Raw genomic sequence first — 257,045 nt, 5'->3', positions numbered from 1 at the left:
AAGAGGAAGGGGGTGTTAAGCCACCATCTAGCCCTAAGGGCCAAGTTTCCTTGTTAGCGTAAATCAGGAGCCTCCTTTCAATTCAGTGGAGATAGAAATTAAGCCGTGATTGGAACGGACTGTGTATTTTCCCAGTGCCAACAGCTCAAAGAGGAACTGGGTCACACTAAATAGCAAGCATAGAGGGAAACAAGAGGCTCAAGGGGAACCTTGTCACTGTACTTCACCTTTTTCCTCTTGCTACATGAATCACAGCCCCTGAATTCTTCAGCTCAAGCCCTGTTTAGCTCCTTTAGCTCCTTACACCTCTTTACCATCCTGTTTTTTCCTTTGGCCAGATCTCTCACCACACTTAATTGACCTGATTTCACTGATTTCTGTGAAGATTGGCCAAGCCTCCCAAGCTGGAGAAGAAGGTCACCGTGCATTACCTACACCAGGGCTGCAGAGGGACCTTGCCTGGACTCGTGTAAGTAAGGAGCCTTTCTGCTGCATTTCCACCTCTGTTTCACCAGGCTGTGACTGGCTTCCGTAGGAGGAACGCCTGGGAAGTGGTGTGAGGAAAAGGAGGGTCTGGTGACTCAACATCTGTGCAAACCGTGCATATGTTGGTTCAGATAAATTTAACCCAGGACTTACCCTGTTTTAAAGGCTTCAGAAAGAAAACAAACCCAGCAGATTGTAACTCCCCAATGAGGGGGTTGTTGCCAAATGGATGCTGCGCATCAGGCGCTTACAAGAAACAAATGTATTCGGAGGGACAAATAATCCTTCTGTTAAAAATTACTGCAAACAAAACTGGAAATGTTGCCATCACTGTAGAAATTTGAACTGTGACAGAGTGGAATTTCCATCCCTCAAAAAACTACATTTTGGCCCAAAGTGGAAAGCTGAAAGCTTTCTGTTTAAAAAAAGTAAATAAAAAATTAACAGAAGCCATAGGATCTAGCCTTGAAACCTGCTTTCTTTTTAGGTCAGGCTAAAATTTGGCTTGGAATTGTGTTTATTGAGCTAAATGAACCAGTCCAGAAAAACAAGAAAGTATCTTCATGGTTGTGGATAGTTTTATTCATCTCAGTGGACGTACTGGACTGTTTCAAGCTACCCATCAGATTAAATACATAATCAGTTCGGAGCCAAAATACATCCAACGTCTGTGAGAAAAAACTCAGTCCCGTGGCAGTGCAACTGAAGAAGCACGTTGTACCAGTTTCCCTTTTGAAATACAGACAGCGATTGCAATTTGTGGAAACAGACCCCTCCCATGCTGAATCACAGAGATGATTGGAAATGAACAACAGAATTCAGGTAGTGGTATTTGCTGTAAAACAAAGGACTCTGACTTCACCCTAGTGTTCCCATTTTTTACAGTAACACTATTCCCTAGAGTACAGTTGCAAGTGGTTTCCTTAGCATAGTGTGAATGACCCAGTCAGAACGGGTTTTTTTCCCCGGTTCCCCCTGAGTGACCCATGTGCAGAAGGAGGAAAATAATGTGTTTCACATGGGAAGATTTCCAGTATCTTCCTGAACTTGTCAGACATTCCTCATCTGCTTTCCAACTCTGCAATATGTTTACTGCAAGCTGGTAATGGCAATGGTTAGACTGGAAAGGGATGGCTAAGCAGACCAGCAGATACACAGAGCTAAGTTGCCATTCCTGGTCCACCTACTCAACAGTGCCTTCACTGCTGAATGTAAACTCCCCTGGCAATATGAAGCTAGCAAGACCCTAGTCTAGAATGCAGCTCTGGCATTTAACGCTGTTGCCAAAAGCCTTGTGATGTGGATCAGGTTGATAGCTGGTGGGAAGGAGCTGTCCTCTCTTCATAACCGCTGCACAAAGCCTGGTGACCTCTCTGAAGGGTTGTGAGACATCATCTCCTATGGCATTTTTAGAATCCAGTCGTTGTTACCTGCTGACAGGAGCACCAAGCTCCTTTTCATTATTGAACAAAGTAGTGAGATACTCAGATGCGCGTGGGAGAGTAAGGAATGTGTGCTTAGCTGTAGGATGGCACTCATCAAATTGTGACCGTCACAGAATTGTTCCAATTTCACCATTATTATAGATACAGTTAATACATTAAAGCCAAAGGAGGCAGATACATGCTTTGGGTTTTATCTTCTGCACAAGCCTCTAATCTTTCCTCAGGAAATTACCGTGTAGTTTATCTGCACCTCGGTGTTAATATTTAAAACCTCAAGACCAACCAAAAGGAACTGGCCATTCACTGTTTTTCTTTCTGATAAACGTAGTTGTTGCTACTTCATTAACTAGTGAGCATCCTGGCAGATTACTGCAGGGAGAGTTACAACCGCTGAAGGAAAATGTCATTGCTCTCCGTACCTGATAGATTTTGGTTAGCAGAGATTCAAAAGCAGCAATAACAGACCCTTAATAAGATATGCTTGGCAAGAGGATACAGAATAACTATTAAGCTGGTTTACATCTGTTTCCTTTTTCATTCATTTTGCCGTATCTAATTGCATACTTAACATTAATCTGCTATCACAGTCACTCAGATTGTTTCTGGCTTTAGCCTCCACATCACTGCCACTGCATTTCATTACTGTTACACCAGTAAATAGTGTCTTTTTGCCTATATACCCACACTCCTGCAGTCGTGGTCAGCAGCACATCTCTTTTAAAACCCCTGCCAGACAAAGGTATGAAGAACAACTAGGCTGTATTGCCACAGAGTTCTTATGTATAGAATCTGGTTAATTATATTTATAAAATAGTATGAGATTTTGGAACAGTGGAGGCAAATCTGTGGAAAGCTTTATTCACTTCTGAAAGAAACTATCTGCTGTCTTTTGAGTAAGCACATTTCCTCTAAAGTCCCTCATCCATAACAGCGGATGTTGCACAGCAGGTTCAGAAAAAAAAGAGGAAAATAGTTATTTTTTCATAGGATGATAATTATTTTTTTTCTTTTCCTGGCAATATGAGTCAAGAAGAAGGTACATGTCTCTCCTCTTTAGAGAATAATGAGTTTGCTTCTGCCAGTCATTTTTCACTGTTGGAATGTCGTGGGCTGACTTGTGGGGTCTGGGTTGGGTGGGGTTGGCATTTCGCCATGCAGCATTGCACTTGGTGCCCACCATGGCCAGCGCAAGACCCTCTCAGTCGTTCTGGCTGGCCAGCAGCTGTACCACTGGGAGAAGAAGAGGTCTGAAAATAAGATTATTAAACACTTCCTAAAAAGGCAGGGCTGACCTGAGCCTGGCCTGTCCTCAGCACTGTATTTGTTTGCAACTCTGCAGGTGCCGAGTGTGTTGAGCGGATAAATGCAACCCGATAAGGACAACCGCGATGTTCTGCCTGTTGGTAGGAATCATCAGTTGCAAAGAAATGGGGTAAAGAGCCAAGAGCATGAGCAGCAGTTGGCTGGAAAGGTACAAGGGTTAGAGTGGACTGCAGGCTCTGGGAGAGCCAGCAGTGTTGATAAAAGAAAAACAGAAGAAAAAAAAGCAATCATCACAAACATCAGACTGAGACAGATCAGTGAAAGTACAGCCTATAAGCTGTGAGCTCATCCCACTATTCTACTCAGGATGAGTAAGGCCACTGCTGGGGTACCATATCCAGCCTGTGGCTACACATTTGAGGACAGTTGTGGGTCAGTTTGCGAGAGAGAAAGAACAGGAGTGACTCAGAAACCCCGTGACTCAGCTACCCAGAAAAGTTGAAGGAACCTCATTAATCTGAAGAAATGACTGAATGGAGGTAATGATAAATATGCTGATAGCTGCTGTGAAAGGGAAAAGAGATCATCCTTAATGTCACTTGTAGGAAAGGTAATGTTTGGCTTAAATTGTAGAAACATAAAGGCTTGGAAATGAAGAAAAAAAAATGCCAGCAGGAAGCATGGAGACACAATGGAATAGGTCGCCTAAGGCTGCCTCACTAGAAGTGTTCAAGAATAGATTAAAACATGTTTGGTATGGCATGGGTTTGTCTCCAAGCAGGACTGGGGGAGAGACTTCTTAAAAGGTCACTTAGTTCTGTTTTTTATGTGTCTGTGGTTGGATGTAATTGCATTGCTTTTTTTAGTCATTAGGGACAAAATCTAGAAGACTTTTTCTAGGAAACTTCCTCTAGACTTCCAACATCAGGGTTTGATGCTTCAGAAACCACAATGACTAAATAGGAAATGTGTGGGAATTCAGTTTGCCAGCCAAATGACTCTCAGACAGCGCAGGGCACGCTCTCAGCTCAGTACCCCCTTTTCCTCTTCTCACAGAATTTCTCTTCAAGCTAAAAGCTACACTCTATGGGTTTAAATGTGTCTTTCCTACTGCTTTCTATCACTCTCCTCACTGCAAGGATCATCTCTGCTCATCTGTTTCTACCCTAAACAGTTGCTTCTTCCATGGCCAACCCATTCTGCGTGCAGAGCATACTTGGGTTGTTCACAGCAGTTTTGGTAGCTTCACCTCTCCCTGCCAGATTCATTTTGCCAGGGTATCTGTTCACTCCAAGTTTGCCCTGTTTGCTGCCAAAACATCAGGCAAGATGAGTATTGCAAAAACAAAGAGTGGGGTTGGGGCAGACAGCAGTTCTTGATGTCTTGCTGCTGTGGCCATAAGGGACATAAAGTGTCACCAGCATACAGTGGCAAGTATGGTAAGCCTGGCAGCACCTCCAGTGAAGAGGGAATGCATTTCACAGTTGAGTTTCCTACTTCCTTACACACTGATAAAAAGCCCAAGAGGTTTTAGCCAGGCTTTCTAAGGAGAACAGAGGAGATAACAGCTGAAAGAGACGGAAGGGAGGAGTAGGTAATGCTTGCCAGTTGGGCTAGCTGGTTTCCAGCCTCAAATGCGTGTTCCAGGTGAAAACATGTGACCTGCTTTTCAGACTGCTGTGAGTCCAGAGATGGCCTCAGTCTAATGGCAATTTTTGTCTTGTATAATTTGAGAAAACCAAGTTTGATTGATGTTGAGTAGAAAAATATTGATACCCCTCCCATAAGAAATAAAAACACCTTTGGCCCTTCCGTGCTCATATTTCTTAAAAATGAAACTCAAGCTGATTATAATAGGTTTATTCCAGCTGAAGAATATGGTTCAGAGTTTGGATGTGAAGACTGTTTTCATCCGACAGGCAGATGGAAGGGTACACATGCCTCAATAAAGCACCACTGACTTCTGACAGACAGTGTGCCTAAGCCTAAATGTACTTTTCTCTTTTAATTACATGACCAGTACTCATGAATGGGAGCCTGAGCTTTATCTCCACTGACCTTGAAAATCCCCTGGAGGTTTATGATGAAATGAAACGTATGTTTTCTGGTGACTTCTGGACAACGAGGAAACGCAAAATACACTTGTTCTAATTTTGATTTTTTCTTTTTTTTTACAGGAAACAATGTGACACACCATCAGAGCTGCCGCTTTAGCACAGGAAAATTTAGCTCTCCGTGTAGTTCCTGTGTGTGACATACACGGGATGTGGTGGTTGTAGGCAGATACATCAGCATTTCATACGTGACAGCCTTTCCCCTGAATGTCTGCGTGAGTGACAACCACATGCACAGTGGTTCTGCTTCTTGCCAGGTCATGTTAATAGATGAAATATTGTAATGACTGAAATGTATGTCTACACCTCAGTCACATTAATGACTCTGTAGTAGTGTAGACACACATAAACTAGCTTTTAATTGATAGCTTGATTATTGGTCTAACCACAGTGACACAGAGCTCTAGCTCTGTCCCGATTTTGTTGAGTGGCAATGCCTCAGTGCTTACTCCAGTTCCAGACCTGAAAGGAACCTACATGCAGAGGTCCTAAAGAGTCTTTGCAGTGCACTTTTTCCACCTGTGCTGAACGCATAGGTGGAGTGGAGGGTCAATCAGCTGTTCTCTGAAGGTCACTGCTGCCACCAGGAACCCAGCTGGAAGCTGGATTTATCAGCAGAATAAAAATTCTCACCAAGGGATAGGATGGAAAATGGTGGACAAGGACATGAATGCAGCATGCTCAGAAGGAACTAATTTGCCTTTCACCCGAAGTGTTAGGTCACTGCAAGGTAGACAAAGTGTTTTTGATGTGGTTTTCTACAATTAGTATTCTATTTTTTCCCCCTATGGGTTTTGCATTGTTTTTCTCTTTTTCTCTCTCAAACACTCTCTTCACATCCTCACCATTTTTTTCACACTTCTTTTCCCTAAGGCTTTCACTATGCTTCATCCCAGTTCTTCCCAACATAGCCATGCAGATTTACAACCCCTTTCATTTCCCATGACACTCCTTACATTCACAGGGCAAAAAAATCAGCCTTTTCTTGCCAGCTTACGCAGCCATCCTCCCCACCACTCCTGAATGACTCTAGACTGCCATTCCCTTGAGAACTAAACTAGACTGGGATTTATTAAACCTTAGCCCCCTGTTTGAATGATATATGGCCTCAGGCAGTGGGCACTAAGGTGAACGCACACTGCTTCTTTGTAAAGGCACAGCAAACCCTGCTACAGAGTGCAGTGCCCCAGGCATTCCTAAACTATCTTGTCCTGTGTCAGCAAGATGCCTTAAGAACTCTCTATAGTGCTCTCACTGCTCGCTCGCCCTCAGCTCCCACCCCGTGCATTTCAATACAGTAAGGAAAGGATTTCATCCTTAATTGAAATTCCTTTCATCAGCCCAGATACAGCCTGAACAAAGCTACTGACATGAAAAAGCAGTCGAGAACACATCTTTAAAATGTCAATTTGCCAGTGACAGGCATAAAATGCAGTCGCTGCAAATCAAGACTACACCCTCATTGCATATCACATAGCTCCTTCTTCCCCCACCACATCCCTCCCATAGGTTTTGATGTTTGTACATCTTTGTTTTCTTTTCCACATTCTTCTCATACTGTATTCACAGCAAATCTGAGGATGGCTTGGTCTTGATTAAATTCCTGCAAACCTTAGAGAAAGCTCTTTTAAATGCTGAATACTGTCATTTATCTTAGACTCATACTTCTGAAGAAATCGACTATTCAAGATCTGGGTTTTCTCTATTATTTTTCCTTTTGTTTTAATTCAATCTGGTAAATTAATTGATGCACTCTTCACTCTTGTCCATATAGACCTGTAAGCTTAATGTTACATGGGTTTACGTGGCAGGAAATTGCTGCTGTCTTGCCCAGAAAGAGGAATAAGAAATGAAAGTTCTTTCCACTGGCACAATGTGGGGAAGGATACACCCAGCAGAAAAAACAAAAGTATGGGCCATCTACTGAAGGCTATATTTGGTTTTCCTACCCTGGGGTGACTAATTTAGGTGTTACATCTTAAAGTCTTGACTATGCAAAAACCAGGGTCTGGCACCCTGGCAGCTTGTATGGTCAGAAACCTTGACCACACTCCTGAGCTCCAAGGCCATGCTAAGCACAGGACCAGCCTAAGGACCATCTGTAAAGGGGGCTACTGTGCCAGACTGCTGGGGTGGGTGAAAAGCCATGGCCCCAGTGCCTGCCTTGTTCATGGCAGCATCTTGGAATAGAACACAGTGAGCAGCTGCCAGCGGGGAGGCTGCTCTCTGTGGGGTGGAGGACCTGTCATGTCCCAGGAGGAGCAGTTCCTGCCCTGACTCTCCCTTCCTCCTGGCAGCAGAAGGAGCATCAAGGCCAGCCCTCAGGGGCTCCATGTCTGCCTCTCCTTCCTTGCTTTGTCCCTTCCCTCTATTCTCCACTTGCTCTGCAGCAGTGGTTTAGCATTAGCCTGGCACTGGTTTGCTGGGGGCAGCAAAGTAAATTTTATATACCTGAGAAACCTGGAACTGGCTCTATGTTTATAAAGACCTGCTTATTTTGTAAAAAATTAGTTACTGACACCATTTCATTACTCCTTATTAGTGCTTACAGCTTTAGCTGTCAAACTCAGAAGAAACAGGTCAAAGGCTAAAACCTAATTATACAACTAAAGATAAGCAAATGAAAGAATACAGGGAAGCAATGAGACATTCCTGGTCAAAGGGCATAATGAAGGTAGCAGTTTCAAACCCTGATCCCTCACCAGCACTGCGGGTTCTTTCTTGAGGCGTCTCGAATACATCCCCATCACATGAACCCCTTTTTTTATTAACTCTGCTGGCTAATGCCGTGCCTCTGGTGCATCCCATAGAGCATTCTTGACTTTATTGACAAGGTTTTCACTGTGTGTCCTCACACAACCCTTCTCACTAGCACAAAAGCGATAAACATCCCCTCTAAGCTCCTGATGCCACCATCTGTTGCCCATTCATTGTCTGTTTGAAACACCACTTTCCACTGGATGTGCTTCTCCTGTGTTCGGGGGGGTCCTCTTCCATCCCCAGAGCAAATTAATTTTTCTCTTTTTGAACCCTTCCTTCAATCACACTTCTGCCCAGAAAGTCCAAAGAGCATGTCAGTGACTTGGCTTATGAGAACACAGACAAGCACACTGATATTTCCTCTGCACCTCAGTTTGGCAGACTCCAGTGCGATCTCGTGCCTTTTGCTTTAACTGGGGGTGACACAGCCCTTCAGCATGTAACTTCTAAGGGCAGCAAGGAATAATACTTGCACTCTTCATGCACTGTTTTTCCAGGACATAAGCAAAACTGCATTGAGGAACTTCCTGGTCTGAGCCTGGCCTCTGTAACCGGTTGCGCAGGCAGAGGATGGTCGCGCGTGTGCAGGTATTCGACGCGGTCTGTTTACCCAGCTGCAAGCAGAGCAGGAAGCCAAGCATGATTCATGTTTGAGACACGTAACCTTCACAGTGCTGCTGCCAGGTGTCGTCTTCGGCTTCGCTCTCCCCGTCTTCTCGCCGTTTTCCTTTGTCTATCTAGTGTTCAGGAAAAGGAAGTGGAGTACAAGGTGCTCTGCCCTTGTAACAGGCACGGTGAGACTACAGGACATGATGGAAATAATCAAGACATAACCAACCACCCTGTAGTTTGTTTGTTCTATTTATCTTTTTGGTAGGTATTTGAAGATTTTCCCTGCTCACTCAAGGCATCTGTCTGGGTCCATCAACATTTAATGAAAGTACAAGTCACACTGATGTGTATTCTCCCATGGGATACTTCCTAACTCTTAGTGGGCTTGAAAATGTGTTTATTATTACATGCTTGCATGTTCTACCCTTGTAGGCCATATATTAACATTCAGTGAAAAAGGAGGGCACTTCACTGAGTCTTAGTGTCACATTAGCTACAAGGCACAGCAGTAGGGACATCTTTATTTACAGATCATTAAAAGGATGAGTTCTGCGGTAACAGAAGTAGAAGAAATACTTGTTTTTCTTGAGCATTTTCACAGTATTTGGTCAAGTGAAAACTATGCAGATGCCTGCTGGCTGCAAAATGAAAAGGATAAAAAAGAGCAAAGGGAAGTATGGGGCTGAGGGAGAAGAAAGATAAGACAAGAGGGACTGCTGGACCGAAGCAGAAGTACCAAGGGAAACTCGCAGAGGAGAGATCCAAAACTGCCATTCAAGTAGCAATTTTAGATGTTAAGCGTGAGAAATATTGTCAGGCTTTCTGTCCATTGTCTTTCTGTGCCCACCACAGCTGAGTACCTGGACACAATGGTGTCTGAAGAGCTGCACGTCCTAGAAGCATCCTCATTCCAGGGAAAGGGTCAAATCTTTCGTGAAAGAGTTGGCTGAAGGAAAGCACAAGCAAGGTATGAGGAACCAAATCCATCTGTAGTGGTGGAAGTGGCCAGCAAAGGTGTTTGGTAGGCTCCTGTACCTAGGCCACCTCTGAGACTTGTCTAAAATGTTAGGAGAACAAACAAAGCTCTGGGCAGTGCAGGGACAGGGTGCATGTGAGAGGCATGAAGCTGTCTGTGCCTAACTTTCCACAGCCACCCCTTCAGCCCAGCAAGCTGCCACACAACCCCCAGGACTACCAGGCATCCTGGAAGGTTAAAGATGCAGCTGCCACTGAAGCAACACACAAATGGATGGATAAAGATTCTCTAAATTTTCACTCTCCTAAACACTTGTGCATTGCATGTCTCTTTGGACAACTTGGGATACAGGATACACACTAAATGAATGCTAAATTAAAGTCCTGATTGTGTTACTTTTTTGAGCTCCAGACTAAAGGATGCTGTGTTTACAGCTTGTCCTGATGGCAGTGGTATTCAGGAACTCCTTTTTCTTACTTCCCCAGCCTTCTCACCCAGCATGATTTCCATTTCAGTTTCTCCCTCTTGTTCCCTTCTCCATTTAGTCCTGCAAGACTTTGGCAAATGTTATCTTTCCTGAGCAGGCACCCACTGTGCAGGAACTCTGCTATTGTACGAGAGATAGACCGAGATTAATGTAAACTACAGAGAGCATGTGATGAGAACAACGAAGCAACTCTAATAACTACAGAGGTTTGCACAGCCCAGTTCACTCGAGGCACAAATTTCATGACTCTTCCCTTTGGAGTCAAAGAGGACACTTTAATCTCACTACTATAAACATGACCTAAGGAAGGACCAGGGTGGAGCATGGGAAATACTGTCCTTTTAATTGTCTATTCTTTGGAGTAGCAATCTAATGATATAACAGCCTTTGCTGTCTGGCTCCAGGCGAGCTGTATGGCCTTTGAGTAGGCTCTGAGAAATGGCACTTTGAGTTGGTGCTCTGTGCCCAAATTCCAGCTCTTATCTCAGTTTCGGTGTGTGTGCACTGGGAGGGACGCATAGCGGCAGCACTAGACAGGCTTTTCTTGCATCTCATCAGCCAAATCACTTCTCAGGGTATATCCAGGATTTTCTCAGGGTTGTATCAGTCTTCCTGCAGAATATCAACAGTGCCTCTTGTAACAGCAGAGGTAGAGCTTGTCATCCCCAAGGGATTTCACTAAGTTCCTCATTTATCTATTCCCTATTTTCTTAATCCAGATTTTTGTATCACATTCAATGGAGCAGGTGTCCCCTTCATCATTTCATCAGACATCCAAACGGCCCATTGGCTGTCTCTGCCACCTGAAGGCACCCAGCATCAGTAGATGGATGTGCTTTATCACCCTGCCCCATCTCCGGGCCCTGCCGTCCTCCCAGCAGGACATGACTGGGACACGTGTAATAAATGGGGTATTCTCTGTCCTTGGAGGAAACAGTCCATCTATGCCAGAAGCCATGCTTTCAAGCTGGTTAGAGATACACAACCATCATTATCTCCCTTAACAATCAGCACAGGCACAATTATTGCTGGCTGAATTTAGGATTTCTAAAATTCCCATTGTTAGAAAAACTAAACGAAAGATTGATGTGGATGGGGCTGGTCCTACTTCTGCCATTCCAAAGACAAAGGAAGATCACGCATGACTGACTCTTTTGTATACAGGTTTTGAACTAACTTTCTCAGAGCCAGCAAATGTCTGCAGTGAAAGAAAAGTTCGTCTCAGGCTTGTCACTAATGTAATGGCCTGAGGTTGATGTTCCTCTTGGGGTTTTGAAACTCTGTTTCTCCTAGGTTGCAAGTCAGGTAATGGACACATGTTAACAGACCAGCAGGAAGGGGTGGATGCACATGGCATACCTGGAGTCAGGACACTGCTCAGCTATACATGACTTACAGCAGAAGTACAGCTGCATGGGTAGAATTATCCAGGTATTTTCACTTGGGCTGTTCATAGCTACTGTTACATTACAGGCTTGTTCCAGCACTGGTTACATAAAGGGCACTGGTTTCCCAGCACCGGTTAATTTCAGGGCATAGCTGCAACAGTGTGTTGTGTTACACATGGTATGTCCTGCCACTGCCCACAACCTTGTGTTTTGTGCGCTCTGGAGTGGCAGATGTCCTGGACACGCAATGCCACCACCAGCAAGCGATTCCTGGGTTCGGCCATTTGCCCCAAATGACTTGTTGTTGGTTTTTTTCAATGAATTGTTTGGGATATGGGATGTCAGCCTGATTTTCTAAGGAAATAAGCCTTCTGCGATCGCGTGGCGTCTTCAAGTTCTCAATGGGATCTCCTGAAACTGCTGGCTGACCTCAGCCAAAGCTAACAGAGACAGGGAGGTCTCCATAAGGGAATTCCAGGCCTGGGACGCGGAGCACGCCTGATGCCAGGAGAGCGGGACTCTGGCCCGTCGCAGCTCTCCAGGAGGGAGGCTGAAGGGCATCGGGCACCCCTCACGCCGGCCGCCCGGGGCGCAGCCTGCCAGACCGGCGTGAGCGGGACTGCCGGCCCTGACCGCCGCGCTGAAGGCGGCCTTTCCTCAGGGTGACCTGGGCTGGAGGGGGAAGGCGCGGGAGCAGCGCCAGAGGATGCCGAAGGCCGCGGGAGGTCGGAGGGGCCGCCCTGAGGAGGGCAAAGCACTCTGGCGCCGAACGCCGAGAGGCTCCACTGGTCCTGCCGTGCCCCCTTCAAGGCGGCGCGGCTCGACCCCCCCCCAACCGCCCCCCAGCCGCTGCCCCCGGCCCCGCCGCGCATGCGCCGGAGGTGGGCGGAGGGGAGGGGGCGCGAGCGCTCCCACTGCACGTGACGGGGGGGGGCTCTCTTAAAGGGCCAGGCGGCGCCCGCTCCCCCCGCGGGCGTTGGCGTCCCGGCTCGGCGTACGGGCCACCGCTCCGCCCCTCCCCGCGCACCTGCTCGGTGCCCCGGCGCCGGGCCTAGGGGGCAGCCGTGAGCTGCGGCGGGCGGCGCCGTGGGCAGTGCCGGGTACCCGCCTCGTCCCCGCCGGCACCTGCGGCGGGCGGCCCCGCTCCGCGCCCGTAACCCGGAAGCGGTGCGGCCGCGAGGAGGGGAGAGCGCCGGGACATGGCCGCTGCCTGCTCCTGCCTGCGCGCCGCAGCCGGCGTGGCCCTGCCCGCGGCGACGCGTGGTTGAGCCCCGACCTCGCCTTCTCCTTCCCCGACGGACCTTCCTGCTCTCTCCCTCCTCGGCCTCCTCTTCCTCCCGCCGCCGCTTGGACGCCGCCTGGGCCGGGGGCGGTAGCGCTGAGGGAGGCCCCTTGCCGCCTTGCGGGGGCCGCGGGGCTGGGCGTCCCTGGGGGCTGGGGCCGGTAGCGGGGTGGAGCCGGGCAGGCGCCGGGGGCCGCGCGCGGTGCGGTGCGGTGCGGGGGAAGGGCCGTTGCTGCTCTGGCTGAATGCTCTGCCGGGGGCCGGCTCCGGCGCGGGGGGCCTCTGCCTGTAGCGCTGGCGTTGCCGCGCCGGGCCGTGGGGGCTGGGGATTCGCTGTATAAGCGTGCCCATGTACGTGAGGCTCGCTGCCTGCCGGGGCATCTAGGGTGCTGGTTTGGAGGGTGGCGTTTGCTGTAGCGGTAGCTGTGGGGGGTTAAGGGCTGTTTGTGCTTTGCTTGTGTTTTGTGGGGTTGTTTTGGTGGCTTTTTGGTTTTTTTTTTTAGTCTCTCTATAAGCGCCTCTTCAGTCTTTGGAGAGCTGCACTCGTTTTGCTGAACGGTGGTTCCCCCAAGGCGGTAGCTGTGTTTTGGGAGGGCAGCGGGGAGCCGTGCAGGAAGGTGTGCAGGCCGTGTTGGAGGAGAGCTCTGGGTCGGTTCAGTTCGACTTCTTTCCAGTATAGGTTAGTTTTTCTCCGGTGTCTCTGATGCCAGAACAAGGCCCCAGAATGAACGGTTTCTCTCTGGGCGAGCTCTGCTGGCTGTTCTGCTGCCCACCTTGCCCCAGCCGCATCGCTGCCAAGCTGGCCTTCCTGCCCCCAGAGCCCACCTATACTGTGCTGCAGCCCGAGCAGCAGCAGCAGGAGGCTGGGGCGGCAGCCGGGGCAGGGACCCCGACGGGATCGGGCACCTGCAGCCTGCACTTGAGCGAGCGGGCGGACTGGCAGTATTCGCAGCGGGAACTGGATGCTGTGGAAGTGTTCTTCTCCCGCACGGCTCGAGATAACAGGTTGGGCTGCATGTTCGTACGTTGTGCCCCCACTGGCCGGTACACGCTGCTCTTCTCACATGGCAATGCTGTGGACCTGGGCCAGATGTGCAGCTTCTATATTGGCCTTGGCTCCCGCATCAACTGCAACGTCTTCTCTTATGACTACTCTGGCTACGGGGTGAGCACCGGCAAGCCCTCTGAGAAAAACCTGTACGCAGACATTGATGCAGCCTGGCAGGCCCTCAGGACAAGGTAAATGGATACTGGGGACAAGGTATTTCTGTATCTCTGTTTAATCCTAATAAATCCAGTGTCCACACAATTAACCTGCCGAGAGGTGGAGGGGGAAGGGTTTGTAGATGGTTTGAGTTATTTTGATGACCTTACCAGGTGTTCCATCAACAACTGCCTTGAAATCTGGTGGATGGCTTCATCTGTTAAAAGAACCTGTGAGCCTTCATCCTTGGGATCCTTCTAGATTCAGGGTTTCAGACAGCTGCATTATACATCAGCTGTTACTTCACCATTGAAAAGCTCCATCTTGAGCAGGAGACATTGGAGTTGTTGCAGTTTGAGCCTGCAGGGTGCAAACCCCCTTTTGTTCAAGACTTGCCCATTGTTACCTGCACTTAATGGCAACCCTGGTGAGCTATTTGCCTGAATTTGGCAGTAGCCCAGGCTGGTGTTTACCCAGAAAGTGCTGGTGTTCTGTGACACATCTGGGGTTCCACACAAGCTCGTGCAACGTAGATGACTTTCTCTTTTGGTAACCAAACAGCCGTTCTCAAACTGGGTAAGGTAGTGGGGCAGAAAGAAAAAGTGTTGACAGGTGGAAGTAGAGCTGGGGATTCTGCCAGAAGGAGATGCCAAAGTAGGTGGCATCCAAAGAGATGGAGCAATAATGAGAAGACTCTGGCAAGGCAGCATGGCCAGTAGGAACAGGGAACCCTTGGCTTCCAGGAAATGCTGAGCAGAGGTGCTGCCTCTGGCTCCTTGCTAAAACAGCTTGCCATACCTGGGCTTCTGTTGCTGCTTCTGTCCACAGAAACAATGACCATGAGAAACATATCCCCAATGGGGGACCTTCAGAAAGCTTTGTTTGGTGCAGTGTGGCAAGAGAAAAGGACGAGGAACGTTTTCTGTCCTTGCTCTGTGGGTGTGTAGATGAACTTGGCTTATGTGAAATGAGTATTTAATGTCTTAGGGATACGTGCCAGCTTCAAAAATAGTGACAGGAGTTGTTGCTAATTTAGATAATTGGCTTTTCAAGGATCTGTGGATTGGTCAGTTGTGGAGTCCAAACGGCTTTTGACATTGGTCTGCCCAAGTCAGGTTAAGAGCATGGGGGAGAAAGGTGTAGGGGGACATTACCCTTTTGTAGCATGTGCTCTGCCTGGTTGATGAGTAAACCAGATCCTGGGTTCATTTTTCCAGACCTCAAATATATTTTAAAAAAAGTTGTTTGAGTGTAAATCATATGGTTTTGTGTAAAGGGAGTAGTTTTTATATGCTATATGTGGATTAAATTATTAAATGCCACTGTTAAGCATACAAATTATGGAAATAAGGTTTAAGGGAAGAAAAGTGTTGTGTCAAAGCCAAGCCTAGCTAATGTTTGTCCTTCAGTGGCTGTGTTTTTTTTCCTCTGTTTCACTTGATGTTTAATTGATGATACTTTTTCATTAAAGCCTTCTAGAACTCTGAAAAAGTGCTTTCACATCTTCTGGAAGTGCCCCTGTTTGATGGGCACTTTACTACCTGGATCCAGAAGCTAGGTGTTCTTCCACGTCAGTCTCATGAGAAGCCTGACTGGAAGTGATGCGGGCACGTGCCCAGCTTCCACTGAGAGCATTGCATCCCTTCTGTTAAAGTCATGCTGGAGGAAGTTTATAGCTTTACACTGGAATCCTTCCTGTAGTTCATCCAAGATCTAGGTTCCTTTTTGCTCCTTAAATTGAGGGGTTGAAATTGTAAACATGGCGAAGTTGCGAGGTGGCAAAGTCCCACGTTGTAATGCTACAGAGTACTGTTACAGTAGCTGTGTTGTCATTGGTTAGACTTTTTTGGAGCCAAAGGAAAGACTGCAGTGTTTTAGATGCCCAGTAAAGAAATCAGTTATTGCAAAATAAAAGATTAAAAATAGTTAATTGATTCTATTAACTGGTAGCTGTCCTCATAACAGGTGTGAGCCGAAACAATAGTCTTCCTGCTGAGCTGTTCCCTAAGCAGTAGTGTGATATGAACTTTGAGACTGAGCATTTTTTACCTTTTTATTAAGTCCAAGTTGCAATTAGGCAAAATATTCTACTGTAAAAACGTACGTCTGCTTCTTGAGGTAAAATATCCTGTTATACTGTCTCCACTGGTAGCTTCCAAGAATTCGTGTATGCTTTCATTCTTAATGCAAATTCCTAATGCTTGGCCTGTAGTCATATGGTAGTAAACTGTTATGCAAAGTTAAGACTTTAAATAGGTGAGGTTGACTATGCCATCAAAACCATTCAGTCATCTGTGCTAAATTCTGTGGGAAGCTGTTGCTCTTCCAAATCCGGATGTTCCACCTGGCAGAACAAAGGAATCATTTAAATGTTGGAAGTATGGGATTCCTCTTTCTTATTGTTCCTGGGAAGTCCCTCTGATAGTTACTGTGATAAATTAGTATTTGCTGTTTTGAAAGCTGCCTTGAGTAAGGGGCGGAGGGGGGGGGAAGGGTATGGTATGCTTGGACACAACAGATTGCTGCCAAATTTTAGAAATGGTGGTGGGGTTGCTGCGGTTACAGATGTGGCTGCAAATTTTGACAGATTTTTTACAAGGTGATGAAATAAGGTTCTTGGTATCACCTACACATTTAGGTACATAACAAATGGTTATAAAACTATTTTGTGAACCGTAGATGAAAAATAAAATCATCAAGGTTTTCTGTTTGATTTTGGTTATCAGCCTGTCTTTGGAGAATTGGTGTCAACTATTCTCTAGTCTTCTGCTCTTTGTGGAGAGTAACTTATTTTTCTTCATTCTAATTAAATGAACGTCTTTCCTCATGAAGAAAGTGTACTCTTAAGTGGTAACTTTACTAATTATTAAGTTTGAATACAGTCTTTCAGCACCAGTAAAGATGTTGACATATAATTATATTCCCTTGAAATGAGTTTTTATGGATATTCCTTCAGGGGTCTGAACTGTAACATTGGTCGCTCTAGTGATCAGTAATTAATTTGGGCTTTTATATGTATTTACTTGATATTCTTAGTAAGAATCTTCTGTTCCATTGCTCCAGATGATATTTCTTGTGAGTGCTTTATTTTAAGCAGGTTGATCTGGCTTTGTTCTTTTTGTCCCCAAACCAGAACCAGATTGAAGAGAAGATCTCTCAGACTCTTGTCGTCTTTCATGGTCTGTGTGGTTTTAAGTCGGTGTTTTTATTGAGATGTGATTAACTCTTATCCCAGTATCTGATTGAGTCAGTACAACATCTGCACAGAATGACTTGTTGTCGTCCTCCTCCCCCCCTTTCCTCAATTCCACGTGGGAAGGCTGAACTTTCTAACGCTTTTACATTAAGACAATGTACAGTACTTAAAAACAGGATACGTGCTTAGGGTTTGGGTACAGCTCTTAAGCACAAAACCATGACTGCTTTTTTGATTGTGTGCTATTTATATTAAAATAAGTTTCTGTGTTCTCTAAAAATGTGGAGAAGATTTGTGAAGCAATTTTAAATCCCAGTCAAGTGAACAAAGGCACTGCTTCCCCATCCTCTTCTTCTGTAGTAGAGTATCAGAGGAGAACCTATTGGTTGATATTTTGGGTATAGAGGTGTAGCAAATGTGCTTAATAAATGGCATAGGAAAGTTGTTCGTGTTGTGCTTAATGAAACATAGCTCGGTGTTTATTCATAGTGCACAATATAAGCTAGAATCTCCTATTTATCTCTTTATCAGGCTTTCTATTGAAGCTTGATAAATCATAGATCTTATTGCACATGTTTTGAGAATGAGGGATTTAAATATTACATCTGAGTTTCTCTTTAAGTCTGTAGGAGAGCACTGGTTCACTTCAATGTTTCATAAAGCTTCTTTGTTGATCTGGCACAATGAAAAGAATTGGAAGGTGGGATGGTATAGTAAAGTGTGAGGGTTTTCGGTCAATGGCCAGGGGATAGTTTAAAATGTTTAGTTTTTTAAGCTTTTTATTCCTGAAATCTAAGCTTTAACAACACCCCAAACCTTTTATTTTATAGAAACTTTATTACTTGTGGTGCTGATTATCAGTCTGTTCTCATTGCTGTTTCCTTTGCAGAAGTTGGTGGAACAGTGTTGTGGTTTTCATTTGGGTAAAATTAGGGAACAGCGCTAATTGGATTAGACTAGAGTGATAACTAATCTTCTGAGGTCGTGTCAGTTTAGTTCGACTCCATCCTGATTTGCTGAAGTAGTTCCAGCTCCCTAGGTGAATAATAGCTTTGGGGTCTTTTCATCTTGGTTTATCAAAATAGTTTATTTTCTCTGGAACGGAATCTTCTTTCGCTGGCACGGTCTAACCCGAGTCCTTCCAACTGAACACTTAGAGGCCTTAATGAAAAGTTACCAACTCAGTTCCTGACACAGCCAAAGGCAGGGCTTGGCACAGTCACTATAAATAGTCCTGCAGTAATAGGGTTCCTCTTCTTCCTGCTGCGTCACCTGGAAGACTCTTCTGCCATTGACTTTGTTAGGCTGTTGCCCACTTCCAGATTTTGTAATAATATCAATACACTGTTGAACTTACTCTACCTGCTGTGGTTAGTACTTCAATAAAAAAAACTGTATAGAGCATTGCTTAGAAGTAAAAGGATACAGAATAGCCTCTTGTGTGCAGTGAGCAGTGTAGTTTGGACGGTGAATGTCCCAGGGACACATACCAACGACTGTTTACAACAGGTGCTCTGATGTTTAAAGTTATTCAGAATGTTTGCTGAGCTTTGGTGTTGTGTTACATAGTTTAGTCACTGAAGTAAAAGTAGTTTTGTTAAATATTTCCCCATTTCTATCAGGACTGCAAGATAAAAGCTTGTTTTTTGAAAACAAAACAAAAACTCCAAACCAAAAAAGAGCATATTTTTTCACTGTTAAGAATCTTTTGCAACTGGTGCTATTTGGGAAGGAAAATGAGCTGCCAAAGAGCATTTGGCTAACAATACTTGTTGTCCTGGGTGTAGATAGTCCTGAAATGCAGGTGCCTGAACTGGACATGTTGGTTTACCCTGCTGTACCAGGTTGTAGGACCTGGTTCTCAACATCATCAGAGCCTCGAACACAAAAGGCTTCTAGAGGACTGTGCTGTTAAATCCTGCACGCTGAAGTAACTACAGGTTTCTGCCTGCTTTTAGTGCTGTTAAATTGCATGAAGTTTACAAGAAAAGGTGAGCTTTTTGCCTTTCTCTCTCTGGCTGGAGAAGTGCATTACCTTTTGAGACCCAGCTGACGGTTTTCACTAGGTGGCTCTGACCTGTGCCTGTTGTTGGTAGCACTTAGATTTGTTCCATCTGTTCTTAACAGATGAGTATGAGCTAGAGTGTGTAAACTGTGGTGGTTTTGCTCTGAAGTCAGGGGTCAGTCTTCAGTCTATTGCAACCTCAAAACCAAAAAATCCCTCCAAAACTCAACCTTTATCCTTTGTTACTCTGCTATTTTGGGGTGTTTGTAAGTGCTGGGCTAAGATGTTCACAAGTAATTAGCTAGCATAATAAGTAAAAAGAGAAAAAAAAAAAAAAACATCCAATTATAAATTCTGTCCAGGCCTGTGGGTACCTGTGGGTATAGGTGGAGAACACTTCAAGCTATACAAGTGGGTTATCTGCCAGCAACTGGTTTTGTGAGGAAAACTGGCACTTGAGCAAATGGATATTTATATTCCCATGTTGAATCAAGGAAACAGGTTCTTTTCAGCTTTCTGGGTGGTTTTTTTGATCCTGAGATGCTTCCTCCCATGGAGATAGACTAGTACAAAGGCAGTGTCTAACTTCTGTAGCACGTGTCTGAATTTCATATTCAGGGCAATGTCATTATAGTAACTTTTAAAGCCTGCCCTGAAAACACTTCTAAGCAAAATACCAAGAAATTACTCTGAATTGCATTCTCTGTTGGCTTTCAAGACAGCAAGCAGTCCCAAAGTTATGTAGCACTAATGAATTAAATGAACAAATAACAACCTTTTTTCATAAAGCTGGTAATAAATTTAATGAATAACCAATGTTCACTTTTGCTGTTTTCTCCCCAGTATGAATCAATTACAAGGCTGTATTGGAGGCAGTTGAAGTAAATCATAAAATAAGCTGTGAATATTACAGAATCATAGGGGTTGGGAGGAACCTCCAGAGGTCATTGAGTCCAACCCCCCTGCCAAAGCAGGTTCCCTAGGACATGTTGCACATGTGTTGTACCTAACCCACTTGTGTGCATACAGCCTTGCTTTTGCCAGTGAGCCCCTAGAAGGGCAGGAATCTCTCCCTGCTGATGTGGGGATAGTTTCAGTTGCCACTCCACTTCAGAGTTGAAGGCACTTGTGTTTTCTTGAATACAGGAAAGGTGCATCTTAACAAATTTTGATTACTGGTAGCTCTTAAGTGTATCTTAATGCTAGTTCCAATAGATATGGATTGGAAATAGAAATAATGAAGCATTTTTTTTGTCTAGCTCTAAAAACTTGGGTTTGTATGGCTCAAAATGCAGTAGGTAGACGAAGCTCGTGTATCTGAGTCGGTGGATAGTGGGTAGTTGAGATCGCTGGAGACTGGAACTTGTGAGTCGAGTTAGCAGAGTCTGTGACCCATTCGCTACCGTTTCATCTTGAGTGTCCTCTCCAGTTTTTAGAGGAATGACTTAGGCTGAGCATGCAAGACCAGTGTGATGACAGCTGATGAGGAAGCTGAATTTCAGTCCTGCTCTCATTCTGAGTGTTTTGTTGGGAAAGGCTTTTTAAAGTGTTAGGTTTTGTGAGCAGGGGAAGTGTGTAAACCCAGGCAGCTCCTTATGAACCCGGAAGAATAAAGGTGTTTTTAATAGAAGGCCAAGAATGCCAAATGGGGTGAATAATGTCTGAGGAACATCTTTGTGTTCTTTAGTCCGAAAGTTAATCTGAGAAAAATGGGTTATTGTGGCATGCTTGCTTGTGAAGCTGTGTGCTACCTGTAAAGCAAAGGTGAGAATGTAGGCCAGTTGTATAACAACAGTGTTATGCTGGCATTATCTGTAGCCATGTCTTTATTCCTTTTTCTTAAACCCTGTGTTACCTTTACAGAACAAAGGGTCTCCTATTGGCGTCAAACATTGTAATTGGATTTAGTGACCACGAGACAAAATAACACAAAGACACAAAATTGTGCTGAAGGGTAGGATCAGGCTCAGTGCTCCTGGTGAGCACATGCACATCTTTGGGAAAATCCCTATTGTCACAAAATACAACTGTAACATCTCAGCTTTCAAAAAGGGGAATTCCATGTGGGTTCACAAATGAAGAATGATGTTGATGTGGTAGCTGAGGTTTTAAGTTAGTAACCTTGCCTCAGAGTCCAGAGGGAAACATTTAAATTAGAGATAATCTCAAATTATTGCCTGTTTTTCTTGTATTGCAAACCTGTTAGAAAATCATTGTGTATGCTTTTCCTGACAGTGATATTATTTATTGGTAAAGTATCTTGAAATTCTATCTAGGTACACATTATGAGATGAAAATGCTTTGGTTTTTTATCTGTTAATTTGAAGTTAATTTTTGTTTTGGACATCCTTTTAGGAAGATCTGTGTTACTGTGCCTGATTAAAAAGTCCGGCTTATATATAGAAATGTTACTTTAAGAACTTTGGTGAGCCTTGTTTATCAGCCAAGGCACGCTGCTGAAACAAGCTGCATACATCAGTGTCTGGCAAATAACCCTTCTCAAGGCATGCAGTGTCAGCTAGTAGCTCAGAGACTTTTTTTTTTTTACAGGATGCTGCCAAATTTCTGAAGATCCCAGTGTGTTAGACCAGTTAAATTTAACTTTGTGACATGGCATGGCCACTTTTTTCTGTGTGCAGCAAATGAACAGCTATGGAGTAACAGATAATGAGACCCAACAAGTCTGAGAGGACAGACCAGCATGTTTCTCTGGGAAAGCACACTCTAAATAGTATGGCTTGAAATGTTTCTCTTTTAATAAGGTTGTTCAGAAAGGGTTTGCTCAGATTCCAGATCTTTCTGGACATTACTTCTCTCTGCTGAGTTCTAGTTAGGTTTGCTTTGGATGCTGTCATAGAACTTTAAAGTGTTCAATGCAAAACCAGCTATGGTGGGGTTTTTTTTTCAGTGTACTGATTAACTATGATAATGTTCGGATTATTTTATCATTATTCCATGAGTCTTAATGGCTGTTTATAGAAATTGAGCAAGATACTTTGTCTTAACTATTGCACTGTACAGTAAATTGCAAGCCTTAATAGTATGTAAAATAAGAGAAGCCAACCCTAATAGAGGGTAGACTTCTGTTGTGTGTTGCAGCCAAAGTGGTGTGTGGACCCACCTAGGCTTTAAGGAAATATTGAGTAATGAACTTGCTGCCTTAAGCATTGGACTGGTGGCTTTGTACAGTTCTTAATCTTTGTCCCATCCCTGTGTAGTCTTCCCCAACAGCTGATGAGTTTAAGTAGGTTGTTGACTGTGTGTCAGCCTGGGAAAAGAGGCCATGGAGATGGTCTTGGTTTGGAACCATGCTATCTGGGGCAGATTTACAGAAGTCCTCTTCCGTGTGCTGTTTGCTCTTTATAGCTTTGTTTCTCACAGAAGTGTGTGTTACTTTGTGCTTTTTTTTAATTGCTATTGAGGTAGCTAAATTGATACAATGTTTATTTTAGAGGTGTTCCCTGGACAATTCTTGCCTTCAGGCAGCTGGTCAGGAGCCAGTCAGTCTCCTCCTTGCCGGTGACTGGAATGTACCTCAACTTGCATATTAGGTCGTGTTACATACTGTCTTAATGATATATTTTTGTTGTTCCCTACTGTAAAAAACCTCATCTGTTTGTCCAGTATAGCATGATTTTCAATGTGTGTTAACAATGCTACAGAAAAAGTTAGTGTGATACAGTCTGGTGTGAGCATTTTATCAAGTTCAGCTGACTGTAGAAGCACCAGTTGTTGAAAGAGGTGGGGTAGTGCTTCAGCTACAATTTTGCTATTTTTATGCATACTAGTTTATGAACATGTAACCTTTGCCTCCAGACTGGTTAATAATTACAGTGTGACTTAGCATACATTACAGGCATCTGCTTCTGATGCAAGAAGCACCCTTTCACTAGTCAGTACAGTAGTTTAAGATACCAAGTGGTGTTTTATCATCAAGCCTTACCAGTATACCTATAAGGTTTTGACTTCTGCAGAATCTCTGCCAGCGTCCAAACTTCTATTTCTCTGCTACAGAAACCCTCTGGCCTCTCCCATGAGCTCTTGTTAATTATTCATGTAATGTGATGTTCACTTCTAAAGCCTCCTGTGTATAAAGCCAGTTCTTTATCCCTTTCTTGAAATTTGTACTAAGAATCAAGCTGATAATACAGAAACTACTATCTGTGAAGGAATACAGGCACAAATGTAGTTGTCTTTTAAAAGAGAAATCATTGCAATTTGTATTTGATTTAACAAAGATGACAGAATATTGAATATGACTCGGATCTGAATTCTTAATGTAAAAGATAAGATTGTCATAAATACTCAGTGTTCGCCCAGTTTTGTAGAGGATGAGTGGGATTTAACATCTCCTTGGTTTATTGAGCTCTTTTCTATCCTTTAGTATTCTGCTGAGGCCAAGCTGGTGCCAAATATACCACCATTGCAAACTGGATGCCCTTCTGTCAAAGCTCATCTCAGTTCTGTGGACCATTTTGCATAGAGCATTGAACAGACACTATTGATATAAATAAGACCTGGCACCTTCCAATTATTTCAGGAAATCACCTTTTCCATCCAGAAATCTGTTCTAATAATGTTTGTAATGAGGAACACTGAACCTAAGGATCTTGGGTGTTTTCTGAGCTGGGTGTAGTTCTAAGCTTGTTGCATTGCAGCAGCAGGAGAAACTGAACCAAAAATTACTAGTCTCTTTTGTTGGACATTCACAGCCATTTCCTATTATTTTTTATTATGAAGTGAGAGTTAATTTGGAATAAAGGAAGCAATGTTAGCTTAAACTTAGTTAATTTTATTACTGGGATTTTGAGGGGGAGAGGAGGGATTTGATTTAGCAAACACAGCTTGTCATTTGAGACTTTGGTTTTCTTCCACTATTCCCAGTGCTTCTGGGCAATAATCTAGAGCTAGGTTCTTTACTGTTCTTCAGCACAGAACTCATCAGACTTACTCTTTAAATACTTTTTCCTAAATTTCCATTAAATATTTCTATTTTGCCTCTGTCTTGGAAGCTTTGTTGTACTAGGAGAAAGGGAAACGCTATTCACTTGTAAAATGTGACCATGTGGAGAGCTGAATATGAAAAACGTGTGTTGGGTGAGAACTCAGCAGTAGCTTGCAGCTAAAGGTGCATGTGTCATGAAGTGGTGAACTGCAGGAAAACCTGGGTAGCCAAAATACTACTATCCAGACTGGCATTTGGCCATAATTGTCGACATTAATACACCTATTTTATCCAGGCACTGCACTGTTATCTGCTATTTCGAAAATAGAAACCCCAGCAGCACAAGACTTCTTTATGCTGTGCTGGTTTACTGGTAGGCAGTTAAGTGCCGGTGTGGCACGTACTGGAATCACTAATGGTTTTTTCCTGTATAACCAGTTGTTCTCTGGTGATACTGCAGTCAAGCAAGGAACCTGCTTGTTTGCCAAGGACGGCATCACACATAGAGGCAAATAGGATGCTGAGTAACATCAGGAAGCTGCTTCTCTTTTCCCTCTTATTTTTGCTTTCTTAATTTCCTAAGATGCATCTGCAGCTCAGTTTCTACCTTTAGCATCAGCTGAAATAATGCACTTAAGTGATTGCATTAACAGTTGTCCTTGATCCACTGGTAGGTACTTTTGCTGCTTGTGGAGTAGCTAATAGTCAATTCATAAGCATCCTTTTTTAGAGAGGAAAAAAAACTGACTAGCGAGACATTTTTCACCATAAAGGCTCCAGAAGCCTTTGGCCCTGTTAGCTGGGTATGTTGGCAGAAAATAAAGTGTGCAAGCATGCAGTTTGACCATCATTAATATGTCTTGATTTGCACAGTCTGGGCAAACAATGTGTTTTACCACATAAAAGCTCAGACCACTCCAAATAAGATAGCTAGGTAAGCTGAACAAGTACATATGACCTGGTTTCAGGAGTGAATTTTCTGATGTGAGTTCAGGAAAATTGTGAGAAAGTTCTTTTCTAAATGCACAGAAGGTACTATTCTTGTGTCTTTGATTAACATTTGCAACTTTCAAATAAATAAAATTTACAGGTACTTAATGGTTTTGCATATAATTAAATGCAAACATTTGCTTCTGTAATAAATTACTTTTTTTGTACTATGATATCATGTTCCTGAAGAGCATAAGGCAGGTTTCATGAGCGCTTCAACTGGACAGATGGAACAAATTCAACAAATTTCATTGTTCAGAGTTCTAAGTAGTATTTACCAGGAGGAGGGATTTAGTCCTTAGGTTTGTGATGATAAAGGCTTTGGCTAGGAAATGTGATTTTTAAGCTCTGAACCAGTTATCTGTGGTCTGCTGCTTTAGAACATCTGGTGCTGTTAATCCTGATGATTGCTATGTATTTTTTTAATCATCTTAGCTTTATATTGACTGTTACTAAGGCCTGAACATTCAATGTGTGAACAGTTCATTAAAGAAACATGCGAGAGGAAAACAAAGTGTGAAACAGTGCAGGCTTAAATATCAGCTCGATAATGTACAGATCCTGTGCAGCATCACATCTTTTAATCCTGGTAGAGTCAAGTCTGCCCATCTTTGAGTGACAGGAATGGAAGAACTTGAGGACACCTAGGAAGAGAGGAGGTGATGAGTCTGATTTTAAAAGTGCCGATATAAAAATGGCAGAGAGAAAAAACCGAACACTGACATTTTCTTGCTTCAGAAAGATGCTAGAAAATCTTTTCTAGTAATAGATTGCTTTCATGAAATGACTGTCATCTTCCATTTGGCAGTTAGCACTCTTGGTATTTGTTAGAATATTTAATGAATCTAGCTGAAAATGGATAATTGAGAGAAGACAGGAGAGACTCATCAAGAGGGTAGTGCTCCTCTGCGAGGCTGTGAGTTTGCCACTTCTGTGAAAGCAGATGCTTAAGTGCATACAGATTCACACTGTAATAAAGCTCCGTGTTTGGAGCAATTACAAAATCAGTATGTGCTTTCTCCACTTATCTGGGGGTGAGGGGAAAATAGAGGTTACAGTGTCACTTACCCAAGTAGGATTTATTTCTATTTATGATTCATAAGACATGTCTATGCATAGGAAGTGCTGATTGGTTTGGGTTTTAAATATAAAGAAAATACTGCCTCTCTTCCTTAAATCTGTGGAAATAGTTAGAGTAACTCAGAAACATGAAATATTTCCAGAGAATTAGAGGACTATCCAAGCAGGATGTGTGGTCTCCTGGATAACAAAGTTCATGACACTTCCTCTCTGCTTCTGCATGGAGCCCTTCAGTGCTTAAGAGATATTGTATATCTTTTTGAGAGAAGCCCCATCTTATTAAATAACTTTTTTTTTTCTCTTCTACAGTGCTTCAGCATATTAATGTAAGTATATAAGGGAAAGAAATCCTACTGCCAGCTGAGTCATCTTCATATAATGCTGTCTGATAAAATATTCATATACTGGGGACAGATGCATTCATCTGCAGTCAGTTCTTTTAAGAATATTAGGCCAGTTCACTGGTACTGATCACTTTTCTGTGAGGACCATCTCTCCTATTATTCTTGTTCTCCATCATGCCTTTGTGCTCTCACACCCCCTCTGTCAGAGGCTCTCAAATCACAGCCAGAGCTATGCTGATGCCTCTGGATGAGAAGAAATTATGTATCCAGTGTGTCTGCTTGCATATTGCGTGGCCTTACACATTCCAGCTCCCATATAATCCTCTCGGACTCTGGCTGGTGGGAAGGATTGCATCCAGATTTCCAGGGATCTTTGAAGAATAGTGTGACAGTGTCTTTCATTTTGTCTGCTGTAATAGGATTTTGGATCCAAGCACCTGCAGTTTGTTGAGACTGTTCAGCTTTTTCTTTGTTCTCCTACATTAGCATTGTGGGGATAATACCTGGATTTCTTTTATCACCCTGTTTTCTGGATATGGTTATGAATGTCTGTAAGTGACATATGAAAAATGCTGTATCGATGCCACATTTTGCATTGAATGGTTTGCAAGCTCTAGCAAAGAACTGCAACAAACCCGGTCATTTAGTGCTGTTAATCTTTGCAAATGAGAGGCTCTTTGTAAAGCCTGGAGATGAAATAGCTTTAACTTAGAGATTGAAGCCTAAATAAAATGGCAACTAATAGGTGAAAGAGAACGCAAAAGGAAGGCAAGAAAGGAAAAAACAAAACCCCATCAACACTAGCCAACCAAAAAACCACAGACCAAGTTAAGTAGTTTCCTTTTAATTCAGGGGTGGGACTAGTTATTGGAGTACTTCCATGTCTGAGCTATGTAGGTATCAGTCTCTGAGCAGTTTGCCTTGAATTTGTTTTCATCTAGCTTTCCTGATGTTAGTCTCTAAAGGATTAATTCAAGCTCAGTAAAGAATTTAATTCTTCTAGAGCATCTAGGCAAGTGCCTTCAGCAGAATTTAGGTGTACTTTTGCTTTAAGATCCTTGGATTGAGAGTACCCTTTTTGGTAAGCCACAGTGTATATGGCTAGTCCTCTGCACAAGCCTTCAAGTGTGAAATTGCAGGTGAGCTTGGCAGTTTGGGGTTACTCTTGTTTCCTTATATGCTTATACAGCCATAAATGTATTTTTAGAAACTACTGCATGCTATGTTTAAAGAAAATAAAACTGGTGCTGCCTCTTTATCTTGACTGTTCTGGTTTGCGCACTTTGGGAATTACTCTCTGCTTTCTGAGCAGCTGAGCTGTACCTGCCAAAGGCTTCAACCTTTGGAGATGGGTGGAGCAGGCAGCAGGTCTGGTCAAAAGGCACTGTGCTCCTTGGGTAAGGAATCCCAACTCATGAGTCAGAGGCTTCGGTCCTGTGTAGGTGCAGCTCATGGCAATTAGTGCTGTGGCAGGACAGCCGTTAACTGTCTCATGGTGCTGTAGTTATGTAGAGGTAAGGGAAATACATCAGAAAGCTAATTTGATGTGAAGAGGAATTGAGATAAGGACGGTGCTCAAGATTAAAATCTCAGAGGTGCTCCAATACAAAGATGGAAGTACTCAAAGAATAATACAGTGGTCCTGAACAGAAGTTCTTCAAGAACTGTTGGAGAGCAGCAAGGTTGCTTCCTCCAGGCTTGTAAACCCTCCATCTCCCAGCGCCGAGCCAGGGATGGTGAGGAAGGCTAGGTGATGGGCTTGGGAGGTAAGCCAGAATGTACTGGCTCACCCTGAGCTCTCAGTTTTGGGAAGAAGGCAAAGCTTTCCAGCTTGGGAGTAACTGGGATCTTAGAAACAGCTATGAAAGCACAAAATGTGTGGGAATGCATAACCAGTGTTAATATTTGCACTGAGTTGGTTTTTTTTTAACACTTCCTAGGGAATCAGAGGAGACTTTTTTCCCCAAGCACCGTCTCTGTGTTAGTTGACACATACTTGTTCTATCTGAAGTATTTATATAAAAGATCCTGTGTTTAGCTACATGGATATCCTCATATCTTTCTTGTTGTTCTTAACAGCCTCTAGGGGAGTACAATTTTAGGGAGTAGCTTATTTCTTTCAGCTTTTGAGTATAGGATATCCAAAGTGAAAGTGCAGGCTCTTTGTAACAGTAAAGGGGTTGTCAAAATTTTAATGTCATGTTGTGAGGAGTATGCTTATCTGTCTTAGCTTTGCTGTATTGTAAAACGTAGAGTACGATGTGTACAGCTGAAATATAAACACCATGGAAGGATAGAGATGAGATAGAAGCTGGGGGTGAAGATAATGGATTCCTCACTCTTAACAGTTACTATAGAGTGAGCTTCTCTGTGAAAGTAACAGAATTTTCTCTGCTGTCTTAGTTTATTTAAACGTACCTCTGAGACTGGCTATATAGATTTTGTACACTGGTTACAGTAAAGAGTATATAATAGAATGTAGCTGACTGAGTTTTTGTGAATTATTGATGCTGTGGTCAATAAAGACAGTTCTTAGTGGCCAGTAAAGGTTTCCTGCCTTTGATAAATACAGCTTAAGACTTCTATATTCTATGTTTATTTGCTACAGAGCATCTTAATTAAATGCAAAATATTTTGTTAAAGTTAACTCCAGTACTCTGTTGTTAAGATAACTGGAGTTAGAGATGCATTTTGGTATGCCATTTACCTGTTGTGTCTTGGGACTAAGTGGTGTAAGTCAAGATTGCACTAAGAAAGCACTTTGGGAGAAGTGAGAAACTGAAGAGTAGAGAGCACGTGCGCCTTCAAAACCTTGGGATGCAGGGCTGGCTTCAGCATTCTAGCTGATTGCTGAGGTTGCTGAAGCAAAGACAGTTAGGGAGTAGTGGGGATTACCTTTTAGTATACCTGTGTGTTTATTTCCACTGTTACTGCCTTCTTGTTTCCTTCTACAGTGGGCTTGGATTGCATTTGCTCCTATGATTAGAGAGATGAAAATAACCCCCCAGCATTTAAGGGGCTTTATTTAGGACTTCTAGGGAAGGTGCTGCCTTCTCATTGCATGAATGCACGCTAAGCATTGAAATGTTATTCACCTTTTGCCATCAAGTAGGGGAATGAGAAAGGTGGGGGCTCACATGGGAGTCCCAGTTACCTCATTTCTTGGTGGTGTTGGGTGTCCTACACAAATCTCTCTTCGCTGGTCAGTGGCCTTCTTGCTACCTTTCACTTGATGTGAAAGAATTAATGATTGTAGGGGTAAAATTACTCTGTTTGGGCATGCCCAAACTTCCTGCTTAAACTTCAACACAAGGCTAATGAAAACTCTCATTCCCTGCTATCTAAGGGGAAAATAAAACTGAACCCATGGACCTTCAGTCATGCAGAAGCAACTGTTCTGAATCTGTTTGCTGTTCATATGTACAAATGTTAGTTCATGTGGTAGGCAAATGAGCAACCTAACGTAAGCCAAACACCAAAATTTTATATTCTGGGTTATTGTGGTGGTGAAATGTTGTGCTGTAAATACAGGTGAGTTCTCAGTGCAAGAGAACAAAGGAGGTTTTATACTTTGTAGCTCATATAAAAAAAAATTATGTGCAAGCACAGATTGCCAGTTTTCTGCCCCTTCTGGTTTTTGTATCATAATGCTTTGCTACTGTTCAGCTAGCTTGGGAGAGACTTCTTCCAGAATACAAATTCACAGAAGTCTTCTATCCCTGGCTAATGATGCATGCTATCATTTTTTTTTATACTCTTATGGTTCTCTTTATTTCTGAAAAATGCTTGAAAAATTACAATGGATAGATACAGTCTGATTGCAGTTGTCAAAGGATGTCTGCTGTGAGATCGTTAACTGCAAAAGGTTTTGAGGATAAAGCCTGTTTTGTAGAGGATGGAGGACAGACTGCAGGCTGGACCAGCTACCTGCCGGCTGGCTTATCTGTGCCACAGCCAGGCTGGCGGTGAGGTGGGGGTGAGTTGGCTTGAAAATGCCTGGTACAGGCCGAGCATGTGGGAGTGCTGCTGTGGGGCAGCATGGCATCCTCTGACAAAATGGGTCTTGAAGGGGGAGAGGGAACTCCCTTGTAACGATGAAGCTGGGGGAAGAAAGGAAGGGAATGGATTTGCTGTTCAGGAGGGCTTGGTTTTGCTCAGAGCCCTGAGTGGTTTTACTTTAAGGAAGATGCTTCCCGCTTTGAGACATGACATCTTCAGGAGTCTGTTTTAAGGCAGATGAACACAAGGTAATTTAAAGTTGTATTTGAAAAACAAGCAATTTTTTTAGTGGGGCTAGTAATTTTTTAAAATATATCCAAAAAGACACCCAACCTCCACCTCAAAGCCACTCTGTATATTAGTATAATTCAGGTAAAGTATAATTACATTACAGTTTGTACTGGCTAATACCATAAAATAACCTTCCTTTACCTACCCTGGTGGTTCAGAGCAGGCTTGAAGTGGCTTCGCTGCTGAGCAGTGTCATGGCTGCTTGAGCTCACCAGTGATATTTAATATCCTTGTTAAGACTGGGTTGAACTTTGAGCACAGTTCTCAAGATTTGATAACAGATCGCTGATTATCACAAGACAGTAATCAAGAAGCAGTTGTAGTGATTCATGCTTCAGTATAATTAAGTTACTGCAGTGCAAATGATCACCCTGTGAAGTGCCTGGAAGTTGCTTCCACTTGATGCATTTATTTCTATGAAAACAAGACCTGGTACATCACTGTATTAGCACTGCAGTCACATAGTCCAGCAAGCCTGTGGTATTGTGATATTTTCAATAATGAACTTCCAAAATAACCTTTAAGAGAGCATTTTCAGGAGTCAAAAGGTTTGTTCTGTAACTCTGGTATTAGTCTATACTGATTGGCACTGGGTTTTCTCCCAAACATAACCAAATGACTGTCTGCTGTGGCAGCAGAATAATAGCAATATAAAACTCTGGCAGATTCCTTGACTAAATTTCTCTGGCAGCCATTGAAATTATTTTGAGTGTGAACACATTTGTGGCATTACTTGTCTGCTCCTGTGACAGTGTGCTGGGATATATGCCAAAAAAAATTGTCTTTTTCTTTAGCTTCATAATCCAAAGTCCTGTGCAAACCAGACTTGGCTCTTACTACAGTTAAAATGTGAAGTCAAAGAGCCTGCCTTACCTGAACCTGGGTCCTGTGGTACTGGTAGATTTGGGCAGGAAGGAGGTAGAGCAGGGAGAAGACACCGTATAATTTAAAGACTCAGTGTCAGTATCTATTGTGCTTGGTTAAACAGTGAAGAATTATAGACCTGTTTGGAAAGTGAAGTGAGAAACTGGCACAGGGACTCTCATTGTGTGCCAGGGTTTCCTGTGAATCTTGAAATAATTCTGATTTTTCCTCATTTGACAGTTGGTGTTATGGTTATCACTAAAAATCTTTAATCTAATGCCTTGCTCTCAATTTAGTGTTGGTGTTTAGGCTGAAAGTCTACTGTGATTTCTGTGGCATTTTAGCTGATGTGCTGGAGTGGTACTTGCTGAAGCACGATCTAAAACGCGGTGTTTTGTTCTCATACTGCAAATTATTTGCTGTAATCCAAACATAAAGGTCCTGCAACATAAATTCCTGTTCATGCAATCTGCACGTGGGGTTTTTAATTTGATTGGGGATTTTTGTTTGTCCTTTCTACCCACAAAATTAGCTCTTTAGATTTGTACCAGATTAAATAACCACTTATTTCTGAAAATGTAGGTGCATGTCCTCTGGAAGAGTATAACAGAGAGTATAATGGAAAAACCTGTCTGTGTTTCTTAGCAAACAATCTAAGTTTCTCTGAACTACAAAGTATAGAGATAATGCATCTTGAAAAGATAACAAATAGTAAGTTGTGGCAAATGGGTTTGTGTAAGCAGGAAGAAACAGGCTTGAAGAGCAGCCTATGAGCACATGCATGTTCTAGTAAAAAATAGTCTGGAAGTTGCTATTTCCTCCACATGTGGCATGATTTCTGTTCCAGATGTATGCTGGGTTTTCTTTGTGTCTTGAAAACGAATTATTTCATGGTGATGTTTCCCTTGGGAGAGGGGTGCACAGTTTCAATTCTGTCCTCTTGCAAGAGTGCACGAGCTAGTTGTTTTTCCTGGCTGTTTCTCTTTATCTGCTGTGTTGTAAGGAAGAATGTTACAAAGCACTAAATTAAAGAGTTACTTTAATTTAGGAGTCGTTAAAGAGTAGGTCTTGACAGCATTATGAAATAAGGTTTGTATAGTCAAAACACTCTGCCTAGATAGCTACTGTGGCTATTTTTGAAAACTGATTTGTTGCTCTATGCTGTCCAGTTTAGGTAAGGCATATTGGGGCATAAAACTTCCAAAACTGAAAATATAAGGTGTAATTAACTTCACCAATTCGGTAAGCCTGAAAAAAGACCTGGCCTCATTAATGAAATTGTATTTAAGACCTTTGAGGATTGGCACAGATGCTGTAACATTGGCTGTGTGACATGTCTGGAGCCCTGCAGCAGCGTTCCACTCAGGCTTCAACTGAGAAAGTAGAGGGTAAAAATAGTACAGTAAACTTTCCATCTCTATCACTCAGAGCTGAAGCCTGGGTGGAGGGGAGGGAGTCGGTACTTCTGCTCATAATTAAAGATGTTTTATAATAATACATAGTTTGTACATAGTGCTGTCAGCCAGAAAGCTTTAAGTACTTCAGAGGCAGTTGATACCATCATCTGTGTTATGTGAGAAAACTGCTGAGGGCCACGGCCCCAGCCACAACTACCCAGCCAAGCCAACTGAAGTAACCAGGTCCCATCCTCCTTCGCTGTACTCGCTGTCAGAGATACTCCCGCTCTCCTCCATCCCACTGAGCTGCTGGTGTGCCTGAGGTCTTGTTACTCTGTGCAGGAGGAAGTAGGGATGTGGGTACATAACAGCCAACTTCTGTGTACATAGTTCATGTTAGCATGAGGAGACCAGACTCGCTGGTAAGCCTAGTTTGTTTAAAGTGAGGGAGTAACACAGAAGGAAAAAAACCAGCTCAACAAACTGTTAGTGTTAACTGTGGAGTGTGCTGGTGCCTTAGTGAGCCCTGTGGGTAGCTGTATGCTTTTGAAGATAGCTGGGTTTTTTCTGCACACGTAAGAAATGTAATCCAGATAATCTCCTCGTGCGTTATCAAGAGTAGACATGGGCGGAGAACTTTGCCACCTGGTAAGTGTTTGTTGGTAGGGGAAGTAGAGATGCTGACGTCATTTTAAATGGCTGTAGCTTTGCACTTCTCAGTAATTGACTTCCCTTAGGGGAAGAAGCACGTCTGCCTCTTTTTCCTTCATTTCCCACCTCCCTTGTCAAACAGCGTTTGCCCATGTAGCTGTTTGTATTGCTTCTTCCTTCGTGCTCGTTTTGAATTCTCCGGTGGGCTCGGTAGGAGCAGCACAGGAGCATGCCCATAAATTTAACTCGGGTCTCCCGCGCTGTTGGATGGAGCTCTGTTTCCACAGAGACCAAAGCTCGTGTGTTTTGTAAAGATATTTTTAGGAGCTGCTGTTTAGCTGGTGGAAGGACTTTCTTCCTTAGTAGGAGAGCCGACTGTAGCAGGATTCCTCTTTTCTCAGAGGCTTTTGCCTTTTTATATCGCATTCTCTCCTTTTTCCTATGACACTTAGTTTCCCTTTCATTTGCCACCTTCTTACCCATGTCTGCTCTTCCTCTCCCGACGTTTCACTTTCGGTGTCGCTGTTCCTGTTGCACAAGAATCTAATACCACAGGGAGTAAGGAAGGGGCCCAGTCTTGGCTTAAATCATGCTGTACTTTAAAGATGGAAATCCCCAGGTCCTTTTGTACCTCAGCTGAGCAGTGCTTGCTGGGTCACTAGCTGTGTAGTGTTCATGAAGTTTCAGAGTATCATGGAGCCGAGCTCTGCCCTTCAGCTCAGAGAACCTCATCTCTTGTCAGTTATTCATGGACCTTGCTTATGAGTTATCATCTGTCCTTTGGACTTGCAATAAATAAATTTTACATGTAGCTGTTTCTGCTGATGTTTGCAGTGAGCGTGGTGTCTTGCCTTCTGATTAATGGTCTAATGGTGAAGGCTTAAAAAGATAACTGTTATGGTAACTCTTCTGTCTTGGAAAGTCCATGAAGAAAAGGCTTTGCCCCAAGATCCTGTTAACATGCATAACCGAGTCAGCTAGGCTGTATTTACTGTGTGCTGGACTATTTCTAACAGTAAGGGATAAAACTGTCCCCTAAAAGGGCTTCACAACATCTCTTTAAAAACATCAGGCCATGGCTGTGGTGACAGACCACCAACGAGAGCTGCTGCTTGGTTACCAAGAGGATAAAATTTTACTCTAGGGAGATATTTTTATACAGTTGCTTATTCATATTACAGTGGATGCCAAAAGCACCCTTATGCTCAGCAGTATAGAAATACCAAGAAAATTCCAGTTTCACTGAGGCTGCTTCTAGTCTAGTTTTACTTCATCATAAAACCATGCAATCTTGACAGCCTGTAGTTGGACAATTAATACTAAATTATTCTTCCATTGTAATTTTCTCTTTTGCAAAAGTACTCTCCGGGCTTGTCGTGTACCTCACTATCAGCTTGGCAAGGAAGTTGAAACCTTCTAAGTGTACTTTGGGTGTAGCCTAAACTGTAGGTTTTGATTTTTCATTGTAACAGCAGTGCAGCAGGATTGTAGATGGTGTAGACTGGCAAAAAGACATGTTCTGCACAAATAACTTTCTATTAGAAATGTGTTCTTTTCTGCACTTGGGTTTTTTTTTCTGTTCTAGGGAACCTGCCTTGGCAGGGGGGTTGGACTCAATCTCTTGAGGTCCCTTCCAACCCCTACAATTCTGTGATTCTTGATGCAGCTTGCAATAGGAAGCAGTTATACAGGGAAATCTTGTGGGTATATAGTTTATAATTAACTGACAGCTTTGATTTGCAGCTTTCCTAACAAGTTGTTGTAACCCAGTACTTTTGTACTCTACAGTTCTTCCTAGCCACTGTCACCTCCTCTTGTGCCCCTTACCAAATTCCTTTGTATTTTGTGTGCTTTAGGTAAAAATTCAGTTAGTATCATCCTCAACTTTTTTCAGCTGTGAAACAGCAGACAAGCTAGGCCAGCTCTGTAGACTGGGAGCCATCCAAGACTCTACAAAACCTGATTTTTATAGAATTGCATTATCATTATAGTTAGAAAATAAACCTGACCATGTTTAAACTGGAAAAGGAAAAAGGAACAATATAAACTGATCAGAAATGGAAATAATGAACAGTTATCCTCCCAAATTCTTCCCTTCTTTGGTGTCTTTAGCTACACCAATGAGACAGTTTGTTCCAGCTGCATGGAAAGAAAGGTGGGCAGAGGAGTAACTGTCTTGTTTAATGGTGAAAGGGTTGTTAGTCTCCAGAATGCTTAATTTAAATTCCTGAGAGTGACCTGAGAGTTTAACTTACGATTTGCCATGCTTTGGAGTGAAAGATACGAGGTCCTTCATGAAGATGGTGAAGATTACCACAGTGGCACTCTTCCTTTGAGGATAGCTCTCTTCAGCCTGTGTCATATTTTGGTTATTTGCTTTACTGGACTGTTCTGAAGTTTAGACTTTGTAAATTCATGTCTCCTAGGAATAGATTGTAAAGAACTAAGATGGGTAGGAGGGCTGCTTTGGCTTTCACCCTCCTTCTCCTTCTGTTTATCTGGTTTAGTTTTTGCCTTTGTGATGCAAAATGTGTTGTGTCTTTGCAGCTGGTTTTGTTTTTTAAAGGGATGTTTCTTTTCTCTACAGGTATGGTGTTAGTCCTGAGAACATTATTCTGTATGGCCAGAGTATTGGTACTGTCCCTACAGTAGACCTGGCATCTCGGTACGAGTGTGCAGCAGTAATCCTTCATTCTCCCTTGATGTCTGGATTACGGGTAGCTTTTCCTGACACAAGGAAAACCTATTGCTTCGATGCTTTCCCAAGGTACGTATAAACATTGTTCTGTACTCAACATGCACTCTGGGTGTTTAAAAGGGATGAGTTGTGTAAATTTCCAGGGAACTTTATTGAAGATGTATGCACGACTTCTAAATGCAAGCAGAGATTTGCCATGTAAGAAACAGGCTGATGTCAGTCTCAAACTGCCATGATAGTCTGCTCAATGAAGGGAAAAGTCTTAGCATTTATAACTCATTTGGGTTTTTTTCCTCCTGGTTTTATGTGTTATGGGATGCTAGTATCAGAACTCTTATGCTATCGAGTTTGGAGCAGTAGTTTAACAACTGATAATTAACTAGTAAGTCCTTCAGGCTAGTGATCAACAAATTAGTAACTCTACACTCTTAACATCTCAATCAGCTTTGATTTGGAAGGCAGTGTGATACAGAGAAATGGATGTGGTGTTTAAGCTGATTGTGACAATACTGCTATAGTTTTACCAGATCAGAGAAAAAGGTCTAAATAATTGCTGGTTTTAAAGGCAGAAAACAAGAGCAGGCTAGAAGTAGTGTGTTAGATTGGTGTGGTTCGATTTTCAGTTTTGGCTCTGCATAATCTTGAAGGAATGCATTTAGTTTTTGTGAAGAACCAAAAGTGTCTTTGGTTCTTGAAAGTAAAAGCACTTTTGCATCTTTCGAATGCTGTGCACATAAAATTGGTGAAGATACTGAGAGTTGTATTTGTTCCTCTCTAATGGAGATCATGTAAGGTCCTACTGTCTCTGTCCAAACTAAAGTAATTTACTGACCTCCTTTTGAAAGATTCTGAGCTTGTTTTAAGAAGCTGTGGAATATTTTATGCACAGAAAGCTACATACAGCTGGTTTAAAGATAAAACAGTTGACTTTATAGCCTAGTGTTGCTTTTGTAAAGCAATTGCAAAAGACTAAATTAGAGTATCCAAATATTTGGGAATAGCAGATGTTCAAGGAATCTTTTAAAACTTATCTTTTGACCCAGTTTAAATTACAGGAGAATGAGAGGGAAAGCCAGTCTCTTTACAGCAATGTATATAGACCTTGGTGGGGTGGGTGTGTGGGGGCAGGCACAGATGAAAAGCTAAGTGGTTGTGGAAGGGAGAAGACAAAGCAGAGACTCACTGAAGTTTTGTGCATACTTGGCTGTGCTTCAGGAGGTCATGTTTGCAGTAAGTGTAGTAGGGGGTATTCATAGCATTTGTTATGTTTGTTTTATTTTGGTTACAACAGATTAGAAGATGGGGGAGGCTGTAGAAATCTGTATGCCAAACCAGCCAGAAATAATAGTGGCCAAGTGACCAAGTAGCAGTAGCTCTCACAGGCTCTATGTGCAGTCCCCATGTTGAGGATTCTTTCCAATAAGTTACTGATAAAGTAATTAAATTGTTAAAGGTGCAATCAGAATTTGAGACACATGTACTGTGACTCATTCCTCATCTTCAAACCTTAACTCCAGTATTTACAAATGCCTCTGCTGGAGGGGGAAAAAAACCCAAAGCATTAAAAATAGCTCTTGATTACAAAAGTAACAGCGATTAGCTGCTATCAGCTGAATAAAATCACAGTTTAAAAGAGGGGGCGGGGGGGGTAACAGTGACATTAGATGCACTGTAGCACTCAAATATTTGGTTCTTGCCCTGCTGAGCTGTTCATTGCTGTCAGTCTGACTTCATTTGTACTGTAAGCAGTGAAAATAAACAGCAGTGTGCTTCTATGAATGTGTGCAGCTCAACTGTCTGCCTTCACGGCGGGACACAAATAGTTCTGTGTGCACCTACAGCGAGTCGCTGTTACGTGCGTGTTGTGTTGGGGCTCTGCGAGAACTCGCTCTCTCCATTTTTCTAGCTGCAGAGTGGTATGGCTAAGAATACTAACTAAATGTAATGTGCAGCTTAAATACTGCCTTATGAGCCGCTGAGTTGGCAATGGGATGCTTTCCAGTTTTCTGCCAAATACAAATATTACCCAGCTTAATGGCCTGTGAATGTGCATGGAAAAAAATGGTTTCGTTGTCCGACTGCTGAAATGAATGGGGGTTCCTGCAGTGAGAGCTTGACTCGAGCCACTGAAATGTATATATAAACATCTCTGTAGCTGACATGTCTGCCACATCGTGGAACTCAGGGACAAGACCCTTCGTGGCTTAATGTGCTATATAAACAGTAGTATTTAATTATAAAGTATTTACACTTGGCCATGATATTAATTTTGGTGTGAAAATTGTGGAGAAAAAAACCTCTGCATTATTCTGATGTCTTGTTTATGTTCCTGAGATATTTTTCTGTATTCACCATAGTTGCACAGAACTCAAGTTCCAGGCAGGAAAAGTGAAATAGGCTGCATTTTAATTTTAAGTAACACTTTTCCTCTTTAAATGACATGAAGCCTTTTTCTCTTTTTTTTGAGAAGTATTGAGGCAGAGACAGAAATGTGTTTATACTCAGCTGTTTACTGGAATACCAATGGTGGTTTTCTAGAATGCTAAATGCTGAGAATTATATGCGTGAGGTTTCATGCTTCAGTCTACATCTTAATTTTTAATTAACTTTGTATTTTCATAAAGCTTATTTCAACCTGTTTTAATTCGGTGTATGCTGGCACCAGTATTTTATAATAATTTTAAACAGTCTTGATCACTTTTGTAAAATCACTAGTCTTACTAAAATTGCTCACTTGCCTGTTCTTCAGGAGCAGGAAAATCCAAACACTATTTCTTTACGCTACCTCTAATAGGCTTGTCCTTCTGTCAAATCTAATATTGCTGATATTAATTCTTCTGCCCACTTCATCCCATAATCTGCATAATGTCCTGAGCCAGTTCCTCCATTTGTTGGTGTAAGTGGAGCTGGTGAGAACCTGGGAGTCTGTTGCCTCTCTGTGCCTGTGCTCTCCTTTGGAATTACTGCTGGCTGCCAGTGAGCAGCAGTGGTCTGGCAGCAAAAGGTGATGCCTACATGAAGGCAGTCGGAGAAAGCAGCTGTTTGCCACTCTGAAGTACATGTGCTACCTGTATGCTTTGAATTGGAGTTTTTCTGGCTGGAACTCGTAGGTGCCAAGGTGGCTTTTGTCGCTCTTCCCTTTCCTCTGAACCCATTTTCCTGTGGGAAGTAGCCAGTAGCTGTATCAGTCTGCTAAATGTAGTAGGAATAAAAGAGGAAAAAAGCAATACTACTTGAAGGCCACTTTGCAGAAGCAGGTAGTTGTGTGACATCAAATCCTGTGTTTCTTCTGGTTTGCAGTTAAGTATCCATGTGACTGCAGCGTAGTTAATTAGTTCCTAATCTGTTAAATTGGCAGGTGAGAATGTGTAATGTGAGGAAAGTGAGTAATGAATGGCAGCATGTCCCATGGAACCTTTTGTGCCTCAGTGGATTTTGTGATATACTCATTAATGTTTGAGGGGGGTCATGCTAAACATTAGCTTGTGAGCTGCCCGTTTGAGCTACTTGTTATGAGAACTGGTGGGGTGGTGGTGATGGCAGGGTAGCCCCCAAATTACATGTGTGTTTTGGGAGTGAGCCTTGTTCCCTGTCTCTTGGGCACAATTCCCACTCCTTACAGCCATGTAAAACCACACAGGGGTAACCGGATCGCGTGTCGACACCTTAAGCTTGCTTTCTTTAATGGTGCAAAAGTTAAAGCCCCAGCCTGAGCTATGTTATCTTTCTCTTCCATCCCCCAGCATTGACAAGATATCTAAAGTAACCTCCCCTGTGTTGGTGATCCATGGTACCGAAGATGAGGTAATCGATTTCTCCCACGGCCTGGCCATGTACGAGCGATGTCCACGAGCAGTAGAGCCCCTCTGGGTGGAAGGGGCTGGGCATAATGACATAGAGCTTTATGCACAGTACTTGGAGAGACTAAAACAGTTCATATCTCATGAACTTCCCAACTCCTGAAGAAGCCTACCTGATTTTACCTCAGTTACTGTGAACGGAAGAAATTACCTGGTTTTGCACATGCTTTAACTGGATAGCTGTAATAGCTTTATACTATGAAGAAATACCCTGTCTTTAGGGTGTTCTAATCAAACATCTGATGAAATTTGTCTTTTATATCTGGAAATTATTCTACTAATGCACACAAATATGGTCAACTACTGTAATTCCAACAATTTTTAGCTTCGTTGCCCTGAAGGAAGTGGGAATACTAGCTGCTTATGGGGACACTTTTTACCTAGTGCTGTATTAATCGAAGATCAGTTTTTCTCTGTCTCACTTCAGATCATTTATAATTGTGTCCTACAAAGACTTCTTTTCCCCGGTGTTCTCGGTGTGGAGAACACAACTGTTATGAGCTACAGCTTGTTCTGAACAATCGGTCCTGGGTTCAATCTAAGGGAGTACCTTCTCTGTAAAGTTTCTAGCTGTGGTATTGTAACTGGCAAGTTATTGTGATGAAGTTCCCCCTCCTCCCTTCTAGTGTTCTTTTGTTAACTTACTGATCTTCCCGAGTAAATTATTTAAATATACTTTTTTCCTGAAAATAAACAAACTACTATATGGGGCTAAACTCTGTAACAACCTCTCCATTACCTGTATAAACATAACTGGAATATTCTTAAAGGAACTAGGGACAAAATTGCTTTTGTTTAAAAATAAATGTGTAAATTTACTACTAGAAAACTCATTTTAATATTCAGATGGTCTGAATAATAGCCATAACAGATATTTCCTTCTGTAAAGCATTCCTGTAGACTTTTTAAAAGTACTGTACATATTTGAATTTACATTGTGCATAGATTCTTAATTGGTAGTTTTAATTTAAGTCTAGTTACAATAAACTGCAAAATTCTGGTTTGTATATGATTGAATACATTTTGTTAAAATATGTTTTTATCCCTATATTATTTTGCTATTAAAGTTTTATAAAGTTTCCAGGACAAAAAAAATTTACACATTTATGTTTTGATGAATTTATGTAACTAAATTTTCATTGAGCTGATCTTTTTAGTTTAGAAGTAATTTGATTCTTTGACACTGGAATCGCACAGATTATGCATCAGAAATGCAAGACACTTAAAAATTGTTACACTACTAGCATAGGTCTAATTTTTCCAAATTTAAAGGCCTTAAATGTACTGTAAGCCTCAGATTGTTGTATAAATTGATCGCGATTGATTGCAGTTTGTGTCCTGTTGCTGGAATGCAACACAGTGATTGTAATGGAATAAAGGATGCATGGATTAGAGCTTGCTGAATTTTTGAATCTTATTTGGTCCATAATTTTTATCCACAAGGGAAGTGTGAAGTACAGATTACTTGATAGAGTAACTTGAATTTCCTTATTTTATTCCTTCCTTTCGAGGAAACCTCTCCTAAAGTAAAAAGCCACATTTCCATGGAGCTTGGTACGTAAATCAAAGGTAACAGATTGCTGCTAAGTGGTGTTCAGCTGGTTTCAAGTAATGAAAAATTATGATTCATTGCCTAGAAGAAATGTTTGAACATAGCTGTCATGAGTTCTGCTAACAGGCCTGCAGTTAATTTTCAGCACTGCACGTGTCTGTTGGCCCCTATTACTGTAAAAGGGGAAAAGCTGGTATTTTCCCTTGCAGTGGGGGGAAATGAGGACACCCATCCTGCTCTGTGGCGTCTGGGACTTTAGAGTCTGGATGTGTGTTGTCTGGGCCTGAGCAGCAGAGCTCCCGGCTCCTCTCTTGGTGACCCTTGCAGCCAAAGTTGGCAGGTTTTGCCTAGTTGTCACCTCAAGTTTGCAGCTGCTTCCCTCCTGTGTTTTAAATAAATAATCCAATACATGTCTCATTGTATTTTGCACCTTCTTAAATCTGCAGTGGATTTTCTTCCATATCTCTGTGTGTGGTTCCTGAGACTCTAGCCCTGTGGAAACAAAGCTGATGGCTGTGGTACAGGTATTCAAGATCACATCTGAAAGCATAAGCCTGTCCGTGTGGTGACTTGGAGTTTTTCCTTCATTAGGCAATGTTTTTTCTGCTACCCACACTGAACTTGGTGTTGCTCTGGAAACTTCAGCCTACACTGTTTCTCCTTGTGACCCCCTTTGTAGCTACCCTTCAACAAACTTGCTGGTACTTGAAACCTTTTCCCTACAAAATGGGGTGTGTGGGGGGGGTTAAATTGAATTTTTTAGAAAAATATTTAAGTCCTGTCATTTTGTTATTTGTCTTTGCATTTGCTTTGCTTTTTGTCGGTATTCCTCTGATTGAAAACCCCACATCTGAATTCAACATGGTCCTGTACGTCCCACTGTCTCTGTGCATGCAGCCCGAGGTCCCGATATTCTATTCTGCCTGGTGACAAATTTCTTCTACTGACAAGACCATGGATTTTTAGTTCCCTATTTGCTTAAAGAAAAAGGTTAGAACAGAATTTTTAAATGATGTGAAAGGGGATGATGTGACATTATAAGAGAAACTTGGGCTAAGGCTAGAAAAATAGTCCATTCCAGCAAACTGCTGACGTTCTCTCATCTCAGTGCATAATGTGGGCCTTTACAAGAACTTGTTGTGCATATTTTAGAGCTACGAAGGTGTCACTGTAAAAATGGCTGGCTGTGCCTGGATAAATTATGCAACGGGTCTTCCAAGGGTGTAAATGATCACTAGCATCCTTTCTTCTTTTCTTGATGTGGTTGTTCTCTCCCTTTCTCCTGTGTGACTTACTGTCTTTGTTCATGCAGTACAGCCATATGTGAAGTGCAGCTGTTTTTCAGGAAGGTAAGATGTGGCCCATCTGTGTTGCTGTCAGTGGTTGCCTAATGTTTGGTTTCTGAAGAAGCCAGAGGAAAATACTTGTTACAACTTTAAAGACAGCATTTTCCAAGGAGTTTGATAGGTGTTCTTTTTAAATTTATGCAACCGTGTTCTAATTTAACTTGTATTCACGTGGAGACCTGTTACCCCGTGTTACCTCTGCTGTTTTTCTTCCTTGTTTTTCCATGGCATTCCTGGAACTCATAGCAGGTGCACCGGGCACTGGCCCTTCAGCTTTTTAAATGCCCAAGCCTATATTTATAGTTAGCATTGTACACATCTATTGTAAGCTCTGCATTGTACTGTTTTTTCTAAATGGTGCTAAATATTTGGTGTAGCTAACCAATACACTCTCTTCCTCCAGTCATTCGTTCAGCAGTAAACTTTGTGCTCATTTGGGAAATGTTTTCTTCCTTGGGTCTGTTCTCATGAATGTAAATTAATGATCTCATTTAAGTCCATTTCGCTTATTTCTCTCTACTTTTCTTTGTGTAATTCACCAGCCAGTTTAGCTCTGAAATTCCTTGTGTTGCAAATGCAGTTGTTCTATACTTCCAGCACTGGTTAAGGGTTGGGTGGCACTTGATGGCACGTACTCTGCTATTGGCAAAGATGTCAAGCTTAAGAAACTACCTGCTTAGTATTTATTGCTTTCAAAGTCCAGCGGTAATTCTTGGATTGGAACAGGATGAATTTCAAAGTGGGAGCTTGTATTTCAACTCTGGTCTCATAACTTTATTACAGCAGTAGGAAGGACAAGCAGGTCCTTGTGACAGGAGAGCGAGCGCTGCTCCTTGGGCAGTTTGTCTCTTGCAACCTCTGGTTTTGCAGCTGGGTTCCTGCCATAACCAAGCTAATCTTGCAGAAAGTGTTCGAGCAATACGCCTGCTGCCTTAGAAGAAAAAAAACCAACCCAAACTTCACGACACCCCTGTCTTACAATACACTGTGTTAATTGTAAATTGCTTTGTGGTTCCTGTAACCACGTTCTGGTTTTCCTTACGCTGGGGTAGGCTGTGAGCAGCGGGTACCAGCGGCTGTGGGCTGCGCCCTCCCTGTGCTTGTAGCCTTACCTGGAGCTGCCCAGCACGGGGGGCTGCTCTGCTCGCCTTTCTCTACGTGGGACGTGGCTGAAGTTTGTCCTGTCGGCGGAGACCAGACCGTCTCTGCTCCGCCTGTGCCACGGCAGCTCCCGACAGAACCGGCCCTTGTGTCCAGGTCGGGGGAAGATCCCTCCCGCCGCAGCCCGGGCAGCGTCCCAGCGCCCTGGGCCCCGCGCCGAGGGGGAGCCGGGCCCGCAGCGGGGCTGCCGGGCCGGCAGCCGGGGGAGCGCCGCCAGCGATGCCGCTCCGCAGGGCGCAGCCAGGTAAGGGCCCCTCGCCGCGGGCGGGGAGAGCCGGGGCGGCGGTGGGTGGCTCCGCGGGGGCCCAGCCTCTGTGTCTGTCTTGCAGGTTTCCCTCCCGAGCGGGGCCGGTCGCGGGACGCCCCCGGACCCCCAAGGAGCGCTGCCCGCCGGCGCCCCGCCGCCGCCCGGCTGCTGCCGCCGCTGCTCCCGCTGCTGCTCTTGGTGGGCGCCCGGCCCGGGGCGCGGGCGACGAGCGCCGACAGTCAGCAGCGACACGGTGACCCGCGAGCGCCCGGCGGTGGGGTGGGCAGCGCTGGCGCGGAAGAGGGGAGGGGAAGGCAAGGCGGTGCCGGGCCGAGCCCGTCTCGGCAGCCCCGGCCGCCGGCATCGATAGCGCAGCCTGGGCTGACCCGCTCGGGCCAGGTTGGGGGCTCGGGCTGTAGCTGTCCCGGGAGAGGAGGAGGAGGAGTGTGGCTGCTAGGGCCAGCCCCCACGGGTGTCCGGAGGGAAAACAGAAGGGAAACACGCCTCTGGCTTCCAGTTTGAGTTCAACACGGCAGCCGGCACGATCTGTGGCTTTGGAGGTTACTGTGTGCCACGGTCCTTAATTTATGCCCTCCCTTGGTTCCTCAGCCCTCCTTTGGTGTCAGGCCTGCCTTTGAAGGCAGGACATTGATCCAAAGTTTTGTTTATTCTAAATAACGTTTTACGCAGCGGTTTACTCTAGAAAGCTTGCAGACCTACTTAAAGATTTAACACTGCTTACGTTTCAAGTCGCTCCGCTGCAGCGGTGCCATTAGGTGCACTTAGGGATGCTTTGGGTCTGCCCCAAAGCCCTTTCCCTTCAGCTCAGACCGGCGCCAGTCAGATGGCAGTGGTGTGTGTTGTCCTCCTCTGCACCGACCATCTGCCCCCCCAGCACATCTGTGCAGGGGCAGGGCACAATATGGACCCCGTATTACTGGGGTCCTGGAGCTGGGTCCTTCTTCCTCTCTCCTTGCTCCTCCTGGGGATCTTGCCCGAGTGGCTCCCTGTCAGCCCATCAGTAAACTAGCAGAAGAGCTCATCGATCTCAGGGGTCTTATGAATAGGGTTCTTGCAAAGGCTATTGATTGCTCTGAATGAAAGACGCAGTAAAGATGCAAAATGCTGCTTTCATTATGACATATTCCCGAGTTATCTGCTTTCGTCTAGCCCTAGCAGTCGTATTTTGCAGTTTCAAAGTAATGCAGGGACGTATTTCAATGATGTATTGCAGCCATAAATGCACGTTTGGATATGTAAAATTCCAACATAATGGTCAAATACTTAACTAATGCAATTACAATATGCAAGCAATTCACTGGACTGTTAAGGCACGGCTGCTTGAAGCTGGCAACCTTAAAATCAAATTAACACCCCCTCCCCAGCCCCAAACCCTGAAGCTTCATAAGCATGCTGGACTGGGATCCACCTCTAGGAGATAGAAGAATGTTCTTCAAAACCTTGTTCCCTCCTAAGAAACAAAGGGGAGGGCTGCAGGCACATTCCAGGGCTCCCAGGACATGACCTCCAGCCTTTAGCCATATGCTGCCATGTTAAAACATCAACTATTTCAAACACTTTGGGCAAGATGCTATTAAGGGCTCCTTGGCCCTTTTAATTATTAGAGCTTTCTCAGGTGTTTGCAGCCCTACTTATTACAAAGTCCCAACCTGTTTATGTTGCATTTAATTGTTTTATTGATCAGTTCTCAGGGTGTAAATGGATCCTCCAGGCTCAGCCTGGGTGAAGGAGAGCTGGGTAGGTGCACTGCCTCAGAAGCAATTTTCAGATCCGGAGTCCAGAGTCTTCCTTCTTGATCGCAGGATGAAGCGACTGTGGCCTTTGATCAGTAGTCTGAGACTGGAGAAACCACCTAGAAAACCAAACTTAACCTTTCATTTAAATCCAACCTATTACAGGGGCTGGGCCGGACCCTGGGGCTGGACAGACCCAAAACACAAACCGCCCAGTGGACATGAAAAGCTTCCTTTCCTAGTCATGTATAAAAGAAGACTTTTAGTGAAGTTTCCTTTCTTAGTCAGGTATAAAAAAAAAAAGACTTTTAGTACTTTAATAGGATCTTTTCTTAATTTTTTTTCCTAGAAAATGTGGTATTATTTTTTGTGATAAGTGGTTTTATTTAGGAATCTGTCCTCTGGCACACAGTTTTCCTGAGCACTACAGAAAACATTAGTTTAAATTAAAAATTCCAAATAATGATGGTTACTTTGCAGGACCTAAACCCCCTGTCTATTGCAATTCTCTTGATTTTGGTGTCTCGAAGCATTCTGTAAGTTTGTCAAAGTACTGTAGTGATCTACAGTGTATTCCAGGGCTGCCTCAGAACATTGATAAATGTAGGTATATACATCTTAAAGAAACAAACCCACTGGGATTCTTCATTTCACTGTTTCTGCTTAAGTTTTATTGTATTTGCAATTATTTCAGAACATAGCCTGAATCCCAACAGTTCCTTGGGGGATATGGATTATGGAGGACTGTTGCACAGTAAGAAAACCCTTCCTGGGACCATGGGCTTTTACAAACCCTCTGGCCTGCTCAGGAGCAGCTCTGCCCTGAGTCACCAGGGAAGGAGAAGTTTGCTAAGTCAGAACCTGGGCCAGAAGCCAGAAGAAAAGCAGTTGTCCTGTGACATGCTCCTTAAACTTTCCAGATATATTTTAAAGGATGCCTTTGGACCTAGCTCAGCCTGGAATCTCTTTCGATTTTATAACTGTGATCGAGAAGTCAACCAGCCAAAAATTCATATCAGTCCTCTCAAGGTGGCCCAGCAGAAGGTGAAGCCGTTTTTGCTACACAGGGTGCTCCAGCTCCTCAGGAATATGGGGACGTTGTCTGAAGCTCAGCAATCCAAGGCCTTCTCTCTGCTCAAGAAGCAAATGCTTAAACCTAGGAGAACACCATTAAAGCCCCACGTGGAACAAAGTGGTAGGTATATAAGGAGGAGATGCGGTTTTGGTATCTCAAATGCTTAGTACTGGCTGAGTGGAGTTGTGGGGCCAGGCTCCGTGCAACCTGGGTGAGGGGTGCTGGCGGGGTGTGGATATCACTGGGTGCAATCTGGTACATGGTGGCCCAGTGTAATACCTGGGTTATCGCTTGGCGTTTGGGCTAAGGCCAGCCCTAAATAGGAGGCCTGTGGTGAGGTGGGTAGGATGCAGTCACTGTCTGCAGAAGGTGATGGCTGGTACAGCGTGCAGAGGGCTGTTGCCACAGGTGGGCTGTTATAAGGAGTCAGTCTGTGGGAGTTCATACAGGCACTAAAAGCCGCGTCGCGGTAACGCGGTGCCCAGCTCGGTGGGGCTGCCAGGCCCACGGTGGCGCCTGGGTACAGCTCTAACGCGAGCATCAGTGGTGTGTGCCCACCGCTCCCCAGACCCTCGGCCGTGCCAGCACCTCCAGCTCCTACCAGAAGCTGGTGTGCTCCCCTCCCCTGCCCCGAGCTGGGGAAATACAGCTCTGCCTTGCTGGCAACGTGAAACGAGTTTGAAACCCGGGGAATCACAGGATCCGCGCCTGGGAAGCGGGGCAGGAGTAATAATAATTTTTATTTTTAAAACTCCGGTTAATTACTGTAATGTAGGAGCCCATGGCCCACGCTCCCTGCTTCCAGGGTGCGCGGGCTGGTTTGCCCAGGAGGGGCCGGGCAGCGGCTGTGCAAGGGCGACGCCGCCCGGCCGCCCGCGGCGCCGCAGGCACCGGGATCGGGCAGGCACCGGGGCAGGGGCAGGCAGCGGAGCCAGGACAGGCACGGGCACCGGGACAGGCAGGGGCAGGCACCGAAACGGGGACCAAGACCGGGGCAGGCACCGGGACAGACACGGAGCCGGGGACTGGGGCAGGCAACGTGCCGGGGCGCTCCCCGCCGGTCGCTGCCCGCTGCCCCCCTGCGGGATGCGGCGGATCGGTGCCCACAGGGGTGTGTGTGTGCGGGGGCGGACACAGAGGTTGCGGACGGCCTGGCCTGAGCTGGCCCCGGCCGTGCTGCGGGCATCTCGGGTCCCGCGCAGCCGGATTATCCGGTGAAGCCTCCAGTTCCCCGCTTCGCGGGGATGGGGTGTTGCTCAGGGGATGCTGACTCGGCTTCTCCTTCCTGTCTCTAAGCAGTCAGGAGGAAACAGGATACCGCCCGGCGGGAGGGTGCCCGGGAACCCTCCTGTCCTCTGCGTTCCTGTGCGAATGTGTGTGTCTAGGGAGAGGCATTTGTGCTCTGGGAGACAATTCCCCGCTGACTCATCTCGAGTAGCGTTGCTTTCTTAGGCTCATAGAATCCTTCTGGTTGGAAAAGACCTCGGAGGTCATAGTTTTCTACTGTTGCCTTAAAATAAAACCTCACCAGTCACCAATACTGTTACTGGATGTTGCGATCAGTCATTGCGATGCAGCAAGACACGAGGGGGTCGAGGTTGCCTCATACCTGGTGGCCTATGACAGAAAATGACCCGCTTTTGTTTGTTAGAAAGGTAAACTTTAGTTTATAACTAATGATAACACTCGAAGGAGGGTTTGGTTGGGGTTTTTTTTTGGCAGGAAGAGTTACACCAGCCATACGTTTGAGGCAATGAGTGTTAGTCAGGACTTCTTACCTGCAGGTGCGAGGATGTTTGGGAATGTTCTTGGTCTGAGGATGCGCCCCGTAACCAAGGGCTGCAGTGTGAGCTTCAAACCAACGCTGTCACGAAACAGAAATAACATTTGGAAGAGCAAAAGGAAAAGGGTTTGGCTCCCAAACACCAAACTAGAGATAGCATTAGGCACTTCTGTGTTTGCCTTAAAATCAGGTGGGAATCTTTAGGAAAATGGGGTGATATGTTCAGTTTCATTTACTCTGAAATTTTCCTTCTTAGACCAGAGAGAACTTAATACAAGGGGAAATGCACAAAGTTTAACACTAATGAAAGCCTTTGTTATGTTTATTTTCACTACTACTACGTCAGATTAATTATTGCTGCCTTTTATTTAGATTGTGACTCCATAAAATCTCCTGAACAGAGTAAATATTTAATTAAAAAAAGGTATGAGCTTTCTAGGACCCTGGCAGAAGGCCTCTTTTCCTCAAATCTTGCACTTCTAAAACTACTGAATTCAAAGACTTTAGTGTGTTTTAAGACAAGATATTCCTATTTGTCTTGTCTTGCCTGAAACTTCCACTGGTAGATAAATCTTTCTTGAAAATACTTGAGCCCAGCCTCATATACCTCTGATAACAGCCCTGCTTTCCCATGGCCTGCGTGCATGTATGTCATATTCAGATAAGAAGGAGGCACAACGCTGACTAATGCCGCTTTTTTGGAAGGAAAATGACAAAAGCGCTTTGAGACAGGAATAGAAGTGCCAGCACTAAATGATAGATGAACAGCCGGTAGCAAAGGTGGCAGCTCTAATGTTTCCTCGTATTTATGGAGTACTGAAACAAGGGAGCGTTATCTGGATTTGTTTCTCTGGTCTGGATGTTTATCTTCGGATTCAGTAATACTCTGGGTCCCAGGACAGGGTGTAAGTGAGCGGAAGGGTTTTGTTTAGCACAAGTGAGTGTTGCTCCCACTCCAGAGCTGCTGTCTGGAGCTGGGGTATGGCCATGGCCCTCAACCACCCCCCTGCTTCCAGTCTGTTCCCATATTTTGTCTGACAGCACTTGCGCCTTATTAACATGACTATAGGCTCTTTGTGCCCTCTGTCAGAAGAAATCCTGCACCAGAATAAATTTCAGAGGTGACAGATTGGAGCAGTTTGACCAGATGATGGCACACAAATGTCCCTGAGATCTGCAGCACCTGTGGCTTTGCACCTCTCTGGCTTTGGCCGGGGGCAGGAGCAGTGGTTGGCACTGTTGCCTGCCCACTTCTGGCTCGTCCTCTCTAGATGTCGTGCACTGGAGTGGAGAGGAGGAGGGATTGTGTGTAGACTTGAGGAGGGAGAAGGCAGTGGCCACAGTGGTTACTTGTCTGTATGTGTCTCCAGAAAGCTCAGTTATGCTGTATTTTAGAGCCTATAAAAATGTGATGTTCTGGTTCATAGAAAACAAACCGGTGTTTGATGGTCCTTCTGTAGGCAGTGCCATGCCCACTGAGACTGGAGTCCAGGCAGGAACCTGCCAAAGCAAGGAACACAGTCCCAGGCTGTGGGTGTTAAAGAATATGGATTTCTTTGAGGCTTCTGTCAGAGCACCTTCTGAGGCTTTTCCTCTCTTTCACCACAGGCTCTGGCTACAGGTTGGTTTTGTCAGGGGATGTGAAGAGGCAGACACCTCTGGGCTCACCTGCTCTTAGGGGAACTTTTGCAGTCGCTGGGTAGGATTTGCCAGGCACAGGACAGCACGGGGCAAAACATCCCCTGGAAGGTGCTGCAGGGGCCCAAGAAGGGTCAAGGAGACCAGACTGGGGTCTGGGGGTGGCATGCCTCAGCCCCCTGCCCTTCTTGGGGAGGCAGCTGGCCCCAAAGCCTCACGCTTTTCATGGAGCTTTTGAGCCCAGCTGGGTGCTCCGCGGGGCTGCACATACCCCCCGGGGACCCTCCCCGGGCTGAGACTCGCCCGGGGTCCCCTGAGCCCGATAGAGTCCGTCGGGGACCCCGCAGCCCCCAGCGGCTTGGAGTCGGGGAAGACCTTTGCGCGCTGGCAGCGGCGCTACCCCGGCCCCGAGCATCAGGGCGCCGGTCGCAGATATACGTCCAGGCTGGAGGGATCGTCCCCGGCGGGGAGGAGCCAGCAGCTCCGGGGCTGTAAACAGTGCGGGCACCGCCAGCGGTTGGGAGATGGATATAAATAGGGAGGCGGAGGGGAGGCAGCCGGAGCGGAGGAGCGGGAGCTGCCTGCGCCTGCCTGCCCCTTCCTCTGCCGCCGGGGTGCCCAGCAGCCCGGGTCGGGAGCTCCCGAGAGGCGACGTACAAAGTTTGCGGCTCGGCGCTGCCGGGGATAGGTAAGCGGTCTTTGCAGCCGAAGTTTGAAACGCGCCGGTGCTTCTCGTCGATCTGCCGCTGGGGTTTTCTCCGCGCCGGTTCCCCGTTCGTACCGCTGCCGTGGTTGTCTTGCTGTGTCCGGGGTTGTGTGGAGCCGGGGAACAGGGCTGCGAGGAGGGAGTGTTTCTGTTTGCGGTCTCGCTAGCTTAAGCGGAGGGAAAATGTACTGCAAAAGAGCATCCAATGCAAAATGTGCCTTTGCGGCGGCTCCGTGCAAAGCCGCGGCGAAGCAGCCGGCTCAGCACACGTGTTGCGGGCGGGGGTTGCCCCGCGGCTCCGCGGCACCAGGTAGCGGCTGCGGCGGCGCCCGAGACGCGCCGACCGCGGGGAGCCCCGAGGAGTCTCGGCTCCTCCCGGACTTCGCGCCGGACCCGGACCCGGTCCCGGTCCCGGTCCCGGTCCCGCCATAGGACGCGTCGGGGAGCAGCGAGCGGCGGCAGCGCATCAGGTCGGTACCGCGCCCCTTCGCGCCCTTCCGCGTCCCTCCGTGCCCCGCCGCCGCTGCCGCCGCCTCCCGTCTCTTGCAGGGTCCTGCCCGGAGGCCGACCCGCACCTCGCCCCTTGGCGACCCGGCTCCGACACCCGCCGCGCCGCCGTTGTGGGCCGGGGGGCGGCCCTACGCCTCGAGAGCTCCGCCGCTTTCCACTCCCTCGTCATCCGCGACGGAGGTAAGCGGGGCGGCCCGCTCCCTCGGGGCCGCCGGTCGCTCCCGGAGCCCGGGCACTGCGGGGAGCCGGCCCGCCTGCGCCTTCCGGCGGGTGGCACCTCCCGCTTCCCCCGAGGTACGCGGCCCTAACCCAGTTCCTCTCCGCTCGCCCTTCAGGGAGGCTGGTGTTCGCCGATCGCCCCCACGGGCCGCCCATCACCCTGCGGGCTCGCTACATCCTCATCCACGACGGCGGGGAGCTGCGCATTGGCTCGGAGCGCTGCCCCTACCGCTCGCGGGCCATCATCTCGCTGTACGGGCGAGCCGACGAAGGGGCGGCCGTGGAGGGCTTCGGGCAGAAGTTCGTGGGCGTGGGTCGCGGCGGCGTCCTGGAGCTGCACGGCCGCCGGCCCCGCTCCTGGACCCTCCTGGACAAAACCCTGCACCCTGGCGGGCTGCGCCACGGCCCCTACTCCTCCGAAAGGCAGTGGGGCAGCCGCGGGCTCAACCTCCGCATCCTGGACGCCGGCACGGCGCGGGTGCTGGCGGCGGGGCGCTTCGACACCCACCTGCATCCCGGCGAGTGCCAGCGGCTGCGCGCCTTCCTGGCCCTCCAGCACCCCGGCAGCGTGGTGGCGGCCGCCGTGGGCGACTCAGCCGCCCGCAGCCTCACGCTGGAGACGCGGCTGCTGCTGCGTGACCGCCTGGGCAGCAAGTACATCGCCCGTCTGGGCTACAGGTGAGGCAGGCGGGGAGACGGGGCGGGGAAGGGGGGGGACGGGCCCGCGGCGCCACCATGGACAGCTCCGCGCCCGGTCCGCCGCGCTGCCGCGCCCGCCCGGGGCTGGCCCCGACGGAGAGGCGCGACCGGGACCGGGGACCGGTGTGAGGGTTGGAGCGGGGGAGGCACGCTGCGCTGCGCCCTCCCCTCCTGACCAAGCTCTTCGGGGCTGGAGGGTGCGGGATGTCACTTGCTCCTTCCCGGTCTCCGTCAGGCAGCCCTGGGCGCTGGTGGGGATCCTCGGCGGGGATCAGCGTCACACGGCGGAAGATAAGCGGGAGTACCACGGGAATGGAACAACGGGCTTAGCTGTAGCCCAAAGAGATTTCCTCACCTACGACGGCACTCGTTTTACTGTTACTGCTTTCAGTGGATGGACAAAAGGTTCGGTTTTCCCTGGCAATTGCATGCCTTCTGTTGCTTTGCTCTGGCTGCTGGGAACCTGAGCAGTGCGATGATAATAGTACCGTGGTCTCTTGCTTGTGTGGGTGGGGACCACACCAATGGCAGAACTCTCACAAAGTAATGCTTTAGCTGCCTACGAAGGGATGACACTGACATATTCAATGGCTTTAGCACTACTATCACACACAGTTAGCTAGATAAAAATTAAGCTGCTATGGTCTTTGGCTAATTGCATGGTTCTGTCTTGCACAGCCATAAAAAGTAATTGATTGCTTCATTTTTCAGGGGTGCCTCGTAATGGATTTAAAGTGGAAGTGTCCAAAGGGGTAATTCTTCATTTGGTGGATGAGGTTACGAGTTGGTTACCCGGCGACAGGATTGTCGTTGCCAGTACAGATTATTCCATGCATCAAGCTGAAGAGTTTAATCTTCTTCCTTGCCCTGAATGTAAACGTAATCAAGTGAAAATCGATGGTATGAAATATTTTTACCAAGCCACTCATTTTTGTGATAACCATTAACGTTGTCTTGTCTTTTACATTCTACATCGTCTTTATAACTAGTTTTTGTCCCATAAACATATGGCCACATATGAAAGCTGAAGGCCTTAATATTATATGGGGACTTGAAAGTTTGACCGGAGTCAGCAGTCCTTCGTAGAAACCTGGGGGTCAGGTGCTGACAGCTGGGCATGTCCCCAGACTTGGCAATTGCTTCAATGAAGGGCGTGCACTTGCTTAGGACCATGCAACAATGAAGATTCTGTGCTCAGCCTGAATAAAAAGGTGTCTGGTTTTCACAGGCAGCCCACTTTATCTTCACATTGGAGAAGTCATAGATGGTGTCGATATGAGGGCAGAGGTTGGTCTTCTGACTAGAAATATACTTATTCAAGGAGAGATGGAAGAGTCCTGCTATGGACAAAATCAATGCCAATTTTTCTCCTTTGACACATTCGGAGGACATATTAAAGTGAGTCATTTTTAATGCATATGTCTGTAGATGGTTTCAGATAGTTCCTTTCGTGGTTTGTAAATAAGCAATATATCCATGAAACTACCGTTATGTCTGGAGGAAAAAGTATACTTGCCTATGAAGAAGCAAAAGGCTCACTGGCTTGTTCTGCAAAACCAGGCTGACAACATGCCTGCGCTGTTTTCTTCATCATGTATGCAAAACATTACCTTTCTCCAGGCTAGAGGGGAATTTTTAGCAGATTTTTTTAGCTCTTAGTGGTGTTGCTGTGAAGTTACACAATTTGTGAGATGTCACTGAAGAAACTGTGCTTCCTGCAGAGAAATCCTGCTCCCTTTGTGGCTCAGGGAAGTGCTGGGTCTCGCCCTGTTGTGCTTTGCCTCCTCTTGGTTGTCCCCTGTGTTCTTGGTGGAAGTGCAAAGTCTTGCAGCGGCAGGGACTTGGTGTAAAATTGCTCCTCTACCAGTTGGTGGAAACTGGGGAGCTGTGCAGGTCTGGCTTAAACTCATTCCACAGAGATGAAGTTGCCAGGAAATAGAGCCTGGTGGTACTCCTTTCTGTAGCTGGTGGGAGCACCTCGCCTATAGCTACGTCACACACGGCTGTCACTAATGCTGCATGAGGTGTTCAGCAGCTCTTACTTAGCAGCCCCGTGCCTGGAGGTGTGAAGCTGCAGGCACGCTGTGCTGCTGTGAGTCAGAGCAGGGAGCTGACAGCTCCTCCTGAGATCCAGCCCTTCTTTTCTCTGCAAACATATTGCCTAATGGGAGGGGGAATGTGTTTTACTTCATTGTGAGCGTTTATATTGTAATGCCTTACTTGGATCTACATTTGTCTCATCAGATCCTAAGGAATTTTAGCTCTGTTCACATGTCAGGAGTGGAATTGAAAAACATGGGGCAGCAAATCCTGGGCAGTTACCCTGTGCATTTTCACTTGGCTGCAGATGTGGATGAGAGAGGAGGATACAAACGCCCAACGTACCTTGATAACCTGTCTATCCACCACTGCTTCTCTAGGTGTGTTGCCATACATGGAACTCATGGCCTTCTGGTAGGAGACACATTTTATTAGTACCAACTTAATGTCTTTGCTTAGGCAGTGCTAAACAGTAAGAGCATCGTGTTTGCGATGCAAAGGGAAATCAGAATGTTGAAACAAGGCATCTTTTCCCCAAGAAATGTCCCAACTTGTCAACTTCATTTGACTGGTGTCCAGGTTAGGACCTTTGCTCTGGTAGCACAGCTCTTTGGAATGAATTTCAGGTTCTTAGTACTGTCTAATTAACATTATTAATGGTGTGAGCAGATATAGTGAAATCTTTGCCATGGATATTCTGGAGAGTTTGTGATAATCAGAGCTTGCATTGAAAGCAAAAGCAATGGACCTTTCCTGGACCTGACTGAGGCAACATACCTTTAATTTGCAAAGATAATAAAAAAAGATAGAGGTTGTTCAAGTCAGGGCAATGTGAAATATATCCGGAAATATTCACATGACAAAGGGAATGAAATATGAGAGGGACAGACCCAAATGGCTGCTTCAGTGCCAGAAAAGCCCTCAGGAACTTGGCTTTGACCTAAATACTTGCAAGGACATTGTGGAGAGGAACTTAAAAACCCCACAAAAACCCTATACATGTCCCAGCTGGAAGAGTCAGTTTCCTGCTCCAGTCCCAGCATGTCCTAATGCTGTGTGCTCTGCAGGACCCTGAACGGTATTTTGGTGTCCATGGGCATTTCCTCATTCATCCCAGGTGTGCTCAGGTAGAGACACTCCCTGAACTGTCTGTGACTTCCCATGCTTTTCCTGACAACTTTTTCTCAACCCTGGACATAAAGCTGTGTAAAACACAACCTAGGTGCACTCTGGTGGGTGCCTCTATTTCTTGTCGCACCAAACTGATGAATTCATGAAATTGCAATGCTGGTCTTGTACAATCAGGTATGCTTTCCCTATACCCTGAACTGGATTTGTATTGTCTGGATGACGGAAAATTACTGATTGCCTTCTCACATGTCTGATTTGCTCTGGCTGTAGACCCTTCTTTTGTGTACAGAGCCCTTAGATAACAGGATACTTGCCCAGTACATGTGGGTATAGTTTAACTCCCATTTCCCATTGGTATTAAAGCTCTGGAACAGAGGAACCTGCCTGGGATGAGAAATGAAGCCGTATGTTAATATTGGTCCTGAGAAGAATGGTGTATGCTCTTCCTCTTTATCAGAAATTAGGTTGTCAAGGATTTATCTGCATGCGTGGGATGTAATAGTTGTGAAATCAAGAATCCAAGTGTGAGATCCAGCCTCCCCTCCCCCCATCTGAATCTGAGGGTTTTGGGTCCATGAATCAGTGAACAGATTTTATAGCAAAGGTTAAGTGTGTGAGTCTGTGGAAGAATCATGTGGCTTTGATACAGTCATTAAGATGAAGAGTAATTAAAATGTAATCAAAAGCCTTGCTTTACAATAAATTAATAATGTGCAGCTCCAGAGAAGAGCACATATATCAGAGCAAGGCAGCTAAATGCCATAGACAGTACTCATTTTAGCATCAGCTTAGGAAACTTCAGCCCTTGAGGCAGAATAAACCAGATAGCTGCTTTTTCCCCTCCCTGCTTTGAGGGTTGAGAAGATGCCATTGTACAAGTATGTTGCCAGAGCGCTGTGGCTTGCACTTTGCAGTGTGCAGGTCCTGTGGTGCTGTCTGCAGGGCTGTTCTCCCATCTGCTGCTCCCCTGTGCCAGGCTTGCGCCGCTTTGCGAGCCGGCGGCAGCTTGTGTTCCTCACCGTGGCGGGGAAGCGGGCTGCGACACGCCTCTCGCTGCCCTGGCACACGTCAGGCCTGCACAGGCTACTGTAGTCTCTCATGTCTAGTGTTGCAGTGCATAAAGGTCACTTATATTGTGTTGCTGAACTATATATAATTCAGTGTTCAGAGGGATCATAGTCATCTGGTGCTGGACACGCCAGCGGGGCTGTAGCCTGCACTGTGGATGGTGTTTCATGCTGACACGTACAGTAATACACTGTCACCGTGCCCAGGTTGTAGTTTCTCTCTGTGATATGACAGAATTGATCAGTTGTTGGGGTTTGGATCTGATGCCTTAGGCCCTTATCTTTCAGTGCAAATGCAGGTGATCTTTAAGTTATGTCATTTCTGGTTAGGAGAGAGATTGATGTAGGTTTTCAGGGCTGCCATGAGTTTCTGGAGCTGTGATGAATCACATTCGTTAAAGCTAAAAGCCGTTTTCAGATACAAGGCTGGTTTTTAATGCAGCTGTCTGAAGGACAGGTTGGCCAAACTTCAGCTATATTCAGACAAATGAAACTCTACAATTGAAACACTGTGTAAAACACCAGGCAGTTAGCTGTTAGAGTTTCTTTCCAAAAATAGTCTTCCACAACCCTGTAAGCTCAGCTTCTGCCTATTGTTTGAAAGAGTAGAAATACCCAGACCTCCTGTTCTTAGCAGGCTGGCAGGAATGCTTGCATTTTTATCTAAATATGTTCCCTATCTATATTTCCAAGACTCAGCTGGTAGGTACACATTCAGTGTAGGTTCTCCTTTATCCTCCTTGTAGCTCGCTCAGAGCTATGGCACCTGTATGCAGTGTCTTGGAGGAGTTCCACAACTCTCAATTAGGAGCTGGTACCTGTGTTGTGCCTCATTTGTACCTTTCTCCTGGACACCTCATTAAGGCAGGAACAAGAGCAGTGAGATGACAAGTTTGAAGGGTGACTGCTGGGAAAACAAGGAAATGCAGCGGAGATATACCTATGGGGACTATACTGCTTGTGGCTCCAGATGTTATGTGTGGTTCCAGCCCATTAAGGGGAAACCACAGGATATGAATTGGAAATGGATTTAGTTCGAGTGTCCCTCTGCATACAGGAATAACCAAGTAGGTTAATATTAGTTAATCTTGTAGTCTTACATGGACATAGCTCTGACGTCAACAGGAATTTTGTATGCCTGAAGAGTGAATAAATATACTGACAGGGATCATCTGAGTGCAAAGTTAGGTTTCAGTAAGGTTTAGGAACAAATAGCTGGCATTTTAACTAGCCTGGTTTAGTATTTACATTTAAAAGAAGGATTTCTGAATTTTTCTTCATAAGACTACATCAAAGGAGGCTTGTGATAAGTCCTCTTGGTCAAATTAGGGTTTAATGCAATATCCCTGTGCATGTCAGTTAATCTTAAATAGGCTGAAACAGTAAAATACCATTTCTGCCCAGGCTGATCATCACAGGAATGACATGGCCCTGCTCCTTCTGGGAGCAGAGGAGAAAGAACAGAAACCTCGTTAATATAAATTACTTCACATGGTGCATTTTAAAGAGTTTCTTATGTTATTTGGGAACTGTTAGAGTCATGAACATTTCTGGATTAACCAGGTCAACTTGTTGGTTTATCATGTTGGATACACGTATCTTCATGCAGATCCTTGCCCCATGCACCAAACTGAGTATTCTCTCCTAGAGCTGAGGGCAGCTTTAAATGCTATATTTTGCAGTTTTCCTTTAATTATGCCTGTGATCTTCCTCAGAGTAATTTTAGTGTCAGTTTTTGCTGTGCAAGATCAGGTCACAGCTATGCCAACCCCATGTAGTTCGCATTAGCTCCAGGACCGATGCCTATAGAAGTGCTGCTTGCCCACGGTGCCAAGGGGTGGTGAAACCACTCCATGAGCGTTTTTGGCGATTTATTGATAAGCAAAGCACATTCATCACAATCAATGCCCCCTATACTTTTTTCCCAGGTAAAAGATACCATTGGCTATGACACTCTGGGGCACTGTTTCTTCCTCGAAGATGGGACAGAGCAACGCAACACCTTTTATCACAACTTGGGGCTCCTCACGAGGGCAGGAACGATCTTGCCTTCGGATCGCAGTGAGGCGATGTGCCTTGCCATCCGCAGCCACGTCTATGGCAGTTACGTTCCTGTGCCCAGCACCGACTGCATGTAAGTGCTCCAGGAGCTGTAGGCAGGTTTTGCACTTACATTATACTTCACAGCTGGGTTCCAAAGGTGCTATTTGATATTAAATGAAAAATTGTACCTTTTTCTACCACCTCTCACTTAAAAATAATTTAACTACTTGACCACATGAAGCTATCTGTTAACACCTCCATGAATCCAGAGCAAGGAATATTTGTTGCTGGTTATCACTATTGCTGTTTCCCAAGAATCATAGATACATTTGAGCAATTATTCTCATTTCTGAGAACCTTTCGACTATTTAAGTAGGGTGTTTCCTTGCAAGTAAATCGTTGTTGAAATGCTAAGGTTGATTCTATAGTTAATAGAGATTTATTTTGCATGTATTTAATGGTTCTGTGGATCCAAAGGACCGTGGATTCTTGATTATGTAGTAGTTAAGGTAGATAAGCAGAAAATTTCAACTTTTCTTTTTAGAATGGTCAAATTAATTGGTGATGAGAAGCCATTTACAGTGTTTTTACATGTGGCCTCTATTATCGCAAAAGATATTATCAAATGAAGACAACAAATTATAGTATTTTAATAGCTATTATTTGGCTTCTGTTTGTGCTAGTACTGATCTTCCCTCTGAGGCAGAAATTCATTATTTGAAAAAACATGAGAATATTATCTCCTTAATCTTCTACTTAACGAGCCATTTGCAGCTTGCAAGGAAATTTGTTTCATTTTCCACAGAGAAACTTCATAAATCCATAGAGAATCCCCTACCTCCTGCCATTGCCTTCGAACTTCCAAAAATGCACCAGAAGTTCACTTTTCAGACGTTTTCCAAAGCTGCTTAACTTTAAAAAAAAAGAAAGACATTGGGTTTCCTTAAGCTGCATTTAACAGAGCATGGATTTTGTGTTAATGGTCTCATATAATTTACAATAGGTTCAGCATGTGGCTCCATAAATGAACATGCCTGACATCACCCGATGGTTTCTTTTCCTTAAAGAATATATCATTAAAAGGTTGTGTGGAGTTTTAAAGTCAACAGGAGAGTTGTGGCTCAAGTCCAGTGCAGTGCTATGAAAATGTATCCCTTCCTGTTCGGTCACTGCTTAGGATCATTTTGATTTTGATTTTTCAGGGCTGTCAGCACATTCTGGATTGCAAATCCAAACAACAACTTAATAGAGAATGCAGCAGCTGGTGCTCAGGTAAAACCATTTAACAGCAAGAGCTATACTTTGCCTCCAGTTCCCATATATTCTACTCCTACTGATGTCATTAGCAGGATGGCAATGTATTTCTAGTTAGTCATCGTGAAGTTTGGCTATGTGTTTCTGCAACCTTTGCCTGTGTTAAGAACAAGTATTTGCCTGCAGTTCTTGCACTGATTTCTTTCTCACAACTGTGGCTGGAAATGCTGCGTGGTGTCTCATAGCAAATTTTGTTTTTTATTAGTAGCTAATAGTTAAATGCCCAATACCATGTCACCTCTGTATATGTAAATGTGTGCTCTCTCCTTGTTATTCTCTCCGATGTTTGCCCAAATCATATTTCCTTCAGCGTGCCTGTATAGAGATGACTGGGTTTCCTAATGAGCCACCTGAATTCCACCCTCAATATATGCATTTATAAACCCCATGTGTGTGCCCCAGGGCCCCACCACCCACCCCAAAGGATACGTTGGGAGGTGTAAGGGCATGGACTGGTGTGTTTTCCCTGAGACTCACACATGTTTGGCAGGCTCAGGTTAAAAGTCTGGCCAGCATAGTGGGAAACCCTTAGTCCCCAGGGCAACCTGTGTCATTAATTGCAGTGTCCCATTTCTCAGACCTCGCTTTGTCTTTTAGGATGTTGGGATATGGTACATCTTCCACCGGGTTCCAACTGGACAGTCTGAGGGGCAATATCCAGAGGGACGGGCTGAACATACTCCCTTGGGAGCATTTTACAACAACAGAGTCCACTCCAATTTCAAGGCATGTGGAGGATTTCTCTATGTTACTATAAATAAAACAATATGGCATGGGGCCGACCATGTGTGGTGCTCTAAAATCAGGTGACCATGGGTGTTTTACATTTGGACAGTGGTCTTTTAACACTATACCAAGAGAAAAACAATTTTGGGGGATGGTGCTCTTTCTAATGATCTAAAAAGATTGCTGAGCAGAATGGGGCTCCTGTTTCAGGTGCTCCATTTGGGTGCTTGTGTTAATGGGGAGGATGCCCAGGCCATACACCTACTGCTAAGTGGGATTTAAGGAATGACAGACAGGACACTGAATGCTGCTGTTGGCCACAGTGGTGCAAAAGTCATTTGTGCCAGGGCCTGCTCATCACCTTTGAAAAATGACACCAAAAGTTCAAGGGTAATTCCAAGAAAAACACTTTCCCCAAATATACTGTTTACATGAAAATGTAACCTGTAAGCTATAAAAAGCATTTTTAACTTATTTCTCAGGATTCTAGATTGGAATCAGTGCCATTCTCTGTGCCTTGTATATTTTACATCTTGGTCCATGACAGCTGCTGCTCTAGCCCAAAGTCTTTAACTTAGCCACAGCGGCTCATGTTCTCTTTTGACTGTCTGGGGACTCGTCACTCTTTATTTAAAGCTTTACTTCTTAACAACACTCTTTTTCCAGAAAGTTATCAAGTGCTTGGCACAGTCCCTTGCTGCTTTCTGCAAGGGAGAGAGAGAGTGGGAGTTCAGTGCCTTGCTCTGGGTCAGAAGACAGCCCAAGATGCTGATGCATAACACATGGCAGGGCAAGCTCTGTCCTGACTTCAGCGTGCTATATCCTGTGCTAATGTCATGCTGAGGAGTGCCAAGTGACATGGAAAGGGAAGAGAAAGCCCAGGCTGCAGCCGCTCGCTGTGCCTGCACTGGCTGCCCACATCCATTGATAAAAATCTGGGATCTCTGGTCTCTGTCTGTTAAAGTAACTGGAGTCATGTACATTTTCAGGCTGGTTTGTTTATTGGAAAAGGAGTGAAGACAACGAGAGCCAGCGCTGATGATCCCAGGGAGTATCTCACTGTTGATAATGCCAGGTAAGGGCAGGCTTCATTTCAGATATTTGTATTGCTGCTTGGCTTCTGTGTTGGATTTAGCAGATCATTAGTGCCTCATTATGGCTGGAGCATCTGAAGAAAAGCACACCAGCTATCTCTGGTGTGCAGAGATGAGTACGTCATAGCTATGCACAGAATTGTTGGGTTATTGCTGACCAAAACCCATACATGTGCACTTGGGGTTATGAGGGCTAAGCAGTAAAGCATGTGAAAGGGGAACCACATCCCATTACTCTGTTAGTGAGTTGGTAAACAACATTTCTTATCCATTGCTTAAAAGAATTTATATCTGAAAGATGGTGTAAGAGACTGCTGAGACTGGAATTAATGAAGAAAATGAAGTAGCCTCAAAGCTTTTTCTCAGCTGCTTTAAAGTCTGTGAGCTTCCTTTCACAGAGTGGAAACAGGTAAATTAAGGCCATTTTCTCACTCACTGCAGCCCAGTGTGTCTGTGTGAGGAGGCTGTGGCAGAAATCAGCCATTGCTCCTGCTTAAGCCATGGCTGTCATCCTCCTCCACCAGATCTTCTCAGTGCTCCCCTGTAGTTGAAAGGGAAGGGTGACTTTGCCTTCCTTTGTGAGACGTCCCTCCCGGGCCACCCCCTTTGACACCAAGGTAGCACGTTCCTTGGGACATCAGCTGGAAGAAGTAGGATGTGAGAACAGGCTCAGAAACAAGATTTGTTTTTCAAACACATTAACAGCCAGCGTGGCAAGAAATAGCCTGAAAATCATTGAGAAGCACCTGATTCCCAGGGCAAATCCTTTTTTCTTCTGACAGTTTCTTTTTCAGCAGACACAGAAGCATATGGAGGTCTGGTCTGTACATGCAAGGAAAGCAGCTCCAATTACTCCATTATCTTTGCTGAATGAGATTTTTGAAAGCGCCTAATTGATTTTCTAGCATCAATCCAGGGATTCTCAGTGGGCCTTGTAAGGACTATTACAAAAAGACCCAAGTGACTTGGGAGAAATGTTTTCTATGCCTCTAAATCACCCTGAATCAAATTAAGGAGTAATCATGGGCCCATTGAAGTCTAGTAAGAAATCTCCCATTGATTTCACTGGGGCTGGAATTTTACCCTTACAAATGCTTCTTGTTTTCTTGCTTTGCACCAAAGCACAGAGATGAGATCAAGTTAGTAGCCTGACTGAGGCAAGGCATATCACCTCTTTGGGTGATATTTGGAAGCCAAATGAGGTCTGCCAGGCACGACCTCCTCTGTCTGAGGTCGGTTCCTATGTCTCCTATCCCACATTAACTAGGCTCCTTGTTTCAGGTTTCACCCACATCAAGATGCTGATCCTGAAAAGCCACGGGTTCCTGCCGTGATTGATGGTCTTATTGCTTTTAAAAATAATGACCACGGGGCCTGGGCCAGGGGCGGCGACATTATTTTCCGCAACTCGGGGTATGTTACTGTAATTACCTGTTGTGTCATTCCTCTTGCTGCAGACATACACAGCTCTTTAGGCCAGATTCACTGCAGACATTCCTCCTCATTTACACCGCTGTGTTTCTTCTATCCCAGGTTTTCAGACAATGGGATCGGACTCACTCTGGCAAGGTAATTTCTTAAAATTGACCTTATTCCAGTTTCCCCCTCCCCAGTGTAAAATGTTAGAGTGGAAGCTGAGACACTCCCCTGGTAATTCCTGCAAGATGCGAGAAAACCTCATGTTTCCCTCCCAGACCACATCAAGTCTTCCCTGTGCAGGCGTTAATACAAGGGGCAATTTAGCCTTTCATTCTCTTCTCCTCAGCACGTCTGGGGAATACATCGTAATTGCTGAATATTTCCTTTTGCATGGTAGGTCCTAAACCAGTAGACTAAACATCTGGCTCTGTGTTTGGGGAGACATTTCTTCTGTTCTAGCCTAGTTCAGCAACATCACCCATAGCTCATGTGGGTAGGTTGGCTAGAATGGTCCCTTGTGGTGGCCCAGCAGGTTTCTGTTGGAGCAGGAGCAAGGTAGACACCTTTTGTCTCATCCCCTCTTGCAAATGACTTTGAAAAAATAGGCCATGTCCAAAGAAAGTGTCAAAGAGTCAGTCATGTCTGCCTCTGACCTCAGAGATGCAGCTAAAAAATGCACCAAGCAACTCAATACAGAGAAATGGTCGTTTGCACTAACTTTCTGGTCTCTAAAGAGATTTTAAAGCAAGTTGTTAAACTGGTGCATGCACTTTTTCCAAATTAAGAAAGAAATTGTACTGTGTCTGTGGTGTAATTAAAAGTGTTAATGAATCAGTTGTGCTGTGCTGCATAGTTACCTGGTGTTTCTTTGCTTGTAGTGATGGGACTTTCCCGACAGATGAAGGCTCCAGCCTGGAGGTGACACGATCCATTTTTGTTGGAGAAAGCAGCAACGTTGGCTCTCAGGGTGGCCAAAACAGCTACTGGGGAAGAGGGGCAAATGGAGAATACAGAACACTGCCCAGAAATAAGTGAGTTATTCTTCTGCCATTTCTTCTTGGCGTTAGCATCAGCTTGAAGAAAAGCCTCAGGAATGAGTGTGACTACCAAGGAGTAATTTGTACCGGGTGTTTAAATTATTGTACAGGCCAGAAATAATAAGCATCCGGATAAACTCACTCTTTAGGCCAACAGCTTGAGAGCATTCTCAAGTGCATGTGTTTGATTTAATTTTCTGCTTAATTTATTAGCCACTGGAGAATGCGTTTGAGAAGCTGAGAGATACCAAAAGGCTTTTGTGCAGTGCTTCAGTAGCACTGCGTCGAGCTGATGGTGCAGCTCCTGTACACCATGCCACCATCCCTCCTGCCAACGTAGCTGGGCAATCATGGCTGGTTTGACAAAGTAGAAACTATTTTTAATTGCTGCATCTTATTTGTCTTTCAGTAGCTGTAAGTTATTTTGATAGCAGCACAGCCTCCTCTCTAACAACAGTGCCTACCCATGTACCCCAGTGATGTGTGCTTCCCCAAACCTGAATTCTACTCTAACGTATGGTTTTGGTGATGCTTACCAATCATTAGTCCCTCTATGATGAACACAAAATCAAGGAATGTGCAGTACTCAGCAAACATGTCATGACACAGCCCTGACTATCCATGACTCAGTCGTAAGGGCCAGAGGAATGGGATCTGTGTAGGACAGCAAGAATAACTGGAGCTTTCCTCAGTTAGTATTGGTGGTATTATTTTAATTGCATTGGAAAAAAGCTCCTTTGCAATTCAAACAAGGTGTTGTCATCTGTGATACTGTTAAGCAACATGCTCTTGGGAAGGAGTATGCCAAAACACCTGATATTTTGCCACAGTGCAAAATGGGATGTGGGGATTGTACCAGAGCCAACTAGTAGGATAACAGCTCTGGAAAAGGAAGAAAAATTATATGGTCAAGAAACAATGTTTGTGTCTGGTCTTTCCAACTGGCAATGTGTTTCTGGATCTCTGGAGCCCACCAGTAAGGAAAAATGTCAAGGCTAAGGTGGACTGTGGGCCTCAGTGACCTCCTGGCTGGAGAGAACCTGTGTGCCCTTGTGATGTCTACTTTGTGGCTATCATGTCTGAACAGCTGTTTCTGCAGGCAGTAAGCATTGTGCTACCCTTCCATGCCACTACTAGCCAGCTTCATCACCATCTGTAAAGCTGATGCAGGCCACCCTTTAATCAAACACAACCAGGGCCAAGCAAAACTTGGCACCTTCTCAAAACAAACCATGGAAGAGGCAGGTCCTTACCTGTGATTCCAGCGGTGTCTCCTTCAACTCTGATGTCTTGACAACATATCCATGGACTGATGCTGCAGAAATCTCTTTTCTGTATGAAATGCTGTGGATTAGGTCCTAAGGATCTCTTGTGAAAGGACTTGTAGGGAGAGGAGAAACTGTGCTGCACACTTGGTACTTGTTTTTTTGAGAACCCATCTACTCAGAACAGGGAAGCTGATGGGAATGCTGCCACAACCTTTTGTGTCTTCCTCATGGTGATGAGCCCTTGGGTGGCTGGGAAAAGGGGTTTTGAACTGTTTTACCCCCGCTTACAAGCCTTAGACAAGCTTATGAGTAATTTTTTATTTAATATTTTTTTATTCTTGAGCCTTACATTGTAGAGTATGTTCAGCAGTTTCATCTTTCAATAACTGTGTGATGACCATCCAGATCCCAGTTTGGGGAAAGGAAAGATGGTTTAGCTACTTGTTAATACCTTTCTGTTCCTTCAGGAGACTCAAAGTTTACCCAAGCATTTAACACAGACTTTTGTTTGTTTTTAAATCTCACAGGACGTTCCCGATTCGTGGATTCCAGATTTATGATGGGCCTGTCAGGATGGCAAAATGCACTTTCAAGAAGTTCACCCCGACTGCTGACAGATACTCGAGTGCCATTGGGTTCTTCATGAAAAACTCCTGGCAGATAAGTCCCCAGAATAATGTGTCACAGATCCTGATGGAGAAAAGTGTAAGTCAGAAAAGCAGGAATGCATGCTGGTAGATGTGCAAGTTTCTGAAGTTTTTAGAAGCAGTGAAAGATCTATCCTAGGGCAGGATTTCCAGGCAGTGATGCATGTTACATTGGTGCATACAACTGACTCATTTTGCAACATTTTGTGTGTGTGTGTTTAAAATGAACATTATTTACAATCCCATAAAATGTGAAGGTGACTTATCCCAGGGCAGACATGCGTTAAAAAATCTCTGAGAGAGGAAGATTTCACCTTGTGATCAGAAAATCCAGACGTTTCTCTTAGTGCAGCGTTACCAGGTTCTATGTGCTGGGGGCCTCAGAGGTTGAGTGAAGCACAAAGGAGATGTCAGGAGGCAGTGAGCTGCAATACAGTCCTGCTACAGAAGTAAGCAAATGCAGTTGTAAGCAAAGCTGTGGCCTGGTTTCTGAGGTCAGCAGTGAAATTCCTGTCAAGCACAACTTCCCTTGAGCAGTGACAGCAGGATGGGGCTCTGTATCTCTGCCTTGACAGGAGCCGTAGGATGCTGAGCAATTCCTGTCCTTGTGCTGGATTCCTTCAGGGATCATGACCTTGCATGCTTGGCTACGGAAATGATAGATTCCACCTGACCTGCTCCCAGGGGTCATAACTTCTCCTTAGCTTTTTTCAAACAATGTCCATGCTTGTTAGGACGTCCATGAACTGTAGTAACTTTGGCTTGAGGTTTGGCTTTATCTTGAGGAAATTTCCATTGCTCTGGGATTGACCAACCTCATTCCCTCTGGCACACAGTTAGTTTGTCTGTCCCCTCTCTGATACACTTTAGACCAACAACAGGTATTTCATGAAAGGATGACGTGGACTGCACTCTCTTGACTGCTCCTCTCACAAAAAGAGTTCCTGTGCATTTCACTGAAGAGTTCTTAGTTATTTTAGATGCTTCAGGGAGCAAAGCAAAGGGGATGGTTACTTCTTGAGAAGCTGAAAATGCAGCTCCTTAGCACTGGTGCTTCAGTTGCAGCCAGTGAGCCTGTTAAATGTCCTAGCATTTTTTGTCTGAGAGGCAGTTTAGTACTGCATTGCCTTTAAGATCTGAGGTTCTCAAGGTAAAAATGGTCAGAAGCCTTACTAACTACTTCTGCAAGGCTTATTAAATAATACAATGTCACTCCATTACAAAAAACCTAGTTACATTATCCCAATAATTATTTCTTGTGTGTACATTTCCAAGATCAATTTTTAAAGTTGATATTTTGCCAACTTACAGTTTGTGTTTGTAACCACCTGCATCCCAGCACTTTTCACTTCGACTCTGTTTTATCTGGATTGAACCCAGATGTGCTAAATCCGATTTCAGATTTGAAGGACCATGTTTATTGTTTTATACCTAATTGCTATATGGGACAACATGTCTTTGACTGGTTAAGATAGAGCCTGAAGACTGTTTTAATTAATTTTCCATCTCCAGGCTTAATTTTATTAGTTTTTAAAGGGTAGCTAAGTAATAAGTCCCTAAAGGACAATAATTTTTACAGTTGTTTTTTAAGAAGAAACTAAACATCATTGAAAATTGTATAGTGGTGACAAAACTATTAGTCATGCTGAAGGAATAATTATATACTTAATCAGACTAATCAGCAGATTGGTTAGACAAAAAAAAAATAAGAAAGCCAGTCAGGTCTTGCTTAATTCCAGCATAAAAAACCATTCAAGTAGACCAGAAGACCTAAACATCGCGCTCCACAAAAAGTATTCTAGTTGTGTTTCTGCTGACAAACCTAAACCTTGCATATTAAACTATCTGTGCAGCTATCAATAGCAATGTTATTGCAAGGTTTGTTTGGTTAATTGTTTGTTTTAAAAAGGGTGCTTAAAAAAAGTTAATTTAAAGCAGTGGGAACAGTAGTTGGTCTTAACCCAACTGAGGTCATGACCGATGGTTGTGGTCTGCTGAAGATCTGGTTACTGTCAGCTACTAGGACTTGTAGGGCCCAAAGGAGATGACTCCAGCCAGCCCAGAGCCAGAACCAAACAAGACACTTGTGTGTCAGTTCTTAAGAAGACCTGACATACCTCTTTTTAGTCACACAATAGCAACCCATTCACCCCTTTTGAGAAGCAAGAGGCCATGCATGTCCTTTTGGGCTTCCGTGAACAAAGCCACCTCCAGCAGGTGCAGAAGACTCTCAAACTGTCCCAGTTCACATCCATTGTTAATAGTTCCTCCAGCTAATGCTTCTCTGCAGCCAGGAGCTTAGGGTGGATCCAAGACTGTTCTGCCTCTAGTGATGCCAGCGCTATGGCATCTCTGAAATTACTTGTGCCAAAGAAATCCCAGTGGTCTGTGACGGGTGCGGTTGTGGCTCTCAGAAGAGCTCAGAGAGGCCAGAACTGGCTCCTGGCTGCAGTCTAGTGACTCCCATGGGATTGCAGTCCTGTCTAGCTAGGAGATGGGCACTTCCCAGTGTTGCCTTTACTGTGCTTAGCCTGTGTTGTCTTTGTGCCGGGTTTCTGCGCAAAGCGGAAGTTGGCAAATAGTTTATGATAGGAAAAAGAAAAGTAGACACTGATTTAATGTGTGAGTCTGTTATCGTCTGAAAAAGAGGGCAGCAAACAAACCCCCAAACCCTAAAGAGACTCCTAACCAAAGGGAACTTGCAGAGTGAGGGCTTGCATCCCTCCAGCAGAGTAGAAGTCATACTAAGGAGGGCAGGGTCCTTGGGTGGTAAAATAGAGGTGAAAGCGTTTTCCTTAAAACAATCACGGTGATGCGGCTTGAATTTTAGAAAAAACTTGTGGGATACTCTGATGTTTTCCAGTATTTCATTGATTTTTAATATAGAAAGTGTTTTCTCCTGCAGTCTTCAGGAGTTGTCTGCAGCTGTGTTATGTGTGCTGCCTTTGGACAGGTTGAATTAGCATATTCCTAAGAGGTTATGGGCTCACATAACCATCACCTGTCAGGTCTCCCTGTCAGGCTTCAGACAAGTAATTCAAGTAGCCTTTTATACCGTATCACTCCCAGGTAGTCTGCATCTCATGAAAATTAGGTGTCAATAGTAGTGTGGCTTTGGCTCTGTGCACTCTGCTAGCTCATTCCTAGCTCCACATGGACATACCTGAGGAGCTGAGTCTTTTTTCCCTCCATGTTTGTTCACTTAGAAAAAATGATATGTTGCCATAGCCGTAACTGCAGACTTAGTGCACCACTGTGCCTCGGTGTACAGAGTGAGTGACACTGCTCATCAACACTTCATTTTGTTAAGTGGCCAACCTCTTTTCAAATGGCCAGCTTCTTTTCAATGGTCTGTTGGGACAGGACAACGGGCGATGGCCTCAAGTTGGAGCACAGGAAATTCCGCACCAACATGCAGAAGAGCTTTTTCACAGTGAGGGTGACAGAGCCCTGGGACAGGCTGCCCAGGGGGGTGTGGATTGTTCTTTTCTGGAGATGTTTAAGACCTATCTGGGCAACTACCTGTACTATCTGTCCTAGGGAACCTGCTTTGGTGGGGGGGTCAGACTCGATGATCTCTGGAGGTCCCTTGCAACCCCTACAATTCTGTGAATCTGTGTCTGATTCTCAGACTTCTTAGAAAAGAATGTTAGTGATCAGACTGGCATTAGCATCAAAACTGTCCGTTGCTGGCTGGAAACACATTAATCATATGTAAGCTGCACTGGCTGTGCCTGGGTTTGTTTTGAAGCACAGTTGACTTCTCCCCAGCGAAGTGCCTGTTCTTGTATTCAACTCCAGAAATGCATGGTCTCATAGGATTTATAATAGAGCTTTGAGGCTGCACAGTATTTATGCTTTCTTTCTTTTTAATATATCCTCTTTTACAAATTAAAATGATAAAACAAACAAACAACTTTTGGGATCCTCCTATTTTGCCAAGTAGCCCTTTGGGCAAAAATTTCCTTCAGTGCAGTAAGAAAAGGTTTTAAACATTCAAAAATACATATTAAACTTCCATGTGTCTGACCCTCTTTTAAATGAGACTGCTTCAGGTGTTTGTTTTTGAGACTCATACCTAGACAAGAAAGTGGCAGACAAATGGTTCTAGGCTCTAATTTATTTTCAAAGGAATAAAGGCTTCTGTTCTGCAAGTAGTTCTTGCTGCAGCGGTCGGCCAACGGGACTTTGACTCTAACTCAGAATCACAATGACTCTCCTATTCTAAACTCTTCTGTTTATTATTGTTAAAATAAAGCCTTTAAAGCCCTCAGTAAACTTGCAGCCTGATCCCACTGACCCTAATCCTTACTCATGTGCACAGCCCAATTAAAATCAGTTGGGCTAAATGGAACAAATGATAGTTCTTTGGGTCGGTGCGATCCAGTCGCTATTTATGCCGCCTGCTGTTATGCACATTGCTGCAGGATTCATTCAGGGTGCTTGACCTGCACTGATTATTTTCTTGATTAATTCAGAACTTAATCGTTGTGCACTGTAATAATTTTCTCTGCAGACATTAAAATGTTCCATGGCTTTTTGCTGAGCATCTGCAGTTTCCTGGGGTTGTTTTTTGCTGGATTTTGGTACCAGGACAGATTGTTTTACTTAGGTACTGAAAAATCTTGAAAGCAGAGTTGTGTATAATGAGGAATTATGCTCATTCCTGTTACTTCTCCTTCCAAAAAAAGAATTCTTTAGGGGACATACCAGCATGTGCACAAGGGCCCATTCTGAGAATGGCTGTCACTTTTGTGAGCTTCATAAAGTTTTAGGGGAACAGTTAGAGAAAAAACAGCACTCTCAGAACTGCCTGGAACAGTCACTGAAAATACATGAGAAAATTCATCAACTATCTAGTGATTTTTGTTTCCTTGGTCACAGCCATGATATTCCTCCATAAATTTAATAAACTTCCAGTACTTCCCTACCCTTTGAGTCATTCTCTTCCTCTTGCCACCGCAGAGTTCATTGCTGTGTGATTTCAAGGAATACGTGTTTGTGCGGGTGCATTTCAAAGAACTAATTTCTGTGAAGAGATCTCCTGGGATTAAGAAGCAAGGGGGAAAACCCAGTACACTCAGAAATTTTTCTAAATAGAAGAGGCAAACCAAACTCCTCCTGCAACATTAGAGCTTTCTAGTTCTAGCTGTGGAACTGCTTTGACTGTTAAAACACTGCAAACCCAAGTCCTTACGTAGGCTAATGATTAATTTTTCCTCTTATTTTCTCCTGCTAGGTTGGGCTGAAGGTGTTTTTTGGCAGACCAGGCCAGTGGTTTGGAAACAACAATAATGATGGTGACAAAATGTCTGTCTTCCATGATCTGGATGGCTCAGTGACAGGGTATCCAGACACGTTCATAGGCAGAGCAGACAACTACTTGCTGCGTCATCCCGGGTGTCTCACTGTCCCGCGCTGGAACGGCGTGATGTGTACTGGGAAATTTGCACAGGTAATGGGGGGTGGCTGCAGGTGGTGTTGCTGGGCGTGGTGGGTGGGTGAGTCTCCTCAGATACTCTGCTGAGGGGTGGTGGGGTGAAACCTACTCTTACTCCGTAAAATCCGAGGTGAATAATAAGTTAGAGATTAGAGATGTCAACACCTTGGTAAAAAGGTCTGCAAATCCCAGGTAACCTTTCAGCATGGAAAGAAAGAGAATGGCAAATGGTGGAAAAATGTGGCTTCAGTATCAGGTTGTGGTTCATTGTATGTAGCTCAAATTTCAGCAAGTGTGGATGGAGCATACTGTAAATACCTGACTCACCACCCCTCTCAGAGTCACCTGCAAGAGACTGCACATGGCTCTCCTTGCTTCTCTCTTCTAAAGGATATTAATGTGTTTACAAGACAGGTATCCAAGCCTGTTTTAAAAATTTGGTTACTCGGACATCTTGCCAGGTATCCTGTCTCCTTCTGTTGAAGAAGCCAAATATAAAGACTGTGTGTGGTGGGTGCACACAGCACTACATGGTTTGAGGTTGGAGAGTGGGTACGGGGACCCTTCACACAAGATGTGGTTTTTGGAAGGATCTCACTCCTGAGATCAGCCCTGTGCTCTCACCTAATGACTGCAACAGGGTGCACTACTGGGTATGAAAGGCAAGAATGGAACATGAAGTGATCTTAAAATAAGGTCGGAGTTTATGAGATAGGTGTTATTTATTAAGAGTTATCTGAGTGCTTTGGAGCATGCTGCAAGCTCTTGTCTCATTGGAGCCAGCAGACATTGCCCAGACATCAACATGTGTGGCACAGGATGGAACTCTGCCTGAAGTCACTGAAGACAGGGCAGCATTAAAGTGGCCTTGAGAGGATCGGGCTGCCAGGGTTCCCTTTTTAACACGCTGGTTTGTGAGCATGGGGATTAGCAGAGCCTGATTTCCTACACTTGCACCTCAGGATGGATTTCAAACCAAGACACAGATTTTCCACATTGGGAGATTTCTGAAGATGCTTTCTCTGTGGCTTCTGTGCTGTGCAGTAAGGTGTGGGTAGTCAGACACAGTACTCTGCTCTGCTTTCTCCAAGGAACTTTATGCATGAAAGTTTTAGGAATGCAATTATCTTTGAGACCTCTATGCTTACATAATATGAGCACAGTCAAATCCAGATTATGTGTGTTTCTTAAAGCTTAAAAAAACCCCCAAAACAACCAACTAATACATTTGCTTTAGTTGTGCAGCAGAGAGGCAGAGTTGCTCTGTCCAGACCCTGGACTTCTACGCTTGGCCCCTATGAAACACTCCCACTGAATCAGGGTTTTGTGCTTGGCACTTAGGGTTTGCTCTGTGTCTCTAGACAAATGATATTCTCTGCTCTGGCAATGTAACAGTTAAATTCAGAACTGTAAACAAGTAGGCATTTATATTTTTCCTTCTATTAATACCCTCCCGGTTATGGCACTCTGTGTGGTGAGGCAGTTTTTCCACCATAGAAAATTTCCTTGGCTAGGTTAAGAGAGCATAAACAGTTGCTTCTCTGGGATCTGTTACTTACTAGCATTTTTTAACTAATCAGCATCCAGCAGGATGAGTAAAGCTCATATTAAATGCTTCAATTTATGGGTTTTTGGGTCAGGAAATATGTATGTGTGCAGGATGGAAGGAATTGGTCCCGTGCAAGGGGGTTTGAGTTAATTTGGAGGGTATGTACGTTGGAGTATTTCAGCTTAACTCTGGTTCTCGGCACCTTGACAAACTGATGATTTGTTTGTGTGCTAAATCCTGAGTATCGTGTTTTAGATCAGAAGCCTGAAAGAGTGAATCCAATTATGGAGAAAGATGGTTTGCTTTGATCTTAGGCAGTCTATTACAAAATCTGTTTTTCTTTTCCTTTTCATGTAGTGCTGGTAGACAAGAACTTTTATTCTTCCCTAGTGCAAGCAGGTAAAAATGTTCCTTCAGTTCAAGGAAATAGTGACTCTTACATTACTGCTGGGCCCAAGATAGTCAACCCAGGGATGGGCTACTTGGTGTGGAAAAAGGAGATCCAAGTCCTTCAGCTAACATTGCGCGCAAACCCTTTCTGAGCAGAGTGCCAAGAGTTCAGTTAATTCCTTTCTGCTTGGTTTCTTTCATTCACTTCTCATGCTCATCTTCTCCTGGATGTAATTTACCCAGGAAAGGAAATGCCTGGGGAGAACCTATTGCTCTGGCAATGTTTCTAGCTGCACAAAATCCTGCCGACAGACTTCCCTGAGGGCATTCTTGCAACTCAGGTTGACATTCCCACCTTCCTATGGTTGTTTCATGGTCCTTCCTCCTCACTGTCTCTAAGATGCATTGTGTCACCTTCCCCACATGGAGTCCAAGACCTTCCTTCAGCAGGGACCACTAAAAAATGCCTCATGCTTTGGCTCCAACATTGTCTTTCACTTCCAAAAATGTGTTTTGGGACCAGCTTAAAGTCATGATATTTACACAAGCAAGAACTATCAGGTCTTCTCCACCACCACCACCACCCCCCACCCCCCCACCCCCCCCCCCGGTCCCTTTTGGTTCTGGAGCCTGTAGAGTTGGTGTTGTCCAAACAAGACCAACTCCTTTGCTTTTTAGTGGCAACCGAAACTCTCATGTTGTAATGTAAATAAAGCCAGGCTGTGTGGAAGGAGACCAAGCAGAGAGAGACTCACAGGAAATCTCGAGTTGGCAGCAACACATCTCCTGGCAATCTCTGAGTCACTCAGACTGTCAGCGAGGCGCTGAGGTCCTCCATGTTCTCACAACCTGACTTTCAGCTGTTGCAAGGGCCAGTAATACAAGAAAAATGTAGAGGAAAAAACGTGGTTCTGCTTGTGTAGGTGGGTGAGATTTGCAAAGGAACTGAACTGGAGACTCCGCAGCACAGCATGTAAATGAGGTTCCCAAATAATTTCTGACTTTTATATAAACTGTAAGATAAGTGCCTTGGCTCTCAATTGGCAGTTGAAGATGGGCACTTACTGCTCCCATGCAAACTTCACAGCAACTCGTCAGGAGAGGCTGTGAAACTTCTCTTTTTTTGGTATTAGTTTTTATTAAAATAAATGGGAGGTTTTGGCAGAATATGCTATTTTCTTAAGCTTAAAAAGGTGTTAAAACAGTCATAAGAGACTGCTACATTGCTAAATTAGTGTCAGTTTTGAATTACTGAAAAATTGATGCCTTGCTATTATAAAATACTTGAGGCAATGCTGCTGATTTTCCACCCTTGGTCACTACCTTACTGCAGGCTGCTGAAACACAAATTCTGCTTTTGTTAACTCTCTTCTGGCAATGAATGTTTGCAATTGCATGGATCCTGCATCTCCAAGTCATATACCTACAGCTGGTATCTGTGTATTCAGTCTCTGTGCAGCTGGTTTTTGGTGCTGATGCTTCCAAACGTGAAGCAGGCAGGAGATGCAGTATGTAGGGAGTGGTGCTTTTCCAAGCGCGGGCAAAGCCCTAGAGTCCCAGGGTATCTGCAGTGCTCAGGCTCGCCAGCACCTCACAGACTGGGAAAAAAGGAAGAGCCTGAGAGGTATTTTTCAGCTAATGATGTCTGTATTTGGACAAAGAGGTCCAATTTTGATTTCTGATGTATGCCAATGGAAAAATCAAAGTAGTTTTGCTGATGTCAGTGAAGCTGCTGTCATCTTTAAGGCCAGAATTGCTCATGGCATATGTTAAAGAAGGATTGATTTATTTTTTTTTTTTAAATTTAATTTTATATCCCAAAGAATTTTAAAGTCTTCACTTGGATACATCCTGGAGAAAAAGTTTTGCTCTGGGAAACTCACCTTCTCTGAACAGTCAAACAACCAGAAAAGGAGAAAGTGTGTTTTGAAGTTCTCGTTTTGACAGCTGACAGCACAGCAGGATGTTAAAGACACTAGGAAGGAAGCAAGCAAGTTTTTCTCAGAAACCAAGACTTGCTGTTTCTTATCTCCACACTCTCTATCCAACTGAATAGCAGATCCCCCCTGAGTTGTAAAAGAACTTATCTTCTCAGTTTCACAATCTACTTGGGAAAATTGCCATGTAAGCACAGGGAAATCTGACATATCTTTTTAGCAGCTAAAATGACAACTATGTCCATTAAACCATCCAGGCAAGTAGAAGGCTCACATTTTATAACATTTTAACTAGCTCTTCTCCTACCACGTTAAACTGTCACCGCTTCTCATATTTTAAAGTATCTTTATGACCCACTTTCTTCTCTTAAATATTTTGGTAGATCTAACAAAAAATTATGGAGGTGTTGCTAAGGAAGATGGATTTTTTTATTCTAGGAAAAAACCTCATTTCTCCTTTTCACTCTCATTCACAAGTGTTTTGACCCTCCAAATGTAAATGCAAGGAAGAAAAGTGATAAACTTTTCCAAGTTCTGTTCAAGTCAGCAAAGGTGTCACAGGTTAAAGGCTGAGGAAGAAGGAGGCTATGTTGTGACATCCCAAGAGTACTATGCAGGGATAGTGGCTGATGTTTTCCCTACCTTGGGGGCCAGTGGAGCTTAAAGGATTCCTTTTACTTCAGTCATCCCGTTAGGAATTAAAAGTAGGTTTTTGGTCGATGTGCTAGGACTGACATGAGTCAGCACCACAGAAAAGAGATCAGGGATTTTATGGACAGGGATTGGATTCGTGTCTTGTCCCTTTTTGCTTCAGATGAGGGAATGTGGGGTGCTTCTTTCTGTGCAGTTTGCTGTGTTCTAGAAGGACCAAGCCACCAGGACTGTTGTTCCAGAGCTGAGCCCAGTTGCTGCGGGAAACATCTCAGCTAGTCCCTGTTGGCTTAGTGGTGGTCCACCCTGGCAGAAGAATCTCTTCATATAGGATACAGATTCCTTGATCAGAGCATTTACTTCCTGTGACTTCCTTTAGCGATAAACATTTCACCAGATCCACAGGATATACGACCATATTTCTGTGGGACCCAAAAACGCACCCTGGATGGCTTGCAGTCCTGGAAGGCCAATGTTTGCCATTGCAGGAGACAAAGTCAGCTTACAAATATTTCTATCAATACAAAGGTGGCATTTTTCCTTCTTCTGGTAATTACTGTTTCATTCGCAAAACAACTGTCACCATTATCCTTAATGTCAGACCTGTGGTTTGGTCCTTGGGTGCTTGGGGGAAAATGTTACCAACGGATCTCCAACGTGCTTTCCTCATCATCGTGCTGAAACATGCTGCAAACCCTCCCACCGCTATCTTGAACTCATTAACACTTGTCACAGTGAGCAGCATAGGCTGTAGCACTCACTCTCTTTTTTTCTTTTCACACAAATGCCTTTAAGTATATAGGAATCGTTTGTTCTTGGCAGTCTGTAATTTAGGAACTTTAGAGGCTCATTGAATGCATTTCCTTCCTTCCTTGGTTTATCTTATCATCAGTGTATTCCATTTTGTAGCAGGTGCACAGCAGCTACCACCTTAATATTCTTTGGTTGCTGGAGACACATTAGAAGGAAATAATGTCAAAGTTTGCATTGATTGGACAGAAACTCTTGCCTCTTATCCAGAGAGACACAAGTGAGCTATTTTTCTGCAGTATGAGAGTTCATTCCAACCATTCTTTATCAGAAAATGCTGTTTTGATTGAGAACAATTAATGAATTGATGGGATTTCAGGTCCAAAGGGACTCTACTGATCACCTGCTCTGACCTCAGCATTTCCCCATCTGGGTGGGGACAAATTAGATTGAAGTGTGGTTTATTGCATTGCATGTTACTGACTTTTCAATCATGGTTTGAATGTGAAGGGAAAATAGGTTTTTCTCGTTGGTTTCATAGAGTAAAAAAGGTCTTTTATCAGAATGTAAAAATAATTTATTCTTCCTTGATCCATCAAGAATGAGCAAATGGGCTGCTGCTCAGAGATTGTTTGGGGTGCATTACTTGATCGATAGCTCCAGCCATCAAGAAAAGCTTGCGTTTAATGCAATTCTAGGATCTATTTTAATCTCCAAGGGTCTTCAGCTACTGCTTGGGATAGGCTCTCATTGTTAAATTGCAATAGTGTGAAAGGAGGAATGGACTGAATCTCCAAGAAACATTTTAGACCACTTTTGGATTAATTTTTTTTTGACATGAGACCTACATTTTTAACTTGAGTGTTCAGTATGAGCCTGCTGAATTCATAGGTGGGGTCACGAGTAGGCAGAGATGGCTTGTCTTTTGGAGGCTTTAAGGAGCTCAAACTCCACACCAGGAGCAGGTGAAGTGCAGTCTTTCTGGGCATGAAACTGGAATTAGGAGCTGAAGTGGATAGAAACCCCAACTAAAATAAGCACAGCTATAAACTGGTGTGAGAGAGTCTGCTATTGCGGAGCTTTCAGTCTGTGTAGATGAGAGGAAGGGAAGCAGATACCAGGATGTGAGTGGCCAAGGGCTCATAGCCCTGCACTAGAAGGCAGATATCCTAAAAGATGGAGTATTTCCCTCTCTGCTAGTCTTGGTTGTGCTTGTATCCTTGCTTTCAATATTAAAATCTGTGAGGAGAGTACTGCCTCTGTTTTGATCTACCTCAAAGACAGAAATTGAGTTCTAAAATAATTTTGCTGGATTTTTTCTTGTGTAGAAGCTTAGACATTTCTGAGCCCACATGGATTTTACGTTGGCTGTTTTAAGTTCTTGATGCAAAGAGTGTAAGAGAGTGATAGGTGTCCTCACCTGTCTTTGGTACATTTGAAACCCTTCAGGGAATATGACAAGGTGTCTGCTACAGCCCCGCGTGCGGAGACAGATTTGTAGCTGTGCATCCTCTCTTTGCACTGGGATTTCATAGAGGGGGAGGCAGGTGAACATTGTGTGATCAGCCTTTGAACTGATGTTTGCCACATGAATTGACCTTCATTTGAGTGACGGTGGGACAGAAGCAGCACACAACTGGAGTGTAGTTTTGTAACTGGTCTGTAGAGTTGAACTACCAGCCAAGGGCAGCTGTTGTCCCTGCACAGAAGGGCTCTCTTGTGAAGCCTGGGGAGCATGGTATTTAGTCTGTAAGGTCATAGAGTCAGGCCATTGAGTTTTAGCCTCCAAAATTTCAGCCTAGTCTCCTGCTAAGAGCGGAGATGTGGATTCCATTAGATAACTGGACCTAATCCAAAGCCTGTTGAAATAACTTGAGAGTTTTCTGTATTTTCAATGGAATAAGCCTGTTTTTAAAGTGCAGCTATTTGAATTCATAAAAGAAGGAGTTACTTTGTGATATTTCCTTAATACCCTTCTCCCTTAAGATTTTGAATAGTAAACATTTTTATGGCACTGTACAATTCACATCTCGCTTCACGGTGTCCCCACAAATGGCTGCAGATGCTATTTCTGGTTTACCTTTTTATTTGCACTGGAAATGTTTCAGTGACTTTCCAAATGTTCTGAGCTCTTCATTGGCAAAAACCATTTACAGGCAGCAATGATCAAATGCACATGTTATAGCTGCGTCTGGCTGGTTTAATGGATATGTTTGTCATTTTCCTTTCACCCTCAGCTTTATATTCAGGCCAGGCGCCCCGAGAATCTGACCTTATCCATTGCCAGAGCAGCATACCATTCCCATCCCCTGTGGCTGCAAGGCGTGAACAGAGGAGCACCATACCAGCAGTACCAGCCCGTCGTCATGCTTGAGCAGGCTTATATCATCCGGTGGGATGGCAGAGCACCCGAGGATGTTATCCTGTACCCGATCAACTTCAACAGGTACAGCCCTGTGCAGTTAGGAAATGTTCTGTTTCCAGAAGGTCTGGAGCTTTAGCAATTTCCCAGCTTATTCACAAGTGGCCTTTCAAACCTCTCAGCAATTTCTGAGCGCGCGGAAGCAAGGTGTTAATGGCTGGCCCTTACTGATGCAGAGATGCCTCAGCTTTCACTTTATTCCAGCTTTTTTGATGTGCAGAGGCGTTTCTCTTTCCAGAAAGTTTTGAAACAGAATTCAAGTGAGTCCTGGCCTGCTGTCCCTGAAATCCCTCCAGAAGTCTCTGGCTCATGTTCGTTTGTTTGTACTAGTTTGCTGCACACATAATTTTTCTCTCATATATATAAAGTGCAGAAATACATCAGAATGTGCACAGAGCTTTGCATCTCCTGTAATCCAAACAGCACCACAATCACTGTTTCTTCTTACATAAAGTTTTAAAACGTTAGGATCAGTACAGCAAAATTGAAGGCTGTGCTGAATTTATTTTCCATGCTTTCTTCTAGCATTATATAAAAGCAGGGTGCATCCATTTTCACTACTGCTTTTTTTCCTTGCTATCAGCTTTATTTTGCATGATTTTATTCATTTTTTTTTAGTACTGGTCTGTCTTTCTTTCTTCATTGAAACTACTTGAGCTTTGCTCTGGTACAGCAGTTAGGAGAGAGTCTTGCTATCAGTCAGCTTAGCAGTGACAGACGTTGCCGTGGTCTGTGCAGATAGGAGCACCAAAAAAACCCAGCCATCACCTTTGCACCTCCAATTCACGTGTCTCCTCAGTTATGGGTAAAAGTGCAACACAATAGAAGGACAGAGTTGTGGAACTGAAACCTTCCACGATTACACACAACCCAGCCACGCAGGGGCTCAGGTCTGCAGAGCAGGTTTTAGATAGTTGACATGAAAGCCATCAGAGGCATGGAGGACATGAAGCAGCATGTACTGTTGGTAAATCTGGCAGGTTCCCAAGCCCTCCAGTGTTATCCACCACGCCCCACATCCATCTGCTGCTCCTCTAGCAGGGTGGCACTGCTGTGGTTTTAGCTTAGAATAATTTTGGCAAACACTTGAACTCTATTTGGTTCCCCTGAACTTTGGAACTCAAGAAATGTTGGGAAAAACGCTGTCCTTATTTCTCATTATGAAATCCCATGGGAATGCAGCCAAGAAGGACAATATTTTCTCCTTGTACATGCTCATTATAGCAAGTGGTATACCTGCTCTTCTTAATTTAAAGATGTAGAAGCTATAGAACCACCAGTGAGTTGCTGGAAGGTCACTGTTTGGACACTCTGGTCACAAAGGAATTACTAGAACAAAATCACTGTTTTGCATATTAAAATATTTTTGTGCACTCTAAGGAATAAGAAAACCCTTTGGTCACTCACACGAACTGAGCTTAGCAGTAATTGCCTGTCTTAAAGCGATTAACTATCTCCTTACAATTGCAGAGCAAAGTCTTCTGCAGGGTAAGCAGTGGTTATTCCATCACTGTGCCAGTTCATGCTTGCCAAAGCTTTGGCCCACAGTCTTCAAGCATTAATTCAAATTTAATGGTAGCTCTGGGTCTTTGGTAAAACTCAGCTTGAAGCTTAGCTTTTGTTCAAGCAGCAGCCTAACTACATTTTAGTATTGTAAAACCACAATGTGAATGTGATTGTGGTTCTCTTTGTCTTGTGTAAAACTAGTTACTTGTACAGGGCGAAGGTTTGTGGATTTCTCTGATCCAGAAAGGGTTGGCAAGGTGCATGTTTTGAAGAACTATAAACAAGAAATATATTTTAATGATGGAAAACCACAACATTGCTTCATTTCACTTATGGCATCTTGCTAAGGGATAATTGGGGATGACATGTGTGGCTGCTCCGTGTACACTTCAAGCATGCTGGATGCAAACTAATGCGAGACTAAAGGCTGATGCAGTGGCAATAGTGGAATGTCCAGATTGTGTGCAAAAACATGGAGAAACAAGATTCTTGTGGAAGGGTAAAGGAATTGAGGTGGAAAAGCAGAGTCAGGAGATTGAAGGAAAACAAGTGCCTGCCTAAGCACTTCCATGTATGAACTGTATTAAACATTGTATTCCAACCGTTTCTGCAGTGGAAGAAATCTCAGATTGTGGAGCCCAGAGTAATCAGATTTAGAAAATCAGGGAGGACTTCAACCTGTCTCAAGTGGCTTTATGTTTTGTTTGTTCTTTTTTTAATCTGAGTAATCTGCCAAAAAATGAGTTCTTAACATAGTAACATCTGTGCAGGGTATGTGATGCAAACCAAAAATGTTTGATGAACTTTAATAGCAGTACTCTAGCATTAATAATTTCAGACATAACCTGAGTGGACAATTAAAGTATTTTTAGTCTTGTCATTGTTAAATGATGGATAGATATATCCGGGATGCTGCCTGTGCAGCTAGACAGCACTCCTGCTTCTGGCGTGATTTGCTCTACGCTGGCTCAAGGAAGGTCAGAGGGGAAATCAGGAATTTGACAGGGAGATGTGCACCAGGATTTGGATTTCTGTGGAGGTCAGGCATAGCACTGATGTTGAATACTTGCACAATTAACACTTTCCTTGCCTCTGAAGCTCTGTAGAAAGACCCAATAGCACTCATGCCAGTTCGGAGTTTATTAAAAGACTGGAACGTCCAGATTCCTGGGGTGGGCAGGAGCTGGTTGAGATGAATTCTCATGACTCAGCTGAAATTGGCAGGGCTGCTTTCTGTGAAGTATGAATCTTGTCCAGTGAGTTCAGAGGCACCACTCTGGTGGATTTACTTAGTGGAGGAGGACACAGGGTAGAGAACAGTCACCCAACAGATCTTTTTATTTCTCTGCTGGGCACCCAAAAGGTTGCTGCAGCACTTGTGTCTTCCTCACACTGATTCAAACCATGTTTAGAGTAATTTTTCTGTTTCTTCACTGTCATGAAAATTTGTAGCTAAACCAAACAACATCACTGTATCTTCCCATGCTGCCATATGTGGCAACATGGTGCCAGCAGGCTGTTTAATGCATGCCAACCTCTCTTCTAACGAGAGATGTGCTCGTTTGCATTTGTCGGGGTTGTTCTGTCACTACCTGACTGATGGGCAGATACAAAGTCGTGGTGGAGACCTGCAGGCTGTGTTTTCAGGCTGCTGGGGAACATCGCTGTCTCAGCAGAAATGCCTTTTTAAGCTGCAGATAGGGTTGTCTGTCTAATAGCTGGGCGTTTTCCATATGAGGATGAGAAGGCGGCTGGGTGTTGATGCATCTGGAAAGAGGTAATGCAGGACAAGTAACTTCTGACTGTTCTGGCAAGTGAACAGGCAGAGAGATCTCTCTCTGCAGTTTTAATGACCAGGAGTGAAATGTGGTCCAGAACCAGTCCAAATCTGCTGAGGATTGCTGTCATTGGGCATAAAGCGTGTGCAAATGGAGACTTCAGACCTTTCTCCATGGGCTTCATCTCTTTGTAGGAGTGGTTTCTGTCCCCTCAGAGCTGTTTGTATGTTTTCATGGGGTTTTTCATGGGGTTTTTCTGTGCTTCATAGAAGAATGAGGATTATCTGTAAGACTGACTTAAGGGCTTTGTTGAACCACAAAGGCCTGCAGAGAGGATCAAGCTTGTTGTTAGAGGGGAGGGAGGTTGGTAAACCAGGAGGAGAATATGGGAAACATTATTTGGTTGCAAGTAAGCATCTCCTTTCAAGTGCTGCAAAGCAGTACAAAGACTGGCACTTCATACAGTTAGCAAAGTCAGAAATTAAGTCCTTCAATTTAATGACCTAGTCTTTGTGCCTGTGCAAATTTTCTAATCGCAGAAGACGCTAAGGCGAATACTGTTATCAAAGGCACAGTGTTGTGCAGTAAATCAGCCAGGCTTCTTGGTGCTATCAGCACATCTAAAGATAAGAATTAAATCTCCTCAAAGTGCATATCTGAAGTATAGTGTAATAAGTTGTGTTGTCGAAGCAGCTTGAAAAGCAGTGGCAATTTGATTAAACGTTCCTTGTTTTTAATGAGCACAGGCAACCTTCTCTATACTTGGTCTGTTAAGGCTCAGAGGGAAGTGTTTTCCCTTATTAGGGCTCTTTGCTGTGGTTTGACAGAGAATTCAGAGACATGTGAGCAGTTAATAGTGTAAAGGGTATTTTTTGTAGGTAAATCACCACAGATCACAGACTTTTTAACGCCCCTCTCCTGAGAGATGCTGCCTCCAAGGATGGTGCAGGGCAGCCTTCCCCAGGCTCTCTTCAGTGAAGCTCTTTAGCTTCACTTGGAGGGGTACAGTGAGGCTCGTAATGCTGATGTTCTTTAGTGCCTGGTTGCAGGAGTTGGATCCTTATGAGAGCCTTTAAACAAACATAAAATTGGCATGGGAGGGCCAAATTTCTTGTCAACAGCAAGCAGAAGCACAGATGTCCACCTGTGTGCCTGGGCATGCGTTCAGCCTTTCCCTGCTGTGATGACTGTGCAGGGATGGACACAGGTGCACCACTCCACTCCTGTGTTTGCTAGGCTGCAGTCCTGCCCTGGGGCTTGTTAGCATATTCACCAGTAAAAAGTCTCGACTATCTGAAAATCTACGAGCTTGGAATGAGTTTGTGTCTAAATTCTTTGTTAAAAATAGTGGAGCCTTTGGATGCTGGGTGATAGGAAGCCTCCAGGATGCTGCAACCCATCCAAAGTTGGAGATTTCAGTGCAAACGAACTGATGTCTGCACTGAGACTCTCGGGGACTCGTTGTATTTGTACTTGTCAGGGTTGTGTAGGTAGGTGTTTTTCCTACAGCTTCTTATTCAATGCCAGTCTGATTCATACTTTCAGCTACTTGTCATTTTTGTGATTAAATTCCTTAGTGGTGATAAGTTCTGGAGGAAAACAAAGGTAATGAGACAAGGCTAGAATGTGCGTGTTGCAGACTTGCCCAGTTTATGGTGATTTCCTAAATTGTTTCTTTTTCAGATTAGTTCTAAATGAGGTTTTCCTCTTGCTTCCCAGATTGATAAATGCACAGGAAGGCAAAATTAATGTTCCAAAGTGGAACTAAGAGTTTAAGGCTGTGACTCCTTTCTTGTTCTTGTTATGTACATGAGTTCTGACCTCGATCTCCCAGGTCTGGATGTAATACAAGTAACACCATCACTATTTCCAATAATAATAAGTGCTACTTGGGTTTCATAGCATGCCCCTCCTGATAACATCTGTGATTTGGAGTTAATCATACACACAACACAGAAGTCAGCAGATATGTTTGAATTCTCTTCTGTCAGTTTTAATCCCTTAAATTACTCATGGGTCAACCCATGCAGAAAAGCCACAAGAGATTTTTCGTAAAAATTGGAAAGAAGCAAAAACATTTTCAGAGCACCAGGTTGCAGATTGCACTGATTTAATACAACATGGGTGCTGACATCACCATGTTCCAGTGACCCTAAAGCCCCATCTTCGTCTTCCTCCCTGCAGACCTTGCTGCTCTCTGTCCTCCACAGCTTGCACCAGCAGTGGCTGGGATTAGCAAGGTGACCCTGAGGAGAAACACCCTTCCCAAGCTGATCATTTTACAGCATGAATGAGAGCAATATGAACATCAGGCAGTCCCCAGATGGCTGTGGCAACCCAGGCTGCTTGTTCACTTTGAAGCCTGGAACTTGAAACCTGAAGGTTTTTCTTTGCTTTCACTCTGCTCCTGGACCATGGAGCAGAGATTGGGGCTCCTCAGGGCCACCAACCTCTCCTGACGTGATGTGCACTCAAGGCACAGCAGCAGGATCGCACAAAATAGACAATAGCCAGAGAACACATTGAAAAAAATGCAAGTTGAACCAGGATGTGATTCCTCCATGAAACGGTGTAGGGTGGGGAAAAAAGATGATAAGATGATGGACTTGATTTAAATGCAGGAAGTTCTTATTTTTGCTTGAATACAATTGTCTGTGAGCCAAATTCTGGCTGAGTCAGACCCTGGTTTCATGAGTATCAGCAGAAGTGTACCTCAGGGCAGGATGCCTTCTCTAATTTGTTGAGCCTTGCTAAAACAAAAATCATTCTTTTTGCCTAAGGAGACAAATGGGCAAAACCAAAGATTTTAATTTATATTAGAGATGGCCTATGCTTTTGAATTTTTAATGGCATTTCCTAAATGGCAACATTTAGGAAAGGCACTTAAATCCCAATACCCACAACTCTAGTTCGCTAAACACATACCTAACGTGTTAGTATCCCTGCAGCAAACAATCTTCCAGAAGAGTCCATCCTTAACAACAAGATCTTGAAAAAACATTGCTGGATGTTTGCCCGGTATCTGTGTGTGTCATCGCGGGGGGTCTGGATGTGTTTAATGGACTTGAGTTGAAGGCAGAAGATTAAAAAGAAATCTAGAAAAAGAGGAGGAGTGAGAGACAGCTGCAGGGAGCTGGTGGGAAACATGGGTTCAAGGAAAAGAGCTGGGAGAAAGTGGTGAGAATGTGTGCAGGTTCCTTGCAGCACTTTCCCTGCTCTTCTCAGCATCCGTGAGATGTGTGGGTATTCCTCACTCCATTTTCCCCACCAGTAATGCTGGCTGGAGAGGAGGTGGTTTGTCCTGAAAGCGGGTTTTGTGCCAGAGGAGATTCAGCCTGCTGCTGGGCAGGTTGTTGTGAGGCTGGGAGACATTTTTGGAGAGAAAAAACAGCTGTATCCTGAGTGAGTGCAAGCAGCCTTGACCTCTTGTCATTTGGTCTTGGGATGGCTGGAGGCTGAGTGGTAGCTTTGCTTTATTTGTCTTTTGAAGTTTAAAATTCAGCCTGTGAGAGACAAACTTAACAAAGCAGCACGTGGGGATCTTTCTGCTTAGTTCCCACATTATGAACAGGAAAGTTTCAAATTCCCAGTTTTCTCACTCCCTTTGAAAGTTCAGCTCACATAGATGTTGACCAAAATGTCAGAGGGGCTGTTTTTAAATAGGAGTAATAACAGTTGGGGGAGACTGAGTCACTGGATGAAAGTCTCTTGTTTTTGAGAGCCCAAGGAAAAAAATACGTCATTTTTACTTGTAGTCTATGGCAATCTGTCATTAGCTTACCCAGATTTTCATCAGTGAGATCAGGATTTTGGACTGTGCACTTCCATGGTCATTATCTACGTGATATAGTGATAAACGTAGTGGAGCTGTTTTCTAGAATAATATTCATCACCTTAGAGGTTCCCTTAGAGAAAATACAGCCAGGGTTGGCATCCAGCATGACCAGCAATCTCAGCACTAGCTCACACCCGTTTGCCCAGGACTGATACTCCATCCCATGTAGTCAAGGGGCACGTTCACAGTACTGAACAAGTGCTATTTGTCTTCTCCCAGGTGGTGAGAATCCCAGGCAGGCACTCTTTCTATGTTTACTCCAGCCAAATCTCATCTCCAAGTTACAGGACTCTACATCCCACCACGGGCAAAAGTCTCCCCTCCTTCTCTTGCTTGATCACATTTCTCAAAGTGGCCACACCTTGGGGACTTTGGGCTTGTTCTGAGGATTGTAAATGAGGTATGTGTGTGTATATGTGCAGATCTGTGCAGATATATATCTGCCACTAACCCAAGAACAGGAACATTTTTGCCTGCTTTTTTTACCTTTCCCTTGTCTTTTTTGTTTTGTTTTTGCTTACCCCAGGGAGTCTGCTCATTGCCAAAACATAAGAAAAGTTTTTTAACACTTTGCCTGATGTTTTTACTTCACCTGAAAGAGCCAGAACTTCAAATGCCAATATTCTGATGAAAAAAAAAAAAAAAAGTCAGACTCCTTGGGTTTGTTTCACCCAGCCATTTCCAAAAGGAAATAAACTGGCTAAACACATTCATAAAGATGACTGAAATGCACTGTGGGGACTGTGGAATGACAGTAACAGAGGGGCCAAAGTGTCAGGTTTTGTGCATGCTGGTGTCGGCAGACTCTCAAAAATTTTCCAAGTGGTGTTTGAAACTGTTAGGACCCACTAAACGCTGATATTTTTCCTAGAGCCTATTTAGCTTTTCTCCTTCAAGTGCCTTTTTGTTTTTTCCTTGGTAAATGCCCATAGGAAAGTGTTGGCCTGATGAATGAAAAATGTTCCTTACTTCTGAAATGAACTGAACTTTATCGCTAGGAATGATTGTGAACAAGGTTGCTTAGTTTTGGGGTGAAAATATCTTAAATAGCTCAAGTTAATCTCCTACACATGTTCATATGGCTTTCATTTAAACTGACAGCTAATTCCAAAGTCAGGCTTTCACCTAATAATGTTTTTATTTGTTGCTCTTGAAAAATACTCCTAAGAATGAGAGTTTAAAAAAGGAATCCAATGTATTGCTACATTGGGAAGCATTTTGTGTATCGATCAGTCTGACTTCTAGCCCTTGTGTTTTAATTTATTTTTTTCTCCTTTTTTTTTGTGCTGGTCTTTAAGCATAAGAGCATCTAAAGCTACAGGTATTCCCACAGTGTTCAGGCAGGGGTCTGAAATTACTCTGAATTCATCATTTTGCATCTACTATTAATTCAGTGGGTCTTTTTCTTGTTAGTGCTGTGTGTGTCCCTAATCCTCCCCAGGGCATTTACAGAGATCCCAGGTGACACACTGGTACCAACAGCAGCAGAACAGGGACTTATTTTTCTTATTCTCTCTGTGGATATCCACCCCAGAGTAGCAGCTGGAAAATAAGACAGAATGGAGAGGTTTAAGCAGAGGAACAAAACAGGAGCCAGAGTTTATTGACCACCCTAAAGTGAGGAGGGCTTCCTGCCCTTGAGCCCCAGCCAGGAGGTCCTTAGTGGCTGGTGCAGTGGCCAAGGAAGGCACATGCACATCTGGTTTCCTTTGCACACAAAGACCAAGACGTCCCATGCCTGATTGATGCTGTATTTCTCCTTTGGTTTTGGCCCCAGTTGGGAAACGGGCATCTCAGCCCCGTCCCCGGGCTGCTGCGAGGCAGAGTCCTCTGGACCACTCTGCAGTGGTGCTGCTGTTTCTTGCTTGGCTTTTCCTGGACATGGTGGAGCCCAGTTCAGCCACACAGATAGGTATTTGAGAGGGTTGACAGTGGATTTTGCACAAGGTGAAGAACTAAATAGGAAGCTGTTAAGATACCACCAAATTAAAGAGAAAATAACACCTTATTATTTCCTATATATACATAACGTATAACTTAGTACCTTCCCTTCTCAGGTCTCCTCTCAAGCCCTTTGTGGTGGGAATGTACTTCTTTCCACCTCTTCCCCCACAAATTCCAAAGTAGGTGCTTTTCATTTGTTCTTTTCAATCTTGATCTCATTTATTTCAGCGTTTCACTGTGGTTGTTCACATGCTCACTAGGCTCGTGCTCTCATATTCCCAAATGCCCCAGCACCTCAAGATCCCCACAGCTGTGGGGGTTTTCACACTTTTTCTATGTTTGTTCTTCCATTCTCCAATTGCATTTCTCCTTCCCCAGGGAGGTGGCAGTCAGTGTAGCACAGCACCAAAGCTGGCTCCCAGCATCTGAGGGAGATGACAAGCCCTTTTTGTGACGGCGTCTTCAGGGGATGAAATGTGCTAACACAATGCAAATCACCCTTATGAAACAGCCAAATGTCTTGAGACTCCATCCTAAAAATATTCCACAAACATGGCTCTGGTGCATTTCTTTCATTTCCTCTAGTCAGAGGCCAAATCATCTGAAAATATATCCGTTTTCTAGCTGTCCTGTGTTATGACACAGCTGGAGTTGGTTAAAATCTAGAGGGCAGTATCTGGCTTAAGCTGATGGGTCTTTGTGTGGCTTTGATTTATTATTCTAGAACAGCCTGTCCCCTCTTCCATCCTGTAGATAGTTTTGTTTTGTTTTAATGAGAAAACCAGAAAAAGACTGAAATAGCTTTGCTTTTGTGTTCTCCATCTGTAATGCAAAGTAGAGGCCTAGGCATTCAGAATTCCAGATTTCTCCAAATCAAAGCGGTTTCCCCCCATTTATTGCTCTGCAGGCAGGGATGGGTGTTGGGTTGTTTCAGGGGAGCCTTTGGAGGAACTTTGTCTTCCTGAGTGAGCCTTGTAGGATCCAGAAAGACAACTGACAAAGGTGGTATTTCTCTAAGACAAATTTATATCCTCACATTTCACGCAGGAAGCCAGGTGGTTAAAAAAATACATTTAAAGCCTGGATGGTTTTGGTACTACAAGAAGAGCTAACCACAGCACTGTTTCAGGCACCTTCATGTGGCACACCAAGCCACTTCAGAGGCTGAAGAGAGGGGAAAAAAAAGCGCTAATTATCTTGGTATTCAATTTTTCTTTTCAAGTCTAAACTTCTTTGCATCCCACAGACTGGGAGGGTGTTGGGTTTTGTGGAAAATCCTTCCCGTCAGCATCCGAAGTGCACCGTAGCTGCATCTTTTGGCTCGGAGCCGCGTACAAAGGTTTCTAGTTTATCACTAGTTTTTTCTCTGTGAGGGTGGTGATGCAAATCACAGGCTAAAGGAAAGCCACAGAGGTGAGATTTTGTAAACGTGCATGCTGGAATTCTGGTACACAAGAGTTAAAAGATGATTTAACTTCACCCTTCGTTACTCTAAACTGGTGCTGAAGAAAGAGCGAGGGAGGTTTTAATAGAAACCGTAATAATAAACTTTGCTGTAAAGTGGAGGAAGCAGGTCTCTTTAGACCGTGGCTCTGGTTCAAGTCAGAGATTACTTTCTAATTCCTGAATCTGTGCCCCCGGTGAAACGTCTGCTGGATGCCGGTTCCCTCTCCCGCAGCAGCTCCGGATGAACTAAAACAAGTGCTGGCTGCCTCAGGAGACGTGAGTGGGTATGCAACTGGCTCTACTGCAGCCTTATGGGGCAGGGAAGAGAAAATCTCTGCTTTTAAGCCATCCTGGCGCTTGACTCAAAGTCCTCTGAGGTCAGCCGGGGTCCCTGGATCAGACCTTCGTAATAAGCAGCCCTTGTTTCCAGACAAAGCAAAAAAACCCTGATTTTCTTTGGCTTTGAGGATTTGTTGTGTATTTTTTTTTAAAGGAGGAAGAGAACCTCAAAGGACATTTCTTTGTTTTCCCCTGAAGACTGTACTCTTGGCTGCAGACCATCTCTGCTGCACTCAAGCCCTTAAGTGCATTTTTTCTCTTTCTCCCGCCTCCCTTTTTTGCCAACAGAGGTGACTGGCTGCGTGTTGCCCTCTGCTATCCCAGGGAAGCCGTTTTCCAGGTCGTGGCAGATATCTACCAGCGACGGACAGGGACGGTGCACAGTGTAAGGCACTACCTTGCCGCTCCTTCCCAGGCCAGCGCTCTCAACAGGACTGGCGAGCGGCTCTTCTATTTCGACAGAGCATCGGGGTGAGCCACATTGCCTCTGAGGGTCCCTCAACCAAGGGGTAGCAAAGCCTCAGGGTCTTTCTCTTACCAGCCCCAGCACCTCCTTTGCCTTTCTCAAAGCTAAAATTGTGCCTTACATACCTTGTGTGGTCTTTTCACTGATTTAAGGTCAAAATGGATTCACAGGCTGGAGTAGCTGGGGTAGGTCTGTTTCTGTATCACTGAGCAGCAATTTGGATTGCCACTAAGAAAACTGCTGATCTTTTTTATCTGGATTTAGCTCCTTTGAGGCATTCCTGCTGCTTGGATTGCTGCACATATGGCTGTGGTGGAAATGCTTGTGAAAAGGCATTGCACCCCAAAGGACCGTGAAATGAGCAGTCCCTTGTGACTGCTACAGCTCCAACACAGAGAGAGTTTGGGAAGTTTCAACTTCTTCATATCCCCGTAGTGATTCCTAAAATCATTGCACTTTAAAGATTAGATTTTGCCCAAGAAGGAGAGCACCATAGTCCATCTCTTATTTCGAAGGCATGAAGAGTCCCAGAGATCTTGCATGATCTTTGTAGGAGTCTAGGACTCTTTTGGTTGAAAAAACATTATGAAATCATGTTTCTCAGTCAGCTAAAATAGGGAGGAAAAAAAGTGTTCTGTGGTCTAACCATGGGTCCCATGATGATATACCTGACTAAGTAGCCACCTCAGGAATCAATCCACAAGTGCCAGATTTGAAAATGAGATGGGATATATTTATTCATTCAGCCATAACACATGAGTGATCGAATCCTGGAATTCCTTCCCCGCTAACCAGGCTCCCTGCTGCTGGCCAGGTCTCTCTCATGAGAGAGTAACAATTCACTAAGTAATCCTCCTTTTCTTTTTTTTTTTTTTTCATTGGGGGAAGAAAAAAGCTACCCAAATTCTGTAAACAGGGTGTTTACTACTGACTAGTGAGGATTATGGTTACACGTGTGGGTCTGTGGGGGAAGAGCCATTAGCTGCCAGCCACTGTCTGGACCTGGTACATGCAGATTCACGGGTCTAACCTAATTCTGGCAGTATCAGCCTTTTGGTTTTCTGTCTAATTCAGCAGTAAGGGTTTTTTTTTTTTTAGACTTTCAAAGCACAGAAGTTAGGGGATTGGCTTTTTTTTCTTTTCCTGTTGTTGTTTTTTAGACTTTATTTCATAATCAGTGGGATGTTTCCCCTTCTTTTTTTAACCCCACATGCTGTATCCTTGGAGAAGAACCAAGCTTACTCATTCTTTCTTCCAGACAAATAGAAACAAATATTTAGTTTTAAAAGAAATAGAAAGAAAAATGTCTTTAAAGCTCAAGTATCTTTTTGATCCTGGAGCTGAACTGAGCTGTTTATATAACTTCCTCAGCCTGAGTTGCCGAATAGACACTATTGAAAACATACTTAGAACTGCTAGGAAAAAAAAAAATAAGAATTCCAAAGTCCAGCAGACCCGGCTGCTTTAGAGCTTTTGTCATGCATGCCTAGGGCTAAGCTCTGCCTGTGGGCCAGGACTGTGCGACACAGAGACTGGAAAGGGAGACGCTGATGTTTCCAGGCAAGCCCGTCTCCTTTTGCACAACAGCCTGGGTACCACTGCTGCTCTTCCTCTGGTGGGATGCTACCATGACTGGTGGGAGTGTGGGACTGCAAGTACTGGGCATATGGGCTGCAAGTACTGCAGGTTCTCGTCATGCCTGGATGAGAGGGCAGCTCAGCCTGCATCCTTGCAGAACCCATTTTGCAATGCCAAGACAGAGTTGGTTTCTGATGTTTGAAAAGGGAGGGATAATGCACTTTGGGAAGTGCCTCTACTCAGTTTTTCCTCTGAACACACGACAGCTCAGATCCCTCTGTTTGTTCCCATTTATAGGTACCTATTTGTTCACCTGCAAGCCCACGAAGCTCGGAAAGGACACAGTTACTGCTCTCAGCAAGGCTGTGAACGTATTAAAATCACGGCACACATGAACCCAGGGGACTCCTGGAGCTGTGACCCAAACCCCTTCCCACAGAGGCCAGCAGCTGCCCAGCACCCCATGTCCCAGCACCCAGCTGGGCCGTGCAGGGCATGTGGGGCCCCACAGGTACCTACTGCACGAAACAGCATCCGAGGTTATGCAGTGTACATACATCTGCATGAGGTCATTTGTTCTTGTGGTGTACAAGGGAGAGCCATAGGGAATTCCCACCCATGAACCTGCCCCGCTTCATGTAAGCTGTGTAGAGGGAAGGGGTTTGCTATCAAGTTTGGCAGCTTTTTTTTACTGTGCTGCAAAGATACCCTCAAAGAGATTGCCCCACTGGAAGCATGTGAATGCACAGGCTTGGCACCTTTTTCCTCTGAAAAGAAGCAAGAGGGCTTAGATTGGATTAGTTTTGAATTCCAAAGTATAACATTGCTGCTGAATTTCAAACTGGTTATTAGGAATAATTGGAGAATTATAGCCACATTCTTATCCTTTACTGTAAATTCACACCATTATAAATCCGAAAGAATTGTTTCAGGCTCATACAAATGTGCACTTGAGTTTATAGCCAGGCAAAATATATGAAATCCATATTCAACTTTTAAACTTACTTGGTGGCAGAGTGCCCATCAGAGGTCCCTGCCAACCAGCATTGCCATCATCCTTTGATAACAAATCAAAATGACTAATAACGAGCACTTACTTGTGAACCAGCATCACAGTTTTAAGTAAAGAATTGCTAAAGTTTTGCAATCATACATATGAGCATTGGTACCTGGTGACATTTTGTTGACAAGAACCTGCTAGCAAGCCAGTTTTTAAGTCTCTGCCTCTGGTTTGATTGCAGCTTGCTATCACTAGCACACCCTCAGTCAAGTACATAAGGGTCCAGATCCAGTCTCTCGGCAGGGCGGACATACAAAACCACTTGACGTCTGCGTTCATTAAGGTATGTTGTGTTTTACCCCATTTGACATGGTGATTAAACAGGGGAATCTTTATCTCCAAGGAAAGGCACTGTCAAATCTTGCTGAGCCTTGGCAGGAGGAAATGGGAAGTTCCTCTGGAAGAGGCAAGTGCATTGTTCTCCCTTAGAGTTAACTCCATTAATGTCACTGGGAGTTTGTATTCTATTCAGATGAGGATTCGAGCCCTTAGGGAGAAAAAAATAAGTGCCTTTTGTCACCTTAGAATAAGAATTAACACCACCACTCTAATCTAGAGGAAGGGAGGGGAAATAGTGCACCTGAAGTCATTGTGTACAAAGGATGTGGGGGGAAAAAACAAGTTTGTTTTTCCGATTTTCTCTGCTGGTGATGCACTGGAAGATAAAGCTAACTACATTTCCCTACTGAAGGGGTTTGGAGCTGTCAGGTTGTCCCTGCACATGCCTTCCATGTCTGACCAGAGGGTGAGGAGTGACTGAAATCATGTGTGCCCAGGCTTACGTGCCTTTGTGCTATTGAGTGATAATTAATGCTGACAAATGCCAAGCAAAGCTGGTACAGCATCCTTAAGGAGGTTTCTGACCATGTTCACTGACTGCATCATCAAAAATGTATTCAAAGCCATTAGCAAGCAGGTGTCACTGGGGCAGCAACCTGCAGTGAAGTGCAGAGACCTGCGTGTGTGCAGCACTCATGGGACTGGCCTAGTACCCTCCAAGCTGCATTGTCTTTTCTCAAGCTTTAACACCAAGTATTGTTTTTCAAAGGAAGTTTTATTTCTGACACATGTACTGAAGTAAAAGCCCAGTGGGCAAATTATAAAGATTAATGTCTAAAGGAGGATTCTTCCCCTAAATATTAAAAGTTGAGGGAAATTTGGAAATGAAGAAGTGAAGCATAGGAGCCCACTACCAAAGCACATTTTGTTCTTGCTTTGCTGAATAAAACGCAAAAGTCAGGAATATTTTAAACTTAGAACCCAAACTGCCCAGGGAGTGAGTGAAGAGGGTGTGGAGGTGCCCTGCTCCAGCTCCCCTGGGGCCAAGTGCTGGCTCCTTGGTGGGTCTGCAGCATGCGGGCAGGGGACAGACACACAGCAGGGCTCTTGCTTTTGCCAGCAGCTCACGCTGAGGTCAGTTTGCAGTAGTGGTTGCTCTCTGCTCTGTGTGCGTCCAGACTTTGACACACTCCACGGGCTAAGGAGCAAGAGACAGCCAGCACCAGGCAAAAGGTTTACTCTGCCTTTGCTCCTCCTTACTCCCCTCTGCCCACTCACTGCCCAGACATTCGTGTTTCCCTTACCCTTGGCCCCTATTGCATTCAGCATCCTCCGACATCTTGCAGTAGCCACTTTTTAACACTTGGCTCCCTCCCTCAGTCCAGCCCTGTTCCCTGGAGGCATTCATATGTCTCAGATTGATGGGATGTATCTGAGCTCCCTGGTGCCTGTGGGCTTTGGACCACTATGTGGATTACAGTGAGATGTCATATATTTTGGGATCAGCTTTCTGACAGCCTGACCTTGGCATACTGTTGCACTCCTTGGCAGAGATTGTACCCTCCCAGGCTAGACTGTACCCCAGGATGCTGGGGAGATGCGCCAGTGCCATGCACCTCAGAGAGCCTTTGCCTTTCTAAAATCAAATATTGTGGCACATCCTGAGAGGTGTAACCTGGGGAAGGAGCCCTTGCTGTAGGAAAGGAGGGGAGTGGGATCCACTTGAGCTAGAACTTCTTTAAAGCACTGTGGCAGCCATACCAAGAAGGAATATTTTGAATTTGATATTTACATTTCCAGGGAAAACAAAAGAAGTCCATGTGTCACTTCTATTCCCTCATCTGTTGTCTCAGCACCTCTCCCTTGCTCCATGGTCAAATCTGCTGTGCCAAGTGACAGTGATTTCCCCCACATGGAGATAAACTGTCTTAAGACTGAACTAAACATTTTACTCCCAGGATTCTTGGCTTCCCAAACATATCTTCCCGATACACAAAAGATGCTGATGACCTCATTTCTCATGGTTTTGTACTCCACTGATAACTGAGGGCTTTTTTTCCTCCTGCCACTGACCATCTATAAGTGATGTTACTTCATCCTTGCTAATTATACATTTAAAATTATAGGGTGTCCACCCTTGAAATTTTCCTTGCAACTCCTTTATGGAAAAGCAGGATCAGAGTCTGAAGCTCCCCAGCCTGTCTCCATAAAACCTGTCTCTGTTTTCTGTTGCAGATAAATGACACAGTTTTCCTGTTCAACAGCCGTGGGATATTCTTCGTGGTGCTAGATGCATGTACAGGAGCAGTCGTGAGTAGGAGGCACTTTGACACAGTTACTGGTGAAAAGGCTGCCAGTGCAATAACTGTTTATGTTCAAACATTTATAAAAGAGAGGTAAGCAAACTGCTGAGAGCCTGGTTCATGTAGTAGCCTATGGCTGATAGACAAAGAAAGAAAGAATGACCTACTTTCATAACCAGACCTGTGCTCTGAAGAAATCTGGCACAGATTAAATATGTACAAATCCCAAATACCACCCAGATTATAAAAGAAGCGGTGTCCCTCTCCCAGGATTGCAAAGGTCAGAGCAGATGGAGACAGGTTTTCTTTAAAACGAGCTATTTCTTCTAAATTAACAATTAATTTTCCAGCATGGAGTACCTAAGGTCCTTGCAGTAGCATTTGCAATCCTGCACACCTAACCCAGTGGCCAGCAGTTTCCTGGCAGCTGATGATTCAGTTTTCCATTTCTGAAACTGTTGGTTCCTGTTTACTCTTACTGATTGTTTTCCCCTCTTGTGACAGATGAAAATCATAGGTGTGCCAGATCTTCCATTAGGACTTTTCGTGGTGCAGCCAATGAGCAGACCTGCCTGCTTGTGGGCTCTGTTACCTTGCATGCGTCCTGGCAATGGTCTGGATCATCTCTGCTTGTGCCTGTCCCACATTCCTTGTGGTTTTGTGTGTTGCCACATAAACATGGAACAACAGAGATTTATAGATAAATTCTTGGCTGCTGGCAGAAGCAGGTCAAATAACCAGAAAACAGATTTTCTGTCCAAGGCATTTCTGAGGAGTTCATGACCAAAGATTTGAATGCTCCTGAGCGGTCACATTTATGCTTATGCACATGAATAAGTACATGCATAAAACACACATGGTGGAATGTATATCCACACAATGCCTGCGTGTTGGTTTGATGTTCTGCATGTGTAGGACGTGTATTTTGCAAGGCTAGGCATGCAGCTCAGTGCAATCAGTTGTGCAATCTGAAATTCATCTCAGGTACAGTTCACCAGGACTGAAAGTATATCTGTGAGGGCCAAAGCTGGACTGAGGCTCGACTGAAAAACAAACCAGGGTTATAGATGGTTTCAGGGCCTCAGGACTGCACAGCAACTAATTTCTTCTGTGGCTGAGTGTCATGTTCCCGTAAGGGATGCACTTGCAATCATTGGTGCTTGTTTTGATTCCGTGTGAAGCACAGGTTTAACTTAGGAACATTTAAGCAAGAGGCTTGAATTTAGGAAAGCTTACCTGTGATTGAAATCAAAAGCAACTTAAGCATGCTCTTAAAGTTAAGCAAGCTCCTAAGCCCTTTTCTGAATTGGAGCTTAAAGGTCTTGCAGATTCTTCAGGGAAGTAGTCATTTGCCATCGTGTGGCATTTACTGTCCTTCTTTTCAGATCACTTGTTCTCGTGTGCTCCAGAGACATTGCAGACGTGGCAGGGAGCTCTGAAATGTCTGTTTTTACCAGGTTAGGTTCAGCAAAGCCTATTGTCTTCCAAAAGCAAGGTAAATGTATTTATTCTACCATTTTTCTTTTGCTTAGAATTACTGGTGTGTTTCCCTACCAAAGCTGTGCACATACTTACACAGTGGTTATCAATATATTTCCTACCACAGTACGCCAGTGTAACCTACAAACATCTTTTTGCTTAGGGATGGTGAGTAGGAAAGTTATTTCAGGGTTTTGACTCTACCTCACCAGTAAGCAGCTGCATGCTGTAAGTTTTTCATCCTAAATGGAGCTTGTTTTTCTAACAACAAAAAATGAGAATAATTTTATAAAGTTTCCATCTCTAAAATTCAAGTGCTTTGCAGGAAAAACAATCATAAATGGAAGGGTTGGTAAAAAAGAAAACAGTCTGAAGTGAAATAGGAGCTATTTAATTTTTTTGAATGGAAGGAAAGTGAAATCACTAGTTTTGGAGAGCTCTGATTACACTTTTACTTTGTATTGCTACAAGTAATCCATTGGTATCATTGGTTCAGGAAATCCGTGCTGGGTTTCCTACTGAAAAACTGGGATCTACTGAGTCCAGGTTTGGGTGAATAATTTCAGTGAAAAGGAAATGAAGAAAAGAACCTGACAGTTTGATTCAGATTTCATTTGCAGAGATCTCTCAAGCAGAGGTCAGGTGGAGAATTGACCATACATCCAGCTTCTCTTTCTTCCTCAGGGGTTTGGGGATTGTTTTTCCCTACTGCTTTACTGAAATTTATATCAATTTCTGCTTCAAATTTCAAAGTTTATTGCTTGGGACATTCCAGGGTAGGACAGCATAGTCTTTACAGCAGAGACAGTTTGATTCCTGAGTAGCTGTTTTTTTCTTTTATCCTTTTAAAAGCAAAAGTTTGAGATTTTTTTGTTTGTTTTTGTCCTGAATCTTCATTGCTTCATTCTTTCATCAAAGCCCCGAATACTTTTGAAAGGAATTTTTTGAAAGGAATTTTTTTATTAAAAAGCAATCTTTTTTGTTTGTTTTATCAAACTTTGTTCCCTGAACCACCTGTGCCGCTCGCTTGGACCCAGCACTTCCAGGTCATTTTGGGAGCTGGGCTCAGCCTTCAGCCCCAGCTGCTCTCCGGGAACAAAAAGCAGTAGGAGGGGCCACCGCCGTGCTGGTTGCTTGCAGTCCCCTTGCCCTGCTACTTTGGTGGGATGCTGGTGGCTGGCAGTGGGACTAAGCTGCTGCTGGCTGTTAATATGCCACCCCTGATTTGGATTTGCTTTTCCTAAGGGCAACAAGGGTGTTCACCCACGTGTCTGCCCTGATTTCCAGGCTGGGTTATTATGTTCTGCTTCATGAGCTTTCTCCTGCTGGTTCAGGTATGCACACTATTTGGCTTCACAGCTCCAAAATGGACTGCATGCAGAACTGGTCCCTGTGGCAGGGGCTACAGTTCAGGGATCGCTGGTGTATTTCTCCCAAGTACATATTGCTTCTGCCAGGGATAATGCAAAAAAAGCTCCGATCCCCTTGACCCCAGTGGGATCAGGATTTAGGGTCTCGTTGCCTGGTTTTGCAAAACCTTACTTAAATTAGAAGTGTTTATAGGAGTAATCTTGATCCAACCAGCTGCAAATGGCCTTGGGATTCTTTGCAATGAAAAACATAATATAAACACAAGACATTATTATTAAAATGGAAGAATACATAATGCCTTTGTACTTTGTGACAGCAGAGGACCAGAGCAGAGTCAACATGGGGAATAGTTCAGGCATAACAGGAAGAAACTGATGTAAACTAATAAAAGAGGGATTCAAAGTGCCTAAACATTTTCATGTAGTCAAGTATGAAAAAGTAGCAAATAAAAAGGGCAATACAACGTTCCTGCTAACTGAGATCTGGGAACCTGTCTCAGCTTATTGATATACCTGCAGCAGAGGTTACAGCTTCAGCAAGCCTCACTCCCTCTTTCATCACCCCTTTTTCTCTCCTAAATGTTGTTATTTCAATCTGAGGAAAAAAAGGAAGGGCTAAGAAGTTTCTGTCATGTGTGGAGGAAGCCCGTGGTGTGCTGCTAACACATGAACCGACCCATCCAGAGGGTCACTCTCTTTGTGTCTGTTTTTCAGGGAGCTTTGCCATGCTTGGTTATAAAGGACAAGCCAAACCCTCCTGGATCAAAGTCCTTAATCATGCTGGTTATCAGAAAGCTGCTTCTCTACGGCATTATGTTCCCTTGAAGCTGAAAGAATATCAATGTCCAGCTAATGCTGATGAGTCACTAAAATCTGCTTTTTCTCAGAACGACTCGGAGCACATCTCTGTGGGGCCCGTGGCACCCCAGGATTAGCCATCACTGGGGCAACACCAGCCAAGAAAGCCCACCGCTGTCACCACAACCTCCTCTTGTTTCTACCAGATTGTACCAAACTGATGGTGTTCACTTGTATATTTTATGACTAATAAATAGATTCTCATTTTACCCACTGTGGCAGAGCTTTATTTTTCAAGCAACGCCTCACAGAGCAGGATAGGAGAAGTCTGTGGGCAGAACTTCCCAAGGAGAATCATTTTAAAACATCCATAACTTGGTATCAAAAGGTAAGTTTCAAAGGCAAAAGTTTCCTCTTCAGAATCATAGGGGCTGGAAATGAAATTTGGCATGGAAATGTTAGCAACATCCAGGGAAAGAGATGGAATTCTCCCTTCGCTTCTCTTTTCCCTCCATCAGTGTCTGCTTTTAAGAAACCTTCAGTGTCCATCTGCTGTGGCATCTTAGGTGAAATCAGCATCACCTGCTTGCAGTGATGGGTAAGCACGCCGTGATTTTATGAAAATACCTTCTAATCAAACCAAACATAACAAGGAGTTATGAATGTGTCTCTGTCCGTAGGCAATGACTGGTGAAATGATGTTTGTCCACCTGATGCAAACGTTTCATTAAAGACCTACAGGAATAAACCCCAGGATAAAGTATGTGCTGCACAGGGCAAAGCCTCGCGTTCCTTTCAGACAATGCTCACATTGATTTTCTGTTCCCATGCAGGGCTGAAATACTGCTGGCATTAGTGCCTAATTCTCTGTGATATTTTTTTTTGTTTATGCTGCTGCTTTTTGAAGTAGAGACAAAAATAGAGCTTTGTATAACAACCGCGAAACAACCGGTGACTTCACTGACCTCAGCTTGAGTACAAAGTTACCCTGAAATGATGAAAGACTCAGTTTGGTTTGAGTGTGACGGTACTTGGTGACAGCAGGGAAGGGGCAGGTGATTTCAGGCTGTCCATGTCCTTGTCACACAGGTAGGTGACGGCTTTGTTGCCAACGTCCCGTCGTGTCTTTGAAATTCTCAGAAATGGCCAAACAAGTTGCTAGAGGGAAAGGTTAGTGCTTTGTTGGCCAGACTTTCGCTCCCTGGTGAGTTAGTCGCTCTGGCATCCGCGCACCGGGCAGCTGATATTGTGCCTCTGAGTGAGGACTGAACTCCTCAGCTGGGACGCTGGCCTCCATAAGACACATACTGACTGGTGGCTCTTGGATGTGGGGTGAGAGGACACCTGAGGGGTTTACAGGCAAAGGAGAAAACCGTGGCTCCAGCCTCACGTCAGGTAGGAGAGGGGGGAGTCAGGTTTGGCTGGGGGAGAGGTCCTGGCTTGCTAACCATGTGAAGAAATCACTGATGCTGCTCAGTAAAGGTAAGATACAGAGTGACGCATAGGATATCGTGGGCCTGAGCTGGTTCCCACTGCCAAGCAGTGGAGGCTGATGTGCTTGGTGCCTGTGAGGAGTGGTACAAGAGCCTATGTGGCTGGGATTGACCCTCTGAGGAGGTCCCTGAAGTCCTTTTAAACTCTTATTAGTACCTATTTGTTATCATTTCTGAGGTTGTGCAGGGAAAGAAAAGTAAGATGTTTTTGGCTTATGAACGTAAGCCCTACGTTGGAATAGCTACTTACAGAGCAAGCTTTTAGCTTATTGGAGATTTATTTGATAATCTGTGACAGGTCCAGACCCTGGATCCCAATAAAACTTTGCAGAGCTCTAACCCCAGGCTGAGACTAAACAATTGGCAAAGGATGAGTCTGGTGAAGGAAGGAGAGGAATGTGCCTAAACCTCTGAAAAATCTCTATTCCTCCTCCTGCCCCAGAAGGAGAGCAAACGGCAAATGTCCTGGAGAGGAAGGCATGGAGCCGTGGCGAGCCAGATGCAAACAGTAAAGTACCACAAAAGCAAAAAGAAAAATATTTACATCCTGATACAGTTATTTGGGTAGTTTAAAACAGCAGTTTGAAAAAGATTCAGGATGCTGTGATCCTCTTCAGCCACTGCACACACTCTCCTTACCTCGGGAGGGAAAAAAGTCTTCAAACCCTCTGCAGAGGGTACAGTGCCTCCACGGACCCTTGGGACATTCAAGACCATGTTCTCAAAGCCTACTGCTGCCTTGTCATGCACCAGAAGTCTGTGTGTGTGAAGCTGCGGGGGTAAGTGTCGCGTGGGCGTTGCGCTTGTGGGAAGTTGTTGTATTCCCCCCCGTGGATTTCCAGAGGAGAATGGTCTCCACTTGCATGCTGGAGTCCACATGGACTCTGTGTGTTCACGTGGACCCGCAGTTAACCTGGGCATGGTCCATACATGTAATGCATTCAGGATATACGTTCTGCACTGGGAAGGCAGCAGCTCTGGCGCTCCCTGGAAGCGTTAGCTTGGCTGTGCACTGAGTCAGCAGGCACAGCAAAGTCAGTGCACCCTGAACTTCCAAAAATGAGGTTCACCTTCCCACGTCTTTGATGCTTTGAAAACCACATGTGGTGGGTGAGGATTTAATTCAGTGGAGTGCTGAGCACTTCGAAAGCATGTGAAGCTGGGAGTCAGTCAGCCTTGGATGGGCGGAGTGATGTGAGCAGCAAATGATTTTGTTTTAGCTGAGCCAAAACTTGATTCCTTTCCTTTTCAAGGTCTGCAAGCCTCTGGGGAAAAAAAAAGAAGGTAATTAAAAAAAAAAAAAAGGATAGCTTTAAAGTAACTCTTTTTTCCGTTTTATTTCTGTCTCAAAATAGTTTGCCAATATTACAACAAATTTGCAAACACCTTAGTTTAATTTATTCATTGTAAAAATTTCCTCTAACTCCTGCTCCTCATCCGGAATCTGTTTTGATGAACATCAGGAATCAAGGAAATTGCAGTAATGTTTATATACAGAATACATGAGCAGAACCTTCGTCCTTGTGGGGAAAGATATTTGATATATTTATAAGAAACTGAGGTTTGCTGGGAAAAAAAGTCAAGAGTGCTGCTTTTGCCTCCAGCACTGATTTCATTGAGAAGTCAAGTCCGTTCCCGAGTGTCATCCCCCTCTAGCTGCGTTAGAGAAGCTAATGGCTGAGTGGCAAGCACAAGATCAAGAGGAAGAGCAGAGGCAGCTAAGCTGCTGCCATGTGCTGGGGCTGGGAAAGCGTTTTTGTTAGTGATCCCTAGAAATGTGTTTGTTTATTTGTAAGGTGGTCTGAAGGCTGTAGCTGTTCCTGTGGGCCGGGTATGAGAAAGCTGCTGCCCCTACATAGGAAAGTCACTGTAGCAAGAGTTGGCATGTCCTCGGGTCAGAAAGGCAAATGTACTCCTCAAATCTATCTTCCTAGATGGAGCTAAAATGGGAAATTTCGCAGTTGGGGTGAGAGGGCAGTCACTGCCATGCAATGTCAGCAAGAAGGTGGCAGAGGAGCTAATTAACAGCTCCTCCCTCTCTCAGGAACTGGCTGCCACATCGATGTTGGCTTCATTGCGTTGAATGAAGAAATGCACAGCAAGGCTTCAGATCTAGCCATCCAACCACTAAAACCTCAGATAGGACAAGGGGGAATGGACTCAAGCTGCACCAGGGCAGCTTCAGATTAGACATTAGGAAAAAATTCTTCACCAAAAGGGTTATCAGGTGTTGGAACAGACTGCCCAGGGAGGGGGTTGGGTCACCAACCCTGGATATATTTCAAAGATGGGTACATGAGGTACTGAGAGATATGGTTCAGTAGAGGACAGGTATGATTGGACTCAATGATCTCAAAAGTCTTTTCCAACCTTCTGATTCTGTGATTAGCTGTGGCAGTGGGAAAGTCCAGGTTTGGCCATCCAAGGGTGCACCATGGCCCTGGCATGCTGGGATTGCCTGCTCCATGTTGCTCCCAGCATTAAAGCCACAGGGAGGGCGGGAGATCGGGATCCCCGTCTGCATGGTGCTTTCTAGTACAGCATCACTGCTGACACCTGCGGTAGCAGCCAACTGAGGACTAATGCTTTCCTGCATCTACTTTTAGCATTGTCTGCTGCTATTGTTCACTCTTTGGAAAGATTCAGCAGCTGGGAACCATTTCAGAAAGTCTGCCTTGCCAGACCCAGGGATGTGACTCCCACTTGCCATTGCCAGGCAGCTTTTAATGGCTAGATGAAAAGGCTTTTCTCACACAGGAGAGGAGTCGCGGGTGGTATTTGGGAAACGTGGGAGATGGCAGACTCGGGAGGACACTTGTATGGCCCTTATGCCCTTGAGTCCCCAAATCTGCAGGGAGATTTGTTGACACAGCTGGTTACATCAGAGCTGAACTCAGCCACGTGGAGCCCATTCAAGCGAGATGTGGTGTATGGCTCTATCCCTACGCAGCGCTCCGCACTGAGCTAACGACTTGACCGGCTGGCAGGAGATAACAGCTCCTGAGTCCTCTCCAGCAGGAGACAGTGATGAAAGGAGTGACTTACCGCCTGCTCCTCTCATATGTAGCACTAAAATCAAGCATGCCACTGTTTGTGTCTAATATTTGGGAAAGATGCTTAATTTGACAGCCTTTGAAGGAAAATTCCTGAGATTATCCTCTGAGCAGCGTTTTTCCGGCGCTGAGTTAGTCAGAGCTGAATCACAGCAGCAGCAGCAGCGGCGATCCTCCTGGCCCTCTCAGCTCCTAGCCTTTCCAACCCAAGTGCCAGTTAATACTAACATTGCAGTGAACTCAGGCTAGCCACGACCTGAATCAAATACCCTACCTCAGTCACAAAATAAGCAGGATATTCTCTGGACTGTGGCAAATCAGACACTACAAAAACACTGGAGCCTGGCACACAGTGGAAGCCTCCCAAAATGTCATGACTTTTCAGTGTCTGATTGCTTGTTTTGATCTCTGCTGATGAAGATGGATGTAATCAGGGAAACAGTCCCCTGCAAGCAACCTGGGATGCCATTTTCCACAACCTGATGGTAAGTACTGTGCAGCTCTGGGCTGTAAAGAAAGCAAAAGGCTGTGAAATGTCTTACACTGATTTCCTACCTGTTTGCTGCAGGTAACTGTCAGAAACCAGATTGTGAGCTGGACAGAGAAGAGACGCTCCTCTGAGTTTTTAATGGAGATTTCTTTGCTACCTATGAAGCAACAGGAGGGAAAAGGCATACCACCACTGTCAAAAATTCAGTCCTTATTCTGGCTTCATGCAACACTAGCACACAGCTGTGCCCACGCTGCGAGAAACCCTGTTTATCTACAATGACCAGCCTGTTGTATTTATTACCGCTCGTTTAGTTTTTCCTCTCCCGTTAAAGCAGAATCTAATGGCTGGGTTTGCAGATTAAGCTGTGTAATGATCGCTAATAAATCGTGACATTTTAATGGTGACTGCTGTACTTTGGGAGTACCTCTAAAAACATTCCTTTAGGAGAGCTCCGGCTTGTCAAACATTGATGGTTAATGCTCTTAAAATGTCAGACACGTGCAGCCTGGCTCTGGCACAAATTCCATGGTGACAGTATTGCTTTCTGATGATGTATATCATTACTAAGTGCATTCCTCTTTTCTACTGCTCTGTAACAGCATTTCAGCACCTGATAGGCTGTACTGGGCCCTGAGTCTATGCTGTTTCAGAGCTCATGGCTGTCAAATACACGGTACCAAAACAAGCAAACTCTTTCCTGCTGGAATATTTCCTAACAAATCTGGTTCTAATGCTATTTTTAATGCAATCATTGGATTACATGTGGTTTGAAAGTATTGTTGCACTTTGAGCTATATCACCTTTATGGAAAGTACAGGCATGTGTTTTGCATATATACACTGTAAAATTTGCTCCAGACGGAGCCTTGGCTTCATGTGTATCTTTTTCTCCTGGTTTTTGTTTGGTTTATATTAACAAGTGACATGAACAATAACATGGGGATTTTGCCCCAAAGATATTGAAGTATCCTGGAGGTTGTTTTGGGTTTGGTTTGGGGGTTTTTTTTATTGCTTTTTTTGCATCTAAACAAGCTGTGAGGTGCATATGTTTATCTCATTTCATTGCTGTGATGTGACATGACAACTACAAATTCATTTCTTCAATATCCCTCAGACACTGGCTTCATACCTAATGGCTCCACACGTGAATTTTAAGCAGTGCCTTATGAATGCAGGGCACTGACACTCAGGGAAGCGGGTGGCCTTGCCTCAGTGTGAATACACGTGTCGATTAATTGTCATGAGCGTGGGGCAAGGCTGCAGCATCCATCACTGGGGGGAATGGCATTAATGCTAACTTTGACTTTCATGACACTGCCTGTTTGTTTTTGCTGGGGGGGTTGGCTGCCGAAGAAATCAAACCAACTTTAGGTAGACAGGTTTCAAAAGCAGCTTTTAGCTTTGCAAGAAAATTCTGGGCTGAGGTGTTAAACAGACAGTGTTTTCTTGGGTCTGAAATCTAAGAAGCTGCGTGCTCCAGGCTCGGAGTGTGGGTCCGGTTTATCTTGGGGGTGCAGAAGACACCCATTGCTAAATATGTGTGGGTGGTACAGAGTGGGAGAAGTGCCATCGAAAGGTTACTTCATGAAACTCTTGTCACTCTGCAAATGCCTTCTCTGCTGTGTTTCATTGCTGCTTCTGCACGTGTGAATATTCAGCCCTTGAGAGTCTTGACACTGGATGTGTTTACGCCGCATTCTTCAGGTGGTTTTGGTTACATCTGGTGGTTGCTTTCTGAGTGTTTGTTTGGATTCCCAAGTGGGTTTATCCAAAACCAAACAAAGGGTGAAAAGGTGCCCTTGATTTCTTGCTCTGTTTAGGCTGGTTATGAAGCAGTGTGAAGATGTTCTCAGCTGTAGACTGAATGGGAGGGGAATTGGCTGGCATAAAGCTGGGTACAATCTTTACTGTGCAGTGAAAGATTATTGCATGAGTTGAGGAAAAAAAAAAGTGACATTTTCTTGCTATTCTTTCTTCACAGGTATCCATCCAGAGAATTAAAAATCCTGAAGAATGGCTCTACCTATCTCCAGTTATCTGGCTGAAGGCTTCATTTTTCTTCTGTTTATAATCTCTTCTGCAAGCACAGGTAAGTTGTCCTGCCCCAGGGGAAAAGGGGCATGGTTTGTAACGTGATTTTTAACTAAAGGCAGTGCTGGTTTAGACTGAGCAGCTTTTTAGTCTTGTGTGAGAAGAGTCAAGGACAGAGTGAGGAAACTCAGGAGAAAAGCAGTTTCCTGATGTACCAGTGCCACAGCTAGAGTAGCAAAGACTGAAATTCCTGAGCAGGTGAAAGTACCCTCAGGAATCCCTCAGACTTTAAACCAAACCCCAATCCAGCAAACTGCTAGAGAGAAATAACAAAGGAAACCTCAGGTCCTAACAGCAGCTGCAGGAGGTGCAGGTGGGCACTTCATTGCATTGCCCAAGCCCAGATGTGGAGAGAAAAAACTGTAGGGTCAGACATTCCTGTCCTTTGGGTTTTGTCTCTTCCAAGCAGCCCTCTTCCTAAGTGGCTAGGGACAGGGGAAAAGGGAAGCTGGAGGTACATATTCCGAATAGAACTAACTTAGGGGTGTATGTTTGTATAAAGAAAAGAGACCATATGCCTCGGCCCAAATACTGCAGCTGCATGAGCAACCTTTCACTGCTGTCCTCAGGCCCTTTTGGTCAAGAAACAAAACATTCAGTTAATTCCATGTGCTGGGTAGAAGTTGCAGCCCTATTTAAAAAATTACAACAAGAGTAATAATCCAAGCTGGCAAGGTACCTGGACCAGCTGGCAGAAGATGCTCAGCTCTCCAGTGTTCTGGTGCAGTGGACGCGGGTGCTGTGCATGGCTCCTGCGCTCTGAACTGGTTAATGAAATGGGAATTTGGGTCCTCTGTTCTGGATTGTGTTGGCTTTTTCTGATTGTCATCCCAATCATCAGCATAAATTCCTCTTGATTTCCCCTTAGGCTTCACTGTCTACTTCGTTTCTAAATAATGAATTCTGGGGACTCAAGTCATCTTTTGAGACTGCAGGAAACTCTTTAGGCCACAAGCGTAGCCAAGTAAATGGAAAAATAAACAAGCTTTTATCCTGTCCACTTAGTCCAGTTGATAATTATACCTCTACATTCGAATCAATTCCTTAGGACTTTTTTTTTAGCTTCTCATTATGAGCAAATTTTTTCTATTTTCCTTATTCCTGTGGGAATAACAGCTCTTTTTTCTTTTTTAATTTGTTGTCTGTGCATATTACAGTTATATTTGAACATCTATTTAAAATGCAAATCCCATTTCCTGCCTGAAAAATGTATCTTTTCCAACTCTTACTAATTCTATGTGTCTTCAGATAGGAACCCAGACACTCCTTCTTACTTTGCTCCATTACAGCAAATCAGTAGAAGTGCCTCTGATATTACTGATCCAGTTCTGCTTTCCAGCTGGCACAAGTGCTATCAGAATCAGGTCCTGGATGTTTATCTGTATTTGGCTTGCTACCTGGGAGATTATTAGCTCTCACTGATTTATCACTCCATGTATATGGAAAAGGTTTGCAGAGAGCCAAGGCATATGCTGCCCACATGAAATGTCCCTTGGTTACCTTGACTAGCTGGTATTTAATGAGTCTCTGGAGACACTAAAGCAGTGACTGGTCCAATTCTGTTGTTTTCTTAAGACATGAAACTGGTGGAGGTATCTGAGAGGAAACTGAATGCAGATGAACAGATTTTGTTTCTGTTGCTGTGGAATTTCAAATGTCCCTCAAATTTCACAGCGGCAGCACGCAACAGCTGACCAACACTGGGACATGTTTCCTTGCATGGATTCACATTGCATAAGTACCCATGGGGCAAAGCCCACCCAGCTTTACTAAGTGCCAGAGGCATAGCCCTGCCAAGCCAGGGTTTTTGTCCCATGTGTATTACCACTGCTTTATGGATCCTATAGTTTTCCTACAGTGCTTTTCTTTTAAAGGGTAAGAATTGGAGAGCTGGTGAGAAGCCCTCATCCTTTCTGATGGCAAAGGGGTCATTGTTCCAACTTTCACTGACCTCAGCTTCCTAGGACCAGAAAGTTTCTACCCTCAGAAAATATGCATCACACATGGGACTCTCACACTCATGGTTTCGTTGAGTGGAGTAAGATGTGAGGCTCACATATCGAGTCAGATTATTTTGAGGGAAATATTTTATCTTAAGCAAATGCTTATGACATGAGACACGGGCTTGGAATGACAGTCATTTAGACCAATACATCATGGCTGTCTGTAATCATGTCTGTGTGTGGAGACTGGTGATGTGTGAACCCAAAGAAAATGAATCCTTACTACCTCTGCCTGGAAAAGCTCACAAACCCCAAGTCTGTTGCGAGGTTCCTTTTGCTCTCTGTTACTGGGTGGACTGGAAATCCCTTGGCGCTTGGAGTTTTCATGTGAGTTGGAGCACTTTTACTTTCCATCTCCAGTGGAAACACAGTATGCAAATGTATTTTAGGATCTTTGCATTAAACAAAGCTTTCCAAACCTTCCAGGTATTTTGGGGGCATTTTTAAAGGTAGTTATTTTATCTTTCAGCAACATCGTCCCTGGGCTTGTGAAAGGCTTTGTGCCTGGATGGCATGATGGAGGTGAATGCCACAGCGAAGGGCTGGGTTACAGCCTCTTCTTGGTAGTTTTCTGGAAACTGCATCCCTCCTTTCCATCGGGTAGCAGGTTTTTCCACGCTTCCAGAAAACAGAAAGCCATACAGCTTAAGCTAGTGTGTGTTTTCTTCGGTTGTGACCCTGCTGTACTCTGCTGCACTGAGATACTGCTCTGTTCCAGGGAGTCAGCAAAAGGGATTCCAAGAATGGTACTGTAAAGGGGCCCAGATCTGGAGCTTTCTGTCTTGCACCAAACAGACTGTAACTGCCTTCACTCTCCATCTCTACCCAGCAGAAGCAGCGGTGACATGTCCCGATAAAGATCCTGAGCTAGAAACCTGGAACCCAGGTCACAATGAAGAAAACCGCATTGAAATCCGTGATGGCAGGAAGCTCCTTCTCTCTTCTTCTGCAACCGTTCACTCTATCCACATCACTGATGGAGGTAAAACGTGCTGGGAGAGCTTCCTGCTTCTTCCTGAGAACTGAGTGACTGCTGGACAAATGCAGCTTTAATGTGGGACAAGGGTGGGTGGTAGCTGAGATGCTATCAGTTCTTTAACCATTACAATCAACCTATTGGTTGTTCTTTCTGGAGAATCTACATAAGTATCTCAGTGTACTCATTAGTTCTACCTCTGTGATTTGTTTCAAAAACATTTTTTTTTACTGAATCGTTGGCCTGATAACATCATACTGCAATGGTTGTGTTCTCAGGGTCTCAGGTCAGGGCAGATTCATATGTGCCTCTTTGTCTCTAAGGACAGAGTCACAGTGTTGCTGGTAGCTGCTTGCATGAATGGCTTTCATTCATCTTAACTCTGAATTTCTGTCTTAGCTTTGAACGAGTCCTCTTCCCATGCAAGCCTTAATTGCGTTCTTGAGGGATGGGATGGAATAAAACCCATATATTGTCTTTAGGATTTGTATTGAGAGTTGTTTTGGGGAGGATGGGCAGAATTTCTCCAAAATTATGCTGAGAGCCCAGCACTGGGTTTAGCACAACGGTATCACGACTTTTGATGAGCTGCTGCATGTTAAAGCAAATGTCATACCCCTTTTCTGCTTAGGAAAACTGGTTATTAAAGACGACGTGCAGCCTATCATTTTGCGTACTCGACATATACTCATTGAAAACGATGGAGAGTTGCATATCGGCAGTGAGATGTGCCCTTACCAAAGCAATGTGGTTATCATCTTATATGGGCGGTATGTATGCGTAACGAAATACTATCTTGGAACTTTCTAGGCTCTCTCTTCCACAAAAGGGAACAAAAATGTTCTTTGAAATTACATTTTCTCACTAACTTTTCATCAGTGCTCCTTGGAACGTTCAGGAGCTCATTAAACAGCTTAAATACCCTGTGAAAAATTTATTGCTACAGCATCTCTTACAGTTTCAAGGATGTCAAACTCCTATTTAACAACCACTAGACTTTCTAAGTCCTGGTTAGGGTTCTAATGTTCTCTAGAATTCAAAAACACAATTGTGTCATACAGTCAGTGTGCTTCAGGCATCCTCTGGTCTGGACATATGAATATAACAGGTACAATCAGAGTTCCAGATTGCTGCTGGTCTTTGGTGCTTGCTAGTATTGCTTAAAATAATTTGTTTTCTGTACAATGTGAGCAGTAGCTGATTCTTACAGCAGTTGAAAAAAACGTATTACAAATCATGACACTTCTCTCCTTGGGCCACAGCAGAACAAGGGGAGAGGCTCCTTGACTGACAAACCCAAAACTTGTTCCTTTCCTCCATTTCTGTGGCAGAGCGGATGATGGCAGCCAGGTGAATCCCTACTTTGGGCAGAAGTATCTTGGAGTAAGTAAGGGTGGCACTCTTGAGATCCACGGGAAGAAAAAGCTGTCCTGGACTTTCTTGAACAAAACTCTTCATCCTGGTGGCATGGAAGAAGGTGGATATTACTTTGAAAGGAGCTGGGGCCATCGGGGTGTCATTGTCCATGTTATTGACCCGAAGACAGGGGCAGTTGTCCATTCAGATCGGTGAGTGACTTTTCAGCTGGATATGAGGATCTTTGGGAACAGGTTGGGGACAGCATCTCAGCAAGCTCAGAAGCGCTCATTTTAGTATCTTGTTCAGTTGAGTGTTATTGCATGTATGTATAATTATTTCTAGATCAGAAAAGTCTGAAACCAAAGAGTGAGTAGTAATACTAACTTGCTATTCTATCAGGTAGATTTTACTCAATTTGGCTTAACAGAACCTCCTAACACACTCTGTTGGACAAGTGTTTTTGGGATAATATCCCATTAAGTAAACAATGTGGAAGAGTTATTTCTTTGTAGCACTTGCTTTTAAGAGCAGGAAGCTGCGATGATCACTGAAGCAGATGTTTTGGGGTGTTTTTGTCATTTTAGGTTTGATACCTACAGAGCAAAAGAGGAAAGTATACGTCTTGCCCAGTACTTGGGCAGAGTCGCAAATGACATGATCCTGTCGGTTGCAGTGAACGATGAAGGATCTAGAAACTTGGACGACTCGGCCAGGAAAGCAATGACCAAACTGGGCAGCAAGCATTTCCTCCACCTTGGGTTTAGGTATGTGCCAGACCTGCCAGTTCTCTCAGCACAGAGGCTTTATTATGCTCCTGAAATGTCCAAATAATTCCACTCTCTCAAAGGCACAAAGTTCTTTCACATGGAAAAAAAAAAAGGGAAACTTCTCAGTGTGAAGTTTTAGCAGTTAATTAGGTAGTTTAGGATGCACTCAGTGTCTATATTGGGTATTTTTATTAGCAGATTGAGGAATAGTGTATTATTCACAATAAAAAAGATGTTTTTCCAATATATCGTTCCTACAAGTTACTTACTCCAATTTATTTTTGAGCCATTCCCCAGAGATTGAAGAAGAACATATACATACAGACAGTGGATTGGATGGGCTGAGCTTTAAGGAGGCTGGAATAATAGCCATGTAGCCCATTCTAAATACAGACATACATACAGCAGATTCTACAGTTTGCCCAGTCCATGCCTAGGAACTTGTGCAGCACAGAAACTTAGCGAGCATGAATTTATGCTGTGGGCTGTAAACACTTCTGTGGCCAATACAGTGTCTGTGTTGGCACACACACTGCTCAGAATATTTGTTATTTACTCAACCATAGCCATTATATTTTTCGTGTTTATCTGAATTTATGTAGGCTTGGGTTTTTTTAAGAGGCACCAAGAGGGTCACTGCAAAATATGAAAAAAATTATAAATAAATCTGCCTTTCAGGGAGAATTGATTCAATCCAGCAGTCTGTGGGAACAGACAAGTGGCAGCTGGACATGTGCAGAAGGACTAAGACTTGGGGTGCTTGATGAGGAGGTTGTGTCAAATATTACAGGAGCTCCTGTGCACCAAACAATGCACTTCAAAGAATTGACAAAGGCTGCAGAAATAGCCTCCAAATGCACGCTGTCTCCATCCGTGCAATTCTTGCTCTCAAATACCCAGACCCCATACTAAAGCCTAGTACCCTGCTGGGCTTCTTTTCACAGGCTGAAATTAGGGAAACAGAAAAAGATATTTTTGAACATTTTCCTTTTTTTTTCCCAGTTGTTCAACTGGAAGAAATTGATGGGTTTTGCATAAGTTTATAAAATTAAATTGCACTTGATGTTTTTAGGCTGCTGTGGTGTTTTAATGCTAGTTTCTCACTTTGTCATAAATGCTTATAATGGAAATACCATAGAAATTCATCTGTGGAAGTGTGACTTTCAATGTTGCTATTGTTTGCAGTCCAAAAGCTGATCCTTGCCATGCTGTTATCCGAAATACTACAGTATTTCTTTATATAAGTAATAGGGACATCATGGGTACCACGACACGGTAGTTGTAGTTGGTAAATAATATTGGCATGTGGTAAACTATCTGCATCTTAGGGCATTATTTAAAAGGTTGTATTTTTAGGAGTGTTCTCAGCATTTAAGTTCATCAATTTAAAAAAAAAAAAATAATCTTTGTCCAGAGTGCAGGTGGGACCAGCTAGATGGCAGAGTGGAAGACAGGCAGCATTGTCAGATGGACCCACACTTATCTCCTTGTGCAAATTGAACTTCCACTTCACTTTAGTGCAACAAGATTAAGACATATCGTTAAAGTTTCAGACACATCTGTGACTAGGAATAAGGATGGATATACCTGACAGGGGCTTTTTGGAATTTGTTTTGAAGAACTTAAAAAAAAACTAGAATGAGAAAATGACACACACACACACATACATACTATAACCTTTATGGCAAAGGAGAGCGCATAGATATTTCTTTCTAAGATGTCCATGCATTCGCTCTCACCAGTTACTGCCCAGCAGCCAGGGTTTGCTGGCTGGTTCTGCTGGTTGTCAGACCTTCTCAGGTCCCTGCCAATGGCTGGGGTTGAGCACAGCATCCCTGAGACAATAGCAGGGTAAGCCCTAGGCAGCAATCTGGCATAGAAAGTTTCCCTTTCGCATTTTGTGAGGTGCCGCTTGAGTCAGGCTATTCAACCGCAGACTGGGTTGTTTTCTGACTGGGGTGGTGGCAGGGGTTATATGGAGAAATTCCTGTCTATCTCCAGTTGCTCCATATTAAGCCAGATTGTAAAGTTGTGCAACTCCTCCTTGCTGTAGAAGAGCCAATGAGCAACGCTGGTTTATCCAAAAGAATGTTTCTGTGCTTCTGGCATCTCTTTCAGTTGCCTATTTGCTGAGTCTGGAACATTAGGAATGAAAGGAAAATCTTACATTCCTCCTCTATTGTAGTCCTTTTGAAAAGTGAGTTTATTCTTTTGAGCATGAGCTTTTTTTTTATCTTCCCTCTACTAAATAAATGAAAAGAAAGCCTTTCAGCACTTGACGACACAGTTGTTCTCTTTGGAATCCTACCCAAATATCACTGGTTTGGCCCTGGATTTACTGGTCCCTTCATTTCATATAGCTCAAACAGATTGCATGTGTCCTTATGTGTTTGAGTTGAATGACTTTAAAACTATTTTTAGTGACAAAACAGCTGGGAGAAACAAATATTTTAATATAAGAAATCAGGCCAAACCTTGAGTTGCAGAACTAGCTAGCTTCTTATTCTTGATATTATTTTTCAGACTATTTTGGGGCCATCATCTTTTATTTGTTGTTTGCCTCAAATTTAATGACCCAAATATGAATAATAATAATAATTTAAAACAAAACGTAACTTGCCTACTGAGTGATAAAGTGTTCTTCCTGCCCCCATCCCCCTCTCTCTCTGGATGGAGATCACAGCCCGGCAGTGCCTTCGGCAGTTGGCGCACAGGCAATTTTTCCAGCAGGAGCATCTGGCTCGCTGGCAGGCTCCCGGGGCGGTTGTGCTGGCAGCTTCTGCTGAGCCCGTCCTTTGCTCGGGACGAGGATACACCACTGGGACCGCCTCCCCTTGAGGAGCCATGTCCGGTGCGTGCGTGGGGCCTCTGCATGCTGTGGGGTGCACCAGTGCTCCCCAGAGCCTTCTCCTGCCCACCCCAAAAAGCCCAGCTCAGGCCAGTGGTGGTTTGTGCATGATTTAGTGGCTATCTGTCAATGTCTGCATATGTTTTTGTCTGAAGTCTTAAGAGCAGTTGGTTTATAATGTTGCTTTTACCAGCAGATGGTAAATGTAAGGTGACCTGTGAGCCTCAAGGGTGAATCTTGATGCCATTTAAATCACTGGGCATTTATACCTATCGAGATGTGATTTAATCTGTTCAACTGTTTGCTAAATTCAGGGTAGGGGTGACAGTCTCCCTGCCACCCTAAAAGCGTATTTGTTATTCTGTTAGCCATTAAAGCAGATATGCCTGAACTTCCACTGCAAAGATAACGTTCCCTCCTGACCCCTGCTAATTGGGTTCACTTCCAAGGTTGGGAGGCAGTTTAGTCCTGTCTCCCTTGTTTACTCATCCATGTGGTCATTTTCCAGTGTTGCTGATACCTATTGAACCAACAATAGGTTACTCAGCCAACAACCTTCGGGCCTTAATGAACTTATTTCTGATAGAGGGTTAGATTTGAATAGAGAATCCAGCCTCATAAACCTTTATCCCTGTTCAATGTTCAAAATAAGGAAAATAGATATTCAGAGACTATCTGAGCTACTTTTATACTTCCCTTTGCCAGTCAGTCTGTCAATTAGAAATTCTCAGGGGTCATTCCAAAACCAATTGTGATATAAAATTTATTTCAGTTAAATTTATTTAAGCAGAAGTGGCGATTTCCCATTTTCCCCACATTTGTGTGCACACACACACATACATAAAAAAAAGTTTCAGGCTCCCCAAGGAGTTAGCAGTGTCCTGTGGGTCTGCCACACACAAGCCTCTTTAAACACTCATTTAAGAGAGAAACACACTTGCTATGGGAGTGCATTGAGAAGGGATTTGTCTGCAAACTTCCTGCTCTTTTGATATATTTACTGAAGGAACAGAGTGTTAAATTCTAACCGAGCTGCCTGTCACACTGCTCTGACTGATTTGAACATGATGCCTCTGAGAGAAGCAAGAACATTGGCCTATAGAAACCAAGCATCTTATACATGACATAACTTGATCACTTTTTATTTTCATTTTCCAGGCACCCATGGAGCTTTATTACTGTCAAAGGAAATCCCTCCTCTTCTGTTGAAGACCATGTTGAATATCAAGGTATTTCATGCACAAAAATGCTGGCTTGACATTACTTCTGGATGTTATTGGAGTTATGGCTGAGATTAATTTAGTCGATGGTGTTTTCACTTGACACTGCATTACATGGAAGCTGTGAGCACTTGATGGTTAGACATATTTAATGGAACGCTCTCTGCAGATTTTGCTTCTTCCCATAAATGCAGCAGTAGCAACCAAGCCAGGTATAACCTAGGTAATCCAAACCCAGAGATAAAAGGTGAGATCCTGCACCAGTGTAAAACCGCATCGCTCTGCTGAGCTCAGACACTGCCTCTCTTAGGCACGAAGCTGGGGAACAAACCCAGTTCACACCAGCTGAAAATTTAATCAGTGTACCCTCGTCACCTCAAATGCTCTTGTGAAACCATTTTCTTGCAAGCTGAAAGAGTCTGTGTCTTTTCGTGACATTTTCAAGAGCAGCTAACAACATGGCTTGCTAAAACATCAATAAAAATAGCAATGTATTACAAATCATTGGGGCTTTTTATCTTCTCTTGATTTTTAAAGATTTTTCCTCCTGATTGTCCAAGCAGTTGTAAAAGTGTCTCAAGGCTCATTCCAAGCTCAGTAAACTTTTCTGGAAGCTGTGCAGGGCTAATTCTGGATAACGTAGCCAAAATACTCAAACACACACATGGCCCATTACTTTTCAGCTCTGACTTTTATTGATTGCACTCGGTGATTTTACCAAATTTTGGGGTTTTTGCAGGTCACAAGGGGTCAGCTGTAGCCAAAGTGTTCAAACTATTCAAAGCTGAGAACGGAGAATATTTTAACGTCTCTTCAACTAGTGAGTGGGTTCAAGGTAAGAGGTCTGTGTATCATTTTACTCCATGGTAGATAGGTGACAAACAGGATGAATCATCTGTATTATTGCAATACTTTTCCATTTGGGAAGAGTGGACTTGCTGGCTGCTATTTAGGTCACTGCTAACTCAAGTAAGGAACATGCAAGTAAAGAACACACAGAGATTCTTCCCCCAATTGTCTCCAGGACAGTCTGAATACCTGGGATCCTTTTTCCTTTACTGTACTGGGTATGAAATTCCATCCCTTATGATCTAAGAGATCACACACAACCCCTTAAGTCTTTTGACTGCATAGTCATCATGTCCATGTTTCAGACTACATACAGTAACTGGTTGTAACTTGATCAGGAAAGGCAGCTAAGGAGGACACAGATCCAAAATCTATACCTATTAATAATGCTCATACTGCACACTTCAGTTATGTAGCTTTTAATAACTGTGCTCTCCCTTGGCTGGTTACACTTCACAGCGTCATTAAAAGTGGCTGACAGACTGGCAGGAGGAGGCAGGAATCAGATCATCAGTGAAGAAACTTGTGAATGATATCTGAGATCATATTATGCTTCATGCATTTTTGCTGCATTCATTAAGCTTGACTTTCAAATGACTTTTCTTGTTTGCACTTGCCTCCAGATGTAGAATGGACAGAGTGGTTTGAGAAGCCTGAAAAAGCGAGATCTAAGGACATGGAGAAGCTTTCTGACTTCAAAGCTGCTCATCCTGATAAAATCTGTAGGCAACCCATTGACATCCAGGTAGGCTGGCTTACCACTTGCCTTAGAGGGGCAAGTCTTCTTCAAATAATTGTGCCTATCGGTAATTTTTGCTCCTGAATAAAATACACAGATTGTTTTACTGTCTAATACATAATCAATAGGATCTGGTGTCCAGTCTTGTAGCTTGTATCATTCTGAGACAAGAGTTTATAGAATTCTGTCTCCTGGCATGAAAAGGAGTACAGATGGGTCATGGGCAGCACAGATGCTGTCATGAAATATGTGGTTCCCTGCTGGAAGATTAAAAGGAAAAAAAAAACCACATGAAAATTTCAAAGTTTTTAAATGGTCTTGGAATGGATGCTCCCTAAAAAATTAATCGCAAAATGTAATGAGATTGTAAAGCTACCAGCTGTAGTAGGTTGTCAAAAATATTGGTGAGCTTGCAGCCATTTCTTGAAGTCAGTTGCTTTTGCTTTGGGGAAAGAAATTTTAAATCTATTTGGGGCTAAACATTGCAATTATGCACATGCCAAGGAGAAATTATATACCTTTTTTGAGGATGCAAAAGCTTCTGTTAGGACAAAAAAAAAAAGCAAAACACAAAGGGTTGGGGGTTTTTAGCACATGTTCACCATGTACTTCAAAAATCTACCTGGTAAAAGCAGGTAGACATATGAAGAAGCATTACCTAGCACAAGACAATAAAATGCTTACATCTGTGGGAGGTTAAACCTAAGGTCCCTGCCTACTCTGAGCCTGTGGAGCTGTCACAAGAATGCAGCTATTGAAGTTCCCGGGAATGCTGACAGTATGAGTGAGAGTTTCCAGGGCTGGATGTTACAAAGAAACTCCTCTTGAACAGAAAGGAAAAAACTGCCCTATAATTTTCTGCCAGGTCTTAGCAAATCCACATTCATTTCTGCTTCCATGTACGTACATTAGAAGTGACAACTTAGTTCAAAACAGGGGTCAGATGTTTGCTGTGATACAGCCCCTTCTAGCACAGGTATTAAAAGGCAAAGAAAAGAGAGATTAATCTGTCCAAGAAACAAACCTTTTTTTCCCCTTGCATTAAATGACAGTTACTATTTTTTCCCATGTGTATTAAAAGCAAGGCAATATTTTTCAGTTTATCCTGCAGATAGACTGAGGGCAAATCCTCAGGTACTGTAATCTGGTGTTGCTCATTACTTCCATAAGGTTACGCTGATTTATAGCTGGCCTGCTCCAGCTATGCTATGTACAAGAAAATCGAAGATCAGATGATAATAACAGGCGCACAGCACAGCCAGAGGCACATTCCTTCAGCTGACAGCGCTAATCCTATACATGGCAGCGGGGTGTAGGCATTAGTGAGGAACGTCTGCGCAAGCGAGAGCATCGGGATCAGACGGTCTATTGGAAGACACCTTATCTCCCGGTGCCTTGCTAAAGTGCACGTGATATTTGGATTGCCCAACGCAATGCATCAGGTTTTTGTGAAAGGGTCAAGAGAATTGCAAGCTGTAGAGCCAGACTGTGAAATTTAACGTGACCCTGAGGGGTGACATTGCCCCAGTACAGAAGAGGCTACCTATTGCACTGCTTCATGGCATGATACAGACTCTTTCCTCAAGGCAGGTCTACAGCTTTGTTTTTTTCTTAGAGAGACTGATCCATGCAAAGAAGTAAGACCCCCCTCCCCCTCACCTCTTTCTTCTGCAAGGTTCAGACTTAGGCTAGCCACAGGCAATGAAATAGGTGCGGAGAAGAGGCTTGAAACTGTGAGTTCATTTGGGGGCAAGCATCTGTGCTCAGTGTCTTCATCTGCTCCCAAAATAATGGCAAGAGAAAAATCTAGGGCACGGAGGCAGATGTTGGTGAAGCTCAGAACACTCTGGCTAAAAAAGCACATGGTCTTAATATAGCTACAGGAGAAACACATGCACCTGGCAATTGTCTATGCAGCTTGTGGATAAAATAGCTGTCTGAGCACCAGCTGGGGTGCTGGCTGGATAGCACACATAACAGTCACCCTGCTTTGCTCTACAACTGTTGTACTGCACCCAACACAAAGCAAAAGCCTCTTCTGACAGCATGGATGTTTTGGTGAAATCTCTCCACCTCAAGGTATCACCTGGTTTATATTTCTGTTCTCATTCCAGGCAATGACGCTTGATGGAGCTAATTTAACAACTGAGGTTTTCTACAAGAGTGGCCACGATTACAGGTTTCTGTGCCACGGCAAGGACCAGACAGGCGAGGGATGCCAGAACTATAGAGTACGGTTTCTGTGTGGCAGATCTGGTATGTGCCCCATGTTTGAAAGCCTGACCAGGGAAAAAGCAGAAATACTGCCTTTCTGATGACTGGCTCTTGTTTGGTGTAAGAGGAACTTGGGTCATTTCCCAAGCAACAACTTCAGCTGGGCTATTGACATGAACACTGATAAAATGACTGGAGATTTATCTCAGGAAAAATTCATCAGCACTAACAGGGACAACAGGGTGGTGTCTCCAAACCCCAGCAAGGGTATGGGAAATACTTGGCAAGTCCCTTCCTATAAATATCTTGTCTTTTGCAAAAGTGTTTTGGGATGAGGTAGGATTGGTCAATCAGAGTGTGTGAAGACAACAGGTTTTGAAAGTAATACTTTGTTTTGCAGTTATTAATTCCAAGACTGCTGTCCCTAACCTGGTCATTAGACAGGTCATTAGGATCCTTTGGCGTGCAGCTGGCGGGAAAAGAAGGGTGGAAGACGGTTGTTTTGCTGGAAAAAACAGTCATTACACTAAAGACCACTTGGCTGCTGTAAATAACAGTGCCCAGCACCCACAAGTCCGGCTGCTAAGTGGGTGTGGTGAAAACGAGCCACCAAAAGCTACATTTAAACTTAGTCCTGGGGTTAGTGGAAAATCCACCTGCCTCAACTAAAGGAAAACACTTTCTTGTTTGCTTGCATGCTTTCCAAGCCAAAGCCAGTGAAAAGCATGTTTGGAAGAGTTAACTATTTTTTGTTGCATGAGGAAATCATCAGTTTTGGTGACATTCCAGGAAAAAGAAAAAAAGTGCAAGCATTTTCTGATAAGATTAACTAAATTCTCCACCCTTCCATTTTGGCTTCTCAGTGAAACCAAAGCTTACGGTAACCATCGACACCAATGTGAACAGCACGGTCCTGAATCTGGTGGATGATGTGAGCTCATGGAAGCCCGGAGACAGGCTGGTGGTCGCAAGCACCGACTATTCCATGTACCAGGCGGAGGAGTTCCAAGTGCTGCCATGCAGAGCCTGCACGCCCACCCAGGTCAGGGTAGCAGGTAAGGTGCTGCGTCCTGTCATGCTGGTGTTGCACTTCTCAATTCTGTCATTTGTGCTCAGGTAACTCTACTAAGAATTGTGAAGATGTGAGAGACACCTGCATTTGATGGCTAGTTTTTAGATGTTTTGGGGGAATGTGTTGTTTATGCTTGAAAGCCACCTATCTTGATTCTGGTTCCTTTCTGTCTTCCCTTTTCATACGTGATTCCATTTCCCACCCCCTCCACCCCCCCAGCACACCATTGAATGGATGCGTTTCTTTATGAGAAACAAATACCAGTTGTGTATTTGAAATGTTCAGTTTTACATAACTGCATTTGAAAGTGTGGCACTTCCTAGAAAGCAGGAGATGAGCACAGCTGAGCTGAAGAGTGAGCAAGGGCAGGAGCAGACCATGAGAGCCTGTACAGCTATGAAGTAATGTGCAGCTGGCTATCTTCCTAAGAAAGTTATATTTAACAAGAACTGCAATCTTACATTTTAGCAATCCTGTTTTGTACTACTGAAGCTACTGTTTTCTCTTCTTCTGTGTCTCTAGACAGCATTGCTTAGAGATAATGTTAATACCAAACATTTCTGGAGTCACGTGGCTGGCGAGTTGTCCTGAGCCACAGTGCTGGGGGAGCTGGAGCCCGAGTTAGTCAGAGCAGGGGCAGCAGGAACCTTTGCAGAGCCACAGCGTTTTTCTCTTGAAGGTCAAATCCAGAACAAGTAGCTTTTGATGAAAAGATGTTGCACACTAATGATTCTGAAATGACCTTCAGATACTAGGTCCAATTTTGTAGCATAACCATGATGAAGCACTATTACTAATAGAGCAGAAAAGTTAAATCCAGAGCAGTAGATTTGCATCTGTGCTCAAGTTTGTGAAATGGTCTTTTCCTTCTAGAACTAGATTTTGGCACACCGCTAAACCGAGTGTGGAAATACCACATGAACTGCCTGTTCTGTGAATAGGTCACGAACTTTTAATTGCGATACTTAACAAAATCAACAGTTATTCTAGAGTATAAAAGTACGTAACAGCTGAAGCTGTATCTCAAAGGCAGCCTCTGCCTGGTGGCAAATCACACATGTTGCATTATCTTTTGGTTAGACAGTGGCGATTGCTCCAGGCAGAGGTTTTGTCTGCGTTTACAATATGATTTTTCTGAGAAATCATGACAGTGCTTCGATCATCCAATCTACCAGGGAGTTTGCTTAGTGCTGTGAAATGAGCTACTTCACTATTATCTCTGATGCAACATCCTCTGGAAGGTACAAGTATACATCCTTTGGCAACTGCGTCCCTGCAGAGCTCTAGCCACTCTTTGTTGGATGGCCTTAGAGAGAGATGTTCATCATGCCAAGAAAAATGTTATTCACACTTTGAATGTATCATAGTCTTATGACTTAAAATGACTAGTACTTTGAGAGACAACACATGTCCAAGTTGAATATTTTTCTTGAACAGCTTTTGAGCTATTGGAAAAACTGTACCAGGCTGGTATGATACAAGTCACATCATGAAGATGATCTTGGAGGATCATCAGTAAAAATAAAGATGACGTAGGAATATTTCTCTTAGGCTTCCCATAATCTAATGGATCTGTGAAATTCATGTAATTACATTTATCTTCCACAACAACATCAATTTAAGGTAGTTGAAGGATTAATAAAGGGTTAAAAACAACAAAAAAGTTCATGTGAATTTCAAGTGAAGAAGAAGTGGAAACTCTTGTTAAAGTAATTGTGCTCTTGGTCTCCGATTACTCTTTAGCAGAATTAGGACATTCCTTTTATTACCACAAATGACATGAACACCGGGGCCAAAGTCTGCCTTATATCCAGGCAACCCCACTGACGTCAATGGGATTTCACTGATTATATAAATCAAGGCAAAATCTGGTCCAGTAATAAAAATCACATCCAACTTTCTTGTAATGAAAGCACATTCACACTAGAAAAGAAAATGATCTGCCTGATTCTGAGTTCAGTCTCGATGAAATAAAGCCTGTGCAAGGCTGACATCTGTCCTCTCTTTAAGAGCAGGGGGTCTTTGAGGTGCTCTGTGTCTGGCCATGGTGCAACTTCATCCATTACCCTGTGCCAGGACACGCAACTAGCCAGAATAAGGAGCGCTATTGAGCCTGGGTGTGGGTGCTCTCCACGCCTTCTCCTCTCCATGATGCCTGCAACTGCCTGCAGCCTGCACAGCTCTGCCTGTTCTCCCTCTGCCCTGCCACGGCAGTGGGTTTTGAGGTGTGGTCGTGGCTGGAGGAGGCAGACACCGCCAGGCTGAGATGTTAGCTCACACTGAAACCTGTCTGCGCATGGGCGTGTGTGCGTGAAGTCACTGCCCCATCATCAGGCACTGACTTTGATGGAACTTGTTGGGATCCAAACAGTTACATGTGAGCCTTCTGTTAAATGGGGCTTTATTTGTTCCGGTGGCTCATCAAACAGTGTGTGAAGGGAGAAGGGCTGACAGAGAGCAAGCACGTAAAAACAGGCAGCAGTGGGCTGGCCTCTAGATACATCAGAGGTGGGCAGCCCCACCGTGGGTACCCCCACTGTGGGCACAACCTGTGCAGTGGTGTTGCACTCTTAATTGTGTACAGAGGATGTTCATGATAAATGTCTGCCTGCCTTTTGCTATGTGAAATATGCAAAATTGCTTTGCCCCTTCCCAAAAAGGACTTCTGCACAGAAACATTTATGTACAGGATCTCAGAGGGATGTCATTTGTAATAAGTGGAACAGCCTAATTTTCCCCAGGCATTTACTTTAGCATCTGAGCACTCCAAAAGTCTGCCCTTTGAAAGACAAATGCTAAAACCATTCCTACCTGTGATGGTTTATATCCCTTTCAATCTTTATTTTTTTCTTTTCCATTTTGTTTAAAAAAATGAAAGCTAAATGTCAGGCCTGAACTACTTCTGAGTCCTTATTTAGAAAAGGCAGAAAACCTCTGCTTTGTGGACAGACAATATGGTGTGGCAGCCACTTGGCATACCAAGGTTTAATTATAATTGATGCTCTCATCGTTTAATAATATGTTAATAGAGATGGTTTAGCATATTATGCCAAATATGTCAAACTCATTAGTTAGCTCATGTCCTATTTATACATGATACTTCCTGCTGAAAGCCCATACTTACTTTACTTGCTAGAAATGGGTTGATAAGAGGCTGTTTTTTCACAGTTTAAGAGCATTAATACTAAATTCCCATTAGGTTTTAGTAGGATTCACTTGTCTAAATGTGGGCTTCTGTAAATCTCAGCACAGGAGGGCACACAGGTACTGATCTTGTGTACTCTGTTATTGGAGTAATTACACTAATGTCAAAATTGCGGGTCCCGTGATTAAGTGTGGTTTGCATGAGGACTCAGCTCTGCAGGTCCTGCTCCCAGTCAAACAGTTGCTCACTTAAATGGAATTTTTTTTCTCCACTTGTCTCCTTTGTTTAACTTTTTTTCACTTGTCGTTTTTGAGCCTAGATTATTTTCTCTGTGGGAACAGATTAAAACTGTTTGATCTTCCAACTTCACAAGGTTTGGGGAGGGACGATGGTACAGGGCAGGGGGAGGGAAGAGGAAGGAAGCAAGAAAGGAAGGAAGGGTTGTGTTGTTATGATAGAACTGGATAGTAGGAAAGATCAAGTATTTTGTCTAGTTTCCCTGGGAAACAAGTCTTATCTGCATCTCAGTTACTGTGTATGAAGTTACTAGCAATGCTGATAAGTTTCACCGTGGAACAAAAATGATGAAATGCCCTTTTGTGCTGCTATATGCTCATGATAAAGCATGAAAACACTGTTTGTGCCTGGTATAATTGCTGCAGTTATCCCACATAATGGTGAATCTAATATTACAAGCACACATATCTGAAATCCTGCTTATTGGGTTGCGAATACTATAGAGATACAGAGTTTACTGTGATCTTATTCTTGTAGAGAACTTAGAATAAAAAGATGTAAATACATAGTTGCCGAACAACTTTGGAGCCTGTGTCAGCATTCACCTCATGCTGTACGGATGGGAGAAGTTACCCCACTATTGAAATTCTGATAGTTTTAGAGATTTAGGGTGTCCTGTTCAGAAGTTGGCATTATTTTGTATGGAACTTGCCAGAAGCTCTTTTTTTTTTAATGTCAACACTAGTGCTTCAGGCTTGGGCAGGAAATATGAAATGTCTCTTTCTGACCATCTTTCAGAGCTCTTTCTTCTACCTTGCAGAGTTGAAAGAAAGATATTCAAGTTTACACAGTGGTTTGGAAGGGTTGAGTTTGAGCCTGGTTTAACTAAGGATTTGATCTGTTTGTCCACTGGACCTGCCTTATCTTCCCATAGCTGCAATAACGTTTATGTCATAATAAGGAGAGGAAAAACTGGCAGGGCAGAGGGGGAAAACCTGGCATTTACAGAAGTATGTCAGTGTATTGCTAAGTAGTTGCTGCAGAAAGAGGGCATAGGGTGGGACAGGAGTAGGCTTAGGAAAGAGTGTGACACTCTTATTGGGATAAAACACTAACAGAGACCTCTCAGTGCTACTTAAAGCCAGCATGAGCAAATGCACTGCTCTCAGTCAACATCAATTCTTCCATCTCACCTATCTGCACCAGTAAGATCATGTCATTTCAGCCTTGAAACCAAGCAGCTACAGGGGCTTCCATCCAACATAACATTTAAGCATAAAATTAATAATATCCGCATGAGCTGGACCCTCTTCACACTCCTACAATAGAACATGCATTTCTGACCTTTGTGGGACACCATGGAGGATCTTGAAGGAGAAAGGGTTGAAAGGCTATAATAAGATGAATTACCCAACAGGAGACTGTTCCCAAGAAGGCTTAGTTAGCTCTAAACTCCTTATAAAGTTTTATCCTTTCTGCTCTATGTCTTTTTACTGGAAATTTAGTTTTCCATATAAAAGTTCTGAATTCGAGGAGTGTTTATTTGTTAAGACATCAGGTTGTGCTGCATGACTCAAGTAGCTGGTCAGCTCTCCCAAACCATACTGCACTGCATTACAGGCTTGCGGCTTAGGGATGCAATACAAACCCCATCAGGATAATTCAGAATAATGAGGATTTGACAGGACGCCTGTGTGAACATTTGTTGGTTATTAAATATAAGCAATAGGGGCATTACCACCAGTGATGACAAATGTTTGGCAAACATGCTAAATCTGACAGAGGTCTGAGCTGGCATCTACAGTGTGTTTGCACTGATTTTAAAGATGCCCTGAAGGATTCACTGTCACTGGATTATATGGGTTGAACCAACAAGTTTGCGTTTAGCATCTCCTTTAAAAACTCTGGGATACATTAAAAGGCCATGAGAGAGAAGGACTTAGCCTTAGAGGGCCCAAAAGAGAATAAAAGACCCTTTAGAGGAAAACCAAAAATTCATGAGCATGTTAGCTTCACTTTATCTTCACCCAGCCCAGACCTTCAAGTGCCTGTTTCATTTCTGATGAAAAGGAGACTTAGCAGTTTGTGTCATTTGGAGCCAAGGCATTTAGGAATGCATGAGTGTACATGGGAGGGTTTTCAGAGACATCTGTGTAATTCGCCAGAGCCCAGCACCCTTCCACATCTGCAGCAGCTGAAGCAGTGTTAAAATTCCACCCTTCCTAGGTTTGATAAGGCCTGAGACCCAGGCTTTATGGCTAGGTTCAAGTATGGCAGGTTTTTCCTGGAGCTTTGTAGGGTTTGGAGAGACTGTGCTTTCAATTGCTATGTTGACATAAGCATGCCCTTGATTGGTGGATCAGCTATGTTTATCTTAATGCATACTTTCTTTTAATAATTACCCTGTCCTTACCAACAACTGGTGACTTTAATAGTCGCTGTGTTGAGTAATAAGCATGGAAATGTGCTCGTATTTTGCTGAATCAAGACTTCTACCCAGCAAGCCCACACATTAAAGTTGTTCCCTGTGAATTTACATTTTGCTAACAGGAGGCACTGGTATGACAAATAGAGTGGCAAACCAGGGCGTTTTTCCTAGTCCATTACACAGGCCTGTTGTGGGGAGATGTAATCCATGTCACTGAAAGGCTTTGTTTGGTTTAGATTATAACATGGCACAAGCCTGGCTTGCTGGTGAGGCAACATCTGTCCACGCTGGATGCAGCAAGACTGAGCCTAAAGGAGGAGATGGTGAATCAGTGACCCCCGGGTTTCTTAGCGGTTGGGCAATCGGCTTTAATGCTGAAGTAGCAGACACGTTCCTCCCACATTCAAAGCACAGTGTTGCCTTTTTTGGATCAAACCACTTTGGTGCCAGTTTCCAAACCTCTGGCTTTGCCCACAGTCAGTGCTCAGGGTCTTGGATACCGTGGCTGCTCTCTGGGAAGGCTCCATTTGCCAGCTGCAAGTAGCAGCCTAACTACAAATTTATAGCTCTGCAGAGTGAGATGCTCCGTCCCCATGACAGCTCCCTGAACTCACCACAGAACAGCCTCTTTTGTTTTCTTTCATGCCCATTACTAAACATGCCCTGGCAGCTGCCTGAAAGTGCCACATGTCTGTAAATGCACATTGTCGTGGTCCTGGTCCTGTGGGAAGTGGTCAGTGCTGGTTTCCAGCAGGTATTTCCAGCACCTGAGGGCTCCCATGCCAGGGTCTGTCTCTTGAGAGCCATTTCAGGACCACAGGCTCCCATTGCTATGGGGAACATGAATTTCTGGCTGCCTGGAAGAGGAGTTTGTCTTTCAAAATTCTATTAAAGGAGCTCTTCTTCAGAATCCACTTCTACATTGGAAAGCAATTGCTTCCCATCTCTCCTTTTATCTCCAAACAAGTCAAGTCAGCAAAAGCACAAGCTGAAAAACATGCACCCAAGAAGTTATATTTAGAAAGTGGTTAGTCCGTATTTAACATTCTTGTCAGTGCTTACACTATTTTGCATGTCTGGGCTGGTGTTAAATTAAATTAAACACATGCAAGCATGACATTTATTATTCTAGAGCTCAGCACAGGAATAACAAAACTGCCTATCTAATTTCACTGCTACAAATGCTGGAGATGTGGTTTGAAATAAGATGTCCTTATGATTATCTGAGCTGCTTCCTGCATTTCAGTAAATCAAGGAAAGGTCAGCTCTGGGGGAAACTGAAAAATAACAGCTTAAAAACAGTTTTATAATGAGAGGCTGTGTTGCTTAGCAGAGTCACTCCAGGGTCCAGTGTGGAGTAGCCTCGTGCGGAGGACACTCCCTGCAGCTCGTGTGAGTAAGGGAAGCGGAGTGGCTTTTTGGAGGGGCTGGGGCTGGTTTTGGGCACACACCTGTTGAGGGTTGCTGGCTACAGGGCAACAACACAAGGAAACCTGGGGTCCTTCTAGGAAGGCAGCTGCAAACATGGGTGAGGCGCAAACCTGTGGCCCCTTGCAGCCCCTCATCTCTGTGCCTGAGCATGGAGCTCTGAGGAGCCTCACCTTCCCACTGCAGCCACCCTGAAGGCGGAGGTGCTGAGGCAGAGGGCACATGCAGTGATGGGGACCCCATCCTGCAACACAGTAGTCTCAAGGCAAGGCGGAGCACTCACCCTTCCCAAATCCTAGTATTGCCAGCTGCAGGGGAGAGAGGGAGTGAATGGTGTTTGCTTGTCTTTGTTATAAAGTCAAAGCATTGTGTTTTTGTTAAAAACAAGACTGTTTCAATGTTAAAAATCCTCCCCTTGACTTGGCACCTCTGCTTGAGCATAAAGTGCTTTGTGGCGATAGCCAGGCTTCAAGCTTCCCATTTGTTTCTAATTATGGATTTGAACGATTCCATTGAAATTAAATACATGCAAGTGTAGCATTCCTTAAAGTTCACTGTTTACTTAAAGAGTTTATTACTTATTTTTACTGGAATAATACAGAACATAGTCAGTAAGATGAACCTTTTCCCAACTGCATTCTCTGCAGAAAGCCACGGAAGGAAGGAGGGAGTATGAATGCGTTTGAATGAAATTACAGCAAAGAGATTATTTTGCTTTCTAGACATCCACACTGCCTGGACTTCACCCCTTTCTGTTCAGGCCAGGGAAAGCTTTCCATGCTCCATGGAGCCAGGTGTTTGTGTGTGTCTGGAGGATGTTATGAGTAACTTGGTTTGGCACAGGGAGATGTGGCGTGGGGTAGGTGGAAGATCCCATCAACTCCAACTGCACCAGGGCAGAGGGAAGTGTTGGGAGCAAGCTGGAGACATGCGGGCAGATCTAAAATTGCAAGGTCTGGGAGGGCAGGCAGCAGGAGGTTTTGCAGCCCACAAACTGGATGAGGGGTTGCAATTGTCCCAAGCCACAATTTCCACAAGGATGTCTGCCCAATCCTCTCCTTGCTTTTATTAACAGCCATGGCGTAAGGAGGATCAGACTAATGCTTGCCTGTGAGTAGTGCCATGAGATCTGAGCAGTTCCTGGTGTCTCACTGTAGGAAGTGCTGTGCTAAGCTGGGGGATCTAGGCTTTTCAGTAGCTGCATCATCAGTTTTCTTTGCATTGGATGTTTATACATGCCTGATTGTAATCCAAAGTAAAAAAAAATCTCAAATGATCATGGTCACTTTTCAAGGTGGGAAATGTGTTTGGTCTAACAGACTGTTGGTTTAAGTCCCTGGCTAAATGAAGCAACTTAGGACCAAAAATCCCACTTCCTCTGGTGCAAATAGCTCAGCAAGACCTTGGGTGACACCTGTGCTCCAGCCTTCTCTCCTTTGAGGAGCTGGCCAACAGTTTTTGCTGACTCGATTACTCCTTTCATTATTACACCAACCCTACCACAGGAAGCACAAGAGGAAACCAGCAGCATTGGCAGAGTAACCTTGAAACTGGATCTTGTTCCTTTAGGGAAAGCAACATACCTCCACATTGGTGAAGTCGTTGATGGTGTTGATATGAGGGCAGAAGTGGGGCTGCTGAGCCGCAACGTTGTGGTGATGGGCGAGATGGAGGGCCAGTGCTATGAGTACAGCAGCAAGTTATGCTCCTTCTTTGATTTCGACACCTTTGGAGGACACATCAAGGTAGGAGTGGAGTCCTCTCTTTGCACTTTCCTCCTACCAGCCACACCTTCACATACCAAAGAAGCCAGGACACAGGAAAGGAAAAATCCCTCATGTCAGCCACTGAGCAAACTGCCTCTCCTTGCAGTACAGCAGATCCACCCTGCTGCTGCTCTCTGTCCTTTGGCTTAGAAGTACACCTCATTCTCCTGCAGACATTGCTCAACTAGCCAGGCTGGTAGTCAACCCACCCAAGACACAGCCTCTGCATCACAATCCCAGATTCTGATGGTGCTCAGCCCAGGGAGTTCAATTTTAGCCCAGCTGACTGAAACTCATCAAAAACATTCAAATAAAATTGTTTTCCATCTAAAATTAAGTCAAATGTAGCCATGGCAGCTGTGGTTGGATCAAAGAGCAACTATGGTTCTTTTAGCCACCAGAACCTCTTTCCCTCACCCTGTACCCATACACACAGGAAATCTTTCTAGCAGATAGAGTGCAACCCTTCCTATTCCTGCATTCTGTCTCCTTCTTACCCTCAATAGTCTTTTAAGTTTCTTGACTGATTTTCTGTTGTTCTCCAGATTGGCCTTGATTTTAAGGCTACCCATATTGAAGGTCTAGAACTGAAATATATGGGCCAGCAGACAATGGGACATTACCCAATTCATTTCCACATGGCTGGAGATGTGGATGAGAAAGGAGGCTACAATCCTCCAACGTACGTGAAGGATACCTCCATCCACCATACCTTCTCCCGCTGTGTCACAGTCCATGGATCCAATGGTTTACTGGTAAGAAGCCTCAATGTCTATCCTTAAAAATCAAGGCAGCAGACAAAACATTTCCTTATATCATGAATACAGCTTAAGAATTGCAGGAGGATGTGTTTTATTGTTAGAGCTAGCGTCTGACCCCACTGTGGATACAGGTTCCAGGTGTATTTCAGCCTGCATTAAGAAGGAGGAGGTCAATGTGGCACTGCAGGCTGTGCATGACTCAGAGAGCAGAGCTCTTTTCTGTGTGCAGCCATGTCTGCAGACCAGCCCATCTCTAATGAGTAGTTGGAGATCTATCTATAGAAAGAGGGCTTGCTATTTATTTTAAAGAGGATAATCAGGAGGTTTAAGTGTGCTTCATCTTTCCTGTAATAAAGGTTTGTGTTTGTGATGCCATTCACAGCAGAAAGCACTCGGAAAGCTCTGATTTGTCAGAGTTGCTCTCCAAAACAAGAAATCCTTTAGTATAAATCTATGAAATGGCCTATGCTTGTCAGTCAGGTTACAGCACACCAGAGATGGTAAGAAGACGTTGAGATTCTCCCCAGAGGTAGGAGTGCTGCCTCCTTTGTGGTAAGGATGCACAGGGAAAGCAACACTACTGAGCATCCTGGAGACTGGCAGATAACTCCAAAAGGCTTTCCTTGTTATTATCACACTTCCGATGACTTCTTCTTACCCAATATTCAGGAGGCATACAGAAATCTATCCCAAAAGCAGAGGTGTGAAATAAGCATCAGGTTTGACTAGACTTTTCCCCAAGTATCAGCACAAATAAAAGTCTTGAAATGACAAGATTCCTGTAGGCAAAGGACTCTCACCCATTCACTGAACTAACACTGTATTCCAAAGTGAGAGGGCGTATCAGAGCCCCAGAGAGGAGCATTTCTTCAGTCAAGGGCCCTGCAAGCATATGTAACAGAGTTTTAAGAGAAGACATGTAGGCAGTTGTAACCTGGATGGTCACTGTGCATTAGGAGTGTACCACATTTTAAAGTTACTGTACCATTTCAGAGTAGCAACCTCTAAGACTCTGTTTTCCTTGAACTTGTTTTGGGAATAACATTTGCTTTCTACACCTCGCTAAAACATGTTTTTTGCCCTTCTCTTGCTGATGAATGCTGCTTTACTGACTCTGGCACATGAAGGGCTTCATCTTAGAGCATTCCTTGTGGCAGGGATTGCAGATTGCAACCTCTAAATGTGGCAACATGGGAAGGGAAAGTCACAGGCATAATTAAAATGCACAGAAGTTTAAGAGAGGGCATTGAAATTGCAGCTCCAGCAGCAGAGCAGCTTTTATCTGCTATTTATGAATCTGAGGTTTTGGTTTTGACCTATACCCTTCTAAGTTTATAACTGATCCTAGAAAACCTACCAAGTGAAGACAGCTTCTGAAGAAAAAGGATATTTTACTATATAAATTATATAAGGCATTCAGGGTCATATGGCATCGTCCCAATTCAAAGTCGCCAGTCCAGGGGACTCAGTATATGATTAATGTGCAGAGTGGAAGAGCAGGATTGTGGGATTCATTTGTCACACCACCATGGGCTCTTATCAATGGCACTGTAAATGCATTCTCTAGCTGCAGAGGTTGCACAAATGTTGAGGAGCTGCAGAAGAGCTAAATCCCTGCTTCTGGATCTGATGTGAGATCTTCAGTGCCTATTGATTAATACTTATCAAACCAAACATGCAGAGCCTGGCATTTTTCTTATCGGTCCAACAGATGAGTTCATGTAGGTCGTTTGGAAACAGTGCTGTCTCTTGTGCTTTCTCCAAGTGACAACTGTGCCATGGGGGATCCATGTGCTCAGGGCTTTCCAGCCAAGATTGCATGATGAAATTTTAGACAGGCTGATGTAGCTGGTGAAAGCAGCTTGACTCTCTTGCTGTTGTTACTCAACAGCCACAATTCCCTAAATGACCGTGCTTTGCCTCCATGACAAGGCACCCAAGAGAAATCTTAGAATTGAGGACATATAATCTGAAACCTTAGTCAATAATTTAATTCTCGATGATTATAGTTTAGCAAAATGTGTGAATGCTAAACTCTATTCATAATACTATACCTGGGTTTTATTTTGACTGTGTAATTATTGCTGACAGCTGAACACCCCAGTGAAATCAAGCGATCTAACCAAGATTGTTCAGTTGTGTCATAGAAGATGTGCTTCAAAAGTTGCATCACTTAAATGTTGATTCATTGCTCTCTGATAGACATCTGCAGTCAGCAGCTTGATTCATCAGGTGAACCCACTGCAATCTCTTCATCTGCTTTCTCACTCTGTTTTCCTTCCTTTCTACTTCCTCCTGCCCCAGATATATTCAAATGGGGCTCTGATAATTACAATAGTAATTTTATTTCCTAGTTGCCTATTATATTCTCACTTGGGCAACACCACCTGTTTCTACATGCATAAACAGCATTTGTGCAAACAGTGATGAGCTCTGTCTTTCCCCAGGTAACATTTGTTGCCTCTGAGGTCAGGCAGATCCAAAGCTTGTCTTGCCGAGGAAAAAATTGTTTTGATGATGTGTGCAAATCACACTTTGGAAATAGTCATACCAAAAAATCCAACTGGGCTATTAAACCCCAGCATAACAGCACTTTATGATGTCTTTAACATTAAGCCATTGATTTCAAATTACCTGTGCAAATGCTTTAACAAATGGGAGAGGGACATCAGTTATTTTTAGCTGTCATTAAAGCAGGCTGGCAATGTACATACAGGCTTCCTTGCTTGATTTGCTATCACTCTTGTTGCTTCAGAGATGCTCATACTGAAATCACTAGGAGAAAAGGGTGTCCAGTTATTCCTGATGATGCAAATGTTTTTTATTGTGGGTCTGTAGAGTGTGCTTAAAGTCACTGCCTCAGCCTTAGCTCACTTTCCCTGGTGGGCTATTCTGCACTTGTCTGCAAATTCATATTCACTGAAGGCACAGAGGGTCTACAAATATGTAGAAATTCTTTTCTCACCATAATTATTGTTTGAAAATGCAATAATTACCAATGTTTTCTTTAATATATTGGCCACAAAACCACCTAGTTACACCACTGCAATCCCAGGGATGAAACTTTGCTCCAATTCCCACTCTCTCCACTGGATCCCTGTGTGCAAGATAAAATAGAAACAGCCACTGGGGAGGAAATTTAAATGGATGTCAATAAACAGTCTGGCAGAATCCAGGGCAGAGCTGTACTTCATAGAGTAAGAGGCTGTGCTATCTAACTGCTTCAGTAGTATCTGCTTTTACTAATCCAGCTCTACTACACAGCAGTTATTTTACCATGAAGGGCATTATCTGGCCATAAATTACTCATGGTTAAAGTAAGATTATGGACTATTAGGAAGGTTTTAGGTAAATAAAAATGTAAATCCATTGGAAAAGCGATTTTGGAGCAAGCATCTTGTTTGCTATCCAAGCATTTCAGTAGTGAGCTTGTGCACACACAGGAAACAGTCAGAGCTGAACTAGAGATGAGATATGGGGAAAGTAATTAATCAGAGGGTGATGAATGCATTAGGGACCAAGTCCTTGGCTAATAGCTCTGTTCTGTTGGCTTTCAGGGATGAGTCAAGAGAACAATGGGCATTGCTGGCTTTAAGCCCCTCTGCCAGTGTGCAGCGCTCTCTCTGCTTCACTCCTCTCTTGCCATGCATTCCCCTGCAATGTAACTCCCCAAGCACGGAGGTGGGCTACACCCCAGCTACAGCCTGCCAGCCTTTCATATCCCAGTCCTGGTGCAGTGCTGTGCTGGCTGGAAAGATAAATGGCCATACGAAGTGGCTAATATTTCTCCAGGGAAGCTTTCACAGAATCACAGAATTGTAGGGGTTGGAAGGGACCTCAAGAGATCATCAAGTCCAACCCCAAAACTGGTGGCAGTTTCTGTGCAATTCTGACATCTCTGAGCTTAACACTCCCCCTATACATGTTGGAAAACTTCTGAAGATAGCATGCTCTCCAGAAATGTTCTTCTATCCTGTAAACCTTTATACTATTACAAGGCTGGGACAGCTGATTCTCCAAGAGGGGATGGTTCAGACTAAAAAAGAAAGCTAAACCTTGCAAAAGCTGTAATCTAATTAGACTGAGGAAGTTAGCAGTAAATTTCAGTGAGGTAGCTCAAAGGAATGCACCACTTTGCAGGTCATTTTAGCTGTGTTTAATTTACTGTGATTACTCGTGTTCAGAGATTTGGATATTTACACTGGAGCATGGATGATACATAATAGATGTGTGTGCAGATGTAAGCTTGTAATAGACTTGGCAAGCAAAGTGTTCTTTCTTATGTGAAAACATATTTGCAATCATTTCAACACCAGTCCTGGGATTTTATTTGAAATTGGTGCTCCTTGCTGTAAGAATGAGGCATGAAGATGACAGAAGAGCCTGAGACCTGTTTGCAAAGGTAATTCAGGTGCTTGAGCACCCAGGTCTCTCAATGAAATGACAAAGAATAGGTCTTCTATCCGGTTTAATATTGTCTTTTGCTGTTTCATCAGAAGCATTTGTAGGAACACATTGGTGTCAGGCTAGCCTTTGCCAGGAAGGTTCCTTAAGTCCAAGGTGGTTGATGAGTGATGGATGATGGGAAGAGCAAGGAGAGAGCTCAGGAGAGCCAGCACTTCACCTGGCCAATTGAGACCTGAAATTAATTTTCCATTTCCCAGACATGTCCACTAACAACTGACTTGCTGGACACGGTGTGTCTGAGGGCTGTTGTTTCCCAGCCAGTCCTAGCCTCAGGCTTCCATTCATATATCTGCTCCTGAAATTGTTTTCTCAGATCTTTCAGCAGGGTGATGGGTATTGTTCTGTCCAACACAACGGTGTCCGATGTTAACAACATCCAAACCAAAACCAGAACAGCGCTGATTAACACCAGCTGATTTGTCTCAGGGTCAAATAAAGCTTCTGTCAACAACTTGGAAAAATGGATCAGGTCAAACCTAAAACAAGCCAGCCTGTCTGGAAAACAACTTGCCACCTCTCTGATAGCCTGAAAAAATATTTTTCAGCTCAGCTGCATTTTTCAGATGCATTTTATGTAGCTGCTCATGTAGCTCCATGAGAAGATGAATGAGCCCAGATGTGAGCTGAACATCTGACATCCTCCGTTCATCCCCCACCCTGTGTTTTTTCCAGCCTCATGCTAAGACAGGCTCCAATTTCACAGGCAAACAAAAGAATGGAATGAGCATTTCCTAGGTGATGACAAATTCTAATTAAGTTCAAGTGTTGGAGTTATTTCTTAATTATAAGCTCTTAAGAGCAGAGAGTGATCTTGCTTTTGGTTTTGCTTATACACCCTGAGTTCAAGAGGGTACTGAAGCTCCTATGTGCAATGGCTGTAAAGATTTCTTATTATGCAGTGACTGAGGCATGAAACCTGAACACTGACCTTTGTTTTGTACATGCAGGTGAAGGATGTGGTGGGTTATGATGCACTGGGTCATTGCTTCTTTACGGAGGATGGGCCAGAAGAGCGCAACACGTTTGATCACTGCCTTGGACTGCTTGTTAAACCTAGCACTCTGCTCCCCTCGGACCGAGACAGCAGGATGTGCAAGCAGATCACGGAGGGTGCTTACCCAGGGTACATCCCTAAACCCAGGCAGGACTGTAGGTGAGTGGGACCCTTCCTTTTCTTCTTCCTTTGCAGGACTTTGCCACAGAAGATAGCAAGATGTGTATATGATTGCATAGTCACCTACAGAGGCCTGGGCTGCATGCCACAAAGGCTGGGAGAGCAATCTCCTTAGGATCTTTACACTTGTGCTATTCAGACACCCACATAACTAGGGTGTAGTTTTCACTTTTAGCAAAAGGTCAGTTGAGATGGTTGTTACCTCTTGACATACTCTTTTGAAGTACATGGTGATGCCTTGTGCCTTGCACAGTCTTGATTCTTATGGCTCAGCACAAAGTTGCTGAATTCAGAATGGGCTGGGTTCTGAGATTTGTGCTCATGTCAAAGAGTAGCTGGTTTTGAAAATACTACCATTTATTCAGAAGTCATTGTGTGTGAAGAACCAATGCATGGTATGGCATTGGTGTTATGCATTCATTTGGAGGGCACACTCTGCCCAAACCATGGAGTGTAACCAAAATGATATTACAATTGCAGTTCTGTCTGGAAAGTGACAATAAAGGATCTCTAATAGTCTGTCTATACATGAGCTCATGAAAATGTTTCCATGAGAACTGCTCAAAACTTTGATTTGCCCACAAACACCATATTAAACTTGAAAAATGCCGAATGCCTTTCATCTCCTTTTTTCAAGATCCTTTCCTCCAAGTGTCCCTGTGGATCTGCCAGCTGAGGTTTAGATGAGGATTATAGAAGCATTTGCAATAAGAAGGGATTTTATAAGTTCTTTTTGCAGTTGTGTTGCCTTGCAGAAAAAATTTAGGTGAAGTACAGAAGAAACACAACCAGTCTGGTCACACAGATAAGCATGAGATTTTTTTTCTTAGAGGAATTAATGGATTGTTCATTAGCAATAATTTTAAAGCATGGGTTAGAGAAATGCCAGTCACAAATTCTGTAGTTGCAGTTTACCCTGGTGTAAGCCAGGGTATGGACCCACTGAGCTCCTGAAGGCCATTCTGGCCCTTCTTTCCATGATTTTCCAGCTGGTTTTCTACACAAAAATGAAGGTGCATAACCTAGGAATATGATTTCATTGCTAATTACTGGCTCTTCAGGGCACCCACTATTTTTGATGTTTATCAGGCAGCTAATTACCTTTCTTTTCCTTCCCCTGTGTCCCAACTCTTCTTGAGAGAGTACTAAACTCTTAAAATAAAACCTGTGTGTTTAGCAGGTTGGCAAGCAGATCTGCATATGTAGTCCAGGGAGCGTAGAAAATGGTCTGGAGCAGATCTCTGGAACCATATTGTTTTCAGAGACTTCTCCATTAAAAGCTGGACTTCAAGCTTGCCATTAAGAGTTTAAAATCGATAGATCATCTTGAGGACAAGACCCCCGTGGAACAGAATGGGAGGACTTTTCACAGTGAGGATTTCTCTTGAGACCAGGGAATGTTGGTGCTGTGTTGAAGCTGCTGGGAGGCAGGAACATTTCTGTAGTAGTACAGATTTTAGTTCAAGGTTTTATTCTGCTGTAGTTGAGGGTGGGGAGAATCTACATTAAAAAGAAAACAAAGCTACATTTCTGACCCACAAAAAGTCACTGGGAATCTTTGGAGTCAGACTTCCATCCTGAAAATGAGACATTTAGAAGCTGACCGATGCCTATTGGTTAAAAATCTTCAGGGGGTTTCTTTTATGTGGAAATAATCTCCTGGTACCATATCAGTATCACCCATACTGTCCTCAGAACAAATCGGGGGTTTGTCCAAAGAAACATATTTTTAGCTTTTTATTTTGGCAAGGGAAAGAGATGAATTCATGCAATGCTCTTTGTCACATCTGTCTTTGTTTATAAATTACACGTAATGCCTCCATTCATAAAATAAGAGTTAATCAGCCATTGTGCTCATTTTCCACTGATAACCCATTTAATAGTCATAGGGACATATTTTGTGTCATTTAGAAGACTCTTGCACAAAGAAGTGCGAGGAAGGACAGGCAGAGATCTAATGTAAAGGTCCTACTGTACTTTGATCTGATATGCCTTCCTTTATGAAAGAATTCCAGGGCTGATCAGAGAAATAACTTGTTTTGCACTGGGATCATCCAGCCTGCAAGTGCATGAGTAGAGGAACGCTACCCCTCTGCAGCAGCCAAGGCACCCAGCGCAGGGATGAGGGATGACCCTGGCTGCGGCTCCATTGGCTTGGAACAGGCAGGCAGGCAGCTGCTGCCAGAAATTAAGACAATATCGAGCCAAATGACATAGTAACCTGCCCAATCCACATAGTTCTGAGGAACGGGATCAGGCTGAAAGACAGGTCACTGTGGAAATACAGTGTCCTTGCCCTTGCCTATGCAGCAGGAGGTAGTCTATAAATAATCTCAGATTGTTTCTTTCTAGGCCAGACCTGTGCCCAAAATAGAAAAAAATTGCTATGTTTTCATACAAAGTTGCACAAACAGAACTTCATCTTAGGCCAGCAAAACCAGCTGGCCTAAAGCTCCTGAGAAGTCCTTCAAGGCTAGATTAAAACAGACATAAGGGTTCATTCCCTGCAGGAAGGCAAATCTCAGCAGATCACCCAGCAGATTTAGGGAGCCTGGCTGCTGATTGTACATGCTGGAAGTTCTCCTCCCACAGCTCATGTGCCTGTGGTTAATGAATGCTGTATGCCACAGGGTGGGCAGTGATGGATTGATCTTTCCTCCTTGATGGGAATCTTTCAATTAAGGGGTTTTATGTGCATCAGACAAATAGAGTGCTTTTGTCCCAAAATAAACGTGTAGGAGGGTGGGAGCAAATAGAGTTAATGAATCACAGCGGCTCTTGGGAAAGGCAGGTACCAGGGTGTACTTGGAAGGAGCCCTTAAGAGGCAATTCGTCGGGTTCCTCCATTAAACAAGTCTCTAATGAACCTGAGGGCTTCTTTAGGGGCAAAGTTCTTTTCTGTGACTTGTGCAACAACGTATTCACCTTACCATAAAACATGATTGACACCTGACAGCTTCACAGCAAGCTTGGAATTGCAGTCAAAATTCCTCATTTAATACTCGGGGTTTTAAAAGATAAGGCCGTGCTCTCTGTCAAACCACAGAGGACAAATGTGGTATGAGAAAGGAAAAAACCCATTCCCTTTTCCCCCTAGGCAGGACCCCCTTATCTGGGGAGTTATCAGCCCTGCCTCTGCTGGGGTGGGGGGTTGATCAGTGACCGGTGTGGGCTGGAAGCGTCATTTTCATGTTATTCTTTGTTTTCCTGACTTGCAGCGCAGTATCCACCTTCTGGATAGCCAACCCCCACAACAACCTTATAAACTGTGCCGCTGCGGGATCTGAAGTGAGTGCAGAAGTTTCTTATTTGGTAACAGCTCAGACCAGTTACGGCCCTGCAAGGCTGAGGCTCCTGCTGGAATAAAACCTGCTTCTGTTACTCAGGCATTTTTGAAAGGGCTCAATTGAGGCGTACATTAATGTGGCTGGTGCCGCCAATAAAAAAACAATGCTTTTCCTTTTGCTCCACACTTCTTGTCACTTGCTGTTTCTAGAGCTGGATGGCTTTAACAAAAATTCCCAGCTTATGCGCAGTGCACAGCCTGGATAAATTAAATAAATGTGCCTGTGGAGTCCCAGTGAAGTCTTTGGCAACGGTTCTGTTAATTGCAGTACAGTAATGGTGCTCTGAAATTTCAATCAGCATTAATGCTAATTCCACAGGAATTCTTGGCCACATCAGGGGCCTTTATTTTCCTACAAAGACAAATAAACAAGCAAACCAAGACTTAAGAGATGTGGTCTATCCAAAGCTTCCAAATCTGAGTAGCCAGCTTTGGGCTTCCAGATGCATTTTTAGACAACCAAATAAAAGTTACATGGTTCTTAAGAGCCACCCATGCAGTGATAGGAGGACATCAGTGTGTATGTCTCTGTGTGTTATGAATTTTGAAAGTCTTGCTTATAGCTTCGATATAGATGTCAAAGCCTAACCTAAAGTGAGATGCAGGAGCGTGATGTGTGTGTGTGGGGGAAGCTCTTTGCTGCACATAGTTATGCGGGTCAGTGCTGCTAGCTGTGATTTGTCCTGAAACCTTCTGGCTTACGTCTTGTGACTCTACTGATAAATCTTTGGGCTTATGTAGACCAGCACAGAAGTTCAAGCAAAGGCTCAGATGTCCGTTCTCTTTCTCAGGAAACAGGCTTTTGGTTTGTTCTGCACCATGTGCCAACGGGGCCCTCAGCGGGCATGTATTCCCCTGGCTACTCGGAGCACATGCCGATGGGGAAATTCTCCAACAACCGTGCACATTCCAACTACCGGGTGAGTCTGCACGCAACGGGAATGCTGCCCTCCAAAAAAACACCATCTTCTCGCTCCAGCTCTTTGGGTCTGCAAGCTATTAAAGCCTGTGCTTTCTGTTTCACTAAAAGTCACTGCAAGCTTGTTTGTGTCTGCAGATAAAGCAGCTTGCGTGCTGGCGTGGGAGCTCTTGGAGTCAGCCAGCACTTGCTTCACTTGGCTCTTGGGCATTCAGAGAGGCTCTTCCCTCTGCTCAGGCTGCTTCTGCACTCCTAAAATAGTGCCTGCAGGAGCATCTATTGGCAGCTTGTCTAATTATAGACCTTGACTGCCAATGTTAGCAATTAACTGAACAGCTTCTAGAGGGATAAATGCAGGCCGCTGTGTCTAATCGCCTTCTCTTTACTGATTTACCCTTAGCGCGCCGCGCCGCAGGGCGTGGTGTTACTGCTCCCGAATGCTGCAGGCCGCAGCAGGGCCTTGGTGTGAGGGGATGCACGTCTTTACACAAGAGCTGCAGCTACTGGAAATCTGTGGCAATTTTGGAGGGGGCGTATGTGAGTCTGGAGAGTCCTGGCAGCCCCCTGCTTCACATGCTACTAACAGACACAGTTGTTAGGATCTTGCGAGTGACTTTGGTTTGGAACAATTGGAGGTAGAGCCTGGAGATGGAAAAGAGCTTTGGAATATATAAATATATTGCAATATTGCCTTTCTCTTCTCTTTTAGGCTGGAATGATCATCGATAATGGTGTTAAAACCACTCCAGCCTCTGCCAAGGACAAAAGACCTATCCTGACACTGATTTCTGGGAGGTAAAGTGTTCTGCACAGTTTGGTTTGGAAAATACTTCTCTCTGGTGCTGACTGAAAGCTAAGGAGTGGCCCTCAATGAGGCCAACAAGAGTCATTGCAATCTCTTTGAGGTGGCTTTTGTTGAGGAAAGGCTTTCACTCTACCACTTTCCAACTTCATCTTCTCCGTTCCCACTCTTAAGGGACTCCCAGCACCCACACCCTTCTGGTTTTGTTCTTGTTCAGCACTGAGCTGATCTGGCATGGATGTCACATCTGCTCATTGAATTTATTTTTTTAGATAAGCAAGAAAATTATATGCCATCTGGTCAACAGTTCCACTGGGCAGAACTTGCCTCAAGAGTTTTCCAGGACTAAGAAGTTAAATTCTTTCCTGGGAATGCTGTTGATTTTCTTCATTCTTTTAGGACCCACTTGAAGAGGGAGTGCTTCTGTAAGGGAGCTCAGAAATTGCTGTCTAGTTCCAAATCTGATGCTGCAAGTATAATTACAGTTCAATACAGGGAGCAACCCTTATCGCTGGCGTTGTGCACAGCATCTGTGTGGCATAACGGAGTCACTCTGAAATACTGGAAACCTCTCACCAGAGCGTACTGTATTGGCAGACCTGCCATGGTATGGCTTCTGAGAATCCTCCCCCCCTTCCCAGCTAGGAGACTGATATAACCAGAGGGCCCCTTGTGGGCATTGTAATAGTGTAAGGACCGTGATTTTGCACCCTTTTATCTCATTAGAGGTTGAGACTGAGTCTTAACTTAGTTACCAACCCCAGAGAGAGAAAAGGGCTTAAGTATTCTCAAGTTTCGTAGTTTTCCTTCCTGGAAGCCCAAATGCTCCAGTTTGCACCCAACCTGCCTTCTGCCACAACTGGGTTTGTTGGCAGAAGCCACAGAGTGAAGAGAAACCTGCTGGAAACCTCTGCTTAGCAGGGAGGATGGCAATTCTTTTCTTTTCTCCTTTCCATCTCTTGGGTGTGGGTTACCCTGATTGCTGTAGTGATGTTTCTGGGCAAGCATTTCAGGAGTGGGAACAGTCCTCCTCCCCAGGGAAACCCAGCCAGCAGCTCAGATATCGGTTATCCTATGATTCACATCACCCCAGAGCCCTGCCTAGCAGCTGATCCTAAAAGATGTTCAAATAGCGAATATTATTCACATTATTTTAATTTTCAATTAATTGAAATTATTAATTCAGTGATACAGTGCTGAAAAAATAACTTACTAAGAGCAATCTGCTCTGTGAGTACGTCCAAATTCTCCTGGGAGCCTACTGCTGCCTCTACATATAGCTGAACATGTGCCTTGGAAACTGCCTGCTGCCACAGGCACAGCAAGTGACTACAAAAGGCGATTCTTCCCCAGCCATACAAGGGCAGAAATGACCCCAGGAAGCCAAACAATTCATAATGCCCTCATGTTTATGCTCCAGGATTACCCACCAGCACAGGCTGCAGCTCAGATTATTTATGCCATTTTCCACTTTTCAAATGTTGAGACTGAAAGACTGAATAAGTGATTATAGCTGGACTGGCTGGGGCAAACTTTGAGCTAGGTTAGACAGTTATAGAGCTGGGGAGATTATTCTGCATTCAGCTACAGCGTTAAATGCCTGAGTCAAATTCTGTACCCTGTAGTGTTCCTTCAGTCATACATGGATGTGAATGAAACTGGAATCCATCTCAAAATATCTGTATTTAACAGTGGCTGGGGAATTCACAAGGGCTGATACTAAATCTTTCTCTGAAAGCGAATTCACAGTGATGAAGCTGCCAAAGCAATACTCATTTACTGGAACCCTATCAGCCTGATGCTCAGTTTTAGATTGATATGATGGCTTATTAAGCAAAGCAAAGTGCTATTGAATATCTGTTAGCAATTTGACAGCTTGGCCTCGCTACCCATTGGTGAGGCATGAATTTTAATCTCTGGACCATCCGTTGCTGGCACGGAGTTACTCATCTGTCAGGTTTCCTAAGCTGTGTAGTATGATGGAAGATGCTCCTTCAGTAGCAAAAGGGAGAGCTGTGCCTCTGGACTGGGTAAACAAGAGCCCGGCTCAGCGTCATGTTGCCAGCCAGATCCTTGCTCAGATCCTGTGGCCAACTGAGGGCAGCAGCTCAGATCCTGTGGCAGCAGCTGAGGGCACACGTTGCTGCCGTGTCCACTTGTGTCTGCTGTTTTCCTACATCGGGCCACTATTTCATCGTGTTTGAGAACTTCAGTGTTAATAAATCTTGTACGTGTCCTGGGTAATGTATAGTGGGAATAGTGAAGGACATACTCTCCGCCTGTCTCCAAGATGTTTTAATTCCTTTCCACAGAAAAGAAAATCTGGCTGGGGTACTCATAGCCACAGTGTAGCCAAGGTGAAGAGATAAGAATGCTCAAAAGGGAAAACAAAAGGATATTTATCTAAATAACAGGGCTATGCGAAGGATAGCAGTAAGGGATTAAAAAATATCTCAGACTCTTGGGAGCAGTAACAAACTTTCCATGCTTTCAGCAATGTATCAGCAGTACACTAACGGAAAGGTGAAAGGAAACTTGGAGCGGGTCTTTACAACTGCCTCTCCTGGACTGTCCTTCCCTTGGCAGTTGGGTCTGGCCATCGCTGCTTGACTGGACACGCTACTTGGATGGACTGTTGTCCCAAAGCTGTTCCTGACTTAGTAGAAACCAGATGTTTAGCAGAGTCATGCACCGAGCAAGGCTGCTTTCCCCTTGCCAACCTTTCTTCTCTCCTGGTTACAGATACAGCCCACACAAGGATGCTGATCCTTTGAAGCCCAGGGAACCTGCAATAATCGAGCGCTTTATTGCCTACAAGAATCAGGATCACGGGGCCTGGCTGCGGGGTGGAGATGTGTGGCTGGACAACTGCCAGTAAGTTTTGCCTTATTTCAACCCTCAGAGTTCAGCCTGGTGTTTATGGCGAGCATAGCTGTGGTTCAGACTATTTATATCGCTTTGCACCTTTCATATGGCCGAAATTGAAATAAAGATGGAACGTTAACTAAACACAGGCATTATTTTACACAAACAAAACCGGCTTTGTCTGAACTGAAGATACCTCAGATTATTTATCTGTGTGATTCTGACTCTTTCAAAAATGGTCAAAAATACACATGGACACAGAGATGTAAGTAAAAATAAATGCTAACTTTTTTACATTAAAAATGAGGTGTTTTGAAAAGAAAGCAGCAAAATCCACCACCTTGCTTGGCTAACCCTGGTCACAGATCATTTTTATATGGTTCACTATTATGCTGAATAAGCGAGTACTGATGAAGCAGACATAAAGCTATCATCATACCAGCAAGGGAGAGAGACCGGGCAAGTGCATGTTGTGCTCTTTGAAGGTGGTTTCCTGCATTGGTCAGGACAGATATTTGTTTTGCACTTTAAAACAGATGATCTACAGTTTGCTTTGCTGAGTCAGGCTCTTGATATCAACCTCAATGAAGAAAGAGAAGGAAAAGGAGGTGATAGGCCTCGTAGGAATAGCTGTCGTGCTGTTATCTGGTGTCCAGCTCCCAGAGCTGCTGTACCTTCGAGTGACCCAAACCTCTTAAAGCAACCAGGGGTACAAACTGGCTCTGGCGAGCGGTCAGTTGGCAAGAATGAGACTGAACAGTCAGAAGCACAATACTGAGTATCACAGCTCGTGCTGCTCTGGAACATATGAACCAGAAGCATCTAGTGCACTCCATAGCCAGTGAGAGCTATGTTCACAGATCACACTCGCATCATTTTGACATTTTGTGCTGCTTTTGGAGCAAACACAGCATGTGGAGGCTGCTAAAAGCCCGAGTACTTCATCAGTTTCCAGCAGCAGACCTCTCAGCGCACCTGAATTCAAGGAAGCAGCCATCAAACTGCAATTGTCTTTACAGCCACAGCGATTTCCACTTCCTTCGCTGCAGAAAGACTTACGCATCACGCTAGCAAAGCGAGTGTTAATGATGTGGCGTGCCGTACACGGAGGAGGGAGCGCGTTTCTGGGCTGGAAGCAGCGCTGGGGAGGCGATGTGGTGTCAAGGACCGCCACCTACAGACAGAGCCGGGCGGGCTGCGCGGGCTGGGTGTGTGCCGGCAGACACTGATAGCAAGGCACCATCCATCGAGACTCGAACTGTAGCCTATCTGCAAGCAGGAGTCATGGGCCCATGGTTGTGATTTATCTCATCTAAAAGCTTTGGAATTTCAGAAAAATGGGGGGAAATTTTCTCTTTTTTCTTTCTTTTTTTTTTTTTTTTTTTTTTTTAATAAGGAAGATCTGATCTCTATCGTCCTGATGGTGAAAGAAAAGCCAAGGATCTCTGCTTTCATAACATTTCCTCTTATAAATTTATTTTATGGAAGCAGCACATGATACACGAACACAGAGCAGCAGAGCAGAGGTGTGCATAGGGCAAAGCACTATTAAATAATAAAAGCCAGTTGGAGAGATAAGCATGATCTTTTTACCTGGCAGTGAAAAGAGCATGATCATTACACACAAGGGAAAAAGCTTTATCAGACAAGTAAACTATGCCCAGTAAACACTGTCTTAACCTCAGCTTCGAGCAATCAGGTGCGTGTCTGCTGCTTCACGTGATGTGCACATGCTGCAAAATGTGCCAGAAAACATCTTCCAAAACTGGAGAGGGAACAAACCTGGAAAAGCCTGAGCCTCCCCATGAGCACTGTTCAGCACGTAAACCCTGCTGCCCTCCAACTCCGTTTGATTATTTTAGTTTGACATGATAAAACAAAGCAACCCCAAATCTCTTCTGAAGTTTCTCTCTTCTCTTTGCAGGTTTGCTGACAACGGCATTGGCCTGACCTTGGCGAGGTAAGTGTGGGACAGGTTGTGCTGCAGCCTGTTATGCAGCTGGTGGGGATGAATGTGAGCATCCCCTTCACCTCCAGCCCTTTCCTTCCCAGTGGTGGGACCTTCCCGCATGATGATGGCTCAAAGCAAGAAATCAAGAACAGCCTGTTTGTTGGTGAGAGTGGAAACCTGGGCACTGAGATGATGGACAACGAGATCTGGGGACCTGGAGGTCTGGATCACAGAGGACGAACCCTGCCCATCGGCCCGTAAGTTCCGCTCAGCACATCAAAGTGCTCTCTGTTCCCGCCTGCGGTGCAGACTACCACCCAGTGTGGTTTCTTCAGCACTGTTCAATTTAATAACCATTACATGGAAATGATTTGGTTTCATGCCTCCTGATCCCAAAGTCCTCACTGTGCAGCTGCTGCTGGCAGGTACATACTTGCAGGCTGCCAAGACAGCATCAAACTCCTCTTTCCTTCCCCCTCCTCTTTGCAAACAGAGTTGAGAAGACAGCAAGAGGACTGTGTGCTAGCTGGGCATTTCTGTATATGTGGTCAGCAGTGGTTGAGCAATGTGGCAGCCTCTGTTCAGGTCAGCTGCCAGGAAATCTCGTAGAAGCCTTTCCCTGGGCTTGAGCTGGCCCAAATGTGGTCATAGATGTCCTCAGAGCTGCTGTTACATCTGCTGCTGTGCTACAGGAATTTGTTGCCTTTGTTAATTGGTTTTGAAATGGCCGGTAAAATCTGTGTGTGGCCTCTTCCTAGACCTTAGTCCTTCTTTGTTGTTATTCCTAAAAACATAGTTACCCTAACAGTAGCCCTACAGTGAACAAACACCTCAGCTATTTTTTTCTGCCATATTATACACCTCAACTGTGCTTGTCAATAGTAGTACAGGACCTTATTATTAATGACAGTAATAATGAAAACTCGATCTGTTATGACCATCCTTCCAATATCCTTTACATATATATATGTGGGCATATCTCATCTTGTGTGTTGTGTGCAGAAGCTCAGAGGGACAGAACAAACACACGAAAGCAGGCAGGTCTTGTCCAAGGGAAACGATTCATATAAGGAAGGGATTGAATTTATTTATCATAAGTAAAATTTAAAACATCTTATCTTAGCTTCTTAAGGGTTTTAAGCATCTTGTTCACTTAATCTGTGTGAAAAATGGTGTTTTGTTTACCTTGCAGATGATACCAGAAAAGTCTGATAATGCAGGTCAATTATTCTGCCCCTTCTCTTCAGCCCCATAGACTTTCCTTGTTTTCAGAACCATTTTTTACTGCTGTTCAGTTGCAGTTTCTCTCTTAAACTCCTCTGAAAGATGTGCTGTGACTTCTTTTAGCCCCACTGTTACTTGGCCCAGGGAGTCTGCGCAGCTCTGATGAGTTTCAGGTTTCACTGCTGCAGAACTCATTTCTGATGGCAAACATCTATATATTCAGTTTTAGGTCAATGCTTTGGCATTGCTGTAAGTTGTTTCCCTTGAGCACAGACCAAATCAAGATGATTTGTTCAGACACAAAAGAACTTAAACTGAACTTGAAAGGATAAGAGACCTTCACAGACTTGGAAAGGAGGGAACTCAGGAGCCATCCCAAGGGCTGTGAGAAATGAGAGCAGCTGAGAAACAAGTGCTGTGGGATTGTACCTCTCTAGAATGTATTCTCATCCTCATTCTAACGTATCGTGACCCAGTCTCTCTGTCTCCTCCAAATGCATTTTAGGGATTTTCCCATTCGAGGAATTCAGTTCTACGATGGACCCATCAATGTCCAGAACTGCACCTTCCGCAAATTCGCTGCCCTGGACGGCCGGCACACGAGCGCCCTGGCCTTCCGGCTCAATAACGCCTGGCAGAGCTGCCCCAACAACAACGTCACTGACATTCATTTTGAAGATGTCCCTGTGAGTTGTCCTTCCCAGAAAAGCCTTTTCCAGTTGGTTTAAAAATAGGGTTGCAGGCCGAAAGGGTGTAGCAGACTTTGGGAGAAAGCATGAGTTTTTCGGGAGGTTGCACATCATCTGTGCCAGAAGTTTAACAGAGAGGGCAGCAGCTAAGAAAGAAGAGGTTGGATGAGGAAATGACAAGAAAATCTGATTCCTTGAGAGGTTTGCTGCAAACCAGAAGCAGGTATCACTTTCAAAAAATTAGTGACATTCAAGTGGAAATAATTTCCATTCCTGTGCGTCTCAGAAACTGTTGAAATAGGGAGAAGAATCTGTTCCCTTATTTCCAACAGCAGTATAATATTAAAGCAACAACAGAAGGAAGTCTGTTGTGGAAGGTCTAACTCACCTAGAAGCAGAAAATCCTGATTTTGGAAAACAGCTGGTGAAAATGAGCTGGTGCTGGGTAAGTCTGCAGCCCTACACACCATGGGCTCCGTTTCTGCAGACACAAATGAGAGCAGGACCTGGCCAGAAAGGGTCTGCCAACTTTGAATTACAGTATGAACTTCTGGGTGCTAGTCTGGACCCGTCCCGGGGTCTGTGCTTTTGAGTTATTTTTGTATTTGCTTGCACAAATACATACTAACTGGTTTGCTGAGGTTCACCTCTAGCAGCTGTTAAACCCGACTGCCAAACATTACAAACAAATAAATAAATAAAGTGGTTGGGACTGACATTATTTGGGTTGCTTAACTTTCAAAAAATTAGGAGACTTGCTCACATGTCAGGAAAAGTGCTGACGGGTGATCCTTGTGCCAAATGGGATGGGAAAGGCAAAATTCCCATAGAAGTGTTGGTTGGTCACTCACATTGCACCAGGCAGGCTGGTGACACGGCATTTATTTATGCTGGACAAAAATATAAATCTGAAGTTGGCTGAGCAGCCATTTCCCAAGGGAGGTTGCTGATTGTTCCCAGCATCAGTGTGACTTTATGTGGCTTTGGAACCTTAAAAATACATTAGCAGACACTGAGTGAAGTGCCTTTAATGAGATTGTCCTGGGTCCTGAACCTTCCTCCAGAATTTTAAACCAAACCTTCCCAGATCTGAGGCTGAAAGTCTGGTTGTTTTAGCCTTTCCCCCACAGTCAGCAGGGAAATCTCTGCCTGCTCTGTCTGACAAATCAAACACACCTTTTAAGTGTGTGACCCAGCTCTACACTGACTTCGGGTTTAATGAAGAGGCAGTGTGCAGGCAAAGGAGAGACAATCCTGATATTCCTGTACCAAATGACCCCGATGTTCCTGCCAACTGACAAACACAGTGATTTTATTGCTTCCAATTTTGGATACTCAGTTTCAGAAGCTTGTAGTTTTATTATCATGTGTGTGCTGTCTCGGAGGACCTGCCACCCCAGGCTTCATCTGCAGTCGTGGGGCCTCAGAGCCATTGAACATCAAACCTCAAACTGAACAGCCAAAATCTGTAGCCTTTAACAGAATAGTAATGTTACAGCATACACCGATTTCTTCATGGACAAGTGGACCCACAAACTCAACATTATTTCTTGTCCAATGCCAAACAAAGTCAGCAAATGGGTCCTTTGAGCCCCTCTAGTGACCACAGCTATCCTTTGCTCTATAAGTGATCAGTTACTTTTGGGAGATGTAACTGTGTTTCACTGTTTTCTTTAGATTACCTCAAGAGTCTTCTTTGGAGAACCTGGACCCTGGTTCAATGATCTGGATATGGATGGTGACAAAACATCAGTTTTTCATGACGTAGATGGTTCTGTGTCCGAATATCCAGGCTCATATCTCATAAAAGAAGATAACTGGTTAATCAAGCATCCTGACTGCATTGACGTGCCCGACTGGAGAGGTTCCATCTGCAGCGGACACTTTGCACAGGTAAAGCTGCTTACCTTGCAGTATCACCATCACTTTATTTTATTTTAAATTTCCTGGCACTGTAAATGTTGACTTTTAGAAATGGACTAGGTGCTTGGGGTTTATTTATCTGCGTGTCCACACAGGTGGTTTTGAACATGAGTATACTGTGGTATATTTTCAGATACTTTTGCCCTGACTGTTAACAGCTCTACCAACTTCTCCTTGAAGTCCCCTAAGAGCTCCAAAAGCATTAACAGATTAATATTCATAAATCGATGGGCTGTCGGCTAGTTACTTTTCCTTGATTTATGGAGGGAAGTGTTGCCCACAGTGTTATGGGAAATTTGCTGAGGAATTGAAATTAGACTTCAGCTCTCATGATCTTTCATCCTGTTGTGTAACCACCAAACCATTCTTCCTCCCACATGAGCTCCGAGTGCTCTTGGCTTCAAAGACTTTTCTCTGATGAGTAGTGCCTGTTTTTGTCTTAGGTGTTGCAACTGTTGGTTTTGTTGGGTTTTTTTTCCTGTGTAGTGCCACTAAAGCCAACTTGTAACCACTGAGCTGTTTTCCCTGCTTCTGAGATCCAGACAGAAGGGTCCTTGTTCAGTAGAAGTCAGATGTCTGAGGTAGATACCGTCCCACTGCTGAGGGTTGCCACTAACACTGTAAAATACTTCAGCCCTAATGCAGGCCTGTTTGAAGCCTTGACTGGCACATACTCTTGAACTCAGTGGATGAGGAAATGATCCTTTTTTTTTGCCTATATTTTTTTCTGAAAACAGTTTACTGTGTTGAAAAGGAAGCCTAAGAAATTGAACATAATTGTATGGCATACAGGTCACTGCTGAAGTCACAGGCCTCACACTCTTTCACATCTATTGAGCAGCTGTGCCTTTAATATTATACTGTCAGTCATTAAACCCTTGGTGATCTTTTTTTCATCTAGTTATACATCCAAGCGTACAAGCCAGCCAACCTGAAAATGAAAATCATAAAAAATGACTACCACAATCACCCACTCTACTTGGAAGGGGCTCTGAGCAAAAGCACTCATTACCAGCAATATCAGCCAGTTATAACTCTGAGGAAAGGCTACACCATCCACTGGGACAAGACAGCTCCTGAAGAGCTGGCCATATGGCTCATCAACTTCAACAAGTGAGTGATCCGACCGAATTCCAACATTCCAGCCCAATAATGTAACTGCACATTTTTAGTGGGTGAGGTCATCGCCTTATGAGCTCTTCCAGAATGAACATGTTGTTCTAGGAAGTCCGCTGAGTTCTGCATCTCTACATTTGACATCTCAGATTCCTGTTTCCTCCCCCAGGAAGCTCTAGAAGATAACACAGTTCGCTTTTAGAAGCCTAGACCTAATTCATTCCTGCTGCATGGAAGTCACAGGTGTAGAAGTCAGGAGCAGATCTGACCCACATTGCTTAACTAACCCATGGTTGTTATGTCTAATTTACATTGCATTGATTCATCCCAAACCATTAAAATTTTAACTGGCCAGGAAAAAATTAAGTTACATTTCACAGTGAACTATTTAGTTTGGCTTCTAGCATGCCCAGGAAAATAATAGTCATGTGTCAACTTGTTATAATGTTGGTCTTTGATATTTTTAGGAACGACTGGATCCAAGTAGGGTTTTGCTATCCTAAAGGGACGACATTTTCCATTCTCTCAGACATCCACAACCGCCTCTTGAAGAAAACATACAAAACTGGAACCTTCTATAGAACTTCTCAGATGGAGAAACTGGAGCACCGATACCCTAGCAAAGGTTACTACTACTGGGATGAGGACACTGGGTAAGGAAGCAGGCCTTGCCGATTTGGACAGGGCTTTGAGAAAGCTGCTGGAATCGTGAGCAGTTTGGCTAATGCCATTAGCTGGGATCACAACAAAACCAGCAAGTCTTTCTGGGAATGTGACCAGCGTTTAATTTTCCTGGGACTCCCACAGCTGCCAGTCATTCATAGCCTCTGCTGCACTGCCAGTTGCTCTGGGAAATGCTTTGCCAAGTGAATACAAATTAGAAAAAATAGACAAAAGCAAAGTGCAGACCATGAAACTGAACTGGAGACACACCCAACTCTTTTAGTTTTGAACAGCAACCCTTTATAAACACCATGACAGGGATGCACAGGAACTAAGAGTGTAAAGCCTTTTAAAGAATTAAAATAATGGGAAAGAAAGACGTAAAATACAAAGCATGTGTTTCTACATAAATGTATCATTATAAAATAGAGTTCAGAGGGAGTTCAGGTGACATCTAATTTTTCCATCTTAAGCTGCCTGACCTCCCCAAACCCTGCCTAAGATGCCTGTCCCCCTTTATTTGCACATGATATGCTGAGCACTATAAAATGCAGGTGCCTGGGGTTTGTTACACAAATTACTGCAAAGCATTACAAAGGAGCCCACCAAAACTGGGAGTTAGTAATCTTTTGCACATAAGTCCCAAGGATGTTGTCCTCTTTTCTCTCCTGCCTGCAGGCTGCTGTTTCTGAAACTCAAAGCTCAAAACGAGAAGGAGAAATTCGCTTTCTGCTCTGTCAAGGGCTGTGAACGAATAAGGATCAAAGCTGTGATCCCAAAGACAGCTGGTGTCAGTGACTGTGAAGCCACGGCCTACCCCAAGTACATTGAGACACCAATAGTCGAAGTCCCGATGCCAAAGAAGCTCTCCAGTGCGCAGCTGGTAAAGTAGTTGGTTTCTTATCACAGAATTATTGCCAGTGTAAATCTGTTGTTCTGGCACGTATTGTGCCCACAGGCATAGAACGGCTTTGTACCAAGTTCAGCATAGCCTGTGCCTAATTTTCTGCTAATTCCACGCTCCAAGCATGGGGAATAATACAAAAGAGACTGTTGCATGTGCAGAAAGCATGGATGCCAGGAGGACAGAGCCACCCAAGACTGGGCTGGATTCTAGGTCTTTGGTCCTCTGTTGTGATGTGCTTAAAAGCACAGGGTGAGAAGGGGTGAGCTGGAAGACAGGCTGGTCCAGAGAATGTGATTCTGGAGAGACAGGAGGAGCAGCAGTATCAGAGAGGGGACTGCATACCTGAGTGTCTTGTCCATATAATGCTCAACACTCTCTTCTATGTGCAATATAGTATGGTTCTGGGGAGGGAGGGGAACATTTACCTGATTTTGCGGGGTTTCAGTCATCAGCCTTGAAGCAGGAAGGCACAGCAAAGCCTCAGAGAATTATGTGTCAGCTCTGCAAAGTGAAAATCACTTATACTCTACCAGTTGGTGAAACAATTTAAAACGTTGACAGGATGAACAGAGAGGTTAGCATTGTACCCAGCCTCATTAGCGATGCAATTTAGCAAGTCAGTGCTTATTATGTAGCTTTCTTGTTGATTGAATTTCAAGGCTTAAAATGCTTTCTGAAAATGCAGCATTTAGGTAATGGAATGCTCATCAGAAAACCTCTCTTCTCTTTTTTGTTTTTGGTAAACAGAAGACCAAGGATCACCTAATAGAAGTGAAAATAGAAACTTATAAGAAACAGTACTTCCACCTAAAGGATGACTTTGCGTACATTGAGGTGAGTAGTCCTCTGGGTGAACTTTATGGGACTAAATTCTAAGATATATGCTTCATTTTTTATGGAAAACTTGCTTACAAAGTTACCAGGTCACTTCTGCTTTGTATTTTGCAAAACCAAACAAATGAAAAAAGGCTGTAATTTCCCTTTATGAGTCAAAATGCGGGACAGCTTGACCTCGGAGATCTGGAATTCTGCCCTTTGAGCAGTCCCGTGACTCAAGACTATCAGTGCTTCTTAAAGGTGCTTGTTTGCAATTATGTTACATGATGGACCAAGAGTAATTTTTCCTGCCCCTGCACAGGTTGATGGAGCCCGGTTTTTCCTCACGGATGAGGGTATCCAGCTGGTTGTGATTGATGGGCATCACGGAAAAGTTGTTGATCGAGTAACATTCAAAAACTCGATTCTACAAGGAATCCCAGCACAGATAGAAAATTATGTCAACAACATCAAAGATCAGTGAGTAAATAATTGGGTGTTACTAAGGTGCAGCATATGAGAACACTGTACAACACTCATCGTTTTCCTGGGTTTTGTCACCCAGCGTGGGCCAGACTGACCGAGCTAACAATGTGCTTTGTACCTGCTGGCTCCGATAGAGACCAAATGTGAGCGGGACATGCAGGCAGCAGAAGGATGCAGGCTCTGATTTAGGAACTGATTGAACCTCAGATAAACTGCAGAGCTACATTTGATTAATAAACTGCAGATCTACATTTATGCTGTGGGTTGCAGACAAACTGCAGGCTTCAATTCGCCAAGCACTTACTGCTGCAGATGTGTGCAGTTTACATTTTTCTATTGCCTGCATACTCTCAAATCAGAGAATTCCTCTAATGAAATACATCCCTCTTTGCACGTGTTCCCTGCCCAGACCTAGAGGCTGGATGCTTTTATTTTTTAAGTATGGGCAGCCAGAAATGCAGAGTTTTGTAAGTGGGTGGTAAATAGCTAACATGTGTTCCTACATCCTGGAGGAGAGTGGCTTCATCTGCTGGAATAGGAATGGGAACAACATCAGAAACCCTATAACCAAAGGGGCTGTTCTCGTATTAGTTTGTGGAGTGATACAGGGAAATGAATATATTTCACTGCAATTGTATCTACTTTATTTGAAATCTAATATGTAATATTTAATACCAATATGATTGCTTTGTTGATGAATCATCTGGAATAGCTGTGGGCAGATTGGCAGGATATTGTTCTGGCATTTATTCTACAGACTGGGGGACGTTTCAGCTGAGTGCCATGCAGGTGGATACAGATGTGCCTCTAATGTCCTAAATAACTCTGAAGGTTGCATAAAATCATATTAAGAGGTCACTGAAGAGAAGCATGATAGTTGCTCACTTTTCCCTCATTAAAAAAATAACAGGGTGTTTCAGAGAGGCCATCATTCTCCTTTGCAAAAAGTCCAATCTCAATCCTGGCTAAATCCAGCTCCCAGATTCTTTCTTATTTAAGAAGACTGAATCATAATTAGACTTCAGGTGGATTAAAATCTTTCTAAAATTCATTGTCATCTCTGGATTAGTGCTGGAACAGGATTAGGATTAGGTTTGGAAATTGACCCAACATGGTCACCACCTCTCCAGTCTCACTCAACTGTACTTTTGCAAGTATTGAACCCCCAGATTATTGCCATTTCACCAAAAGTTTTCCCAGCCCTTCCCCTGCAAGCCTTTCCAGTTTGATCAGGCATGGGCTGCAGCTGCTGCCATGGGGCACCTTGCATCCATTTGCTAGATGAAAGTGTCATTCAGGTTTAGATGTGGCCACTATGCCAATGTCAGGGCTGTCCAACCAGCAGCTCCTTGTCACCTCTCCCTGCTGCAAGAGGGAGCACAAACTGTACGGAGAGCTGGTGCGAAGTGAGGGGACGGAACCCACCAGCCTCACCAGCCCTTACAAAGTGGCTGGTTTAGATTTACAGATTTGGGAGTGCTAGAAGAGGTGTTTCTAGAAGGACAAGCCTCTGTTCATTTAACCAACTCTCTGCAGGCCAGATTCCTTTTTTTTTTTTTTTAATCACTTTTCTGATGAGTTTCCCAGGGACAAGAAGACAAAGCATCTGGTGTTTTAAACTTCCATAGCAGGAAAGGCTTAATAGAAACTAATGATTTTAGTGTACTGAAGAAAAAAAAAAGAGGTGATTCAGCATTTGCAAAGTACTCAAAATCAGCCTGCCAGCTCAATCCACTCTCATAAGCACTGGAGTATTTTAACAGCTCAGTTTTATCCCAGGAAAAGTCCTGATGACTCTTAACTCTTCTGCTCCTCCCATCCCTCTGCCACCCCATTACTATTTTCCCCTGAACAGTTCCAGTTCCAGCTGAGGTGTTAAGATGTAGCTGCTGCCCTCAGTAGCTCAGGGCTTGAGCTCTGCAGGAGCTGGTTTCTAATTAATTTCTGTGCCTTGTGTCCACCCTGGTGCAGGAAAGCAGACCCAGCGTGGCCCTCGTTGTACACGATTGGCAATGCCACTTGAGTCAGGGAAATTTCATTCACAGAAACCCTGCAAGGTGGAGTGAAATAATTTAATCTAAGCAGGTGTTTGCTCAATTATTCTGTCATGCATTTTAATTAGGAGTTGAGAAAAGGTTGACATCCCGGCCCCACTGAATTTAACAGCAAAACTCTGTCTGAACTCACCCAAGTGTAGCTCTACCTTTGACATAACCTTTGGAGGGGTTTGTGCATCTTTTAGGAAGTAATGAGCTTAACTTCACTGAGTTTCATGTGCTTCTCCCCAGAAAAGTCTCTATATGATTATCCCTTCATATTTAATTTGGGGTTTTATTGTACCCTTTTAGAACTAAACCTAGGCGGTTACCGACTTCTACGCAAACACAGATTTGCACTAGCTTAACACACTTACTCATATAGTTTATCACTTGAAATTGGTAGAAGACCATGAGAATTTTGAGGTGAAATACTATATAAGCAAGTATGATCTTATATTATTATTGTTGTTGTTGTTGTTACCATAATCATCAAAAGCATAATGAAAATTAAGCAAAAGCATCAGACCAGCAGAAATGTCAAAGAAGTTAATTCTTCAGGCTCTACCCTGCTAATGATGTAAGAACAAGAAATAATTCGAGTCTTGCTCAGAGCATCCCAGGGAGAGCAACATTCCTTTCTGAGCACAGCAGGATAGAACTGCTGATTTGAAACATTTAAATTATTCTAGAAAACAGTGTTTTGTTTTGTTTTTTAAAAAGGTTGCTTCTGTTGCCTTCCCAATGAGTCTTGCATGGTTGGAAAAGGGAATATATGGCTAAGCTGTTGGAAAGATCTGACAAAAGCCATAAAAATAGCAACCGCTGTTCTTTTGTGGATGTGAGTCACAGGGGCAGGAGTTACCAGTGCTGAAGACAGACCAGTGAGGAACGTGTTCTGACCTCATCTGTTTATAACTGACTTTGTTTCCTTCAGCTCTGTAGTGCTGGTGACATCTAAAGGAAGATTCATTTCCAGAGGACCATGGACTAAAGTACTGGAGAGACTTGGAGCAGAAGAAGGTTTTCGGTTAAAAGGTAACCACTTTTCCTAACTGCAGTTCCCCACCCCTCTGATCTATTCCCCTCTCGGGGTTCCAGCAAAGGGACCTTTCTTCTTTCTTCCAACTTTGCCATGCTTGTTTCTATCAGCATGTGCTCAAACACCCTGGCATCAGTCATTATTTATTCACTAAGGCTGTAGTCACTGCAGCTTTGGATAACAGTGCTCATTTTTGTACTGCAGATGGAAAAAGTACCCTGGCAGTTGTTCTAGGAAGGAAAGCATAAAGGGTTTTGATTTTCCAGAGTAATTTTAAATGAAAAGACATCTTAACAATAGGAATATTGGAGGTTTTTTTCCCCCTAAATGACCCCAAACAGGATTTTTTCACTTGTTTGAACTTTAGCTGGTTTACCCTTGAAACAAGATTCTGACTTGATGGCTCAAAACTCATCGCTTTGAAAGTATCATGTAGGATATTGCTCTGTAGTGCCCATTGGTCTGACCAGCTCTAACTGTGAGCTCTTGGCAAGCCTTCCTCTGTGTGCATGCTGTGCTTGCTAACACGGGGCTCGGCTGTGGCCCTGTCCCTCATCATCCCCCCCACCTCCTACCGTCTGTAAAGGAGTTTGAGTATAACCACCATGGAGTTAATGGAAGCCTCAATGAGTAGCTCAAACTGCCTGTGAGGAAGGGTTTTCCCTTCTCTCTTTCTCCTCTTCTATGTATCCCACATTAATTAATGGACATATACAACATGTAATAAAAGTTTAATTAAGCTTCATTAGAAAAGCATTTCTTTCATACCTGGAGAATGCAGAATTGGCCAGGTTTGTGTGTGCCTGCATGCTCTTGTCCACCTGTATCTGTCCAGCCTTTGAGGGTAGCTACACGCATGGATGTTTTTCTGGTGCAGCCTTGACACACTCCTGATGCATTTGCTCTGATTTGCAGAAAAAATGGCTTTTGTGGGATTCAAAGGCAGCTTCCGCCCTGTCTGGGTGAAGCTGGTCACTAACGAGGACTCAGCTAAAATCTTTCAAGCACTGCCAATTCCTGTGGTGAAGAAAATGAAATTATGAGGACACACTGCTCTGCCTTCTGGCTGCCGGCACTGCCCGCACGGGATGGACTACTGACTGCTCACCGCAGACACCTTGCCAGCCTGCTCCAGGGGTGCAGCGTGTTGTTGTCGTTGTTGTTGCTGTTCAAAAAGAAATCTTACTGTAAGTAGCTAGAGTGGCCACATGTGACAGACAAGCCTTCCTTTGTGATCAGCATACGTTCTGTGATCACCAGCTCCTCGCCGGGCGACTTGCTCACCGATGCCATGTTGACTCTCATGTTACTAAGCAAGGTTTGACCTTGTTTTACACGGTGCTGGTTTTATCAGCACCCCTGTGACAGACTAACTTACATGCTGCCTCTTGAAGGGGTGGGACTAGGTCTGAAGGCCATCGAGTATTACTGTTTTCACCGGCCTCTAAGTTGTCCAAACACTTTATTTTGTTCCCATGGTCTAACTAGCTGCTCCTATAAATGTGGAATGCCAATTGAAAGGCTGGTTGAAAACCTAAGATAGAAAGAGTATCCCTAGATGCCTGGAAACCTATCTGGAGAGTAAGAATTTCTCCTTTTACAACTTTTGATCAAGCTCTTTGGGATCTGTGTTACACATCCTAAGCCATGGCACATAGTTGGGGAAGAGATGAGAGGAGCAGAAGATAAAACATGCCAGTGGAAACTGATGAAACTGCATCTTTCTGCTTGCTCAGAAAATGGAGTTTCCTATGGATCAAAGGGGTTTAAGAGTGGTTGCTCAAATAGGAAGTTTTCCTTCAACAAGCAGCTGTAGGCTGGAAGGAAAGTGATGTCAATGAGCACATACAACTTTTCTCAGCCCTTCCCATATGGTCCCTCCACATGCTAATGTTCAGGATCAGTCTGGAGGGTTTAAGGTAGCAGTGAAAGAGAGAATCCTGTTCAAGGTTTCCAGTTTTTAACTGGGAATACTGTAAATCACCTTATTTGGCCTCAAATAGAATGAATGGACTTTTCCAGGGAGGGCAGAGGGAATGGAAGCAGACTGCTCTGCTGTGTGTTGCTTTCTGATCCTGTCCTCAGGCTAAAGGGCATGAGTGTTCTGGTCCTCTTGGAAGAGTTATGTGAAAACTGGATAAGAGATGGCAGAGGTCTTATCAGGTAGCTGAAGAATGAGAGTGGGAATCCCCATACCCTAGTTGGATGCCTTGTACCTCCTTCCTCCCTTACCCAGCAATAGCTGGGTAATGAAGGGAGATCAGTGCGAACCAGGACTCCTATGGGGACACCTCCTGAAGCTGGGAAATGAAACATTGTCTTGTGAAATGTTGCAAGCATCTCTAGTGTTCTGTGATACTTCAACCTGCTGCTCAGAAATGCCATGAAGGCATTTCCAGAGCCTGTGCCTGTTCTAAGAAACACCAGGAGGGGAGGTGGGGGTAAAAGCTGCTTTTTGGAGCATAGTGACATTTTTTCCAGTAATACCTGGATTTGTTTCCCTACTTAATCTCTGCCTGTCCCCATTGCTGCAGAATTTATTAGTTGCTGTTGGTTACTTCATTTTGCTCTGTTTTAATTAGACCTTATGTAATTAAGTTGGGTATCTCCCCCCCCCCCCCATAATATCCAAAATGATATCTTGCAGCTAGAATGAAAGAGCAACCAGTCCATGTGTCATTCCCAGGGCTCCGTAGGTGTTGCACTCTATAGCCAGGTTTGCATCAATGGCTCTGAAATTCAAAGCAACTATGAGCAAAATGTATATAGTACTGTAGGTTACATTCCCCTCAAGCCTCTCCTGGGTTTTGAAACTGGAAATAGTCTTTTCAGTCTTACTATAGAGTTGTTTTGAACTTGCTGAATGTCATGTGTATTGCATTTAAAAAAAAAAAAAAAAAAGGAAAAAAAAAAGAAGAGCCAAGCCTTCCTTCCCTTGCTTCTCAACAAGTGTCTGTTACTGAATGCTTTTTAGGCATTTGTGCCATTTCCAGAATGAATGGGCAACATTTGTAAAAGGCAAGTAAGGTGGGTTTTTTATTTCCCCAATGTCCTCTGATGGTTTGGGGATTTTACAAACTATTCCTTGAAAAAGTCAGTCTCACTCTTGTGGTTCAGCCGTGATGATCCAAACATCCTTTATCTGATGTTCTCTGATAGCCAAAACAGAGCCAGATCCCTGAAGTCAAGCAAATAGACTAAAATAAAGTCCCTTGGGCACATTAGTCTGGATTATCTAAACCTCTTCCTTGTCCTGAGGCTGTTCTGTTGAGATCATTTGGCCATGCAGGCAGAACACTTGCTTCCGAGAGCCGGACCAAAGTGGGAGTGTTGCTTTCATGAGCACTTGACAGAGAGTGGGCAGGATGCCCGGCCTCAGGGTGCACCTGGTTTGGATGTGGCTCTGTATGACCCCCGGGGACAGGGCTGTCGCCCTGTGCTGCACTGCTCACTGGGCCACAGCCCCTTCCCTTCTCCTGCTCTCTGTAAGCATGTGGATGCCCTGGGGGGGTCATGCCAGGTCGGTCCATCCTTTAGACTGTTTTGTTTGGCTGCCATGAGCACGCTGCCGTTGTGCTGAAGTGTAGCTTCTGATTTTACAATTTTGGGAATTCTCAGGGTGAAATCATAAGACTTGGCTCTCGAAAAACTTTTTTTAAAAAAAAACCTTAAATCTCATCTTATTAAGAGAAGAAAACTTTTAAGTAGCTTATTCTATCATGCAAAGCTTGTCACATGGGGCCTGTTGCGGAGCTTAGGGTGGGTCTCATGCTGTGAATATGGAGTAGGGAATCACTGCAGCCTGTAAGCCTGAGGGATAATGGAGCATCATCGCCATGTACTGGGGCAGACCCTCCAGTGAAATGCAAAGGGCTCCCGTCGACCTTCACAGAATGAAGCCAGTGAGTTGCTCTGAAGACAGAACAAAGCCTGATACCATCGCCAGTCAGCAATAGTTTTGTGCCATACGATTACTTTTGAATCTTTGACTGTTCTAGAGATTGCACGTGCACATTTTGACTAGAGAAGTACCTGACTGCTTGTTCTCTGTATGTCCTTCTAGCAGTCCCTGCACACGCTGCAGTTACCCTCTGTGTCAGGTTTGTTACCCCAAGTGTTTCCATGTTTGCCTGCACAGTTGCCATTGGTCGAGTGGGGTGGGTTTTTTTGATTGTGATTTGTTTGTCTGCTTGTTTGGTTGGATGTTTGGGTTTTTTGCCTCTGTTCCAATGCTTGTGTTACCTGTCGCCGAAATAGCTGGTCCTTTTTCGGAGTTAGATGTTTGTACATTTTCTTATAGACTTTCTGATGAAAAAAAAAAAAAGATATATTTTCTATTAATTTATTACAATGGCACTAAGACAACTAAATTGCAGACATATGAAGCATTTTTACTGGAGTTTAGCATTGTCCAGGTTGTTAAGGAGGTCGGCAATATGTCTTTTCTGATAATCTGCTTTGCACTTGAAAGCTCTCTGTGTCCGCAGACCATGGTAATGCATTGACTGTCTGGTTTATGATGACAAGAGCTCTTGGGACATTGGCTCCCACAGATCGTGGCTTACAACTGAAATAACATGTAGTTGTTTGGAGTACACTGTGTTTATCAAAATAAATATTCAGTGCAAATTTCTTATATTATTTTTGTCTCTCATCTCTCATTGTGTCCCTGCAACAATGAATGGGTGTTTGCTGGGGGGACAAGGAGACACATACCACACACACGCACAGAGCCCTCAGCTGAGAGGAAAGCACACAGCTCCTTGCTTACTTCAAAAGGCAAAAAAATGAGGGGCCAAACCACCCTGTGTGTGTTTGCTGGCCAGTCTGTGCAGTTACATATCTGTCCAGCTGAGATGAGAAGGGGAGATGGGAGCAGGAAAGGGGGTGTTACAGTGGGCAGACATGGGAGAGGGCTAAATTTGGGGCAGGTGGGGGACTGTTAGTAGGTTGAAACAAAAATCTTGTTCCCTTGTTTGTAAACCTTTTATTTTTTTCATTGAATAGTGTGAACATGGAATAAAAATATGTATGGAAGTAATACATAAAGCCTGTATAAAATTTGTGTAGTGGGCAGCTATTAAGGCCTGTAAGCAGCTCACAGTTGGGTCAAATATGACTTTGACTGTAAATTTGTCACCCTGGGATGGTGCCAGCTGAGCAGACTTTGCTATAAAACATGTTGGAGGTTCTAACACTGGCATGGAAGTTTTTGGTGGCAACCATCAGCATTTCTAACATCTAAGCACATACTTTTTTAATTAAGTACCAAAATAGAGGTTAGTGCATTAGAGGAGATCACCCACCTAATGCCTCCGGGCCAGGAAACAGAAAGTGCACCCTGCCTACTCTTCTCTGATTGAATTTACTGGGGCATTGGACTTTTGAAGAGGAACTTGGAGGGGGAGGAAGGGGGAAGAAAAAAGCTGAGACAGAAATCTCATTTCACAGCAACAGTGTAGGGAAAAAAGTGAAATGATTTTAATAGTGTGATAAGCTCAAAGCCTGACGTGTTGAGAGCTACAGAGGCTGCTTGGGGCGGGGGGGGGAAGGTTGGGTCAGAGTTAGGCTTTAGACTCTGACTGTGAGGTGACAGTGAAGGGGGACGGGGAGAGGGGATGAGGTGTAGGGGCACAACACAGAGAGGTCCCATGTACCTCCAAAAGGCTGTGTGGGAGCTGGGACCTGCTCACAGGGCAGACCCTGCAGAGACCCCCCAGGCTAAGTGGGACAGGAGGTACTGTGCTTGTGTGCACAGCTCATACATACACCTACCTGAGCCACGCATGGCTGCATACACACAGCTTTTATAAATGTACATGTACATAGACATCCTATACACGTGTGCACAGGCATTCTTTCATTTATATACATGCACATGCATGCACACACACATATACACCCCATATGTGTACACCCCCCCCACACACAGCCCCATACATGTCTTAATCGCACTCATTATACACAGACTCTTTTACATTATCACATTATTTATTTTTGAGGGGACAAATGGTGGCGTGAAGAGGGTTCTCCTCACCTCATGTCCCCCATGGCCTGCTGGCAGATGGCACCAGTGTGCTGGCATCACTCTGTGTGTGTGTGAATTTGTATGTGTATCTGCGTGGGGGTGGGTATAAGTGTGTGTGTGAGGGGGGTGTGTGTACATACAGCTGTTAGAGCTAAACACTGAACTCTGCATTAGCATACACGGTTCATTGAGCTAGTGCACCATGTAACAGGTGTGTGTAACACAGACCGGGAACACGCAAACCCGCCGTTACACACTGCCTGCTGTAGGGCAAGGGGCTTCACCGGGTACCGAAGAGTCACACTTCACACGGCTGTGACTTAGATCCCGCTATTGTGAAGCTGATGGCAGCGTTAAAGGTGACGTGCCGGTGACGGGGCGCAGCAGGACAGCCGGTTGCCTGTCCGCGCCCGCCCTCCAGCGGCCGCTCCAGGCCCGGGAGGGACGCCGGGGCTGCCCCCCCCGACACGGCCGGGAAGCCAGGCAGCGCGGCCGGGCAGCTGGGGCAGAAGGGCTGCCGCTCAGCCTCCCGCCGGCCGGCGGAGCTTCAGCACGGTTTAAAGCTGCTTTTTATAAAGCGAACATTTAGCAAAAAGTGGGGGGTTCCCCCCCAGCTATGACGTGAGGTGTTCGCACGTTACCTGGCCGGAGTTGTGACCCTGGGGCCGTGCGTCCAGCTGCAGCTTCTGCCTTTCAAAGGGCCGTGCAGGGCGCGCGGTCGGGGATGGGTTCGGGTTGGTGGCACGGGGTTGGTTTTTCGGTTTTTTTTTTTTAAGATGCTGCTTTGGGCAGTGGAAAAGAGGGTCTGGGTTGCATCACAAACCAAGAATACCCCAGAGATTTTGGCTCTTAGATGACCACCTTCATATCCCAGCATAACAGTGACATTCCCAGCTGAGCATCACAGTCTTACTTTGCTGAGCAGCTGAGCTCTCCCAGCTTCTGCTCACACCTACAAGGTGTAGGGATGGGCCTGACTTGCCCTCTTTCTCTCCGGGACAGTTTTGACTCTCCCAAACCCACTGTACAACGAACAGCACTGTTTGTTCAGTTCCCAGTAGTGGTTTTATGCAGCCCTTGCAGCTCTTCAGACCAGGCAGTTGATGGAGCTCTACCAGAACCTGAAGAAGCTCTGCCTGTCACGTGGCCAGGATTTATATGTTGTGGGTTTTTTCCCAGCCCCAAACTACCATTCCAGCAGCTGGCTCAGCGCTGTTTTGTCACACCACCTTCTTTCTGACCAAAGGATGTGTAGAAACCACCACTGCAGCTACACCCTTCCTTCCTCTTGCATGCTGCCGTCACAAAGCACACCTTAGGAAGCTCCTCCCTGCACTGATCCCTTAGCCATGGAGCTGCATCCAGCACGTACACTCACGTGATGATAACCTAAACACAAAAACCCCAAGGGACAGCTCTATTCACTCTGTGAATGGAATAATTTGCTGTTTCCCAGCTTGAGTCTCAGCTGGAGCACGTCAGCAGTTATGGGTGGTACTGGGACACAGCGAGGGGCCTGTGGTAAGGAAGCAGTGACTGGGCTCAGTGGGAAATTGACCACTCGGTGAGCGAGGATCAGCGGTGCCGGCGATCCCTCCGGTAAGCGCAGGGGCCGCGCGGCAGACCGGGCTGTGCAGAGCGGGTCCCTACACCCGGGCGCCCCGTGTGCGGCTCCTTCCGCCCGCGGCGGCTGCCCGGCACCTCGCCAGAGCTCACCCGCCCCCTGGCGTCACGTGACCCCGCCTCTGGCCTTAAAAGGGATCGAGGAGCCCAGCGACTGGCCGCTGCCCCCCGCACCGCACAGGAGCGCGGCCCGCCCGAGGAATAGAGGAGCACAGGGGGCTGACAGGTGAGGCTCGTGAATCTTCGGTACGATATCGTGAGATGGTGTCTACCCGGCGTAGGGCCGTGACCCCAACACCTTCCACTGTGGAAGTAGGAACACAGTTCAAACAGCCGCAGCAGCACGTTGCAGTGCAGGGCTTGGGGTGCAGGGGGTGTCACCACGTGCTTGCAGCAGGGGGAAGCTCTGGTCACGGCTGTGTGAGCTGATTGGGGATCCCCTCAGCAGAGCAGCACACCTACAAGAGGAGGTGGGTGTTCTTAAAGATAAACTAGGCAGGCTCATGAGCATCAGGGAGGCTAAAATGGGGATAGATTGGAGGAGCCAGGTTCTGTCCTCCCAGCCACAGTGATGTGAGATCCCAGCTGACAGTGCCCAGGACCTGAGGGACCCTGTACCCACCCCCAGGCCGGACAGCCTTAATGGAAGGGATGAATGGAAGCAGGTACGTGCCAAGGGTAGTAGGAGAGTGCCTTCCATGCCTGTCCTTCCTCCTCAGGTTCCTCTGAGCAATAGATATGAGGCCCTACGGAAGGGGACCAGCCAGATAATGAGTCAGCTGATAGGAAAATGACTCCTGAGGTTGTGCTCCCTAGGACAAGACCCCCTAAGCATACTATCAAAACAGGCTCTGTTAAAACAAAAAGACGGGTCATTGTTTTAGGTTGTTCCCTTTTGGAGGGGACTGAGGGCCTGATCTGTAGGCTGGACCCTCTACACAGGGAAGTCTGCTGCCTTAAGGGAGCTTCAGTTAGGGACTTAACAAAGAGACTCCCAACCTTGGTCAGGCACACGGACTATTACTTGCTTTTAATTTTCCAAATTGGTGGTAATGAAATACATAAAAGAAAACTGAGGACCTTTAAGAAAGATTTAAGGGCCCTGGGACACATGGTACGAGGCTCTGGAGCACAGGTAGTGTTTTCTTCCATCATTCCTACTACAGGGAATGGGGAGGGATGGAAGGAGAAGAGCCAGGAAGTTAATACCTGGCTCAGAGCATGGTGTATGAAACAGAACTTTGGGTTCTTTGACAATGGACAAGCTCTAGACTCATCAGCCTTGCTTTCCAGGAATGGGGAGAACTTATTCCCAAGGGGCAGAAGGATACTGTCAAAGAAGCTAGCGGGGCTCATTAATAGAGCTTTAAACTAGATAAGAAGGGGGAGGGGGACAGGGCCAGGCTAGATGGAAAAAAAACCTGGTTGTGGTGGTCAAGTTATTGAGGAATGGTGTGCTGGCAATGACCTCCAGTCAGCCACCCCAGTTAATCTGGGGGGTAGTGTGATAATTCGGAGTAGAAATGTAACTACTACCAATGAGCTAGGTAACTTAATCAGCTGTCACTTGGGAAACAAGGCTTCCCTGAAGAGCATAACAAGATCAATAGACCAGCTGAAATGCATCTACACCAATGCATGCAGCATGGGCAATAAACAGGAGGAATTAGAAGCCCTTGTTACTAAGGGAGACTATGATGTGATTGCCATCACTGAAACATGGTGGGACAATTCACATGATTGGAGTACTGCAATTGCTGGTTATAAACTATACAGGGTGTGACAGGCTGGGTAGGAGAGGAGGTGGGGTAGCCCTGTATGTCAGAGAATGTTTTGACTGCCTGGAGCTGGAGTATCATGATGAAAGGGTTGAGTGCCTCTGGGTAAAGATCAGAGGAAAAGAAAATCAGGGAGATAGAGTGATGGGAGTCTACTATAGGCCACCTGATCAGGAGGAGGAAGCTGATGAGTTGTTTAAACAACTGGGAGAAGTCTCACGATCACCAGCCCTCGTCCTTATTGGGGGCTTCAATTTACCAGATGTCTCCTGGAGGTACAATACAGCAGGGAGAAAGCAGTCTAGCAGATTCCTGGAGTGTTTGGAAGACAACTTCCTGACCCAGCTGGTGAATGAACCCACCAGGGAAGGTGCCCTGCTGGACTTGTTTGTAAACAGAGAAGGCCTAATGGGGAATGTGAAGGTTGGAGGACACCTGGGGCATAGTGATCATGAGTTGATAGAATTCTTAGTACTGGGAGAAGGAAGAAAGGGAGACTCCAGAACAAACACCTTAGACTTCCATAGGGCTGACTTTGGTCTGTTCAGGAAGCTGCTCAGTAAGATTCCATGGGAGGCAGCCCTTGAGGGCAGAGGAGCCCAAGAGAGTTGGTTGCTCTTCAAGAAGGAAATCTTGGCGGCACAAGAACAGGCTGTGCCAGTCTGTCGGAAGAGGAGTCGGTGAGGAAGGAAGCCAGCTTGGCTGAGTAGGGACATCCAGGAAGATCTTCGGGAAAAGTGGGAAAAATATGACCTTTGGAAGAAGGGGCAGGTGTCTTGGGCCGACTCTAGGAATTTAGTGAGATCATGTAGGGATTAAGTCAGAAGGGCTAAAGCTGAACTGGAACTCAAACTGGCCAGTTCTGTAAAAGATAATAAAATGTCCTTCTATAGGTACATTAACAGTAAGAGGAGGGTCAAGGAGGATCTCCAGCCCTTGTTGGATACTGAGGGAACATAAGGGACAAGGAATAAGGACACAGCTGAGGTCCTTAATTCCTTCTTTACCTCGGTCTATAGTAGTAAAGATGGTTATTCCCTGAGTACTCATCCTCAGGATCTGGCTGACAGAGAGGGGAAGAATAGCATAATTCCCATGATTAAGGAGGAAGTGATTAGTGACCTACTTGGCCAGGTAGACACTAACAAGTCAATGGGACCTGATGGGATTCACTTGAGGGTGCTAAGAGAGCTGGCAGATGTACTTGCCAAACCCCTTTCCATCATCTACCAGAAATCCTGGCAGACTGGGGAAGTTCCACTCGACTGGAGGCTGGCAGATGTGACACCCATATGTAAGAACAGCCGGAAGGAGGATCTGGGGAACTACAGGCCTGTCAGCCTGACCTCAGTCCCAGGGAAGATCATGGAGAGGGTCATCTTGAGAGCTATCATGCAGCACATGCATGATGGCCAGGGGATCAGGCCTAGACAACACTGGGTTTACGACAGGTAGATCTTGTCAAACTAACCTGATCACCTTCTATGACAAGGTGACCCGCTGAATGGACAAGGGGAAGGCTGTGGATGTGTCTACCTGGACTTCAGTAAAGCCTTTGACACGCTTTCTCACAGCATTCTGACTGAGAAACTGGCTGCCACCGGCCTTGACAGGTGGACCCTCAACTGGGTTAAAAACTGGCTGGATGGATGGGCCCAAAGGGTGGTGGTGAATGGAACTAAATCCGACTGGAGGCTCTGCTACACGTTTGGATTAATAGTAGCATTTAAAAAGTGATGCAGTTGAACCTCAAGAAATAAATGATTTTCATTTTTCCACTCAAACAGGCAAGGACCCATTTAATGAAGTGCAGTGGGAAAGGTTTCTCTAACCCTCAATTCATATAGTTTAATTAAAAAAAAAATCACTGGCAAACTTCATCAACACCATGTAGTCTTTATGTACAGAAACCAAAGACATGTCAGTCTGGCTCCTGAATACCTTACTAACGCACAACTATTTAACAGGTTTTACTACTCAGTGACACAGAAAGCTTAGTGACACCTTTTATTTTAAATTAAGCCAGTGCCCCACTTTTGATACTGAAGTATTCCTCAAGATCAACCATTATGGTTCAATTAGGACCTTTTATCCAAAACCACTTGGATTTTAGCACCTTAAATAAAATGTCAAAGTAGGATTTTAACAGTATGGAATGAAGACAGTTAATACTGTGCTCATCCTCAGAAAATGATGTGGACCACACATACTAGGTGCATTTTGTCCTTAACAAAGAGTAAGGCAGATGGGAAACAATTCTAAGCAATGCATTTACCTGAATTCAATCTGAGCAATAACAAAACCTTCCCAATTAAACAGTCTTCCAAGGAGAAATCAAATCTGCTTCCATACATACTTCATAGTATTTAAGTCAAATGTTCACTTATAATCAACCATGTCAAATGGGAATCTGTACCCAAAAAAAACCACCAAAAAAACCTGGTTATTTAACATCAGCAAGTGATATGTCTAACTCAAAGTTTAACTGTGCTGCAACTATTTAAACAAACCTGTAAACCAGTCAAATTCATTTCAGAGTTAAAGCTATTTCTTCTAGCCCACTGCCTAGATAATGGGGCATACATAACACTTGCTTCCACGGGTACAGTTCTTTGGCAGCAGTAGCAACCTGAATGGCATGTGCCTGACTTTTCCTTTCACCCCACCACAGCCCAGGTGGGTACTTAACTCCATAAACATCTCAGCATCGCTTCTGGCAGCAGAGAATCTCCCTTCTGTGCCGATCTGGAGTGCATCTGCCCAAAACCTGCCTTAGCTTCCACCATCGCCCCACAGCACTTCTGCTGATTTCTGGAGACATACAGAATGGGTTTTGTTTATTGTAAAGAAACAGGCAGCCTAACCAGACAGGCCCTAAACGCCCTCATTTCAGGCGTCTCAGCAAAGACTAGTAGTACAGTGGCCAAATTTAGGCAGCTTTGCCAAGTGAGTCTAGCAAACTGCTGCCAAGAGAATCTTCTCGTGCTGCACTCTATCTAACAGCGGTTATGAATCAATGACCAATTTACATACCCAACATGGATGCAGCTACTACAAATGAACATTGGTGCATTCTGAGACTGTATTTCTTCTTTTCCACTTAAACTAAGTTTGTGATACTAGACAGGCTTGTGTGTTAATTTTAAACAACAACAAAAGCATAAAAATGACAAACTAAGTAGTCATTAAACATTACCTTCCTGCAACTAAACAAATGGCCAATATTAATAAGTAAACTGGTGTATTTCAACATGGAAGCCTTTTAACCTCAGTAATCTCTGCCTCCTTCTTTCCCTCCCAGTAAAGCCAGGAATTGTATAGAAAATTAGTTTCCCTTCAAGGAACAGCAGAGCAGCACTCAGTCTGGTTAATGCATCCATCATAGATCCTCTTTCTGTTTGGTTGCTCGGTTGTCCTCTTTGATGCTACTGGATTTCTTGTCTGCATCTTTTTTCTTCTTTGCTTTTTCAGGTTTTGTTTTGTTTTTCCCTTTCTCACTTTCTTCTGCCCCTTTGCCAGGATAAACCTGACCTTCCAGCGTAACATCCGCACACCGGTCTTGATTTATCAGGAAGTCTTTGATCTCCCAGGCGTAACCACCATCACGGAGCATAAAGATGGCACGATTTGAGCCAACAATAAACCTAGAGGAAAGATACATATTTTTTCAGTTAGGTCTGTCTGTGCCTTTCAAGCACTACAATGTGTTGCATAATTCAGAGCACCTCCACAACTGAGCAAGAGGTTGGTCTTGTTGTTGCCTGGGGATGGGGACAAGAGAACAATTTTCTAGCACAAAATGTATTACCTTTACAAACAGCCAAGGAGAAGCAAGAATACAAAGAAAACTTAGGGAGTTATTCAGCACTATATAATATCCACTAATGGTCATTAAATTTCCTTCATGCTTGCTGAAACCCTTCTCAGATTCAATTCATGAGCACAACACTCCCCTCTTTCAAAATGATCCTCTCTCTCAGAGAGAGAAGGAAAAAAAAAATCCATTTTTTTTTTAGCCAGGGAAACAAAAAGGCTTTTGTGGTGACAAGTCTTGCAAGCATGATGTTTTCCATCAAGCACATAAAGGCAAACTACTGCAGCTAAAACTGATAAATAGCTGAAACGTAATGAGATAAAAAGAAACTAGGCTATACATACACCATACATAAGTGTTACAGAGATTCTGGCACCACATCAGAATTTTTGCAGCATGACTCACAGCAAGTTGGTATATAAACTGATACAGAAACAAAGGAATAGTAACAGGCAATGGAGATGGGGAAGGGCACAGGAAGAGCTGATTTGCAAGATTTCCAGAAGAAAGAAAAAAAGAAGGGTTCTGTAAAAGCAGTAACTTTATCCTCATGTTCAACAGCTTACCTTTGCACATCATAGTTTGCATTGAAGAGACCACCCTGCCACAAGCTAGTAATTTCTTCTGTCTCCTTTTCTGTGGGGTTTCCTGACACCGTGACAAACATCATCAAAGTCTTCCCCTTTTTTGTTAGCTTCAGGATACTTTCAGGTTTACCTGGATCGATTTTTGAGAAATCTATCGGTGCTGGAGGCCTCCTGTGTTCGGGAAGATCTCCCTCTTCAATGTCATCATCTTTCTGTTTGAAAATGAAAAGGAGGCTTTAAACTCAAGCAAAACACAAAGCTGTTCTTTTTTGAAGTTTCCCATTGTTTAGAGAAAAATTCTGGTTTTATAAAGCAAAAGCAGTATGGAGCTAAACAATGGAGATTCTTAAATCAAATAGCGAGTTTTGTCTCAAGATACTTCACTGGGAATTCTATTCCCGTCTATAACTGTCCTCTCAAAATGATGCATGTGTTGATACTGAGTCATAATCTCATTTTACCATGTACTGAGAAATACTTCAACCACAAAGTTAATTTAATACAGTTTCACCCAGGTAATTTATAAAATAACACTTTCCCTGCCCCCTTCAGTTTCACAGATATTTATTATGTATACAAGATGGACTGAGAAAGTTGCACACACAGTCATCCACCTGCATACTGCTCTAAGGTCAGAACTCCTAGGACATGGGATCACTTGAGAATTTAATGTTCCTTACTTCGGGACTTTAAAAAAGTAAAAAGGCAAGCATTCAGAATCTTGATGCTCATACCCCAGGAAAACTTTTCTAATGCAGAGATGAAGAACAGCTCACATTCTGACAACATAATCAGCAAGAGTAAATCACTCTTAGAAAACAGATAAAACACCCTCTTGAAGCCTCTACTGAGGCTGACAGGCATTTAAATATTCGGAAAGGCAGAATTCAAACTGCTGCCCCTTAAAACAGCTCCCAACAGAGAGAAGTGAATATAATGACAACTCATATTGAGCTAGAACTTGATTTCTTAAACAGTATTTGCATCACAGAATTAACCGGGGGGGAGGGAGGAGGTGGGGGTGGAACCCCAAAACAGAAAAGCCATACACTGGTATCCACCCAAGCATCAGTAAATCAGCAGGAATTAAGACAGCTTTGTTGTTTTGACTCAAACATTTAGTGAAAATATTCATCAATCCTTTAGGAACATGAGCTATAGTGACATCTAACAATATTCTCTTCAGGAGCCAAGCTTGATTTTTAGATCCAAGTATGCATTACCTTCTCACTTCTGCACATGCACAAACTCAACCTCTTACAACATCCCACTGCAGGGAGTGTCCCATACTCACTCTTTCAAGGTTAAGGTTGAGTACAAGTGACTTTCCTTTCCCCATCTCAAGTATGGAGAGTTTGCTGTCTTTCTGTGAGGGAGCTTAAAATTTAGTTACCACAGAATAAAAGTTGTAGAAGGCTTAGACTTTATCCTTTGTTTCCTTACTAATTATCTATCTGTTTCAATTCTGTATGTCTGAAGGATGCTTTCAAGCAGTTCATGTGCCTTTGAAAATTGCACGTGAAAGGAGAGCCCCAGGAAATTCCCGCTGCCCTCACTGAGTGGGAACAATATTTATTTTGGAGGAAACTGGAAAATGCTTATATTGGTCAAGTACAGTGAAAATACAAAATCTTACATGACTGAAGAGAGTCCCTCAGAAGTAAAAGCAAATCAATTCTAATTTTAGACCAGTTTGGCTAGTGTAAAGCCAACTTATTTCACAGTTTTGAGAGAGAAAAGCAAGTGTTTCCAAATACAATATAGGCAGTCACACACGGCTGCACCAGGGCAGCATAGGAGAGGTGGCTGCTCATTCTGGGAAGGTTGCTGGTACCTCAGCCATCCAGGCTTGTGGCTGACATCCAGGATGTTATAACCACCACACTCCAACACTTCTGGAGTAATCTACAGGGAAATAATAAATAAAATTTAAAAAAAACCCAAAATCCATCTCAGTTGAAAGCAGTGGCACTTGACTCTGTACAGATCCGTGCCCCTCACTCCAGAGTATAATTCCTGCTCTTATCCAAATTCATAATAGCCCCTTTGTTTCTCATCCCACCCCATCAAGTCCACTCATGCCCTTTCTCCTCTATCCTCCAGCCACCACCCCCTCAAGTCTTTCATGTTCCTTGTATGTGTCCTGATTGCCATCAGGCAAAATGCCATACAGCTGGCCATCCCACACAACTGTTAATTGTTGAGTCCCTGCTCTGGTAACGTTTTTCTTCTAGGGCTCTGACTGTATATGCATTTTCTCAGTGGCAATGCCAATCCACATAGCAAACTTCCCAGCTGCTCAGCCACATCTGCACACAGCATGGCTATGAGCATTTGTGCAGCACATAGTGAAATGGGATCAGAGACCTGCTTCAGCTACAGCGGAAAAAACATGATCAGCCTCATGACCCTGGTTGCTGAATCTCCCCCCTTCATCCAGGCATTTCACAAACTCAGAGATGTTCATCGCTCAAGATTTTTCCTATAATGCCAAATTTGGTTGAGTTTGGCCAACCTTACCATTTAAGTCTCAGATCTTTTTAGCAGCTGGAACTATCTGGTCCTTGTCTGGCACCACTCACAGGAAGGTGAAATTTGAGCTGCTTCTATAGTTTCATTTAAATTTTAACTCAGTTTTCTAAGAGTCTCCCTTCCAAGGGGGAAGATTCACAGTAACAGTCCACTGGATAAACAAGTCCATAACCTGCCAACCAGGTCTAAAGCAGACATCCTCACTTCTCACAGAAGTTACTTTATCCATATTACATGTACAAAACCTACTTCTCCACCTTGACTTACAGCTGTAACTGGTGTTACAGGAGACTTAAGTTTGGACTCTATTATTTCCTCCAGTTTTTGTCCAAATTGTTCTGGGGAAGGGGCACATGGGAAACAGTAAGCCACTGATGAGTGCTTCGGCATTTATCAGAGCTCGATGGAAAACAAAGATAGCGAAAACAAGCAAACAATGTAGTGAAAATAACCAAACAACGTCATGGCAAACACATGGACAAAAGAGTGATGGGGAACTGACAATGAAAGGTAAGGCAGGAGGTTGATGGGGATGAAGTGGGGGCAAGACAGAGCTGGAATAAGCAGCTGTTACCCTGAGGAGCGGCAAGGAAGGAAACAGTAAAAACCCCAATGCCGTATCAGCTCTGTAAAGCCGAAATGAGGATTTCTCCTGCTATCCACCCTTCGGAAACAAAACACGTGTCTCTTAATGCCCAGAAAGAGCAACAAGTCAAACAAGCCGCTGGCATTCACCAACCGCGTGTGTGGGGCTCGGGTGCTGGGCAGGGGCAGCAGGGCACCCAGGCAGAGGGCAGCACCCCCTCTGTGCCCGCTCGCCCCAGCTCTGGCACCTACACACACACGAACGCGTCCCCTCAATAGAAGGCAACCAGCACCTGCCCCCTAAGGCCGCCGGGCCTCAGGGTCCCTCCCGCCCGCTCCAGGCTAGGCCTCCACTAGACCCCACAGAGGGACTGCCAGACCGCGGGGGCCAAACCTCCCACCTTTCCCCGGCGGAGGTGCCGCAGGTCCAGGCTGAGCGGCCCTTCGGCCGCAGAGAGGCCGGCGAGGCTATTCCGAGCCGGAAGCCCTGCCCGCGGCACCCCGCTCCCCGCTGCGGCGGCAGCCGCGGGGTCCGGGAAGCGCAGCCCCGCCGCAGGCCCCCAGCACCTCCCCGCACCTCCCACTGCTCCAGCAGCCGAGCCATGTCCGCGTCGTTGTAGTCCCGAATGTCCTTCTTCTTGGGCGGCCCCGCCCGCCGCTTCCCCTCCGGCTCGCCGGCCCCGGCCATCACACACAGCCACAGAGCCAGGCCCAGCAGGGCCCACCCCGCGGCCGCCGCCATCTTTCCCCAAACCTCGCCACCGCGGGAGGGCGGGCTCGGCTGCTTTAAGGGGCGGAAGCAGCGGCGGCTCGGGCCGCGGGGAGGAGCCGGCGAAGGCGAAAGGGCAGCGAGTGGGCCAGCGCTAGTAGTGGGGGCTGTAGTCGCCCGCTCGGCCCGGACACCGCAGCTCCTGATGAGGAGAGGCGGGGCTGCTTTTCGCAGCGTGCCCGAGCGCCGGGAGCGCGCCGGGGCGGGGGGCGGAAGGCGAGGACCCTCCTCCGCGATGTCGCGCCCCGGCGAGTGACGCGCAGTCCCGCACAAAGGGCCGCCTGAGGAGGCTCTCGGGCCGCTCCCCGCAGGCCCGGATCAGGGGAGAAGCGAAAGGCGGGCGCCGTGGGGGATTTTAAGATATTCGAGCCGGAGCAGCTCCTGGAACATAAACTGTGCCGCTTCTTTTTGTTGCTTTTTTCTTGGTAAGCGGGGTGACAAGTACCTGCGCTCGCTCACCTACCTGCCAGGCACGGACCCGCTGCACGGAGCCTCCGGATTCCAGCAAGAGCCTCAGCTCAGAGAAGGCTTTTAAAAGGAAAGCTGTTTGTTACTAAAAAACAACTCCAGAACGCCTGACCACCCCAAAAGTATAAGGGATAATGGCTTTTTCTTTGTACGGACTCCTTTAATATTATCCAAACCCAAACCACACAGATTGATGCCTGCAAAGTCTTACTATGCTCTGTGCCGTCTTCATTTTTTTCTTCCTTCCAAGAAGCTGTTTTAATTACAAATAGCACCATACAGTCTTTTGCCTTTTAGACACAGACTCCAAGAAGTTTAAACCTGGGAACTGAAGCATCTCAACTGCTTCTGGTTGATACTAATTGTGGTCAGGCTGATTAGTGAAATCCATTCAAGTGGAAACGGAACTCATTCTATGGAGTGAACCCTTCACCCCCAATTCTGTTACTGCATATAGTCCTATAATGAACCAGGAACCCACTGCCCTTAGGTGCACAGCGTGCAAATACAAAGGAAAAACTAAGCACAGTAGGCAGGGGTGTGGGCTTGGGAGGCTTTCCAAAGCCTGGACTAACTCTTGATAAGACACTGAATGCTGTGTCGCTTGGGAAGGGCAGGGAGACAGGCCGCAAGAAGGAGCTGCTTGCTGAGTGCACACACAGCATGAGAAACAGCAGAGGAGGATGTGGGATCCAAGATTTCAGCGCCCTGATAAACAACCAGCCTGGTGTGCAGCCTCCCTACTGAGGGTTATCGTTTTAGAACGTTTCAGTCATACTGCCAGTGCACCTGAGAAACAGGAAGCAGTTAGACCATAGCTATTCATGGAGCTTGTTAAATGAACAGTAACTGAATCCGGGTTTTACTCAAGTACCTTCCACAAAGCTGTCCAATAAGTCACTAATGAGCACATTTGCTCAGTGATTTCTCATTAAATATAATGAACATCAGGTATACTATATCAGATTGCCCTGATTAATGAGGTTTTACCAAAATATGTTTCTGGTAACTTTTGTTATTACTGGATCATGCATACATTCACTGGAAAAAAAAATAAAGACTAGAGATTTATTTTCAGAATGCTGGACTTAGACCATGAAATAGTTTCACTGAATTTCTACTAGGAAATATTTTCTCCAATTCTGTTTGCTCTTATTAGGACAAACCCAGCCAACTTTGATTTTCTTTAATATCTGGTGTTAATATTGAGTCAGATGTGGATCTTAAAAGTAATCCAATTTCCCTTGGTAAGTGAACAAGTCATTCAGTATATCCAGCACTGCACCAAACAACACTGCGCATTTTCTTGTCATGCATAGAAAGTCTGTAATTTGAAAAGGATATATGTGTCATACTTGGCTCTGACCTTGCAACTGTCTCTATTCAGGCTGGATTCTGTGTCCAGGAAGAACTTGTTCAAAGCCTACTGTTTGTGGGGTCAGGACAAACACCTATTCAGCCTCCCTCTGTACTCTGCTGTTCATTCCCATGCAAGAAACAAAACCAATGCAGCTAGAAATATGTATAACTGACAGAGGCAAATAAATTGCATTTTCTTTTATTGAAGCACACTGTGTTTTGTTCAGAGTACCTACAGAATCACAGAAATATGCTTTTCATAACTGAAACATTTTCATATTCCTTAAGTTTTTCTATCCCCAGCAGCTAACACTGTTATGGTTACAATACAAAATGCATCTGATAATATAGCTAGCTACTTTCAGTACAGATTGCAAAAGTAAGGTGTTTAAGGCTTTATCTTGGAGCTTAGTCCCACCTAGTCATTCCAGGGAACACCTCAAGCTGTGGCTGTCATTTTTACCTCTGCAACATGCAAACTCTATTAGCAGTATTTTCTGTTACAAACTAACACCTTATCAGAAAGGCAAATGTACCTCCCCCTGTTGAGGTGAACTGCTTTCATTATTGAGCAGGGTTGGGTCAAGCTGTAATTTGAGTGGGAGAAGGTTTATGGTATGTTCTGAATTTGTTAATGAAGCTTGGGAGCCTCTCTTTTTAATAACCTACATTTTTGGAAGGATATTTGTGCAATATATAGTATTTCCCATACCTTTATTTCTTACGAGTTAGAAGAATGTGCATATACTTTTAACTGCCAGAAGCGCTCTCACGTCTCTGGTGGTGGTGGGCTCTTGTGTGCAGGTTTCTATTTGTAAGTCGATTGCCATTCCTCACACTTTGCAGATACAGCACGGTAGATGTAATATGTCAGGTCTTAAAGCTTGTCCCTTGACATTCCTTGGAATGAAACCTTGGAAAGAACAAAGAACTTGACTTCATCATGGAAAAGGCAGCACCTTCTGATATTGTTACTTTTCTCTCTTAATTGTCTGTGTCCTTCCAAGATCAGCCCTAAGCATGCAGAAGGGAGAATGAATATGCAAGGGTTATCTGCTATCAACACACATGCCATGTCTGGAAAAATTAATTAATTATAAACCCTCTGCTAATAGAAGATGATGTTTAATAGCGGCTTGGATGAATAAGATGTTGCAAACAGCAGCCTTTTAGTGATTACTGTGATTATCTTAAGTGATGGAGGTCTGGGTGGAGTTTCCTTCTCTAGAGATATTCAAAACCCACCCAGACACAATCCTGTGCTACATGCTCAAGGTGATCTTGCTTTAGCAGGGGGTTGGACTAGATGTGCTCCAGAGGTCCCGTCCAACCCTGACTGCTCTGGGATTCAGTGGGTACAACTGTGCTCTTTATACAGCCTGAGAGGCATTAGAACTGCTTTTGCGCCTGTTGGCTTAGTGAAGGACCAGGACAATACTCTGTTAAATAATACAGAAGACTTGCTGAGCAACAGATCCCAGGAAACTTGAAACAAGTTTTGAGATGACCCAGCATTCAGAATACTCTTACCCTGTTTAAAAGCACTGTCATACATTTTACAGACTGTCAGGATATTCTGAGTCACTTTCAGTGAAACATTCAAAATTAATGTCTTTGCAGGTCTAATTGTCTTAAGCACTCTAAATGTTCCCCTGCAGAGACAATCTAATGCATGAACTCTCATGCAAAGACAGTGTGTGTGCTGATTCAGAGCTCTGAATGCAGTCACACTCAGAGAAAAACCTGAGGATTCAGACACGAAGAAGTTACCTTTAAAAAAGAAGAATAATATTTCTAAATCTCAGGAAAGAAAAAAATGTTTTTCAATACTGTTACTAGCAGAAAATCAAGCAAAATATGCTGTCATCTAGAGCATAAACATTTGAATGATTCAGAGTAATTTCAGTCCTCAATTCCATGCATAAAACAAGCGCACTCACTTGCCATCTATTAAGAGAATGCAGGTGTTTGTTCCAGAGCTAGTCAGACCTTGAATTCCCAGGTCCCATTTGAAAAATTTAGTCTTTAATCCAAAATTCTCCCAAATTCAGGGTTCTTGTGATTTGGACATGAAATATTGATTCAGGTACTAACCTTGAAATTCAGATTCTGAATTCACTTTTGATTGTAGAATAAATCTTTACCCTTATGTTATACTGTACATGTGCAATTATATTAATTAAGACTTAACGACTGTATGGAGATGTTTGACAAATGACATTTAGCCTTCTGTTGTTACCTCCTCGATCAGGTTTGAGCAGGGGGTATGACGCCTGACTGTTGAGCAGCCTGCAATAAATTCAAAAGCACCACAGAACGTTCCTGTTAATATTCATCTTCTTGCAAGATTTGCTACAAATCTGTGCTGGTTAAAGCTATGTACTGGTTACACAATTTAAAGTTACCCTATTAAGAAAAGAATTACATTCAATCAATGTCAAAGCAGGTTTGCACAGTTCCCACAGGAATTCCATTTATAGTCTAATTTCCACAACCTAAGTAAAATTAATTTTGTAGCTCCAATTTAATTCTAGGTTTACAGGTCAGTTTTGGCACCTACATCTAATGTAAGTAATACATTACAAGAACTTCTGATGAATTAAAGGTGCTAGACTTAAACCTGTAACGATCAACAGCTCTCCTCGTTAGAACACACAGGCACAACAAGAAAAGTGTAGGATCACAGACTCTTAGGAAAACTTCTACTAAAATTCTCTAATGATACATATTAGAAAAAGGGAGGGAAGGAGGGGGAGAACCCAAGCTGTTCTGTAGGGCATTACAGCTGCAGGACAGAACACACTACTAAAAGTGCAGTTCAGGAAGGGTGGGCCCCTGCACATTCTGTTCAAAATATTGTGTTCTCCTTTCATCTGAAGGAAAAAAAAACCTCACCAAAAAACAGACTGAAGAGTCTGAAGGGAGGGTCTTGGATTCCATCTGTGCCAGACCACTCTTAGCAACAGAATAGCATTCACCCCCTCTTCCATTAAGTGCTTCCAAGTTTCAAGCCAACAGACCTACAAACATGCACGCAGCCCTTGCCTGCTCCAGGAAGGGACAATGGACACAAGGGCTGTGGTGTACCTAAGTCTCTCCTAGATGCAAGTCTCAGAAAACATTAGGTGTAGGATGGAACCTCATTAAGCATGAAGTGTAGGATGGATATCCGCATGTGTAGATGGTAGATAAGAACATGAAGCAGAAAGCCATTACTGGCTGTATCAAGATAAAATGCAATGCAGCCTGCTATTCCGTGCCCAAGGAGTTTGTAGCTGTGTTTTCCTTTTCATAAAAACGTCTCTTTTCCATGTCAATGTATTAAATATCCATGGTAACAGCAGGGGACAGCCAATCGATTATATATGGTAAGTGGTGAAAACAACAGCACAATGAATTGTGAATGAAATGACAACAAAATAAAACCTGCCTTTGCTGTATGATCTTTCAGTTGAGCAGTATTTTCAGTATAGGTGGGATATTTATTTTGCTGGCATCTGTAATATTTTTCTCTTACCTCTGATACTGTGTTAACTATGTTTTATTTTAAAAACCCCCAACACATCAAAATACCAAGGTTAAGACTGTCTGCAAAAGCCCACCCATTCTCCTAAACCTACTTTTTTATCCAGAAAATAATTTTCAAAGAAGAAAAACCCAAAACTTGTGCTTGTGTTTGCATTTTGCTGTCACAGCTGACCAGTTATCTGTTCCTCCAGATCTCTAACCTGTCCTTTTTTGCTACACACAGATCAGTTCCCAGGTTGCATCCCTAATGTGTCAATCATGATTACCTCTGCAGATCTGAGACAGACCCAGGCTGCGCAGTTTTGGTCTCTCATGAAGTAAATGATTTTAAGTACTGATCACAAACCACTTACTTAGACCATTTAAGACAAAGTAGACCTTGAAATCAATGTATCAGTCAACAAGCACGCCTTTCCTTCTGCGTGACTTACCAGTCCATTGCTGCAGAGGAAGGCCCAGGTTCTTACAGCCTCTTCTGCAATGTCTGCTTCCATGTTATCTCTTTCACCAGTCTCTGCCAACCTTATCCTCCCCTGATTTTTAGTTCTTGGCCTGCCAAACCAGCTGCATCCTTTGGAACTGGAGCTATCATCCTGTAATTACCACCTCATGAGTTTAGTCACATACAGCTGACACAGGGGAACTGCTGAATTGCCTTTTATTCATCAGCTAGCTCCCTATTAAGTTAGATCGATACATCCATATATATACATCTTTACAGGAAAGGATTACAAAGTAGTATAACCCATTGTACAGGAACTTCCTCTCACCACCCTGGCCACATACAGTGTTCATAAAATTATTACAACTCACTATTATTCAGCTATTACTCAACATTGCATGCACTGGCAAAAATCAATTCCTCTGTCACCAAAAAAAAAAAAAAAAAAGATTTTACTAAGCAATAAAAGGGCTGAGCCCTGTCAGATGATTCAGGAACTTCAGCCTCCAGTGTACTGAGCACAATGTAAAATAAAGATCAATGTGACGAAAGAAGAGCTCATACAAGCAAGGCAATCTTCTGTACATTGCTAAGCCACGTTAAAAAGCCTTTTAATCCCTTGTATCTGACAATGCCTGCTGTTTTGAGCCCCAGAGAGTTATTTCATTCAGACTCTGTCAGCGAAATCTTTTTAAAAGCCAAGCATGGCCACCTGATTTTCATGTCTTCTAAGTCTGTACACCAATTCACAAAGCTGCTCAAGTCCTGCAGGTCACCTTTGGACTCAGCAGCCATGAAATAAATGGTTATGCACACATTCTCCTTGAAAGAGATGTGCAAAAGACTTATGAAGGAAATACACTCCTCAAACATCACCAAGTTTCCTCCTAAACCACACGGGTACACTTACCAGACCTTTAAAGCATGTATCTAGCTGAGCCTCAATTCTCCTCCAATTACTGGACCCAAGAGCATCTGTCTTCATGGCTCCATTTTACAGTAAGACTGTGTGTTGATGGTCAAATAATAACCACGGTAAACCCCAACTATGAGTTATCTTGAACCTAGCCAGGCTAGCTGTACACATGAAGCAACAAGGCAATGTGTAGGAAGGATCTAACAAGCCTGCAGCTCCAATAAATGCCTCTTCCATGGTGAAAACAACCCATTAAAGGGATATTTTCTAATTATTTTTTTTTTTCCAAACAGCAAACTAGCAGTGACAGTCTGGTCACTCCTTATCCCACATTTCACATGCAGAAGAACTGAAGACCCTGTGCTGCTACTGGAGGAAAATGACATTTGGCAAGGTGACCTCAGACACAGACTGTCCATCAGCAACGCCTACTACCTGGCAACAATTACCCCTGCTGCTCCTAGCTAACACTGAGGCTGAGCAGCAGTGGATTGGTCTTGCAGACAGATTCAAGGACCTTAAAGAACATTTGCTTATTTTATAGCAGTTACCAGGAGCTTTGGTGGCCTTGTGAGCTGCTGGGAACGGCCATGGGTTAGGGCCTAGTGGTGGTTCAGGTGGGAGGAAGGCTGTCCTTGGGGAAATCACACAGGTCACACGGAGCACCATGGCGCATCTAAAATTGGAAAAGATTATTAGGTCATTTAACATCTCTTCTAGCCAGGGGTGAGACCTACGTTTTCTAAAATGAAACCTTTCAAACCCTAATTAAATGTAGTCAATCCTCATTAAAAATAAACTAGGTTAATATTTATGAGAGGCATTCCTCGGGCCACACAGTATCTCACTGCCTCCTTTAAGGACCTATGTGGAAATATTTTGAGATAAAATTCAGCTGGCTGCTTCCGCCCATTGATTTTTTTATTTTTCAGAGTACTCTGAAATCATTCGTATTTATAGCTTCAAAAACGAGTTCCTGGCAGAAAGCCAAAATTGTTTCGGCCCAAATCATGACCTTCTTTTAAACTGCTCTCATCTGACTCAAGTAAACTGAATTTCCTTCACACTGTTTTGTGAGGAGGGATGGGTGGAGAACTGCCATATTTTTGACACACCCAACGACCAGCGTCTGCCCCTTTCCTCAAGCCTGGCTCTATGGCAAGGGTTTCCCCCGCCCCCCCGCCCCCAGAAGCGTACATCCTGTTAACTCTCCACTTTCACATCTGTACTCATCCTGCTCACGTCCTACTCTAAGAATCTGTAGAAAAGGCCAAGGGTTCTTCTGGCTAATGCATGAGAATACATACAAATAAACTTGTCTGAAGCTCTTTAAACGTATGCAGCCCATTAGATGGGCTCTGTTTGTGCCAGGACGTTGTTGGATCTGGCCTGCGAGTGAGGAGTCTGGTCCAATTTTCATTTATTTCAAGGTCACTTACACCCCTGCAGTAGTATGAATGCAGCAGGACGCTAATGTAGCTGCAAATTGGGACAAATGTATTTCTGGATTTCTGTAGCCTGCTAAAGGCGTTGTAAGTGCCTCGAATTAGGAGGTTAACTTAAAAAGGAGTCCGGCTGGAAGGAGCAAAAAGAATGTTGTTATTATTTAGCTGCTGCTGAAGCTGTAACAAATGTGGTTTCAACATGGACTCTGATCACTCGGGATTGTGCTGATGGAGATACTGCATAACAGGAGAGAATCCGACGCGCGGGACATAAATATTCTCATCACTATCATTTACAAAACTATATATTCCCTTTGGAAGCATCCAAGGCAGCATCAAAACAATCTTCTTGTAACTTCTTCCAGCCTAATTAGCAGCTTTAATTATATTATTGCTTAATGGCATTTGCTTGAACGCCTCAGATTTACCGAGTGCAATGTCTTGGTTTTGAGAAGAGCTGTCTAATAAAAGTTCCTGGTGTGCTGCAGGATGGAAACAGGCCAGAGGAGAAAGCCTGCTCTGCAGAGGCTTGCCGGGCACAAAGTTAGTGTGGGGAGGTTTACATTTTCCCTGCTGCCTTCTAACAAATGGTAACCAGCCTTCAACAGCAAGGGCAGAAACATGAGAGAGGCGCAGCAAATTCATTTTCATTGGTGTAAAAAAATGGGTCAGGACCAACGCCGAGGGAAATATTCCTGTGTAAATAACGATGCAGGAATGCCCCGTGCCGTGCTTACAGCGCCAATCAAGGGCGGCAAGAGGCTGGGCTTGGGAACTGAAGAGAAGCAAAGGCAGCCGAAGCCCCGCCGGTGCAAGGAACCCCGCTGTCCCGGGCACCGCGGAGTTCCCTTTGAGCCCACACACGGCACGGGCGCTGCTACCTGAAGACTGACAGTCCGACCAGGGCGCTCGGCGCCGGGCCCGGGGCCAGCCCGCTGCCCTGCCGCTTCCCCACCGAACCGGACCGAGCGGTGCCAGGGCCGGGAGTTCTCACCGGGAACGTCCAACTTACCTGGCGGGCCGCCCGGGGCAGCGGGCCTGGCGGGCGCGGGAAGCGGCACCCGGGGCGCCTCTGCCACAGCGGGCTGGGGCAGCTTCTCGGCTCCCCCCTCGGCATCTCCTCCGTCTCCGATATCCGACCGCACGACACGCTCCCGCCCAATCGGCGGCCTCACCAGTCAGCCCGGGCCGAGCTCATCCGGCTGCCCGTCTCCGACTGGGCTCCACTTCGCTCTCCTCCCACCGGCCCGGCCTCCCCCTGCCCGCGCTCACCCCCGCGCCGTCATTTATTTATTCGGTCAGCCCTCTTTGGTCCGCCGCCCGGCGGGGCCGGGGCTCGCCTCACGCCGGAGGGGTAGAGCCCCTGAGAGGGCGCGGCGGCCGTTCGTCGGCGCCGGTGTCCGGCACGGGCCCTTGGCCGCCCGGCGCTCGGTGCCGGCCGCGGCACGGCGCTGCTGCCCCCTCCGCCCGGGAGGAGCGTGAGGAGGCGGGCACGGAGCGGGGCGGCGGGGGGAGGGCAGGATTTAAACGAAGGGCGGTGACACCGCACAAAAGATTTCGATAGGCTTAAGTGAGGTTACGGCAAAGGCAACGGGGAGGGGGGGAGCCTCCCCCAGAGCCATGCAGCGTCTGGCTGGCAGATCCGCCGCAGCCGCCTCTTCCCAGTAGTTTGTCTGAAAGCCTGAGAAAGGGAATTTAAAAGAAGATTCCTCCCCCAGCTTTTTTTTTTTTCTTTTAATTTTTTTAATTTTTCCTCCCCGGGAGTTGGCGACTCAGCCAGAAAACATGGCAGGAGGAGCGCAAGGCCGGGCGGGTCGCAGCATCCGCGGCTGTAGCCCGGAGCCACCACCCTTGTTTGCGGGAAGAGCCTAAGTTGGTGCGGCGGCGGCCACAGCGGGAGCCGGGCGAGGAGGGGCCGGCGGCACCGAGTCTGCAGAGCCCTGAGCGACGGGGCATGGACCGCGGCGGCGGGGAGCGAGCTCGCAGCGGCCGCGTGAATGGTCGAGGCAGGAAGGAGTGAAGCAGCGGCAGAAGGAAGGGGAACGGATCCCGCCCGCCCGCCCCCAGCACCCGGATCCGGTGGATTCTTTCCCCCCTCCCCCCCTTTATTTTTTTTTTTATCCCATTCCCCTCCCGCGGTCCGTCCCGGCCCCGGTTCCCCGCGGCGCCCTCTCCTCTCCTCTCCCCTGCCCGGCCCGGCGGCGGGGTGCGCGGCGGGGCTGTGGCGGCGCGGGGCGGCGGGCGGGCCACACCCTCCGCGGCGCTTCCTGCGAGCCGGCGGCGCGGGGCCGCGGCGGGCGCGCCGGGGGCGGCACATGGTGCGCAGCCGCCGCCCCTCCGGCCCATCCGAGCTGCGCCCGGCTGGCGCTCGCCGACCAGAGGAGCCGGGGGCACGGTAGCAACTTGGAGGGCTGCGCCCCAGCCCCAACTCCGTGCGACTGCTGGGCGTCTCTGAGGTATTCCGTCTCGTAAAGGGAACTTTGCGCAGGATCCCGCAGCCGGGAAGCCGGAGGAGGTGGTGGAAGGGAGGGAAGCCAGCGTGCGGAAAAAAAAAAAAAAAGATATTTTTAGCTAAACGATGCCGGAACGGGGCCCGGGGGCTCCCGGCGAGCGCCGACCCGCCGCGGGAGCGCCGTAGGAGCGGAGGCTGGCGCCGGAGCGGGGCGGGCGCCCCGGCGGAGCTCGCTCCCCGCAGCAGCGGCAGCCCCGGCGCCCAGAGCCTTGCCTCGCTTCCCGGCGATTAATGGAATGATGTTGCGGAAAAGGCAGAGCGATCCTGCCGGGCTCAGTCGGGACTGCTCGGGCGGCGGTGGCAGAGGCGGTGGCAGTGGGGTAGCGAGCGGCATGCGAGTGCCCCCCCGGCGCTATGGCTAGCGGTGGCTCTGGCAAGTCTAGCAGCGAGGTGTCTGGCGGCGGCATCCCCAGCAGCAGTTCCCTGCAGAGGAAGAAGCTCATCTCTATCTGCGACCACTGCAAGATCAAGATGCAACTGGTGGCTGATCTGCTGCTGCTGTCGAGTGAGACCAGGCCGGTGAACACAGAGAGCCTGTCTGTCTTCGGCGAGTCCTTCGAGAAGTGCAGGGACACGATCATTGCCAGGACCAAAGGACTCTCCATCTTGACCCACGACGTCCAGAGCCAGCTCAATATGGGACGCTTCGGGGAGGTGGGGGAAAGCCTGATGGAGATGGGGGAGCTGGTGGTCTCCCTGACCGAATGCTCTGCCCACGCTGCCTACCTGGCTGCGGTGGAGACTCCAGGGGCCCAGCCTGCCATGCCCGGCTTGGTGGATCGTTACAAGGTGACCCGATGTAGGCATGAGGTGGAGCACGGCTGCGGGGTCTTGAAGACCACCCCTTTGGCAGATATGAGCCCTCAGCTCCTGCTGGAGGTTTCTCAGAACATGTCCAAGAACTTGAAATTCCTGACAGACGCCTGCGTGCTGGCCAGTGAGAAATCCAAGGATAAATTTGCTAAGGAGCAGTTCAAACTCAGTGTCAAATGTATGAGCACCAGCGCCTCTGCCCTCTTGGCGTGTGTCAAGGAGGTCAAGACTTCACCCAGCGAGCTGACCAGGAATCGATGCGTCTTGTTCAGTGGACCTTTGGTGCAGTCTGTCTACGCTCTGGTGGGCTTTGCCACTGAGCCCCAGTTTTTGGGTAAAGCTGCCACCATTAATCCAGAGGGCAAAGCTGTGCAAACTGCCATCCTAGGAGGAGCCATGAGTGTGGTATCTGCTTGTGTGCTCCTGACCCAATGCCTCAGGGATATAGCCCAACACCCCGAAAGTAGCACCAAAATGAGCGATTACAGGGAAAGGTTGAGGAACTCAGCTTGCGCCGTCTCGGATGGTTGCAACCTGTTATCTCAGGCACTAAGAGAACGATCTTCACCCAGGACTTTACCGCCAGTGAACTCCAATTCTGTGAATTAACCCCCACATCTTCTGTTTAGATCCCAGTCATTGCTAAAGGAAAATAATATCCCACCTCCTCACCCCTTTTTTGTATACCAAAGAATTTGCTTGGATGAGCCCAGTCCTTTGATTTCATGTGGTGAAGAGCAAAGCATATTCAAACTATACGTACTAACAAAGGTAGCCAGTTTGGGCTTCTTTTTATTTCACTTTAAAGTCAAGCAAGTATCTGCAGATACATTTTCCTTTACTCAACAAGGTCTTTCACACAAATGGTAATGACAACTGTTTGTTTAAAAGGTTTTTTTTTTATATTTGGGGAGGTGGGGGTATCTTTAAAAAAAGAAAAAAAAAAGAGAAGGAAAAAAAAAAAGAAGCTTTAATCGCGCTGGGTGCGGTTTTTAAAGTTTGTCTTGTCTTGTCTTCCGAAATTTCCCTTCTAAATTTTACTGTTCGGTTGTGCAGGAAAAAGGTTACCTCAGTTCTCACTCATTTAAAAAAAAAATGAAAAAAACCCCAACACCACATAGACGATGGATGTAGCTACTATTTTGTTTGTTTTTGTTTTGTATGACTTTTTTTTTTTTTTTTTTGCATCAAGTGTTAGGTTAGAAGTGCATTTGGTGTGTAGGAGTGGAAGGACTGGAGGTTGTGATTATGTTTCCATGTGTTGATTTCCAAACTGGGGGAAAAGCTACTGTGAGTGTTTAAACAAACAAACAAAAGAAATTACACTATTACAAAAGTGATTTTTAATTTTTTTTTTCCAATGTCAGTTTTTATCTTGCATGTACTGGAGTATTTATTTCATCTATTAAAATGTTATGTTTCTCAGATGCCTTTCTGTGAATCTCTTAATACTTGAGTAGCTGAACATTAGGCCTGTTTGCATTGTATGTCATTTTCCCCAGGGAATGGGTGGTACAAATGTAACTGAAGTTCTAGACAGCAGCATACAGGCTGCAGTTCAGTTCTTTTATAAATACTGTCCCTCCCGCAGTACCACCCCTCCTCCTCAGGATGCCTCCGGTAGAGATACTCTGTCGTTGTATTTATGGAAAGCTGGACAGTGCTGTACGCGTTGGGATCGCCGGAGCTGCGGAGCGCTGGCAGCCGCTGCAGCGGGGCACGGGCTGGCTTTGGCTTTATCAGCATTCTGTCTTATCTCTGGGAAGTTTGTGTATTTTTAACTCTTGCAGACGTGGGCCATCTGTGTTAAATTTGTGAGTTTCCACGTGAGTTTGTTAAGGGTTTCTTGGAAAAACTTTTCCTAGCTCGCTAGCCCTTGCTTGTTCCTTGTGCGTGCTTAGGAATGCGAAGGTTTGCCGGAGCGGGCCCTTTGACTCCTCAGAGGTGTGTGTTGGAGTTCCTCAGTACAGATCGCTCTCAGAGTAGCTCTAACTAGATGTTAGCTAACCTTTGAGGCCCTGTCCACCTCCTGCTGACTTCCTTGGGAATTGTGAGTGAACCTTAGGGAATACCACAGTAGTTCCTGTAATTGCACTGATTTACTGTTTTTTCAGCCTGGTCTTTGTGGACCGGTGGGGTCTGCTGCCTTCTATATGTTTTGTGAAGGTAAATAGAAGAGCAAGTCTGCTGGCAAGGAGGCTTTGTCTGCCCAGCTCTGTTGTGTAGCTGGATTTTTTTTCATAGGTCTACAAATGGAACAGCTGTGAAAGCTACTACAGAATGTACCTTACAGATGTTGTTACCTGCGTTCAAACCTTTACTGTATAAGCACTGTCCTGTCTATTCCCTTTTAAGAAGCAAACAGTTTGGGTTTGGATATGGAGCGGTCCTGGAGTGATGAAAGGTCTTCCTCTTACAGCTTTATGGTTTGTCTTGCATGTGATGCTTTTACCTAGTTTCAAATATGAGTAAAGCGTTAGTGGGCAGTGGATGAATACCTCCTGTTAAAGGAGATACGGGTTAAGCGTCTCCATCTCTATCTTTGGGGTTAGAAAAAAATAATTCCTTAAATAGAGTGAAGCTCAGCAATTGGTTTTGTTTATTTTTAAATAACGTTTCTGACTGCAGGGAATTGTATGATTAGGAGTCTTCTTTGTGAAAAAATCAGTCCAAGCTGCATTCCTCAGGGGTGTGATTTGCTCGCCGCGTTATCTCTGATGCAATAGAACCCTAGCAGGATGTGCTGCAGAGGCATGGATGTCGGCGCCTATTTTGATAAATAAATACATACATGCACTGTTCCAGGTTTGACTGAGATGCTTCCCCAGGTATTTCCTCAGAGGCCCTGTCACGTGTGCGTGCACACCCGTTTTCCCATCTGGATGGCAGAACAGCTGTAGGAGTCCGGAGGGATTCGCAGGAGGCCAGGGCCACCCACAGGGAGGTCCTGTGCCCCTGTAGCGTTTGCAGCCATCCGCTCTACCACACTTGTGTCTCCTTTCCTTGCAGCATGTCTCTCTGCAAGCTGAGCTACTATCCCCATCTGCCCTTCCTACTCTGTGGTTGTTCTGAGGGGAAGGAGGAAAAAGGGAGTGTAGGACTTGCCATGCTCTCTGGGTGCACCGTCTGTTGAGGCAAGGTGCCAGCTCCACCCTTCCTTCGCCCAGATCCTCCATGGTGCAGAGCTTCTTGAGGGATGTGCAGAGATGGTGCTGAGGAGGCTGCAGGGCAGCGCTGCTCGGGGGTGGCACAGGTACCAGGGTGGCATCCTTCAGCTCCCATTCATTACCTTACCGTGCTTGCAGGGTCTGCTCCATGTACGCACCAGGCTTCTCGCTCCGCAGCGTGTCTGACAAAAAAAGTTAACGTCCCACTGCCTCTTTTGATGTTCCTACTTAATTTTTGGCGCTGTTGAACTAATTAGATTCTCTTTGATTCATTTATACATTATTAAGGTCCTATGCATCACAGTGCAGCCTCCTTATTCCTTCTGCATATGAAAGGCAATATATTATTAATGATGGTAGCGCTGACTTTTGTTGTGGTAAGACTTTGTTTTAAAAGGTTAAGTGCAAGTTTTCTTTTAACAAGGACACTGCAGATTCTTCCACCCTTTCTGATTACATTTTGAAGTGAAGTACATGCATACATAGATAAATCAGTATGAATCTTATGTCCTTTTTTTTTTAACACAGGAGGAAAACAAATGGCTCTCAATTTCCCTTTAGAGGTGTGTGGGGTTTGGGGGGATTCAGTTTTATAAAATGATCTGTGAAGTGTAGCCAGGCCATTAATTTTAGTTAGCATGCTGATTAAAAATATGTATACCAAATTCACCAAAGCAACTTACTGTAGCATTTTAAAATAACAATAGTTTTAAGACTTTAAAATAAAGTTCAGTTGTTTCCTTCTGGGGTAGAACTCACACAAAGGGAGCTGTGAGCTCCCTGGCTGTGGCTTAAGAGAGTAGCTGTCAGAATCTGTACCAGTCTTGTAATTAGCACAGCAAAGTTTTTTAAAAAAATAATAAAAGGCTTTTGATGCAAACAAGTAGAACTCTGAGTAAATGATTAACAGGGGAAAGTCTCTATATACAGATACACACTGTGGCATTTTCTGAGCTGAAAGAGCGTGGTTCCACAACTAAGTGTGAACATACGTATATTTGAAATGCTGTAGCACCGTATTTATAACAGTGTAATAACAGTGTAATTGTGATAATTTATTTGGCATGTATTCCTGTAGAATATTCTGCTCTGCTATAAGACACTTTTTCAGTAAGTATATCAATATTGTTTGGTTAGTTTTTTACTGTCTGGGACAGAAAAAACCCTACAGAACGGATTGGTTTTCAGGGTGCAATTGCAGGCCACATTGAGGTCACTGATTATCACTCAGCATCATACTTTAGGCCCTGGTTGCCCAGATCCTTACCATTTAGGTCAACAGATACATCCCTATTTCAACATAGGCTTAGACACGTGCGACACGTATTTTCTGATCTGGAACCTTAGTGATTTTGACAAAACTTACCATTTCAGGGTGGTTACATCACATATGCCATAGATCTACTCTAAGAGTGCATTTAAGAAAAGGGTTAACTTATTTCTAAACACATTATGCAATGCACGTCTGTAGCCAAAAATAACACTATCCCCACCAAAAGAGAATTAAACTTATTTCTTAAATGTAGGAATTTTTTAACAGGGAAGAAGTTGTCACTTTTGTATTGTCTGTGAATTTGATACTACCTTTTAGTTGCTGCTCTGTCATAGTGCAGCTTGTTACTGATTTAATACAGCAGCTGAGTCTCAGAATTGGAGATCAGAGAATGTGTTTTCTGATTGAAAAAGTTCTGTAAGACAACTGGTAAATGAGCAGCAAAATGCTAGCGAAAAGCGAGCCCGCTATTTAAAGGAATTTGCAAATGTAAATCCATGTTATTTTTCAAAACTAAGAAAAAAAAAAAAGACCATGGGTCAGATAATTCCCTTCACTTTTTACCACAGGAAATGATCAAAGTAGCAGAAAATCTGCTCTTTTTGGCCAAACTTCTGTCAGAGACAGAAGGGGTCGAGCCAACACATGGTGTATGCAGCCTTGCAGCAAGAGGGGATGTGGCTGATGGGAAAGGAGGTGGAACCAGAGAAAATCTGTAGGGTAATACCTCCTATTAAACCCACAGGAATTTTCCTATTCTAGATAAAACAGAGGCTGATCCAATAAAGCAAATCTCAAACAACGCAACCTTTCTTTCTGTGCCGTTAGACGCTCATGAATGAGGACGTGAGACTAGGAGTGGTTGGGATGCTCTGTGTCGAGCAGCTGTGTTGCTGTAGGGAACCAAGGGCCCGAGGGTTGCCCTAAGATGTACAGGCAAAACTGTGTACCTGCCAGAACAGTTTGGTGGGAAATAAAGGGGTTGGGGTTTACTTTTTCCGTTTTCTTTCTTTCTTCCCCATCAGGCTCTTTCTAGACTTCACAAGAAGCAGCAGATGGTAGGGACCAGTACATTTTACTTCTTTGTTCTTGCTGCCTGTGAAAGGTGCCAGATGGGCGATGATAAAGATAGAAATTCTCTTCCTGTAGCCCAGGAATAATGAAAATGCAGCACTTTGAGGCTGCCCTAGCCTCACAGGACCCCCATAACATGGCTTTGTTTTTTTTTGGACCTGGTGTTTTCACTCTGACTTTTTACGAAGAACCTGACAGAAAATCCCTGTGGCAAAGGGACATCAAGATCTTTGAAATATTTTACATAGGGCACAAAACCACCACCATCAGGTTCACAAAGGGGCCAAAAAATAGGTGAGTGAGGTATGAAGTGCCAGGCCAGCCCTTTCATATGAAGGACTTCAAAAATTAAATACTGTGTGCTCCAAGAGGTGTTTACTTGGGAATTATGAATTATCAAAAGTTGTACATGAGTTGTTCAAAGGTATATTTAATTAACATAATTAGCAGTAGTATTTTGATCCGTTTTCATAATGAAGATGGACATCTATGGACATGAAGGACTTCATCCATGACTCAGGGAAGCCCGTGTAATTAAATATTAATATTTTCCATAAGCTGTGTTAAAATGTTAGGGGGCATCTTGTGGCAAACCAAGGAATTATATATTGATTTTCACTAATGTGAATCTTTTCCTAGAACTGGTTTTTATTGTAATTAGAGACCTTTGAACCTAAGGGTTTTGTTTTGTTTTTTTTAAAACCACACAGCGTATGATGCTGTATTCCAACGAAGTCAAAAGCAGCATTTCAGGATTAATGAAGAGATTCCTGGGGTCTCTTGTCAGTTTGCCAGCCTCTTGTTCCTGTTCTAACTTAATTTTTTATAATTTCCTTTTATGTTAATAAAGGCTTCTTGCGGCTGTAAAAGTTGAAGTTGTCTTACTCCATAGACAGCCTGGTTCTTATGTAGATACTATTTAGATTATTTGGAAATCCTGCTGGTTGCCAGATGGAGCTCTTTTGGGTTTTATGTTAAATACTTGGAAAGCTAAATAGCTTGGTTTTTCTCTCCTCCCTCCCTTCCTCCCCCAACAAAATAAATAAATCCTCAAAAAGTGATTACTAACAAGTTGCTTAACTTCAGTTTTAAAATCAAATTAGTTTGAGGTGAAGTGACTGCAAGTATGAGCTACCTCAGAGTAGTCGGGTTTTGGTGGGGTTTGGCTTACATACCAAGGCTTTAAACCAGTAGGTTTTTTTCCAGTTTGGTTTGGGCAGCAGGAACCTGAACTTTAGTCAAAGGATAGAGAATCCCGAAAAGCAAAGAACATGGCCCTGAACCCTACAGTAGAATTTCTTACAGGATCTGGACTTGAGATGGAAACCCCAAGACAGTGTTAGCCTGCAGTGCCTTTTAGGATTACTGGGAGTGACTGGTTGCTGTGGTTCAGCAGTGTGCTGGGCTGCTGCAAGCTGCCTGCATCCTTGCATTCATTTAACCAGCCCTTGGATGAACAAGGTGCCTGCAGAAGCTCCTGTGTCTCTCCCCGTCCTGCTTTGATCATTTAGGTGAGACAGTGAGGAGGAGAGATTTGACATCAGGTTCTCCACTGCTAGCATGGAGCCTGGAGGTTGTTTATAAATGATACCACTGGCACTAGGAGCCCATGCAGACGCCAGGGTGGACTTGAAACAGGGTGGTTTGAAACTACATTTATTCCCCTGCCCTTTGGGGTGCAGCCCATTCGGTCAGTTGAGTTCACAGAGCAGAGCATCAGCAGCACCAGAGCCAGGCCTGGTCTGGTTGGCCTTTGAATTTTAGCAATCATGAGGCTTCATTTGGTTGAAAGTCAGGCTAAAAGCTGAGCCTAGGAATGTTTCTGAAAAGAACAGTGACTGTGGGGTGCTGCATGCTGATGAACTGAGGGACCTTATGTTTCATACTCAATGTATACAAGGTGGTCCTCCAGTTCATGCAGAAGGTGCTTGGGGAAACACTGGGAATTAGTGTCTCACTAATCATAATTCTGTTGTCATCAATGGTTGAGAAAGTAGTTTTGGCCTCAAGGGTTGTGTTTTTAAAGTACAGAGTAAAAGAAAAAAAAGCCTTTTCCTAGTTGGGGTTTTTTTTGGTACTTACTGATTCTGTCTGGTTCCTGTTAAATATAGGAAGTCTCTTGAATTGGATATACTGTGTTCCCTGTTGGCATTCTGAACATGGACACTGTGGAAAAGAGCAGTTGGGTAGATCTGTGTGTGTAGTGTGACAAATTATAGGCTCTGTAGCACTTCTGAACTGGCATGCATTTAATGCTCTGGACTTACTGAAATGCTTCATTGTAATCGATGTTTAAAAATTTACTTTCTGTTTAAAAATTTACTACGGAATCAATGTGTTCTGGCAATGTTAGATTCATAGTTCAAAAACTTTATCTCCTTTTATCATCTTAAGATAGCGATTAGTCTGAAACTTTTCAATCTCTGCATCTGGCTTAAAAAAAAAACCAAAACAAAACCAAAAAGAAAATCAGGTTCTGAATTTCAGTTTTAATATTTTTGAAGCCTTTAAAGCTAATGTGACGACCTATTTTTAAATTGCAGAGCTTGGAAAAATAGTAGGTGTGTTCTTTCATGTGCAAGTGAGCTATTGTTTCTCTGCTCATAATTAAAAACTTGTGTTTATAGAAACTCCAATTGATCCTACGCATTGCAAGAAGACCTGTGAGCTATCTGCATGAAATTTCCTTAATACTAACTTTGGGCATGAAGTCATTCAGTGTCTGTAATCTTGTTGTCTTTTGTGCCTGTCATATTGGAGGAGTTTGTCCCAAAGCTTGTAAAGGGAGCTGGTAGCATCTGACCAGGCTGAAGAGTGGTTGTTGAAGCCAGTGGTGCAAGCTCCAGAGACACACAAGTACTATCTTTGAAACTTCAGAGATAAGTGCTGCTGGTGAAGGCACTGCACATTGTGAAGAGTTCTAGTGAAAGATGGGACTGATAAAGCTACAAGCAAGAGAGGTTTGTTTCAAAGTAAGGGTGCAATTTATAGGTTTTAAGGAAAAAAAAATTGGTCAGAACCCTAAGAGTATTTAGGGGCTTAAGTCCCATTGATTTTCAGCAGGAGCTACGTGTCTAGGTGTTTTGTGGACCTGGTCATTCATGATGTACTTTGGATGCCTGTGGTTTTAAAATTAATTGTAGGGTGTTGTGGTGGAGTTTTACTGAAACGCTATAAAGTTAGGAAGCCTGCAGCTGAAGTATGCACACAGGCCATAATTCTGTTCCACCCTGACCTTTCTGCGTGGGTTAAAAGCGCTGGTTATCCCTGCGTACACCCTGGCTGGTGAGCAGCCAGAGACCCAACTCTACCTCATTTGTCTCTTACAGTTGCCAGATGCCAGTGTCGTGCATCTTAACTTCACATCAGAATCCCAGATTTCACCTCTCTCCCTCCACCCTCTGCTCCCAGCGCAACACCCAGAAGTGGAACAGAGATCCCTTTGTCCTCTCTACATGGTATCCTCACACAGGCCATAGACATAAAGATCATTCATGCTAATTGAGGTCCAGATCACATTAGAAACATACCTGATCTCTGTATGCAGAGATACCGCGTACATCCTTTCCAAACAGGTCCACAATTGTTGCCTGCAATCCATATTCCCTGGAACTGTGCTTCACAGGCAGTTTGTCACAGACCTCTAACGCTACACAGAATAAAGCGTTCACTGACCTGGTATTGATGAGGTGCTTTGTAGGGGTGGTGGGTGAGCTGGATCCTGTGAGATACAGGTTAGTGGTTAGCATAAAGGTGTAGCAGCTATAGGTGACAGTTTCCTAACACAGGAGCATTTAGGTTCTGTGTAGTCTGACTTTTAAAACTAACTGTACTGTTCTGCTAAGTAGTGAGTTAATCTGCAACTCTGAGCTCAGTAACAGAGATAGCATCTGGATCTGCTCTATAAAATCTCTTTATTGATGAATCTCCTATAAGACTTTTCTTTATTGGACCCTGAGGCTTCTAAAATTTCTTGTCTTGCCACAGGTTGTTTCTCAAAATTACCTTTTATCTCCAACTGGAAAACCAACAAGCCCCTCTTTGGTATATTTATCCAATTCCCTACCTACCTGCCTTTTTTATGGACAGTTTCAAGATCATTAGATGAAAACCACATTCTCTGAAAAAAATTTTACTCCTAAATTTCAAATCATAGCCTGAAACTTGTCACCATTTTTTGTTTGACTGTGATGAAACCCACATCTGTTCTTTGGGGTAGAACAGAGGAAAGGGCGTGCTTTTCTGTCTTGGTAAATACAATAACAAAAGGCTGCATGTTCTTTGGTTCACTTAGATGAGTGTACCACAATACAGGACAATGCCTGGCTGCATCAGTAGTGCTGTTTTGGACACTGAGTATCCTTTTAACTGGCAGGCCCAGCGCTTTGCGGTCACTTGTATTGGGGAAAAAAGTAAAAAATCTGTTCAAAGGACCCCGTTAGTACATGATAACATTCTGTATTTGGTTTGGTTTTGTTTAAGACAAGAGCTCAAATCAGAATATACACCAATTCTTTGTGAGAGCCCACTCATTTGGCAAAGGAATTGCATTAATTACATCTTGTTTTCTGTACTGTCGTTACAGAAGAGAGAGCACATGCTGCACTTGTAAGGGGATGAAATAATTCACTTCCATCTTTGAAGCCTTTTTGTATTTTTCCCTTGTCCTGTGAAAATAACAGTAGGCTGTAGAAGACTTTCCCTGGATGATAAATATGCTTTGCTAATGTACAATGGTGCTCAGAAGCTTGAGTGAAACAGACTTAAATTAAAACAAGTAAATCTATCTGATAGAAACATTATAAAAAAAAATGTCAAAGTACTTTTTCAAAACTTTTCCCCAAAGTATTGTTTAAGCTGTAGTTTTACCTGGTTTTGTTGTTAACGTTCCTTTAATATTATTGTTGGACATTTCCTCCCTTATGAGATGATTTTGTAAGACAGACTGATTTCACTTACAGAAGATGCAGTTGCTGACCGGTTTTGGATCCTTTTCAAGGCTCTGATCTCTAATACGTTGCATGTCCTTCTTTCTAAGTCTGTTTCATTCAAGTGATCTGGAGTCCACATGAATCACTAATGTCAAGGAAAAATCACTTCTGTCAAGAGAATAAAGCATAAAAAATGTTCAGAGCAGGTCTATACGACATTTCTGTAAGATGGACAAGTCTCTTTCAATAACTCTCTGTCTGAACCAGCCCCTCTCCCTCAAGAATGTTAATTTAAAATTAAATTGAGTATTTAAAAAATTTCAGCTGCCAAAAAGTTGATAACCTACATGATACATGAAAGTCTTCCTTCATGTTTTGCATCTGTTCATAGTCTAGCTAGCTAGAAATAACAGTTTAAATATATTTCAATGCTAAAATGTATCAGGGGTTTTGCTTTTATCAATGTGGAGAAAACAATGTGAAAGCCTCTGTTTTGGTTTTCAGAAGCAGACTGCAAAACAATCAATATCCCTTTTGCTCATTAGATGCTGTGTAACTAAGTCATTCCACTGCTTATTGCACTCCAAAATGCCTCTTTACTGTTGATTTGCATTGACATCCTACAGTTTGATTTTTAGAAAAGTCCTCAGCTTGTTTGTGTGCTTCTGTCATATTGATTGTATATAAATTCTTCCTTGGAATGAAATAATCCTGGTTACTGATGGAGTGAAATGATAGTAAATTTATTTTTAAAGGGAAGAGCTAGCGCTCTGCCCAAGTCAGACTGATGAGAATTTCACCCTAGTAGTTTTAAAGGCTGCTGCATTAGTAGCAGTGTGCTTGAAGACTCTTGCAAGCCTGAAGCATGCTATTCTCAAACTGTTTAATGTGAGGGTACATAATTATCTCTTTCAGACTAGGGTATTTAGGAATTGAAGCCTTTTAGAATATGCTTAGCAAAAATGATCCTAGTTAGATCTAGTTTGCAGGGTGAGTCCTGCAGATATGAAACTGGGATGTACAGGTTTAGCATGTTGTGAGAGGGGTGGCTGTGTGCTAGTGAGGAACAGCATTACCTGACTTAGGGGTATCTAGGGTATTTTTTATTAGGCAGCCTTTTAATTTCATTGTTGTGGGCAAACGCCCTGGAAGCTTTTTATGGTAATGCATTGTATCTTTAAGATTTGCAGTTGCACATTTTCCTCTTTGTCCAGCATAAGTTTTGCAGTTCAGGAGTACTCAAAGCTTCCCACATCACTTCTCTGGTTTCGTGCTCCCGTGGAACAAAGCTGAGCACTGCTGTCCTGGGACCACCAAACGCAGGTGGAGGAGATGTGCTTCACCTGACAGCTTGTGTGTATGGTCCTGTCTTCCTTATGACAGTGTTTATAAAATACAACCTTTGCAGGCTTGTCAGCCACGAAAAACTTTTTAAGCAAAGCCTGAACAGCTTCACAGACAGTATTGGCACTGCTGGTGCAAAGGGTATTTGCACAGACACCTGGAAGGTAAAAAGCACTTTCATTATTGCTGAGCACAACTCCCCTGGCTCTGGGAAGAGTGCATGGTGATGGGTCTGCAAAGGTCCATCTCATCTCTCTCTACTTCCTCTCAAATACTTCCATTGTTGGGTTTTTTGTTTTGTTTTGTTTTTTAAATGATTTTTTGTCCCATACATACACAGCAAGTGCCCTGTGCAAATATGACCCAGAGCTGTTGGTGGCACATCAGCTCCTGCTTTCAGCAGGGACAGCATTCATATCATGATCCCACTAAATGGTGTAGCCATAGGGATTCCTTCAGACAGATAAGGACCAGGTGTGGAAGATGCAGGTATGAAGAATACAGGTCTAAACACACACATATGAAGGGAACTCGTTCCCAGGACTTGACCTTTCTTCCCCACATGCTTCTCTACAAAACGGTACATTTCTTGTCTTCAGGAAAGAGTACAGTTGGGAAGACAGACTGCTGGAGAGGCAGCTAACCATTAAGCAGGGACCTCGGATAGATCTACCAAGTTACTACTAAATACTTATAAAATACTAAGTTCTTAACTAAATTGCTAAAAATCTGTATGGGAGTTAGCCGCTGAGAACTTGGCTTATCAGCAGGGACCTGCATGGAAATCTCTTCAGGAAATGCTTGTTGTCGTCCTGCCTTGCCAGTGATTTTGAGTCTCTGCATGTTAGGACTAGGGAAGTGTGTGGAAACCTGTTTGATCAGAAAGTATAGATCGGTTCTCAAGAAAGAAAAAGGCCCTTCCAGAGATAGCTTGGATTAAGCTGATCCATAGGGAAATGCAGCTTTCTGGTAATTTAGGGATATGTAGAGCACTGTGAGTCACAGTTCCTGCTAAGGGTACCTGGGCCAAGTCTACCTGCAGAATGAGAGCTTTACTATCTGCCCCTAGGCTGTTGGGTATTTCCACCTTTCCATATGTAGAGGGCTGTGCCTTTTATGAAGACAGAGATAAAAAATAATCCACCTCTTTGCCATGAAATATGTCCCACCAGTCATTGCTTTCTTCTTGCTGCCTTGGTCGCGAGCAGGGTGCTATGTAATGCTGGCTAGTAATGCTTTACTTTTGTCTTGCTTTTTGCATTGTCACTCACATACTCCTTAGTGTACATCATCAGACTAGGAGCCATTCCTCACCTCTCTGTTTCTCCTCTAACGCTTCCAAAAAATCTCTTGTACTGACTTACAGAAACAGCTGGAATCACAACGTCACTCCATTTTAAGCTCTGAATTGTGTTAGCCATTACATTGGTTCCACATGCTGTTTGGGTGGAGACATCAGTTAAAATTCCCAACATGACCAGTCAGGCCAGGAATTGCAGCTCTGTGTAAGTGGTGGTGACTTTCTAATTCTTGATTACATTATGCTAGGAAAGAGGATTGTTCCCAGAGCAATTTACCAAGAGGGGAAAAATGGAAACACTGTTCAAGGATGACCTTCCACCCCAGTGATCTATTTGGCTGGCGTCTGTTATTGCTCAGCTTCTCCGTCATGGGTTTCGCAGTAGTCCAGTGCTTTGTCATCGCTACTAAGTGGAAAACTCCTGAGCTCACTAAACAGTTTGTGAGGGGTTTGGGTAATGGCAGACGGATTTATGAATGCGACTGCAGAGCAATGTATTCATCGAGGGGACGTGAAATAAACATGGGTGCTATTTGAGCAGACTTTAAATGCATTGATTCTAAAAATTTCTTGAATCCAAAGTGCTGTTCCTGAGCCCAAGTTGCTGAGATACGGTCGGAGAGAGGAAAAAGAAGGGAGTCAACTTTGCTCCGCTCCAGCATGGGAGCAGGAAAAGTGTTGTTGCGATTGTCTCCAAGAGAGAGGCAGTGCTGTAATCCTGTTTCGTTTTCATACACAGAACTTGAAAAGATTTTTCCTAGAAATGTGTAATGGGACTGTCAGAAAACAGACCACTCCCCTTCCCAGTAGTTTCCTGCTGAAGTCATTTAAGGCCTCTCACAGCTTTCATCTGTGTAGGCACTGAGAACACACGGGCCAAGATTTTTTCTTCCCCTTCTTTTTAAATGGAATACAAGCAGAAATGAGGCACTTCTAAAAAAGTCATTAGGAAAGCAAGTTGGAAGTTCCTCTGTGTGTGGGGCTGGCTCACCACTTCATCAGTTTCTCATTTCCGTTCTGTTTCTGTCAATCCCAGTGAAGTGGATCTAGGTGTTTTTCTTGTTTGAGGTACTGCTAAAAGCATGTATGTGAGCTGCCCAAAGGGGCGGAGAGAGAAGTTGTTCCTTACTTCACTTCTGGGACTGTCTGTTCAGGGCTTTACACAGGAGGTGACTTGGAAAGGCTTGTGAATTCCATATGCTGTGCGCTCAGACCTGGTGAACGTATAGAACCTGCTCTGCAGGCAACAGACCCAGAGCAGTAACTATTTAAAAATAAGTAAAAATCCCTTTGTGGAGCTGGCAGATAGACTGCATTCACAGCAATGGGAATTTTGTTGGTATATATGCCATGTTTAACGCAAATGATCAAGGCGATGTGCTTTTAAAAGAAGCTATTACTCCCCTGAATAAATGGATGCTCCTCAGCGTGCATTTTCTGGTTGGACTGAATTCAAGCCTCCCATTCTGAAATGGATAGCTTTTTTGGCCTGCATTCACTTGTCTCTCAGACAAATCTGTAGCGTGGATTTGTTCCTCAGATGAATGATACACATTTCATCCGGTTTCTTTCAAGTTGAACTCTGCCTGGCAAAGGAATGATAAATGTTTTTTTCTTTCTCCTTCTGTCTAGAAGACCACGTTGTACTGTGAAAGATGAACTTCATTCCCAAGACAGATGAACTGCATTCAGAGGTGGATTTACTGATACATGTTTGTAATGCTACAGCAGTGCCGTAGGCATCTCATCAGACAGACATATAATGTGGTAATATCGAGCCTCAGTCACATTCCATGTATCAGCCCTTTTGTAAAGCTTTAATTGGAAGTTATGTGGCTTTCAAGCCTGGAGGAGTCTTCAGTAAAGGGAGTGAATTTTCCTGTTTTCTTTTACCATTATTCTTTGGGGGTGGTGATGTATGTACCAGTATTTCAGCCTTTGAGCATGAAGAACTTCATGCAGTTAGCTGGCCATTATGAATTACATACGCATTTAGGGAAAGCAAATGCTGGTGTTTAAGTAGGCCTCCAGCATGCTGCAAACGCAATCCACTGTACTGATATGACATTTTGAGTGTGTATTTGCATTTGTTAAAAAACTGTGCATACCTGATGTGTCATTTTTTTGAATATCCTCGATCCAGGGGGTAGGGAAGCTTGATGAGATTAGTGCAGCTTAAAGAACAGCTTCATGATGGCTTTGAATTTAGTTCCGCATCAGGCCCCAGGAGCAAATCTGAGACTGATGAGTTAACTTGAATTCTCAGAGAACACTTGAGTTTGCTCCAAGCACCTGATCCTTGGCCTGCAGTGCTAGCAGGGTCTGAGCATTACTTGTCTCTGTCACCTCCCTACGTCCCATCTGCCCTTGTGATGAGACCATATGTTTGTGGCTAGACAGACAAGACGTCCTGTGGCCTTTCTGATAAAGGCTGATGTGGTGTGATGTGAGGACACATGGCACTTTCAGACAGTCTGGATTCCGGCTGTCTGCAAGGAACCCCTGGAAGGGAGGAGTTGGGTTGTCTCAAAACCTGTTGCTAGGAGTGGCCACCTCAGGTAAAATGTAAGCAAACCCTCAGGGCTGCAGCTATGGGCCTGTTTGTGGTGAAAACTTACCCAGCCTTTCCTAAGGCTTTAGATCCTTACCTACTTGTAAGATATTTTTATTTGTCTTGTTGCTGGCATTCTTCTTGTTCCTTAACTACAGTGTTGACTAAAGTTCTTGTCATGCTGAAAAGAAGATTTGAACTGAATCCAAGGACTTTGGAGTCGGTGCAGCTGTGTGATGGGGAGGGTCTGGTACATGCTTTCAAAGATTTTAAACTATTAAGCATATATTCAAGGAAATGACATCTGAAATGCTTTTATTTCTGGTTCTAACTGATGATTTTCTCAAAGTACAGCTTTGATTCTTATTATAACTTATTTTATCAAGAGTCTAAGACTAGCCAACCCTACTATCTAAGTTAGCAATGATAATCAGAGATGCCTGGTCTATTTTATTGGGATACATCACTAGTATATGTTGATAATAGGAAACATGTTATTCAGAAGCCATCCAGCTAAAATCTCTGTCTGCTGTTCGGCCTCTTGTGTAAGGGATGGCACCAGTCACCACAAGTCACCGGTGATGACCTCATGATCAGTCACCACTAGTCACCACCTGGTCTTCATGCAGCAGCATTTCTGTACAGAACCCCTTTCTGTGGGTGAGAGCCCTTCAAAGACAGCACACAGCTGGCTGAGTATCTCAGGCAATGTACAGAGGTGGTAATGACCTATACAAGCAGTGTGAGCCTTACTTCCTAACAATAAAACAGTTTGAGTTGCTGGCAGAAAGTGATAAGAGTGTCAGTGGCTGTTTAGATTAGGGAAGGATCGGGTGTGTTCAGCAAGGGGGATAGTGTTTGTTTAGGTTTTCCCTCCTGGGAATAGTTTAGCATTTCAGGCATGTTTCGGAACTCTTTTCCTTTTTTTTTCCCCAGTGGGCTAAGATGTGAGTTGGACAGTGTGTATGACTCTGGGAGAATAAGACTTAACAATGCTTCAGAAAAAGTGATCACATATCCTATAATGCTAACTTTGTTTCTGGGTGCCTGTATGCACACTGTCAGTATTTGTCCGCTAGCTTTTCTTTCAGCTTAAAACACACAAGAAGATGCCTGTTTCAGCCTGTTGGGGATGACAAAATACCAAAGATAGACAAAACTATAGAGTAAAATGGAGCTGAATCCAGTCCTGTATGGGGAGTCCCTATGTATGCTGTACTGGGGGAACAGCTGGGATCTGCTACTGACAACTAACCCCACATTTTTTTCCATCTGTCTGACTGTGTGCTTAGTGTGCATGCCCTGTCCAGCAAAGTGGAGACTTGTCTCCTTTTTATTCACTGTCTGTGGGAAGGTTATTTAGAGCAGCACTGTCTGAGTCACTTTGTCATAAGCTAGTTCAAAAGGCACTTGCTGTATGTAAAAAAAAACTGCGCCAAGGAGATGAGGAGCAGCCACAAAGGGACGTGCTTGTACAAATCACTATTCAGAGATCATGAAACAGTAAAACACATAGCTCTGAAAGAAAAGGCCAGGACCCCGAAGATAATTGGCCAGGGTAATGGAAATTGTTAAAAGAATGAATGGGAGCAGTCACTACCATTGCCAAAATCATTACGGTCCTCAAGTTGAAAAACGAGCCTGGCGGCAGCAGTACATCCAGATGGCCAAACAACAGACTTATTGGTAATCCATCCATTTGCCTGATTGGAATCTCATCCACCCACCAGCTCAGGGAGAGACTCCAGAGCAGACCTAATGGGGCTCCCAAAAGCAGGCACTGAGCTCCTCTCTGTCTCTGAGGAGGGCTCGGCCTCCTCAGCAGTCAGACAACCACCGGTGAAGCCACAGGTTCAGCAAAGCCCCGTGTGCAAACATTGCATCGTGATGTTAAAACAGGTTATTTCTGAGCACCGCAGACCCTGTGTATACTGCCAGGATGGCTAAATGCGTGTCAGCAATTAAGGACCCCAGGAGGTCTCTGAAAACTGATGTACAGGCCTGTGTAGCTCGCCTTGCAACATAACTTCTCCCAGCAGAGTATGATTGCTGTAATATGGAAGGGAGCTTTGCTCTACATATGCTAAGTACCCTTATCTCTCAAGTGGCCTGACGAACATAATTAGATTAAACTGAGAGGAACTGGGCCTAACCTTGTCTCTAGCTTGGATTTTGCCACTCCTTTTCAGACCCAAAGAAATGACTTGGAGCCTAAAAGCCTGCCTGTTCTTTCCAATTATATTAATTGGCCTAATAAAAATTTTATGTGTATGTTCTCTTCCTACAAACTCTCCTTGTCTCTTGCTACAATACAATTACTAGTTCCATCCTGGAATGATTGGCATATACAGAGAGCAGAATAAAGAGGCCTGACCTGAACTGTTAGTAAAGCTTAAAAAAAAATAATTAAAGTATCCAAAGCTGCTGCACATTAAGGGAAGAGCAAGCCCTTAGCCTGCTGACACAGGAAAAAGCTCCCTCCCACCCTCTAGAAAATGAGCATGAGGGATGGGAGCCTGAAGTTCCTGTCACGCAGAGGATATGGGAGCACACGGAGTACAAGTCCTTTCTCCTAAATCAATCTATGGCCAAAACTGAAATGGAATTTGCAGCTTTTTTGTGACCAGCTCTGCTCTTCAGAGCAGCATCAGGTGTGGAACCAAAACTGGGTGAGGAGATTCTCCCAGCTGGCATGGAAACAACTGACTTGCCAGGCAGAACTCCAGGGGATTGAAAGGGGTCTGGAGCCATAATACAGAAATCAGTAGGAGCAGCTGTTTGTTCTGGGATTGCAGTTTATCACTAGTTCACAGTGACATAAGCCAGTTTGATGGAGGAAATTCAGAGTAAGAAGCAGGTGAGAAAGCAATAAACAGACAAATGAAGCTTCTCCTTCTCAACATGTCTTTTTTAGGTTAAGAGGCAGAGTTTAGGCTTAAAAAGGCAGAGATGGAAGCAAATAGTGAAAAATGTTACTGCTAGAGCTATTTTAAAAATTTTTGTAACAGCTACAAATTTTGAGTTCTTTTCCTGAAAGTTATCAGTAATATGGCACTATTTATTAATATGGTTAAAAGTCAAATCCAAGTGGTTACTATGATATTGTTATCCTCTCCACAATTCACAAGTCCTATTAAAGAGACAGCTTTCTCCATAAAGCATCTGCTTTCTATTTAGACAAAACTGCTTATTTAATGTCTAGCTCATTTTAGAAACTACTAGCAAGGAGGAAACAATAAACACATTACATCAAAACCAATTATTTTTCATCTGTAACCTTTTCTATGATGCTAATGTTGCAATATTATTTCATGTTTGCACTGACCAGCATCCTGATAAAAACAGCAAAAACATGGTGTAGTAACAATTAACAGTAGAGCAGTCCAGCCTGTCCTAGATATTGCTGATACATCAGGGTTGTAACGTGAGGTGTGTGTCAGCTGCATTGGCAATGTAAAGGTGCCAGGGACTGGTTGTTGCTTCCCCTCCCATTTTAGTAAACCTTTAAAAGGCAAACAAACCTCCCCTTCAGCATGAAACTGAAATGCAATACAGAATGATTCACACCAAATAAATAAATGCTTTTCAGTTGCAATCATTCCCTATTGAGTTGAAGTGGTATTATGCTGTTTTAATCTCATCAGTTCCAGAAAGCATGCACAAATGAAGTGATTTTAACACTTCAGGAGGGGGGAGCTGCAGCTTGCACAGAGCATCCAGCCAAAGGAAGAAGAATTATTTTACAATGACTGAGCTCAAATATATGCCAGTTTACAACTTCCACTACAATTAATTTCATTTCTCCATTCCTAAAAAATGAACCCAGTGTGACAACTTCCATGCGTTTCATCTATCTGCAGTTTCCATGGTATTTGCCACCAAAGAACTCAAAGCACCAGTTTACTACAATTACTACCAGGGCTCCTACCCACCTTCACAGAAAAATGCAACTTTTACTCCCCTCTGTAACACTAGTCCACCTTCCAGGCTAACAAGAAGCGTACGCAAAAAACCCTTTTGACTTGGTCATTCTGAGCACAAATGCATGCATAGGAATACTCCCCACCTCATGCTGAAACACAACCACCTCTTTGGTGAGCAGCATCAGGCACATGACAGCTTGCAGCAACACTAAATAATCATCTACTTAGCCTAGAGCAAAAACTGAAGCAGTGGGAATGTACAACATTTGAAACAGCATTTGTTAGGTGAACATTTCTCTAGCAACACTGAAACCTTATTGACTGCAAATATTCAGAACATTAGATATTTGATAATGTTGCACTTAAAAAAGCCAGTAAATTCAGCAAAAAGTACTTTGATGTTGTAATTTGGACAGAGATTTTTGTTACTGACTAGAGTGAGCTGGCTCCACAAGAACAGCTGTGGTTCCTGCGGAGAGTACCTGTGCACTTCTGGGAAGATTTCTTCTTATAAGCACCAGAGTACTTCTCCATGAACATTCTTCATGTGTACAAGAGGAACCTCTGGACCTGCAAAACATGCATATTCTGATGAGATTGTGGACTGAGACAGGGCAACAGTCATGACACTAATGTGTCCCATACAGTTTCTGTGTTCTACCTGAAGGAATCTCTCCTTCAATTTGATTCTGTAGTGAAAACTTTGTTCAAAGGCTGATTTTTTTCCTTTCCTTTCATTCTACAATATTCCCAAAGAGGTGAGCTCTGATAATCTTGTTCTAATTTCTCAAAATCTAATTTCCCAGAATGTCCTATTGATTTGAAGAGGACCATTTCATACCATGCAGATGTTACAGTAAGCATTTCTGAGGTTTGTCTTTGCTGACAAACAGTTGTGCCAAGGAGTTTGCTCGTTAAAACAGTGATGATAAAGCACATCTAGGTGAAACCTGAATGCATTTAAAATAAGGTTTCTGGTTAAAAAAAAACAAACAAAAAAACCCCCAGATTTCCCTGTATTCTTAATAACAAAAATGTATATTTCTAACATCGTTTGAAGTTCAGTATTTCATTGGGTTTTGGATCTCTGGAAAGTCTTTCCTTAGTAAAGAGGAAAAAAAAGCCAAACAAAGAAAAAATCTTTATTTTCCCAGTGGTGTTCATTACTAATGCAGGCTTGCTGTCAAATTGCCACTACACTGCAGAAAGATACACAAATCAAAAGCTTTCATATATTGGAAATGTAATAATTTAGCAAGCAGAATATACAAGTCATATAGCAAAGAAATGAGAGTAGGCACCAAAAAACATGGAGCTATCTTGTCAGTTTGAGTTGTTTTAATATAATTTAAGAAATTTAAGAACACTGACTTGAAATATCGTGCTTATATGCTGTCAGATCATCTGAAATCTGTCCTACCACCATATCTGCCTTCTGCTTGGAAACAGCCCACACTGTAATTATCTACTTTTTTTTTAATATTGAAAACTGCACAGATTTAGTTGCAATTATAAAATTTCACGTCAAACTGCTTAAAATTGAATTCTGTAGCTAAGAAATATATATATATAAAATCAGCAGTGTTGAAAAGTCTAAACAGATTCGTTTTCATAGCAGGCGATTGTTCCCTAGTAAGTGAGAGCTCTTGGATTGCAGTGGACATTTGCTACTGGTCCATGGCAAGATTCCAAATTGTATCAATTCTAGGAATATACTTTCAATACATTTTGAGATAATGAATCATACTGACCACAAAAAAAAGTCCTTAGGTGACACTGATAACGAAGGAGAGTCACTTCTGACAGACAATTCTTGCTCCTGCAGGTGTGCTCTCACAAGGCTGGGAAAGTCTTTATTTTTGGGGGTTTCCATGGTAATGTTGGCAGTCCTAAATGGAAACAAAAATATTTAAAAGGCAATGTTAAAAAAAAAATAGGGCGATTCAAATGTGACTGAAGGTTTTATTTTTCTGAGAGTAGAAAGCAGAAATGTTGTTGTACATGGGTTTAAAAACTCTATTTAAATTAAATCCAAACACAAATTCAGGCACATTTTGACAAACTTGTGGGTTTGGCATCGTAAAAAGCACCTTAAGGAAGGCCTTTTAGGAATCAGCAAACACAAAGTGACTCCTTTCGTGTTTTGTTTTCTGAAATAGGCGGCTGCTTTCTACATCTTGAGTGTCTGTACAACCAAAATGCTCTTTGCAAGGGTGGAACTGGTTGAGGCCAAAAGCACGGAACACAAAAATCCAAGCAGGTTTCATTTATTTTGTGTCCAGTTCTGGGCTCCCTGGTATAAAAAAGACAGGGATGTCCTGGAGAGAGTCCAGAGAAGGGCTATAAAGATGATTAAGGGCCTGGAGTATCTCCCCTATGAGGATAGGCTGAGTGAGCTGGGATTGTTCAGCATACAGAAAAGAAGACTAAGGGGGGGACCTTATTAATGTTTATAAATATCTTAAGTATGGGATACATGGGGAATCAGCCAGCCCCTTTTCAGTGGTCTGTGGGGATAGGACAAGGGGCAATGGCTGCAAGTTGGAGCACAGGAAGTTCCGCACCAACATGCAGGAGAACCTTTACACAGTGAGGGTGACAGAGCCCTGGAACAGGCTGCCCAGGGAGGTGGTGGGGTCTCCATCTCTGGAGATGATTCAAGACCTGTCTGGATGCCTATCTGAGTGATATGTCCTAGGGAGCTGCTTTGGCAGGGGGGTTGGACCTGATGATCTCTCAAGGTCCCTTCCACCCCCTATGATTCCTATGAGTTTATGGTTTTAGAAATAAAGTTCAATCATTTTGAATGCTTGAAACGAAGCTCACATCTCCATCTTAAAGAGAAGTCTACAGTGCCAAAGAGAGATGTTTAAAGTTACATTTGCAGAAAGAGGGTCTGAATGACCTCTGGAGCTACAACACCATAGGGGACTGCTGGCTCGGTATAGCAGGACCCAACATGATTGAGACAATGACGTGAATGTGAGGGCAGTCCTGCACCATGTTAGCAAAGCCCATGGTGGTGGCACAGATTCCCAAAGGAAAAGGCAAGGGGAAGCCACCTCCTTCCTGCTCTTGCAATACAAGGCCCGAGGTAGGAAAATGTCGTGTGGGCCTTTCTCTTTGCTGGCTTTGCTCCAAGAAGACAAGCAGTCAGATGGCCCAGCGCTAAGTTGGTTTCAGGACCTGCTGGCAGTGCTATTTATACACCACAGACAAGAAACAGCACTTGAAAGTACCTCAGTTATAAAGTCCTGGTTGAAAAACGCCCACAATTCCGCATCTGTGAAAACTTCCAAAAATTGCTTTCCTCAGTGTAGAAACCGGATATATATTTGTTGAATCAGGCTCTTAATTAGGTAGGACACAAAGGGCTTTCTGCCCCTGCGATACTTCCTGCCCAGCAACAAGGTTCCCTGGCTTTCTGCTAACCCTGCTAAAACTTAATGTGGGGTGGGGTTTTTTTGTTATTATTTATTTCCACAAAGCAACTGATCCCCTTTCTTGTCCATTGCCCCCCCTCAATTTTTTTTTTTTTTTAGGCCAAATTTCTTCCCGCTGACTTGGGCTGGTCTTTTCATTAAACAAGTTCTTCAGACGACCCCCAATCATTTGCCCTTCCTGTCCATTCTTGGTTATGCCAAAACTGTTAGTTCACAACAGGAAACCAATAGCTTGTGCTATCGGGAGACATTTCCTTCACAGCACAAAACGTCTGAATAATAATTTCAAGCAAGGCTTCACCCATTTCCTGTGGAAGGAGGGAATTTTGCCTATCCCAGTCCCTCAGAGCTCTTTGTTTCCATCCCTTCGTGATGTAATGTTCTCTGCATAGGGAAGATGGTTTTCCCTTAACAGCACTGAATTCAAATAACCTGGGTAAAGCATTGATGCTGCTCTTCAGCAAAGAAACATGTAACATGTAGAAGTAATAAAAAGTTATGTTCCAGTTTATACTCGTGGTGTCTCTTTCAAAAAATAAACTAAACTTTTGCTGTCTGGAAAATACGTAAGGAGAACATGAAGGCTAAAGACAGTCTGGTTTATCAAATGCTTTACTTGCAGACCGTTAGCACTACAGCTCTAGGTTCTGCCTATCCTCCCAGAAGATGGGAGACCCCACCTGGTATCAACCCTTGCTGAGCACCAGGATGCCCCGGACCAAAATGTCCACAGTGGCACTGCACTGTACAGGAATCCTGCAGACAGATAAACTGCCTCAGGCACGGACTCAGCACGTCAATTAAGCGCATGCTTAACTTCATCCCTGTAGAGCAAAACAGTCAACTTCAGCAAACACCAAAGAGCAACCGGCTTTTTGAAGTGAGATGCTACATCAAAGCCTTCATATAATGGCAATGCTAAATTGTTAGAAAGGGAATTATCAAGCAATACACATGTTAATTCTCCAGTGTCGGAACATCGAGGGATATTCAAGGATGCATAAATTTAAAGAATTAACTGTTAAGCTATCTTTTATCCAAACAAAGTAGGCATAGAAATTGCTACATATGAGCTACTTTTTTCCATTAAACCCCACTGTGGTGTTTCCTAACCTATTTTTGTTATATGATGCAACCTGGAGTCAGGATATGTGTTTTATTCAATTTTCTACAGTTTTGTGGGTTTTGTTGTTTTTTGGGGTTTTTTGGGTTTTTTTTGTTTTGTTTTAACAAGCTTAATAAGGGCTTGTGAATATGATTTTTTTTAATCATCTGTTACAGGAAGCAAGAAAGCTTAAAAGAATTTGTCAAGGGGTTTGAGGGCCTTAAAATAGCTCATCACAATTGTTATTACAGTGCAGTCTTAATTACATCATTTGCAGTCACAAAAAACCCACAATAAATCCCTCTCTCCATTATTTCAAAGACAATAAACTTTTTACTGCATTTGTGTCCTCTATGTGTTTGCCATTTGAAATGATCAAGGCAACATGAAATACATCTCTTGTTCTAATTCACTTGCTCCAATCAAGAGGTCCAGCAGTCAACCTACCATTTTCTTCTCTCCCAGAGCAGGCACCACGTGCATTTCTTACAATCTGCTGCTCACCTGGGATGTTGCAGGTCGTGGGCACCATCCTTCTTGCAGACAAGTTGTGTTTGTGTTAGCTAAATAAACCATTTTAACACCTCTCCTCTAGGAGCTGTGTTTAAGAATAGCAACTCTGCGTTTCAAAGTCTCTTGCTTGGAAGGCAGGAACGTGGTTTTCTTGCTGAAGGTCAGCCAGACCTTTGCATTTCATGTTTTCCCGCCCATCGTCAGAAGTACATTTATGAGTTATGGATCCAGTCTCTGGTCTGGGTAGATTTCACCCACCTTCAGCCCTCACTTTCCCCATCACTGGTGACTGTAAGAGGTGAGACAATGACAGTCTAGTCACATTTCTTTCAGATGAACTGTAAAAATTATTTTTGTTCCACTTCAGGCTGTGGAGAGTGTTTTCTCTCTCAGTGTCTTTTACAGATCAGAAAACTGGTTTTGAAGAAAAACAAGAAATTAAAGTATCATTCAGTCCTTTTGCTAATTTCAACTTTAAAGTAGTTTTCAACCATCTTGTTGAAAACCTCCTTTGAAGGCAATACCCCAAGACTACTGTTGCATCTTGCTTTCCTTGTTTTCCATTCCCAATTTTGAATCCTCTTCTATCTAGGCATATGAGCATGACTAACTCACAACTAAATGTGTAATGAACCCCAATCGGTTGGTTCATAGAATGGGTTGTAAGGCCAAATCTGGAAACCCTTACTTCATTCTGTCCATCTGTCCCCAAAGCAGAACAACAGGTGAGCTGGAGGATGTTCTGAGAAAAGCCATGCAAATGGCTGATGCCCAAAGAAATGGCCACGGTAAGACTGGGCATCTAGGTGTGCTTACTAGCAAGAGCAGCTATTGACATAGTTATTCTGTTGGCTATTAGAGAAATACAGATGCCAAGGTGTGAATGTGCATACTTTAAAAAAGTACTCCGGCCACTCATCAGAGAAAGTTTCCTGTGGATTCCATGGTTTAGTAGCACAGAACGTTCTTTTATAGGAATGGTGGGAACACAATGTCCTTCTCAGCTTGTAAAACTACAAAACCACTCTGAAAAGGTCTGTGAGCAACACCACAAACTGGCAAGAAGTGATGTCTAAGTTCCCTTCTGCCTATTGTTAACTTGTATAATATTGTATATACTTCTGTAAACTTCACCAAAAATCCCACAAGAATGGGATTTTGTGCTAGTATTTATATTTTGCTGTGGAATAGATCACAGAACTCTCTCCATCTATCAAAACATGCTAGTAAATCATGCTTAAATCTAATTCTCTAGTTGGTGAACTGAGACTCAGAATAAAATGAGGAAACATGCTGAAGGCCATGCAGGAATAAATGAGAAAGGAGAGGCTAATGTAGCACGGCCTGTTAGCCATTACAGAGGCTCTAACTGCACGTACCAGCCTCTGTGACACATCGCACAGTGCTAGTGTGTGTGCAGATGCTTCTGGACTTATCTGTATTATACTTATCAAAGCTGGCAGAGAAGTCCCAGGTCCTCACTGCAGTGGCAGTAATGGTCTATGATATGGCTGGGGGGGAAGGGAGGAGAGAGGTGCAGAGACCAGAACAGACCAGGCAATGCCAGTAGCTGGGAACGATCAAACGTCCCTATTAAACTCACAGAGGCACGAAAGGAGCTAATAGCTGACAATTATAACACTGGAATTTTCAGGCAAGTAAAATCGTAATTTTATCAGAAGAGTGATATAAACATTGTATCATATATAACTCTTGGCCTGAAGTCCTGTTAGGCAGCAGAGCAGTCTTGGAAACCAGAGACCTTTATAATTTATGCCCTTTGAATAGGCTCAATCCCTCTAACACCTTTCATGCCAACATTTCTAGTGCGCAGTGCTCAGGCTTTCATTAAGTTTGACATTTTATTTCCACTACTGAATTGTCCTTTCCTTGTTTTGCTCGCTCACGGCGCACACCGGCCAACCTACAGAAATGTGATTTCAATGTTTTAAACTAGACTAATCTATTTTGACTGTATCCTCGCTGACACAGAGGACTATAATGCAGCCAGCTGCTCATTGTTACTAAGTTAAATAAAGTAGAGCTCCTTTGTGATATTCTATATGCTAACAAATGAGGTAATGCAATTCTGGCCATGTGAAAATTCTGTCGTTATACCACCCAGTGTCCCCCTGAGCTGTCAGAGACCAAGTCCCTGCCCTGAAAAGCCCCCCCTGTTAACACATCACCCTTACAACTCACAACTGTAATTTGTTTAACTCGACTTGCAGCTCATTTTCAGTGTCCTGCATGCTCCAGTAGTACAAACAGACTTGTTTTTGCTCTGTCCTGGTGAAAAGTTGTACAAGACTAGGACTGAAGACTTTGCTCCATTATACAGCATGGGTCTGTACACACAGGATGTGAAGAGCTGATTACAAGAAACATGATCTACAAGGGGGACAGGTGGGGACCGCTAGGGTAGAGAAAGAGGGCGAGAAAGCCATGCATCAAGAGAGGGAAGGTGGGCCCTCCAAAAGAACTGGCTGAAGCCAATTTAACAAGTTTCAGCTCTCTTCCTTCCTGCCCCATCCCCACCGGTAAAGCTGTTGTACCATGTCAGCGATTCAGTTTCTAACACAAGCCCACACACAGTTCTAGGATCGCAGCTAAGGAACCAGAAAGGCAGAGTGGGAGTAAGACCAAATGCAGACTCTTCAAGTCTACATCAACACTGAAACCAGCTTCTCATAAAGCTGTACTTGAAGGCGTGAAAAGAAAAGCAGCAGGGAGATGAATGAAGGAAAAAGAGTGGGTGAGCTTCACCTTAGATGCTGTCTGTACAAAGAGAAATTTTAACTTTGACTTAGATGGTCAGCTTACCTACACTTACCCACAGGCACCAGGGCAGCAAGAGGTATGACACAAATGGGCTGAGGAAAACTGAGCAAACGCTGCTTTTACCAGGGGGATTTTTCAGGCTGGAGAAACCAAATAAAAGCCAGCAAATTAAATTAAAGTTTTTAGATTTGCAGATGGGTGACCTGCTCTTCAAAGGAAAATTTACAAGTGTGGGGTACTGTCTGGCCAGTGACATGCTGCACAGGAGACTGGGCTGTGGAACTGAGTCTCTTATCCCTTAAATAAACATTCAGCTACAGAAATTAGGCTCCAAAATACAACTCTAGCTGAATTCAGGGGAAGATGTATGAAAAATAGTCCTGTGAATTTTGTATTTGGATTAGATAGGAAACATTTGTCTCTTGCCCTTTTTAGAGCCTGTACAACACACTATGGGTGGAGAGCAGATGCTGTCTGGAAAGTGGTTAGGCAGAAAGGAGAAAGATCTGGGTTGATAGACCTGGGAGAGATGACTGAGAGTAGCCATTCTCAGTAAATGCTGGGGCTTCCAGGGCAATCTTGCGTGATGCTGGGCTTTTGGGGCTTTCAGAATAGGTCCTCTACAGCAAGAACACCAACACTGCACCATACCTGACTGCTGGATGTTAGTCTTTTATCAGAAACCAAGTTATTGGGAGATCCCCAGCTCTTCCATTGCATGACCAAAGGTCAGCTCTGCTAGCAACAGCAAGGGTAATTTCTTGGGTGGGAAGGACGTGAGTTTGTCTCCTGACAGCAAAGCTTTGTGCACCATAAAGCAGAACTGCTTGGAAGTTATCCCCATGTGTTGGAACAAGGTAGCAGGGCTGTGTGCCCAGAGCATGGCCACGCAGACATACCAGCACATTAGTCTTATGCAAAACACTACTGACACAGCTGATATTACTTCTGGCTCTGGAGAAAGCTTGCCAGAACAGGTATCTCTACTCTGCAATGCAGACGTACCCCAAGAGCCACTATAAAGTGGTTAAAAGCAGTCTGGATGCATCTCAGAGACCTGAGATGATGCTTCTTTTTATGACTCATAGAAGATAGGCAGAAAAATAAGCCTGCAAACACCAGTCCCACATAAACATTGCCCAATTAAGGCTTTCAGATGAGGCATAGACTCTCATCTGAGTTTGAACCTTGCTATGTTGTGGTTTTGTCTGGTGTTATCTGTTGTCTCCTAAAGGATTCACTGCAAAAATACCGGTGGGCTTTCATTAGCGGGGCCAGGGAGGAGGAAGAACACCATATGGCATTTCCCAAAATGCATTCATATCACATGCCTTTTGCATGTTTACATTTCTTGACCATGGTCTGAGCCCAACCTCAGGCTTAACCTTGAACCTTGCAAATGAAATACAGCTCTGCTACTGCAGCTGGGTCAGGTGGGAGAACCAGATATAGCACAGGAAGAGCCTGACCTACAGTGCCTTGAGAAATTTTAAAAACAATCTCCAAAAATCTGTGCTGTTAGAGCCACCCTTGCTACACTGACAACTTTTAGTGCTGGAAACGTCAGTGAAGTATGTTCATCACCACCACATACCACGAGGCTGAATGCAAAAACCTTCCAGGTTTATTGCTGACATAGCACACAGGATGCTGACGCCTTCAGGACAGACAGACTGCTGAGTCACGTACCCAAGACACAGCCTTGGGGAATGATGAGGCAGAAAGACATTGTATAGATCTGCTCCTACTCACGGTCTGCCTGGAGAAAACAAATACGTATTCCCTCCCTGGATGGTGTCTGCTGTGAGCTGTGCTAAAGCTGTCCAGCTCCCAGGGGAGCTGCTGACCCAGTTGTAGCACCTGCGGGAACGCGGTGATGCAATTCCCACGGCTGAAGCTGCAGGGATCAGAGCCGGCACGGAACAGTTGGAGTTCTGCAAGACAATTAGCAGTGGTAAATTAATTGGCAAGAACCATTTCGCATGAAAGACCAATCATGCTTATTTCTTAATTATTAAGGTGGCCTCTAAGATTGTCTAACCATAAAATACATGTTCTATATTATATTTGGTTTATTTTTTAATTCACTTCATTTCTAAATAAAAAGAACTTCCCTCCCCACTCCCCCTGGAAGACAGATAACATTTTAAGAAGTATTTTGGCACAAGACACAGGTTATTGCATTTATTGGCGACATCATAATGAATTAAAGTAAAAGGGGAAAAATTAAAGCTAATAGGCAAAGGTCACATTCCAGCCATTTCTCTTGGGTAAGGTTCGGTTCAGAAGTAATTTTTCAAAAGAGGTTTTACATTTACAAAACCTAATGAGGTTAATTTGAAACTGAATGAGCTAATCATTGGAGTGATACACTGGACGATGCAAATGCATTGCTTCCCTTAGTGTGATTGTTATTTATCATCTGTCTTTTGCCACCTTGTCAAACCATTTCAACTTCAGACCTCCATAACTGTGGAGGTTTGTGCTGCTCCATTGTTTTAGATCCAGAAAAACACATCTCTGGAAGGATCTCAACAGTCTCAGTTGGTAAGGGTAGAAAAATAGGATACTGCCTGCTGAATGCTACCTGCTCAGGACTGCAGGGTTGCTACACCAAGGCTGGGAGACCTTCCAGAGAACTGAGCATTAATTCTACTTCATGTAAATTTTTTTGGGGGAAGAGGGTGTTTTGGGGTTTTTTGTATTGTTTGTTTGTTTTTCCATGTGGCTTTTCTGGCATCATTTATAGAACAACTCCCAAGAGACCCTGAGTTTCAATACTTCAAAAATTTTCAGGTTTTTCCCGTCTCTCTGAAGCACATATAAATTCTACAAACCAGACAAAGTGAAAATAATGGTTCTCCTTCCACCTCTAGGCCACTGAACAGAACTGTGCTGCCTTGCAAGGGCTGCTCAGCAGCAGACTTGAGTGTGCTCAGAGTTTCAATACATTTCCTGACTTAGAGATGTTAACATCCAAACTCCTCTCCTGTCCAGTCCTATGCAACCTGAGCCCTCTGGCAGAACTCAGAAAGAGTGAGAGCTGAGAGGGGCAGCAGCCCTACCACAGATGGTTACTATTCAATTAATTAGCTCTCACTTAGTGTTAATCACTTGCACATTCAACTCAAGACAGCAGAAACAGAGGAGAACAATATAACAGAAAAAAAGTCCACAGATTTCTTTTAATCCATTTCAATAAAGAGAAAAAAAAGGGGGGGGGGGGAAGGGAAAGTTTCAACTGAAAACTGGTGTGCTCTGCCCACACCTCAAACCTGACAAAACCACCCTGCAACATCACTGGTTTTCCTCTCTGCACTGAAAACCAACCCATACTGAGGCATGACCGTGGAGACCCAGGGTAAAGAGTCCCCCTACCCTGCCCTTGTTTCACACATCCTCTATCACAAGGCTTCACAACTACAGAGTTCTCCCCTTTCCCATTCCTACTCGCTCCAACATGCAGGGCCCTGTGACCAGTTAGCAGCCAACATCCCCCTTCGAGCCACCTCTTTTCAGAGGCCTGGGGAGATGCAGGAGTCTACAGAGAGGAAGTGCTTTACTGCTGGGCATTTAGCTGTCTTGGCTCACAGCATTTTGTGCTGCCTCTTCTTAAAAACGGTGAGAAAACAGGTACTGTAATGATTATCTCCACCCTACAGCCTGTTGTTTTCTAAAACCACAAACTGACAACATGGCAGCCAAGTTCCCTACATTAAAAAATATATATATATTTATACATATATTTATAGATGTATATGTGTATTAAAGTGTATTCATACTTCTGAAATGAATAATAAATGAATCTGCTGGTGACTTACACATAGAAGATGTTGGTATAGGCTGATTTGGCTTTGGAACTCTGAGAACTAAGAGGAAAAGCCATCAGAAGAGATCTCTCTTACATGGTAAAACACACTTATGAAACACTCCCTGACCAACAACTTTTGTACATCAGCTTGAAACTACAGCTGCAAGCTGTACAAAGGAAATGACGACAGGATATAAAGGACTAGGGAATATTCAATATTTACTAAACAAAGATCTTAGCTAGAGCATGTGTCCAGTCATGCCATAAGTATTTGACAGAAACAGCTCCCTGGGCTCAGATAGTTCAGGGAGTCATTGCTGTCATTCTGCAGTGCGCATGCAATTAATCACCTTGCATTAATCTACTTGCAATAGCCGAATATTTACTTCCCTCCTAAATGATGAATTCAAGCTAGAAAGGATTCTAGCAAGCCAAAAGGCATTGATAAATACTGGAACAAAACCTGAAACCCTGAAAGACCCACGATCATTTTAAGTTCGCTTCACACTGCAGTTGTTCAAAGGAACTCTCTTCAGAGGAAATGTTTCCAAGCTCAGACCTGAACTCATGCTAAAAATCACACCAACTTGCTGAAAGGGATTTTACAAGTTCATCTGACTTCTGGGGTGACTAGAGAGCAGATCAGAACAGGTTTAATATTACCAGATGAGAGTTGTTCTTTTAACACAATATGTTATGTCCTCTCCTTGGGAACTGAAGAAAAGGGCTATTGTAAAACATAGTTATTTATGAACTGTGTTATGGTGTTTGCCAGATGATGGTGTGCAAGGGGCCCTGGCTCTAATCAGGCTCTACAGAGCTTGGGCTCTGCAACGACTGCCACCCTTTAGGAGCCTTTAGTCTGGTGGGACAACAAAGTCAAAAGGTCGGAGATTAGCAGTACCATATTGGAGACATCCAAAAGTGATGAAATTACTTGCCCTGCTTTGGAGAGTGAAACCTGTGGTAGAGCAGGCAACTAAGCTCAGATCTCCTGAGGCCCAGGGTTACACCCCTGATGTGCTGTGGCTCACAGTAACTCAGGGTTGGTTTAAAACAGTTTAGATTTCAGTTATCCATGATTACCCATCTTCTCTCCCCTTTGCATTAAGTTTCTAGGATCATTTAAGTGGTCCCATTTGTAGAAATTAGTTTTGAGGCCCAGACACTGAAGCATCTGCAAACAGCTTGGTTCACAGGTGATAGAAGATTAAGAGAAGATCTGTAATTCCATGCCACTTATCTGAGTCAGTCACAGGCAAGTAACAGTCCTAGTGCATGTGAGAGACATTTGAAACGGCTTTTGATTTGCTAGCTGTAAGGCTCAGGGGAACTGTGACCGTTCTGCAGTTTGTCCTTGACAAGAACAAGAGCTATAGTCTTAAAATAAATTTTTTGCTAACACCTTCAAAGTAGACTCGATTGGAAGGTGTGGCCCTGGTGGTCCCACATTTGTTATGAACTTCCTTCTGCTTGCAGATTTTTCTGCTTGTGTTTTGTCAGGATCCTCTCTATTTTCTGAACTTTCCTGTCATTGATGTATTTTTTCTTCGATGTGTCTCTGCTTTTCTCAGGTGCTTCTTACACAGAGATTTGAGCCAACCGATAAACGAACATTTGCTGGATCAGTGTAGGGAAAGGTTTGCTTGGCTATCATGGGTGTTAGGTTAAAGAGAACCACAGAGACAGAAAACAGTGGTCAGTTAAACTCTTTGCATCTTTTAAACACCTTTGAAAAGCAGCTTGTTTTCTTTTTACCTTCAGAGTTCAACTAGTATTGAACTCTGAAACAGGTCCCTTCTTGTTCACGTATAACCTGGCTCCTAAGACAGCAATATGCTTCATAGGTTTTATGCCCCTCACTCACCGTTCAGTCCAGAACTGCTGTAAAGTTCTTCAAGCTGGCTGCAGGTCTGCCTTTTTGTTTTGGTTTGTTTCCCTACTGGGAGCTGTAGGAACAAAAAGTTGTAATATTTAGTTTCCCAGCAAGTTACTCAGTGCTACTTGTCTCTGGAAAGGGGGTTGATCTTGTCCTGCTTTGATTAGATGACACAGATGGGGAAGTCACGTTCCTCGTGCCATTAGCAGAACAACTGGGTGAGAATTTATGGCAGGAGGCTTTCTTTTGGGGGGGTTACCTGTGTAAGGTATAGAAAGCAACAGAAATAGCTGCATAGTATCTGGCTAGGAAACCTTAACAGAGTAATTTACTTCAGGTGTACTTGATGTTGCTGCACAGGGGAGCAATCGTTATCTGGTACTCACTTTTCTCTTTTATGATCTCATTTTTCTTTGTAACTGTGAAAATGAAAGAATTTTGCTCAATCTTACCAGCTTGTTTCAGAGTCAGGGGAGACTACATGCAGTACTGAACAACACAACACCACAGCAGGAAAAATAAAAGAACTGGCTTTGGGGTGTCAGCTTGGGAAGAAATGAGATTCAATATTTTTCCATGTGCTGGATGAGCCCAGATATCTAGATAGTAGGCTCTCTTCAACTTGTATCATTCGTGGAGGAGTGAACAGTCTGTTTTATGGCAGACACTCAACCATGCTATACACTCCCTAAATGCTCCCTATTCTTACAATGAAATTCCTGATAGCTAGGTAAGACAGAGTGGAAGTTATTTGTATATATGCAATAGCAAAGCACATTGGTTGGGGTTTTACACAACAATAATAGTTGGGTTTTTTTTTAATTTGAGTTCTATCTAACTCCTCTTGAATCAGAACTGAATGAATAAAAATCAATAAAAGTAGAAATCAAAAAATCAAGTACCTGTTCCAGGTGACCTCATATGTTGGAGAGAGTTCTGGGTGACTGCAGGTTACTGGAAGTCTGTTCTGGGTGGAAATTTATGTGACTTTTTCATTATTTTTTTTTCCTAGAGCTACAATGTCTCAAGCTTCTACAAAGTTGATGTCAGATAAATACATATTATTTATCTTAAAGCTTTAAAGTTTCAGTTCACACAAACTTCAGGTTGTTACTTTCTAACTAAAAAATCCCCAAACAAAACAAAAAAGCCCAGCAAAATACCAACAAGGAAAAGCAGCAACAAAACTTTAGGGAGGATTATCCATGCGTGAAACGTGCGTTTTCCTGTCTCAGTCCTACCCGGGGTCCTGTGAATTTCATTTACTATCAAACCTCTGTCAAATGGGAGGGACAGCTTTTCCTGTAAACAGCAGCCGGTAAGTCTCATCTTAAACACTGAAAATATCTCTGTGTCGGTTTAAGCACAGGCCACTGAGCATGAAGAAGCAGCTTTCAGGATAAGCTGCATGCGAAGTCTCCTCACAGGAGGGGGGGGGGGAAACAGGACAAGCAGCCTGAAGAAGGTGACTTCTTTTTCTTTTTTCTTTCTTTTTTAAACTTGCAGGCGCCAATTCTTCAGTTTTCATTCACAACTTCACAAAGATTGGGGACATGACGCCCGTAAAGCTGCTTATTCCATGGCTACCTTCCAAGTACGAGCAAGACAAGCGAAAGCACCACCCGTTCTCGCCGTATCTTTCAGGCCACAGTCGGGGTGGCAGATGTGTTTTTAGGAACAAGGCTGTGGAACTGGTGAGCAGCGAGCTTTCCCACCCTTCCCTTCTCCCAAGCATCCGACCAGCCACGGTTTCAGAGTGGCCACACCCTGCTTGTTATTGTTGAATTCAAATATTAAAGGTGGATTCTTTCATATTTTTCTTAGCCTTTCACCTTTATTTAAAATAGAGTGCGTTCAAGGGACATCTGTGTTACTGGCAGCAACATCACATGAAGGAGCTTTCTATAAATAACGCCACTATTAAATAAATGGCTGGAGCATAGCACTTACCAGCGTGATGAAGTCAGTATTATATTATTTATTCTTGGTAGATCTGGCTGTGAGTGAAGTAAAGCATACTTTTATTTCCATTTTGAGACAATGCATTTAACATGCAAATGAAGTTCAAAAAGCAAGATTCGGAAGATGCGTTTGCCAAAACTGTTGAATTTCCCAGGTGGCACTGGCAGGATGACTAACTTCCAAATTCACACAGTGGCTCCTGAATTTTTGTGCTTATGTTTTTTGAAAGGTCGTTTGCAAAAGCGAGGTTTCTGGTCTCTTTTATCTCTGTGTTTTTCAGCTGTAAGACGGGGTTAATAACACTTAAATAGTTCACAAAAGTATTATGATGGTTAAAACATTCATGTGAGTAAAGTACATTACGTTTCTCTGACTGAGTCACTACAATACAGAAATTATTTCAGTTTGAGATGTTTGGCATGTGAAGAGGCAAGGTAAATACTGGATCATTTTCTTCTGTTTTCATAACTGAAGAAATGCGAGCTCTATAAAACAAAGACCAGACTTTCAAAGAGCGACAGAAAATCTATCCAAGCATACATAAATGTAATGTAGACATACCCCAAACCAGTCCTAAATTGCTAAGGGTTGGTGGTCAAGGTCTAGTCAAAGCTGCGATTTGCTGTGGAAATTCAGTAAATTAGCCTGCCAGACTCCTTACACCATCTCTAAACTATTACTCTTGAATAAGCTAACGAGGTAAACCTAGCTTGAATGTCTATGCTCTGAAGAAGTGACTGCAATGAAGACAATCTAATTAAGCAAATGACACGATAAAAATTAGGTTTGTCTAAAAGAAACAGGGACAAGGAAAAAAAGAACATTAAAAGATATAGTATCTGGTAATAGACATGATTTCACCAAGAGGGCCCAGCAGCTGCTAAGAGATTATGGAAGGAAACTTTTTGAATTGATTTGAATAATATATTGTTTTCCTATTCCCAAGCATCACATGGAATAGAACGAATATATAAAATGAAAATTTTATATTTCCTCTCCCCCCCATTCCATGAGGGGATTAACAGAGCGCTGCATAAGCCAGACGTTGGGCAATATTAACTACATAGATTTCCCAAGCATAATGTCTACAGTCTGCGTTACATTTCTATTTAATGCTAGAGGTTTAAAAGGTATGTAACATTTATTCAATGGAGAAACCAATTCATCTGAAGGCAAAGAGCATTTTGTTAAAAGCTTTGCATGTGTCAACGAACAGACCTTGGAAATACACACATTCAACCACAGATGCCTGTCTGAAAATTGGAACCAAGATTCCAGGTAAATTTTATACTCCAGAAAGCAAACTCTGTGCTATCTGAAGACTACATTTATAATAGGATATCAAAGTCTTATTATGCTCCAAGCTTTTCAAAGTAGGCCCAAAACCCTCACCATTTTTCTCACATTTTTCCTTTGGAAAACACTCAAATAATGTATCAGAATAAATTTGGATAAAGAAGAGAAGGTTGCAAAAGGATTAATGACAAAGGAGATAAATAAAGGATAACCAATTACTGTCTCTTTCAACACAAGAACCAGACACAAATAAATGAAGATACAAAGAGCCAGGTTCGAAAGTGTAGATTTTCTTCATGCTACAGGCAATGCTGAAACTCATATTTAAAGGCTGTCACAGACGCAAGAAATTTAGGTGAGTTTGCAACAAGTTTGAACAAGTACCTGGAAAATAAATCCTATAGGGTTCTTCTAAAGAAAAACCACCACAGTTTTGGGAAATCCCCTGAACTAAAAATAGCTGAAATGCAGGAGACCTCATGGCAGAAGTATCATACATGGTTGCTCTGTTCTTACTATTCCCTGATACGTGATTTTTTCAGAGGATCTCTGCTGCTGACACTGGGCAAACCAATGTTCAAGTGATACACCATGAAGTAGTGATATTCTCAACACTCCTGGATTTTCTCCAGGTGCTTTGAGTCTTTTTGAGGATAGTTCAGCCTGGAGGTGCTCCAGCCCTTTGATCACCTTCATAGTCTCCTCTGGACTTGCTCCAACAGACCATGCCTTTCTTGTACTGGGCACCCCAGAACTGGATGCAGTACGCCAGGTGGGGTCTCATGGAACCAGAGTAGAGGTGGAAAATGCCTCCCTTGACTTGCTGGTCACACCGTTTCATGACAGATTTGTCTATAAAGCTCTGCTTTTAGATCCGGGATGTTAGAGTAGATGGACCCCATGGGCTGTAAAAGCATTCTTATTTTCTAAGAAAACTAAATCATGAGCCACTTCACCCAAAAAAGTGCAAACACAAAAATGCTCTATTAGCACAATTTCATTGATGAATGGATTCCAAATCAACAATTAAGGTCATGGTTGTAAGAGTCAGTTAATGACATATTTGGTATATTTTTCATGTATCTATTGTGGAGACATAAAAGTAGGTCTTCGTGGGTCAAGTATATTGCAAAGGAACTGCTTCTTCTGGGCCAGTCACTAGGAATAATGCCACATGTCATTAAATGGAAGTGATATTTGTATTATTTTTAGGAGAGATTGACCATGGTCTTCGGTTCCTTTTATTGAGAGGCAGCATTAGAAGATTGAATGCTGAAATCAATAAAGTTGGAGGAATACAATTGCCAAGTAAAACAAAACAGAATTCAATGTAAATTTCCACTGTAGATCTCCCATGCGAGCCTTAGGAGAGGAGTCGGCAGGTTAGGTCTAGCAGAGACTTGCTTGCTTTGGCCAGAAAACAGCTGATCATTTTTTAACTTGGCTCTTGTTACAGATATCACTTTCTATATGACTGCCCTTTTGTTCCCCTCTTTTAAGTCTTTTGAATTTCTTTAATATACAACAAGGTCTTTTAATTCAATATCAGTTTTTTGCTTAGGATAAGAAGGCAATCTACTGTGTAGTGTATTAGAGGAAAGCCAAATATTTTTGGTGACAACTCAACACCTAAGTGTTCAAATCCACCCTACACTAACGATGGATACTCTATCCTCCTCCCTCTAGCCACACAGGTTTTTGATTACAGTGCAACCACAGACTCGCATAATAAATCAGTCACTGCAGTAAAACAGCAGTAATGACACATTCAGAAGTGTAACTTGTGGCATCCAGCCACTAGTTAGGGGTCTACAGGGAGCTGTGGTACCCCAGGAGGGAGGGTGGAGCAGGCACCATCTCCTCCAGAGCAGCCTCACAGGATTGAGGACAGTGAAGCTGGCACTCCCTGTTTTACAATCAGCTGACTGTCAGCTTGTTAACTGGCACGACTACAAGACCTGATTTATAGGCATTCAAAAAAATGACTGTGTAGGAGCAAACCTTCCTGATTTACCTCAGGCTGAGACTACAAGCTCCAGCTGTGATAGACTCTCACAACCTCCTCCAAGATGCCAGAAGCTGGTTCTCCTTACCTTCTCCCAGACCTGTACATTTTCCAGCACGCTGGCCTTCTCAGGACCTTCACTGGGGTAAGTCTCCAGTGCCAGCAATGAAAATAAGGTGCCAATCGTTTCATAATTTGCCTTTCAAATGACAATTATGATGCTTTTGAACCCTGATTTGCTGACTCCTAGGCCTCCATACAGGTTCAGGCTGGAGGCAGGCCACTGTCCTAACAGGAGTGCTGCTCTCTTGGGAGGTCACTTGTTCACACCCACAGTATTATTTTCCAAATTTCATGACTAACAGCCACCCACTAAACACAAATCAATACACCCTCACAAAAATACCCGAAACATTTGTGTAATACCTTTACCACTCCATCCAGGTTCCATATGGTATTCCAATGACTGCTCTGGATTTGTAGGCTACTATCTAATCGCTCCACACCTACCACCCCTATAAAAACCAGTGAAATGGCTGTAACTTAGCATGTCATTTAAGCATGCTGATATTCAGGAAAAGCACTGTGGATGTCTAAAACGCAGCCCAAACGCTGTATTTCATTTACAGCTACGTGCCTCAGGGTAGATGCTGAAATACCTCAGATGTGTCATAGCTAAATATGCTAATGCTCTGGCCTGTTGCATAATAGGTCAAGAGATGCCCCAATGCTTCTGGACACACATCATTTAGTGGCAAGGTTTTAGGCAATCACATCACATGGGAAGGAGCATTAATATGCAGAACACTTCAGATAAAATCAGCATTGCAGTTTTGGGAGAAAGCCACTAAGTTACACATTTCATAACTGGAGAACTGTCATGATTTACAAGTGTACAGTAGACACCAAGGTATTTAAGAGTTAAAAGAGCAGTTCAAGACTCTCAAACTATATTTAGTATACATAAAACTCACTGCAGTTCATGGACCTGTTTCTTCCATCAGTTAAATTCATATTACTTTGAAAGAATAACTCCCTTTTCATAGTTTTAATAACCCTGGTTTCCTACTAACTGAACTTCCACTGAAAGAAGACTGGCACAGATACTTACTTGCATTAAAATTTTCATTTTCCCACTTCACTTCTTTACACACAGGCTTCTCTTGATTCAGTTTTTTCTTCACTCTTTCTTGGCTCTGTTGTCATTGATTTTTTTTTTGTTTCCTTTTTTGCCGTCTCGCTGAAACATAATGAAAACATGCTGCATTAAAGCAGACTTGGAAATAGCATAACAGGATTGCTCATCCCAAATATAAACACATTCCTTTTTCTACAGCTGACACCTCCTCCTTTCTTTAAAAAAAATAACCAAACAAACAGTTTAAAACCCAAGCATACTCATAGAAATGGAATACTTACAATACTTAAGAGTGCCTGACACTGTGGTCCAGTAGCTTTATTTTAAGTTGTAATGCCTGACAACTTCAGTGCAGAATGAACTTTCTGTGGATATACAGAATGTTCATTTATGCATTTATTTAATCAATCACAAACACACACATACGTATTAGGAGCTACCTATTAACTGAATATAGCTGCTGTTACAATCTCAAGCCAAGATAAATTATTGCTAGAAATTAAGATAACAAGATCAGGCTTCACACGGGTTTCTATAACACAAATCACAGAGGCTTGCAACCAGCTCTTCTGACCAAGTGCATCCTGATGGGAGGAATTACATTTTCAATGCCCTGTTCAGGAAGTTGACTGCACAAATTGCATTCATAAAGCACAGTATTAGAAAGAGCATTTTAATTGTATTCTGAATGTTTATAACTTAGTGAAAAAACAGTCTTTGTTGTGGTGCAAGAACAAAACATTATATTCTACATATATTCAAATTTCTTGACTACAGATAACAAAGTTAGATTAACTTTTGGCTCCTGTCCTTTTACAATGGTCAGAAATTGATGTCTGAATTTAAGTGAGGTTGCCCAGTCTCTCACAGATCTCATTCCATACAGGAAAGAAAGATGTTGCAGAAGGAATCAAGTGATTGCTCTTGACAGGGCAGTCAGGTTGGAATACCAGACAAAAATGCAACAGGAGACTTTTGGCCTCAACAGCAGGCTCAGACCATTCTAGCTGCAGTCACACTTAGCATCAGAATTAAAGTACACCAATGACAATATTGTGCTCAGGGCAAAATTATTTAACCTGCTTATGCCAAATTTGCCTTTGAGGGTGTGCTATTAGGCTGCATTTCATTAACCATGTGTATCATACACCATTGTTGAAGATTTTCAGATGACATCTATTACTGGTGTATAAAGTACATTTACTTTATGGCTCACTACAACTTGGAAAAGAGCAAACTGGATTTGCTGATGTTACACAGCTATTTCTGCAGCCTAACTTTTGGACAAACCCCAGAAATTTCCCAGCACCAACTCCCAATATATTTACAATCAAGTACTAGCTCATCTTGAAACTACTGGAAAACATTCTTTCAAATAAAGGTACACAGAGCTCAGTTAATGTTTGTCAGTCTATCTAAAACAAACCAAAAAAGAATCCGCTGAAGAACGGCAAAATATTAACAATAGTTTGAATACTGAACAGCAGCAACATCTGGTTTTGCTCCATCCTCTGTTTTTGCCACAAGACAAGGGAAAACCACACCGACCTAACTGCAAAGACTGCTTTCTCTCCCATCGAAATCCAGCTCTGGCAGGTGAATGGAGTTTTTGGACTGTGTCAAAGAGATGAGTAGGGAGGAAGTGACAGTAGGTTCTCTGTCTCGTTCACTGAACTTGCTATAGGAACGGACAGTCACCACTTTTTCTTAAACAAGGTGATCCCCTCAAAAAATCTGGCATCTAATAGCTAATCTGCAAGCAGCCAAGTTAAACACCTGTATGCCAGACAAAACCAGCTGTCTGTGTGTCTCTGCCAACCCATCTGCTCAATACGCCTCCTGCTAGTGGGTTGAGATCTCTCAGTAAATACACTGTACAAATACAAGGTTTGCCTTTTTTCCCTGTTCTCTAATCTTCCTCAGGGCCTCGATTTTCAGAGTGCCCATCGATTAACTACATGATACTGCTGCCTTTATTGTCACCAGCAGCTGGACATCAGCTCAATTTTAATTGACACCGTAGAGATGTAAGTAACACACACACTAAATGAGTTACCATTAAACTGCTGTTGCCTTCATCACCCACAGGCACACAAGCACTGTGTTGCTCAAACTTTTGCCAAAAGAATTAGAAATCTAGAATAAGGTTATGGTTTCAAAAAGTTAATCTTCTAAAGGATTTAAGAAGGAATTCTATAAGGGACTTAATGCAGAAGTCTCTTGGTTGTGTCCAATATTAAGTCAAAGAGTAAATTGGGAAATAAAAAGTAGGTTATAGCTACTGTGTAGCATACATGTATTTCAGAGGAGGTTGTATAGCTGCTGGACTTTAGGAAGGAAAACATATTGAAGTCGCCTTTCATATCATCTACAGCAGCTCCACAGTTACAGATGCAGATGTTAGTAACACTGTGAGAAGCTGAATTTGCATCCAGGGAAGAAATGCCCCCCCCCCGCCCCCGCCACGGCCTTCTCAGCACAGAGGTTTTCAAATCCATCCTCACATAATTAACTTTTTCCAACTGATAACGAGAAATTGGTGGGTTTATGTTCACATCAGTGTAACAGCAGCTGCAGAAAAACCCCAGCAAAGTCCCAGAGAAACAAAACTCATGACAAGTGTCTATTATCAGAGACGACCGTTCGATCCTAACACACCAGAGCATTTATTTTCCCCTCCTTGCTGCTTTCTCCTTAGTTCCCAGGTCAGTTTCTGCATCTGGTTTGGGAAGTATGTCAACATTTGTCTGGATGAAAGGGCTCGTTTAGAAAGACTAGTTATAACAACTTTCATCTCTTTTATCTCTCACTCTGCTCTTTATTGCGTTAGTATTTCAGAGGAGGTGGAGGGATTAAATTTGTACCAGAAGAGCAGTGAAAATGCCTGAAGATGCCTGTGCCTGAAGATGAATGACTCTACATCCACCTTTGAACTGTTCCTAACAGCTTTGCTCTCTTTTTGCTGGGTGCAGGGAAGCTTCTCTCCGCAGTGAACTCTTGGTTCACTCTTTTTTTTTCAAATGCACTATCTGTCTATTTTCAAACTGGTAAAGTTTAACCAGTGCTAGGCAGGATGTGCCTGACCAGGGAAGCTAATACAAACCAGCAGGACACTTTTGGTATTGTGTACATTCCCTTTCTATTATGTCACACTTACTGCTGACTTGGGGGCAAGGCATTTATGTGATTTCCTTTTCTAAAATATAAAGTACAGAAACTATTTGAAAAGTGTCTGTTTCAATAGAAAATTGAATAGAAGAATAGAAGTAAGGTAGAACTACATCTTCAGTCCTTTCCCAGCAAGGAAATATTTGCTGTAAGGTTTGTAGTTACACATGAAGTGCATTTTAAATATGAACTGTACCTTTCATTTTGAATAAGCTGATGGCAAAAAAAATTTTTGAAGTGCATCATTGCATTACTTAATTCTACAGCACCTTTGTAAGATGCACAGCTCATTTGGTTTCAGCATAAGCTCCATTAAACAAAGAGTGTTCTCCTTTGAGTGGGATAGTCTGGAATAAGCAGCACATTATCAGGAATTTGTTACAGTCAACTCTTCGGCTGATAGGGACTCACATGTCTTTCAGCCTTTCTGATTCACTTTCTCCAAATAAATGCTGGGGTGCTCGGAAGGAACACTCACATTTTACTGAAGAAAGAAATTATACAGTATTTATAAGCTTTATAGGTATTATTTCATTGTTGCATTGTCTTAGCAGAGAATGGGATGCATGTCCCATGGGTTTGTTGGGGTTTTTTTTGAGGGGGGAGCAGAGGGATGTCATCTTCATCTTAGAGCTTGGATTCCTGAAAGCTGGTGCACTGTTTCAGGACAGCTGTACTATTTCTTACTGGCTTCTCTCCTCTATGCAAGACTGCCCTGCTAAGAAGGGTTACCTCAAGTCCTGGAAGAGATGATGCTGAATGGCTATTTAAAACTAACCACACTCAGGAAATGTAGCATCAGTTTCATGTTCAGGATGGATCTAAATATGCTGATGGCTCAAGCAGCTCCACCAGACATCATCAAGGGAGGAAGGACAGCAGCCATTCCAATGTGAGCTATGCCTCTTGTACAAAATCTGTGCTTTTATATTATTTTATGGATATCTAACCCTGGGTGCATATGATAATTTATTTTTTCCTTTCATTTTAGGTTTTTGTAATTAAAATATTTGGGGTTAAAAACATATGAGTGCATTTTATAGGGAATTATTTATGTTAGCGGTATAGAACAGCAGTACTTCCATAACTATGGATTGATCCCATTACACTTGAACTGGCAAAACTCTTAAGAGTAAGGCACTTTGGGGATGTTCTGTTATCTTTACATCCAAACCAGAGGTAAAAACCAAGTTAATTTCAATTTGGATTCAAAAGTAAAACTATGTTCTTGAATTCAGATCCAGAGATGTGATTTTAACCTCCTCCCATCCGTCATCAACAATGTGGGTTGGAGTGGTTCAGAGTGGGAAAATACATCTCAAGTTCCTTTCTATTTTTAAGTAACATTTGCACTATTTGCTACCATCAGAGTGGCAAGTACTCAGAATATCCACGTCATGGTCAGAGTTCACCCCTCTAACTACTGATTTGTGTGAGGGAATGTGAAGAATTTAATATAGGCTGCAAATTGTTCCATTTCCCTTAATTATTTTCCCTGTGTCAGATACAGTTCTTTGGTGGGTGTTTGTTTTTGCAACCATAGTGATGAGATATATTTGCTGGCTGCAGTCAAAATAATTCCAAACAGTTATCTACTAGCATCATTTTTTACTCAGTAAATCCAGACATTTGCCTGCTTTACACCCAAAGGGTAGGGACTTTGAGACTATAACTCTCAAAATAGCTCTTAAATTGTTTTTCTACATCAGATCCATTTTTTGATACATTCCTACAAAAACAACCTCACACCAACACAGAACTGTGGCCATTCAAAATTTCCTTATTATTCCATTCTTGAGAAAAAACTCCAGATGATCTCATTTAAATCATAAATATAAATACTCTTCAGAGCAACTGCCTTTCTAACACGTGTGCAATAAATCACTATTCTCACAATGCTGATCTGCTACCACTCCTCTTGGTGTGAATAGCTGACAGTACACGACTAGGCAAACTGCTGACAAAACCAGCTTGATTTTAGAAGCATATAGGAATCAAGCACTCACTGGGAGATCATAGTTTTCTGGCAGCAATGTACTTAAAAGCACGGGTGTTTATGTGTATAAATACACACTGGCTAGTTGACTGAACTGACCTTGGATACAAGCAATGATTTTGACAGATCTGTCCTGCTCACAGCTTCGCAGAACAGAGTTTAACCCCCCCCCCCCCCCCCCCCATGATTATATTGGAAGCTCTGATTACAGTTTTTGCTGGAGTTATGAGGGATAGCAGGGTAGTGACCTTTTTAGCTGCTGAAGTCAGAACCCATCAAGAGACCCCTGAGCAACTAACTGCTGCTTGCTCACAGGGAAGTAAAACCCGAACTTCACGGCAGCTTGCTCTGCCACACCAGACCAGACTTCTGAGGACAGGAACATTGCCCAGCCAGCCACCCTCCCGCTGGCCTGGCAGCATCTCGCAGGAGAACGGGCAGAGAGCTGGACGCAGGAATCTCTTCAGTCGTGCCAGCATGAATTGGCAGAGCTTGAGATTCCAAACACGTACTCACATGAGCAGGCCTTATTCTCAGAGCTGGAATAGCCCCATTGATTCAGTGTATCCAAAGTAATGGGATTATGAAACAAAAGTGAATTCTATCCTCATGTTTTCTCTATATCACTCCTATAGATACATGGTACTTTCGATTCTGTTTTCAAGAAGAGGTGGCCAGGTCTGCAGTATAACTAGATTTAGAGTGTAACCAGTCAGTTAATAATGCTGGAAAGCCTGTGGAGAGCTGAATATGCTGGCAGGAAAGGTAGGAGGTACTCGATTTGGGGAAGCATCAGTGGTTAATGCCATTCAAACAACTCTAGGCAAGTACCCAGCTACTCTGAGCTCCAGAACTGTCACTGAGCAAGTGGTTATTTTGCTAACGCTCGCTGACCACCCCTAGGAGCTGTTCTAAGCCGCTATTGGAAGTAGCAGGGGACTGATGGTTCAACTTTTTTTGTCAAATTACAAAATGAGATTGATTGTTGAAAGGAAACTAAGGCATAATCTTGCTCACATGAACTAGAATCAGCAAAATCCTTTTTGTCTTCGGTGCACAGTTTGAATCCAATATAAGGACAGAGATGATTTTACAGGCTTCAGTCTGTTCCCCAATTGACAGCTTTCCAACATACTCACTTTCCATCGTGAAGAACGCATTGTCATGGCGACTGTAAGGAGCCCTTTGTGCAGGACTGAGTTTAACAATACAGCATTGTGGGAGCAATTTGTTTCCCTTTCATTAATGAAGATGTATAGGACGTTAAGTACTAGTCACTGGCTTTGCATCGTGCCTGTTAGAAAAGATGGTATTTGCTGTTCCCAATATAAGCAGGAGTCAGGATGGCTGCCAAAGCAGTTGATGTCCTCCAGGATGGGTGTTGCTAGTGAGTATTATTGTTTAAAAATAAAAATAGTTTCTAAACAAAATGTTGTGGGAGGATAAAAGTTCAGTTAAAGTTGGGCAGTAGCCAGGCCGAGTTTCATGGAGTAATTGCTAATTGTGTAAGCTCTGCCCAACGCTCTGTTTACCAAGGATGTTTTGCCCATTTTAGCTGAGGTGGGGCTCATTTCCTTAACAGACACAGAACAGAGCTGCAGTCTGCTCTGTATCCTGCTTGACAGAGCATGCTCAGATCCTTAGGCATTCACAAAAAAGTAAGAGCAACTCCCCACCCCCTTTCCTGCTACACAGTGGGCTCAGGTAAAAGGATCAGGATGTCCCCCACACTCAATATTTACCTTCTCCTACTTGTATAGTTCAGAAACGTTCAAGGTCAAGTGCTTGCCCTAGTTACTCCTTCCTGTCAGGCTCTGTTCAAATGCAGCATTCCCAGTATTCTGTTTTGGTTGCAGCACATGTGAGCGGTGTAAGAAACAGTGCACGGTCCTTGCCTCGAGTTTCTTCAGCAACTCCTGCCCACAATTAATAGCAGTAGAGCAATACATGTGGTCAGAAGAAAGCTAGAATTTATTTATTGCAAAAACTCGCTGTGGGTTACAAGCTGTACAGTGGATATTAGTGCATTTGTGTAAGTGATTTACCTCTCATAAGAGCCACCAGCTGGAAAGCCGCAGAGTACAAAAACATTGCTTGCTTTGTTAACGAGCTCTTTTCTCCTTCATTCTAAAATTAACCCCAGACTGAATCAAATAAAGAAGTCTTTTAAACAACCTAAAGCTTAAAGCATGTGGTATCTGATTGAAGGAATGGGTTTAGGATGCACAGAATTCTTTGCCAAGAATTCAGAAGCTACAGTCACAATACTTCTGCAAATCAGTGCCATTTTACCATGATTACACTTCTCATCCCACATTACACTGGCAATTTCTGCTACAGATGCAGTTAGTGCACCCACATCTACTCTGCTACCTTGTAAACACCACATCCTTAGAAATTTTTTTCAGATGTTTTGAGGTATTGCTATAGTCCCACACTAAATCAGAACACCTGAACTAGCACCCTGAATCCCTTGCCCAGACCTGGGTGGGTCTTGGATGGCCCACATGGAACTGTGCAGCTATATTACATGTAATGGCACTGGAGTGAATTATGTCTGCAACAGCAGTCTTAACTCTGGATTCCTCAGCCCGTGCCAGGTTGTGTCTAGAACATTGAAACCCTCGTATGTTTAACAGCAGAATGATCCACATACCTCACCCCTCAAAACAAGGAGAAAAGGTTTGAGTACATCAGTCTTTTACTTGTAACAATGACACTGCAGTTAAGAAGGTGGCAGATACCAAATAAAGCAATTCTTTGCACCATGTCCCAAATCTGAGTCATAGCCCTGGGGAGCCCAAGGCTTCTGTATAGTATTTCCTTTGCCTGTTGTCTTTAGCTTATTAGCACACCCATCTGACCGAAGGAGACTGCTACTGACTGTGTACCACCTTCAACAGTAAGGTCCTGGGGGAGAAAGATGTGCCAAGTGCCCTGGAACAGAATATGTGCAGCAAAAACTGTAAGCAATATAGCTCCCCTGAGTTTAGACATGCTGAACCACTTACCAGTGCTGAGAACGTGGTGCACCTGCTGGAAAGAAGGCACAGACAATTGGGCAAAATCAGTGGAAAAGCAGAAAAAAACACCTACCTTCCAGGAAAAGTTTTCTGTTGAAGCGATCTTCACAGCCCTCCACATCCCCCTGGAAAACTCTGTTTACAAGTGGCATGTTTTGTGTTTTGGCCAGGCTCACTGCACACACTGATACTACCAGTTTTGTTTCCCCTCTCTCCTCTTCCTGCATGCCACATTCCCACAGCTCTCTACAGCAGGGCTTGCCTGTCATATTTTGCAAACTTTCACGGACAGTGAAAACTACATGCTTATTATAAAATACTTAAGTGCTTCTGGGTCGTGTTGGAAATATCAAGAATACTTGCATTAGCTCCACAGCAGGCTTCTGTGATGCTGCCCAAAACCCATCTGAACTACTGCAAATGTGTTCTGTGTTTGCTCGGAACGTATCTGTGGTCTCCGAGCTGCAGCAGCTCTGCCTAATCTACTGAACATCCATAAATCCTGAACAAATGTAGAAAAGGCTCAAATTCCTCTAGCAAACAAATTTCCAGATGGAAAAAGAAGACATACGCAGGGAATCCAGACCAATCAAACCCTAATTCGGAGATCCCTTGCAATTTCAGTGCTCATCCTTGTCAAGAAGGCTGTGGGCACACATCCTCCCATTTTCTATGCCAGCCTTCTATCCTTCCCTAAAGAAGTCAGTGTTTCAAAGGTAGCATGTGACACGCAGAGAGGTGCCACTGAGCTGAAGAAAAGACCTTGCCTACTTAGCTTGGCACCAATTCAAAAAGAACATTTATTATAAACAAGGCAAACAAGAAGCACACATACCAACCCAAAGCACTCCCCTATGGTTTTCCAATATCTTTTGCTTTCAACAATAGGGTATTTTCCAGTTATATGAATTAACCCTTCTATTTTTGTTCTTAATAAGTAGACCCCAAAACCAAACACACCCACAAATAAATAAGAGTTGTATCTCATGGTGCAGCATCACAAGAATCCGAGCAAAATGCACAAAATTGGAAATACTCTGTTTCTATTCTCTCCCATGCCATTCCTCCCTTCTCTGCCATGGTCACACCCTCACCCCTTGCCCCAACCATGGCACTAAGCAAATATATTCATGAAACAATTCAGTGTGTTGACCCAGGAGAATCCTGCCTTTTTCATGCTGGGTGAACAGGTTGAAGTGGCTCACAGATGAGTCTGTCAAGCGCTGGAGCAGACACAGAGTTAAGTGCTGGGTGTGGAGAGCTGGGAGCGAAGAACAAGATTATCCTTTCAGCAGTGGTAAACTACAAGATCAGCTCACCTTGCCTCCTGGAACCGCAAGCTCAGAGGTTCACCTCTGAACTCTTGTAGCCATGTAGATAATCCACTTAACCCAGCATCTTTACAGGGACTAAGGGGAAAGAATGTGCTTATCCAGCAGGATGGACCCAGAGAAGTGTCCTGCAGTTCTGAACTCCCTTCTCTGCCACGAAGGAGAACACCATCCAGATAGCACTGCTTGTCTAGATCTCAAGACATGGCCGCATTTACATTCCAGACATTGAGGGAACTGCTCCTTTGGTAGATGCCTAAAGGGAGAAGGAGAAGGAAGAAAGAAGGAACTGAATGGGAAACTAAACACAACTATGTTTGTCTGCCTTTCTCTTTTTGTTCATCTTTAATTCACATTTCAGCATAATAAGTGGTAACAATGAAGAAAATTTACTTTAAATCTATTGTGAAAGCATTAGTTCAGGGTTTCACTTCTCAAGAGTAAGAACAAAAATAAATAAAATACTGTATTTGGTAAGCCAGGGCCAATTTAGAGTGACACATCTGAACAGCTATCCCCCGCTTCTCCCACTCCATTCAGCTGTCTCTCCCCAAAACAGGCAATAACTAAAATACACAGATATGGCTGAAATAATAATGAAACCCCAGGAAATAGAGGTTCTCCTGACATCTGGATGAATCAGTGCACACCCAAGAACACCACTGCACGTGATCTCCACACTATGTTGGTTCTGTTGACTTCATGTTTGTCTTGCTCTACGCCCTACGCTAGGCACACCACCTGCAGCAATGCCAGGGAGCTGTTCTCAGGTGAAGTCGTGCTAATTTGTGGCATATAACATTGCAGAAGGACTGAGATTTCCAAGCATACGTGCCTTTTAAGAGTATTAAGGAACACAGCTTTCCAGAAAAGAGAGCCATTTCTTTCTCTCACTTCATGTTGTTTGAGGTGTTTGGGTTTTTTAAACATGTACTCACATTTCCCTCAGGAAATCCTTTCAGATGTCAGAAGTTCATCTATTTTAGTTAAATGGAAAGAAAAGCCCTCTCCCAGAACTTCAGTGAAAACAAAATATATGGAGATAGAAGATTATCTTTCAGCAGAGTTTAGGGGGAAATTTTGCTTTTGGCTTTAGCTGTGGAATATATTAGTACAAAGTAAGATTTAGTTTATTATGAAATATCAGAACAAGTCTTAATGTTTCTAATAACACTTTTGCTACTTGTGGTTTATACAGAACAACAGCAGTTATAGGCCAGTACACATTACTAACTGCCATATTCCTAAGGCTTATAATTTCTAAAATTACATTCCATAATTAAACAAAACAACACTATAATATAAGAGCATTAGTTTTAATGAAAACCATTTACGTATCAGTCTTCAGCTTAATTTGCTCTTCACAGACCCCAGAAATAAAGGGATTAACTATTGCAAATCCTCCTTGTACTTTACATTTAATCACAAGCATTTTATGATAATTTATTCCACATGTCTGATACCACTGAAAAAAATTGCAAATAAAGCTTGCTGATGCCTCCAGGAAGCGACATGTTCATCCTGCTCTAATATTAGCAGCAGACTACAGCAATGCAACATTTAACACTCACTCCATACCCCCAGATGGTATGAGCCATCATTGTATGCACATACAAAACACACGAGTGCCTGGCAGTGATTGGGCTGAGGGTATCTATCACATGGGTACAGAGGAACTATCAAGAACTGAAAAAGAAACTTGGCTTATGCTTCAATCCAGTAGTGGAGGAGTATCAGAATGAATTGACTTCTTTTTTTCATAACTGAAGTTCTCAAAGTGAAAAGGTACTTTTAACTATGACATACTTTTTCTCCTTTTGAGATTACATACACCCACAGTGCTGGGTTGGGTTTGGTTTTTCTTTTCCCCTTTCTTTTTTTAATCAGATCCTTTTTTGAAAAGCAAAGCTTTCTTTTTAAACCCAGATGCTGTAACACGGGGGTTGACTCCTGGGGTACTCTCACCAAAGACTGGCCAACACACCCCTTGTATGGCAACCGAGGGTTCGCACCTCCTGCACAACTTGACAGCAGCGAGTTACTACGGACTCACGGATTAGCTCTATCTTGACTCTGGATGAGGCCAGGGCACCTGGCGCTCCCTCAATTTACAGTTCGGAATTAACCAGGAAACCTACTATTGGCACACTCAACTTCTAATTTGGGAAAAGAAAATACTGTCTGGCAAGCTCGTAAGGCTGCTGACCCTGGTCTGCTGGAACAACATAAATCACACTGCTGTGCACTGCATCCTGAGCTAATCAGTTCTCCTTCGCTTCCACAAATCCTCTGAAACCCTCTGTGTGAAGAGGACCCTGTGTAACAGATCCACTGGCTCCTCTCATCATTCTGTGTCCAGCTTTAGATGTATAAATTGGACATTCTGATGTGATTTTTTTTCTGAGACGTTTTTAGTTTCCATGTGAAAGTGTAACATGGAAGTGGGTGTAGCATTTTTGGGAGCTTTTAGGTTCCATCAGGCAAACCAGCACTCACTAGGAAAAAGTAGCGTGAAATTGCCTGTCTAGCAGCTGCCTCAATGGCCTCCAGTTCTTATCAGCAGACAAAATACAGTAAAGTGAATATTTAGACTGCAGAGAGAGATTAGGTTGGCATTTATATTTAGATATTAATTAAGCTCATAAATTAACGGCTCTTTTTCCTTGGCCATATTTTTGAAAGACTTTCAAGGTTGGCTTTTTTTTTTTCCCCTCTCCTTCTAGAAGCACTTGTTCTCTATCTTCCTAACCATAGCTCTTCCCTGAAGGCCAAAAACCTAATTATGAGAGGACTAAAAGAACTGATTAATTTCCCAGTAGCACCATGTCTTCAGTCACCATGTATATGTCATTAAGTCACGATTAGGTTTCTTGCCTTGCTGTCTTTTTAAACTCATTTTCTGGCCGGCAAAGACCAGCAGTGCCAAGCACCAATAAGTGTCTAGGAACAAAAATTACTACTCACCTTGAAATTCAAATTGCTAAGTTACTTCTGGTACTTGTTGCAAGCATTATTTTTCAGATGATGCCACATCTTGCTACATTAGGTGGTAGGATCCAAGCTGGCAAAACTCAAAAGAAATTCTGTTTTCAATCATTAATAAATCAATCAGTTTCTCATTGAAACAAAGCTTAAGCCACAAAGCAACTTTGAGAGGCTAGAAGCATTCGTGCCACTGGGTAACAAAACATGACTTCTGAAAAATAAAAAAGATAAATTCAATTTAATCTTTTTAAAATGTGGGCAAACAAAAAAATACAGATAGTCATGGAGGCCTTGGCTTCTCAGCAGTTATGCTCAATAACATAAGTTCATTGCAATATGTATGTGAAAACTGAATTTTTTAAAAAATCTCCCAAGTAGCACTCAATCAGACCAGAGTTTTCAGGCCTTTGGCTCACCCATCCATGGCTCAGGAGTGATTTTGGGCAATCTTTTGATTTCCCCATTCCAGGGCATTTATTTTTGACACGGGGTTTTTTGATGTTGCTGTCATCTGTGACCCAGGGTAGTCTGCCCAGTTCAGTTATTTCTGCAGTAGCCAAACAGAAAAGGTTAACTGTTATTAACAATATGACACTGCCAGGAAATAGTTGTGACTGGTGAATTCAATGCTGTATTAGAAAAGAACTGCAAGCAGATCTCAGGTGAATAGCTTTAACGAAAATAGCTAGCACATCCTAAGTATTCCAGTTAGTACCCAGGGATGGAGGCAACAAAGGTTCAAGAATTAGAACTCCTGCTCGTGCCACTGCTGTTGTTCCAACACAAACAGATTACACAGATTAATTCTGGGAATAAGTTTTAAAATGATAACTCCTTTTCTTTAGAAATAAGAAAGAATGCCAGCCCCATAAGATCTGGTGGATATGACATGTGAATGACTTGTTTTGCTTGGAAAAACAGAAGCATTGTTACACATCTGATTGGGGATTATTACAGTTTAATAGATCTAAATGCAGTGGGTAGAAACGGAGGTTTCTGTGTCCCTTGCAATCAGATCAGGTAGAATTTTATTTAAGTTGTAAAAATAAAATTCTTCTATTTTCATTCACCAGGGAAAGTTCTCAGACAGTAAATCACTGAAACTATCCCCCGTGTTTCAGTAGAATTCACGCCATATTTACAAGTAAATATAAAATAAAGAATTCCTTCCCAGTTACAAAAGCTCTTACTGCCTACTGTTTTTCCCAGATAAGTATCATTTCCTGTTAAATACCAGAGTTTTTAATGTTAATCCACTACTGACATGCCATTTTTGTGGGCATTTTCAAGAGCTCAAATGATAGCATGTTGATCATTTTAGCAATTCTTAGCTCTCAAGCAGCTCCTGTCTTCTCTGAAACATGAAACACCCAACAGAAATGACACAAGCACACCCCGTTCTCTCACATGAATTATGATCCTTAAACACACTTTAGGAAAATGTGTGTGCTATTCTAAACATTTAAAAATAGCTTCTGTGCAGACAGATTGATTTCTGCCTAGTGGTACTTTTTTCTCTTCCATGTGAATCACCTTTACACCATAAAATGTGAGGGGAAAATGGAATGATGATAGGGGAATGAGTGATATGTTTGGGAATCTTGAGGCTGACTCAGTTCCATTGTGTCTTTGTGGTGTTAATCTTTCCGGCTGTAAAATTAAAACCCACTTAAGTCCAGGATCTTAGGGCAGGTTCAGCATGTCCTTTCCTGAATCTGTGGTTGGGTGGGAGACTCAAATCTTTCTACTGGAGACTTCCTGATAAAGTACAAATGCACGGCCAGTCTGGTTTGCAGAAACAGATATAGCTGTTGCTTTTCTACCAGAAAGCACTAAAGCAGAGGTTTGGAGTAGTTCTCAGAATAAAAGATAAACACAGAATTGAAGAACTGCCAGTTTGTCAACATGTTATATCTGCATCAGCAAGTGATTTGGGCATGAAAGGAATAGATCTGTACATCAAAACAATTTGTTCTCAGGCCTTTATACATACACAATCTACTTTTCCAGGGTTTCACTTTGGACTAAACCTAGGCTGGTCCCCTGATTAAATGTCTCTGACATGTATGGTTTGACATCAGCCAGAGGATCAGCCATTGGTACAGGCTGAAATGTCCCCTTCAGGGCTTGAAGCAAATGAGGTCCAAGCCTAGAATTAAGTTTCTTGCTTAATTTTCTCCAAGAACAGTCTAGAACACCTGTGGTGAAAGTATTCTGCAAGCTGATCCCATACCAAAATGCTAACATAGATAACTCTCTTAGACCCCTTTGTCCTCACACACTGTATTATCACTTAATGGCAGTTTCCAGACATACAATTTTCATTCAAAACCCTGTGTGTCACTTCATCCCCTAGCTCATCCTCTCTCACAAGGCACTCTCACAGCTAGCACCTTCATCTTCTTCAGAAACCCTCTTCCTGGGCAGTAGGAAACCCCAGGAATGCGGGTCCTTGCTTGACAGGTCCCTTGTTATAACTTGACTAGACCTTGCTATCCCTTGTAAAAGGCTCACTTTTTTCTGCATCAAAGGATGAGTGATTGCTTGTACTCTTTCCAAGTTAAACTCTAATTCATTTTTTTTAAATATAAAAAAGTAAATTGCTGTGCGGCTGTATCAAATCTGTGCCCTTACAATATGATGGAAGATAAAAAGGAAACAGTTGCTTATATAAATTTATTTTTTCAGAACCGTCTGTGGTTTTATCTTTCCAAATTAATCAGCAGCTGCTTTAAGTTCATGGCAGTACATTACAAGTCAAGTCCACTTTTAACACAGCAGCAAATGCAAAGACGTTCCTTCCACATTGTTCCTCAAGACTCCAGTCCTGGCCCGATGGACTGTACCTCCCAATCCATTCTGCACTGAGATTGTCATCAAGAATACAGGAACTGGCAGTGATTGTTGCAAAGTCTGCTGTCAATCCCATAAATCACTTTGAGTTTATACATGGCCACATAGTACAATTTGCTGGCCCATCTACTACTCTTAGACTTGTATCAGCTGAATGTTTTGGAACTACAAACACTAACAGGACAATAGGCCTTGTGTCTAGCTCATAAATTAGTAGACAGCAGCTTTATTCCAAAAGCTGGAAGAAAAATACAGAAGGTACATGTAGGACTGGAACTGGTTGACAGATACAGGCCTAGTCCACAAACTGTGCTTCATCCCCCAACACGATAAAAAGCAACGGACAGCATATTTACAGTAATGTGCCTGGAGGATTTAAGAAAAGATATTGCTTCTACTAAACTTATTTTATTATCACTGAAAACAGCTGAGAATGCTCAACAGTCCTAGAGTAAAATGATCTGCAAAGTGGAGAGGCCCGTTAGTGAATTACTCCAGGGAAAGCTCAGTGGATTACAGAAGTTTTACCAGAACTGAACAAGATGGGTTTTAAAACTCTTTGTTCAGTGCACGTGCTAGCAAAGGGTCACTGATGCCAGTGCTTTCAAACTAACTTTAAAAGCAAGCAAATGAAATTATTTATACACCCTTCCTCTGCAATTTTGGGAATGTATGATCCTGTCGTTAGAAGTGAATGACATTACAAGGGAAAAATTAATAGAAAAGCAGCAAGTCATAATAGAATTCAGAGTCTGCAAGGCTGCTGCTGTTCTTCCTTTTCTGAATGCTCAGGTCTACTCAGGTCTCACTAAAGGACACCTTAAGAATGAAATCTTTTTCCACAGCAAGAAAATGCTGAAGATGCTGGACCCATGAGTTGAAGAACTTTACCAAGAAATTGACTTAATGTAAAAATAATATATGAATTCAATGTCAGCAGATACAAAGGTAAATTAACAAACTGAAAAGTACACATAGAAGATGCATGAACTAGCTCAGTTCTGCTTTTTGGAGGTGTGGAACATAAAAACCCCATAAATTTGCAAGGCTAAAAGCTTTTAAGATACTTATGCTCACTTCTTACTTGGCTAGTATTCTTTTACTGCTTGTGAGCTCACTGACTACTTCAGTACAACCCAAGACCCTAAGTGCTTTCACAAAATAAAGTGTCACATTTAAAGCAATACACACCATAAAGAAAAGATAACATGTTGATTACCCACAGCACAGATTTCTAAGAATCACCGAATACAATGAATGAACGATCACTTTTGTGGAAGAAAAAGTTGGAGGGCTGTAGGATTAATAAATAAGATTACTTTTTTATTCTAAAGATGGGGTTACCACATCTGACTGATTTGAGATATTAAAAAAAACCCTTCCACATACCTCAGACCTTTTGTTTACCCACATTGCCAACCTCAATGGAGCCAAAGCTGGTGCAGACTGAAAGGAGACTGTTCAACTTCACTAGCTTACCGAAGGTCTGAAAGAAAGAGTAAAAATATTCACAGGCAGAGAAGCTTTATCTTCTGTGGACCTCCTACCAGGAACTGCCCTGGTATTAACAATGATGGGAAACATTTGCCCATAACGATCGCCAAACAAAACTACCAGTTATCCATTGAAGACAATGGCACATTGAATATCTGCATTGCTAACTACTCAAGAGAACTTGTTTTTCACTTGATCATATAACAAAGAATTAAAGTCACTGCAGACGGATGCTGCTTCTTTTTTTGTGTAGAATTTATTATATGTTCAGTTCCGTCACAATATTGAAGGGGGAGGTATTGTTAATATAATTTAACTGCTGTCCTCAGTAAAAATGAGTCTAATTAGGGTGAAATGGTATTTTATTCACTGAAAAAACAGGCATCCATCCTAAATTCCTTTCCATGACTAAGGCGTGATGACACATTTGGCATTAATTAGATAGTGGTGGATAACAGTTGCAGGACTGAATGCCACTAAAAAAATATTTTCCTACTCTTACCTTCAGCAAGTCTCTAGAAATAATGAGTATAACCTGCAGCACAAATCAATTTCCAAGGACCAGAGTGCTTTGGAGTATATACTGCTATAAACAAGCACCAAGGCATTATCAGCTCTTGACTACGTTGAGAAAATCATTGTCTCACTGCCTCCTCTTCCTTCCTGAAATCTTTGCCTTGTTCTCCAGTGTATCCACAAGGCTGCTGGAATTATCATTTGCTTTGCCTGATACTCATCATATTTCATCTCCTTTTTCAATCTCATTTACAGGTTTTAACTTCCCTTTCCAAACTTCCTATCATTACCCTTCATGCCCATACACCGTCTCTGTCACTCACCGCCTCCAGTGCCTGCTTTGTCTCCAGACCTTTGTGCTGTCTGGACAGCTGAGGTTAAAAAATGCATTTTTTTTTCAGAAAGTATACAAATATATTATTCAGAATAGTACTGGGTCAAAGCCTGGGGATTAGGACAACACAGGAATATATGAGAAGAACTTGTTGCTGAAAAGAATGGTAAAACCACTGCAAGACTCCATCTGCTACCAGATTGCTTCTCCTAGCAACAAGCATCAAAACACTACAGATAACAGTCTGGGCAATAAAAATAAAAATTACTCTAAGGATGATGGCTTTTAATTCCACTGCTTTGAAATGCCTTTTTTCCCCTTTTTGCGCTCATGACTGGTGTAAGCATATAACTCCAGCTATAACCCATAAAATGTGGACAGCTCCAGGTACCATTTTGCCATCCTGTACTGAAGTGCCCCTCTTAAATCATTGAGTATACTGGAAGAAAGCTGCCTTTAAAATCTCTTTTCTCAGTTAACTTCTTTTCCAAGCCTGCAAGTAGCCCTAACAATGAAAAAAGACTAACTTAGAAATTAATTTATTATACGTGAACAAAGACATGCAAAATGCATCAGTCTGTCTCACCAATCATTGCAATAATTGCCAACAAAATCAGCAAAGCCCATGTTTCCACATGCCTCCTGGGGATAATATGTATTATCCAGTATAATCAATACCCTGGTTTTGTCTCAGGTGTGAGGAAGGCTGAAGCTCCTGCTGCCAGTTTTTCCAGCTATAAGAGCTGACCTAATAATGTAAAGATGATCCAGAGTTGGTCCCTTATTCTGCCTGACCTCAGTTTGAAAACACTAAAATGGCTGAAATGTGGGGAGAACACTCACTGGAGTTTGGTAGCTTGGTCTGCAATCCCCAAACTCCTGGAGTTTTCAACATGCATAACATTTCCTCCCTACTTTCTGACTTGTAACTTTTGGGTTATAAAACACTATTTCCCCACTCTGAAAGATTACACATCTCACTGGTATGTTGTTAGAGGAAGATACAAGACAGGAGGACATGTTATGAAATATGGAAGGGAAATGGTTGGGTAGAGATACAGAGAGAAAACAACAGAGAAGTACAGTGAAGTATTTTTTAGTGAGAAAGGAAAAATAGAGGGAATTATTAAAATATTAATTACATATTTATATTTCCAGAGACAATTTAAAATTTGTTTATAACTGCACCTAAATATAACAGAATCATGTTAGGCATTGCTGGAGAGTTGTTAATGACTGCTTTTATCACAACATACTGAGAAGGCAGGGAATCTCTAGTAGCTGGAGAGCTCTCAAACCCTGTTGGGACCCTGTATTCTTGAGCATAGAAATTCAAAGTTCACAATCAACTCATACCGGCTTGCTTCTCACCCTACCTTGGTTTCTCCACCTGCAAAGCAGAGACACCCTATTTCAATTTCTCTGCCTGTAAAGAACAAATAGCTGCCTTCCTGACCTGTTGAAGGTAAACCCAGCTATACACTGTAAACAGATCATTATTATTGTATTTGTCTGTCATTAAAGTGAGAAGGATGTCATAGAGTAGTTAAATACCTTCACTACTACTTCTTGAAGAAAAATCTAGTTTAATTTTTGGCACATTTGATAGCCTTTGCAAGGATTACCAGTTCACCAGCTGGACATAGACTAGCAAAGGAATAAATTGAAGTGACTGATCCATGACAGATATGTGAAGCTGAGAACAATCAAACTTAGTAGTAAGTTAAGCTTGCTAAATTGGAATGCAAATATAAACATTTTCCAGAAGCAGCAGAAGTAATTAAAGCCACAAAGCTGTCCCCCAGCTTTCCAAGTTTAACTGGAATCATGCAGGATTCCTAACAACATGAAATGCGACAGGCAAAAAAAATTTAAGGAGTAACAGATGCTGCCAGGCTTCCAGAATATTTTCCTGCTGATGGGAGCAGAATCATCATCCCTCATGATTTTACAGACTGAAGCTCAGTACTTTGATCAGCTTCTGCTAGAAGTTTACAAGGGCCAGGGCTATTCCCAACACTTCCTTTCACAGGTCTTGGTTTTACATTTCCCAAGTATATACGGGAAGAAGAATCAGACACACTCTATGTTGCAACTGTTCCTTCTTTAAGATATAAGCTTATTTGGTCTATTTGCTTTCTTCTTTTTTTTTTTTTTCTTTTTATATCTTTTTTTTTTTCCTTCCTCTTTTCTTGGCAAGACTTCACAAGCATTTTAGGGGAGAAAAACAGATTTAAAAATAATTTAAGTCAGTGCAGACTGCATATTAGAAAGACTTTACTGAATGTAGGAAAGTATGAAGAAAGCTAGCCAAGCTTCACCCAACCATTGCATGTACCTGCAACTTGTGAAAGGCCACACCAAACTGCCACAACAACTTGTCAATTTTAGTCACCATCATGTTTTGTAATATGTAATATGCAGCCAGCAGAAGACACTTGCTACAAAAATAGTGTTATAGGTACACTCCAAGTGGGATGTACTTATAAAACATATGTAAGAAATGAGAGGATTGTCAATATACCTTTCAGAAAAGGCACTGCCCTTCACTTTTACTGTGGTCTACACTTCAGACAGGGTATAACAAATAAGAGGAGAGGAAAAGAGAGCAGTGGTTACAAAAAATAATTGATAAAATAACAAAAGTATGTATGATATTCAGTAAGGACCTGCAGGACTTCATATCAGCAAAAATACCTGTAACAGTAGTCTGGCCTGAAGTGCCTATGAACTCTCAAGGGACTAAGGAGCTTTGATTGACTATGAAACCCCTAGGGGGGTAGGGAAAAAGAGAAACATAATGATGGAAGAAAACAACTTGAGAGGTAGCAGAAGTAAATAAATGTGATTTGAGAAGAGCAGAACAATAGAAGAGAACAGGAGGTGCAGGGGTGGGGGCCAATGTTTATTTTAATGCTTCCTTCTCTGTCACGATAACACTATTGCATTCCTTATCAACCAGAACCACATGGTCAGATTTGATTTGTTTCTTCATGCCCTGAAAGAATCAGAAGAACGCCACTTATTCCTCCATCCAGCCACTAAGAGGCAAACTTCTCTTCCCTTACTGCCAGTGTTCAGATAGAGGTGGTCTCCCTGAGATTAATTCACCTTCTGAATTCACTCTTTTTCCCAAAGGCATAGCATACACAAGTGGCTTAGAGAGCCCTTTGCTGTTTCTAATTTTGCGTATGCACTAAACTTTTGATATAAAAGCCTGCATCGTCACTTAATTACATATTTGCACTCTTAAGCCTTGGAATTTGCATTCCTGCATGACCACCTCTATTCAGAAATTTTTAATCTCATAGTTGACTCTACACTTACATACCTCGTTACATCATGGGAAATCATGCCAGTCTTCTGTAAGACACTGTTGCTGCTTTTAGTTTTGCCAAAGACTGCTGCCAGGATCAACGGAGATTGAAAAATGCTTTGTGGATTTAGTGATTGTTCTCCACTCCAATCCCCACACAATTTCTGTAAGAGAAAAAACAGTTTTTAATGTAAAATAGCTGGGAAAAATGGAGCTGAATGCAAATTTTCTTAGAGACCATGTAAAATATGAACAGATTGTATGGATTGGAATGATTCTGTGCATTCTTTTGTATATCTGCTTCCTCCCTCTTAGACAGATTCCCAAAAGTTTAAATAGTGGCAATGTGCATGGCCTAGAGATCTTAACAATGTATCTTTACCTTCTAATAAGGGCTGCAAATATTATTGAAAAATACCTTTTTGCTGTGGGAGACACTGTTGAAGGAGGTGGGAAAGCTGTGCTTTCATGTTCTCAATGAAGATAAACAACAAGTTTTTAAACACGTTTTAAGGTTCTGAAGTGACCCATAGTGAAGAGTTCCCAATATCTAAGGAGACAGAAATGCAGTTCAGCAGTGCTCTCAGGGTGGCTTTATCACGAAGGGAGTACATACACCCCCTTCTGGGAGCTGCCCAGGGCTCCATGCGAGCAATACATGCACCGACAGAGCCTCAACTCCCATCTCAAAGCACAAAATACTATCAGTGCAACAGATATTCTGCTTCCTTTTGAAAGAGCCCCAACCCTTGCTTTTACACTGATCCCCCTCCCCCCCCCCCCTTTTTTTTTTCCAGTGGGATTCAGGTAAAACCGGTAGGAAAAGGTTCTGCATCACTGCATTCCACTGAAGAGAGCAAACAGGAGGAACCTACCAATACCTACAAGAAAGTTATTTCTCTCCAAAACAGGCACCGACAGAATGACTGTTGTGTCTGGCTTTTCATTTTAGACTAGCAAATACACTATACCTTGCAATAACCATTTTAATACTTTTATTATTATTAGTCTATTTATGCTTTGTCTGTTCCTTGGGTCTTCAGCATTATATTGAAATACCATTTCTCTCCCACAGCTCAAAGAAAAGATACTAACTAAGAACTTCTAATTTACTAACCAACAGTGACAAAGAAATACCAAAATGTTCAGAGTCTCAAATTAGAACAGCTGCCAGAGTCTTCAGACATATAAAATATTTTCTGTAGGCTGTGATGTCTGACATAAATACAGTGCCAGAGTAAGGTCATCCAAATCAAAACCATAAATAGTGGAATGGTGGCAGAAAATGTTAAAAACAATTACAATACATGTGTTCTTTTCCCCTCAGGACAAAAGATTCTCATCGTGTTCCTTTTAGTTATGCCAGAAATATTTAACTGATTCATCTTTTGTGGTATAAATACATAAGTCACTTTCTGTTCCTGTTTCTTAAAAGTTCATTTTATGAAGCATACAGATTCATTTGAACCAAAGTAAAGTATTTTGATCTCTAACATTTCTTTATCTCTGAACCTTGACTACCACAAATAAACTTCTGATGTGGGCCCAGTGGGATACAGCTTCTAACAAGGAAATTTAGTGAAGGCTTGAGGATGGGCTGACACGCACCTCTAGCATTATTTGTAAATGTCATTGCTTTGCTTCAAGAGACTGAAGCACATATTTCCACTAAGGAAAACTAAGGGAACGGACTGTTTTCTATCTTGAACATTATGATCACGGGGAAACACAAGCCAAAAAGAGAGAAGTGACACAACTGGGCCGTGACTGATGCACACAGGCGGTTTGCAATAGAAGCTACGGACCATGCTGCAGGAAAGGCTAAACAGGGAAGCCAAGGCAACTCTCTATAGTTAGTCCTAAAGTGGGAAGAAACAGGGTGATCTGGGTTCACATGAGGTCATGCAAAAGCATTGCTTTTCAGTTTCAGGAGCAGTAGGTTCACATGGGCGGGACTACACATTTGAACAAACCCAAGGTCAAAGTCAGCTAAAGTCATGGAGTTTAGGGCTTATTTTTCCCTAAAGACAATCATTCTATTACTTTTTATATGCAAAAATGCTAGCAAAAAGCAAATTTCAAAATCTCAAGCATGAGTATTCATGGAAACCAAAGCTTAAACAGATCAGTAAACAAGAGAGACAATGACCTGATTTCCACCCGTTATAAATAGGACCACGCCTCACCCACAGTGATTCTGTGTCAGTGCCTGTGGGTGATGACAGAAATTTGTAGTTCAGTGAATGCAGTGCACTCAATATATTGGAAGTAGGGTGGAACATGACTTAACAAAAGTCTCTTCAAGTAGGTCCCTGGCAAGTAGTGCTCAAAAGGAATCAGCTGAGATCGTATCATGTACATTAAGCACTGCAAATGAAATATAAACCTTTAACCTAGCCAATGACATGGCCAGTCTTGTTCTGATCGTGATACCTCGGACACATACTCCACAGCTTGCAAAATCAGAATTTTTAAAACTGCCTGAAGGTAGACATATATAGTGCACAGTCCTGTGAAGAGCTAAACATAAGAAGCAATATAGCTTAATTAACAGTGTTCCTGCTTGTGCTAATAAACCCAGTAGTGCCCTGCTGAACTATTTCATGCTGATGGAAGTATGCTAGAGAACTCCACTCTGAAATTCACAGCCAAAGCGGGAGGCACCACTACAAAAAGCATCTGGTAAAACAACAGTCCTTAAATCTTATCACATAAACGACTTAATTCTTTTTGTGCTGTGAACAGATGAGCGTTTGGGGAACAGGTTAGAATAAGAAACTGAAGTTACATTATTAACAGGCAGATTAATCATTTTAATAGCTAGAAACCTAATAACGGCACAGAAAATTGATAGCTATGCTCTGATTCATAGGGTCTGTCAGAATAATGCTAGTGTGAAACAATAAAATGAAAGGAGACAAATTGTCCCGAGGAACATATGTTTCATTCCTCTGCAGTGTTATTTAGTCTGTATTGTTAATCAGATTTGGCATCCGCATAATTTTCAACATGAAAAACAAAGGAATATGGGAAAAAACATAGATACTCTTTCAAGGCAGTAAAGGCAGGTATTAAAAACATTCTCATGCAACCTGTATGTAGTTAAACATCAGTTTAGCGGTTTTTTTCAGTATTAATAGAATTTCTTAAACTGCCAAACAGCAGGTACAGGTAAAAATCATGTTTTCCACCATGAAATAAGTAGAAGAGCTCACAGACAAACTTAATGCTCTGCCAATTCCTCTGAATAAAGACAGCATACTACTTTCTTGGACTGAATTTATTCCATTCAGACCTAACCCTTTTTGCCAGATTTGATTCAATGATGATTTTTTTTTAACTACTAATATATAAATGCATTGGTATGTATCAAAATATTTAAGACGTGCTCTGTTTCACACATTACTGGCAATCTTAAGGCAATTAAAAGCCTAATCAACCTAGTCTTTTATGTAAAGTAATGGGTTAGAGAGGTCTACATGCTATTATTGGGTCTTCTCAACCATCTAGTTCTCTTTCATTACAAAAAGAGAAATGAGAAAGATCAAGAGAGCTGTAACTGTAGAACAGTAGGGGAAGAGTCTCTGAAAGTACACTGGCTATAATTTTATTTATCAAAGATTTAAAATAAAAAAAAATGGAAATACTGATTTTTCCAATAAACCAAATACATCTTTAAGTCAGGTCAATTTGTGTGCTGGCATAAGTTAACAGATGAAACATGGACCAATTCTTTCACAAGTACCACTTTTCTTCCCACCATTAATAATGCAAACAACTGCTAGGAGTAAACATAGATTTTATCTGCTCAAAAGGAAACTAAGATGAACAGACCTGTAGCCTTCCCTGCAGGAAAGATGCTGAATTTACAAGGATGTTTATAGAAAGATCTTTTTGTTTGTTTCCATATGATACTATGTAACCAGAAGTGAAAGTCTTCCATGAGTCAGACACAGTATCATCTTACTAAGGGATACATGGAGATATTTCTGCACACAGTTACATTTTGAGTACAAATATCTCTTTCTACATAATATTTGCATCAGAATCTGTAAGTAACTGAGTACATATGGTACATAAGGCTACAGAACAATGGACATTTTCTGTGGACTCTGTAGAATAGCTACATGCACAGCAAGAAAGAGTACATGGGTTCTTCTTAATAATTTGGCTGAGTATAATACACAGTTTTAAAACAATTATTTGATTCTGAATATTGATTTAGAAGTGGCTTCAATTCTGAAACAAGAAGTCCAGAGATTTGAAACATCTTAGACATTGCACACTGAGATAAGCAAATCATTTAAGGTGAAATGTGTCATGCAGCTTTTAGCATGCACAAAGTGTGAGAAATCCACTTTATCATTTGCATTTCAGTATGATTAATCAGTCATCTTAATCAATACTTTTAACTCTGTGAAAAGCATGAATGTAATCTTAAGTACTAAGCAGAAATTACTAGCGACACAGGAAATTAATTAAATCTTTTTTTTTTCCTGAAAACTCTTAAGATTTAAAATCACAACTGATACTTCAAAATTTTTGTTGGCTCTTGATATCGGGCCAAGAAGAACAAAGTTTCTTCTGTATTTCGGTTAATCAATTTCAGCATTGCTTCCAACACGGCTGTGGAGGAAAGTGTCACTTACTAGAACTGACCACAAAGTGGTGCTATCTGAACAAAAATAGATTTTCTTTCGCCCTTAAACGCTTTGGGCTGTGCTAAATTCATGAAGTAACTTTGGTTGAAAAAAACCCCAAAACAACAAAATCAAACACGGGTTTCACGTGCACCGTTGTCAAAACTAGCAGAGGATCACATGTAGCCTAGCTTTCCACACAAAAGCATTTTCTCTTAAGCTTTTTAAGCTATCAGGCATTGAAACCTTAGGACAGTAAGCTTGCAAGAAGACCATGACAATTGTAAAGGGATTAAGTGTCCTGTGCGAGGATCTACACCGTCACTGAAATTCACTGACACTATCTGGAAAGCAAAGGCAAAGTGCATTCCCTTAGCCCGGCTCGCTGTAGTAGATTGCAGAACTGAAGCAATAACAAACCAAAACATTTGCAATCAAAACATTCACCTAATGCATTCAAGCTATTCCCTGATGCCTTATCACTGCTGTCAAGAACCGCCTGTTGCATCGAGCTGATGCACCTCCTTGGCTAATACAGAGCGTAAGAGGCTACTTGGTTATAGATAAAGCCTCGTGCAAACGCTGCAGCCTGGCTCTTGAGTTTTAGCATCTCCTGTTTGTGCAACTACACCACCACACAACCGAACCGGGAGCAGAAGTATTTCCATGTACAATGAGGCCGAAAAAGGCGTAGGCATGCAGCCGAGTGATCAGAAAGCCCTCAGACAGGCGTGAGAAGATGAGGTGCTGCTTTGGACCCTGCAGCACAGCCCCCTTCTCAGCACAGCCCTGCAGGAAGACAAGCGGCTCGGCAGAACGGCCGCAGGGAAAGCAGGCCTCCTGTATTCAGAGCTCCTGCCGGGCTGGGCAAACACCAAGGGGTCCCAAACGGGTGCGTGTGCCGGGTGGCTTCGCCTGGCCGAGGCCCGTCCCTGTCCTCGCCCCATCCCACTCCCGATCCCTGTCCCATCCCGCTGCCGCCTCCCGCCGGGCCCGAAAGAGCCCGCCCCCTCCCGCACTCTCATTGGCGGGCTCGGCCTTCCCATTGCCCAATCGCTAGCTCGAGCGATCGCCTTGGCGACGGCGGACGCCGTGCGGCCTAGGCGGCAGCCATGGCTGCTTACAGCCGCGGGGTGCTCGTCGGCAACTGGAACGAGGCGGCGTGTTTGGAGCAGGTAGCGATGGAGCCAGGCCCTTCTTTCCTTTCCGGCTGCCGGGCAGCCTGCCCTGCCTCTTCGCCTCACCGTGTTTCCCTCTTGTGCTTTAAATTCGGTTTGAACGCGAGGTTTGAGAGTGCTGGATAACTTGCCTGCCCCCTCTCTCCCTTGCAAGCAGGATCGCTTGAGGGATTTCATGGACAGAAGAGAACGTGGAGAACTTCTGATACAGAAAATAAACAACCTGCAAGAGAAGCTTTTAAAGAAGGTAATTTTTAAAGAATGTTATGCCAGTCATCTCTGACTACACACAGGATGGCAGAGATGTTGTCAGTGTTCCTGATGCCAGAATTAATAATGGTAATATGATTGCTATGATAATAAGAATGCATGGGTTAGCATTTCATGTGCTGAAACACTTCTGATATTAGGTTCAGATAATTCTGTAAAAAACCATGTGTGTGTTTTAATTTAGATGCAGCTGTCGGTGTCTAAGGATGGATTTGTTCATTTTGGAGACACCGTGATGCTTTTGAACCCAGGCAGCAAATCCTCCACGAAGAACTGCCCTGGAGCGTGTGTCAGACTGACTCTGGCAATTAATCTGGATGAAATATCCATATATTCGTTCAAATCACTGGAAGCACCTTGTGGAGTTAGTGCAGTTGAGAGCATGGACCCTGTGGCTCGAAACACTTTTTGCATTTTAAGGTTTCCTACTTTTTTTGAGTTTTTTTCAGTTTTTCTGTTTAGCCTTCAGTGTTTTGCTTTAAGAAATATGCAATGGATTTTGCTATTATACAAATGAATTTGAGTAAGATTAATGTATGTAAGAGTCTAACTTGGGTCATGCATTAGGTTTGATTCTGCTCCATGCATTACTGTCAATAATTCCAAAGAAGTTTAAATCAGTTTAGAAGTGGTGTAGAAACAGAATCTAGTTCACTGTATCACTTGGTAAACTGTAGCAGTTTCTAATGTGTTCATAGTTCAGCTGTAGATTACAAAACATGTCCAAAGAGCAATTAGTATTGTTCTTCATTCTCCTGCAAATAAGGTCTCTGAAGCAGAAATCTGTGTCAATGCTTTTGCTGTACATGAAACGGACAATGTTTCTGGAGTCCTGACAGCATGCTCTCTCCCTCAGAAACATAGTTAATTCCATCAGTTTTGGGGAGAAAAAACAGAACAGTGGGAGGATCTGCCCGGGTGTACGTGTTTAACCATAACAAGGCACAAGAGTACAAACTAACCCATATAATCCAGATTGAATGAAACTCTTTGCGTTAGACCTATGAAAGGATTTTGATGCCAAGAGCATAATTTAGGCCTTCTAGAACTGCAGGCAAAATACTTTTTGCTTAGCTGCTGTCAGATCTTAGTCTCATCGGTACCAAACGTTATCAAGTCCCTCGTTCACTGACTACTAGGTTGATCAGCTACACAAGTTCTTTTTACACTGACAATACTTTGAGAGCCTAGCACTTATTTTAGTGATTCTTTAATGTAAAGTACAGAAATTATTCTGGAAAAAGGGGTATACCAGGATGAATGTTAATGTAACAAACCAAATTGATTGACTGAATGTATCTCTCTTCCTTTTTTACAATTTTAACAGTGTTGATGGAGCTCCAGCAAGTGAACCAATTAGATTTGGCCAGAAGTTTTGTCTTGGGACAACAGGAGGGGCTTCTGACCGAATGGTAAGGCAATGAAGTGACAAATGGCAATGGTAGCATATACTGATAGTGTGCATTTACTTACTCTCCTTCTATATAAAGCTGCACTGTGGTTCAACATGTTTGCTTTATGGAACAGATTCAGAATCATACATAGATCAAGATAAGCAATACCTATCCAGAAAGTTTATACAACATGCCTGAGATCAGGTGTGCAAGCTAAGGGGGCTGTCAGCCAGAATGACTGATATTAAAAAAAAAAAAAAACAGGAAAAAGAAATTAAAATTAGCTTGTGAATCATGAAAGAATTACAGTGAGAGTACAATGAGAACATTTCATTCTTGTCAAGATAAGTCTGTAGTAGGTATATGAAGTAATGTACTATTCTGTCACTCTAAGGGAGTAGATTTCTATTAAATGTTAACAATTATGTCTCCAAGTTAGAAGCAGGTAAGACATTACATGTTAAATACTCAAAATAAATCACAGCTTTGAAAATAATTTCTCTCTCAACAACCACTTTGGTGAGAGAGAATCCTGTGAATGAAAGTTCAGTTTTATGTTAGTATTCACCTGTCTGCATATAGGATAGCCACTTAATGAGCTGATGAACAATATATAATCTAAGTAAGGCATTTTGTCTGTGTAGCTTTCACTTGGCAGACTGATTTTTCAGTTGAGAATTTCTTTTTTTAATGAAAAATATTTTTTAAAACTACTTACTGTTTCTTTTATATTTATACTGACCTTAATGTATATTTTCATTCACAGTTATATCTAGCAAGTGACCATAAGTCATTTATAAGATTTGCTAAGAAATCTCACCTTCAGCAAGTATTTCTGACAGATGAGCTTTCCTATTTGACTTGCTGGCAAGCTGCCTTCTTGGATCCACAGCTGCGTCTTGAATATGAAGGATTTCCAGTTCCTGTAAGCAATTAAAACAGTAGAAAATGTTATGCAGATTTAATTGTAACTGTAGATGTTGTACTTAGAAAAAGGTTGTGTCCATTTCATTCACACATTTTCCTTATATAAGATATGAACTGTACTTTTAGGAAGGAAGAGAGTTAAGAGTTAAGTCTATTTAACCTGGGAATCTGCATATAAAACTAGTAGCTTCTGGTGTTCACTTTGAGGTTGGTTTGCTTGGTTTTCCTCATCAGATTTTTTTAAAGGTCAACATGACCATGTTGTGAGGATGCAGCACTTGGAATCTGCTTTTCAGGACTTTTGAGTGCTAAATTCCATGTCCAATATTAAATTTACGTTAAATTTACAAATTTATAAAGGCATCTGAGTATGTGGATGCTTTTCCATATGTGGTTTTAAACCTTCTGTAAATACACTAAGGAGATGCAGTATTTTGCTGTTCCACATAACTGCGAGACTTCCCGAAGCGCTGGGTGTATAGCAAAATATCACCAATATAACTGTTCCTCTGCAGCCTTGAACTGTGACTCATTTACATAGAATCAGCTCACTAATAAATGCAGTCAAAATCATGTAATTGTCAAAGACAACATTCTTTATTCACAGTATTGGTAAATGGAGGTGAATAAAAAAATACTTGTGTTATACATAAGAAATTGCAAATGGGTAAAATATAAATGTCTAGGCTGTGTCCCCAAGCCATCTGTGTCTCTCATGTGGCAAGCATAAACTGTAAGGAGAATTAGCCTGATGCACAGGCCACTGGAATAACTCTTACTACTTGCTTTCTTTTCAATTTTTTTAAATTTTTAAATTCTTTTTATAGTGGCCAGCAGAAGGGAGTAGAATGGAATGGAGACAGGACATTTGGACAGAATTTTTCTGACCTGAGGGCTGAGCATTTGGCTGGTCTTAGCCGTTAAGACAGTTGTGTTGAGAACTGATAGGGTATAAAATATCTCACTATCAATGTACAGAAGTCTCAAAGTGATACAGAGCAATGCAGGCTTACATTAAGCAGTAAATAAAGCATTTATTCTGAATAAGAAAAGTTAAAATTACTGTAAAATGTCTATCAAGTATGTCTATTGTCTTCCCTTGTTTTTTTTTTTCCAGGCAAACTCTGAAATTATTATTACTCATTGCCATACTAATCGGAGCTTAGCTGTTCCAAGAAACTTTTGGACAAGGTAAGAATAATCTGTAACTGGCAGGGATGTGCATAATGATGTGCTAACATCAAGAATTACTGTAAAAAGCAAGATAGTTACTTTAGGAACACACTGAGGAAATGGAAAAGAACAGAGAATGCACATTCTCCTTTCCTTTATTTCTGGGCTGTAATATGTGCCACTGAGATGCTGCAGACAATCAGTTCAGTCTTTTTTAAATACATATCATATCATGCTTCTAGCCTTCCCTAG

The 257,045-nt window shown here is 43.6% G+C and overlaps 6 protein-coding genes across 6 annotated transcripts in view; 5 read left to right on the top strand and 1 right to left on the bottom strand.

Annotated features, from left to right (window-relative positions):
• Positions 1-13,516: 13,516 nt before the first annotated feature.
• ABHD17C (abhydrolase domain containing 17C, depalmitoylase) lies at positions 13,517-40,440 on the top strand (the record flags this gene model as incomplete). Its single annotated transcript, XM_084268174.1, has 3 exons — positions 13,517-14,052; positions 36,367-36,546; positions 40,221-40,440. The coding sequence occupies 3 exons, from the start codon at positions 13,517-13,519 to the stop codon at positions 40,438-40,440; spliced, it is 936 nt and encodes a 311-aa protein (XP_084124300.1).
• Positions 40,441-44,615: 4,175 nt separating this feature from the next.
• Positions 44,616-100,402, top strand: LOC311194802 (cell surface hyaluronidase CEMIP2-like; the record flags this gene model as incomplete). Its single annotated transcript, XM_084268015.1, has 25 exons — positions 44,616-44,640; positions 44,726-44,881; positions 47,092-47,592; positions 52,149-52,289; positions 52,445-53,006; positions 53,263-53,432; positions 53,739-53,927; positions 54,256-54,425; positions 55,272-55,481; positions 59,194-59,399; positions 60,511-60,580; positions 61,220-61,348; positions 62,338-62,423; positions 63,724-63,855; positions 63,976-64,011; positions 64,740-64,892; positions 66,694-66,871; positions 72,053-72,268; positions 79,768-79,976; positions 91,089-91,271; positions 93,142-93,355; positions 94,086-94,187; positions 96,419-96,579; positions 97,872-97,981; positions 100,050-100,402. The coding sequence occupies 25 exons, from the start codon at positions 44,616-44,618 to the stop codon at positions 100,268-100,270; spliced, it is 4,530 nt and encodes a 1,509-aa protein (XP_084124141.1). The 3' UTR covers positions 100,271-100,402.
• A 6,782-nt stretch (positions 100,403-107,184) lies between these two features.
• Positions 107,185-158,543, top strand: CEMIP (cell migration inducing hyaluronidase 1; the record flags this gene model as incomplete). The annotated part of the gene is made up of 28 exons (XM_084267959.1): positions 107,185-107,260; positions 110,095-110,247; positions 110,873-111,011; positions 111,573-111,809; positions 112,185-112,364; positions 116,374-116,444; positions 117,175-117,270; positions 117,908-118,029; positions 120,138-120,279; positions 121,101-121,292; positions 130,117-130,292; positions 130,859-131,068; positions 136,489-136,694; positions 139,934-140,003; positions 140,853-140,981; positions 141,690-141,775; positions 144,525-144,656; positions 146,572-146,607; positions 146,700-146,855; positions 148,328-148,508; positions 150,189-150,404; positions 151,336-151,547; positions 152,018-152,203; positions 152,892-153,096; positions 153,868-153,954; positions 154,259-154,416; positions 157,396-157,496; positions 158,416-158,543. 28 exons carry the CDS (start codon positions 107,185-107,187, stop codon positions 158,541-158,543), a joined length of 4,083 nt encoding a protein of 1,360 aa, XP_084124085.1.
• A 10,224-nt stretch (positions 158,544-168,767) lies between these two features.
• MESD (mesoderm development LRP chaperone) lies at positions 168,768-175,235 on the bottom strand. The gene is made up of 3 exons (XM_084267797.1): positions 175,025-175,235; positions 171,310-171,542; positions 168,768-170,573 (listed from the first exon to the last, which is right to left on the bottom strand). The coding sequence occupies exons 1-3, from the start codon at positions 175,187-175,189 to the stop codon at positions 170,309-170,311; spliced, it is 663 nt and encodes a 220-aa protein (XP_084123923.1). The 5' UTR covers positions 175,190-175,235; the 3' UTR covers positions 168,768-170,308.
• Positions 175,236-185,711: 10,476 nt separating this feature from the next.
• TLNRD1 (talin rod domain containing 1) lies at positions 185,712-188,126 on the top strand. Its single transcript, XM_084268027.1, has one exon. It carries the CDS (start codon positions 186,241-186,243, stop codon positions 187,306-187,308), a length of 1,068 nt encoding a protein of 355 aa, XP_084124153.1. The 5' UTR covers positions 185,712-186,240; the 3' UTR covers positions 187,309-188,126.
• A 64,837-nt stretch (positions 188,127-252,963) lies between these two features.
• The window catches only part of CFAP161 (cilia and flagella associated protein 161), a gene marked incomplete at both ends in the record, with an annotated part of 4,826 nt that continues 744 nt past the window's right edge, over positions 252,964-257,045 (top strand). The window contains 6 exons of the mRNA XM_084268335.1: positions 252,964-253,026; positions 253,187-253,276; positions 253,484-253,719; positions 254,627-254,711; positions 255,460-255,618; positions 256,738-256,811. Of these exons, the coding sequence (XP_084124461.1) occupies positions 252,964-253,026; positions 253,187-253,276; positions 253,484-253,719; positions 254,627-254,711; positions 255,460-255,618; positions 256,738-256,811 (707 nt within the window). The remainder of the gene's footprint in view (positions 253,027-253,186; positions 253,277-253,483; positions 253,720-254,626; positions 254,712-255,459; positions 255,619-256,737; positions 256,812-257,045) is intronic.

Source organism: Gallinula chloropus (genome assembly GCF_964237585.1).
Source record: "Gallinula chloropus genome assembly, chromosome: 9".
NCBI lineage: Eukaryota > Metazoa > Chordata > Aves > Gruiformes > Rallidae > Gallinula > Gallinula chloropus.
This window is presented reverse-complemented; position numbering and strand designations above follow the sequence as displayed.

What these genes read in the sequence shown, in the direction of transcription:
- MESD (XM_084267797.1), bottom strand. Translation starts at nt 175,189, where the DNA reads ATGGCGGCGGCCGCGGGGTGGGCCCTGCTGGGCCTGGCTCTGTGGCTG. An exon ending in GGCTGCTGGAGCAGTGGGAG is followed by an intron (nt 171,543 to 175,024) that starts GTGCGGGGAGGT and finishes ATTTTCAAACAG; the next exon opens with AAAGATGATGACATTGAAGA. An exon ending in GCAAACTATGATGTGCAAAG is followed by an intron (nt 170,574 to 171,309) that starts GTAAGCTGTTGA and finishes TCTTTCCTCTAG; the next exon opens with GTTTATTGTTGGCTCAAATC.
- TLNRD1 (XM_084268027.1), top strand. Translation starts at nt 186,241, where the DNA reads ATGGCTAGCGGTGGCTCTGGCAAGTCTAGCAGCGAGGTGTCTGGCGGC.